The sequence below is a fragment of the Danio rerio genome, chromosome 22 (assembly GCF_052040795.2).
Source record: "Danio rerio strain M-AB ecotype USA chromosome 22, GRCz13ab, whole genome shotgun sequence".
NCBI classification, from domain to species: Eukaryota; Metazoa; Chordata; class Actinopteri; order Cypriniformes; family Danionidae; genus Danio; species Danio rerio.
The window spans coordinates 38,495,571-38,730,000 of NC_141042.1; the positions used below are offsets into that span (position 1 = coordinate 38,495,571).

Below are 234,430 nucleotides of genomic sequence, written 5' to 3' on the forward strand. Positions count from 1 at the left end.
ATGTTTGGCCACGCCTACTTATAGCTTCATTTGTGCTCTTCAGAAACCTATGGGTGTTGTCACGAATACTACATCAATATCTTTAACTGTCTATGCTTCCACCCATCTCCTCCTTTTCCAGTGGAGATCTCGAGAACTACCTGATCTCGGACCCCCTTACATGCTAATTGACCATGCGGGAGCCCTGGGCTTAATTATCTCAGCGCTCAGGGTTCTCTCCCAGGACAGCATGCCAAATCTGCTAATAGCATCAAGCAGTATCTAAAGCCTGATTTATACTTCTGCGTCAAGTGACCGGCGTAACCCACGGCGCAGGCAACGCGCGCAGCTGTGCATTTATACTTCTGCGCGCTGTCTCTGTCGGTCTGCATTAACACTTCCGAAACGCTAGTTGGCAGTGAGGTGTAAATGTTTCTCTATGTCGAGTTTCTTCGCTGCTTTTTTGCTTTTCCTGAACACTTCCGGGATGTACAAGTGGCCCAAACTCGCTCATTTTGAGGCAGGAACCGGCGGACGTGCAGCAACTTTAACTATGAGGTAAACACAAAACAAAACTTTCCATCCGGAGCTCCTTCACGGTACTCCACACTTGTAAACAATCGCTCGCGCCATTCGCGCGGCTCTCGGTCCCGCCCAGGCTCGTCAGCGCTACCAAGCTGACCAATCACAGAGCTTACGCTACGCGTCGTTGCGACGTGTAGTTACAATTTTTGAGAGGTGCACGTCAGTGACGGCGATGGCCACGGGGAAGGGCTATGCGTCAGTGCTGTAGCATACGCCGGCGTTTGACGCAGAAGTATAAATCAGCCTTAAGTGTGAACTCATGAAGTAGTTTGAACAACTATAATAATACTGTATATTTTTGAGTGTACACGGTCAACTCCATTTGTATGAAACTTTGTATAACCTGCATTGTACATTAGATGTCTCCCCACTTCAAAAATTACAGAAAGGTGTTTATGCCAGGTTTTAATCATGCCGCAACAGTACTGCTGGATAAATTAATAATTCAGCGCCACAAAGGCTTTGATCTTCGCCTCATGTACGGTCCGCAACAGCTGCTCAGTAATCGTCTCTGGAACACTCAGAAGTGCGAATGCTAAAAAGATATCGAAAGCCTTGAATCATAAACCCTGTCTGTAAATCCTCTTGACATTTGAAAATGCTACACCATCAGCAATTATCCTGTGGAATGGGAGAATGCACTCGCCGTCTGCGTTTTGTCCTGACTGAAATATTAATGTTGTTTTGCTGCAAAAAAAAAAGAAAGTTTAAAAAGTAAATTGCTTTATGAGGCTTATGTGAAAAAGCTGAGACACCCTATGGAGTTCTGGTGTTTTCATATAAGGACATTGATCTGATCTTTGGCAAGTATCAAAATCCGGGGTCGCCACAGCGGAATGAACCGCCAACTTATCCAGCAAGTTTTTATGCAGCGGATGCCCTTCCAGCCACAACCCATCTCTGGGAAACATCCATACACACATTCCCACACACCTACTCATACACTACGGAAAATTTAGCCTACCGAATTCACCTGTACCACATGTCTTTGGACCGTGGGGGAAACCGGAGCACCCGGAGGAAACCCACGCGAACGCATGGAGAACATGCAAACTCCACACAGAAACACCAACTGAGCCGAGGCTCTAACCAGCGACCCAGTGACCTTCTTGGTGTGAGGTGACAGCACTACCAACTGCGCCACTGTTTTGCCCCACGAAATCATTTAGCATTAGTTAATCAAATGCTTCAAAGAGACGATAGTTCATTTAAAAGTGACACTTACCTCATTATTTACTCTCCCTCCAACGATATCTCACAGCAATTCATAACTTTTTGATTTAGTGGCCAATTCGTATACATTTACCCACATAGCAAAATTTCTCTGGCCCTGATCTGGCCCACACGAGTTTTTGATTGGCCCAAATTCATTAATTTTCTTTTCAGCTTAGTGCCTTTTATTAATCTGGGGTCGCCACAGTGGAATGAACCACCAACTTATCCAGCATGTTTTTACACAGCGGTTGCCCTGACGAACAAATGTCAGTTTTTGACGTCAATATGACGCTAGTTTAAGGTGTTGGCTTGACGTTGGATTTTGGTTTCCATATCTGATGAATAAATGTCAGTATTTGATGTCAATATGACTTGAGTTAAGGTGTTGGCTCGACGTTGGATTTTGGTTTCCATACCTGACGAATAAATGTCAGTATTTGATGTCAATATGACGTTAGTTTAAGGTGTTGGCGTGACGTTGGATTTTGGTTCCCATACCTGACGAACATTTGTCAGTATTTGACATCAATATGACGTTAGTTTAAGGTGTTGGCTTGACGTTGGATTTTGGTTTCCATATCTGATGAATAAATGTCAGTATTTGATGTCAATATGACTTGAGTTAAGGTGTTGGCTCAACGTTGGATTTTGGTTTCCATATCTGATGAATAAATGTCAGTATTTGATGTCAATATGACTTGGTTAAAGTTGTTGGCTCGACAAAAATCATGACAGCAACCTCGTTCCATAAGAATGAATAACATGTAACACATTATCAACCTCTAAATAATGAAGCCTCCATTCACTCTTGCCTTGAAAAAGTACTGCAATTTCATACTGGTTTCTGATGGTAAATCTCCTAAAATGACGGCATCTTTTTTGTTCATTGAAATGCATATCTTATTGGCCTTTGTTCTGGGCTGCACATCCCTAGTAAACACTGATGAAAAATCCCACATGGTTTTTGTTAATTGCCTATTTTTATCATTTGCATTGTATAAAGTGCTTCAGAAATATTAAATGACTTGATTTGACCATTAGTGCTCTTGTAAATCCCATGTCCCAATGCTGGGAGCACATGGAAGACCAACAGGATATTAGGCACGCACTCCTAACATTTTGGCTTATCAGCATCCAGATACTTTGTCTGAACACTTTAAGAAGCAAATAGTTGGGTTGTATATTGACAAAAACTGGCAGAAATACTGTGAGGGACACAAAGACCCTGCTGAAATGAATCCACTTACCCTCCATTGACTGGGATGCAGCGGGTCTGATATAATTTCCCGGTCATCTAACAGCGGCGTGGTGGCACACATTATCCCAGCGCCAGATCGCAAATACTTCTGTTTTGATATATTGCAACCATTATTGACTGTACAATCTGGGACGTCCTGCCTAGAGCCAGATTGCAGCTGGCAGGCCAAAGTTATTATGAGCTCCTAATGAGTCCCGGCTGAGTCTCAGAAGAGGCTCGAAGACTGGAGTTAAGGCTTGATGAGGACTGATATTGGACGCTTGGACAATTGCCTGTTTCTTGTGCTCTCTGGAGCCGAAGGGCTGTTCCTGCTGCGATGCGAATGACCAGTCATTAAATGGACAAAGTACAGACAAGAAATCGAGGTAATTCGCTGGGTTTGGTCTTTTTGGAGAGAAGTACTTGGAGTGTCGTTAGAAAAATAATGTGAGGAATTCGCTATGAAGAGCAGGCCAACATTATACATCGACAGAAAGGGAAAGGGCTAATTAACTGACGGAACTGAACATCATTGCATATTTCCTTTCTGCTCTCTTAGGATGAACTTATTGGTAATTTCATCAGTTCTACAGATTTTCCTACGGTTTCATTACTTAGAAATAATTTTATCAATTATACTCCCAGGCCGAAATGAGTACAGCCTGACAGATTTCTCAGAAAATCACCCATCAAGCTTTTAAATGAATACTTTCTAATGGCTCTCATACCACGAGACTAGGCATGCACATAACTTTCTTTGACCAGTTTTCCGAGTACCTGGGGCCTCATGTACGAAGACTTGCGTGGAAATCATACTAAAACATTGCCTACGCAAAAAGCTGTAAATGTGCGTACGCAGAAAAAATTCAGATGTATAAAACACTGTGTACGCCGAATCCCACGCATATTCCTTTGTACATCCGAATGAACGTGAAACTGAGCGCAACATGCACGAACACAAAACCCCTCCCTGCCTCCTCCCCCGTATGAATATGCTAATGACTCTACATTGGCAAAACCCAACGAAAAAGCAACGGCAAAAGCAAGCGAAAAGAGAAAGTTTGAACAGAATGTGAATTGGAGGTGCTGCTTTCGGAGATAGACCGGAGGAAAACGGTGTTAATTGCAAGTTTGTCCTCCGGAATTAACAACAAAAGAAAGAAATAGAGTGGGAGAGTTTAGCTGATGCGGTGAACACAGTTAAGTCTGAACATCGCACTGTAGAGTTAAAAGAGAGATAGTGTGATTTATAGGTGTAAAATGTTGTAGCTCTTTTAACAGTATCAGTGGCGCAGCTCGTAAAACGCATGGTAACATGTTTTGACACGTTCGAGCATGAACTCGATTCGAATCCCGCGCCTGATGACCTCATCCTTCTTTTTTCCCCCGCTACATATCAGATTTTGCCCACTATTTATCACGAGAAAGACAAGTAGGAATCATTAATAAGTCTGTGTATCATATTTTATTTGCACATTTATTGAATGGAAATGTTTCTGATTCACGCATGCAAATTCATCTTCAGATAGTGTCTTTATAGCAATGTGCGTGCGGTAGATCGCTCAGATTACATTGGGAAAACAGGCGACCGCTGCAAATTGTGCTTTAATGTTTAGCTGGTCAACTGTATGGTATGGAAACCTTATATACCTGCTGAACCCGTCTCATACAGCTGCCATTGCAAGGCTCAAAGACACTTTGTAGAGTGCAATTTAACACAACTGCCTCTAGGAGTCGTCAATGGAAATAAAACAGACACGCACAAAAAATGTGCGTACGCCTGCCATAAAGCTGGTGTGGAGCTGCGCACATTCTCACGTTCAGTTCATCATTAGTAAATCCAAACGTGAGCGATTCTGAGCGTGAAACCTGGCGTACGCAAAGTTTTTGTGCGTACGCAGCGTTGATGCATGAAGCCCCCTGGAGATTTGTCCTCACACTGTTCATAGCACTGACATCCTGGTCTTGGTTGTCAGCTGCAAATCCATGATGCGAATCTCCCGTTCCACCACATGCCAAAGGTGCTCTACTGGATTGAGGTCTGGTGACTGTGGAGGCCATTTAAGTACAGTGAACTCATTGTCATGTTCAAGAAACCAGTCTGAGATAATTTCCGCTTTATGACATGGTGTGTTATCCTGCTGGAAGTAGCCACCAGAAGATGGGTACACTGTGGTCATAAATTGATGGACATGGTCAGCAAAAATACTCAGGTAGGCTGTGGCGTTGACACGATGCTCAAACCAGTTTGACCATCCTGGTTTAAGCTGGAAATGGCAAAAACCCCTCTAAAACCAGGCTGGTCATCCAGCTAAAGCCAACCAACCATCCTAGGCCGGTTTAAGCTGGATTTTTTTAGCAGGAAAGTAATTTGTCAGACATATTTTGGTTGCAGAGAGAAAATAAACTCATAATAAGTACAAACAACAATTAAAATCTAACATAGTGTATATTTTAAAGGTCAAGAAAGGCAAATTTTTGAAGTTTTTTTTTTTTATGTCACACATCAGTTTCCAGGTCTAAACGTTCTTTAAAACAACAAATGGTACACAATACGTGCTCAAAGTTTGTGGTAATAATGTTGAAAATTTTGATTATAATATATCAGATAGTGAAAATTATATCAATTATATCAATTGGCGCCCAATGTGTGCTAAAAAAAAAGGCAGGATGATCCATGCTTTCATGTTGTTGACACCAAATTCTGACCCGACCATCTGAATGTGGCAGCAGAAACGGAGACTCACTCGACCAGGCAACATTTCTCCAATCTTCCATTGTCCAGTTTTGGTGAGCCTGTGTGAATTGTAGCCTCAGTTTCTTGTTCTTAGCTGACAGAAGTGTCAACCGGTGTGGTCTTCTGCTGCTGTAGCCCACCTGCCTCAAGGTTGGACGTGTTGTGCGTACAGAGATGCTCTGCTGAAATACTCAGACCAACCCATCTGGCACCAACAATCATGCCATTTTCAAAGTCACTTAAATCCCCTTACTTCTCCATTCTGATGCTCGGTTTCATCTGCAGTAGATAGTCTTGATCATGTCCATATAACCCCGCTGGTCATATGGTATCGAACCGGCGACCTTCCGCATGGGAGTCGGTTGCTCTACTAAGAAGGCTAAAGACCATGGCAGTGAGGTTTACCTGTTAGGTACTTACTAGCTGGCACTCCACTAAATCTCACTCCCATCTGGGTCATGGCACCAATGCAACCCCGCCGGTTCTACGCCACCCAACCCGCTCCGAGCTGGTATCGAACCAGCGACCTTCCGCATGGGAGTCGCTTGCCAGCACTTGCTAGCTGACCTCCGTTTCATCTGCATGCCTAAATGCTTTGAGTTGCAGCCATGTGATTAAAAATTTGCTTTAACGAGCAGTTAAACAGGTGTGCCTAATAAAGTGGCCGGTGAGAGTACCAGACACACGTTCTTCCACCCTCTTCAGAAATGTGTAGAAAGACAAATCTGAGCACACTGACTCATTTCTACCACCTGCGCCAGTCCTGTATGTTGTAAAAACACAGATAGAGCAACAGCAGGACATGTGCCTCATTGCCAGGATATTTATTACATCATCGGGGTGAGCGCTGGGGAAACGAGCGGGTTTTGTGTCATTGTGCTTCAGTCAGTTTGGAGTTCAAGAAGTCTGGGGCATCTGGTCATTTTGTGTGTGTGTGCATGCATGTGACTTAAGAGTTTGTGAGAAAGTTTGTTTGTGATGAGTGAGTGAGTGTGTGCATGCGCATGTTTTTGTCCGTGTACATGTGTGTTTGCTTGTACATGTGTGTTTGTTTGATTTGTGCATGATGTGTATGTGTCTCACTCACTCTTTCACTGTCTCTCTCTCTCTCTCTCTCTCTCTCTCTCTCTTTCTCTCTCTATCTGTGTGTGTGTGTTCTCCCTGAGCGTCTGCACTCGCTGACAGACTGATGGACGTCTATTGTTCTGCAGCTCAATTGAAGGAAGAATCACAATCCTCCTGTTTAGCTTTTCCCTCACTGTACATCCGATTCCCTCTTCACGCCTCGCTGTTCTTCCTTCAGTTTATTGCAGCCCGCAGACGATCGTCTCACACACACGCAAACCGCGACATTATTCCACTCACCGTTCAGCTGAAAACAGAATACCACTGGCTGAGAAATTCTTGACTAATCTGACTTGATTTCTGCACTTCCCTGCTGAAAAATCCAGCTTAAACCAGCCTAGGCTGGTTGGCTGGTTTTAGCTGGTTGACCAGCCTGGTTTTAGAGGGGTTTTGGCCACTTCCATGCTGGTTTCCAGCCATTTCTAGCCTGGTCTTAGCTGGTCAGCTAATGACCAGCCAAATCCAGCTAAAACCAGCTTTACCAGCCTGGTTTAAGCTGGATATAGCTGGTTTTGGCTGGACTCCCAGCTTGGCTAGGCTGGTCAAGCTGGTTTTAGCTGGTCATCTCCCAGCCTGACCAGCTAAGACCAGGCTGGAAACCAGCCTGGAAGTGGCCAAAACCCCTCTAAAACCAGCCTGGTCGACCAGCTAAAACCAGCCAACCAGCCTAGGCTGGTTTAAGCTGGATTTTTCAGCAGGGTTGAGTGTTATATTGCAGGAATTGTTGTACTTAAGGCGACACAGTGTTTGAGTGGTTAGCACTGTTGTCTCACAGCAAAGTCACTGGATCGAGCCTCCAGTGAAAGCGCTTGCTTTCTACTACGCACGTGAGCTGGCAAAAGTCCTGCATATGCAAAGTGTTCATGCAGATGTAACCCCACTGGTCCTACGCCACCCAACCTGCTTCGGGCTGGTATCGAACCGGCGACTTTCCACATGGGAGTCGGTTGCTCTACCAAGGAGGCTAAAGACCATGGCCTCTAGTATTAGTCGCTAGAGCACCTTTAGATGTCAGAGGAGTGAGGTTTACCTGCACAGCACCTACTAGCTGGCCTCTGTTACACTCTCCTCCCTAAACCTCACTCCCATCCAGTTCACAGCACCAATGTAACCCCACCAGTCCTACACCACCCAACCCACTCCGAACTGGAATCAAACCAGCAACCTTCCGCATGGGAGTCGGTTGCTCTAACAAGGAGGCTTAAGACCATGGCCTCTAGCGTCAGCTGCTAGAGCACCTTTAGATGTCAGAGGAGTGAGGTTTACCTGCACAGCACTTCACTAGCTGGCCTCCGTTACACAGACATTTTAGTATTGTAAAACTAATCAGACATAGACATCTGGTTACAATAGTTTAGCATAATTCTATTTCTATTTTAAAATTATGGAAATTAAATGAACTTTTCTGTGATTAAAAAGGTATTGTGTGCTTATTGGAGAAAAATGTTCTATATTGTACCTGGGAGAATGTATTTCTGTAACATTTTTGTACAAAGTGTTATAAAATGTTTAGAAAAATAGATCTTTTTATTGATGTTAAAGTATTTTTTATTCTTTATTGTAAATGGAAAAGGTGCATTTACACAAAAATAAACTTTTAAAAAAATATATTATTTAAAATGTATTTGATGTTTTGTAGTTACAAATTATTTATAATTGACCCAGTTTGGATAAAGCAAAATGCCTATAAATAGTTCTTGAAGGAACACATTTGACACTGTTAGGGTAGAAAATGTCTTAGTCACTGTAGTGGCACCTTCATGGGTCAGATTTGTAGCTTTGATAAAGGTACAATATTGTATCTGCTGGTTTTAAAAACCAAAGGTACATTTTGGTTTCCCATGTAGATATCATGTCCTTAAAGGCACAAACCACAAGTTACAAATTAGTTTCTTTTTCTTAAGGTACAATTTTGTCCCATAAGGGGTTGTACCTTCTTTGGTACTACATTGTACCTTTTTTCTGTAAGTGTAGCATAAACAAAACTAGTTTTGTTACATTAAATCATTTATGCAAACCCTGCTAAAAAAATCCAGCTTAAAGCAGCCAAGGATGGTTAGCTGGTTTTAGCTGGTCGACTACCCTGGTTTTAGAGGGGTTTTGGCCACTTCCAGTCTGATTTCCAGCCATTTCCAGCCTGGTCTTAGATAGTCAGGCTGGAAAGTGACCAGCTAAAACCATTTAAAACCAGTTTAAGCTGGACATAGCTGGTTCTGGCTGGGCTCCCAGCCATAGGCTGGTCTAGCTGGTTTTAGCTGGTCATCTCCCAGCCTGACCAGCTAAAACCAGGCTGGAAATGACTGGAAACCAGCCTGGAAGTGGCCAAAACCCCTCTAAAACCAGCCTGGTCGTCCAGCTAAAACCAGCCAACCATCCTAGGCTGGTTTAAGTTGGTTTTTGTTTTGTTTTTTAGCAGGGAAGTAGGCCTAATTTGTCAGACATAGTTTGGTTACAGAAAGGAAATAAACTCCTAATAAATACAAACAACAATTAAAATGTCACACATCAGTTTCCAGGTCTAACCGCTCTATCAAACAACAAATGGTACACAATACGTGCCCAAAGTGTGTGGTAATACTGTTGAAAATTTTGATTATAATATATCAGATAGTGTAAATGACATAAGTCAGATTCAAACATATTTAATCTTTTATAAATACTCAAATAATTTATTGGTGATCGTCGCTGTTTTTGTTGTTTAGTGTCAGACCCAGTCCTGTAGGTGGCAGTGTTAGCACACCATTCAGATGCTGGACAGGAAAACAGACACTCGACACAAACACTGAGGGGAATTTCAGTAGAGAAACTGAGAGACAAAGATGAAGACGATTAAGGTAAACAATAAAAACCATCAAACACGTTCTTCATTAAAATGTCTGTCTATTAGCAAAAAATAGCGACTCCCACATAAAGAAAATAATTAATAAATACCCTTAAACACTATGGTAATTTATAGTAAATAGTGTTTTTTTTAGCCGGACTATAGTGCTGTATTATACTGTAAATATTGTTACAACTCTTTGTTAATGAATGCTATAGTATCAACTATAGTGTAGTGATAAACTAAATCACGATATACCTTGAAAACATTGATCGTCCCATGCCTAAATATGAAATCAGACATTTTAAATATGAATCCCTTTCGTTTTTGTAATTTGATTTGGACACCAAGTTAAATGGATTAAATATGAAGTAATTACTTAATTGTGTTTAATTGCAAAACTGCTGACATTACAAAAGATTATTTAAATACTATATTAAACACTATGGCTACATGGTGGCACAGCGGGTAGCACGGTCACCCCACAAAATATACATAACACATTAAATAAAACCCAAAACTGTGAGGTGGAAAAACTGAAATAGTGTTTTCTGTTTCATTTACAACATCCATTTTTACTGCACAGCCGCAATATCTTTTTTGTTAGCTCAGACTTCACACTAAAATGCTTCCTGATGAGTTAATAATTATAAATGGTGTGAATCGGTTTAAGCTGGTGGTGGTTCAGAAGACTCGGGCGATGGTGTAAATGTCTACAGTGTTTGTTGCAGCGTGTCTGTGTGTGTAGATTGGGGCTGAAAGGAGAACTTCCAGATGTGGTGTGGGCAAAATGCCTGTTGGGACAAAAACACAGGAACTTCCTCTGACAGCGGAGATTAATCAAAACCCGGGGAATCTTTTCATGAAAGACAGCGAGAAAGTAAGAATCTGCGCTCCCACCTGAAACGCGCAAACGTATGGTAAAGCTCACGCTTCAGCCATTCAAATGCGCATTAAGTGCTTCGGTTTGCTCATGCCATTTTGAAAGATGCATTTGGCTTCAGATAATCCTCCCGAATGATTTCTGAACAATTCCATGCAAATGTCAACCGTGCCATGAAAAAGTGAAGTTTTCACCAAAATAGCAAAACCTTTTTTAAGTTTGTGTAGTCTTGTATTTTACAATACTGTAAAAATACTCAAAAATACCTGTCAGTGTTTTAAACAATTATATTTCTTTTACCAAAGTCACACAAGTGTCCGCAGCAGGCACAAGGCGTCACAACCCAGGCTCATTGTGGAAACGTAGTTACATTCCGGGTCACTACCGGTGCGTGGTACATGCCCTTTCCGTAAGAAATCTGTAATTGTAAATTTGTTTCGGGACTTGTAAAAGGGTTTTGCGTCTTGTTAATTTGTTTTCTAAAATGTAAATTTGTTTCGTCCTCGGTAAAATTGTTTTTCCTATGTAATTGTGTCTGATGACAGGTAAAAATGTTTTTCAAAATGTAAATTTGTCTCGAGCTTTGTAAAAGTGTTTCAAACTTTATAGCTACCACGGCAAATATATTTCAAACCTGTGGGAAGTCCTGATAAAAAAATAAAATAAATAATAATAATAAATATATATATATATATATATATATATATATATATATATATATATATATATATATATATATATATATATATATATATGGCTGATTCCAGCCAGTAAAAATTCAAAACATAAATTCGCAGAGAAAGTATACATTAACATTAAATTGAACCATCTGTTTATATTTTTCCAAAACAACTAACCACAGAGTAATGGGATCAAAAAAATTCAATCTGTGAACATTTTTATACTTTAAATGAGGAAAATAAACAAGCGTTATGGATGTGACAAAAAAAGTCTGCGAGTTTACAGTACACAACATATTTCGTAGAAATTCTGTGAATTAAACTGCACAACCCAAAATAAATAATGCTCAACAAAAGGATAAGAGTTGGCTCTTTATAGAACAAAACTGATTGATTTTATTTTATTTTGACATTTTTGCATTTTTGAGGGAAAAGCTTTGTTATGGATGTGACACTTTTTCGTTATGGATGTGACAGATGTGAAATTGCCATTTGTTTGACTTTGGTAAATCAAATATAATAGTTTGAAAACATTGACAGACACATTTTTAAGTATTTTTAAAGTACTGTAAAACACTTGCCTGCGCAAAAAATGTAGAAACTGTTTTGCTATTTTGGTGAAATTTTTTTTCTTTTCATGGCAAGGTTGACATTTTCATGGAATTGCTCATATATATATATATATATATATATATATATATATATATATATATATATATATATATATATATATATATATATATATATATATAATAAATAGATTTTACATTTTTAAAAGCCATTTTAAGGTCAATATTATTAGCCCCTTTAAGCTGTATATTTTTTTTCGATAGTCTACAGAACAAAACATCGTTATCCGAAAGCTTGCCTAATTACCCTAACCTGCCTAGTTAACCTAATTAACCTATAGTGAAGCCTTTAAATGTCACTTTAAGCTGTATAGAAGTGTCTTGAAGAATATCTAGTCTAATATTATTTACTGTCAGCAAAGAGAAAATAAATCAGTTATTTTAAGGCAAACTGCGGCATCAAAAAATGGTTTAATTTTTCACCATGATTTCTTCTTATATGCCAAAAACAGTGGCCTAAGGATGAATCATTAATTATTTTAATTATGAGCCAACTATTACCCTTTTGATTAGCTTTATTGCTTTTGGGTTGCACAGTTAAATTCACAGGATTTCAACAAAGTAAGCCTACTGTAAACTTTTTAATCACATAACGCATGTTTATTTCCCACATTTAAAATCTAAAATTTTGTACAGATTGTTATCCCTCTGATCCCATAACTCTGGTTACTTGTTATGGAAAATGTAAACTGATATTTTAATATAATCTTAACATGTTACTTCCTCTGTAAACTGATGTATTAAGTTTTTACTGCTAATGTCACATCCATAACGCTGAAATTGCTCATCTGCAACCTCTACTATCTGTTTTCTTGAACTTTATCTACTGTTTGTTTTGCTTTGGGAAGATTTAAAGCATACACATAAAACATGCTTGTTCTGCTGCGCTTTTTAGGGTTTGAGTGTGTCATTGGTGTGTGGGTTGCATCAAACCTCCTACTGTATCTTTTTTAAATCAAGGACTCAACCAAAAATATTTTTGGGTTCGAAGACTTGTGCAAAAAAAAAAAAGCCTCCCACCTTGGAAAACGGAACGTTATATCATTTAACTGCTGAAAAAACAAATGTTTTAGACGTTAATGTTATTGAACGAATGAGGACAAATCTAATGTTAGGCTTTAAAGTAGATTTTAGCAAGTATTTAAATGTTAATCGATGGAATTGCATCGCTTGAAGCTAAATAATCTGCTTCAAATTATTTGTACAGAGAGATCATAATTTGTATCATAAAAAGTATGAAAAACAAATTGTGGGATAGTTATTTTATATGACGAGATGCATTATATGATTGTAACTGGGTTGACAGAAATTGGCTTTTGTTACTAATATTGTGATATCATTATGGCACAAGGTCTATCATTTTGAAGAAAAAACACCAGGCTTCAAGATCCAGTCCTCAAAAGTCTTGTGCAGAAATGTTCTCTGTGTGTTTCACGGCCTTGTTTCAGTGACTTCAAAATGTTTGTTTTTCACTATTGACCTTATTCTCCGCAGACGAGCGGGCGCTGCCATTTGAATCTTTTTGGCACGAGACTTCCGGTCTCATTCACTTCCATTCATTTTTTGACGTTAAAAACTGCTCGTTTCGCTGTTTGATGTTGCAAACTGATATTTCCTTGTTATATTATTCTACTTGGTCTGTATAGTCATGCAAACATTTGTTTGTAGAGCAAGCAGTTTGACCGTTTTTTGCCGTTTATTATTCCTAGTCATTTCTCCCATAGGCGACTGAAACGGAAGTTCTCAGACAATCGCGAAAACAGGCGCACTTCCGCATTTTAGAATAAGGTCAATTAACCACGCATAAACGTTTCTTTCTGAAAAACCCAAACACATACAAACATGCTGCTTTGGTATTATTGTAGCCCAACATGTGCTGTTTACAGTGTTATCACACTTTAGCCATATGTTTTTAAGATACTGAAAACAACACCAATGTCAGTGCATGTCCAAACTTCTCCAGAGCCCCAAAACACCCTCAGACCCCAGGGGGTTAATCTCTACAGTTTAATAAAGTGACTTTTATTGACATTTTAGAAATAATATGATGTATAAGAAATGATATATAGAGAAATAAGTGTGTAAAATAACCAAAAATGTACTGGCGGTTCAATATAGGATTTTTGTAGCGTAATATACAACTCAAACACTGACAATATCTAACTTTAAACTAATAAAAATGTTCACAAAAATCTGTTTTTCCAACTTTTCAAGCTTAAAAGTTGTTGGAGGAAAGATAAAGCTCCCATAATTCAATTTAAAAGCATAAATAAACGGGAAAATAAGATAAATTTATACAGTTGAAGTCCGATTTATTAGCCCTCCTTTGACTTTTTTTTTTCTTTTTTAAATATTTCCCAAGTGATGTTTAACAGAGCAAGGAAATTTTTACAGTATGTCTCTCATAATATTTTTTCTTCTGGAATAAGTCTTATTTGTTTTATTTCGGCCAAAATAGAAGCAGTTTGAAATTTTTTAAAAGCCATTTTAGGGACAAAATTATTAGCCCATTTAAGCTCACTTTTTTTTTTCGATATACAGAACAAACCATCATTAAGCCTTTAAATGTCACTTTAACTTTTGTCTTGAAAAATATCTAGTCTAATATTATTTACTGTCATCATGACAAAGATAAAATAAATCAGTTATTAGAGATGAGTTATTAAAACTATTATGATTAGAAATGTGTTATTAGAAAAAAATCTTCTCTCCGTCAAACAGAAATTAGGGGAAAAAAAAAAAAACAGGGTGGCTAATAATTCTGACTTCAACTGTATATGAATAAAGCAGCATATTTCTTCGTCCAAATATCAGTTGTAAGACATAAGGTATTTGTACTTACAGTCAGGAAGCCATATGTTAACTCATGCATGTAATAAGCTAACAGCCGTGAGTAATTTGTTTAATTTTGCACTGCAATTAAGGGGCCACACAACACAACCGGTGCCAAAGATCAGTTTGCCTTGTTTACCGCGGTGTTGCTCTCCAAATACAAACATCTGCACTTAAATCCGTCAAAACTTTCATCTAATCACAGAAAATTGCAATCACATGAAAGCGTACAGTATTGTTACATGCTGGAAATCACTTCATGTCAACAGTTACAGCATAATATTGCATTCTTTCATTGGTTAATCAGTTTTACGGTGCTTGTATTCATTATTTTCAGAGGTAGCCACAGCGAAATGAACAGCCAACGAATTCCGGAATATGTTTTACACAGCGGATGGCCTTTTAGCTGCAACCCAGTCCTGGGAACCACCCATACACTCTCACATACTCTACGGCCAATTTAGTTTACTCAAGTCGCCTATAGCGCATTTGTTTGGACTGTGGGGGAAACCGGAGCACCTGGAGGAAACCAACACCAACACGGGGAGAACATGCAAACTCAAGGTATACCTATTAGTATTCCAACTCCTGAGGTTATTTACTTGGCAAAACAAGGGCATCCAATACAGACCAGCTAATAAGTGAGGTAAAATGTAAATTTGATAATAAATAAAAGCTTATTAGTGTATTTAAATTAGGAGGAAGCCTCCTTCCTTCATAAATCCCATTCATTTGCGGGCAACTATTTGACAGCGTGTTCATCATAAAGCATTGCCTATTCAAATGTTATTAATGCAAAATAATTAAGATGCGTTATAAGTTTTTTAATCATTCGAATTAGCATTTGACCCCAAAAGGGAAGAAAATAATCTATACATTTGCATAAAGTCATGCAGTAATTTGCATGATAAACTAGAACCAACTTATTTAAACTAATAAATGAAAGACAAGTCAAAGAAATGCCTATAGTAGTAAAGATGAAGGAATTCCTGCTTGTTTTAGGGCCACACCACTCAAGAAAACCTAGTCATGTCTGAGTAATATGACCAAACGAAGCTAAATTTTATTCCCAAAGGACACATTCGGGGCTCTGGGCGAAGAGGCCTGGGTCAGAGGTCATGGACGTGGGATTAGTTAGCACAACGGCTTTGTGAGCATTTGTTTACTTGACTTACAGGTTGTGGTTTTAGTGCCTATCAATTCTTTTTGGCACTTTGAGGGCTCTACAAATCTGAAGAACTGAAGCTGTTTTCGTAACCCCACAATTCACTATTTAATGATGCTATATTGCTTTAGCAGTAGCTATGTTTCCATCCACCTATTTTTATGCGCATTTTGGATTTGAGCTAAAAAAGTGATTGATGAAAACGCGAAAATGTGCATAAAAACATATGCACATAGCTGAGATGGATAAACTTTTTATTTGATAAGAAAAGATGTGCATAAACTATGATGGAAACACTTTTACCGAACAAATTCCAGTATGAGCATTAAAAAAATGAATGTGATTTTGTTATAAGTGATGGACGAACCAAGCAGCTGACCACATTTTAAAACATCTGAAATCTTGTATTGGTTGTACTAAAACACCGTAATCAATTCAGTAATAGTGTTATTATATTATTAACTACCTCCAGAATAGTCAAGAGCGTCTGTGCTCTGCGTCTCACGCCTTTAAACGCCACCATGCTTTCATTGCGTGGCGCCACTGACGCATTTAGGCATTAGCAATGTGGGCAATCAAATCCCCCCCCACCCCTCCGACCCCCCCACTCGTAACTTTTGTCCGTGACAACACAACAAAACCACCCACCCCCCCTGGCTCGTTAGTTTCATCCGCGACAACACAATCCACGCCCCCGCTAATCACTTTCGACCGCGAAAAGGAGGTATGAACTACATGAGGGTGGCAAAACCGTAGTTTGCCTAGAGCATCAGTTAAGTTTGAGCTGCTACTGCGTGTCGCTATTGTTATATATATATTATACTATATATATTACTATATATACTATATATATATATATATATATATGGAGACTTATCTGTCACTGGGAACTTTCAGAAATCAATCTCTTGCTCTCCACTCTTCCATGAACACCACAGCATCTGCTCAGGATACGGCCTGGTCCAGGATTATGGATACCTCTATCCTGGCTATTTAGGTTATGCTTATTGAGGCTAATAATATACAAAAGACAAAGGAATCGTGTAGTGAGGATGTTAAAATTAACAAAAAATTCACATTTCAAAGATCACCTACAACTTAACTGAGCGCTAATCATGGCACAATAAACAAATCCCAGCCATATCCGTCATGTTTTTAGATCCTCTTAAAACATGTGTTATTTGCATGTGTTATGAGAATGCGGTGGGGTTTGGGTGGTATGGGGGTGACTACATGATTCCCTTGTCTTTTGAATATTAGCCTCAATAACCATAACCTAAGTACCAAGTATAGAGGAATCAATAATAGAGGTATCCATAATCCTGGACCAGGCCATATCCCGAGCAGATGCTGTGGTGGTCATGGAAAAGTGGCGAGCATGAGACTGATTCTGACCACAGTGACAGACGATTCTCCACATTGATCCGCTGCAAAATTGAAGTGTGCCACAAGAAGAAACATTTACACACCCTTAAAGTTGGTGTTTTATGATAATTCCAAGCAGGGCCCCATGACAAGTGAAGACCCGGAGGTGGACTGGTTGCTTGCCAAAGAAAGCAGGGAGGTGCTTGGTGTTGACCACCTAATAGTAACTCTGGGAGCCCCAAGTGTATGGGCCCTTAGAATCGTCCTGACCTCGCTCCAACAAGTGGAGACAGTATTACATCTCAGCTGACCACTTACCAGGTGACAACATGTGAAAGCAGCTTGTTTTTTTAATATGCTCAGAGGTGCACAAAGTACTATTCAATCTCAATCTGTGGATGTGACATCTTGACATTATATGAATAAACACCACTCCTCAGGTGCTTCTCAGGTGCTTGGTTGGGGATTCTAAACCCCATGTTCAGGTTTCTGTTCTTGGTTTCCTCAGTAGTAATCGAGTTCTAGGAGCCCCCATTAGTAGAAATCCCTTTCAGACTTCACTCTAGGGACCTCAAAGTATTTGGGCCCCACACTGTACAAAATGCTGTGTTCCACACAATCGATTTGTCATAACTTGAAGGAATTAAGTTAGCCTGTTAATTTTTTTTTTTACAAATGTAAGTGTATTGAACTTAAAACAATTAGGTTGTCTAAAAAAAGAATTCAAGAATTGTATTTTTTCAGCCCATATTAAACAAGTAGTTTGAACAAACAGCATATGCAAGTTTTTGAGTACATCTACTGTGTTCCCTTCATGTTAGGTCATGTTCCTGCTACTTGTTTATTTTTTTTATGAATAGATCTTGCAAACAATGAATGCACTACTCTTTGTTTACTAATGTCTTCTGCTTCTTTAGATCTTTATCAACTGCTGAGGTAACAACTGTTGCATAACTCTTGTTTTTGATGCCCCACAGGCATATAAGCAGCTGTTGTTTAAGAGTTTTTTTCTGCGCAAACAACCAGCTAGATGTAGATTTTTGTATTTTTAACATGCGTACTTGTCACAAAATTAGACAATTAAGACACAAAACATCTGGGCTATAATATTTAACATTACTAAGGAATTGTGGATTTGAATATACATCTAGACAAGCTAAAATGCAGGGCCCGTCCGCTACGCCACTGATCCTATACCAATGTATGTTGTTTTGGACCCAGGGGCTTGACAAACTGCGCTGGGCATTTGTCTAGCGCTGAACGCAGTCGACCAATCACAACAGGCTGTCATCTGTCCAATCAGAGGAGTAATGCTTCACGCTAAGGATGTGTTTGGGAGCTGAACAATTCATATGGGAGTCGCTGGGATAATTGGGTAAAAATAAATTTATATTATAATGCTGCGTTCACTCCAGACGCGGAACGCGCGTCAAGTGCGAGTGATTTACATGTTAAGTCAATGCAAACGCGCGAATTGACATCCTGCGGTGCGAAGCGAATGACGCGAATGGCGCGGTGCGAATAGCACGATACCCGCAAGGCGAATTGAGCGTTTTGCACGTTTGACGCGCTTAACGAGCGTTTCGCGCAAATCTCTCAAGTTCGAAAATCTGAACTTCAGCGGACATTCATGCTGCGTTAACCAATCAGAAGCTTGCTCTTGTGGGGGCATGATTGTGACGTAGAACCTGTTGATGGTGTCCCGGGGCAAATCCTCCAGGCGACACCGACAACAAGTCATCAAACTGGGCTTGGCTCAGTCAGAAGCACCGCTCAGTGCCTCCGTCATCCAGGTTCAGTTTCTGGAGGAGTTTATGAGCTCACAGAGCTGGATGCACCTCTGAAAGCATGTAGTGGACTCAGACACGGTATAAAAAGTATCGACTCTGTTTTTCAGCCTTCATAAAGCACATAAACACTGTTATTTTCTTAATAAAATCCATGTTAGCCATTTAGCAATGAAGCTAGAGTCACCGGGCAGACAGAAGCCCTGCCCATCACGCGAATCCGCGTCTGTTCTGAAGTGAAATTGACACGAGAATGAAGCGGATTTCACGCGTGAATGAAGCGGGGTTTGATGCGCGAATGAAGCGAGTAAACTCAAATGTTCACGCGGCAATTTACGCGCGAATAGCGCAATTTTTCACTGCGTTCCTCGTCTGGTGTGAACACAGCATAAGACCATGTAAGTGTTTTTTGACCTTGCATGCATATCAGTATATTTTTGGAGATCCATATAACCGAAATATGACCCTTTTCATGTATAATGTGGGCTCTTTAAAGCAACCATGCCTAGTAGGAGTACGCCATAAGCGTCAGTCCTTCACTCCTGTGCACTTTTTTCAGCGTCATGACGAGTTTGTATTATTGCAAACTAAAACATTCTGCAAAATATATTTGCATAAAGACCAATAAGGGATCTAAGGCCAACCTTGAACTATGCTCAGGTAAACCAATTTCACTTACTAAGACCAGCTACGTGATGTTCTTGGAGATGCACATGCTTTTCTCACCAAGTCCATTGAGGTGTGTGGATTTTTATCAGTTCCAGCCATTCACTGTCTTCTTGGGTCTCCAGATACTTGTTTGTAGGGCTCTCCCAGGACAGCGGAGCTCCGTTCTGGCCTTTTTCCCAACACTCCTTCATTATGGCCTGCTGAGTGTGTTGGTTTCGATTACAGAGAAACTGGAGCCGTGTCAGTGTGTGGCGTATCTCAACCCACCAGAGGACTCCAGCTTCTTGTTATGATTTCAATCAGGGATCTCTCGGACGGGTAGGATCTCTTCTTTCTGAACATACCCACCAGTGACCGTTCTGATAGCCCTCTGTAGCTCAGGGCTTTCTGCACAGTTAGCTGGTTGCTTCGAGACGCCACTTGAGCAGCTCTTTTCATGTGTAAATGATAAAAGCTTTGAGGCTTTGTGATTTAACAGCCAACTCCACGCTGAACAAAGCGCTCTGAATATACATGGTTTAATCATGCACATCAGTTACACGCCAGTTATATCAACATAATTAATTCCTCTCGGTTGCGTTCAGTGATTCTTTGTCGGAACGCATGATTTATTAAAACGTGAAATTTAACATCATGAATAAAAATGCGATGGAAGTGACCTAATTGAGCAGTCGCAGTCATATGTGTCAGTTGTTTATTACTGAGATGCTAGCTGCTAGTTTGCAACTTTAAAGCAACATTTAGATTACATGCAAAGTGCACAAATTGGATCTTAATACAGATATAGATATTGAATTAAAATAGGTCTCTTTACCATTTGCATGGTTCTCCCATGGGTGGCTCAGTGGTTAGCACTGTCGCCTCACAGCAAGAAGGTTTGAGCCCCAGCTTAGTCAGTTGGCATTTCTGTGTGGAGTTGGCATGTTCTCCCTGTGTTGAGATTAGGGTTTTAACAATATACCGGTATGACGGTCTTCCACGATTTGAACGTGCACGATTATCATACCATGAACAATTGCATATCAACGGTTTTAACCCTTAAAGACCGAGACAGCCGCCCGCGGCTAAAAAGGAGTATTGCTCTTAAATGTTTAATAACTTTTGATCCGCTGATCCCATTCATACAATTCAAAGATTGGCATAAAGATGAGAATCTCAGCTTTCCAGTGCTGTATCACTGTATCAGAGGCTCCGGAATCAGTGCGATTACGTCATCAAAATTTGACAACGCTGATTTGACAAAGAAACGCTCGTCACTGTGTCTCCGGACAAACCAGACACGATACATTGATGCATTGTCCCTCCTCCATGCCCAGATTGGTTCAAACTAGCTATATCACAACCAATAAGCATAGGTTTCGCTTTTGTTTGTGGACCAACAACGAGCTTTTTGAACAACTCGGAATGAGAGATAGGCATACATTTATGCGCGGCTAAATAAAACGCAAAAAAAAAAAAAAAGTTTTGCATGAAATAATTCTCATACTAAGTACTTTTGCATGCACAGCGGCACAGAAACATGACAAAACAGTGACACAGCAAAGACGAACTGCTGCTCTTGCTGTTTTCAAAAGACGCAAATGAAGGTGCAGCTGTTTGTCTGCATTGCAGACAACCATATCCAAATCCATATCCATAGACAACCATATCCATGCTGGCACATAAAACCTAAGGATGTTCCATATTGAATCTAGTTTCGTTATGTAACTATTTATAGTATAGTAAATATTTATATCTATTTTTTTACTGAGGATTTGCACCATGTTTATTTGGACTTTGACACATTATTTATTATTTTCTTATTTTTTTATTTGTTCATTGTACAAGTGGACACATTCTCTCACCTCAGCGGTCAAGATTAAGTCCTGAAAATCTCAACATGCTTACATTTCTTCATCACAACCTAGACTGAAAAAAACAATGCTTTAAATACATGTTTACAGCCATAAACTTGGTATTGCACTTTTGGTCTCCCATTTATCCTGCTTATAAGGAAGGACAGTTTAAATTTATTTTTGTCTAATCTTAAAAGACCTTGCTTGTTTATTCCTTCTAATTTAATTTATTAAAATGGGAAATTTTTCAGTTTATTTTTTATAAAAGACTTCTATAGTTCTATTAAAATGGTTCTTTCAAAAGTTTGTTGAAATAAAACCTTTGTTCAGTCAGAAAACGTGTTCTTATTATTTTCAGGGTCTTTGCTATGAGAATTACTATTTAATACCGTATACCGCGAAACCGTCAAACCGTGGTATTGTTTTAGACGATTATCATACCGTAAAAAATTCATACCGTTACAACCCTAGTTGAGATCAAGCGGCAACCTCCCGCTCTCCCTCAGAAAGCCAATACGGAAGTAACTAAAACTGCAATTCATCCAAAATTCCGCTAGTCCTGGCTGCTTCTGGCTTCAAAACAGAGCAAATTTCAATTGTGTCCACTGTTAGAATGGCCAACTTTACAGCAGAAAAAAAGGTGTTTACAGCCTGCTACAAAATAAGATTTTGGTTAATACAGCTAATATTACTCTTCATGACAACTGTGAGGGGGGTGAATTTTTTTATAACTCATCCGTTTCCTTTATATTAAGTTATATTAAGTTTACATAATTAAGGGCGTGGCCACTTGAGTGACAGCTAGGTCTCGTTGGTCGCCGTCACGTCACCTTAGCTGAATCCTGCAGATTAGCCACTGATCTCGGCATATTTATCGGATTTCTGTGTTGTTTTATGTGGCTTTACAAAGTCAACTGCCTTTTGGACTTGTTTCCCACAATTATTAGATGGCATGGCATGCTGAGTGCCCTGCTGAAAAATCCAGCTTAAACCAGCCTAGTCTGGTTGGCTGGTTTTAGCTGGTCTACCAGGCTGGTTTTAGAGGGGTTTTGGCCACTTCCAGGCTTGTTTTCAGCCATTTCCAGCCTGGTCTTAGCTGGTCAGGCTGGAAAATGACCAGCCAAATCCAGCTAAAACCAGCTTGACCAGCCTGGTTTAAGCTGGATATAGCTGTCTTTGGCTGGACTCCCAGCTTGGCTAGGCTGATCAAGCTGGTTTTAGCTGGTCATTTCTGGTAAATTTCTGTAATTTAGTTTCTGTTATTTTACGATTTATATTGATCTTGCGTTTGAAACTGTAATTGCAATTATTTTGGTCAAAATGACCTTAAAACACTAATCACCGATACTATTTCTTAGGGGAAATGAAGAAGGTCGATGCTCAGAAAACCCTGTAAAAGTCTCCATTCGGAGTGATGAATGAGGTAAGAGACTGACAGAGATTAACAGAGCGTTTGCAGACGTTCCTCCAGGGAGTGATCTCCACTCAAGCGACAGCATGTCTACCTGCTTTACTACCCGCCAAACTAGCTCGTTAACCAGAAGAGGATTTGTGTCAGTGGCAAATGATTAAAAACAACTTGTCCACTTTGTAGTGGTCATCAGGGTTTCTGGTTAAGCCCTCGAATGAGGGATCTGCAAGGGATGTTTTTCACTGATGCTTCCAGTGGGATTGAGTTGATGGTTGTTATAAATGGGCTGTTAATCCAAAACCTGAAATCAATTAGTTTTTTTTGGAAATAACTAGCAGTTCTTATAGAGTCTTTTGTGCTAAAGAGATAACTCAGTTCAGCCTAGAAAAATAGATCTTTATTTACTTTAAAAGTCCTTTATTTTTTTTAAACAGACACTTAATTTTTAAATTTTGCAGCTCTCCTACAGTTAAACGGTTGAGTATGACCATTTTTATTTTGCTGATCTCCAGGGGCCTCATGTACGAAGACTTGCGTGGAAATCTTACTAAAACATTGCGTACGCACAAAGCTGTAAATGTGCGTACGCAGAAAAAAATTCAGATGTATGAAACACTGCGTACGCCGAATCTCACGCATATTCTTTTGTACATCTGAATGAACGTGAAACTGAGCGCAACATGCACGAGCACAAAACTCCTCCCTGCCTCCTCCCCCGTATGAATATGCTAATGACTATGCTAATGGCAAAACCCAACGAAAAAGCAATGGCAAAAGCAAGCAAAAAGAGAAACTTTGAACAGAATGTGAATTGGAGGTGCTGCTTTCGGAGGTGGACCGGAGAAAAGCGGTGTTATTTGCAAGTTTGTTCTCCGGAATTAACAACAAAAGAAAAAAATAGAGTGGGAGAGTTTAGCTGATGCGGTCAACACAGTTGGGTCTGAACATCGCACTGAGTGCATTAAAAAATAGAAATAGTGTGGTTTATATCTGTAAAGTGTTGCAGTACGCTTAACAGTTTCAGTGACGCTACTCGTTAGACGCATGTGATCATGAATTGATACGTTCGAGCATGAACTCGGCTCGAATCCAGCGTCTGATGAACTCTTTCTTGTTTTTTCCCCCGCTACATATCAGATTTTGCCAACTATTTATCACGAGAAAGACAAGTAGGAATCATCAATAAGTTCATATTAATAAGCATCATATTTTATTTGCACATTTGTTGAATGGAAATGTTTCTGATTCTCGAATGCAAATTCATCTTCAGATAGTGTCTTTATAGCAATGTGCGTGCGGTAGATCGCTCAGATTACATTGGGAAAACAGGCGACTGCTGCAAATTGTGCTTTAATGTTTAGCTGGTCAAATGTATGGTATGGAAACCTTATATACCTGCTGAACCCGTCTCATACAGCTGCCATTGCAAGGCTCAGACACTTTATAGAGAGCAATTTAACACAACTGCCTCTAGGAGTCGCCAATGGAAATAAAACAGACACGCACAAAAAATGTGCGTACGCCTGCCAGAAAGCTGCCGTGAAGCTGCGCACATTCCCACGTTCAGTTCATTGTTAGTAAATCCAAACGTGAGCGATTCTGAGCGTGAAACCTGGCGTACGCAAAGTTTTTGTGCGTACGCAGCGTTGATACATGAGACCCCAGGGGTCCGTTCTTCGTACCTCGCTTAAATTATCTAAGATGATTTGGCAGATCCCGGATCTTTTAATCTTGATAACTGATCTCTCGCTAATTTGGTTCTTCAAACGAGTTCGCAAATCAGATTAGAATGTCTGGATAAACTGATCTGAGATCGCTGCGTGTGTTGTGAAGGACAGATCTACCGATCCTCGAAATCATGATCAGCAATGCAGCGATTGGCTGACGGCACAGCAGCGTAATGACATCATCTGATTAATATTCAACTATCCATGTGAGCAAAATTACGTCAAATTAGCAGTAAACAGTTTGTTAAATATGACACGCAATAACCTTCCACATTTGTTGTGAGCTGCAGGCTTTACACTTTCATGTTTCAAGAATATTCATCATGTATTTTAATACAAATCAAAGTATTTAGTTCTACATTTAGAAAAGATTTTCTTTATTATAGTAGCCGTTTTTCACATATTGTGCATTTCTATTATACACAATTTGTACTAAAGCGATCTAAAAAGTTCATATCAATAAGTTTTCTCTTTGCACTTTCATTTCGAGGGTGCAGATTGCATAAGTTTTATTAATATGTATAACTTAATTTATTTTATTAATGACTATAACTTTATATATATATATATATATATATATATATATATATAGTTAAAACATATTTACCATTTTCCCAAGTGGATATAACTACTACTGTAAGAAAATATCAGAATTCGGCACATACTTTCTCTATTATCTTTGCTAGAACTGAGCCGATCTAATCCTGTTTATATGAATTGAACCTGCTCCCGATCAGGTTTAAGCTAGCAAAACTGTTGCTATGACAACAACTCTCGGATCAGCTTTGAAGAACGAAACGATCCTGGATCGTGTCAAATCATCAATATCCAAATCCAGCTAACTGAGTAATCCACGTACGAAGAACAGACCCCAGGTCTGGCAGGAGCACTTTTAGCTTAGTTTAGCATAAATCATTGAATTAAATTAGACCAGTAGCATCTCACTCAAAAAATGTCCAAAGTTTTGATAATTTCCCGATAAACCTTACATCATTTACTGTTGAAGTCAAAATGATTAGCTTTCCTGTGAATTTAGTTTTTATTTTCCAAATGATGTTGAACAGGGCAAGTAATTTTTTATAGTATTTCCAATTCATATTTTTTCTTCTAGAGGAAGTCTAAACCATTTTACCATTTTAAGGTCAACATTATTAGCCCCCTTAAGCAATATTTTTGTTTGATTGTCTACAGAACAAACCAAGACTTGACTAATAGGGTATATGCCGAGCTAGTGCTGTTCCCATGCTGATAAACTTCCGGTGACCTGTTATTGTGAACTTTTTTCCATTTTATACGGTTCCTTTTACAGCATCGATGTTGTAATGTTATTAAAATACATTCAGTTAAATAAACTTTGACATTTATTTAGTTGCTCAAGCGTAAAACGGGAGAAAAAGCCGTTTACTCGCACTCGCCAGTCAGAATCGGCAGGCTAGCGCAAAAGCTCCATTGAATATACTGGGGTAAAATAAATGGTCATATTATAAAGACATGGAGGTGGAAAATGTAATTTGATGCAGTGCTTCTTGTACAATCTGAGGCCCACTTTAAATCGGACATCACTCAGCCAGTGGAGATCGCAGATTTTTAAAGAAAACAGACCTTAAACGCACCGGTTTTTGCATTGGCATTCAGTTCGCCGGAAGCGCTTAACCCAGGTTACTGTCAAATTAAAAGTCCTACTAGCATGCTTCGGCATATACCCTATTGCCATAATAAACCTACTAAGTTTTAAAGAGCCCCTATTTTGCATTATAAAAGGTTATATTTTGGAGTCGGGGGTCTCCAACAACAGGCTGATATGCATGCAAGGTCAAAAAACACTTTCAATATCTTATAGTATGTGCCAACTACTCCCATATGATTTGTTCGGCGATTCATTTCTTCCCAAACCCCTCCTTAGCATGAAGCTAATCTGCGCTGATTGGACCTTTGACCCAGTCTGTTGTGATTGGTTTACTGCGTTTAGCGCAAGACAGAGAGAAACACCCACTATGACTATGAAGTAGAAGCCTGAATCTGCGTCCCAAATGGCACACTATACACTATGCACTATGTACTTATGCACTTACACACTCAACAGTATAGTATATGTTTGTAGTGTCATCCCAAATGGCACACTAATGTTTTTTTACTAAGCGGGAATTCAAATCGTTTCCCTGATGACGTTTGACGGGTGCCAAACCAGTGAAATAAACGACCGAATTATCAAATAATACCCGCCATGAGTGTAACTGCATTTACCATCGGGAGGCGCTATAATCACTCTCGTAGGAGAATATTGCTTTCACCATCCAAAATAAATAGTTATCCAACATGTGCGCCCGATAGCTCGGCCCCTTTCCTACATAAGTAAACCTCCGTTCGTTGAGTGCGTGAAGTGTCCATCATTACACACTTCACTTTACCGGCTGAATGAGTGCATTATTCGGGTAATTAAAGTGCACTTATTATTTTTAGAGTTTTCTGTGTGAACACACTACTTATACTATTTATACTACAAAGTGGTGTAGAATAGTGCATAAGTATGTGATTTGGGATGCAGCTTGAGGGTCCTATCATACACCCGGCGCAGTGTGGTGCAAGACGCAGCGCAGTAGTCTTTTGGTAGTTTCAGCTTGGCGCAAGAGTCATTTTGAGGCGTTGCGCTACGCTGTTTAAATAGCAAATGCATTAGCGCTCATTTGTGCGCCCATAGGCGTTCTGGTCTAAAAAGGAAGGCGTTCTGAGGCGGACCGCTGGCGCGTTGCTATTTTGAGAAACTATAATAGATTTTTCATTAGACCAAAACTAACCCGGTCTAAACTCAGGCGCAGAGTTGCGCCTCGCTTACACACTGCTTAATACACACAAGAGAGCAATAGGCAAATATCTTTACATATGAAAAAATGTAAATATTAAGGATATATATAGGATATAATAAGAATAGATATAGAATATAAATATAAAGGATTAAATTTAACAAAACTTATTATTTTCTAGCCTACATAAATATGAAAAACCACTGCTTTTATGTCTTCTTCATCTCGGGAGGCTTTTTCAGTTCATTCATAACAATTTGCTTTTGTATAATGTTATTATTATTAGCAGTATTATTTATTATATCCATATTTATATTTGTTTTATTAAAAACAAGCTTAGATTTGCCCACCTGTCAGGTTTAAGACCATATGGGGCATGGCAGGTGTATTTGGAAATAACTCAGTATTTTGACCACACTTGGTCATTATTATTCATTTATTCGTTTGCTGGAAATTAGAACTGAATTTAGAAATAAAAACAATTTGAAATTTGAACAAACAAAAGTATTTATTTATAGACTAATTGATGTCTGTGCGTAAAGGTTTCCCTATCCAAGAGCGAAAGTGAAAGTGATCCATTATCTCTCATTCTCACGCAGTAGATGCTCTGTTTAACAGTTTTCTGTTAATAAACTGTGAACTGTTTGCTTGTGAAATGCTCATTTTTTCCACTTAGACTTACTTTGCGTCCTGTAAATAGGGAATGCGCTCTTGGCACGACGCAGCTGGGTCTTAAAGGGAATGGGAGATGAGACTCTAATTGGTTTATTCTCAAAACACACCTATAACTCATTAAGAAAATAAACTCAACCCTTTTAGACCATGCGCCTTTGCGGTAGGCAGATTTCCCGTCCTTAAATTAGCAAAAACGCGTCCTGACACGCCCTGAAAGCGTTTGCGCCCTGCGTTCTGCGCTCTGTGCATGGACCGTCAAAATAGAGCCCTGAGAGTGTGTGTGAGCCCAATGCATGAATGCAACAAAGCAATGCAGTTAAACACCAGCATATTGCTCTACTCTTAACGCTAGCCCCAATAATAACAATGACACACAATCAGTATTGATCCACACAGTGGCAAAAGTTGAACTATTTTGAAAAATTGGCCACGCTGCGTGTGTGTAGGAACAACTGATGGTGGCCAAAGCAAAGACAATCGCAGAGGATTACCAGTTCAGAAACGCATTTAATTCGGTAAAGGAAGAAGCACACGTCACGTTTTTAACGTGGTTTTGGACGCGATGTGTTAACAGCATCATACAGAGTTAACCTGCGAGATACAGTACAAGCACTGATTCTATTTTCAAAAATAAAAAAGGAAAAAAATGGTGGAGTCTTCCTTTAAAATCCAGATTTTCATGCTAAATCTCATTGCTTTCATCCATACGTCTCCTCCTTTGCGTGTAGAGTTCATTCCTTGGCATTGGTGCCAACAAGCCAAACAGAACGGTTATAGTTAGCCTGGGGAAGTTGTTTCAAATTGGCGTTCATTCATCCTTGGTAAAGTGTGACAGTAATTTGCACACTGTCTTCAGGGTCAAATTTGCGGCGCCTCTCAGTTTCAGAGAACAAAATGAAGCTATTGGCTCATCGTGGGGTTTTGTTGACTGTCACTTAATAGATGCCAGACACGCAACAAACTGCAGACCTTTCTGAAGTAACAAAGTCCATATGCTCACGTCATTATTTTAAAGTGCGCTCCACATCTACAGTCTGGATGTAGCACATGATTTCTATCGTTTGTGCTCATACTCCTAAGTCAAAAAGAATCGTACTGTGCCGAACATAAGGCAAGAATACATTTTGAGCATTAAGGACTTAAATGCTGGAATACTTTTGAAGGGATAGTTCACCCAAAAATGAAAAGGGTAGGTTAATCTGATCAACCCCAGGCTGCCCAAGTAGAAAACTTAAGCCCCGGTCAGTTCACACGATTTAGGCACGATTTCTTTGACATAGGGTGTCGAAAGGATTCGTAAACGACAAATGGGCGTCGTGACACAAGATTCAATTGTTTCTTCTCGTGTAATGTGACACACTAGTTTACACTAGTGCGTTTTAGTTTTAAAACAGCGTTTTAGATCAAAAATGATTTGCATCCACACTAGCGTTTCACCTAGCGTCTCTGAACATATCTCCGTCCACACTACGCCACCAAAAACGTACATCACGTGACCATTCGCGCACTCTGGGCATGCGCGCTCTGGTATAAACAGAAAGCATGCGTCTCGCTCGGCATTTGGTTATTGTTTGTCAACAAACGCCGGTTGTACATTAAACGCGATGTCAAAGAAAGCAAGAGAGGTATTTTTGTGGACAGACTACGAGGTCGAGTTGTTACTAAACATAACAAATGAATAACTGCACAATGCCGCCTAAAACAGACAATAGTGCAAACAACGCTCCCATTTTTGTGCCCATGTTGTTGTTTACAGTACTGTCTTTCGGTAGCGTTAAAGCCATGTGTTATAGTCATGTGATAGGGGCTTGACGAATAAGGGTAGGATCAGCAATGACACAAAAGCCCCAATCAAATAGCGAATCTCAGCAGCCCCGCCTCCGTTTTCAGATGTCTCTGTTTTCCCCCATCCACACTGAGACGGAGCAGCAGTGTTTCAGAATGAAAACGGCCCCTCCAGCGTTTTTAAAACGCTCCGTTTTCGGCGCTTGAGAATTCCGGCGTAGTGTGGACGGATGGTGTAACCGTAGCAAAACTTATGCGTTTTAAAACTAAAACACATTAGTGTAAACGGGGCCACAGTTTACGACAACCGACACTATGTCTGCAACACCTCTTGACACTATCGCAGTAAGTCTAGCATGTTTAATCTTTCCCCCTGTTCCTTACGACGAGTTCCGTCACGTGGATGACACTGCAATAAGGAATTATAAGTTTGATCCTATATCAGTGTTTATTGAGACTAAAATAAGGTTTAAGAAAAACAAACATATTGAAAATGAGATTAAAAAAAATATTGTCATAGCAACCTGTGTGACTGCTTTGGGAAATAACTCTTGTCGTAGATGTCACAGGATGACCGATCGTGAAGGAAAGTGTAGTCTGGCACATTTGCTACCTACAACAAGTCAAGATTTTATCAGGAAGAAATCGGATGATCTGACATAGTGACTTTCGTAACTGACAATAAAAATCGTGTAATCTGACCAGGGCTTTAAGCAGATATTGCTGTGGTACTTGGTGATTTTTTAAAATAAAAGTCAACGGCTATCTATACTTTGACAGTGAAAAAATATATACATGCAAAACTACATTAATATCTGTGAACCCTGACAATACACTAAGGCCTAAATGCTGGGTTCCACACAATTCCTTCATGTTGTTCAAACACAAATCGATTAAGTTACCTTTACTGTTTTTGTAAATTTAAGTGGATTGAGCATAAAACAACTAAGCTGTCCCCAAAAAACCTCAAGAATTATATTTATTGAGCTCGTTTTAAATAAGTAGTTTGAACAAGCAGCAAAAAAATGTTTTATAAGTGTAAGGCATTGTTAATAACTTTCAAAGTGTAGATTTTATTGTGACCCTGGACTACAGTTGAAGACAAAATTGTTAGCCCCTCTTTGAACTTTTTTTCTTTTTTAAATATTTCCCACATGATGTTTAACAGAGCAAGGAAATTTTCACAGTAGGTCTGATAATATTTTTTCTTCTGGAGAAAGTCATTTCTTTTATTTCAGCTAGAATAAAAGCAGTTTCAAATGTTTTAAAAAACATTTTAAGGTCAATATTATTAGCCCCTTTAAGCTATTTTTTCCCATAGTCCACAAACCATAACCATTGTTATACAATAACTTGCCTAATTACCCTAACCTGACTAGGTTATCTTATTAATCCAGTTAAGCCTTTAAATGTCACTTTAGGCTGTATAGAAGTGTCTTGAAAAATATCTAGTCAAATATTATTTACTGTCATCATGACAACGATAAAATAAATCAGTTATTAGAAATGAGTTATTAAAACTATTATGATTATAAATGTGTTGAAAAAATCTCTATTAAACAGAAATTGGGGAAAAAATAAACAGGGGAGCGAATAATTCAGGAGGGCTAATAACTCTGACTTCAACTGTTTATATTTGATTATTATTATTTTTTCAGATGTATACTTTGTTTGGATAGAATACTATTAGGCCAAGATACAACTATTAAAAATCTGTAATTTGAGGTTTCAAAAAAGCTTAATGTAAAGAATAACACCCTCAACACCTTTAAGTATTTTGAATAGTTTGGAGGTCTGGAGTGAGTTTGGTGGTCATAGGTTGAAAGCTCGAAGAGGACATAAGAGGAGATTTTGTTTTTTAGTCTCAGAAGAAGAAGAATGATAGTAAAGTTCATCAAGACAAATTTTGAGGCTGCCTTGCGAAAGACTGTTGGTAATAATTTTAGTTTAAAACAGTTTGAAAAAGGACAGATGGATAGATAGATAGATAGATAGATAGATAGATAGATAGATAGACAGACAGACAGACAGACAGACAGACAGATAGATAGATAGATAGATAGATAGATAGATAGATACAGTAGATAGATAGATAGATAGATAGATAGATAGATAGATAGATAGATAGATAGATAGATAGATAGATAGATAGATAGATAGATAGATTCACTTAGCATGAAGTAGCTTTTTTAAATAATTTTTAATTTGATTCTAGCATGAATTAGTATGTTGTTAGCATATTTCTAGTATGAGAATTTTTGTTTCAATTTTGAAAAATCAATCATTTTGACCGATAAATGTATTTTTTTGCAAATTTCTATAAAAATCAAGACTCATTTCATGAATCACCAATGACGACAGTTTCAATGAAAAAAAATCTTGTACTGAAGGGGGAAAAAAAAAAAACTTTTACATCCTGGATGGCCGGAGGGTGAATAAATAAAAAGTTATCCCTTTAAAAAAAGATATTTTATGTATCTAAAAAAGTATTCATTCTGTTTAAGAACCAAAAAACCTTCTCCAACCTTCGAAATATCTTTTTGTTGAATGGAAATAGCACCATCAATCCTGGTAAATGACCATTTTTAAGGAATAAGAACTCATTCATTTTCCTTAGGCTTAGTCGCTTATTCAACAGTGGAATAAACCACCAACTATTCTGGCATGTTTTACGCAGTGGATGCCCTTCCAACTGCAGCCCAGTACTGGGAAGCACCCATACACTTTCACATTCACACGCACACTAATTTAGTTCATCCAATTCACCTATAGCGCATGAGTTTGGACATCGAGGGAAACCCGCACCATCACAGGGAGAACATGCAAACTCCACACAGAAGTGGCTAATTGCCCAGGTGAGGCTCGAACCAGTAACCTTCTTGCTGTGAGGCGAGGTGTGTCACCAGGAGTAACAACTCCTCTTCCGTAAATCATCAGTTTCAGTTAGATATCTGTAATTGCGACTGCCCTGCCCTGAGCAAAGCTCTTCACCCTGGGTTGCTTCGGGGGGGGGGGGGGGGGGGGTTTCCTGTAATTAGTGGACTGTAAGTTGATTTGGGTGAAAATAGTCTGCTAAATGATGAATGACTAAAGGGAGCACTTACACTTCTAGTGGTAGATTTGGGTAAACAGTATGATCATTGCCATGAGGAGAGACATTAATAATGTGTGAAAGATGGATGAACAAGTGTTAGCCAAATGAAAAAACGAACAAAACATTACAATGTATATCGGCCAATCAGATGAAGGTATACAACGCTGTTTTGGTACAGCATTTAACACAAAGGATTTTCCCTGTCATGTAATTCGTGGTTAGCACTGTCCCGGCTAGGCCAGTTGGCGTTTCTGTGTAGAGTTTGCATGTTTACATTCATTTTTCTTTAGCTTCGTCCCTTATTTATCAGGGGGTTACCACAGCGGAATGAACCGCCAACTATTCCAGCTATTCAGTGAATATGCTTCCAGCCGCAACCCAGCACCGGGAAGCACCCATACACTCACTCATTCACACACTATGGCCAATTTAGTTGATTCAATTCCCCTGCAGCGCATGTGTTTGGACTGTGGGGGACACCGTAGCAACAGGAGGAAACCTGCAAACTCCACACAGAAATGCCAACTGGCCCAGCCGGGACTTAAAAGATAATATACTGATATAGAATATTGCCTGATTAATGGCTCATTCTACATAACCATATTTCAAATCCCTAAACCCTACTCCACACCTAGTTAAGTTACCTTGCTATTATTAAACAGCAACTTAGACGTTTAAGGTGAAAGTTGTAGTCAATAGTTAAAGTGTGCATCCTTAAACTAAAACAACGCAAAAACATGTGATTCGGCATGTATCTAGCATGTCTAAATATGTGGATAGCAAGATTTAGCATGCTGCTAATATGTTTTGGCACTGCTTTTGGCACTGTTAGCAAGTTACTTTTGTTTGTAGCATGTTTAAACTGGTTGCTATTGTTTGAACACATTGTTTTCATGATTTACCACGTTTCTAGCATGTTTTAGCATCACCCTATATCATTGTAGCATGTGTTGCTATCATTTTTTTCTTAGCCATACTGGTATATTATAATACCGCTCATGTTTTAGCATGTAGCTTGCATGTTTTACATTTTGTTATTGTTTTAGCATGCATGATTTAACACCGTTAACATGTTTCTAGCATGTTTTAGCATCACCCCATCTTTGTAGCTTGTGTTTATCAAGTTGCTATCATTAAATTTTTAGCCAAACTTACATATTTTAATGTCTCTCATGTTTTAGCATGTAGCTAGTATGATTTACATTTTGTTACTTTTTTTGCATGCATGATTTAACACCGTTAACACATTTCTAGCATGTTTCCGCATCACCCTATATCATTGTAGCATATGTTTATCATGTTGCTATCATTTTTTTCTTAGCCATACTGGCATATTTTAATGTTACACGTGTTTTAGCATGTAGTTAGCATGATTTACATTTTGTTATTGTTTTAGCATGCATGATTTACCACGGTTAACACATTTCTAGCATGTTTTCGCATCTCGCTTAGTTATGTTTTGCGCTATAATGCTACTAATTTCTCATGTTATAACATGTTTCCAAACATTTAGGATGTTTCTACCATATTTAAACAATTAGCTTTTGGTGATGATAACATGTTTTAAAGTGTTGTTGTCACGTTAAAACGTCTTATTGTAGCGTGTCGCGTAAATGTTTTCTCACATACTGGCTTCTTTTAACATTACTAAGGAAAGTTTTAGCATGTAGCATTTTAATTTTGCTATCATGATTTAGCATGTTTACTGTTGAATTGGAAACATTTGTTGCATGCTTTAAGATTATTGTACTTTTTGACAACATTGTTAGCATGATTTAGCACCTTTAACATGTTGCTACATGTTTTTTCGCATTAGCATATTTTACTACTTTTAGCATGTATCTAACATTTAGCATGTTGCTATTGTTTATGCATATTGTTAGCATGACAACAGATTTCTTCCATGTTTTAACAATTTTGCTGTGGGATTGGTAACATTTAATAACATGTTTTAAGATACTGCTAATGTTTGAAAACATTGTTAGCATGATTTAGTACCTTTAACATGTTGTTACATGTTTTGCACCTTAGCATATTTTACTACTTTTAGCATTTATCATACTTTCAGCATGTTGTTTCTGTTTACGCATATTGTTATCATGACAACAGATTTCTTCCATGTTTTAACACTTTTGCTGTTGGATTGGTAATGTTAATCCCTTATTATAAGATTTTGATAGTGTTTGAAAACGTTAGCATGATTTAGCACCTTTAACATGTTGGTACATGTTTTTGCACATTAGCATATTTTACTACTTTTAGAATGTATCTAACATTTAGCATGTTGCTACTGTTTACGCATATTGTTAGCATCATATAACAGATATTTTCCATGTTTTAACACTTTTGCTGTTGGATTTGTAATGTTAAACGTTAATGTTATAAGATTTTGCTACTGTTTGAAAACATTGTTAGCATGATTTAACATGTTGCTACATGTTTTTTTCACATTAGCATATTTTACTACTTTTAGCATGTATCTAACATTTAGCATGTTGCTATTTTTTACACATATTAGCATCATATAACTGATTGTTAACGTATTTAGCATGTTGCTAATATGTTTTAGCACATTTTTTGCATGATTTAACATGTCAACAAAATGTGTTATTATGCCACTTGCCGTTATTATTCAGGCCATCATAACTTCATGTCTAGAATGACTCTTGATGATAAATTTGAGAGATTTTGCAGACACTTTTATAAGATTTTCAGAGCAACTGCTTTAGCCAAAGTCACATGTTTCCCATTCAGAGCACTTTAATTCCTCTGTGAAATATTTCTTCGAGCCTTTGATTCAAACCAGACACAGTGAAGTGAAGATCTGTACCCGTGTTTACTGCCCATCCAAGACCCATCCACCATTCAGGCCTTCATTCTGACCATTAAATCTTCCAAAAGCTGTATTAAACGTTATTTTACACTTCGTTACTACAAATTGACCTCAAAAGCATGAAACGCGAGGCAGAAATGAAAGCAGGAACGAGCGGTGGGATCTGTTATTTGCAGCGCTAGCTCGGTTTACATATTATGCCTTTCCTGAGAAACACTTCAATGGCTAAATGAAGATCTGGTTTCACAGGATAATACAGTGAACCTTGACCAGTGAGCCGTTCTTTACTGAAGCAGCAGAAATCAATTAAGAGAGCTAAAAGGGCCCGTTTGAGACACAGCAGTGTTGATTTCAGCCTCGCAGTCAAACACAACTTTACCGTCAATTACCACAATTATTTATATATGGATGGATGGGTGCAGTTTATAAAATAAAAACCAACGGCATAGACTTTTTTTTGGTCAAATTTTCTATATATATTATTTATTGGTACCTTTTGCGCCTGTTGTTTTTGCGTAAATCCACCAGAGGCCGCTGTTGACTGACTGACCAACTAACTGATCCCCTCACAATCTCCCCTTCCTTAAACCCAACCAATAGTGTTTTAAAAGCACAGAGTGACCAGCGTTGGATGACCCATTGATCATCCTTCTGGACTAAAAACCCCATCATGCCCCTTAAAAATAATTTTTAAACAAGGTGCACTTTTAGATTTAACCCTTAGCTGGCTGTTATCATTCACTTAGAGCTGTGTTAGTTTTAAAAACCCATAATATGGGCTCTTTAATATATATCAGTAATATCATGTATATTTTTTTAATTTTTCACTGGATCAAACTGATGTTTTTATTGTGTTTGAAGATTTTGGCCTGTTTCTAATGCATTATGCAGTCATTTTAATGATGTTTTAGATCTGCGGTTCAAATGCTTTGAAATGGATATATTCTTAATAAAGACCATATTCAAAGCAGTCTAATTGTTTCACCCTGATTTAATAAAGATGATTAAGGGGGAAAACAAACTATAACCAAACTCCTATTTTAATTATTTTTTTTTTTTTGCATTGGTAAATGTTTTAGCAAGATGGTTGAGTTACATGATTGTTTTATGCATTGTAAACACATACAAAGAGAAGGAGAGATATTTTTAAATGACATATATAGAGTTAAAGTCAAAATTATTAGCCCCCCTGATTTATTAGCCCCCCTGTTTATTTTCCCCCCAATTTCTGTTTAACTGAGAGAATATTTTTTTCAACACAATTTTTAAACATAATAGTTTCAATTACTCATCTCTAATAAGTGATTTGTTTATCTTTGCCATGATGACAGTAAATAATATTTGATCAAGACACTTCTATACGGCTTAAAGTGACATTTAAAGGCTTAACTAGGTTAATTAGGTTAACTGGGCAGGTTAGGGTAATTAGGCAAGTTATTGTGTAATGATGTTTTTTTTTTTTTTTAATAGGAAGAGGGTCATTTGACACATTAAACTTATTGAGAATTTCACAAGATAAACACTGGTGTGCTTGGTTTTAACGTAACTATTCATTAATGCAAGATGTGCAGCACCTGAAACTAGGGATACTGGAAGCCTGTGCTGGCATTTCTCCTGCAGCGTTGCTATCAGTGTGTGAAGAGTGGGAGAAGAGGGTTGCATTGACAATCCAACACAATGGGCAGCACATTGAACACATTTTATAAGTGGTCAGAAACTTGTAAATAACTCATGAAAGAATAAAGTTACATTAAAACCAAGCACACCATTGTTTTTCTTGTTAAATTTCCAATGAGTTTGATGTGTCATATGACCCTCTTCCTATTGAAAAAAGTTGGATCCAAGATGGTTGATTTCAAAATTGTCACCACCCATCTTGAAAAAATTGCCCCCTCACATATTCACCTTATTCTCTGCCGACGAGCGGGCGCTGCCATTTGAATCTTTTTGTCTCGCGACTTCCGGTCACATTCACTTCCATTAATTTTTTTGATGTTAAAAACTGCTCGTTACGCTGCTTGATGTTGCAATTTGATATTTTCTTGTTGTATTATTCTACTTGGTCTGTGTAGTCATGCAAACATTTGTTTGTAGAGCAAGTAGTTTGACCGTTTTTTGCCGATTATTATTCCTAGTCATTTCTCCCATAGGCGACTGAATCGGAAGTTCTAAGACAATCGCGAAAACAGGCGCACTTCCGCATTTTAGAATAAGGTCAATACTAATGTGCCACAAACATGACGTTAATATTATCAACCTGTATATATATATATATATATATATATATATATATATATATATATATATATATATGAGCAATTCCGTGCAAATGTCAACCTTCCCATAAAAAAAAATTATGTTTTTACCAAAATATGGAAACCGTTTCTGGGTTTTTTGTGTAAGCAAGTATTTTACAGTACTTTAAAAATACTCAAAAATGCATCTGTCAATGTTTTCAAACTATTCTATTTGATTTACCAAAGTCACACAAATGGTAATTTCACATCCGTCACATCCATAACGGAGAGATGTCACATCCATAACAACACTTTTTCCTCAGAAATGTAAAAATATTAAATAAAATAAAACCAATCATTTTTGTTTTATAGGGAGCCAACTCTTATCATTTTGATTAGCGTTATTTATTTTGGGTTGTGCGGTTTAATTCACAGAATTTCTACAAAGTGTGTTGTATACCAGGGGCGGACTGGGACAAAAATTCAGCCCTGGCACTGTAGCCACACCAGCCCACATTACCACACTGACACAGCCCCACCCACAGACACGCACATTCACTATTTAGTGTACAGATGGTAAAATAATATGACATTCTTGCCAGATTTTGATTATGTCCGGTATGTAACCTCGGATTGGCTCGGCCCATCTTGAAACCAGGCGGCAGTTGCCGATTGGGCCAAATGCTTAACATTTATTATTATTATTATTATTATTATTATTATTATTATCATCATCATCATAATATCACATCTAGCAAGAGATAAAAGCTTTCTGCACTTAAAAACAATACATATTTTTTAAAAAACTGACCGGCCCACATTTAAAAATTGGTCCGGCCCTTCTGGCATTTGCCAGAATTGCCAGATGGCCAGTCCGCCCCTGTTGTATACTGTAAACTCGCAGACTTTTTTTGTCACATCCATGCTTATTTTCCTCATTTAAAGTACAAAACATGTTTACAGATTGATATTTTTATGCTCCCATAACTCTGTGGCTAGTTGCTCTGGAAAATATAATGACATTTTTCAATATAATGTTAACATGCACTTTCTCTGTCAATTTATGTGTTGAGTTTTTACTGCAAATGTCACATCCATAACGCTGGAATTGCTCATTTATATATATATATATATATATATATATATATATATATATATATATATATATATATATGGCGATACGGTGGCGCAGTGGGTAGCATAATTGCCTCACAGCAAAGCGTTTAAATAAACAGTTTAAATTTACAGCAAGTCAAAATTATTAGCCCTCATGTGCAAGGTATTTTTCACAGTTTTTCCTATAATGTTTTTATGGATTCTTTGTTTTATTTCGGCTAGAATAAAATTAGTTTTTATATTTAAAAAAGCATTTTATGGTCAGTATAAAGGCCCCTTAAGCCATTATTTTTTTGATTGTCTACAGAACAAACCATCGTTTTACAGCGACTTGCCTAATGAACTTATTTACGCCTTTAAATGTCACTTTAAGCTGAATACTAGCCTCCTGAAATATCTAGTCAAATATTATGTGCTGTCAACATGAGTTATTAAAACTATAATGATTAGAAATGTTAAGAAAATCTTTCCGTTAGACAGAAATTGGGGAAAATATACTGGAGGGACTAATAAATTTGACTTCAACTGTATAGAAAACATGTCCCCTGGCTCAGCGTCTCCGTAACCTTGTCCAGCTCTGGGTCTCTGTCGGCTCAGCTCATTATCAGCCGTCGCTCTGTTTGATCTGCTTCGCCGCAGGAGCTGCATTTGAAGTCTGTGTGGCCCGTCTATCATGAACATGCTAATCCAGCGGAAAAACCAAACTCCAGACACCTGTTCTGCTCAACATCTGTCCCGGCACAGCTGTCTTTCCCTGCCCTTCACACTGAGCTGCAAACCTGGAAGGACACCATGAGAAACGCATGCTTTAACAGCGACCGTCTTCTGATTCAGAAATATAGCTCAGCCCTTCATTTAAATATCGCTGCTGTACATTTAATACATCCTTTGGCATGCGTTTGTATCGCTCTGTTGTTGTAAATATAGAGAGAGTATGGAAGACAATGGTGTAAATATTGTGTCAAAATAATCCTGTTCACACAACTCATTCTCACTCCTCACTCATCACATATTGACAATATTGTGTTATATAGAGTGCTCGAATTGAGGGGGATGGCATCGCTCTTATGGAAAAAAATGACAAAAAGCATCCCCTTTGTAAAACCACCATTCCCCCTTACTATCCCCTTTAGATTAAGAAAAGTTTTTGTAATATTAAACTTATCATACAAATTCAATAATAAAATTCTCTATTTATGCAAATTTATGACTTATAAACGATGATTGACCAAGGAAAACGCAATATTGTAATAAGGTGCCCTGCACAAACTCAATATAGTTAATTGCATAATTTCGTGCGATGAGGGTTGAGGGTTATCTTTTTTGAATTGTCTACTAATGGAGATTTCCGCGCTGCTTATGCGTCCTGCACTCCTTGCATTTTAACCGCCTGCTGTGCCTTGATTTTTTTGCCGTTGCGTGCTGTGTGCTTGCAATTGAAAAAATTCAGCTATGCAAGATGTCCTCTCAACAGCCCACAGCTTTATAGTGGATAGTGGACCTTGTACCACCCACTAAGGTAACGTCCATGCTACTGTGACAGTTGTGTTCAGGGTAGGGGGAGGTGCGTCAAGGCAATCGTCAACTATGTAGTAGACCTTGTACCGTCTACAAAGGTAGCGCCCATGCTACTAAGACGGTTAGGTTTTGGCCAGGGGGGTGGGGGGTGTAGTCGATCAACAACTATGTACTGGACCTTGCACCGCCCACTAAGGTAGCATCCATGACACGAAGACGGTTGGGTTTGAGGAGGGGAGGTGTCGGCAATTGTCAACTACATAGTGGACCTTGTACCGCCCACTTAGGTAGCACCCATACTACTGTGATGGTTGAGTTTAAAGAGGGGGAGGTGTAAGCAATTGTAATCTATGTAGTGGACCTTGTACTGCCCACTAAGGTAGCGCCCATGCTACTGTGACTGTTGAGTTTTAGGTAGGGGGAGGTGTAGTCAATTGTCAACTATGTAGTGGACCTTGTACTGCCCACTAAGGTAACGCCCATGCTACTAAGAAGGTTGGGTGTAGGGTAGGGGGATGTGTAGGCAATCATCAACTATGTAGTGGATCTTGTACCGCCCACTAAGGTAGCACCCATGCTACTGTGACTGTTGAGTTTTAGGTAGGGGGAGGTGTAGTCAATTGTCAACTATGTAGTGGACCTTGTACTGCCCACTAAGGTAACGCCCATGCTACTGCGACGGTTGGGTTTAGGGTAGGGGGAGGTGTATGCGATAATTAACTATGTAGCGGACCTTGTACCGCCCACTAAGGTAACGCCCATGCTACTGTCACGGTTGGGTTTAGGGTAGGGGGAAGTGTAGGTGTAGGCGATCGTCAACTACATAGTGGACCTCGTCAACTACAACATCAAGTTGTGGGCTGCAGTAAGGACTCTCAAATTCTGAGCCATTTGTGAATAAATCAGAAGTTCGAACAAATCTCAAATGAATCATTCAGTGACAACGACGGAGACTTGACTCCACCTACTGGCGGTTGTAGTTTCTAATTTCATTACATTCATGCTACTTCCCATGCCTTGTTAATCAGTCAATTTATAAATTAACCGTAAATTTATTTAAATGCTAACTTTGTTTTTTTCTTTGCCATCTTTGCTGTGTTGAGGAAGTTTGTTGATTTAATCTGATTGTATCACATTCTTCCTGATATTATTTCAGTTTATATAAAAATGCTCATGTAGTTGGACCAAAAAAGTAAACAAACTGTTGTAAATAAAAAGGTAAATTTATATGTAGTCAATCAAACTGTTGCTTACATTGTCAATGAATTGTTCCTTTAAATTTCATGATCTTCTTAAAAATTACATGCTTAAGATAGTTAGCGAATGGTGGCTTCACCCCCCTGGTCCTCATCTCTTTGGTACAGTCTGTGACACACCGGGTCGCCAACTTTGGTATAGTATCTGATCACCATGGCAGGCCAAAATCCCAGTCCATAGTGCAGTTACTAACACGACAAACATCACTGCAACCCCCCACCCCACCGGTTCTCAACCGTGTTACTCAGACAAACACCACCGCCAACACCTGGAATTTCAGAGACAAATGTTGACAGGTATGATGGCGTCAATATTCAGCCACCTTGGTAGAGCGACCGACTCCCATGGAAAAGGTCACTGGTTCAATCCCAGCTTGAAGCAGGTTGGGTACAGTAGTACTGATGGGGTTACATTGGTGCTGTGACCTGGATGGGGGTGAGTGTAGCAGAGGCCAGCTAGTGAAGTGCTGTGCCGGTAAACCTCACTCCCCTGAACTCTAAAAGGTGCTCTAGATACTAGATGCCATGGTCTTTAGCCTCCTTGTTAGAGCAACCGACTCCCATGCGGAAGGTCGCTGGATCAATCCCAGCCGGTTGGGTTGTGTAGGACCGGTGGAGTTACAATAGGAGCTGGTTTACATGCTCCCAATTTGCTTTCACATCAGCATATTGATGTCAAAGGTTTCTAATTTAAAGCAACGCATGACCTGTGCATAATAAAAGGACTTGGGAAGGGTATCTCAGGCTTCAATAAGTGTGTTGTTCACGTGTTGGTTCACACAGATTGGCTAGAATGGGTAAACATGCTGTATTACTCATGCCAGGCCAGTAGGTGGTGATGACACATTGTAAAGACAGGTTGTCAAATACTCTCTCGTGTTTGGTTATCAAGTACTTGCTCTTCATACAAAAAAGTCAGATGAAATTCGTATTTTTCTTCAGGGAGGTCCCATTTACTTCAAAGATTCTTCAAATATCATATTGCATCTATCAATATTTCCAATGACAGCTGGCAAATCCGCTGACGGTTTAGCCATCTCATTCATCCAAGACATCCAGACATTTCCTAAACACTTCCAGTCATTCTCAATGCTGTAAAATAGGGCCTCGCGAACTTTATGATTAAAATCTTGACACCGGTGTGTTTTCAAATGACTCAAGCCCTTGACAGGACTGCTGGTAACAGTTACAATATATCAGTACCTCTCAATCAAGCCCAAAGAAAGGGCAGGAGTGATTTATCTGCGGCCATTTCGCTTGTCAAAGATGTTTAACTTCCTCAAGTGAAATTGCTCTTACACACTGAGTAAATAGCCATTAGCAGTGTGTTTATTTGGAAGGACGAGGCTGCCTGGCTGAGACCCAGACCTGAGTGGACACCGTGCCAAAAAAGATGAGGCCAGAGAGGAAGAGAAAGAGAGCGCAGGAGAGGAAGACCCAATTTATTTTTGGTAATTGGCTCCACTTGAGCAAACAGCCCCTCTTGCCCAGTGGCCTCTCGGATTCAGCTTGATGCCAGTGATAAAAGCGGTAAACCATTTCCCTTGTTCACTAAACCAGGACAAGAGACACTACTTAACATGAAGGCTGTTTGAGGAGATAGCTTCCTTTTGTGGCTCCTTTTTCTGAGGCCTTTTGTACCTGTTACACGCACATGTGCTCTATCTCATGTCTGTGATTTTGTTGAATCCTGACAAATCATTCTTGAACCAGTTTTGATCTGAGTAAGACGGGAGTCTTGATGTGATTAAGGCGGTAGTGTCCACACGCAGTGCTGAAGGGGCGGTGTCCTGGAGAGTTTAGCTCTAACTCTAATCAAACACACCTGAAGCACCTAATCAAGCTCTTACTAGATATACTAGAAAATTCTAGGCAGGTGCGTTGAAGCAAGAACTCAGCAGGACACCGGCCCTACAGGACCGAGTTTGGACACCCCTGAATTAAGGTGATTTTTAAATGTTCCTTTCATGTTTCCGTTTTGCATGTTATAGTATTAGCGTCATTCACAGTTGACGCTTCTCTACTGAAAATCCAGCTTAAACCAGCCTAGGCTGGTTGGCTGATTTTAGCTGGTCGACCAGGCTGGTTTTAGAGGGGTTTTGGCCACTTCCAGATTGGTTTCCAGCCATTTCCAGCCTGGTCTTAGCTGGCCAGGCTGGGAGATGACCAGAGGGTGGCTTTTAGTGTAGTTAATAGGGGTGTAACGATACACTCAGCTCAAGATACAATGTGTATCACTATATAATGTTCACGATTCGATATGTGTCCCGATATTTGGAATAAAAATTCAAAATTAAACTGAAATGCATATTTTATTTAAAAAAAATTGAATTACCAAGTAAACTATTTTTTATGTATTTCTTTTGTTTCAACTTGTTAAACTTAACCTTCTTAAAGAAAATAAATTAAACAGGACTGTCTCTGGAAAATAAAACAATTTAAAAACTTCTTATAAAATATTATTGAAATTATTCAATTTAATTGAATTTAACAGTAAGAGCTTAATGCTTGGTCACTTGCGTTTTTTGTGTGTGCAAAAAAACATAAAATAAAATCTACATTTCCAGGTAATCAGCAGTTAAAATAATCCTGAACTGATGTGTCTCTGTCTGAGAGGTTTTTATAGATGGCTGTCTTCATGTTGGGCATGATGAGTGACAGGGTGGCCGGCTTTTCATTACACAGGACAGTCGTGGCTCTTGTCAGCAGTTTAGGCAGGTTTACTATTTCTTCAGCGTTGCTGATGTCGGCGCTATCAAGTGTATCATGTTGACGTGCATTTTTGTGTACCTCTGTTCTCAAAAGAGTTCATGCTCGTCGTAATCATAACTCTAAAATGCGATATGATTATTTAAATAATGTGCACGCTTTCGGTTTCATTTCCACTCCCTGCTGAAAAATCCAGCTTAAACCAGCCTAGACTGGTTGGCTGGTTTTAGCTGGTCGACCAGGCTGGTTTTAGAGGGGTTTTGGCCACTTCCAGTCTGGTTTCCAGCCATTTACAGCCTGATCTTAGCTGTTCAGGCTGGGAGATGACCAGCTAAAACCAGCTTGACCAGCCTAGCCAAGCTGGGAGTCCAGCCAAAACCAGCTATATCCAGCTTAAACCAGGCTGGTCAAGCTGGTTTTAGCTGGATTTGGCTGGTCATTTTCCAGCCTGACCAGCTAAGACCAGGCTGGAAATGGCCAAAACCCCTCTAAAACCAGGCTGGTCAACCAGCTAAAACCAGCCAACCAGCCTAGGCTGGTTTAAGCTGGATTTTTCAGCAGGGCTGCTGTTCATACTTCCCACGCGGCTCCTGAACGATCACTCTGTTCCACAAACTGAATGCTGAATGTTAGTCACAACCTGCAGGTTCTGTTCACGCGAGCGTCTATCAAAGTCCGCCCTCTGTAGTAACAGCTCACGGTCAGCTCACGTCATGTGTGATTTTGCGGCCGCCAATACATCATTATATGAAGACAGAATGATATTTTAGGGTGAATTGTACCTTATAAATACAGTATGTGACTCTTTCAACACCATTAGGAGGTATCCATGTCGCTGTGCAATGTAAATCACTGTGAAGACTTTAAAACTTAGGATGTTTGACCCATTATGCGTGTCAAAAAGCGGACGAGTCTAAAGCAATGACTGTACAACCGAAATGTTGCCAGACGTCTGATTTTGAGAGGATGGGCCATCCTCTATTTCAACTCCACTCATCTTGGTCTGCTAACATTACTGCTGCTGCAATCTGAACTCACGTGCGACAGCAGGTGGAACGTAGCTCACGTGCAAACAGCTCAACTAATAAGAGAAAACGGACGTATCGTAATGAAATCGTCATAACGCCACGATGCATATTGTGACATTTTTGCATCGCAATAAATCGTACAACGATAAATCGTTACACCCCTAGTAGTTTAGCTACAATTTAAGTCGAGTAGCTAATAGCTTAGCTCACTACATTTTTTCAAGTAGCTTGCCCAACACTGACAACAATGTACTAAAACAACACATTCCCACTTCCAAGAATTGACAAAAACGACTAACTCTCAGTCATTTTCATGCCAGCCAAGTCAATTATGCATTTTTTACTTGACATCTTTCATGTTTATGCAATTAAAAGTCTATTACAACCTTCTCATGTCTGTTTGTAGCTGTGCTAGCTGTGTTTTCCCTGCTGAAAAATCCAGCTTAAACCAGCCTAAGCTGGTTGGCTGGTTTTAGCTGGTCGACCAGGCTGGTTTTAGAGGGGTTTTGGACACTTCCAGGCTGGTTTGTAGCCATTTCCAGCCTGGTCTTAGCTGGTCAGGCTGGGGGATGACCAGCTAAAACCAGCTTGACCAGCCTAGCCAAGCTGGGAGTCCAGCAAAAACCAGCTATATCCAGCTTAAACCAAGCTGGTTTTAGCTGGATTTGGCTGGTCATTTTCCAGCCTGACCAGCTAAGACCAGGCTGGAAATGGCTGGAAACCAGCCTGGAAGTGGCCAAAACTCCTCTAAAACCAGCCTGGTAGACCAGCTAAAACCAGCCAAACAGCCTAGGCTGGTTTAAGCTGGATTTTTCAGCAGGGTTAGCATGGTCTTTTGGTATGTGATCCTTTTGAAAGCACCCATTTACATAAAGGGGAACTACAGACCCTTCGCTCACCTCTTCCATTTTCAGAAGTCGGACATGGTTGTCATCACCTGATCCATGCTGCGAGGTGCAGGGCTATATCTCGCTTTCCCAGCAGGACTGTCCTGCTCAGGAAAAAGGAAGCCCTATGAAACAATACGCTGGCTGGACTCCTGAGGCACCGCAGTGATAACAGACTCATCACCGGGAACTTTGACAGATTGTGTTAGTCCAACCGTAAGGACCACGGCCAGCCAATGTTCGTAAACTATCCCGAGAGGAGCAGAGGGCAAGATAAATTCCCAGATGGAGTGTTTTAGGGCAGTCAGTGACCCTGGCAGCAGAGGTTGCGGTGAGTGATGAGGCATCACTGGATATTGGGGCTGGATGTAGTTGGCAAGATGTACCTCCTTATACCACCGTTATTTTATAGACACCACATATATCCATTTTCCATCATGGTTCCTGGTTATCATGTCAGGATCGGTGCTTGTAGGTGTAGAATCTGAGACGCTATTGGGAGCGAGTCAGAAGTCCAATCTTCTGTTTCACATAAACCCGTAACCCTCGATCGTCTGAAATGACAGGCAATAAAGCAGGAACAAGAAACTCGGGTTATCAGAAGGTTATCAGGGAGATGTATGAAATATTTAAAGCCAAAGTAAAATGAAGCATCCATTTTCTAAATGGCATCTTCTATGAAGGGTCGTAGGGATGATGGAGACCGTGCCTAGATCTTGAGCCATAGGCAGTGAAACATCATTGATAAATGGTCAGCCCATCACAGGGCTAACACACACACACATACACACACTGTCAGAGGCTGCATCCAAAATAATACAATGCCCTATAAAATACACCCAAAAGTGTTTAGCTGCTTGTTCATTCATTATCCTTCTGCTTAGTCTCCAGGTTGCCACAGTGGAATGAACCACCAACTAATCCAGCACATGTTTTTATGTTTAACCCAGGTTCATTCTGAAAACATACCTCTATAAACATTTCTGGAGAAATACGTCCTAGGAGCTACGTTTTTTTTTTTTTTCAGTTTTTGTTTTCGCAAATCCACGAGAGGCCACTGTGTACGTTTTATTGGGCGTGTGCCATTCTGCCTGCTGTTCTCGTGTAAACCCACCAGAGGCCACTGTTGACTGAATCTTTAACTGACTGGATGACTGACTGACTGACTGACCGCCCTAAACCCAACCAACTTCACTGCCAAAAACGCTTTTCTTACTTAGATTTTTTTGTCTTGTTTCTAGTCCAAATGTCTCAAAACTCTTAAATCAAGAAGAATTTTCTAGACAAGCAAAACATACTGTCTAGTTTTAAGATATAATATGCCAAGATTTAGTGAGTTTTTCCTTAAAGCAAGCTAAATAGTCAGCCAATGGGGTAAGCAAAATAATCTTATGTCAAAAGGAAAAACTAAATTATTTTGCTTACCCCATTGGCAGATTTTTTAGTTTGTTTTAAGGAAAAACTCACTTAATATTGGCATATTATTTCTGAAAACAAGACAGTATGTTTTGCTTGCCTAGAAAATGCTTCTTAATATAAGAATTTTTAGATTTTTGGAATAGAAACATGATGAAAAATCTATGTAAGAAAAGCATTTTTTGCAGTGTTTATCGGTTGCCCCGCCCACCCACTTCTCTAAAAAAAAACCAACAATTTTCAAAAGCAATCCAGAAAAAGAAAAGCCAGATTTGACCACATTCTCACACTCTTATTCACTTGTTTACTTTTTTTTTGTCTTCTGTTTTTGACTTTCTTTCTGTTTCCATCTTTCTGGAACCGTTCTTCACCGGACTCAAACCCCGTCATAATGGTCAACTTCTCTCTGCGTCTCAAGTCTGCCAACATACATGGCGAGCTAACGAGACAAACTGGGTAAGCGGTCAGCTGGTAAGCGTGAAAAGGAACAGCGTCATACTGTATATAGCGTTCGTTTAAAAAAACGAAACGCAGCCATACATACCTCTGGCTACATAATTTGCGTTCTCCAGAAATGTATATAGGACTACGTTTTCAGAATGAGCCTATGTTTGTTTTATGCAATGGATGCCCTTCCAGCCACAATCTAGTATTGGGAAACACCCATGCATACAAAAATGGCATCTGTGCTAACCATGAGCCACTTTGTCACCCTTGTTCAAACTACTTATTTAAAATGAGCTGAAACAACACAATACTTTTTTGGGTCAACTTCATTGTTTTATCTTCAATCCACTTAAATTTGTTAACCTAATTGATTTGTGTTGGGAAAACACACTGCAAAAAATGCTTTTCTTGCTTAGATTTTTTGTCTTGTTTCTAGTCCAAATATCTAAAAATTCCTAAATCAAGAAGAATTTCCTAAACAAGTGAAACGTATTGTCTTGTTTTGAGAAATAATTTGCCAATATTAAGTGACTTTTTCCTTAAAACAATCAAAATAATCTGCCAATGGGGTAAACAAAATAATCTTACGTCAAAAGAAAAAACTAGATTATTTTGCTAACCCCATTGGCAGATTATTTTGATTGTTTTAAGGAAAAAGTCACTTAAAATTGGCAAATTATTTCTCAAAACAAGACAATACGTTTTACTTGTCTAGAAAATGCTTCTTGATATAAGAAATTTTAGATATTTAGACTAGAAACAAGACGAAAAATCTAAGCAAGAAAAGCATTTTTTGCAGTGCATGAATGAATTGTGTAGAACCCTTTTTTTTTTACAGCATAGAAGGTGTAAAAAGTATGTGTGTTACTTGTATGTAAATAAAGTTTGCTAAATAAGAGAGATCATATAAAATGCATGTTATTTTTCATTATGTTTTATTAATGCTCTGAGTAAGATGTCCGCAGTAGTCAACATTTGAAGTGAATCAAAAATGAATTTCAAAACTGTTCAAGGACAAGAATTGATGCTGTTTATTAGTTTTAGGACAGCTTGAAAGATGATGACCCAAATATTGACTACTGCAGTGGTCCCCAACCTTTTTATCACAACGGACCGGTCAACACATGACAATTTAACCATGTTCAGAGGTGGGGTGGTGTTAGCATGGGGTGAGTTTTATTTTTGCTGAAAATACTGCAGTGTTTGTCTGAGATGATTGATCCACCGAAATGTGTATATTCTATTCAAAATATTAAGCTGATCGGTCAGTTCTTGTCTCAAGACTTGAGGTGTGCTCGCAACATTTTAACGATGTTTTCAAATGCACTGCAAAAAATGCTTTTCTTACTTAGATTTTTTTGTCTTATTTCTAGTCCAAATATCTACACATTCTTAAATCAAGAGGCATTTTCTAGACAAGCAAAACATACTGTCTTGTTTTAAGAAATAATATGCCAAAATGAAGTGAGTTTTTCCTTAAATCAAGCTAAATAGTCTGCCAATGGGGTTAGCAAAATAATCTTTTTTTTCGATTTGTGATAAGATTATTTTGCTTACCCCATTGGCAGATTATTTTGCTTGATTTAAGGAAAAACTCACTTTATTTTGGCATAACATTTCTTAAAACAAGACAATATGTTTTGCTTGTCTAGACAATGCTTCTTGATTTGAGAACTTTTAGATATTTGGACTAGAAACGAGACAAAAAATCTAAGTAAGAAAAGCATTCTTTGCAGTTTGGATGTGCCTAGAAGGTGCGAGCACATTGTGTCGCTTCAAATATGCAAATGCAGGCTGTGCACCTAGATTACAAATAATGAACATGCATGTGGAAAAGACGCGATATGTGAACGGCTGCTATCATTTGCGATCTCCAGCAGTTGATGTTCTTGCACAGACATGCTGGATCCACCTGATTTGTTTACAAATGGGTTGCGGATCCATTTCTTGGCAGTTTGTGGGTCCTTCACTAGGACTTTTCCCCTTTGCAAACTGTCCAAAGATGTCTCTTTCTTGATAGCTTGTGGGTTCGATTTTGGTGCTCAAGTGACCGAAATGTAACTGAATTCAATCTTTTTTTATTTTCAAAACATAAGATCGTTTCAGAAAATAAACAAAACTAAAATAATTAATGATTTCTTGTGCAGCCTGGTACCAGTTGATCACAGACCGGTATTGGTTCACAGCCAAGGGGTAGGGGACTACTGTATGTATACAGTTACATGAAATATGTTTACATACAGCAAATGGGCCACAAAATATTTCCCTGCAAAAGTTTCTAAACCCTTAGTTTTTATCACTGTTTCTGTTTGCCTAGATCACAGGTGTCAAACTCAGTTCCAAAAGGGCCGCAGCTCTGCACAGTTTAGTTCCAACCTTAATTAAACACACCTGAACAAACTAATGGAGTCCTTCAGGCTTGTTTGAAACCTACAGGTAAGTGTGTTGGAGCAGGGTTGGAACTAAACTGTGCAGGGCTTCGGCCCTCCAGGGATTGAGTTTGACACCCCTGGCCTAGATGATTTCCGACTGTGACTTTTGATTTACTTCTGCTATTCTCTAGAGAAATCTTCCCTGCAGATTCTTCAGTCTTCCAACATTTGTTTTTGCTTTTTTGAAGGCTTTGATTGCAAGATCCATCTTTCCACACTGGCGACAACTAAGGAGCTCAAACCAACTATTAAAAATACGGTTCGACTGCTCCAGAAGGAAACACAATACATTAAGAGATGGACGATGGACGTTCTCTACGATGTCAAGGGTTCTTGAGCCCCCGTCACCTAGACTGCGGATCTGCACAGGATGTTTGGCCAGAGGAGAAATGGTGAGCCTGGTTTCTCTCAAGGTTTTACTTTCTTCACTTTCATCAATTGGTGAAGTTTGTTTCTTGCCACTGGCTTGCTTAGTTTGGGATGTGTGGAGCTGCTTATCGATGGATTTGCTCTTCAGTGTTAAAAATTGCAGTAAAAATTAAACCACAGTGAACTAAACTGAATTTCAACTCTGAAAACTGGACTGACAGTTTCAGTCTGCTAGAACTTCTATGTTTAATTGCTTTGACACAATCTGCAGAAATAATCATGAATTGAACTGAAAGAGATAGGGGGTGACAACTTCTTCCACAGGCAACGAATTTTGTTGAAATTTATATTTTTAGGGGCAGCACAGTGGCTCTGTGGTTAGCACTGTCACCTCACAGCAAGACGGTTGCTGGTTTGAGCCCCGGTGGGACCAGGAGGCATTTCTGTGTGGAGTTGTTCCTGTGCTCATGTGGGTTTCCTCCGGTTGCCCCCACAGTCCAAAGACATGCGCTATAGGAGAATTGGGTAAACAAAATTGCCTGTAGTGTGTGAATGTGTGTATGGGTGTTTCCCAGTACTGGGTTGCAGCTGGAAGGGTATCCGCTACATAAATCAAATGCTGGAATAGTTGGCTGTTCATTCCGCTTGTGGTGACCTCTGAGACTAAGCCGAAGGAAAATGAAGACACTTGTTTCCTTGATGATTAAGTGGAATGTACCTTGATGTGGTCGCACTTTATTTTAACGCACAATTCATGCTATTAATAAATTCAATTGTAGCTCAATAAACAACTAATTATTAACTATATTACTTAATAGTAGTAGTTGGGTTTAGGAATTATGTTGGGTTAATGATGTAGAATAAGATATAAGGTTACGGTTATTAATAAACCATGAATATCTTAATAATATGCAGGTAACAAGCCTAGTAAATAGTGTGAATTGTTAGTTAAACTAAAGTGTTACCAAAAAATGTCTGACATGCCTTTTTTTCAAGTATTTAGGAGTCAGATTGACCTAATTTGACACAGATATATCATATAGTCTGGTCCTGGCATTTAATCAAAAATAAAATGGTTTGCTTTATTGTAGGCAAGAACCATATGGTTTGGTGTGGATCACGAATCATTGAGGTTGAGGTCCTGACTCAGTGTTCAAGTCATCTTGTTACTGAATGCCTGAATGCATCATTCCCAAACTGCCAGTTGGCGAATGAAAAAAAAAATTGAAGATGGCAATATTAACACCTTATATACCTCAAACATTTGATTAAATGCAGTCATTTGAGGGGCAGAATTGGTGTTAGCGTTAGATATTCATGCGAAGTACCTTCCTGTGCATTTACTTCAAGGCCAATCCTGGTGACATTGATCTCTGTAACACTTGAGTTAATGAATCAGTCCTTCAGATTTCAACCGCTGACCTTCAAATGGGAAATGAGCCACATGGCAGCGTGTTTTATTTTTCTCTGTAGAAGTTTACCTACTGGGTATTCCTGGTAAAGCTTAAGAGTTTCGCGTGACTGGGGAGCAAATGTCGGGAGTTTTAGTTTTGCGGTTTCATGTTTGGCTTCAGTGACTCTTGTTTTTGCTTAGCGGTTCCCGAGGTGCCAAAGAGTCAGTCAGCTGAGGCTGAAGTGAAAGGAAGACAGAAGAATGAAAGAAAATACATACATCTTCCAAAACAATCCCAAGTGCAGCTAAAAATCTAGGTCAGATTTATTGTTATGCTTGGTAGGACATCACATGTTGTTTGTTTCGCCAGAGTTTCTTGTTATTATTTTCTTGTTTCTTCTTCTTCAATGTTACTCATTGACTAAGAAATCTAGGCAGGGTTTTCACTCTTTGTGTCAAATTTCCTCACTTTCACTTGCAACATTTTCATGTCCTTATTTTTCACATAAAGAGATGCGGTGGCAATTGTGACTTGTATGTATGGTAACCTCCAGGTTTTTATTAACTTCCATTCATTTTTAGCTGTACAAACCAGCTTGTCATGATCTGTGATCTTGTAAAGTGTAAATTATATATATATATATATATATATATATATATATATATATATATATATATATATATATATATATTTATTTATTTATTATAAATATAAATATTACAGTTGAAGTCAGAATTATTAGCCCCCCTGAATTATTAGCGCCCCTGTTTATTTTTTCCCCAATTTCTGTTCTGTTCTGGGAAGATTGTTTCAGCATATTTTTAAACATAATAGTTTAATTAACTTATTTGTAATAACTGATTTTTTTTATTCTTTCTATGATGACAGTAAATAATATTTTACTAGATATTTTTCAAGACACTTCTATACAGCTTAAAGTGACATTAAAAGGCTTAAAGGGGCTAATAATTTTGTCCCAAAAATGTTTTTTTTTTTTTAAATTAATAACTGCTTTTATTCTAGCCGAAATAAAACAAATAAGACTTTCTCCAGAAGAAAAAATATTATCAGACATACTGTAAAAATTTCATTGCTCTGTTAAAAATCATTTGGGAAATATTTAAAAAAGAAAATCAAAATCAAAAGGGGGCTAGTAATTCTGACTTTAACTGTGTGTGTATATATGTGTGTGTGTGTATATATATATATATATATATATATATATATATATATATATATATATATATATGTGTGTGTGTGTGTGTGTGTGTGTGTATATATATATATATATATATATATATATATATATATATATTAGTGCTGCCAAAATTAGTTTGTAAACGCATGCGATTAATTTGAAAATTAACGCAGTTGCAATTTTTTCATTTCCTGTTGTGGTCGACGTGTTTAACGTGCAAAGAAATATGGATAAGACCAAGGAAGCTTTTTTAGACGGAAAGTTTCAGTATTAAACAATTAGAGTCGCATTATCAGACTATCCAGCATTTTCTCCAGAGTTTCATCTAATTTCGTATGTTTAATTTTTAATCCTCCAACATTTGTTTTAATGGTATTTGATACCACAATGCCAAAAAGAAAGAAAAACCTCAGCATTTCGTGACTCGGTGGTCCTTTATGGTAATCAAAAATCGCTGTTTACATAGTAGACTCTTATTCAGAGCATTATCTTAATCATATAAAATCTGAATATTGATGTCCATGTAAATGCACTCAGAAAGTGCCAGATTGACAGTGCAAGCTGTCAAAGACAGCACATTCGTCTGCCTTTAAAATGATTCCATATGCGCCCTCAAATGTTTCATTAAGTTTGACGTGTTTCCCCCTCAAATGCAGCTTTTGTAAAGCGTCTGCATCACGTTGTTGTGTCTGAATCCTTGTGAAATACAGCCATACTTAAAAACACTTTAAGCAAATTTGATGAACGCAATCATGCATGTTGATGAATCTGAAGAGATCCCTCGCTGTCCTGCGTGCGTTGTGTGTGTGTGTGTGTGTGTATGTACGCGTTTCATAGCAACAAGAACAAATGTCTAAACATCGCTGACGCCAAAGTTGTTTCCATGTTTAGACATGGTGTGACCAAAGTCCCTGTAAGAATTAGTCTTTGGTGTGACACAAAACGCACCTGTGGAAACCTTTGATGTACCCTTTGATGCTTTTTAGCTCACATCATTCAAAAGAAAAGGGCCACATTGTCCCCTGATAATGTCAACAGACTAGACTGTCTTAGCAACTGGCTGAATGTAAAGGAGGCCTAAGCGAAATTGTTATGCTCCAGTAACAGCACTCGTACACCCTTCAGTATTACTCCACCCACATAGAGTGACAGCAGATGAATGAACTCACTACACTTTGACAAATATTGCAGCTGTTGGACAACATAATGTAGTTCTGAGGCTTTTTTAGGTGAGAACATAGTTGTTTAGATGTTGTTTATTTGCAATATTATTTAAAATATTTAAAATTTTGAAGATTTAGTGCGTCGGCAGCCCTTAGCCTGTCATACTGAGCAGAGCTAAGACGGTTGACATTTTGCCACAAGATGGCGACAGAGACTGCATTGCAAGTCCTTAGGGGAGAAAAACTCAGCGTGATTTTAATTTACAGCTGTTCAAATCATTATATAACAGGTAAGTGACTTTCTAAGTCCATCTCTCTCATGTATATTGAAGTGTATTTATGTATTTATACCATGGTAATCTGGTAGTTTTTGCTTTGCTTTGGCTTTTTCAAGGGCAATTGTGATATCTTGATTTCGACAAAGAAATACTGGAAAATCTCTGTAGACTGATGGCATTTCATGCTGTTCAGCCTTATAATGTCATTATACCCTCACTATATTTACTATACCATACCCCCATTATACCTAAAACAACTCTTACACCCTTACACCCTTACTAGCACCTACATCTCTGAGGACTAACAGTTCTTTTGTATAATAATTAGCACTTCTAGCGTGTATTGCCTCTTCATGTTGAATCGCTTAATGTCTCCACAATTGGTCAAAATCATCTGCTACAGTAAATGACTAAAAGTTTAGTCTAGTCAGTGAAACTTTTGTCTATGAACAAAAGCCTATAGCAGTGTGTATTTTACAGTCTGCTCTGTTTCACAGGTCTCCCCTCAGTCGTTTGTAAGAGTTAATAGGTCCTCTGTGTTGTGCGCTTTCACTCCACCAAAATACAGCACCTTTCATCGGATTTGAACACTGAATCTTGGAAAGAAGCACTGTGTTTGCCTTGGACATGAAACAGGTTGTCACTATTTTTCCAGAACCGTCAGAAAAGGGAAGGAACTTTTAGAGTATTTCTACTGGGAACTTCAAGTCAGACAGTTCCTGTGGAAGCCTGTTTTTACCTCCAAGTTAAAAATATTTGACTGCGGTTATTTAAGGTTTTACTTTGCGTGCTTGGAAAGTTGTACGTACATGACAATGTTGTCAAAATGATGACCCAAAGTGCTGTTTTCTTCATGCCAGGCCAGTAGATGGCGATGTCACTTTGAGTTGAGTTTGTGCTCATACAATCCTGGCATCTGTAAAATGTATTTGCTAATGATTAGGGATCATAAATAATTAAGTTAAGTTTCTCCCTGCTGAAAAATCCAGCTTAAACCAGCCTAGGCTTGTCAGCTGGTTTTAGCTGGTCAACCAGGCTGGTTTCAGAGGGGTTTTGGACACTTCCATGCTGGTTTCAAGCCATTTCCAGCCTGGTTTTAGCTGGTCAGGCTGGGGGATGACCAGCTAAAACCAGCTTGACCAGCCAAGCTGGGAGTCCAGTCAAAACCAGCTATATCCAGCTTAAACCAGGCTGGTTTTAGCTGGATTTGGCTGATCATTTTCCAGCCTGACCAGCTAAGACCATGCTGGAAATAGCTGGAAACCAGCCTGTAAATGGCCAAAACCCCTCTAAAACCAGGCTGGTTGACCAGCTAAAACCAGCCAACCAGCCTAGGCTGGTTTAAGCTGGATTTTTCAGCATGGCTTCCATCAAATTGTTTTCATAGAACACAACTTTTGAGTGGGAATTGATGTACACAAGTGTCAACACCGTTTTGTGCGTACATGCTTATACATGTACTAAGGCATAGGTCTCAAACTCTATTCCTGAAGAGCCGCACCTCGGCACAGTTGTGCTCCAACCCTAATCAAACACACCTGATCCAACTAATCGAGTTGTTCAATACTACTGGAGCCTATTAAGCAGATTTGATTTGGAGAAACTGTGCAGAGCTGCGGCCCTCCAGGAATTGAGTTTGAGATTATTGTACTAAGGCAGTGGTTCTCAAAGTGTGGATGGGTCAGAATTTGGCGTCAACAACATGAAAGCATGGATCCATCCTGCTTTGTATCAACGGTTCAGGCTGGGGGTGGTGTAAGGGTGTGGGGGAGATTTTCTTGGCAAACTTTGGGTTCATTAGTATCAACTGAGCATTGTGTCAAAGCCACAGCCTACCTGAGTATTGTTGCTGCCCATGTCCATCCCTTTATGACCAGTGTACCCATCTTCTGATGGCTACTTCCAACAGGATAAGGCGTCATGTCATAAAGTGCGAATCTCAGACTGGTTTCTTGAACATGACAATGAGCTCACTGTACTCAAGTGGCCTCCACAGTCACCAGAGCTCACTCCAATTGAGCACCTTTGGGATGTGGTGGAAGGGGAGATTGGCATCGTGGATGTGCAGCCACTGCGTAATGCTATCATGTCAATATGGATCAAAATCTCTGAGGGATATTTCCAGCACCTTGTTGAATCTGTACCACGAAGGATTAAGGCAGTTCTGAAGGCAAAATGGGGTCCAACCTGGTACTAGTTAGCTGTACCTAATAAAGTGGCCGGTGAGTGTACATGTCAAATAAATGTAAGACAATATATATTTTAAGTATGGGAAATCAAAATGTATGTCATATAGGTAATGTGTGTATATTGGCATTTATACAACAGTTCTGTCTGGTTCTTGAATCTGATTGGCTGATAGCCGTGATATACTTATGTTAGAATCTTTAAAAGATGCTTGCTCAGCTGTTTAACTGTCAGCTTATGATTTGAATCCAACGCGGAAGAAAGTAGTTCCTCATACAAAAGGGTTTTTGAGACTCTCCATGTTTAATTTTGTTTTTATATAGACAATTATGCCGTCAAACTGTTGTATAAACGCAATATCACACTCGTAGTCGTGTGAGATTGCTTGTATATCAGATTTCTATATTACAGCCAAATCAATTAATAACCTTCAATAAACAAAACTGATGATCTTCGTATTTTTTTGTTGTCCAAATAAAGTCAAGAGGCTCCAGTGGGTTTGCTATTTTAGTTCCCATTGACTGGGGTGGGAATATAAATGAAAGTCTTTGGAACAACATTTTTGTTTCGTTTCATTTTATCCAATAAACCCTTTTAAAAACTGCATTGAGTTTCCACATGGCGTCCGAAGAAAAATCAGGATCCTGAAGCAGAACCAGCATTGGCCGACTTACAGCATTGAGGCCCATCAACGTGTTTACCTTAACACCGAAGCGTTGGAGGAATTTCTCGCGTCAGCTAATTTGAAAGTGATGAAACGTCGGATGTCTGTCTAAGACGCCGCTATGCGCTCTAAATGGGTGGCTGTGATACATGGGCTTGTAAAGCGGTGCAACCCAAGTCATAAACCATCCGTGCATTTTGGGTTATGATGGATACCATTTGTCCCGAAGGCTTGTAAAGATTTCGAGTCTGGTGATATCACCGCATTCCTGCGCTGGGATCCTGGGGAAAGTGTTTATATGGGACGCGGTCCAGACTGCCGGCAGCTCCAGAGACGTCTTGCCCGTGGCTTCATTCGACATTTTTTTTGGATCAGAAGTGATATCACCGGTTCCCACCAGCAGATACGACAACCAACCTTAACTCCGCAGAAATCAGATCCGGTAGGCTAATATTTGGAGTGTCTCAGCTCTTTTGTTGTGCGCTTTCATCTCGAGGGTAATCTACACAGTAGCCCAGACGTTAAAAAAATGAGAGACGCGGGCACTCCTGGCGTTCTGGGAATAGGCCACCATGACGCACCGACAGCTGGGCTTATACTTGTTGAGCCTATGGATGTTCAGCCATAAAGCATATAAAGTTTTTCCTCCTCAATCATAAAATGTTTCGGACAGCTGCAGCTGTAACAATAATGAGCGTAGAGACGACATTGTGCCAGCAACTGCTACCGTAAGAGATTGGTTCATATTGAGGCTATATTTAAATGAAAAATCACTGGAGATAAATCACGCTGTAATGCTAACTGGTGGTGATTTGTGTGTGTGTGTGTGTGTGTGTGTGTGTGTGTGTGTGTGCATATTCTGGGTTTTAGGTTTGGCTCAGGAGCACGAATCTTTGGTAACCCTTCACAATAACAGTACATGACTAATGATGCACTATGGGGTATATGCCGAAGCATGCTAATAGGACTTTTAATTTGCCTGTAACCTGGGTTAAACGCTTCCGGCGAATTGAATGCCAATGCAAAATCCGGTGCGTTTAAGGTCTGTTTTCTTTAAAAATCAGCGATCTCCACTAGCTGAGTGATGTCCGATTTAAAGTGGGTCTCAGATTATACAAGAAGCACTGCATTAAATTACATCTCCCCCTGCCATATCTTTATAATATGAGCATTTATTTTACCCCAGTATATTCAATGGAGCTTCTGCGTTAGCCTGCCGATTCTGACGGGCGCGTGCAAGTAAACAGCTTTTTGTCTCGTTTTACGCTTGAGCAACTAAACAAATGCTAAAGTTTATTTAACTGAATGTATTTTAATGACATTACAACATCGATGCTGTATAAGGAACCGTATAAAATGAGAAAAAGTTCACAATAACAGGTCACCGGAAGTGTATCAGCATGGGAACAGCACTAGTATAAAAAAAGATTCAAAGTAAATCGGCACACTGCCACTTTAGCTCTCAAAAAAATTTTATTTGTCAAAATTACAAAAGCACTACGTTTCGACCGACATGGTCTTCATCAGGTAAGTACGATAATCCTTTCTCAGTCCCTGAAGGTAACTATAGATGTGGTCAATGCGCACAGTGTAATTTTACAACCAAATGTCAGTTTTTTAGTCATCCACATTCAGGTAAGCAATTAAAGATTAAAGGTGTGATTTCATGCAACACAAAAAATGTGATCTATATGATTAAATGTCCTTGTGGTTTAGCCTATATAGGTAAAACAAGACGGTGTTTAAAAACACGAATTGCTGAACACAGAAGTAATATACGATTAAACGATCAACGAAATCCTATCGCCGTTCATTTTAATGCATTGAAACATAACCTTGCGACTTTGTGATATATTGGCATTGAACAAGTGAAGGTGCCGAGAAGGGGTGGCGATGTTGACAGACTTTTATTACAGAGGGAAGCGTTTTACATTTACACACTAAACACTTTATCCCCGAGAGGTTTGAATTTAGATTTTGATTTAAAATCCTTTTTGTAAGTGTATTTGCATTCTATATTGTTGTATACTTTTCCCAGAGATGGGATGCGGCTGGAAGGGCATCCGCTGCGTAGAGACTTGCTGGATTAGTTGACGGTTCATTCTGTTGTGGCGACCCCGGATTGGTAAAAGGGACTAAGCTGACAAGAAAATGAATGAATGAATTGTTGTATACTAAATATGTACATAATGTTTTTTGCCCCTAGGTCTACTGGCCTTGTGTTTGATGGATGTGATTTTGTGCAGGTGTGATGCGCTATATCTATTTAGCCTATAGAATACTGTCTCCGAGGAATTCTATAGTGAGAATTGGTATTTGTATTTTAAATGTCTGTTTGTAATGGTATGCATGTTTTTCACATTGTTTAGATGTATATTATTGTATGCAAATGTTCCTGTTTACCGGCTTGTTAGCTGATTGTGATAATTGACTGCAGGTGCTGTGTAGAGCTTTTTGACTATTTCTGGAGGACTTCCATTTGCAACGCTTTACCTGATGAAGACCATGTCGGTCGAAACGTAGTGCTTTTGTAATTTTGACAAATAACATTTTTTTGAGAGCTAAAGTGGCAGTGTGCCGATTTACTTTGAATCTTTTGCTACTTATGTTTGTTTTTTGATCGTGCACCTGCCTTCAAGATTTTTCTAGATGTGCGCACATTTCTGTTTTTTAACAGCACTAGTATACCCAACATATACCCTATTGTGTTAACGAAACGTTACTTTAATATGAACTAATGATGAGTTAATGTTTATGTTTAAAGCTAGCACAATTTATGTTTAAAGCTAGGAAAAAACTACTTCCGAAATGTATACAAAGGTGTTTTGAAGAACGAATAGGGGGGTATAATCTGAGAGAGGAGCTAAATTTTAGGAGATTGAAAACAAGAACAACTTTAAAAAGTTTGTGTATGTCTGTATGTGGTGTAAAACTATGGAACAGTCTAGATCAGACTCTAAAACAACGCCAGGATATTAATCAATTTAAAAAACTGTATAAATATATATTAATAGAGGAATGTGGTGATGGAGTTGATTGGGGAGGAGGGTTTGGGGGTTCTGGTGGGCCCCTAATACTATCTCTGAGGGCCCCAAAACAGCGTGGGCACTTAGTGTCATCCAAACTTTGGTTTTCTGATGGCTTTCCAGCATGCCGCTAATTCTATTACTGTTTAACCGTCCCAATATGCTCCCTTAATATAGTTTGCTTTTAGAGTATGTACTTAAGTATATAGATGGCTGTGCACGCATGCTTTTATGGCTGCATGGCAGACAGATGATATTATATGAGCACATTTACTGTAATACTCACTGTGGAGGGCCATCAAAGCGAGGACAGGATGTTGTAGCGGCTGCAGGATGAGCTGGTGGTTATGAAGATCCCACAATCCCTCGGGCCAGACACCGCATGAGCATTTAGGAAGAGCTGAAAATCATGTCTTACAACGCCGAGGGACAGAGAAACACGAATGCGGCATTTATCAAATATTATGAAGACGTTTCAAAGAAGAAAGGGCTGGTATTTGGAGACAAGCGAAGTCAGATGTGAAGCTCTAGTTTTGTTTTATTAATCCCTTTAAATAAAGAAACACCAAGGAAAGACCTGAAGATGCCCTGGAATGTGGCTTTTGTTTTCATATTTCGCAGTAAAAATGATGATGATACGCTCGGGGCATCTGTTTCCAGTTGCCTGTCTACATTGAAGTTGAAAGCACCAGTTGGTATTATTATTCCCCTCAGAGTTATGCTGTGTCTTGGCAAAGTTAGATCTTTAATCTTTTACAATCTAACCCACTCAGCAGAGGTCACATGCTGTTGACTCGCCCATGCAGTCTTAATGGGGTTATTTTCAATAAAAACGCGCGCTACTTTCTTCTTAAGTGCCCGCAATTAATCAAACGTCACATATATGTTGTAAACTGTCCTTGTAAATTGGTTTACAGGGCAATGCATTTGAAAGACAAGGACAGCATTGGACTTAGATCTGTGTGTTATAAAAATATCCTCAATGCACAGGTCATGAGCTAAACTAAAAAAGCTTTGTGATGAATTAAAACATCGTAAACACTGATTTGAAGCAATGTATTGTTTATAAATGAGAAAAAAAAGATGGATCCATTGGTAAAATCTAACGAACCCACAACAAATGTTGAATATAGAACAGAGCCAGCAAGCACAGGATGTCAACATCATTCATTTATTCATTTACTTGTCGGCTAAGTCCCTTTATTAGTCCAGGGTCGCCACAGTGGAATGAACCGCCAACTTATACAGCACGTATTTATGCAGCGGATGCTCTTCCAGCCGCAACCCATCTCTGGGAAACATCCACACACTCACACACTATGGACAATTTAGCCTACCCAATTCATCTGTACCGCATGTCTTTGGACTGTGGGGGAAACCGGAGCACCCGGAGAAAACCCACGCAAACGCAGGGAGAACATGCAAACTCCACACAGACACGCCAACTGAGCCGAGGCTCGAACCAGTGACCCAGCAAACTTCTTGTTGTGAGGCGACAGCACTTCCTACTGCTCCACTGCGTCGCCCACGTCAATATCATCATGTTTAAATTCAGTGTAATGTTATTTTTGTATGTAATTTTTGTTTCCGGTAAATAAATAATGTGGTTTTAATTTATTTATCGAATTACTCCAAAAATATTGCAATTTATTCCTTGAAATAATTCAGCAAGTACGAGTGCAAATCAAATAAAAAAAATCTATATTTAGTTTAAAAACACTTTTCAGGTCTGTATTTTTTCACTTACATATACTGTACAGCATACAGTAATATCCCATGTATAAAATTAAAGAAGAATTATATATTAAAGGGCACCTAGGTTACCCCTTTTTTCAGATTTAATACAAGTCTTTTGCGTCTCTAGAATGTGTATATAAAGTTTCAGATCAAAATACCCATCAGATTTTTCATTATACCTTTTACAAGATGCTGTTTTATACTGATTTCCAGCAGGGGGTGGTTTTGTCGTACTGCGCCTTTAAGACGAGTCTTTCCCGCCCACTATTTCTACATGCCTCCTCCCTCAGCTGCGTCAGACAACAGACAGACTTAAAGGAAGAAGGTCTCACGTAGCGTTTGTGAGATACTACAGTAAGAACTAACCTTTACTAATCAGTATTGTGAAGTTGCATTGATGAGTCACACACAATATCGTTACAAAGTTAGCGCGCACACACAAACACACACACACACACACACACACACACCACAGATGACACACACACACACACACTCACACACAGAGGCAGGCAGACAGACAGAGCGCGCTTAGCTTAGTTAAGGCTAACCTCAAGTACTGTGTGGATATCTGTTATGCTAATGTACAAAATAAACCTGATTTAACTTCCACAAACCGGGATTGAAGCGTCTTCTTTTATAATTGTTCTGACACGCGGCTGTGCTGATGAAGTAAAGCTGAAGTAAAACGCTGTAATTAATTACACACATACTCTGTTTTAAAACACTTTAAACATGTGAACAGACCGTTCATTCCCGGTTGCTTTGCGTATGTCTGCCTGGTCTTGTTGACATATACACGCGACTACCGGAACATGTTAATGCGCGCAGCTGTCAATCAATTCGGTGGGCGGGGGGAATCGCACACCTACGTAATGGTGCGATCGATTTGAAAACAGCTCCAATTGGTCAACCCTTTTTTTTGTAGTTAAATTGTAAAAAAAGGACTGGGTGTGTTCATATCACCCCAGTATGACGGTCTATACACTATACCAACACACAGATCTGTCCAAACAGCTTGAAAAGTAGATGTTTTACCATAGGTGCCCTTTAATTCAGTGGACCTCTAACTTTTTTTTACCAAGTACCACCTCAGAAAGAAAAAAAAAGTTGTCTCTCCAAGTACCAACAGTATTGAAATAAAGTAGCGCAGTTGGCTACCAAATTAAGCAGCTACAGCACTGCACAGTTCGAAAAGGAGGCAGACTCATGTTCATTCAACGAAATTATATTCCATACAAAATATGAAGCAGATCAGTCGATTCTTGTCACGTGACTCGTGGTGCGGCATGCTGAAAAGTTAAGAAGTGTCACGATTACCAGCAATCGTATTCCACTAGATCGCTGGTTCTCACTCACAACAGACCATGGACTACTCTTCCGCCTTTTCCTGGACTACATATTCAGACATGCACTTCGCCTACACCCATGCTCACTCATCTAGATTGATTACACTCGCAACACCTGTGGACTATCAGAGACTGATTGCATTTACTACATAAGCCACTCATTCACCCTTTCAGTTGGCTGAGTCTTGTTAACTGTACAAGTAACACATTACAACGCGTTTATCCTGTCTTGTTTTCCTGTGTTTTCGACTTGCCTGCCGCCTGCCGCCTGCCTTTTTGACCTCTCGTCTGTGTACTGATTATGATTCTGGACTGCCTGAATATATCTGTTTATACCTGTTGACCATTGCTTGCCTGACAACGATTAAAACCTGCATTTGGATCCTACCTTCTGTTGTGAGTGTCTTCTTCCCGTGTTTACAAGATGTTTTCAACTGGGGACGCCTAGAATACGCAAGCGCGTCGTGCTGCAGTTCTTACTCATTTTGCTAGCCTGTGGGTTAAATTTTGGCACTCAAGTGACCGAGGTGTAACAAGAAAATTCGGTCATTTTTCAAAATAAAAGTATTTTCAAAATAAATAATCATTCAGATTATAAATAAAACGGAAACAATTATTTTTTTGTGTGACCAATTGATCTATAGACTGGTGCCGGTCTGTGACCCGAGGGATTGAGACCACTGCTCTTGCAAGTATCTGCTCTGCAAGCACCACGCACCTAGTTTTGCGATAAATTAATTGATTTTTAGGAGCTGATAAAGTAAACATTTTACACACAGCGATTTGATCATAGGCTTTAGAGAACAGCTAAATGCTAATCACACTGGTGTTATCGTACGCATCAAATTCATTACTCAGTGGTTCCTCAAAATGTTCCTCAAAATTCCTTTAAAATGTATTCCCCCCCCCCCCCCCCCCCCGTTTTAGATTTTAAATTAATCACATGTAAGATTCCAATGCTATTTTGACAACTGGTTTGCATCTCAGAAATCTAGTTAGCATACTTTATACAGACAATACAAAGCTAATTGTAGTGTTTTTACCACTGTAACGATACTTATTACAGTCAGATGCCGGAATTGCGGACTTGCATAAAATGGAGGAATGTGTTTGCACAAAGCAAAGACGTTGCTACGGTTACTAGTGTTATTTATTGGTCCTTGTTTTGTGTGCTGAAGAGACTCTTATCATTGCGGGCCCTTTAGTCTGTCAGAGAACTATAATTCAGTCATTCTGGTCATGCTCGAAGATGTAGCGCCACGAGCAGCAGTCAGTGAAGCAGCACAGCCGCTAACGGCCCACTGAAGTGTTTTCAACAAGCATGTCAGAGTCCAGAACTGTGGAAACTACACGAAGCTGTGAAGATAGTTTTGATGCTGCTTCTATATAATAAGGTGTGGGGATAAAGGAAGAGAGGAAGGCTTTCAGATTGGGGTTCAGTGATGTTACAGCGGCCACAAATGAGTGCTAAGAAATGTTTTGGAGATAAAACATGTTGAATTAAATTAAATATGTAATTAAACAGAAATTAGTTCATTCATTCATTCATTTTCTTTTCGGCTTAGTCCTTTTATTAAGTGAATTTATGAATTATAGTCTGCATCTGGGCGAGGCAGTGGCGCAGTAGGTAGTGCTGTCGCCTCACAGCAACACTGAAAAAAGCGTTGCATGCAGAACTGTTGCAAAACAAACAAATTAAGTTTGATAATGTTAATTTGTTTGTTTAAAATCAACACAAATAAATTGTTTACAACCACTTAACGTACAAAAAAAATTGAGTAAATCCAAGGAATCATCTCTGAATATTTTTTTTTTAGTGAAGAAGGTCACTGGGTCGCTGGTTTGAGCCTCGGCTCAGTTGGCGTTTCTGTGTGGAGTTTGCATGTTCTCCCAGCCTTCGCGTGGTTTTCCTCCGGGTGCTCCGGTTTCCCCCACAGTCCAAAGACATGCGGTACAGGAGAATTGGGTAGGCTGAATTGTCCGTAGTGTATGAGTGTGTGTGTGAGTGTGTTTGGATGTTTCCCAGACATGGGTTGCGGCTGGAAGGGCATCTGCTGCGTAAAAACTTGCTGGATAAGTTGGTGGTTCATTCTGCTCTGGCGACCCCGGATTAATAAAGGGACTAAGCAGACAAAAAAATGAATGAATAGTCTGCATCTGAAATGACCTTTTAAATAGAGCCCAAAGAGTTACAGTAGAAAACACATAACCTGGTAAGGATTGTCTAAACAACTTTCAAACATTTATCCTGCTCTGTGTGACTACATGGCCGGTAGGTCTTCAGAGAACATCATGTACCTTTGTGGTATCTCCATCCTCCAGTACTTATCCAAATAACAATTTTTGGTTCATGGATTGCTTGGATTTTAGACGGTTCCCAAAACAGAAGCCTTCTGTTGTGTTTTGGTGTGATTTTTGACTGTTATAGCTGAAATAACTGAAATTGCTGTAGTTATATGAAACTGTAATGTGCCTGCCAGGAACTACTTTAGCTGTGCATTTATCTAAAAATAATAGCACACCTAAGAATATTCTTCAGCCAGTCAGAATCAAGCTTTAAACGGACCGATTACCATGTACTGTGAGAAAAAAAACTCTTTAAAACAAAGTATTCTTACTTCCCAAAGTTGTAACACAATACACTGATGCATCGCTAACCGTACGTTCACACCGAAAGCGGCGAGAGCGTCCAAGGTCGCTCTTGCCGCCCTGGCGACAACGATCTCTGCCTTCAGCTCTCGCTACATTGATCTCATATATAAAGGAGCCGTTGCAGCATATCAGTTATATTCCTGCATAAAACATGTTTCTAGCGTGAAAATGTTGCGCACTTCTTATCAAATTCATACAACAATGGAAGATAAAGTTGCGTGTGGTGTGGCTTTGCTCTTTTTATCCAATATGTGTCCATATGTCTGAAATATCCTGAAGCAGCAGTACTGTTTTGTACTGTCACATCGCGTGAGATTCCCACTTTTTTAAGATAAATTTATATAACATTAATGAACATCAGTAACTCGCCAGTAACTTATTTAATGTATGTTCCTGTAGGAAAAAATTGTAAATAATTGGAAATCCGGCGACCGCAATAATCAAACCCTTGGGAACAACTGTGGTCGGAACCAAAGTTTACAGGTCTGTGTTCTCTGAACTGCTATCAAGCGATGGACATCTTCATTCTGATTGCTTGCCGCCGAACCGCGTCATAGCTCATTACCATAAAGTTGACTTCATTTCAACTCTCCTCGACGCTCACGCCGACGAAGACGCACCGCGCTGCTCATCGCCGCGTATCGCCGCCGGCTCTCATTGAAAATGAATGACTTCCGGCTATTTTGACGCTCTCGCCGCTTTCGGTGTGAACGTACGGTAAGAGTATAAATGCCCTTTTCTAGTCTTCTAGCTTTATTCTGTTAATGGTTTTCAGAGCACAGACTGATGGACTCTACTCAGGCAGTGGTGCAAATCCAAACATACACAATCCAGCCATGTCAAACTGTCCGATTCCAGGTGCAACCATGACAAAGGGGTCTGCCACGACTGACCACACATTCATAAATACTTTACACTTGCTAAATTTATCTCTCAAGGCTTTCCTCTGAGCCACATTAGGTCATGCTGTTTTTGGCTTCGGTCGCCTAATTGTGCTCTCACCTTTCACCGAAACCCCTCGGCTTGCTGAAATATGTGTGAGAGAATGGCGCCCGTAACGATTCTTTTCATATAATTCAGCACAGCCACGGATTAGTCGCATGCAACTGGATTAATGAATCCCAACTTTCATCCAAAGCCAAGCTGTGTCTCTTTTAGGAGAATCTCAGTATTGGATTTGAACGCACCATATGTTAAGCACATTGTCATTTCATTTTGTTTTGAAGTCGATAAGTTTGAGAACATAAATTGCACTATTTGTCTGGGCGGTGTTGAGTAAGCTGATGATCGGATCCAATTCTTTCCATGCGGAGATGTCGTGGCTTTTCCTAAACCGCTGTAATGTGGGCTCAGACCATTGGAGACTATATAATTTGACCGTTTCCTATTGTTGCCAGCCTGCTGCTGATGCCTAGGTCTTGTGTTTATGTAGGGCACATCTGTTTCAACCAAAAAGACATGCAAGTCTTGAGAACAAGAAACCGCTTTGTCTTTGAAGCCGGCTGTGTTTAAGGAACATTTAGGATGGTCCACTTTTAAAAGGGAGTCATGAATGTTAAGACAAAATGACTTTGAAGGTACAAAATACACTCATTGGTCATGTTATTAGGTGCACCTTTGCTCAACATGCCTATTGACCTTATTCTAAAATGCGGAAGTGCGCCTGTTTTCGCGATTGTCTTAGAACTTCCGTTTCAGTCGCCTATGGGAGAAATGGCAAGGAATAATAAATGGCAAAAAACTACTTGCTCTACAAACAAATGTTTGCATGACTATACAGACCAAGTAGAATAATATAACAAGAAAATATCAGTTTGCAACATCAAACAGCGAAACGAGCAGTTTTTAACGTCTAAAAATGAATGGAAGTGAATGCGACCGGAAGTCTCGTGCCAAAAAGATTCAAATGGCAGCGCCCGCTCGTCTGCGGAGAATAAGGTCAATATGAGGCTGTGGTCACACTGCACTTTTCTCCCCATAGCCTCCATTAAAAAGGCTAGAAACATCCTCGCAGGTGTCTTGAGGCAAGTTGGAGCTAAAATCTGCAGGACACCGGCCCTCCAGGACCAAGTTTGGACACTCATGGCCTAAAGTGTGTCAAGAATATATACTCTGCACTGTGACATCACCAGAAGCCTGGACCATTGCTTAAATACATGTGCATTTGAGTTGTTTTACACTAAAGCCTGACTCTTCATCCTAATGTCACAGCAGAAATCCAGACTCGTCAGACTAACAAAAAAAAAAAAAAACCTTTTCCCATCTTCTGATCCCCCGTATTCTTGAGTTTCTGTGAATGGTAGCCCAAGTTTGCCCCGTTTGCTCCCAGATGACAGGAGTTTCCCTAGTCATTTTTCTTCTTACATTCTTCCATCTCCTCCTCCTCTTCCTTTTGTTTTCCTTCTTGCTCTTCTTCTTCTGCCTCCTTTTCCTCATCTTCCTTTTCTTCTTTCTCCTTTTTGTTCTTCCTCTGTCTCCCCTCTCTTCCTCTTCTTCCTTCTCCTCGTCCTCTTTGTCCTTCCCCCCCTTCCGTCTCTTTATCTTTTTCTACGTCCTCCTCCTTTTCTTCCTCTTGCTTTTCTTCTTGCTCTTCTTCTTCTGCCTCCTTTTCCTCATCTTCCTTTTCTTCTCTCTCCTTTTTGTTCTTCCTCTATGTCTCCCCTCTCTTCCTCTTCTTCCTTCTCCTCGTCCTCTTTGTCCTCCCCCCCTTCCGTCTCTTTATCTTTTTCTACGTCCTCCTCCTTTTCTTCCTCTTGTTTTTCTTCTTGCTCTTCTTCTTCTGCCTCCTCTTCTCCTTTTTTGTTCTTCCTCTGTCCTCATCTTCTTCCTTCCCCTCCTTCTTCTCTTCCTCTTCATTCTCATCTTTTCCTCCTCCTCTTCTTCCTTTACACCTTCCTACTATTTATACTTCCTTTTCCCCTCTTCCATCTCTTATTCAGCTTCTTCTTCTCTTCTTCATCCAAATCCTCTTCTACTTTTTCTTTCTCCCCTCTCTTCCTAATCATCCTCACGTCTGTCTCTTCTTCCTCTCTTCCTAATCCTCCTTTTCCCTCCCCTCTCTTACCTATCCTCTTCATTGTTTCTCCTCCTTTTCTTCTTATTCTTTCTCCACTCTCTACCTTCACCTTTCCTTTGTTCTCCACTTGTTCTTCGTTGTCCTCCTCTTCTTTTACATTTCCTCCACCCCCCCTCTTTCCCTCCTCTTCTTCTTCATCCCCCTCTTCCTCTGCTCCTGAATATTTCACTTCCTTTAATCATTTTTACAAAACGGTAATGATTTGTGTGTGTGTGTGTGTGCGCGTAAAACCTAGTAGATCAGTTTCTGTATTATTAATTATAATATTATCATAGCAATGTGGTCATATAGAGCATGTAGACTAAAATATTAACCATGCTAACAGTATAATAGTAGCCCAGTTATATGGGACTATCAGCTCTGATAGGTGCATTGGTCCATTCTAAATAATTTGATTAGCCATAGCATTCATAATGCTGTGTTCACACCAGACGCGGAACGCGTGGATAAATCGCACGTAAATTGGCGCGTGAACATTTGACTTTACTCGCTTCATTCGCAAGTCAACCCCCGCGTCAAATTCACTTCAGAACAGACGCGGATTCGCATGATGGGCAGGGCTTCTGTCTGCGTGGCGACTCTAGCTTCATAGCTAAAAACAGCGTCGATACGTTTAGGACCGTGTCTGAGTTCACTACATCCTTTCAGAGGTGCATCCAGCTCTGTGAGCTCATAAACTCCTCTAGAAACTGAACCTGGATGACAGAGACTTTCAGCGGTGCCTCTGACTGAGCCAAGCCCAGTTTGATGACTTGTTGTTAGTGTCGCTTGGAGGATTTCCCCCGGGACACCATCAACAGGTTCTACGTCACAATCACGCCCCCACAAGAGCAAGCTTCTGATTGGTTAACGCGGCACGAATGTCCGCTGAAGTTCAAATTTTCAAACTCGAGAGATTCACACGAAACGCTCGTTAAGTGCATCAAACACGCAAAATGTTCAATTCGACCCTGCGCCATTCGCACGTATCGCGCTATTCGCACCACGCCATTCGCGTGTATCGCGCCGCAGGATTTCTGTTCGCGCGACTGCATTGAATTAACATGAAAATCACTCGCGCTTGACGCGCGTTCCGCGTCTGGTGTGAGTGCAGCATCAGTGTGACCAATTATTTAACTTTTACTGCAAACTTTTTAACAGTTCCATCTAAATGTACAGGGCCTTTTTTTTTTTTTTTTGCACAGTCCAATCATTTCTGTCCCTGCACATCATTCCACATCCTTTCCCCTCAGACATCAAATTCCCTGCCATAATATTTCATGCTATGCAATGAAACTGGACAGAAACTTTCTCAGGCAGCCAGACAAAGAAAAAGACTCGAGCTGCAAGTCTACAAGGTGATGAAACTTCCATGTCCCTTTCGGGGACCACATTAAGTCAGTCCCCACACAATGACTCCCGCCACTTACCCTGGGGATTACAGCGCTATCCCAGCGGAAGGGAAAATGACTGCGGGGCTGGAGGAGGTTAAATAGAATTGAACCGATCAATAGCGCCGGACCACGGCTCAGTGTTTAATTCGGAGATGATTTCATCCCTTCAGCTCTTCTGCTAATTTCTTCCTGGTCATAATTTTCCTAAGCCCTTCCATCCGCTCCACTTTGAGCAGGTCATGTGGAGATTGTGTAGCTTGAATGTACTGACATACAATTCAGGACAGATGATAAACATTAATGGACTGAAGTGATCTTCATTTATTAAAGGGAGAATTCAATCCAAAGTAACATTTGATAATAATTAAGTCCCCCTCAGGCAAGACCAAATTAGTTGACTATTAAGTACAATAAAAAAACCTGTCGCCTCACAGCAAGAAGGTCGCTGGTTCAAGCCTCGGCTGGGTCAGTTGACGTTTCTGTGTGGAGTTTGCATGTTGGACTGGTTTCCCCGAGTCCAAAGAGGTGGTATAGGTGAACTGGGTAGGCTAATTTGTCCATAGTGTTTGTGTGTAAATGAGTGTGTAAGGATGTTTTCCAGCGATGGGTTGCAGCTGGAAGGGCATCCGCTGCGTAAAACTATGCTGCATAAGTTGGCGGTTCATTCCGCTGTGGCGACACACTGGGGGGTGGATGATGAGATCCCACAACATCCCCCCCAATGTGTAAAGCGCTTTGAGTGTCTATAAAAGCGCTATATAAATGTAAGGAATCATTATTTTTACTACAGCTATCTTCACCTTCAAGAATTCCCCCTTACACCCCTACTCCTCCCCCTTTATCTCTATAGGGTGGCACGGTGGCCCAATGGTTAGCACTGTTGCCTTACAGTAAGAACATCACTGGTTCAAATCCTTAACAGGCCAGATGTCATTTCTGTGTGGAGTTTGCATGTTCTCCCCGTGCTCGTGTCGGTTTCCGCAGGGTGCTCCGGTTTCCCCCTCAGTCTAAAAAACATGCGAATGTCAACTGACCCAGCTGGGACTCAAACCAGTGACCTTCTTGCTGTGAGGTGACAGTGCTGAGCCACCGTGTCGCCCACTATATGCCAGTGGGAGAAGAACATGGGATGGATGTTTGAAAACTTGGATGTTACTACCTGAGGTCAAAAGGAACAAGTCATGTGGCCCCAAACTAGAACCCTGGAGTGTATCAGAAAAAGAAAATCAAGAAATAAGTTCAAAAGCAGTTTGCACAACCAAACCAGGCTGGTGAACTCTCTTCTTCTCGCGCATACTGTGTATCAGTCGGGGAAAGAAAGATCACCCCAGGTAGAAAAATACTGCCTTTAATGAAAACAAGAGGAAGACATGAGAGCTACCCCAAATTCTGAATGCAACAATAACAGAGGCCTAGTTCACAAACTCCTCTCTATTTGCTTAATTTATTGGTGTCATCGTAGGAAGTTGAAAGGTTGAAACTACAGCAACATGAAACCCAAGAGGAAGCAATGTTTCCTGCAAGGGAAAAAAAAAGTCTCACTTACCTCCCGTGAAAAACGAGCAGAAAAAAAGGGTTAGCTTCCTGATTCGAATCAATGAATAACTCTACCAGAGGAATAATATTTTGATATAAAACATGTTATTCAAGGAAATGGTGTACAGACAGCCTTCGGCTAATCCTGCTGGGCCGTAGATGTGGAAGACTCAATATATCTGACCAAATCTCAACAGAAAAAACACACATCACCCGCAGAAACGTGCTGGAGCTGCTGGTTGCCAAACACGTTGGAGTGTGGATGTGACCCTCGAGCTGGACGCCCCATGTGCTCTCCTGGCCTCCAGTGGGACTCTTAGGAAAACGGCCTTTCAGCAGTTTGACTGATGGCCAGAGCTTTTTCAAAGACATGGAAATACTTGTACTTAAAAGGTGAAGTGTGCAGTTTTTCCCAGCCTCGGAGTAACATGGCGAAGCATCTACATGTGTTTAACCCCACGCGAACCACAATGCAGTAATATGCACTTGCAACTGCGAAACAAAACCTTAGCAACCACATAGTAGAATCCTGACAACCTCTCAGGACACACTAGCAGCACAGCACCATGGAATTCTAGTAACCTTTCAGAATATGCTAGCAACTGCCCAGAATAACATAGCAATCAGCTTACAACATTCTAGTAACCACTTAAATACCGTAGTAACCCTATACAGTGCATCTAGAAAGTACTCATAGGGTATTCATCTTCAAGTATTTATTTTCCAGCAGGAGAATAACCCATAACATACCAGCAAAATATTAATGGAGTGGCTTCACAGCAACTCTGTAATTGTTCTTGAGTGGCCCAGCCAGAGCCCAGACCTAAATCCTATTGAACATCTCTGAAGAGATCTGAATATGGCTGTACACTGTCACTTCCCATCCAACCTGATGAGCTTGAGAGGGGGAGTTAACATAGCAACACCCTGGCAACCACCCACTACACCCTAGCATAGCAACGCCCTGGCAACCACCCACTACACCCTAGCATAGCAACCCCCTGGCAACCACACAGAATACATTAAAATACCAACATCATAGCAACCACTTAAAACACCCTAACATAGCAACAAATTAGCAACCACCCAGTACATCCTATTATAGCAACACCCTGGCAACCATCAAAAATATCCTAACATAGCAACATCACAGCATCCACCAAGAACACCCTAGCATAGCAACACCCTGGTAACCATCTGAAATACCTTAACATAGCAAGATCATAGCAACCACCCTGAATACCCTAGCATAGCAACACCCTGGCAACCACATTGATTACCTTAACAGAGCAACCACCAATAACACCCTAGCATAGCAACAACCTGGCAACCACCCACAATACCTTAACATAGCAACATTATAGCAACCGCCAAGAACAACCAGGCATAACAACACCCTGGCAACCACACAGATTACCTTAACAAAGCAACCACAAAGAACACCCCAGCATAGCAACACCCTGGCAACAACACAGATTACCTTGATAGAGCAACATCATAGCAACCACCAAGAACACACTAGCATAGCAACACCCTGGCAACCACATTGATTACCTTAACAGAGCAACCACCAATAACACCCTAGCATAGCAACAACCTGGCAACCACCCACAATACCTTAACATAGCAACATTATAGCAACCACCAAGAACAACCAAGCATAACAACACCCTGGCAACCACACAGATTACCTTAACAGAGCAACCACAAAGAACACCCCAGCATAGCAACACCCTGGCAACCGCCCACAATATCTTAGCATAGCAACCACCAAGAACACCCTAGCATAGTAACACCCTAGCAACCGCCCAGAACACCTTAACATAGCAACATCATAGCAACCACCAATAACACCCTAGCATAGCAACACCCTGTCAACCACCCAAAATACATTAAGCAACATACTAACAACCACCCAAAACACCATAGCATAGCAACACCCTGGCAACCACCCAGAATACTTTAACATAGCAACACCATGGCTACCACCCAGTACACCCTAGCATAGCAACACCCTGGCAACCACCCAGAACATCTTTACATAGCAACCACCAAGAACACCCTAGCATAGCAACACCATGGCAACCACCCAGAATACCTCAACATAGCAACCACCAAGAACATCCTTGCATAGCAACACCATGGCAACCACCCAGTACACCCTAGCATAGCAACACCCTGTCAACCACCCAGAATACCTTAACATAGCAGCACCATGGCAACCACCCAGTACACCCTAGCATAGCAACACCCAAGCAACCACCCATAATACCTTAACATAGCAACCACCAAGAACACCCTAGCATAGCAACACCATGGCAACCACCCAGTACACCCTAGCATAGCAACACCCTGGCAACCACCCAGAATACCTTAACATAGCAACCACCAAGAACACCCTAGCATAGCAACACCGTGGCAACCACACAGTACACCCTAGCATAGCAACACCCTGTCAACCAACCAGAATACCTTAACATTACAACCACCAAGAACACCCTAGCATAGCAATTCCGTGGCGACCACCCAGTACACCCTAGCATAGCAACACCCTGGCAACCACCCAGAATACCTTAACATAGCAACCACCAAGAACACCCTAGCATAGCAACACCGTGGCAACCACACAGTACACCCTAGCATAGCAACACCCTGTCAACCAACCAGAATACCTTAACATTACAACCACCAAGAACACCCTAGCATAGCAATTCCGTGGCGACCACCCAGTACACCCTAGCATAGCAACACCCTGGCAACCACCCAGAATACCTTAACATAGCAACCACCAAGAACACCCTAGCATAGCAACACCGTGGCAACCACCCAGAATATCTTAACATCATAGCAACCGCCCAGAGCACTCTAACATACATAGCAACACCCTGGCAACCATTCAGAACCCCCTAGTCTGTAGTTTAGCTGAAAGCACACAGTAAACTCCTTCACGTTTACTGCTCTTGAGCTCTTCATCTGCAGGCCGCTGCGTAACAGAAAGTGGCATGTCAGGTTGGAAGTGCACGGTTCGCCATTTTCTTATGTTCACTCGGGCATGGATTAAACTTGATGAGAAGCAAAGTGCTTCATGGGTAAAACTGTAATGGGGCTCAAATCAAGTGTGGCAGCTCATTTTCCCTGCTTTAATTTAGCGGTGCTCATTAATTAGGGCCTTATTTATTCAGCTGGGAACGTTTATGATTAAAGTGGTGCAAGGGGAGTATCCTGTACTGTAGTAACAGAGTACTTTACCATGCTTGAACTGTGTCAGGTCACCAAACAACAGACAGCTTTAAATATGTAAATACTATTATATATTATATGTGTATTATATATACTAAATGTATTTATAGAAATGTACACTCATCGGCCACTTTATTAGGTGCACCTTACTTGTACCCATTTGGGCCCACTTTTGCCTTCAGAACTGCCTTAATCCTTTGTGGCGTAGATTCAACAAGATACTGGAAGTATTCTTCAGAGATTTTGCTTCATGTTGACATGATAGCATCACGCAGTTGCTGCAGATTTGTCGGCTGCACATCCATGACCTGAATCTCCGGTTCCATCACATTCCAAATGTGCTCTATTGGATTGAGCTCTGGTCATTGTGGAGGCCATTTTTAGTACAGTGAACTCATTGTCATGTTCAAGAAACCAGTCTGAGAGGATTCACGCTTTATGACATGGTGCGCTATCCTGCTGGAAGTAGCCATCAGTAGATGGGTACACTGTGGTCATAAAAGGATGCACATGGTCAGCAACAATACTCAGGTAGACTGTGGCATTGACACGATGCTCAGTTGCTACTAATGGGGCGAAGAAAATATCTCCCACATTATTACTTCACCACCACCAGCCTGAACCGCTGATACAAGGCAGGATGGATCCATGCTTTCATGTTGTTGATGCCAAATTCTGACCCGACCATCCAAATGTGGCAGTATAAATCGAGACTCATCAGACCAGGCAACGTTTCTCCAATCTTCTATTGTCCAGTTTTGGTGAGCCTGTGTGAATTGTAGCCTCAGTTTCCTGTTCTTAGCTGACAGCAGTGGCACCTGGTGTGGTCTTCTGCTGCTGTAGCCCATCCGCCTCATGGTTGGACGTGTTGTGTGTTCAGAGATGACCTCGGGTGTAACAAGTGCTTATTTTAGTTACTTTTGCCTTTCTGTCAGCTGGAACCAGTCTGGCCATTCTCCTCTGACCTCTGGTATCAACAAGGCATTTGCGCCCACAAAGCTGCCACTCACTGGATATTTTCACCTTTTTCCAGAACATTCTCTGTAAAATCTAGAGATGGTTGTGTGTGAAAATCCCAGTAGATCAGCACTTTCTGAAATACTCAGACCAGTCTTGACCATTTCTTCATGCCTAAATGCATTGAGTTGCTGCCTTGTGATTGGCTGATCAAAAATTTCCAAATCTATTTAATGCCCATTGTCTACAAAATTATTATTTATCCCTTTATTATTCCGGGGTCGCCACAGCGGAATGAACCGCCAACTTATCCAGCAAGTTTTTACTCAGCGGATGCTCTTCCAGCCACAACCCTTCTCTGGGAAACATCCACACACACATTCACACACCATTAGCCTACCCAATTCACCTGTACCGCATGTCTTTGGACTGTGGGGGAAACCCGGAGGAAACCCACGAGAGAGCAGGGAGAACATGCAAACTCCACAAAGAAATGCCAACTAAGCCGATGTTCGAACCAGCGACCCAGCAACCTTCTTGCTGTGAGGCGACAGCACTACCTACTGCGCCACTGCCTCGCCTTAAGTACATAGTAAATACATGTACACAATAAGTATTTACACAATAAGTACATTGTAACAAACTATTAATTCATGCTTAAGTACACATTAGTTAAAGCCACTTAATATAAAGTGGGACCAAATAAACAAATAAAGAGTATGGTTTACAAAGACAGCAAAACATAACATGGTTTAACAACAAAAAGAAGAAAACATCAGGAAAATAAACAGATCATCCAAAAAAAAAAATAAAAAAAATAAAAAATAAAAATAAATATATATATATATATATATATATATATATATATATATATATATATATATATATATATATATATATTAACAAAAGCAAAAGCAAAAAAAATGGGTTTAAAACAACAAAAGGAGAAAAATTTAGAAAATAAAACAGATTTACAAAACAGTGAATCAAACAACTACAACAATTTTTGATCAACAAAACAAGAGTTTAAAACAAAAACAAGTGTTAAATAAAACAAACAAACGGTATTAAAAACAAAACAGACAACAACAGAAAAAACACCGTTCGCAATGACAGAAGAAAAGAAACAACAAAACTAAAACATGATTTAGAATAATAAAACAAAACAAAAACAAGTTTGTAAAAACAACAGCAACTAAATATTAAAAACAGCAAACAAACAGAAATTCTTTAAAAAAAACAAAAACAAAGCAAAAACAACAAACAAAAACTAGAAAAACAGTGTGCGGTTTACAAAACATAATAAAGACAGCAAAACATCATTTATAACAACAAAAGAAAGAAAACATTGTTTCTTTTTAATCGTTACCATGTTTTTGTTCTTTTTTTGCTGTCTTAAACTTTTTAAAACTCATTTTGTTGTTTTAAACATGATGTTGTTGTTTTTTTAATTCACTGTTCAGATTATTTACATCAGATTATTTACATTCAGATAATTTACATCAGATTAAAAAAGACACACATTAACAGAATAAACAGCTACAAAATTAGGTTTAGAACAGCAAAATAAAAATAAATGACACAGTGAATTAAAAAAACAACAACATCATGTTTAAAACAACAAAATGAGTTTTAAAAAGTTTAAGACAGCAAAAAAAGAACAAAAAGATGGTAACGATTAAAAAGAAACAAACAAACAAAACAACCCTGCAAGTTTACAGAAAACGAAACAAGTTCATAGCTGAACAAGATGAGTGTCAACAAATGACTAGCATTGTCCAGGATTTCAGAATTATGTAGGAAAAATTAAGGAAATTTATATTATATTTAATTTATGTTTGATGATAATTTGGATTGCCAGTGGCTGGAAGGGCATCCGCTGCGTAAAAAAAATGCTGGAATAGTTGGCTGTTCATTCCACTGTGGCAACCCCTGATAAACATGGGACGAAGCTGAAGTAAAATGAATGAATGATTATCCAAACTAAGATGCAAGTACAGCAGGACATAAAACTATTGCTTAAAAAAAATTGATTGCAAAACATCAGATGCATAAAATTAGGGAACCCATTGCGTCAATGGCAGTCGTCCATGCGAGCTGGAAATCACCGTTGAACTGATTTCTGTTCCACGATGTCAGCAAACACAACAAAGTCTGTCATAAATAATATTGGGAAAACACATTGAGAAGACAGAAAAGGCCCGTTTGAGTAGAAGCATGACGTGTTTGATTGACTGCTGCTCGCAGGCTGAAGTCCACAAGCACCTGGTGTCCATTTGTTGCTCATATTGTTGAGTTTTTGTGTGTTTTTAGCTGCACAGAGAATCTGGAGGAAATCCATCGCCGACAGCACCTGACAAACAATTCAGAAAACACAGCACAACTACATAGAATATATCTATGATAACATTTGTTTTTTCAGATGACAGAAACATTTCACCAATTGCAGGTTGGGACAAAATGAATGAACTGTGTGGAAGCCTGCTTTTTTACAGTGTGTGAGCAAAATCGTTTTAGCTTTGGTTCGCAATACGATTTTACTTTGGTAACTCTTTATTTCAATAGTATCTGGACGCAGCCTTTATGATGCAAGCTGAGATTGCATCACTCAGCGATGCAATGTCAGGCACAATGCACTCAATGGAATGATGTCTCTGTGATGGGTAGGGTTAGGGGTGGGGTTAGGTGAGCGCATGAAAAGGCATTGGATGCACTGCACTAGGGCTGCATCCAGATCTCTCTCCTTTATTTTGATGGTCCATTTGAGTATTAGTAAACTGTCTGTCTTACAAGTACATGTCAGTAGGGTTACCACATTTGCCACAAAAAAATAAGGGATGTATACTGCAGCGGGGGCCATATATTAAAAAGGAATTATAAGTTTGATCCAACGCAATCTCACGGCAATTCGTAACTTTTTGATTTAGTAGCTAATTCGTATAAATTCGTACAATCTAATTCGTACAATTTAGTACGATTTGCTCATCACCCAATGACGGTTGGGGTTAGGGGTGGGGTTGGGTGCCACGCCCCCTTTTTAAAAATCGAACATTTTCGTATGACTGATTCCGTACGAATTTGTACGGATTAGCCACTAAACTGACAAAACGTAAAATATTTACATTTCCTCATGACATCAGGCTGGTTTGATCCTATCCTAATGAGTGCCCTTACATAATGTAGCCTAGTTATTAGTCGTCTGCAAGCATCAGTGTTTATTGAGATTAAAATAAGATTTACAAAAACAAACAAATTGAAAATGAGATAATAAAAATATTGTTATGGCAACCTACAGTATGCGACTGCTTTGGGAAATAACACACATCACAGGATGACTGATCGTGAAAGAATGTGTAGTCTGGCACATTTGCTACCCACAACAAGTCGAAAAAAAAAAAAAAAAAAACGCATGATCTGACATAGTGACTTTCGTAACTGACAATAAAAATGGCGTGATCTGATCGGGGCTTTAATAAGAATTCTCTAACTCTCTGCAGCCAGGTATTTGTTTCCTCCCACTCTCTGCAGTTTTTTCAGTTGCTTGCGTTTAAGCTTTTTTTCAGTTGTTGCTCTATTTTGACGATCCATGTGCAAAGTGCAAAGCGCAGGGCTCAAAAGAATTCAGGGCGTGTCGGAATCCCCTTTTGCTAATTGAAGGATGGAAAAATCCGCTTTGCGTCCTGACACATGATCTAAAAGGGTTGAGCTTATTTTCTAAATGAGGTGTAGGTTTGTTTTGAGAATTTTCTATTTACATGACGCACTTTGTAAGTGGAAAAACTGAACGCTTCACTAGAGAGAAAACAGTTAAACAGCATCTAGAGCGCGAGAATAAAAAATGAGCCTCCTCATTATTAACTTTCACTTTCGCTCTGGTGGATAGGGAAACCTTGTACGCACATCTATTAGCCTATAAATAATTGTTTTCGTTTGCTAAGTGCAAATATTTGTTTCAAAACTATTTCTAAATTCAGTCCTAATTTCCAGCAAACGAATAAATGAACAATAATAATGAAGTGTGTTCAAAAACCTGAGTTATACCCTAATACGACTAAAAACTCAACTATTTAGTCTCCACTACACTTCCTAATCTGTAATTGCCTCTCTGAATATCACACTAACTGTACAAAAAAAAAAAAAAAATACTAATACTACTAATACTTCCCTTCTTAGACTTTACAGACCTGAAACTTGCTTATAGCACTTATTCATTGTTGCTCTTGGTTGTGTAAATTGCTTCCTTGTCCTCATTTGTAAGTCGCTTTGGATAAAAGCGTCTGCTAAATGACTAAATGTAAATGTAATGTAAATGTAATACACATGCTGCGCCCCATATGGTCTGAAACCTGACAGGTGGGCAAATCTAAGCTTGTTTTTAATAAAACAAATATAAATATGGATATAATAAACAATAGTGCTAATAATAATAACATTGTACAAAAGCAAATTGTTATGAATGAACTGAAAAAGCCTCCCGAGATGAAGAAGACATGAAAGTTTGGTTTTTATATTTTTGTAGGCAAGAAAATAATATGTTTTGTAATATTTTAATCCTTTATATTGATATCCTATATATATATCCTTATTATATCCTGTATATATCCTTAATATTTTAATTCTTTTTCATATGTAAAGATATTTGTGTATTGCTCTACATCCTGTCTGTATTAAGCAGTGTGTAAGCGAGGCGATAAATAACGCGCTCTGCGCTGGACTATAGACCAGCTTTGTTCTGGTCTATTCAACAATCTAATATAGTTTCTCAAAATAGCAACGCGCCAGCAATGCGCCTCAACACGCCTCCTTTTTAAGACCAGAACGCCTATGGGCGCACATATGAGCGCAAATGCATTTGCTAACAGCGTAGTGCAAAACGTCAAGCTGAAACTAGCAAACAACAATTGCGTCAAGCCTTGTGCCGGGTGTATGATATGGCCTATTGTCTGTGTTGGTGTTGTAAATTACGCTACAAAAACCTGGTAATAAGCTGCCAGCACATTTTCTGTAATTTTACAGATTTATTTCTCTATATATTATTTCTTATACATTATATTATATGCTAAAATGTCAATAAACGTCACTTCGTTAAACTGTAAAGTTGAATTTTCAACATCAAAAGTCGACAGAGCTGAAATCAACATCCCATAATGCAATTCACAACCATAAATAAACACTTGTGAATCCCAAAACACGGAAACTGTTAATTAACAGAATTTATTTTTAGTGTACTATGGAAGTCAATAGTTTCTTTGGTACAAGTGCTTTTACCGTAAGCTGAACTGTACCTACACTTCTCCACACCTTTCCCCATATTACTGCAATTACAGAATTAGTCTCAGCCTCAATATCTGCTCATCTGGTGTGTGTGTGTGTGTGTGTGAGGAATGTGTTTATCTGATCTGAGCTTCCTGAAGCCGATCCGTCCTCCAGTAAACAATTACTGCGAGATCTGAACCGAGCCGAACATGAACCCGCCGTCTGCAGCTTTATAAGATCCAATAATGCTGAACTACACGGTCATACGGTCCACAAACTCACCCAAGATCCAGCAAAAACAAGTCAAAATTATTTGTTCGCCTGTCTTTTTTTTTGTTTGTTTCTTTTTTAGATATTTCCCAAAACATGTTTAACAAAGCAAAACATTTTTCCACAGTATTTCCTATAATATTTTTTCTTCTAGAGAAAGTCTTATTTGTTTTATTTCGGCTAGAATGAAAGCAGTTTCTAATTTTTAAAAAAACATTTTAAGGAAAATATTATTAACCCCTTTAAGCTATATTTGTTTCAATTGTTTACAGGACAAACCACTGTTGTACAATGACTTGCCTAATTACCCTAACTTTACCCTAATTAACCTAGTGAAGCCTTTAATGTCACTTTAAGCTGAATGCTAGTATCTTGAAGAATATCTAGTCAAATATTATTTATTATCATCATGGTGAAGATAAAACAAACCAGTTATTAGAGATGAGTTATTAAAACTATTATGTTTAGAAATGTGTTGAAGAAATCTGCTCTCCGTAAACAGAAACTGGGAAAAATATACAGGGGGCTAATAAAACAGTATAACAATATAAATAAAACAGATTTTACTACGAATTTCAGCAAACAAACCCCTTTAATGTGTTTGCTCCTTTATTGAGATGTCCATGGTAGTGTTTATATTCACTGTTTCATTTAGGGAAACTCCTGAGGTAAATAAGTTATATCTTTAATTATAAATCTAAATAAAAGGCTGTGCTTCCCACCTCCAGTCGCAATGACTTCTGGGACTTTTATAGCGAGATCAGTGCTCAAGTTTGCATCAGTGTGTCCTCAATATCAAGAACACATCCGGGAAGTTTCATGCGTCCTCTGGTCTTGCAGTCTTAAGTATTGGAACTTAACTTTGGCAGCTGATGATGACGTTACATGAGGACGCAAGACCGCTGAAGAACGCATATTGAGAAACAGCCTGGGACTGCAGGAACGAGCCGTGGGTGTGCCACTAACAAAACCTAAAATCAACCAAATATCAACGGAATTTGACGTTGTTACTGAACGTCAGAATAACGTTGTCCTTAAGGCTGATTTATGAATAATATGCTACGGAATATGCTACGGCGCTGACGCATAGCCCTTCGCCGTGGCCGTCACCGCCACTGACCTGCACCTCTTAAAAAATGTAACTACACGTCGCAACAACGCGTAGCGTAAGCTCTGTCAGGGTTCAACGCTAAGGATTTTTTCTACTGGCCCGATTGGACCAGTGGTTCAGATTTTTACTTGCCCTGCCAAAATTTTCACTGGCCCCATAAAAGAAATAAAAAAGTTAGCCACATATATTAAATAATGTTTCACGAAATAATGTCAGGCGGTTCATTCCACTGTGGCGACCCCAGATTAATAAAGGGACAAAACCGAAAAGAAAATGAATGAATGAAATTAATGTCAGTAGTTGTAGAATTTAAATATTTGAAAAATATTTAGCAGTAAAATATAGCAGTATGGAAAACGTGCACGTATTTTATTGCAAAACAAAAGGTGGCTGACTTGAAAGTGACAGCAAACTAAGCAAAACATCACATTTTTTTCGTCATGCTGTACCCATTTAAATGTTTCCACAAAGTTAGAAACAGACATTTCTTTTAGCGTCATAATTTAACGTCGCGGTCATGTTGCCGTCTATTAAAATTTAGTGACAAGGCAGCACTGCCCCGATCTGGCCAGTAACAATTCTGTCTACTTCAAGGGCAGTCCTTACTGTTGAGCCCTGTCTGTGATTGGTCGGCTTGGTAGCGCTGACGAGTCTGGGCGGGACCGAGAGCCGCACGAATGGCGCAAGCGATTGTTTACAAGTGTGGAGTCCCGTGAAGGAGCTCCGGATGGAAAGTTTTGTTTTGTGTTTACCTCATAGTTAAAGTTGTTGCACGTCCGCCGGTTCCTGCCTCAAAATGAGCGAGTTTGAGCCACTTGTACAACCAGGAAGTGTTCAGGAAAGCAAAACAGCAGCGAAGAAACTCGACACAGAGGAACATTTACACCTTACTGCCAACTAGCGTTTCAGAAGTGTTAATGCAGACCAACAGAGACAGCGCGCAGAAGTATAAATGCACAGTAAATACGCACGTTGCATGCGCCGTGGGTTACGCCGGTCACCTGACGTAGAAGTATAAACCAGGCTTTAATCATTGCATTTTGGTCACCTGACGTCCTGACCTAAATCCAACCTAATATTAATCTTATGATGTTGTTTGCCTGCTGGGTGCTTGAATAAAAAGGTTTATATATTTGGACCTGAAGAAAGGCAAAAACTCTGAGTAAAATCATCTTTTTTTTTTCTGCAGTGTAGATCCAGAATTGATATATTTGAGTGTTTTGGTCTTCCCTTAGTGGAGACGCCCCATGATGCAGATGTCTGTCTCTGGATCCACCTCATCAGCAGCAGCAGCAGGGATGCATTATGAATAAAAAAGACAGAGACATGCAACAACAGTCAGCCCGCAGATGATTTATGTCACTCTGTAGTCTCCAAAACCCACAGGCAGCTAATAACAGCTCAGTTTATCATGAAACTCATTAGCTGAGGAGGGTCTGTGGGCTTTTTTTGGTGTCGCTGAAGGCACGATGGGGAACACCTTTAATCTGATGATGTCTGAAGCACAGGCCAATTATAATGACGAGAGCGTACAAGGGCATCTGCATCAGATTTTTTGGTCACACTTTATTTTAATGTACAGTTTATGCTATTAACAAACCATTAAATAAAGTCATGTTCACATGTACACGGGTATTTGTTGTTGAAAAAAAATGCCTGTCCACATGAAAATGCAAAATATGCACTGTGGTGCATGTTAAGGGCAAGTCTAATAGCCAACAGGGGGCGATAATAGCCCATTTCACACAGTGATACCGGTAAATATCCGGAAAATTTCCGGAACGACTTTACCGGTAAATTCAAAAAACTGCTGTTTACACAGGCGAGGACGTTACGGAAATTTTCCGGAAAAGAGCATTCACACATCCATTCCAAAATACCGGTAAATTCTGACATCATTCACCACAAATGAGCTTTAAACGGCTGCGCTTGTATTTGTAAACATTTGACTAAATTACAAACTTTGTGGATGATCAATATTGTGAACAACTTTCGCAGGATCACTTTCGCATGTCGAGATGTTCATAATATGTGCGTGCGCAGGCGCTCACAGGCTGTTTCACAGGCACACGCGAAGCTTGAAGGTAAACAAACAACGGCTTATCATAAGCATCTCATCGATGATTATTTACACAGTTGGCATTAAGAAGAACATATAAACGTGATCTGACTAACTTCTAGCAGCTAAATGTGTCTGGAAAAATATTCAAAGGCTTTTATTCTCACAAACCGCGCGGACGTAAATGCGTCTGACTGTTGTGATTGGCTAAAGCAGACGTTTCACGTCAGCACGTTCTAGACGTGCACGCGCTTATTCCGGCAATCTTCCTTCTGCATTCACACAGCGCAGCATTCCGGCAAATTGCCGGTAATGTTACAACTTCTCTTTCCGGAAAATAGCCAGAACGAATTTACCGGTATTTTCAAAAAGGACCTGTTCACACATACAACCTTTCCGGAAAATTGCCGGCAATTTTCCGGAAAGGTCTGTATGTGTGAAAGGGGCTAATGACTCTTCACACCAAATAGGCAATTAAATGCATTAAATTTGCATGAGTAAATTGCATACAGTGAGTCACTGGGCTTTGCAGGCACTGTTATTCAGTGTTTCAGATCTTACCTTTCTGACAGGTCATTCAGGGTGTCTTGGAGGGGTGAGGTGTCCAACCTACAGCATCTAAACACTGGGTACCACAGGGCTCTGTTCTTGGACCACTTCTCTTCTCCATCTACACAACATCTTTAGGATCAGTCATCCAGAAACATGGATTCTCCTACCACCCTGATGATCCCTCGGTTCCGGCTCGCATCTCACCCTGCCTGTCAGACATTTCACACTGGATGAAAGATCATCATCTTCAGCTTAACCTCACGAAAAGGAAATGCTTGTAATTTCTGCCAACCCGGCTCTACATTATAACTTTTCAATCCAGATGGATGGGCCAACCATTACTGCATCCAAAACGGTGAAAAGCCTTGGAGTAACGATTGATGACCAGCTAAACTTCTCTGAGCACATTTCTAGAACTGCTCGATCGTGCAGATTCGCACTCTATAACATCAGAAAGGTCCGACCCTTCCTATCTGAACATGCAGCTCAACTTCTTGTTCAAGCTCTTGTTCTCTCCAGACTGGACTATTGCAACTCTCTACTAGCCGGGCTTCCAGCTTACGCTATCAAACCTCTTCAGCTGCTCCAAAACGCAGCAGCACGAGTGGTCTTTAATAAACCTAAAAGAGCACATGTTTCTCCGCTGCTCATCCATTTGCACTGGCTGCCAGTTGCTGCTCGCATCGAATTCAGAGCTCTGATGTTTGCTTACAAAGCGACTTCTGGCTCTGCTCCTTATCTGCTCTCACTTCTGCAGATTTATGTGCCCTCCAGAAACTTGCATTCTGTGAATGAACATAACCTCATGGTTCCATCCCAAAGAGGGAAGAAATCACTTTCCCGAACACTCGCGTTCAATCTGCCCAGTTGGTGGAATGAACTCCCTAACTGCATCAGAACAGCAGAGTCACTCGCTGTCTTCAAGAAACGATTTAGAAACTATTTAGTCTCCACTTCCGTTCCTAATCTGCAATTGCCTCTCTGGTTCTACCGCTAACTGTATTCCAAAAAATAAAAAATAAATGAATAAAAAATCAATGTTTTGCTTCTTACACTTTACATACCTGAAACTTGCCTACAGCACTTATTCATTGCTGTTCTTATAGTTGTGTAAATTGCTTCCTTGTCCTCATCTGTTAGTCGCTTTGGATAAAAGTGTCTGCTAATTGACTAAATGTAAAATTAAATGTAAATGCATACAAATCAATGCAACGTGAAAACAGAGGCGGATTACTGTCCTGCAGGTGAACGATTCGAAATATGCATTGTGTTTGCTGCGAATGTGTGGAATTTTGCCTCAGTTTGATGTTCGCCGACAGCCACATATTGGCCATTTCGATCAGATTTATCCTCTGATGAAATCCTGTCGGTTTTTGAAGATTTCAGACACTGAACCGTGAGACTTTTCTTACAATGAGTGTCAATATTAGTGCAGAACCTGAATGTTATATTAAAAAGTTATATTAATTAATACAGTGGGGGTAAAGAATAGCTAATATTTTCATGAGTTTTATTATTATTATTATTATTATTATTATTATGTGTGAGTGATGACAGATATGAAACTCTCCACCATCTCTCTTTAGGGCAATTGTTATTTTCCTTAAACTGCGGAGGGATTTGGGATCGGCTCTATTATATTCACTGTCACCCTCACCTGGGAACTAGTCTTGAGGAGTTTAATCTTTAATTAGTATGACTGGTACCTCAGTGCCTGCTCATCTGTGAACCATCGCTTGGATGGAGGAATGAGATGGTAGATGAAACGCGTTTATTATACAGTTGGCATGATTCCAGACCAAAGCTAAATAAAAAACGACTGCTCAGTGGAATCTGGCAAACACGGCTGTAACTTGACTACTCTACATGCCGTTATCATTCAGTTGTTAGGCCTCGTGTTTGGAGGTGCCGCGGTTGTAGACGTCACTACAGTCAATTTCACAGAACTGGGCCTAGGTTAATCAAAGGAAGGTGCTGGAGAATATGTGAAAACGTCCTTAAGTTGGAGATCAGATGTGAGACAAGCCGCCACACCATAATGCAGGCCAGACCGCTCCTTCAAATGAAATTACCGAGTGTAAAAACATGACACAACGGCTCTAGCTGTGTTGTGGTGTTTACAAAATCCTCCTTTTTCGGTCTCTCTGGGGCGTTGCATGAGTTGGTTCAGATCCTGCAGCTTGTCTAGATTAAGGTGAGAAAAGTAAAGAGCGTCTCGTCGGCTGAAGCTTCTAGTTAATCCAGGATTTAAAAGATGTTTGTTCTTAGAGCTTTGTTATAATGAATGTCAACTGTACAAAATAATTTTTTTTGTAGACCACAGTGACAGCCTTGTACGGTCATATCCAAACCATTTGCAGTAACTTACAGTCGAGTGACAGAGCAGAATAAGGCTTAATCTCAATTCTTTTTTTATACCCCAACTCCTACACCCACACCTTCCTGCGGGTTTCCTCAGGCGTCCCTGTTACGTCTGGTGGATCATGTTGCAAGGAGCACGAAACTGTTGTATTTGCACAGTGATCATATTCATAGAGGTAACCACAAGAAAACAACATTACCGTTATACCAGACGTGCTGTAAAAAGCAAATTCCCTTCCACCAGACTGGCCTATTCTGTTATTTTTTCTGTCTTTGAAGATCATGACCATGACACATTAATGTCATTATGAATTAGATGCTTGATTGTAGTATAAATCAGTACTAATGCCCTTATTTTACATATGTAAAACATTACATTTGTCCATACTAGATCTTGCAGCCATATTGCAGCTGTAGCTGGTTTATACAGATAAATTTCCCAAACTCATTCGTTTGTAGTGTGGTCCTCAAAACTCTTGACTTGAAAGGCCTTTCACCTTGATCTTTCACCTTCAGCCAGGGGTGCCGCTTGGGGGTGGAGTTAGAATGATTCTAAGGGCCTATGCCATTTTGGGGCCCCCAGTTCTACTATTATGGCCCATTTCCACTGCAGGGTACGGTTCGGTTCTGTTTGGTACACATTTATGGCTGTTTCCACTGTTAAAAGGTGTACCAAAATGTACCGAACCACTTTTTCGGCACCCTTTCGAAAGGGGTTCCAAACACGAGAAAGGGCACCAAATCTAAATCAAAAGACCAGGTACAACTATAAATGATAACTTTTTCTGGTCCCACTTTATATTAAGTGGCCTTAACTAATATGTACTTAAACAGGAATTAATAGTTTGTTACAATGTACTTATTGTGTAAATACATGTATTTACTGTGTACTTATGCTTGATTAAATACATGTATGTAATTACATCTGTAACTAACTTTTGTAATTACATTTGTAAATACACTGCTGAGCATCCCTTACACCTTAACCCACCCATAAACCTACCCCCACCACCAAACCTGTCCATAACCCAACATCTATCCCAACTCAAAAGCACCACAAGTGTTCTCAAATCCATTATAAACACAGTAAGTACATTGTATTTATTTTTTTATGTAAGTACATAGTAGTTAAGGACACTTAATATAAAGTGGGACCCTTTTTCTTTTCTAAAGCATTCTAGTTATGACTTGGTTGTAATGTGATTAACGTTTGGTGTAGTATTAGATGCATTTGGAAGCAACTAATTTTTTGGCAAATTGAAATTCGGTGATGTAATCTATATGCATGCTTCGTCTCATAGTCTGAATGCACTGGATACTGTTTACGATGGTGCACTCAGATTTATAGCTAATTTTAAATCCCTTACTCATCATTGTGTGCTGTACACTAGGGTAGGTTGGTCTGCTTTGTCCATTCGTAGGCTCAAGCATTTTCATATTCTTGTTTACAAATCTATACTGGGTTTACTCCCATCATATCTCCAGAATTACATTTGTAAATAGCCTGTTCTTAACTATGGTCTTCGGTCACAGGATATTTATTTACTATCTGTCCCTAAAGTGTGGACTGAGATGGGAAAAAAGGCTTTTAAGTACGCAGCACCTTTTGCTTGGGATAATCTGCAAACACAGTTGCAGTTCAAAGACTTGATTTCACTACATGCTTTTCAAAAGACTATAAAAGATTTAGAAGTTGAAACACAGGTTTGTAGATGTTTTGAATAGTTGTCGGTGTGATTCATGTTAACTGTAAATTGTTTTTTGTTTGTTGTCTGTTGGACTCATGTGACTTGTGTACTGCCTAATCTTGGCCTGGACGCTCTTGTAAAAGAGATTTTTAATCTCAATGTGTCTTTCCTGGTAAAATAAAGGTTATAATAATAAATAAATGACTCAAAAAAAAAAAAAAAGATTTGTTCACCTCGCTGAATGAGACTCCGAACTCCCCATCACTAGTTTGAATCTATTCAAAACCAAGTGTATTAAGTAAAGTTTATTTATAAACTAATTTCGAGATGATCAAGTGCGTATGATTGCTTGCGGCTGGTCTCGCATTATCCAATTTATGATTCACCAATCAGACAATTCCTGAGCCTCTATAATTACCCTAAGTTCCATATAAGCCATCTTCATTTTGAAGAATCCTCTCCTTCTCCTTTCCTAGATGGGTGGCCCAGTGGTTAACACTGCAGCCTCACAGCAAGAATGTCACTGGTTCTAGTCCTTACCAAGCCGTTACTGACGTTTCTGTGATCATTCGGAGATTACACGTTCGCCCTGTGCTCCTGTGGGTTTCCTCGGGTTCCCCGGTTTCCTCCCACCGTCCAAAAACATGCAACTTAAGTTAATTAACTAATCTAAATCAGCACCATAGACATGCTCCTAGTAAGTGGTTCTCTCTTAAGAGCAATCCCTATCTGTAGTCTGCTACTACAGCAGGGGAGTTCTCAAGATCTACCTGAGCTCAAACTCCCCTCTCTCCTTGCAAACGGGAGGGAGCCCCGGACACGAGGATCTTATGAGCTCAGGGCTCTCTCCCGGGACAGCATGCCAAACGCGCTTTATAATCAATCATCAGCGAAGGTGTGAACTCTTGAAACCGATAGAATGTAGCTAAAAAAGAGTTTCGATGATTCGAAGATTTTCAAGAGGAGTTAAGCTTTAAATCTGAAAATTATCTAAAATTTTACTTTGTTTTTCTTTTGGAGCGAAATGCTAATGGTCTAATCCCATTCTATAATTTATGCTAAGCTAAGCTCAAGTGCTCCCACCAAACCCGTAGTGACTGGCACTAAAATCAAATGCCAATATTATAAAATAAAAATAAATAAATATAATTAAATAAAAAAGTACATATTATATAAATTATAAAACTATATAAAATATAAAATGAATTTTAATTCAGAATCAAAAGATGTTCAGTATAGTAAGTGCGCTGTCGTTTGCATTGACGATGCGTTTCGGTTTATATTGATGGATTAATTTATCATAATCAACCCACATAGCAGCGCATCAATTACAACAATAATTCCTGTTGTTTCAAAGGAAATGTCTTCCCTTTTAAAGAAGACACAAATTTCTTCCAGGCGTATACCTGACCTGATTAAATCATTTATTGATCAAAAGGATCTTCATAGCTGACAGACAGTTTAATATTGTTCTTGACATGCTCCTTCTGTGTTTGCGCAAGTGCGAGCTCGTGTGCGCTTCCCTGCTGATGGCTAATTAAAACGTTCGCACAAACGAACAGTGTGCCAGAGGACAGTATGGTTAGCAGACTGTGAGGAAAGCCTGCTATGGGACCGCAGAAGCGCTTTGATGATGAAAATGTGGGGCAGAACAAGAAAGAGGCAGAGAAGGGTTGCGAATGCTATTTTTCTTTTTATTTCCTCCTCACTGACAACCCGAGCCTCAGCGAAGCGATTTCAAGTTATTATTTTGTTTACTATAATTCCAGCGTGCCCCTTTCTTTGAGCTCATGTCTATAAATCACAGAGCATCATGTCAGATCTTCGTCCATCACGCCAGACTTTTATTGGGTTCTGTGTAGTAGTGGACGCAGCTGTCACTTTGACGGCTCTCAGACCTCACAACAAAGGAAGTGGAGTTTAAAAATATCTCTACTGTAAATCAGAACCTCGTGCTACAATCAAACGCCATTTAACGTGATCAAAGTCTAAATAAAGCACAGGGGGATTTCGTTGTTTTTCTTTTTGGAAACGTTGAACTGGTTCACAAACACAGACTCCCATTAAATTATTATCAGCTGTACGGCATGTTATTAACACAGAAAGCTAACCATGAATCTTTCTTTAAGTGTTTATAATCGACTAAGGATTTTTCTTTGAACTTGCGCAGCTATGGTTTCATTCCCAGGGGTGTGCCTAGATTTCAAAATTGCATCAAAAAACATGTCAAAAATCGAAACCTTGACGTCTGTTTGACATCCACACGCTGATACCCTTTTGACCAACAAAATAATGACACAAAAAGTATTACATTATAGAAACATACACTGGATTTTGTATGCCTACATTGCATGTAAACTACCTTGATGTTAAAATAACGTTAAATTGACATCTAATATTGGTGTTAAAATACATAAAAATCAAATCAATTCAATGCCAAAACCTTGACGTCTTTTTGACATCCACACACTGATGGCCTTTTGACCACCAAAATAATGACACAAAACGTATTATAATGTAAGAAATGTACAATTCATCTGAAAGCTGATTCAAATTGACATCTAATATTGACGCCAAACACGTCAAAAATTCATCCTATAATCCATTTTTGACACCAAAGTTATATCAATTTGATGTCTTTTTGACATCTGAAAGCTTTAATTACAAATACACACCTGATTTCGTATTCTTACAATGCATGTAAATTACCTCAATGTCAAAACAATGTCAAATTGACATCTGATATTGGTGTCAAAACACATCAAAAATCCATCCTGTAATCAATTTTTGAAATGTTATGTGACTCTAAAGTTAGACGTCAATTGGATGTCTATTTGACATCCACACACTCATTCCCTTTTTACCACTAAAATAATGACACAAAACGTATTATAATGTAAGAAATGTACAATTCATCTGAAAGCTGATTCAAATTGACATCTAATATTGACGCCAAACATGTCCATTTTTGACACCAAAGTTATGTCAATTTGATGTCTTTTTGACATCTTAAAGCTTTAATTACAAATATACACCTGATTTTGTATCCTTACAATGCATGTAAATTACCTCAATGTTAAAACAATGTCAAATTGACATCTGATATTGGTGTCAAAACACATCAAAAATCCATCCTGTAATCAATTTTTGACATGTTATGTGTCAATTAGACGTCTATTTGACATCCACACACTCATGCCCTTTTTACCACTAAAATAAGGACACAAAAAGTATTATAATATAAGATATGTATAATTTATCCGAAAGCTGATTCAAATTGGTCAAATTGAAATCTAATATTGGCATTAAACGCATCAAAAATCCATCCTGTAATCAATGTAATCGTGTTTTTTGATGCCAATATGATATGTCAATTTGATGTCATTTTGGCATCAAGGTAGTCAACTGCCATCAAAGTCATCAAAATTTTTTACATGTTTTTTGAGGTTGCGTTGTCAATTTGATGTCTTTTTGACATCTGAAAGCTTCAATTACGAATATACACTAGATTTTGTATCTTTACAATGCATATAAACTACCTCGATGTCAAAATGACGTTAAATTGAGATCTAATATTGGTGACAAATTACGTCAAAAATCCATCCAGTAATCAATTTTTTGCTTATTTTTGATGTCCAAGTTGGATGTCAATTTGACGTCTACTTGACATCCACAAACGCATGCCCTTTTGACCACCAAAATAATGACACAAAAACTATTAGAATATAAGAAATGTATTGTTCATTTAAAAGCTTAATTAAAATTGACAACAAACTGACGTAATATTGGTATCAAACAGGTAAAACAAATCCATGCTGTAATCCATTTTGACATGTTTTTTTCACCATGGTTAGATGTCAATTTGATGTCTTTTTGACATTTTAAAGCTTAAACTATAAATATACACTGGATTTTGTGTCCTTACAAAGCATGTAAACTACCTCGATGTCAAAATGACGTCAAATTGACATCTAATAATGGTGACAAAACACGTCAAAAATCCATCCTGTAATCAATTTTTGACACCGATGTTAGATGTCAATATGACGTCTATTTGACATCCACACACTGATGGCCTTTTATTTACCAAAACAATGACACAAATGTATTATAATATAAGAAATGTATAATTGATCTAAAAGCTGAATCAAATTGAAATCTAATATTGGCGTCAAACGCATCAAAAATCCACCCTGTAATAGATTTTTGACATGTTTTGACATGACACTAAAATAAGATGCTAATTGAACGTCTATTTGACATCCACACACTGATGACCACCAAAATAATGACACAAAAAGTATTATAACATAAGAAATGTATAATTAATCTAAAAGCTGAATAAAGTTGACACCAAATTTGATTGACATTTTTGACTTGTTTTTGATGTCATGTAGACATAAATATGTCGTTAGGTTGTTTATTCATTGTTTTGGAAAAAACAGATCTATAGTCAGTAGTCATTTCTCTACTATTGTAATCATAACATTTCTTAGAAGAGACATCTGTGCAGTATAATCCTCTTTAAATCAAATTTTCAGCATTATGGCTGACGTTTCTGTGCTTCAGCTGGTCAGTTTCCATGTGCACAAAGCGAGGTCCGTAAAGAAATGATTTACAGGTGTGGAAGAGCTTGACTGGTCTGCGCAAATCCAAGACATGAATTGGAAAGCCAAGTCCTGACCTCGATGTCTGCAAGTCCTTGAGAAGATGAAATACACTTCAGCAAACCTAAAAAAAGCAGAGAGGACTTATTATTGAAAAAAGAAGCTCGAATATTACTAAAAAAAGACACATTTGTAGTTGACATTGAGCTTAGTGGTTGCTAGGTAGTTGATAGGGTGGCTTAGAGAAGATGGTTCGGAACTGGAAGTTGCTGAGACTTTTTTATCAGTATCAACGAGCGTAGAATCACCAATAGGCGACACTCTAGTGCCATTTGGTAAACAGCCACTAGATGCCGCTAGTGTCAGGCGGCGGCCATTTTAGAATGAAAATTCCAATAGAACAACAGCATATTATAAGTCTGTAAGATAAACTATTAAAAGTGCTGATGACTGTGATAGTAAGTGTTGTATTGTCGTCTTTCAGGTTGTATCCCAGCTTTAATGTGCTTTTAAAATAAATAAATAAAAAACAAAGCAGCTGTTTGGCATCGCAACAGCAATAAGATCCAATGGACAGGCAACCGCTTTCACTCCAAAATGGCGGAAACGCAGGCCTGTTGCTGGGCGCTGCTGTTGAAATGAAGCGTGTTGAGTGTCGCCTCTTGGTCATTCTAAACTCTTCGTCAGTTTGTTGATGAACTTCCAACTGAAATGGAATATTGAGTAGGGGGCGGGGCTTTCTTTTTGTGCATTAATCCCTCATAGCAAACTAACAGTAAAAGGGGTGTGGTTAGGAATATTGTGCATGAAGCGTCAATCTGACATCATTAGTCTCAGTGGCTAGCACTGGTGCCTCGCAGCAAGATGGGCACTGGTTTGAGTCCCGGCTGGGACAGTTGGCATTTCTGTATTGAGTTTGCATGTTCTCACCGTGTTGGCATGGGTTTCCTTCTGGTGCTTCGGTTTCCCTCACAGCCCAAAGACGTGCCGTATAGGTGAATTGGGTGAGCTAAACTTTTCTGTAGTGTGTAGTTGTGAATGAGTGTGTATGGATGTTTCCCAGTGATGGGTTACAGTTGGAAGGGCATCTGCTGTGTTAAACATATGCTGGACAAGTTGGCTGTTTATTCCACTGTGGCGACCCCTGATTAAAGTGTGTTAGCCAAGTGTCTCTATATTAATTTAATTGATTTAATATTATATGTGAGATCTTAAATACCTTTAAAATTTTAAATAGGCAAAAAAACTATCAAAAAAATTATTTATTTTTTTAATGTTTTATTTATACATTGTGAAACATTACAAAAATTTACAAAGACATGTAACAATAAGCAGATACACTGAAGAGTATTTCGAGCAAATAATAATGATAAAAATAAATAAATAATAATAAATAAAAATAAATAGATAAAAATAAATAGATAAATAAATAAAAAACAACAACACTAGTGCAATCTTATATACAGAAAAAACAAGTCTACAATGTGTTGACCAGAAATAGTTTCCCATAAAAGCTGGGCATTAGGGGGTGGGGACTCAATCAGAAGGAGCAGGGTCAAGCTGAAGAGTTTGGACATGTTTGCAAAGGGGTTCCCACAATTTAATAAAAATAGCGCCAGTTCGGTGAAGAGAGTACCTAATTTTTTCTAATTTCATAAAATAAAGAACATTTCTTATCCAACAAGTGTGAGAAGGAGGGTGAGGGCTCTTCCAGTTTAGAAGACTTAATCGCCTATAGCCAGAAGGGTTAAGAAGGCTACAAAGTCAACAAAATGAGAGGGTAAAGTGTGGTCGGGCGGAAGAATCCCAAATAAACCAATAGTTGGACATTTGTACGAATTAGCCAGTAAACTGGCAAAACGTAAATTACTTACGCTTTCTCGTGAGATCAGGCTGGTTTCACCAGCACTCTTAATTATTGATGATACAAACGCACACTTCATAGCCGATCTATATTAAATGGATAAAAACGCTTTCTCTACCTCACATGTTCATCTCTGCAGTTTTTTTTAAAGAAATGAAACACATATTCGGGATATCCAGCCGTCGTTCTCACCTTTAGGATACAGCAGAGACATTTATTTATTTTCACAGCCATAATTATAAAATGAATAGCAGTAATAGTATTACCAGAAGGGAATTTTTTTTCCCCCTTATTCCCCAAATAAACGAATTTAATCAAAATAACCCAATGCATTGGGATAAATTATGTAACCCAATGCATTGGGTTAAAATAACCCATAGTTGGGAAGGTGCTTTATTAACCTATAGTTGGGTTATATGTTGGAGTATTTTTAACCCAACTATTTTAACAGACCATATGCATATTTTGAGGAAACTCTTCCAGAACAAGTGGACATTTTCCATGCTATCTTCCTACTCTGTTAAAATAGTTGGGTTAAAAATACACCAATATTATTATTATTATTATTATTATTATTATTATTATTGTTAATATGTTTTAATTGTTCAATATTAAAATGGCCAAATTCTGACTGAGGACAGTTAAATGTGCTGCTCTGTTTGTTATTTGCCTAATAAATGACAATAGGTTATTTACAGTTTTTTAAATTTAAGACTTTATTTCATAAAATTATTATTATGACTTGTACATTACTTAAAGTTAAAAACGATTAAATAAAAACTTAATGTCATTGTTTCCTAATGGTATTTAAATGAACAAATTTGTATTTTAAAACAAAAATATATATAATTTTCTTCATTTTTCTTTATTCTGAACCTTCAGGGAATATTTTTAGCATCTCAAAATGTGTGGTTATGTTGCCAAGCTATAATTCAACTAGAAATGGTGCTTAATATGTCACTGCAAGGTTAAAACCCCACGGGGACCATGCCTTTGCAGTGGTGGCCCCCAAACTTTGTAATAATTTGCCTCCCCATGTTAAGCAGACCGCAAGCCTTTCTGTTTTTAAATCTAGTCTTAAAACCCATTTTTATTCTTTGGCTTTTAATACCATATGAGAGTCATGTGTCTGCTGTTGTCCTTTGTTTTAGATGGTGTGTGTGTGTGTGTGTACAGCATTTTAGTAAGAACTTGTTGTTTTTAAAAAGTGCTTTATAAATAAACTTGCCTTGAATAAAATGCTGTATTTAAGCTCATAATTAAATAGAAAATAAAGAGAAAAAACTCCATAAAGGGTTAATTTTTTTGAGATAAAAACCACCCATTTCACGAGGCTGACTGTACAGTACTGTTACCTCTGCCATAGCTAATCACACTGCTGTAGGTCAGAATACACTAAATATCCCTGAAAACGATGAAAACCTAAATATGTTCTATTAATAAACGAGATGAAGATTAAATAAACACATAAATGACTAATGAATGTATTACACAAACTAACATTACCGAAAAACTTCACCCCCCAAGTGGTAAAATTCGCAGATTGGGTGCAGCTCCTCTATTGTCCACAGCACGGCGCTATTGTACGGCAGATTAGAACCGAACGTGCTCTCATATTTCTAAAACACATTAAACAACGTTCAGTAAATTATATCACATCAGTGACTAATATGTCCTCCAGAACAGGACGATAAGCCTTGAGGCGGTCAAATGGCGCTAGCATAAAACAAATGGGCTGTTTTGTAGGCTGATGGACAGGAGTGGGGGGTGGATGTGAGTGTAGCCGGGGATGGAGCGCCTCGGCCCGCATCATAATGAGCACCAGGCAGGGAGGCACTCTGGGTGGATGCTGGAGCTCCTGGGCTGTCAGCCGGTTCTGCTCGGCTGGTCCGGAACCCTCCGAATTGCATATTTATTCGGAGGAAAGTCGAACAGATTCAGCGGTTTTTGGCAGATCGGCTGAAGTTCACAAAGCTGAAAACTGAAGGGATTCATCTGCGAAATTAAAGCCTTTTATTCACGTTATTAGTAGTGCATTATTTAATCGCACCCTAATTGGGTGTGTGGAGGTTACCTTAATACACACATGCGTGCATATATTTTAGAAGCTGTTTATTTATAATTAGAAATTAATTATTGTATGATATATGTGAAACAAATTCTTCCTTATGCACAAAATAGTAATTAGACTGATAGAAAATGTGGGGTTATTTGGAGCAAACAAATCCATTATTTTTTAAATTGAAGATACTTAAGTTCAATGATTTGGTTCAATTTAAAACAGCACGATTTATGTTTAAAGCTGGGAATAAATTACCTTCGAAATGCATACCAAAGTTCTTTTGAAGAAAGACAAGGGGATATAATCTGAGGGAAGAACAAAATCTTAGAAGGCTGAATACAAGGACAACTTACATAAAAACTTGTATATGTCTGTATGTGGTGTGAAACAGATCTGGAGCAGATTCTCAAGCAATGTCAGGATATTAATCAATTTAAAAAGTATAAATATATATTATTAAAGCATTATAATGATGAATAGAGGTGATTGAAAAAGAATCAAATGAGAAAGGTATGGGGAAATTTCAATTAATGGTTGTTTGCAATACTGTTTATTTTTTGGGTCTGTGTTATAAAATGTAAATGTACAAATGGAATCAAACATATAACATGTCAAAGATGCCTCATGTACAGCTCATTTGTCTCATCTACAAAGGAGAGATAAGTAAAAGAAGAAATAAGTTGAAATAATAGACAAATGAATTGTGGTAATGGAGTGAAACAATAATAAGCTTGTGCTTAATCCTTTATCATTTTGAGAATTTTTATGTAATGTATAATATATAATGGATAAAAGAAGGCTTTAAGACAGATTTAATTGTTAACTTTTATTAAAAAAAGCCAAATTCTGACTGAGGAAATGAGCTGGCCAGTTTGTTGGTTGCCTAAAGGCTGCAGTTTTTAGCTTAAAACAAGTTTGAGCAGATTCCTAATTGTTGTTTTATTGATGATGGATGATAATAAATTACACATAAAAAAACTAAGCATTTTTTTATATTTCTTTGTTTAAAAATTTTCATTTAAAATTATAATCTCATTACATTATTTAGAAAAACTCTAATGATTTAATGCACATTTGTAAAAATAAATAAATAAATAAATTTTTATTGTAAACATGAAATACTACGGTAAGCACTTTGACTGGAATGTAGGAAATATTTTTGTTGCATCAAAAAGTGTGGTAATGATAACCATCCGAGCCAAATTTAGTTCTTAAAATGTCACTGAAAGGAATTATTTGAACCTCATTATTTAATAGAATATGAGGCGAATTACTGCCAAAAGGTCCTCATTTTGAGAAAAAAGAGCCACCCATTTTAATAAGCGGGCTACGGACATGACATAATAAATATACATAATAATAATAATAATATATTTAAGTTAATCATTAATAATAATCATAATACATAATTGATATAAGTTAATTAATAATAATATTTTATTTAAGCTAATTTATAATGATAATAATAATTGATATAAGCTTTTTAAAAAATAATAATACTAGATATAAGCTAATTAATATTATTATTATTAATAATAATTATTATAACAATGATAATAAACATAATAATAAATTATTAATAATAATTGAAATAAGCTTATTATTATTAATAATAATAATAACAACAACGATAATAATAATAATAATATATATAAGCTAATTATTATCATTAGTAATAATAATCATAATAATAACATGGATAATAATAATAATAATTATATTATTATTATTATTATTATATTGATATAAACTAAACAATAATAATAATTTATTTAAGTTAAATAATAATAATTATATTATTATTTAACCCAATTACTACTACTACTAATAATAGTAATGTTCTAAATCTAAAATTAAACTCAAAATATGCTAAAAGCTAATTCAAAATATGAATATGGTAACTCTATAGATGAATTACCAGTTTCTAAACATTCAGGATGTGTGCGCAATCAGAAAAAAACCAGGAGTGCATTTACAGCTAGGGAATGACATTCAATGTTGTTGTCTTAGAAATAAGTTACATTGATTACATATTATATATATATTATTCACAAAATGCTTTCGGCGTATTATAACAGCTTGTCACTCGCTGATAAGCACAGTGATTCAGCAAAATTAACGTTAAAGAAAGCAGCATTCATCTGACAGGTCCATTTGTGATAGCACACTCCCAATAGATATCGGATAAGATGAAATGACCAAGCATCCAGCCCCAAATATACAATCTCATTAAAGCTCCAAGTGTTTTAACAGGAGAGAAGTTTAAGGCATTCAAGACCTTGGATGCTAACAATTTTGTTTAGCGTGTTCATGTGCAACGTTCTTAACTGAGAGACAATAAACATCCAAACATCACGAAAAAAAGACGCACGTTTCTCAAAATGTGTGCAAACTTGGAGTGAAGAAAAGGAAAATGTCGCAATAATCGATCTCTGGCCAGATCTGCAGATACGTTTGATTTCATAATGCTTTCCATGTGTTTATATCCTAACAGGGCGGTGGGGTAGGCTTGCTGAGACTCAATATATTCTCTCTCTTTTTTTATCACTAGCATGTAGCACAAGAAGCAATCTATTGAAAACTCCGAATCCATTTAGCCTCCACAAAACAGGTGGCAGGTCCAGTTAATTGAGGTCCAAAGCTCAGTGAATAATGTTCATTTACAGCAGGGATTTGTGGGTCAGCTAAAACCGAATGCCGACTCTGTAATAGAAAAGTTGCCTGGAACTTAAATTAGTTTCTAAAACGGACAGTAATGTAAGTAAGTCCAGCCGGGGGGACACTTGGGGGTCTTTAATTTAATCTATATTTTGTTAACGTGAACTGGTGAATTAACACTAATAAATGAATCAGACACTTAACCTCGGTGTGTGTGCTTGTAGACATAACATTAGCAGGTCCGTCTGGACTAAATGTACAGCGGAGCAGCCAAAACATGCTCAAAACTCACTCAGGGCTGTGGATTTTGCTGAATTTGATACTACTCGGTGGTACTAAAGTACTTTTTTGCACTTTAATGTTGTATTTTACTTTATAATTCGCAATATGGACTGACGCGCTAGCAAAAAGTATGTCAGAACAAATCTTAACATCTGTATTTTCAGTCTGATCTCACGACTTAGCTATTTTACGTGTTGTTAGAAAAGTGGCTAATTCGTATGACACCTCATTGGTGGATGAACAAGTCGTATGGACATACTAAAACGTTAAATAAGCTGCTTGTTAATTCAGGCTGTAGATAACATGTCAGCAATAAACCTCCTATGGGCTCTATTTTGACGGTCCATGCGCAGAGCGCAAAACGCAGGGCGCAAACGCTTTCAGGGCGTGTCAGGACGCATTTTTGCTAATTTAAGGACGGGAAAACTGCCTTGCGCCGCGGCGCATGTTCTAAACGGGTTGAGTTTATTTTCTTAATGAGTTATAGGTGTGTTTTGAGAATAAACCAATCAGAGTCTCATCTCCCATTCCCTTTAAGAGTCAGCTGCATCGGGCCAAGAGCGCATTCGCTATTTACAGGACGCAAAGTAAGTCTAAGTGGAAAAAATTAGCATTTCACAAGGAAACAGTTCACAGTTTTTTTTTTAGCAGAAAACTGTTAAACAGAGCATCTACTGCGTGAGAATGAGAGATAATGGATCACTTTCACTTTCGCTCTTGGAAAGGGAAACCTTTACGCACAGACATCAATTAGTCTATAAATAAATACTTTTGTTTGTTAAGCGCAAATATTCGTTTCAAAACTATTTCTAAATTCAGTTCTAATTTCCAGCAAACGAATAAATGAATAATAATAGCAAAGTGTGCTCAAAAACCTGAGTTATATCCTAAAACACATGCTGTGCCCCATATGGCCTAAAACCTGACAGGTGGGCAAATCTAAGCTTGTTTTTAATAAAACAAATATAAATATGGATATAATAAATAATACTGCTAATAATAATAACATTATACAAAAGCAAATTGTTATGAATGAACTGAAAAAGCCTCCCGAGATGAAGAAGACATAAAAGCAGTGATTTTTCATATTTATGTAGGCTAGAAAATAATATGTTTTGTAATATTTTAATCCTTTATATTTATATCCTATATATATTCTTATTATATCCTATATATATCCTTAATATTTAAATTTTTTCATATGTAAAGATATTTGCCTATTGCTCTCTTGTGCGTATTAAGCAGTGTGTAAGCGAGGCGCAACTCTGCGCCGGAGTTTAGACCGGGTTAGTTTTAGTCTAATGAAAAACCTATTATAGATTCTCAAAATAGCAACGCGCCAGCGGTCCGCCTCAGAACGCCTCCCTTTTTAGACCAGAACGCCTATGGGCGCACAAATGAGCGCTAATGCATTTGCTATTTAAACAGCGTAGCGCAACGCCTCAAAACTACTCATGCGCCAAGCTGAAACTACCAAAAGACTACTGCGCCACGCCTTGCGCCACGCTGCACCGGGTGTATGATAGGGCCCAAAGTTATTCGTTTCTATTAGAAGTACGCTAGTAAAATGCTAAATATACTAGCTATTAAGTAAAACATGTTAAAAGCAACAAGAAAAATGTGTAAAGACGTGAAAACAAGCTAGCATGAGGTAAAATGTTCTGGAAATATGCTAGTCTTACGCAGTTAAATCTACAAAACAAGCTATTTCATGTAAGCAACACATCAATGTGCTAACATTACCTCAGACATGTCAGAAATTATTAACACATATATATGAAATGCTAAACATACTAGCCATTTAGTAAAACATGTTAAAAACATGCCAGCAACAAGATAAAATGTGCAAGTAACATATTAAAACAAGCTAGCCTTGAGGTAAAATGTGCTGAAAATATGTTAATCTTACCCGGTTTAATCCACGAAACAAGCTATTTCATGTTAGCGAAGCATCAATGTACTAGAAACATGCTGGCAACATGCTAATTGACGATCTCTGCGTAGAACCTTCAAACTTTGTCAAGCAACTGTGCAAGGTCACGTTTGGTGATCTGATATGTGGTTAAAGCTAATTCTAACAGTCTGCTCATAGTTGATGCTAATAGATGACATAGATGAGGCTAATGCTAATGCATTTGAAGTGGAATATCAATACATTAAACAAACTAACAACATACTAAAACATTAAATAAGCTACTTGTTAATTTAGGCTGTAGATAACATGGTAGCAATTGACTGCCAAAGTTATTTATTCATATTAGAAGTACGCTAGCAAAATGCTAAATATACTAGCTATTTTGTAAAACATGTTAAAAAGTGTCAGCAACAAGAAAAATGTGTAAGTAACGTAAAAACAAGCTAGCTTTGAGGTAAAATGTGCTGGAAATTTGCTAATCTTACCTTGTTAAATCTACAAAACAAGCTATTTCATGTAAGCAACACATTAACATGCTAGAAAAGTGCTAACAACATGCTAATTGAAAATCTCTGAGTAAAAATGTCAAGCCATCTTCAGTTTACTTTCTTTACTATCTACTCGTTTCACTTTTATTTCTACTTAAGATGCCTTTTATTTATTTCAAATAAGTCATAAGTCAAATTGTTTATACAAAATACTTTTATAGATTTCTGTAATCTGCTAATGCACATCGTAGACAATTTTATTGCTAAGTTATTAATTCATATTAGAAGCTAGCAAAATATTATATATAATAGCCATTTAGTAAAACAAGAAAACAAGAAAGGTGATAAAACATGCTAGCTAACAAAACAAGCTTTTTATGTTAGCAAAATGCTAATGCATTTGAAGTGGTATATCAATACATAAAACATAGTAACAATACTAAAACATTAAATACACAGCTTCTTAATTCATGCTAAGTAAAATGTCAGAAATGCCAATGTTATTAATTCATGTATGCTAGCAAAGTACTAACCATACTAGTCATTTATTAGCAACATAGTTCAAGTAAAACGTTATGCTAGAAACATGCTGTCAATTTTCTAATTCATGATGGCAACATAATAGATACATAATTCCAGCAGCAGCAGCTGCTAGCAGCATGACAAAACATGCTTAAACATGTTAGCAATATATGTGGTCAAGCTGTCACTCTAGTTACACTTTTGGAGGCCTTTTATTTAGTTACCATACATAATATAAGTCCAATTGTTTAAATTCTTCATAATTTAAAGATGTAAGTACATTGCAAGTGCACATTTAGGACAGTTTTTCAGTTCGGTATGTGTGGCTAATCATGCTAAGTCATGTTTGGTGATCCGATCTGTGGTTAAAGCTAATTCTAGCAGTTTGCTAATCATAGACGCTTCTAATGCTAATGCGTTAGAAGTCGTATAACAATACATTAAACACACTAACAACATAATAACACATTCATGCAAGCTAAAATGTCAGAAATGAGCAGGCAATAGTGTGATTTCATATTAGAAAAATGCTAAACATACTAGCCATTTACTAAAACATGTCAGCAACAAGAAACGTGTAAGTAACATGTTGAAACATTCTACCATTGAGGTAAAATGAGCTGAAACTATATGTTAATCTTACAAGGTTTAATCCATAAAATAAGCTATTTCATGTTAGCAAAACATTAATATGCTAGAAACATGCTAGCAACTTGCTAATTGACAATCTCTAAGTAAAACATTCGAACTTAAATCTTTATTTTAAACTTTCAGTCCTGGCTTTGTCAAGCAATCATCAGTTTACTTGTCTAGTTACACCTTTTCTTTACTATTTAGTTACCATTACATAGTCTGCATGTCCAATTATTTAAATACTTAACAATTTAAAGATTTAAGTACACTACAAGTGCACATTCAGCATACTTTTTCAGTTCGGTATGTGTGGCTAATCGTGCCAAGTCATGTTTGGTGATCCGATCGGTGGTGAAAGCTAATTTTAGCAGTCTGCTAATTATAGACGCTTCTAATGCTAATGCGTTAGAAGTCGTATAACAATACATTAACATACTAACAACATAATAAAACATTTATGCTAGCTAAAATGTCAGACATGAGATGGCAATAGTATGATTTCATATTAGAAAAATGCTAAACATACTAGCCATTTACTAAAACATGTCAGCAACAAGAAACATGTTAGTAACATGTCAAAACATGCTAGCGTTGAGGTAAAATGAGCTGGAACTATGTTAATCTTACAAGGTTTAATCCATAAAACAAGCTATTTCATGTTAGCAAAACATTAATGTGCTAGAAACATGCTAGCAACATGCTAATTGAAAATCTCCGAGTAAAACCTTCAAACTTAAATCTTTATTTTTAAACTTTCAGTCCTGGTTTTGTCAAGCAATCATCAGTTTACTTGTCTAGTTACACATTTTACTATTTTACTATTTAGTTGCCATTACATAATTTGCAAGTCCAATTATTTAAATACTTAATACTTTAAAGATTTAAGTAACCTACAAGTGCACATTTAGCACACCTTTTCAGTTTAGCATGTGTGGCTAATCGTGCCAAGTCATGTTTGGTGATCCGATCGGTGGTGAAAGCTAATTCTAGCAGTCTGCTAATTATAGACGCTTCTAATGCTAATGTGTTTGAATTGGTGTTGAGATGGCGCTCAGCATATCTGAGGTGTTGTTTCGTGCCGGAGTAAATGCGTGGAGCATAAACAAGGCTTTAATCCATTTCTCCAGCTCCATCTATGTACAACAGGCTATTTGTTTGTCTCCGTCTGCATTCGAGGCCGTACTTCATGTTCTGCCTTTGTGTTTGCAATTATGTGTTCATCAGCGTTGGTTCGCATCAACTCGTAAACCAATTTAGCTGTTTGTTGGCGCCCCGCAGCAGCTCTGGCATGACGCGACCATCGTGGCGTTTTTCGGCTTGTTTTCCCCCTTCTCTCTGCCGGTAAATGTTTACATTCGCTTCAGGTTCTTTTAAACACGTCTTCGTGCTCGGCTGGCACTGATAACAGTGAGGTGGATGGACTATTTGCAGTCCAAAAGCATGAGGAATGCTGTTAACAAGCCTCCAAAAACCTCAATGTCTTCTTCAGGCCTTTTGGAAAAGAAGTGAACTTTAGTATTGTTTTAAAAGTGCACTTATTAGGCAAATAAAACACTATGGTTTGGGTTCAAACAGCAGACTTTTAAAGGGGTAGTTCACCTAAAATTGTAAATTCTGTCATCATTTACTTTCCCTCATTTTTGGGTTTCCTTTCTTCAGTTGAACTCATTCTTTCATTCATTCATTTTCTTGTCGGCTTAGTCCCTTTATTAATCCGGGGTCGCCACGGCGGAATGAACCACCAACTTATCCAGCAAGGTTTTACGCAGCGGATCCCTGCTGAAAAATCCAGCTTAAACCAGCCTAAGCTGTTTGGCTGGTTTTAGCTGGTCGACCTGGCTGCTTTTAGAGGGGTTTTGGCCACTTCCAGGCTGGTTTCCAGCCATTTCCAGCCTGGTCTTAGCTGGTCAGGCTGGGAGATGACCAGCTAAAACCAGCTTGACCAGCCTAGCCAAGCTGGGAGTCCAGCCAAAACCAGCTATATTTAGCTGGATTTAGCTGGTCATTTTCCAGCCTGACCAGCTAAGACCAGGCTGGAAATGGCTGGAAACTAGCCTGGAAGTGGCCAAAACCCCTCTAAAACCAGCCTGGTCGACCAGCTAAAACCAGCCAACCAGCCTAGGCTGGTTTAAGCTGGATTTTTCAGCAGGGATGCCCTTCCAGCCGCAACCCATTTCTGGGAAACATCCACACACACATTCACACACACACTCATACACTACAGACAATTTAGCCTGTACCGCATGTCTTTGGACTGTGGGGGAGCACCCGGAGGAAACCCACGCCACCGCAGGGAGAACATGCAAACTCCACAATGAAACGTCAACTGAGCCGAGGATCGAACCAGCGACCTTCTTGCTGTGAGGCGAAAGTGCTACCTACTGCGCCACTGCTTCGCCCCCAGTTGAACTCAAAAGAAGACATTAAAAAAAGAGGGTATTGCTGTCGCCTCATAACAAGAAGGTTGCTGGTTCGAGTCTAGGCTGGATCAATTGGCATTTCTGTGTGGAGTTTGCATGTTCTTCCCAAAGAAATGCGCTATAGGTGAATTGGGTAAGCTAAATTGTCCGTAGTGTGTGTGAATGAGAGTGTATGGCTTGCAGCTGGAAGGGCATCCGCTGCGTAAAACATATGCTGGTTAAGTTGGCGGTACATTCCACTGTGGCGACCCTGGTTTAATAAAGGGAATAAGCCAAAAAGAAAATGAATAAATGGATAAAAATCACAGACTTTTCTGCCAGTTAATGTACTGTAAATAGTGATCCTCAATTGTCGTTCTCTAGAAGAGTGTATAGTATTGGCCTGATTGACCCTGCGTGATGAATGTGGCTCTGGAAACAGTACATTAGTGCGTCTAATGGGCCTCTGATTGCTAATCAGAAGCAGCTCCAGAAGATTGCAGGTTGTGAATCGCGAACGGCAGCAGATCCTTACAGAAAATGTGCACAAGACCAACATATAGAGACATACAGACAGTCAGGATTAAAAAAAAAGTACAACGATTTAATCCTGAATAACGAGTCCTTGTTAAATGCTTTGGATTGTGCGTGTGCGTGTGTATGTGTGTGTGTGTGTTAACTGCGCCTAAATGCTTGGAAAGCAAAGCGTGCAATCATTAGAATTAAGGACAATTAGAGTTAAAGGCTGGAGTTTTTTCCCTTTTTTTTCAAAGGCAGTTTAAATTCATTAAAGAAAAACGTCTGGCAGAAAAAAGTCTTGCTACAGATTTTCTCTTACGGCTTTCAAATTTAAAGGCTATACACTATATGTTTTGTTTATACTCATTAAATTATATGAAAACCACACTAACAGTGTTCATTCATTAATTTTTCTTCAGCTAAGTCCTTAATTTATCAGGTGTCGCCGCAGCGGAATGAACCGCCAGCTATTCCAGCATATGTTTTACACAGTGGATACCCTTCCAGCTAAAATCCAGTATTTGGAAACACCCATACACTCACATTCACACACTACAGCTAATTTAGTTTACCCAATTCCCCTATAGCGCAGGTGTTTGGACTGTGGGGGAAACCGGAGCACCCAGAGGAAACCCACACCAACACAGGGAGAACATGCAAACTCCTCACAGAAACGCCAACTGGTCCAGCCAGGACTTGAACCAACGACCTTCCTGCTGTGAGGCAACAGCGCTAACCACCCTACTGAAAAAAACAGCTTAAACCAGCCTAGACTGGTTGGCTGGTTTAAGCTGGTCGACCAGCCTGGTTTTAGAGGGGTTTTGGCCATTTCCAGGCTGGTTTTAGAGGGGTTTCCAGCCATTTCCAGCCTGGTCTTAGCTGGTCAGGCTGGGAGATGACCAGCTAAAACCAGCTTGACCAGCCTAGCCAAAACCAACTATGTCCAGCTTAAACCAGGCTGGTCAAGCTGGTTTTAGCTGGATTTGGCTGGTCATTTTCCAGCCTGACCAGCTAAGACCAGGCTGGAAATGGTTAGAAACCATCTTGGAAGTAGCCAAAACCCCTCTAAAACCAGCCTGGTCGACCAGCTAAAACCAGTTAAGCAGCGTAGGCTGGTTTAAGCTGCATTTTTCTGCAGGGCACTGAGCCAATGTGCCGCTCTGGCTATAAATAACAATTATTTGTTTCTCCAAGTATTAAATATAACCCGCTCATTGTACGTGAGATTCAGCAATGCACTCTCTGCGCCAAGTTTAGAGCAATCGAAAACACACACACACACACAAACACAAACAGGCGAAACGTTAGACCACAAAACCTGAGAATGAACCTCTGAATGCAACAAGCTGTTAAGAAAGCTCAGAAAACATCTGCCGTTTGGTTAGGTGATGATCCCAGAATGCTTTTCATGTACAGCGACTGCATTTTCTTGGAAGATATTCACGTGTTAGTCTAGCGGGACTAATGTTGGCGATGATGGGCATGGCATCGAACATGTGTTTGGCTGCGGTTCATGTAAAGCTTGGGAAAAAAAAAAAAGACGGAACGGTTAGCATCGCTGTCTAATCATCCGAAACACCTCGACCTCTGAGTACACTCAAAAATCTATAGCTGCGTCCCGAATGGCACACTATACACTATGCACTCATGCACTATGTACTTATGCACTTACACACTCAATAGTACATGTATGTAGTGTCGTCCCAAATGGAGCACTAATGTTTTTTTTTACGAAGGAGAAATTCAACCTGTTTCTCTGATGATGTTTGACGGTCGCCAAATTAGTGAAGTAAATGACCAAACTATCAAATTATAATTGCCATGAGTATAACCGCATTCTCCATGGGGAGGCGCTATAGTCTCTCTCATAGGAGAATTTTGCTTTGTCAATCCAAAATAAACACAGTTATCCAACATGTGCGGCCGATAGCTCCGCCCCTTCCGCTACATGATCAAAGCAGCGGTCGTTGAGTGCGTGAAGTGTCCATCATTACACACTTCATTTTAGCGGCTGAATGAGTGCATCATCCGGGTAATTAAAGTGCACTTATTATTTTTAGAGTTTTCAGTGTGAACAGACACTACAGGTGAATTGGGTAAGTGAAATTGTCCGTAGTGTATGTATGTGAATGGGGATGTATGGGTATTTCCCAGTGCTGGGTTGCAGCTGGAAAGGCATCCGCTGCGTAAATAATATGCTGGATTAGTTGGTGGTTCATTTTGCTGTGGCGACCCTAGATTAATGAAGGGATTAAGCCGAAAATAAAATGCTTTTGTTCTTGGTTTTGCTTTGATTTGCTTTGTTTTGCTTTATTTTTCTCTGTTGCACTTTGATTTGCTTTATTGTTCTTTGTTTTGCTTTGATTTGCTTTTTTTCCCTAATTTCGCTTTGATTTGTTTTGTTTTGCTTTATTTTTCTTTGATTTGCTTTGTTTTGCTTTTTTTCCCTAATTTCGCTTTGATTTGTTTTGTTTTGCTTTATTTTTCTTTGATTTGCTTTGATTTGCTTTTTTTCCCTAATTTCGCTTAGATTTGCTTTGTTTTGCTTTATTTTTCTTTGATTTGCTTTGTTTTGCTTTTTTTCCCTAATTTCGCTTAGATTTGCTTTGTTTTGCTTTATTTTTCTTTGATTTGCTTTGTTTTGCTTTGTTTTGCTTTTTTTCCCTAATTTCGCTTTGATTTGTTTTGTTTTGCTTTATTTTTCTTTGATTTGCTTTGTTTTGCTTTTTTTCCCTAATTTCGCTTAGATTTGCTTTGTTTTGCTTTTTTTCCTAATTTCATTTTGATTTGCTTTGTTTTGCTTTATTTTTCTTTGATTTGCTTTGTTTTGCTTTTTTTCCCCTAATTTCGCTTTGATTTGTTTTGCTTTATTTTTCTTTGATTTGCTTTGATTTGCTTTGTTTTGCTTTTTTTTCCTAATTTCGCTTTGATTTGTTTTGTTTTGCTTTATTTTTCTTTGATTTGCTTTGCTTTGCTTTGTTTTGCTTTGATTTGCTTTGTTTTGCTTTTTTTTCCTAATTTTGCTTTGATTTGCTTTGTTTTGCTTTATTTTTCTTTGATTTGCTTTGTTTTGCTTTTTTTTCCTAATTTCATTTTGATTTGCTTTGTTTTGCTTTGTTTTTCTTTGATTTGCTTTGTTTTGCTTTGTTTTGCTTTTTTTCCCCTAATTTCGCTTTGATTTGTTTTGTTTTGCTTTATTTTTCTTTGATTTGCTTTGTTTTGCTTTTTTCCCTAATTTCGCTTTGATTTGTTTTGTTTTGCTTTATTTTTCTTTGATTTGCTTTGCTTTGCTTTGTTTTGGTTTGATTTGCTTTGTTTTGCTTTATTTTTCTTTGATTTGCTTTGCTTTGCTTTGCTTTGTTTTGCTTTGATTTGCTTTGATTTGTTTTGCTTTATTTTTCTTTGATTTGCTTTGATTTGCTTTGTTTTGCTTTTTTTTCCTAATTTCGCTTTGATTTGTTTTGTTTTGCTTTATTTTTCTTTGATTTGCTTTGCTTTGCTTTGTTTTGCTTTGATTTGCTTTGTTTTGCTTTTTTTTCCTAATTTTGCTTTGATTTGCTTTGTTTTGCTTTATTTTTCTTTGATTTGCTTTGTTTTGCTTTTTTTTCCTAATTTCATTTTGATTTGCTTTGTTTTGCTTTATTTTTCTTTGATTTGCTTTGTTTTGCTTTGTTTTGCTTTTTTTCCCCTAATTTCGCTTTGATTTGTTTTGTTTTGCTTTATTTTTCTTTGATTTGCTTTGTTTTGCTTTTTTCCCTAATTTCGCTTTGATTTGTTTTGTTTTGCTTTATTTTTCTTTGATTTGCTTTGCTTTGCTTTGTTTTGGTTTGATTTGCTTTGTTTTGCTTTATTTTTCTTTGATTTGCTTTGCTTTGCTTTGCTTTGTTTTGCTTTGATTTGCTTTGCTTTGTTTTGCTTTATTTTTCTTTGATTTGCTTTGTTTTGCTTTTTTTTCCTAATTTCGCTTTGATTTGTTTTGTTTTGCTTTATTTTTCTTTGTTTCACTTTGATTTGCTTTGTTTTGCTTGGATTAGTTGGTGGTTCATTTCGCTGTGGCGACCCTAGATTATTAAAGCGATTAAGCCGAAAATAAAATGTATAGTCTAGATTTGAAACCTTTCACCAATGCCCTAAAACTATTGAACATCACCCGTTCTTGTCTTGTCTTTTGATCAACTTCAAATATTGACTACTGTATATTTAATACGCCATGAGAAATAAAGCAAAGCAAAATAAAAAAGAAGAGAGACCAAAAAATAAAACCAAGGACAAAAAACAAACATTAATAAAATGCAAAGCAATCAACCCAACCAGAAACAAAAAAAGTCAGAATCGCAACAAAAACATTAAATTTGCAACAGAAAAAGTCGCATTTCCAGGAAAAAAAGCCCGAATCCCAACACAGTTCATAATTATGTTGAATGAATGCACATCTCAATACGTATCTCTGTGAAAAGCATCTCTTAAGAGCTGTTTTCTGTCACCTCGTGCTTCAGAAAGATCTTGTCTGCTAAATAAATTGTCCAGCTCAAGAAACAGCCTACATTAATACCTGATTGAAACATCAGAGCACTTGACTTTGCTGTGTCTGGAGAAACTGGATCCGTCTCAAGCTGCAGAAACTCACTACGCGTCCGTCTCCGACACAGACCTTTACAGACTCCCGTCAAATCAGACGTGGAAGTTTGTGGCTTTTTTGGGGTCGTCTGTGTGTTATTTTACTCCATATTTTAACAGATGGTGAGGGGCTGGAAAGAGCATCTGAGATACGACAAAGCAAGGAAGAAATCTGGAAGATTTCTGTGCATTCATGTTGCTTTATTTTTCTTTGTTTCGCTTTGCTTTGCTTTATTTTTCTTTGTTTCGCTTTACTTTGTTTTGCTTTATTTTTCTTTGTTTCGCTTTACTTTGTTTTGTTTTGCCTTATTTTTCTGTTTCGCTTTGATTTGTTTTGTTTTGCTTTATTTTTCTTTGCTTTACTTTACTTTGTTTTGTTTTGCTTTATTTTTCTTTGTTTCGCTTTGATTTGCTTTGTTTTGCTTTATTTTTGCTTTATTTTTCTTTGTTTCGCTTTACTTTGTTTTGTTTTGCTTTATTTTTCTTTGTTTCGCTTTACTTTGTTTTGTTTTGCTTTATTTTTCTTTGTTTCGCTTTGATTTGCTTTGTTTTGCTTTATTTTTCTTTGTTTCGCTTTGATTTGCTTTATTTTTCTTTGTTTCGCTTTACTTTGTTTTGTTTTGCTTTATTTTTCTTTGTTTGGCTTTGATTTGCTTTGTTTTGCTTTATTTTTCTTTGTTTCACTTTGATTTGCTTTGTTTTGCTTTATTTTTCTTTGTTTGGCTTTGATTTGTTTTGTTTTGCTTTATTTTTCTTTGTTTCGCTTTGATTTGCTTTATTTTTCTTTGCTTTGTTTTGTTTTGCTTTATTTTTCTGTTTCGCTTTACTTTGTTTTGTTTTGCTTTATTTTTCTTTGTTTCGCTTTGATTTGCTTTGTTTTGCTTTATTTTTCTTTGTTTCGCTTTGATTTGCTTTATTTTTCTTTGTTTCGCTTTACTTTGTTTTGTTTTGCTTTATTTTTCTTTGTTTGGCTTTGATTTGCTTTGTTTTGCTTTATTTTTCTTTGTTTCACTTTGATTTGCTTTGTTTTGCTTTATTTTTCTTTGTTTGGCTTTGATTTGTTTTGTTTTGCTTTATTTTTCTTTGTTTCGCTTTGATTTGCTTTATTTTTCTTTGCTTTGTTTTGTTTTGCTTTATTTTTCTGTTTCGCTTTACTTTGTTTTGTTTTGCTTTATTTTTATTTGTTTCGCTTTACTTTGCTTTATTTTTCTGTTTTGCTTTACTTTGTTTTGTTTTGCTTTATTTTTCTTTGTTTCGCTTTACTTTGTTTTGTTTTGCTTTGATTTGTTTTGCTTTATTTTTCTTTGTTTCGCTTTGATTTGTTTTGTTTTGCTTTGTTTTTCTTTGTTTCGCTTTGTTTTGCTTTATTTTTCTTTGTTTCGCTTTACTTTGTTTTGCTTTGATTTGTTTTGCTTTATTTTTCTTTGTTTCGCTTTACTTTGTTTTGCTTTATTTTTCTTTGTTTCGCTTTGATTTGCTTTGTTTTGCTTTATTTGCTTTGTTTCGCTTTGATTTGTTTTGTTTTGCTTCATTTTTCTTTGTTTCGCTTTAATTTGCTTTATTTTTCTTTGCTTTGTTTTGTTTTGCTTTATTTTTCTGTTTCGCTTTACTTTGTTTTGTTTTGCTTTATTTTTCTTTGTTTCGCTTTACTTTGTTTTGTTTTGCTTTATTTTTCTTTGTTTGGCTTTGTTTTGCTTTATTTTTCTTTGTTTCGCTTTGATTTGCTTTGTTTTGCTTTATTTTTCTTTGTTTCACTTTACTTTGTTTTGCTTTATTTTTCTTTGTTTCGCTTTGATTTGTTTTGTTTTGCTTTATTTTTTGTTTCGCTTTGATTTGTTTTGTTTTGCTTTATTTTTCTGTTTTGCTTTACTTTGTTTTGTTTTGCTTTATTTGCTTTGTTTCGCTTTGATTTGTTTTGTTTTGCTTTATTTTTCTTTGCTTTGCTTTACTTTGTTTTGTTTTGCTTTATTTTTCTTTGTTTCGCTTTACTTTGTTTTGTTTTGCTTTATTTTTCTTTGTTTCGCTTTGATTTGTTTTGTTTGGCTTTATTTGCTTTGTTTCGCTTTGATTTGTTTTGTTTTGCTTTATTTTTCTTTGCTTTGCTTTACTTTGTTTTGTTTTGCTTTATTTTTCTTTGTTTCGCTTTACTTTGTTTTGTTTTGCTTTATTTTTCTTTGTTTCGCTTTGATTTGTTTTGTTTGGCTTTATTTTCTTTGTTTCGCTTTGATTTGTTTTGTTTTGCTTTATTTTTCTTTGTTTCGCTTTGATTTGTTTTGTTTTGCTTTATTTTTCTTTGATTTGCTTTTTTTTGCTTTATTTTTCTTTGTTTGGCTCTGATTTGCTTTGTTTTGCTTTATTTTTCTTTCTTTCACTTTGTTTTGCTTTGCACATTCCTTTGATTTATGTTATTTTCTCAATATAACTTTATTTTGCTTTGTTCAGAGCATTTCTATATTTTATTGTGTATTTTCTATTGATTCACAAACAACAATGGACATCCAGACACAACAATCGATTGTTTTATATACATCTATACTTATTTTGATCAATTCCAGTCTAGAAAACATGCCGCTTCAGTAACCATTGTTTGTTTATATTGGTGTTTTTGTAAGTCAATTGATAGACTTAAGATTAGAAATTCGTTGTCCAGGACAAAATAATTGTGTGGTCAAAATCCCATAGACAGACACAGTGATTATTATTGGACAAAAAAATTCATGTAGTCTGAAGCCATGAAGTGTATGAACTGACATTTTAGTCAATATAAAATCACATTAATTACCATCTAAAGACCATATAAAATAAATAAATCATATTTTACAGCTATATGATCACATTTAATGCAAAAACCCACACAAAAATCATATAATAGGCTACAATAATGATATGATCATCCTTTGATGGGATTAACTGCGCTTTATTTAGTTCCTTACTTCAAGAACAAAGGAGACGTAATCCATATTTTCTCTCTGCTTCTTCAACATCATTAATGTTTTTCACTGCTCCTGCGCCATATCATTATATAGATCTACCACCATCTTTCATCTCGATGCCGTATCCATCTATTTTCACCATATTCTCTCCGGAGGTGTTAATTAGCTCTTGTTCTGAGACACAAAGTTGGGGTCAATGCAGTGTTATTGTGGCTTTTATTGCTAATTTCTTAGTCAGCCAGTGGTTGTGTTCCCTGTATATAATGGCTCAGTCTTGTCATAGTGTACATTTGATCTACCACTTTTTACTAGATTGTTAAAACCATTAAAACAACATAAGATTTTTTTTTTCCTGCACACTGTTTGACCATCCACAGACACGTTGGCATTTACTGCCACACCAGCCGTGTTTAATGTGGCTGGTTTTGTTATTCAAGTTATGTGGTTTCTTTTGGCAGAAAACGTCAAAGGTTTTCCAGAGCACGCGACTCTGTTTCTGTATCACCGACTACTGAACTCTTGTTTTGATGAGGATTGTAATCTGATATTCACATCGCCAATGAATGCTTAATGTGCTTACCTTACTAAGGGGAAAATTCTGCATGTGTACCATGTATCTGTCTTTATTGGCTGATTTTATTGGCTCGACAGTGTCAACACACTTAGGGTTAGGTTTTTGCGAAACCTCTAATCTAAGACCGAAATGTCTAGCTTCAGCTCCTCAGGACTATTATCCTATCTAGTGACTGTCCAGCAATACTTTAACAACTACCCAGTTAATACATTAACAACAGAGCAACAAACCCACAAACCATTTCATAGTGAGAAAAAAACTATAGCAAACAGCTTAAAGGGGACCATTTTTACAAGGCATAAAATAACTCTAGATGTTCTCGAGTGTGACGTTTCAACTCAAAATACAACACAAATGATGTTTTATGACTCGTTAAAGCTGACTCTTTGAGGGTTTTGATTAGTTTTGGTGACTGTCGCTTTAAATACAAAGGAGTTTGTGCTCTTTTTAAAAGAGGGTGGAGCTATAAATGCCTGTGTGTCAGCATAGTGGCAGATTCAAAACTCTAATGCACACCAGACGCGGAACGAGCGGATAAATCGCGATATTCATGCATGAATAGCCGCGTGAACATTTAAGTTTACTCTATTCATTCGCGCATCAAATCCGCTTCATTCGCACATCAAATTCAATTCAGAACAGACGCGGATTCACGAGATGGGCAGGGCTTCAGTCTGCCCGGTGACCCTAGATTCGTTGCTAAATGGCTAACATGGATTTTATGAAGAAATTAACAGTGTTTATGTGCTTTGTGAAGGCTGAAAAACTTCGTCGATACGTTTGGGGCCATGTCTGAGACCACTAGATTCTTTCAGAGGTGCATCCAGCTCTGTGGGCTCATAAAGTCCTCCAGAAACTATACCTGGATGACGAAGGGTTTCAGCAGTGCTTTTGACTGAGCCCAGTTTGATAAACTTTTTGTTGGTGTCAGCTGGAGGATTTCGCCTGAGACATGTACAACAGTCGATACATCATAACCACGCCCCTACAGGAGCAACCTCCTGATTGATTAACGTGGCACGAATGTCCGCTAAAATACAGATTTTCTAACTCGAGCGATTCGCGTGAAACACGCGTTAAGTGTGTCAAACGCGCAAAACGCTCAATGCTAAATGCCATTCACGTATTTCGCGTCATTCGCGCCGCGCCATTCGCGTGTTTGCATTGACTTAACATGTAAATCACTCATGTTTGACGTGCGTTACAAGTCTGGTGTGAACGCAGCATTAAGGCAGACAGCTGCTTCTCACTCAGAGCTGTTTATGCTAATGAAGGAGATATCATCACTCTGGTGAGTTTTTTGCTTGTGCTTATTATCAGTGTTTTTTTTTTTTGATGTGTTTCAGCATTCATACACAGGTAATTTTCACTGAATGTGTAAAATCCCTCCCTGATGTTAGATGGTGCTCAATGAAAAACAGAAATATCCCAGTACACAAGATGGCATTGTGCAACTTTACGCTTCTGACACACAAAAGAAGTCACTATCAAGCTTCTTAAAGGGCCGATCCCACCGAATGCGATTTTCAGCTCCAAAAACTCGAGGTGCACCACACTGGCTTTTTTGTTGACAAGAAAAAACGAAGTGCGGTGCGCTTTTTTATGTGACTAGTTGGGTTGGGTACCGAAACCCGGTGCCATTATACCACCGGTACCTTTGTAACCAGTATGTATCGGATCAAATCAGCATATGAATTTCAGTGCCTAATTTCGATGCCACTGGTGCTGCGACAAGGTCGTAAGAAGCATCAAAGGGGTGCATCAAAGGCACACATAGGTACGCTTTGTCACACAATCTCTAAACATTACATTCTAATTCTAAACATATTTGAGGAATACGGACAGGCGATAACGTACATACCGTGTCAAAACATTTAAAATATGCAACATAAGCTAGTTTTATTGTATTAATGTGATGGAAAATGAAATGAGTGTAGTTAACTCAAAATTGACAGACAGTTAATTCTACTTATTTGAAAAGAGTTTTGAACTCAGTGTTGAAGATATTGAGTTAATTAAATAACTCATTACTTCAAGTTAAATGGAGTAAGTTCACAGTACTCATATAGATAGTTTTAAACTCAAATGGTTTGTAGCAATCGGTTTCCTCAAACGGTTTGAGTTGCCTTAACCTATTGGGTTTTGGGAGTACTCACACTATGTACTTTAGCCTTGAACTGGGCTAAAGCACACCCTTCACGTCTCCCCTGACAGCCCGCACTCACATTACATTCGGGCCTGGGCACGCTTACATCATTGATGCTGTGCTGGTCAGTAAGCGCTCTTGCGCAGCACAGTGGAGATTTCTTCAGTTTTATCGTATAAGTCGTTTGATCTGCAGTGACATGCAGTCAGATATTTCGCCGAACAGATCAGCCACTTTTGACGCTCATAAGCAATCATAAAGTCCTCGTGCTGCAGGAATTAGGAGGTTTGCTGAAGGTGCAGCTGTCTTGCAGTGAGGGGTTTGTGTCTTTAATAATCTATGACAGTTTGCGATCACTGAACAGTGAGAATGATTAATTAATCCATATGAAGCAGTCGCTAAAAAGTCACGTCTCACTTTTAGTTTACAATTTATCGAATCTATTTTATCTTTTTGCAGTGTGTCAAGCAAGAACAGGTTGAGCAGCCTGGTGAAGGTGGCAGGCAAGATCATTGGTTTTAATCAGACTGGTCTAATGGTAATCTACCATACCTATGTTCTAAGGAGAGCTCAGGGTATCCTATGCACCCCGGATCACCCACTGTACTCTGTATTTCAGCTGTTGCCATCAGGACGTCGTTTTAGGGTTCCTATTTGCAGGACAAATAGAACCAGAAATTCTTTTATAATGGTTGGCCATTAAGTCTTTGAATGAGTCCAGGGGGGAGGGGGATGTTTCTATATACTGATATATGGATGTTGTGTGGTAATATTTTTTTAATGTGTACATGGAACTTCGCCTGTGTCATGGTACCTTGTGGCAATTTTAGTTTCCCTAACGGGATAATAAAGCTGAGTCTGAGTCTGTCTGAGTCAGTTTCTGCTTAGGCGCGTTTTGCACTCACACACAAGCGTACCGCACCAAAGCCCAAATGAACCACGCTCATCTCTTCCAACCGGGCCAGGGTCGGCCAAGTGAACTGTGCTTAAGCCCGATTCCAAGCACTCACACTTCTCAAACGATCCAGGAAACGGGCCTGGGCACAGTTCGGATAGAGTAGTGTAAGTAGGCCCTCACAGCACTCAGTTGGTTTGAGTTCTCGTCATTCAGGTTTTACTCTTCATTCAGATTTTACTGTGCTCAAATTGCTTCGTTAACTCAGATCTATTAAGTTCACAGCACTCTTTAGTATTAGTTTTTGAACTTAAATGGTTTGTTACAATCAGTTTCCTCAAATGGTTATCTTAACTTACTGTGTTTTACGGGGTATAAATAAGCCCCTTGTTTGTCGTCAAAAGACAAAACTTTCAGGTCCCACATATTCTTATTTATTTTCAGCATTTTTGTTTATTTGCACCCTTTCAGAAAAAGCCTATAGCTGTGTCCCAAATGGCACACTATACACTATGCACTCATGCACTATGTACTTATGCACTTACACACTCAACAGGATAGTACATGTACATAGTGGCGTCCCAAATGGCACACTAATGTTTTTTTACTAAGCGGAAATTCAAACCGTTTCCCTGATGACGTTTGACGGTTGCCAAATCAGTGAAATAAACGAGCGAATTATCAAATACCTACCGTGAGTATTGCCGCATTCACCATCAGGAGGCGCTATAATCACTCTCGTAGAAGAAATTTGCTTTCACCATCCAAATTAAATAAAGTTATTCAACATGTGCGTCCGATAGCTCCGCCTCTTCCGCTACGTAAGCAAACCTGCGGTCGTTGAGTGTGTGAAGTGTCCATCATTACACACTTCATTTTAGCGGCTGAATGAGTGCATCATCCGGGTAATTAAAGTGCACTTTGTATTGAGTTTTCAGTGTGTACACACTACTTACACTATTTATACTACAAAATGGCGTAGAATAGTGCATAAGTATGCGATTTGGGACGCAGCTTATGTAATTTTGTAATCCCTATTTTCACACTGAGGACAACTTCGAAACTATTACAGACAGCTGAATGTTTCACCATGTGGACGAGGCCTAAAACCAAACAAAGCTGGCTGTCAACCACTTGAAGATTGCTTGCAAATGCTTAGTGTTCACTCTAGGAACCCTATAACACCCCAGCAAATGCTGCATATATCCAAGCTTCTGCTCCTTTGATTAAATATGTAATTTATGAAGTTAATTCTGGGTTAGTTGCACATTAAATTCTTGCTGAATAGGCTTATAATCGCTAGCTGCGACTCCCAGCTGCGATTATTGATCCATTCGAGTTGATATTTTTTCATTCACAAATCTATTTGAAGATGGCCGCATACTGTGCCTGGCTCTTAATGAGGTTTCTTTGCTGTTTTGAGGCTCATTAACACTCTGCTGGCATCGGGGAGACATGCGGGATATTGATCTAATTGTCCAAGAGTGTCGTTCTGGCCTCCAACTTTCCTCCCCAGCTCTTTTTTTAATGAGAACTCAGCGGTGCCAATTTCATTGACTCTCTCATGCTTTGTATTTCTAACGAGACTGTCACTAATTGCCAATTTTCTGTTTCACTGCTTTGTGATCAACAAAGGTATTGTTGTGGGCATGCCACTCTGAATTCAACTGTCTGCATTTGAGCATTTCCGTGCAGAATGTAAGGCTTGGATTGAAAGGCGTAACTTAATGAAATGGATTTCGAAGGGAATCAAATCAGGCTGGACTCAAACTTACATTACTTATAATTCAATGTCAATCCTCATTCAGCCAGAGATTGGATGTAATATTCAGTGTATACAGTGCTGTTCTTATATTTTATGGTTGGTTGACCACGTCAGGATGTGGGGAAAGAAAAATTAAGCTTTGATTACTTAGCCAAGTTTGCTCTAGACTATAGACAGCTTGGATTAGAGACCACACAATCGAAGCAGAACCGAAAAGATTGTAAATTCCGAGTTGGGAGGGGACGTCACACCAGGTTTACAGTACTTTTGGGAAAGGGTTTGGCTGGTAGATTGAATGAAAAGTAACATATTTTGCAGCTACTGTTGTGTGCATACTGTAGAGCTTAGTAAGTAACATACTGTGTTTGTATATTGGAGTGAAACACCATAAAAAAGCAGATGTTGTAGCACCATTACCATCAGATGTGAAATTCATTGACTGTCACCAATATATGAGAATAAATCATGAGCATTCAAATGCAGTTTTAGTGTTTCCATCACTCTGCAGCAAACAAATTTACAACTGGAACTGCAGCTTAACTACAAACTACAACAGCAGCCCTGTTTGTTTGGCCAGAGGTAAATGGTTCACCCAGGCCCCGTTTACACTAGTTTGAAAACGGCGTTTTAGATCAAATACGATCCGCGTCCACATTAGCGTTTAGCGTTTTTGAACTTATCTCCATCCACACTACACCACCAAAAACGTATATCACGTGACCATTCGCGCACTCTGGACACGCGTGTTCTAGTATGAACAGGAAGCATGCGTCTCGCTCGGCATTTAGTTATTGTTAGTCAACAAACGCCGGTTGAACATTGAATGTGATGGCAAAGAAAGCAAGAGAGGTATTTTTGTGGACAGACGACGAGGTCGAGTTGTTACTAAACGTAACAAATGAATAACTGCACAATGGCGCCTAAAACAGACAATAGTGCAAACAACGCTCCCATTTCTGTGCCCATGTTGTTGTTTACAGTGAAGGCTGGTCTGCTGTCTTCCAGTAGCGTTAAAGCCATGTGTTATAGTCATGTGACAGGGGCTTGACGAATATGGGAAGCATACGTAATGGCACGAAAACCCCAATCAGATAGCGAATCTCAGCAGCCCCGCCTCCGTTTTTAGATGTCTCCGTTTTTCATCATCCACACTGAGACGGAGCAGCAGCGTTTCAGAATGAAAACAGCCTCTCCAGTCTTTTTTAAAACTCTGCGTTTTCGCCGCTCGAAAACTCCGACGTAGTGTGGACGGATGGCGTAACCGTAGCAAAACTATGCGTTTTCAAACTAAAACGCATTAGTGTAAACGGGGCCCCAGAGCGGCATCTTGCTAGCGGAGGCATGGAGACCCCCCCCTATTTTCCTCTTTTCGTGATACTAACAATTACCCCCACCTCCCATGGTGTTCACTTTCTACCCTGACAGGTACCCTGACACTCTTCACTTCCTTCTGCAACAACCTCCCCTCCTTTTTTTTCTTGCGTGCAGGCGGTTTGAACATCACAATCAGGATTTGCTTTGAGCACCAGTTAAGCTTGCGAAGGTCCCGGTTGTGGCCAACTGATCCTGGCTTCTCTTGAGGTTTCTGTACCCTCACTTTCGGCAATTGGTGAAGTTTCTTCCTCGCTAATGTCACCACTGGCTTGCTTGGCTTGGGACTTGTAGAGCTGCACATCGATCGATTTGCTCTTTCGTGTTTGGACTTTTAACAGTGAAAATTAAACCAAACTGAACTGAACTAAACTGAACTTCAACTCTGACAACACAGTGCAGTTTACCAGAACTTCTATGTTAAGCTGTTTTGACACAATTTATAATGTAAAGTATGGAGTCAGATCAGTATTAAAAACACTATATTTACAAAACATAATTTATACATCCACAACACGTCACATATACAAAATCCAGTTTGTAAATTAAAAACACGATTCATAAATTGTATTTTTGAGTCGTGTCTTGAATTCACAAATTGGATTTTTGTATTTATGAACAGTGTCTTAATTTTTTTAACTAGATTTGCGTATTTTTGATCCTGTTTTGAATTTATCAAATGGAAATGTGTATTTAAAACTGTTTCGATTTTCCAAATTGGATTGGTGTTGTTTGGAATTGTGTTTTAAATTTATCAATTGGATTTGTGCACTTTTGAGCCATGTTTTGAGTTTATCAATTGGAATTGTGTATTTATGAATTGTGTTTTAATTATTCGAATTAGATTTGTGTATTTTTGAGTCGTGTTTAGATTCATCAATGGGATTTGTGCATTTTTAAGTCGTATTTTGAATTCATCAATTGGATTTGTGCACTTTTGAGCCATGTTTTGAGTTTATCAATTGGAATTGTGTATTTATGAATTGTGTTTTGAATATTCAAATTAGATTTGTGTATTTTTGAGTCGTGTTTGGATTCATCAATTGGATTTGTGCACTTTTGAGTCGTGTTTTAAATGTATCAATTAGATTTGAGCAATTTTTGAGTCGTGTTTTGAATTCATCAGTTGGATTTGTGTATTTTTTAATCTTGTTTTGAGTTTACAAATTGGATTTGTGTATGTTTGGATCAGGTTTTGAAATTACCTATAGGATTTGTGTATTTACACTGGGCAAAGCAGTGGCGCAGTAGGTAGTGCTGTCGCCTCACAGCAAGAAGGTCGCTGGTTCGAGCCTCGGCTCAGTTGGCGTTTCTGTGTGGAGTTTGCATGTTCTCCCTGCATTCGCGTGGTTTCCTCTGGGGGCTCTGGTTTCCCCCACAGTCCAAAGACATGCGGTACACGTGAATTGGGTAGGCTAAATTGTGTGTGTGTGTGTGTGTGTGTCAATGTGTGTGTGGATGTTTCCCAGGGATGGGTTGCAGCTGGAAGGGCATCCGCTGCGTAAAAACTTGCTGGATAAGTTGGTGGTTCATTCCGCTGTGGCGACCCCGGATTAATAAAGGGACTAAGCAGACAAAAAAATGAATGAATGAAAATGTGACTTGTCTTGTAGATTTAGTAAATGTATTGTTTTTGATACTGGTCTGGCTCCATATAAAAGCACTATAGAAATAAAGATGAATTGAACTACAAGTTCTCAAAAGTGTTACCATCCTTCTTTTTGGAGTTTCAGTCGCATAACTTACATCTATGTTCCATATCCCTTAAAACAAACACACACACACACACACACACACACACACACACACACACACACACACAAAAACAGATTTAATCAGCCTACTTCACTTCAGAGTACCTTGTGATGGAGCAAATGTAACCAGATGACCTAGAACGTGTCCTAAAGAACATGAAAATGATGAGGGCTATTCCTATGAGTCATTTAACAGTCTGTATTGTGCTCTGATTGGCCTGTTTTTAATCTGTGTATTATCACATTTGCATAATTTAAATGAGAACGAGGAAACAATGGTGTTTGAGGCTCACAGTATTGCCATTTCTAGGTACTGACCTCTTATTATCTTATTATACAAATGGCGTAGTTACAACATCTGCCAGCATTATTTCATTGATGTACAAGAATATTGCTTTAGATATCACAAGTGGTCAAGGTGGCAGAGTGGGTCGCATGATTGCCTTACAGCAAGAAGGTTGCTGGTTCGAGCCTCGGCTGGGTCAGTTGGCATTTCTGTGTGGAGTTTGCTCCCCGTGTTCATGTGAGTTTCCTTCAGGTGCTTCGGTTTCCCCCTCAAGTCCAAAAAATAGAGTGGGGAGAGTTTAGCTGATGCGGTTAACACAGTTGGGTCTGAACATTGCACTGTGTGGATAAAAAAACAAATAGTGTGATTTACAGGTGTAAATGTTGGTGTAACCTAAGTAGTCTCAGTGGTGCAGCTCGCAAAACGCATGTTAACACCCCCCCCCCTGGTATATATCAGAATTTGCCTACTATTTATAACAGGAAAGACAAGTAGGAATCATTAATAAGTTTGTGCATCATAGTTTATTTGCACATTTATTGAATGGAAATGTTTCTGATTCGCGCATGCAAATTCATCTTCAGATGGCGCCTTTATAGCAATGTGCGTGCGGTAGATTGCTCAGATTACATTGGGAAAACAGGCGACCGCTGCAAATTGCGCTTTAATGTTTGGCTGGTCAACTGTATGGTATGGAAACCTTATATACCTGCTAGATGAACCCGTCTCATACAGCTGCCATTGCAAGGCTAAAAGACACTTTGTAGAGAGGAATTTAACACAACTGCCTCTAGGAGTCGCCAATGGAAATAAAACAGACACGCACAAAAAATTTGCGTACGCCAGCCATGAAGCTGGCGTGGAGCTGCGCACATTCCCACGTTCTGTTCATCGTTAGTAAATCCAAACGTGAGCGATTCTGAGCGTGAAACCTGGCGTACGCAAAGTTTTTGTGCGTATGCAGCGTTGATACATGAGGCTCCAGGTCTGCATCCAGACCCCCTCTCAATTCTGCTGTGGTGACCACAGATTAATAAAGGGACTAAGACGAAAAGAAAATGAATGAATGAATATCACAAGGTTTCTTTAAGTTTGTCACACATTAATCAAGAGAAAGCTCAACCCAGGCTCATTGTGGAAACGTAGTCCGATGGATGTTTCTGAAGACCACGGAATACGTCCCAGCGGGTACGTACGGCTGCAGTTTTTGTTTTCGCGAATCCGCTAGAGGCCGCTGTTGTGCGCTTTTTCGCACCTCAGACGCCTCTCGCGAGTGCGTTTCGCGCCTGTGCCGTTCTTGCGTGAACCCACCAGAGGCCGCTGTCCGACTGACCGGATGATTGACTGCACGACCGGCCAATCGGCCGACCCGCCCTCCTCCTTCCCTGAACCCAACCAATTTTACCGATCGACCCGCCCGCCCGCTCACTTCCCTAAACCCGAGCGACAGTTTACGAAAGCCGTCCAAAAACTTAAAAGCCCTGATTTTTTTTTCCTACCGTATTTTCGGATTTCACCGCGTTCTCATCCTGTCACGAAACTCGTTCACTTAATTTTTGGGATTCTGTTCTTGTCTTACCTGATAGCTGGAACCGCTCTTCCCCGGACTCGAAACCGGTCGCCGTGGTCAACTCCTCTCTGCATCTCGAGCCTGCCGACGTACACGGTGAGCTGAGTGGACAAACGGGTTGCAGCGGGGAAGCCCTCCGCAAGGAGGTAAGGCAAGCGCGAAAGGGAACAGCGTCACACCGCCCGCAGCGTTCGCTTGAAAAGAATAAACGCAGCCGTACGTACCCCCCGGGACGTATTCCGCTGTCTCCAGAAACGTCCGCAGGACTACGTTTTCAGAATGAGCTTGGGTTGAGAAAGCTGGACAATGAACCCCTTTTCCCCACCAAATTTAGCTAATATCGCCATTAGCAGTCATTACTTGAAATACTGGCTATTCTATTGAAAGCATGGCATGCTAATTTGCTGTTGCCAACTTATTCCATCAAGGAGAAGTCACAGCCTAAACAAGTGTTTCCTGATCCCTGTCGGCTTTGCAAAATGCTTAATTACAGCAACAAGCCCTTGCGGTGATCAAGGCATCTCAAATACTTTCTCCTTTATGTCTCGGACTTCCTTCTTACTGTAGTAATGTGTACAGTCATGCCAGCAGGAATTAATCGCATCTCTGCCCCCTCCGTTTCTTCTCGGCCGCATATCCATCTGCATTTCCACAAGCCTTCTTTATTTATCAATTTCTTCATGTTAAGCTCCCTGGGGATTTCAGACATCTGCTGCGTACACTTTGAAGATGCCCCTCTTGGCTCAATTATTAACAGGGCTGTGGCCTCATTTGCATTCGGTGGCATGGAAAGTGCATCTCTAACAGGTGGCGAAGAGAATGCAGGCAAGCTGCGCCGTTTGATAAATAAAATATTATATGATAATGCAGAAAAGGAAGATCTGACTGGAGGTAAGCTGCCGCTCTTCATACCCATGTGGAGAGAGGAAGTCATATGTTTGCTTACACGTTCACACATACATGCAAATATAAGCGCACAATGTGCGTCTTCTCTGCGGTGGCCTGCGTGTACGCGTCTGGTCAGTGGTTCAGGAGGCAGCGGGAGTCACGAGACAATGTGGCTCCTTCTCAGGAGGTGGAGGTCGAGGTCATGGATCAAGTTTTTGATCTTATTTCAACTCCCATTACTTGGGAGTTACTCCCTACGCTCTTCAAAATAAAAGGTTCTTCGCAGCTTACCTTACAGCAGAATGTTTCCACCTCGGAGGAAAGAAAACACAGGGAAATCGGGACTTTGTATGTCATAATATATCTTTCAATCTTGTGATTGCAGAGATCAAGGGGAACGTAGGGTCAGCAGCTGACCTTCATTCTGGAACTGCTCTGGTGAAACCGCATTCACCTCGATCAATTGGTGCCTATGGGAAAAGTTCAACATCTCTTTTAGGATTCTCCAGATGGTAATACTCTTCATCTTGGTGTACAGATTCAAAACTTTGACTGATCCAAAACTTATTTTGTTTTGTTGCATGAACTGCACTGTAAAAAAAAAAAAAATGTAGGGTTCCACACAATCCCTTCATGATTTTTAAGTTTAATTTTAAGTTGATTGAACATAGCACAATTAAGCTGTCCCTAAAAACTCAAGAATTGGGTTGTTTCAGCTCATTATAAATAAGCAGAGATGTGTAAAGTACTAGAGACCAAGACTTAAAGGTCACCTATGGTAAACAATCTACTATTCAAGCTGTTTGGACAGATCTGTGTGTTGGTATAGTGTATAGACCGTCATACTGGGGTGATATAAACACACCCAGTCCTTTTTTTCAATTTAACTACAAAAAAAAGGGTTGACCAATTGGAGCTGTTTTCAAATCGATCGCACCATTACGTAGGTGTGCGATTCCCCCCGCCCACTGAATAGATTGACAGCTGCGCGCATTAACATGTTCCGGTAGTCGCGTGTATATGTCAACAAGACCAGGCAGACATACGCAAAGCAACCGGGAATAAAAGCTCTGTTCTGTTCGCTAGGATCAGCAATCATCATCAAATGTGATTAAGAGTGAGTTTCACATGTTTAAAGTGTTTTAAAACAGAGTATGTGTGTAATTAATTACAGCGTTTTACTTCAGCTTTACTTCATCAGCACAGCCGCGTGTCAGAACAATCATAAAAGAAGACGCTTCAATCCCGGTTTGTGGAAGTTAAATCAGGTTTATTTTGTACATTAGCATAACAGATATCCACACAGTACTTGAGGTTAGCCTTAACTAAGCTAAGCACGCTCTGTCTGTCTGCCTGCCTGTGTGTGTGTGTCATCTGCGGTGTATGTGTGTATGATATTGTGTGTGACTCATCAATGCAACTTCACAATACTAATTAGTAAAGGTTAGTTCTTACTGTAGTATCTCACAAACGCTACGTGAGACCTTCTTCCGTTAAGTCTGTCTGTTGTCTGACGCAGCTGAGGGAGGAGGCATGTAGAAATAGTGGGCGGGAAAGACTCGTCTTAAAGGCGCAGTACGACAAAACCACCCCTGCTGGAAATCAGTATAAAACAGCATCTTGTAAAAGGTATAATGAAAAATCTGATGGGTATTTTGATCTGAAACTTTATATACACATTCTAGAGACGCAAAAGACTTATATTAAATCTGAAAAAAGGGGTAACCTAGGTGCCCTTTTAAGTAATAGTACAAGTGCTCTATCAAATAAGTGACTTGAGTAGAAGTTGAAGTGCTCTTTAAGCGCCATACTTAAGTGGAAGTACTGATGTATTCAACTTTTTTTGTACTTACTGTAAGTATTGCAAGTAGTTTATTTCAAAATGTACTACTCAAGTTCTTAAGTATTGTGTGATGTGGTTATTAAAGAAAGCAGTCAAAAGACATCATATTGTTTTGTTTATTTTAAATATCTTTTTTGGGGCACGTTATTAAGCAGACGAAAAGAAACATGGCCCACGATACTGTTTTTCTGTCGCGCTTGAGCCACAGATCTGACAGATTGTAATGGCTTTAACACACCTTTTAAAGTTGTGTGTCACAAAAACACTCCGTCATCCACTCAAAGTGCTGTTGAAACCCATTTTCGGATCGCAAATTACCGGTTGTAAACGCTGTAAACGGAAGTTCTAATCGTTCTACCGAAAGACGCTGGTCGCTATGGCATACAGCAGCCAAGAAAAAGGTCTATAATTGTTACGAGTAGGGGTGTGAATCTACACTGGTTTCACGGTTTGGTTCGGTTGCAATTATCATGCCATCGAGTCGGTTCAATTCGATATGTCAGTGCATCTCGATGCTTTCCATACATATTTAGATTTTTTCTTCACAACACAAGATTTTTTTATTTATTAAAATCTATAAATATACACTGAAAAAAATGATGTCTGCAAAACTGTTGCAAACAATTTATTTGTGTTGAATTTAAACAAACGAATTCAATTTATTATTTGTTTTTTTTTAAATTCAGCCCAAATAAATTGTGTACAGCCACTTGACGTTACAAAATTGAGTAAATCCAAGGAATCATCTTTGAATATTTTTTTCAGTGTATTAATATTTATATATTATACTATATTCATTAGGGATATGCCCACGAAAACAATTTAAATGCTTTCCTAACTTTTTATGCTCATTTAGGACAAAATTTGTTGTGTTTAAAAAAAACCCCACCAAGCCCTACTGAAAAAACAGCTTAAACCAGCCTAAACTGGTTGGCTGGTTTTAGCTGGTAGACCAACCTGGTTTTAGAGGGGTTTTGGCCATTTTCAGCCTGGTCTTAGCTGGTCTGGAAAATGACAGCTTGATCAGCCTAGCCAGGCTGGGAGCCCAGCCAAAACCTGCTATGTCCAGCTTAAACCAGGCTGGTCAAGCTGGTTTTAGCTGGATTTAGCTGGTCATTTTCCAGCCTCACCAGCTAAGACCAGGCTGGAAATGGTTGGAAACCAGCCTGGAATTGGCCAAAAACCCCTCTAAAACCAGGCTGGTCTACCAACTAAAACCAGTCAACCAGCCTAGGCTGGGTTAAGCTGGATTTTTCAGCAGGGAGATCAACATTTTTACATGTTATTATTAATAATTATGAGTATATGTCTGTTTAAACATGCACCCAAAACTCAGACTTTCGCTCCGACAATCAGACACACCTGGGCTAGCTAATCAAGCTCTTAGGCTTTCTAGAAACATCCTTGCAGGTGTGTTGAGGCAAGTTGGAGCTAAAATCTGCAGGACACCAACCCTCCAGGACCGACTTTAGACACCCCTGCCCTATTCGATCAACTTGACATAAAAGTCTCCATTCCCTCCTTCGGGGAATGTGGATTACATACGTAACCAAGATGATTGTAGTTTTTCTGCAATGCTGGAAATTATACATCGTTGTGGTACAGCTCAGATAAACATTAAAAATATATGGGAGCTCCTGCTAATTTTTTCCCAAACGTATACAGTATAAATACAGTATCTGGTTAAATTACATTAATACAATTTTTACCACATTTTGGCAACACGAAATTATTTACAGACCCACACTGGAAAACAATTATTTTCTTTCTTGTTCTTGTTTCTAGTCCAAATATCTTAAAATTCTTAAATCAAGAAGAATTTTTAGGCAAGTAAAATAAGAAATAATATGCCACACTTAAGTGAGTTTTACCTTAAAACATGCTAAATAATCTGCCAAATGGGTTAAGCAAAGCAATCTTGTTTTTCCTTTTGACATAAGATAGTTTTGCTTACCTAATTTGCAGATTATTTTGTTTGTTTTAAAGAAAACTCACTTAAAGGTGCAGTAGGTGATCTGCCAAAAAGCTAACCGCTTAGCATATTATCTTTGGACGGCGGGGAGGGACTGTGATTCAAAGCCACACCTCCTGAAATCGCGAGCACGCGCACCGCGTCACAACAGCCGACAGACAACCCACTAGTTCTTGTCATTCGTCAGTTAGTTAATGCCAGCGGCGTGCAGGAATTACATGTATTACTTTGCCACACTTACATGCTATTTCAGAGCGAATATTCAGAGTAGCATGGTAAACAGTATAGGGAGGCTGTCATTGTTCAAAAATGACCCAATGTGAATATAAAAGCAACTTCAGCTCAGTAAAGCAGGTTAGGCGGAATAGCGCTATTTACAGGTGTTTTGTCGTTAAACTAAATATAAATCTACATTATAGATGCTGTCAAAGAACCTTATAAAACTGAAAATAATCACATCAATCTTTCACCAGGGGCCTCATGTACGAAGACTTGCGTGGAAATCTTACTAAAACATTGCGTACGCAGAAAAAATTTCAGATGTATGAAACACTGCGTACGCCGAATCTCACGCATATTCTTTTGTACATCTGAATGAACGTGAAACTGAGCGCAACATGCACGAGCACAAAACTCCTCCCTGCCTCCTCCCCCGTATGAATATGCTAATGACTATGCTAATGGCAAAACCCAACGAAAAAGCAACGGCAAAAGCAAACAAAAAGAGAAACTTTGAACAGAATGTGAATTGGAGGTGCTGCTTTCGGAGGTAGACCGGAGAAAAGCGGTGTTATTTGCAAGTTTGTTCTCCGGAATTAACAACAAAAGAAAAAAATAGAGTGGGAGAGTTTAGCTGATGCGGTTAACACAGTTGGGTCTGAACATAGCACTGAGTGCATTAAAAAATAGAAATAGTGTGGTTTATATCTGTAAAATGTTGCAGGATGCTTAACAGTTTCAGTGGCGCTACTCGTTAGACGCATGTGATCATGAATTGATACGTTCGAGCATGAGCTCGGCTCGAATCCAGCGTCTGATGAACTCTTTCTTGTTTTTTCCCCCGCTACATATCAGATTTTGCCAACTATTTATCACGAGAAAGACAAGTAGGAATCATCAATAAGTTCATATCAATAAGCATCATATTTTATTTGCACATTTATTGAATGGAAATGTTTCTGATTCACGCATGCAAATTCATCTTCAGATAGTGTCTTTATAGCAATGTGCGTGCAGTAGATCGCTCAGATTACATTGGGAAAACAGGCGACTGCTGCAAATTGTGCTTTAATGTTTAGCTGGTCAAATGTATGGTATGGAAACCTTATATACCTGCTGAACCCGTCTCATACAGCTGCCATTGCAAGGCTCAGACACTTTGTAGAGAGCAATTTAACACAACTGCCTCTTGTAGTCGCCAATGGAAATAAAACAGACACGCACAAAAAATGTGCGTACGCCTGCAAGAAAGCTGCCGTGAAGCTGCGCACATTCCCACGTTCAGTTCATTGTTAGTAAATCCAAACGTGAGCGATTCTGAGCGTGAAACCTGGCGTGCGCAAAGTTTTTGTGCGTACGCAGCGTTGATACATGAGGCCCCAGGAGATTTCAGTGGCTGAACAACACGTCTGTGCATATAAGTCATTCATAACACAACACAATCTAACATAAAATAGTTTCAAAACAGAACATTACCTGTCTAACAGTAATACTCCAGCCATGGTGTCGTCCTTCCTCCAGCGTGCTAAAGTAACTCCAATATTGATTCAGGTTTATAAAAGTTTCAATTCAGAGTTTGATTTCTCCCGGTCCGTCTTGTGACCACGCGGCAGCTTTAAGAGCGAATTATACCCGCGCCTGGCTTTACAGTAATCGGCCCGAGCTCGGCTGTCCTTTGGCGCCTCCGGCTCCGACTGGGCATCTGTGAGCGGCCCGCACCTCGCTCGCGCGCATGAGTTTGTGACGCAGACGGGCACGCGCTAATAGCGGATCTGCGTGAACAGATGTGCAGAAGTCGGAATCTACATTTGCTGACAGACAGTCTGACCTGCTTATCGGATTTAAGGGAGATGACGGTCCGACTCTATTTTATTGGATGAACATTATTTAGTTTGCTTTACCCAGAATATAAAAATACATATAAACACATTTAGATCATTAACTGTAATCATTACTATTAGACTGTGAAGAGACTTTCAACTAGCACAACAAAAAATTATTCTGAAGACAATCACCTACTGCACCTTTAATTTTGGCATATTATTATTGAAAACAAGACGGTATTTTTTGCTTCCCTATCATTCTGGCAGTGTCTGTAAATAATTTCTGTCCACCAAGATGTGGTGATAATTTTATTAATGTAACCAGATACTGTATTTATACTGTATAGTATACTGATTTGACCATGTACATGTTGACTTTAGTTAAATATCTTGAAGTTGCAGCTGACATTCTGTTTTATTTATAGCCTTTCCTATAAACGTAAAATAACACTTCGTTTGAAAAGCATTTGTGTGAAGGCACCTCCTCAGGAAACTGGTTTCAGACAGGCTTTCAAAGCCCCATAACATCACGTCTAATGGTCTAGAACAAATTCAAGAGAGCTTTGGAGATAAACAAGCAAATATTTTTTGACTGCAGTTTTTTCGTCTAGGTAGAAATTGAGCTTGCTCCATTAAAAGTCGTTCTACCAAAGGATACATCTGTGCTATCTACAAAAACAAACTCGATGACGGCATCTTAGGAGACATCTTAACAACTCAGCTAGACGTTTTAAATTCCCTGCTACTTCCAAATGCACCAACAAAAGCATTCTGGGAACTGAAAGCTCACCCACACTCAGATTCTGCAACGCTACGTTACACATACTTTAAATTAGCGGGGTCCTAAATTAACTATATAATTAAGTGGACGGATGATGTTAGATTAAAAAAAGTTCCATGAAGTGCTTTCACAAGGTCATTGTTTCCTTTTGTATTCATTTAGGAAGCTCATTAATGTCATTAATTAATACATTAAAAAGTAAATGCTTTGTAAGGTTTGCATTTAGTTCTTGGTGTTATATTGGTTCTTCAGGTGGGTATACTGTTTTTGACTTTCGCTAATGCACCAGTTTTTATAATTGGAAAATGTAATGTTTCTTATTAGTTGTAACACACTATAATAGCAATTCTTAGGGTGCTTTCACACCTAGACGCTTGTTTCGGAAACTGTCTCGTTTGCCCAATTAGCGCGGTTCGTTTGGCATATGTGAAACCACCAATCACGCTCGGATCCGCACCAAATGAATCACTCCAAGATTGCTTGATTGAGGTGGTCTCGGCTCGATAAAAACATACTCTGGAGTGAATCGATTGTAGTGAGAGAGCAATACGATCCAAGCCCGGTTATATCACAGTGTATTATGGATATATAATAGGCATACGGATATATGAAGAGAGAATGATGAGTAGGGTGAAAGGCCATCCCAGACATCCCAAGTCTCCTGGAAGTTTTGTGAGTCTCCCGCAAATGCAAAGGATGGCCGCAAACAAGTGATAATCTCCCTTCCGGTCCTCAAGTATGTTGCGGACCCTTCTTACCCCTCCCCACCGCATCCCTCCTCTCTCTTCAGACACGTCGCGCACACCCTGTCAGCAAACCACCACCAGAATCAAACATATCAAACACACCTGAACCAATTAATTAGGACCTGAACACCACGGCTGCATCCGAAACCGCATACTTCCATACTATATAGTACGCTAAAATCAGTATGCGAGCCGAGTAGTATGTCCGAATTCATAGAATTCGAAAATCAGTATGCGAGAAGTACCCGGGTGACTTACTACTTCCGGCGAGTTTCTGGAGTGCGCATCCCATGCATGCTGCGCTATCCCATGATGCCCAGCGAGCGAATTCATAAATGGGAGTGAAGCAATGCAAATGATGCAGGTAGGTCACGTGACCATGACAAAATGGCGGATGTAGAACGTCCGAATTCTGTTCATACTTTTCACATTCAGACTGTATAGAATGTACTTTTCTAACGGCCGAGTAGTACGTTTAAATTCAAAAGTTTCGGACGCAGCCAATGTTAGCAACCTGTAGGCTTAAATTGTGGGAAAACTGGATAATTTTGAGCTTTTGTCAGTTAATTTTAAGCTTACGGGTTTAAAATTATTTTAGGGGCGGATCAAAATCGGTGACGTAGTGCAAAACTGCAAGTGCAAAGATGACGCGTCGGTTTCTCATTATTTTTCATAGCTGAGTTTTCGGTCCCACTTTATATTTAGTGGCCTTAACTAATATGTACTTACACAAGGATTTAATAGTTTATTACAATGTACTTATTGTGTAAATACATGTATTTACTGTGTACTTATGCTTGATTAATCTGTAACTTTTGTTATTACATTTTTAAATACGCTGTTGACCATCCCTTACACCTTAACCCACCCTTAAACCTACCTATACCACTAAACCTGTCCATAACCCAACCTCTATCCCAACTCGAAAGCACCACAATTGTTCTCAAATACATTATAAACACAGTAAGTACATTGTATTTATTTTTTTTGATGTAAGTATATAGTAGTTAAGGACACTTAATATAAAGTGGAACCGAGTTTTCTTATCCTATAAGAAGAGCCGGCTTCTTAATAATCCATGACTGTGCGTGCTTTCCGTGCTTTGCCAGTGCCAAGCTGTGAGATCCTATCTTGATGACTGGGTGAAACCACGTCCACGGACCCACGACACACAGTGTTTAGTGGTTCATGAAGGGTCGTATGTGTTTGTTTCCATGACCCACGAGGTTTGTTGCATGTTTTTCCCCGCGATGCTGTCAGGGCTGATACTGCAAAGCTGTTTGTGTGCAGCAAGCATTTTAGTCGGGAGAGCTGTACGAGAATTGGAGAATGGGGGACGTTGTCTTCTATCAGGAGTTCAATCACATTTAGACACATCGCCGTGCTGCTGTGCTTACATTAATCCTCCAGATTACCAGCAGGGCTAATAGTTGAAATAGGCTGGGCAAGAGACCTGCAGCACTGAGTTTGCATTCAGACCCGGGAATAAGGGGAGAAGTCCTCATTTGTAGTGTTTATATGAACACGATTATTTTTTTAATGATATAAATTGTGGTTGTCTGTATATGAAATTACGAATAACAAATGTAGCAGGGCATTAAATTACTGTGTATTTCTTTGCATTTTAACTTTGTAAACTTTAAAATCATGCGTCTCCTCAGGGTTTGTGTCTCTTTTGTGAGCCGACTGACAACTGTTGTTCGCTCCCCTCCTTCCCCCCTGCTGGCCACGCTCACTCCTGCTCTTTGCTCGCGGTACTCCACGCCCATTATGATGGATCTTTTGCACCTTAAGAGCACAAATATTCTTTAATTTCGATTAGTCTTTTCACATAGTCTTAAAGAAAATACATTTTTAGGAATGTCTGAAATTCTTTATGTTGCAGGGTTTCTTCAGTCGTACACATTGCTGTTTGGTTTCTTTAAAGGGCCTTGAAACCCCCTCGTTTCAGCAGGGTGTTTTCACACCTCTACTTTGGAAAAAGTCAGAAAAGTGGGCGTGTCCAGCTTTGTTTAGGGGGGAGTGTCGGAGGAAGAAAAGAGGCATGGTGTGGGAGTGTCTATTTGGGTGCGCTGAGTTTCAGAGTCAAAATACACACACAGGGGACAATGTGACTGTGTTTACATGGACATCTGTAGTCGAATTATTTGCCAAATTTTAAATGGTGGACTTTAACTGCAGTTTGGCTCTTTCATTCAGGGAATTCATTCATGTCCCTCGCGACAAACGAGATATTTGATTTGAGGAACTGCTCTAAGCATGTATTTTTCATGCAATGTTTAATACCGCACGGCGAATGAGAGAAAAAAACCTCAGCATTTCCCGGAAACTTAGATGCACACGGCAGGTAGCGTCAGAAAGCCGCGTGTGTTATTCCGGTCACAAAATGCGGTGAAAATCCTACACGAGGTTAAAGTTTGGTTGTAGTGCTAACATGTTTACACTCGGTGCAATAGTTTGTTCGATACGAACAAACTGAATAAACAGAGCACTGGTCGCTCACTTACCAAATCTGTAGAGACAGGACAATCACCAGCAACTAGAGCCGCGTCTTTATTAAGAGGAGACTATAAGTGAATCCGGATCTCAGCGTTTGCAGATGAGAACAGCTCTCAGGTAAACAATAATCCTCCTTAGACACGTAAGTTATTGTTGTCGAGCGTCGCGTACACTGTTTATCCACACGTGACTCCAGCTGAGCTCTCACAGAGAGAAAATGAAAACAAAACTTAACTGAAGCAAACTATAAAAGCAACACTGCACGCTTGTTTCGCCAACACAACGTGGCGTCTATGTCGTCTAAAAACTGTGACAGTAATGAATATTAATGAAGTTGCACAATAGAGCGCGCTGATTGGTTTGAACCAAGCCTTACTCATGCATTAATGCATCACACTGTAAGACGCAATAAGACGTCCAGTCTGCACGCTGGAATACAGGCTATTATCTCATAACCGTGACGCAGCTTCAAAAATTCGTTTCAAACCGGAAGTACGAATTTGCTTGAAATAACGCAAAAACAACCAATTTACACTTTTTAGTGAAATATAGGTGTCCTAATAGTGTTTTTAGCAGTGTGGGACACATATACGACTGACAACAGCTCAAAACATGTGTTTTTGTGTTTCGTGTCCCTTTAAAGCACCGTCATACAAAACTCTGTCCGCTATATAACTTTATTGAAAAAAACAGCTCTTCAGTGGCATCGGTTCGTCAAACTTCTCAATTGAAATGCAGAACGAAAACAACCTCTAATACCTAGTATGTTTCATTAACTAATTGTTTACCAAAGCAAAGATTAGTGCCTTTGCTACACCTTACAGGTTTGTAATTGAATTGGTTCTGCCGGCGCCTGCCAGCTTCTCTTCACAGGAGTCTTTGAGCTGTCAATCACTAGTTTAATGACGGGGCAAAAGGGTGAGGGTGGAGCTCGGTTAATGAAGGACTAACAAACAATCAGCCAGGAAGTCTTTCCTCCTCTGATACCTGGTGTTTGAGGAATCAAGCCCAGATGTTTTGAGGGGAAAGGGTCTCGGGGAAGTGCCGACTCGAAAGGTCACACACGGCCAGCATATTCACTCCTCATTGCACACAGCTGTGGCCACGATCAACCTACTCTGACCTTTGAACCCTGACCTCGCTGTAGCCCTTTCTAAGAATGTGGGGCTATTGGTTACTAGGGGTCTCTTTCTCAAGTTCTGCTCACAGGCCGTCCAAATCACTGATGATAAATGGGAGCTACGTCAACTAATTTATCTACACATCCATTCTTACATCTAGTTCTGTCAAAAGTTCTATCTATCTATCTATCTATCTATCTATCTATCTATCTATCTATCTATCTATCTATCTATCTATCTATCTATCTATCTATCTATCTATCTATCTATCTATCTATCTATATATTGAATCTATCTATCTATCTATCTATCTATCTATCTATCTATCTATCTATCTATCTATCTATCTATCTATCTATCTATCTATCTATCTATCTATCTATCTATCTATCTATCTATCTCTATATTGAATCTATCTATCTATCTATCTATCTATCTATCTATCTATCTATCTATCTATCTATCTATCTATCTATCTATCTATCTATCTATCTATCTATCTATCTATCTCTATATTGAATCTATCTATCTATCTATCTATCTATCTATCTGTCTGTCTGTCTGTCTGTCTGTCTGTCTGTCTGTCTGTCTGTCTGTCTGTCTGTCTGTCTATCTATCTATCTATTGAATCTATCTATCTATCTATCTATCTATCTATCTATCTATCTATCTATCTATCTATCTATCTATCTATCTATCTATCTATCTATCTATCTATCTATCTATCTATCTATCTCAATATTTAATCTATCTATCTATCTATCTATCTATCTATCTATCTATCTATCTATCTATCTATCTATCTATCTATCTATCTATCTATCTATCTATCTATCTATCTATCTATCTATCTATCTATCTTTCTATCTATCTCAATATTGAGTCTATCTATCTATCTATCTATCTATCTATCTATCTATCTATCTATCTATCTATCTATCTATCTATCTATCTATCTATCTATCTATCTATCTATCTATCTATCTATCTATCTATCTATCTATCTATCTATCTCATTATTGAATCTATCTATCTATCTATCTATCTATCTATCTATCTATCTATCTATCTATCTATCTATCTATCTATCTATCTATCTATCTATCTATCTCAATATTGAATCTATCTATCTATCTATCTATCTATCTATCTATCTATCTATCTATCTATCTATCTATTCTATTCTATCTATCTATCTATTCTATTCTATCTATCTATTCTATTCTATTCTATCTATCTCAATATTGAATCTATCTATCTATCTATTCTATCTATTCTATTCTATTCTATCTATTCTATTCTATCTATCTATTCTATTCTATTCTATCTATTCTATCTATTTATTCTATTCTATTCTATTCTATTCTATTCTATTCTATCTATCTATTCTATTCTATCTATCTATCTCAATATTGAATCTATCTATCTATTCTATTCTATCTATTCTATTCTATTCTATTCTATTCTATTCTATTCTATTCTATTCTATTCTATCTATCTATCTATTCTATTCTATCTATCTATCTATCTATCTCAATATTGAATCTATCTATCTATCTATCTATCTATTCTATTCTATTCTATTCTATCTATCTATCTATTCTATTCTATTCTATCTATCTATCTATCTATCTATCTATCTATCTATCTATCTATCTATCTATCTCAATATTGAATCTATCTATCTATCTATCTATCTATCTATCTATCTATCTATCTATCTATCTATCTATCTATCTATCTATCTATCTATCTATCTATCTATCTATCTATCTATCTATCTCAATATTGAATCTATCTATCTATCTATCTATCTATCTATCTATCTATCTATCTATCTATCTATCTATCTATCTATCTATCTATCTATCTATCTATCTATCTATCTATCTATCTATCTATCTATCTCAATATTGAATCTATCTATCTATCTATCTATCTATCTATCTATCTATCTATCTATCTATCTATCTATCTATCTATCTATCTATCTGTCTGTCTGTCTGTCTGTCTGTCTGTCTGTCTGTCTGTCTGTCTGTCTGTCTGTCTGTCTGTCTGTCTGTCTGTCTGTCTGTCTATCTTTCTGTCTGTCTGTCTGTCTGTCTGTCTGTCTGTCTAGTCTTTTTTCTGTACAGTAAAATGAAGCACAACAAATTCCTTTAGTTTCATCTAAATTCTGTTTTTCATATCAGTTTTCCCAGGTTCAATAACTCAAGATATACAGTACCCTGACATTTCTTTCCAATGGCTATTACAGGTTTCCCATTAACATTTAATAAAAGAGGGATCTCGAACTAGATAAACTCAGCGACAAATGAAACGCGAGAGCCTTTAGTACAAGAAAAATTTTCCTCCGGTTTAACCTACTTCAAACATTACCAGCCTTTAGCATCGGAGCATTAATCTATTGTGGTGCTCAAAGTGAAATATTATTCACATTTAATAAGACGTGGAAGAGAGAAAGTGAACTATGCGAAGCAGGAAACTCGATCCCGCATGATAAATTTCTCGCTGCCGATGCCAGAAACATAATGAGGAAGTCTGTGGTAGTAATGCGCTGAAAGGTTGTTAGACGTGTGCTTTACGCCGGAGCCTGGAGTAAAGTGCACAGAAAGGTTTGGATGAGAATGAGTATGTGAAACGGCCCATTTGCCCTGATCTGCATCCATCCAGTCTTGAGACACTTCAGCTTGATAGTTGACTCCACTAAGGATCCCCGGAGGGATACAGAAGACATGAGAATATGCATGATCAGTAAAACGGCTTACTCATTTTCTGATCAGATATAAATCCACAGATTTGTTATTAGCACTCAGCAGGAATGTCGCTGGTTCGAGCCTCGATTAGGTTAGGTGGCATTTCTGCGTGGAGTTTGCATGTTCTCCCCATGTTGGCGTGGATTTTCTCCTGGTGCTCCGGTTTTTCCCCACAGTCCAAAGACGTGCGGTATAGGTGAATTGGGTAGGCCAAATTGTGCCTGGTGTATGTTTGTGAATGAGTGTGTATGGGTGTTTCCCAGTGATGGGTTGCAGCAGGAAGGGCATCCACTGCGTAAAACATATGCTGGATAAGTTGGTGGTTCATTCCACTGATTAATAAAGGGACTAAGCTGAAAATAAAATGAACGAATGAACAAATAATATACTAAATGATACCAAATACAATATTATTTTCCCTCCTCTTTGCGCATAAAGGTTTCAGATCTGGCCACAGTTTGTCTTCTTGTACTATAAGTTTAATAGCTGTGTAGGAACTCCTGCTCTGCATGCAGTAAAGTAACTGTATACCTCCATAGGAAAAAAGGAGTACTGTACTGTACATTTGCCAAGACTTTTATAGACATATGGTGACTGAATTTCATTGAGGAGCAATAGTTCAACAGAGTTGTTAAAGTCCAGATATTTGTGCTTAATGTATAACATGCTATTTGTTCACAGTGAAATGCATCATACTGTAGTATGATTGCTTCAATAGCAAAACCTGCATTTCTGCATATTTGGTATGACCTATCTGCCTCAGGATAATGTGACTTAATATCTCCCCCTCACAAATGCACGTGCATTTCTCTAAGTCGTCAGTTCACAGTACTTGCTTTTTCACAGTTCTGACAATATTGTTCATAAGTCTTGCCAAATAGCTTATCTTACATTTCTGGCTTGTACAGTGTATGCAGTTTCTGACAACTGTAACTAGGGATGCACCAATATGGATTTTTTGGCCGATAACCGACAACTCTTCAGAGTTGGAGGCCGATAGCCGATATACGTGAGCCAATAAATATAAATATTTAAAAATGCTATATTTTTATTAGTGCTGTCAAAATTAGTGCGTTAAAGCATGCAAATAATAAAAAATATTTAACGCGTAAAAAATGTACGCAATTAACACAGTTGCTTTTTTTTTTTTTTGGAATTTCCTGATGTGACGTGTGTTTAACACGCAAAGAAATATGGATAAGGCCAAGGAAGCACTTTTAGGGTGCTTTCACACCTCCCTTATTTAGTTCGATTGAATCGCACCAGAGTTTGTTTAACTTTTTGGTACGGTTCGTTTGGGCAGGTGAGAATGCAGCAATCGTACTCGAGTGTGCACCAAAAGCGGACGAAATAAGCGTACCGAGACCTGCTTGAAGAGGTAATCTTGGTACGCTTTCAAACGAACCCTGGAGCGGTTCGTTTGTGGTGAGAATATGATCCGTACTAAAACAGGTCCAACCGCAAAAAGTACTGCGCGTTTTGGACTAATCCAGCTGCCGTAGACCGATGCGCTGTGCATTATGGGATATGAAGGAAAATATTTGTTGACAGCGCTTTACCAACAGAGAGAGAGAGAGAGATGGGAAAACATTACCTGATGGATCGTTGGCAATATTTCCGCAAGATGACCATGTCGCAGTTTAGCTAAATTAATTCACGCCTCCTCCTGAAGTGACGAGCGATGCATTAAACACTGTTTTCCAGCCTCGGCGGCGCTTCATTTTCCTAATGTATAGTTTGTCTAAAGCAGGGATACAATCAGCCAGCGCAGTCGTCCCTTCAGAGTAAAAGGTTTTGTTTACCTGCGGGAGTTCACTGGCATTTTCCCGCACGTGAATTCTGACCAATCAATAAGCAGTTTAGAAAATATGTTCAACAACATCTGGCCAATGAGAGATTTTGTCTTTTTGATTTAAGAGTGGATTTTGTCAGATGACTGCATTTTGGTTTGTTTCATCTGGTTCGGACCAAAGCCAGCAGTGTGGTGTGAAAACGACCCAAAGACGGCAGAAAATGCAACAATGTATCATTTATTACCCTTGGTCCAGACCAAATGAAGCGAACTACAGATGTGAAAGCACCCTTAGAAGGAAAGTTTCAGCATTAAAAAAGTTATTGTCGCATTATCAGACTACCCAGCGTTTCCTCCAGAGTTTCATGCAATTTCGGGTGTTTAATTTTTAACTTTCAACTTTTGTTTTAATGGAATTTGATATCACATGGCAAAAGGAAAGAAAAACCTCAGCATTTCGTGACTCGGTGGTCCTTTAAGGTAATCAAAAATCGCTGTTTACATGGTAGACTCTTAATCAGAGTTTTATCTTAATCATATTTAGATTATTGGTGAGTATTGTTATAGAGTATTGGTGTCCATGTAAATGTACCCCAAAAGTGCCAGATGAAGTCGTTAGCTGCCAAAGACTTCAGCTTGAGCCCTCCAATGTTTCATTAAGTTTGACATGTTTCCCCCTTACATGCAACTTTTGTGAAGCGTCTGCTTCACGTTGATTTGTCAGAATCCTTGTGAAATACAGCCATACTTTAGAATGCTTAGTTTAAGCAAATTTGGTGAACACGATCATGCGTGTTGAATCTGAAGGGAGTCGATATGGCCGCCGATATATCGTGCATCCCTAACTGTAACTAAGGCTCAATGCCAATTCTACCCGTTAGCCCCTTTCTTGACCCCTACCTTTGGTTTGCATGCTCACGTGAAGGGGTGTTCCAATTCTCTTTAGCTTGAAGATGTAGGGCTAAGGGGAAGGGCTAGATAGCCCTTGAAACTGTATACTAAATATTCCAGGACCACACTCGAAACCAAGGAGTACGAAAATTTCCCAGAATATACCAGCTTCAATAGCTAGACCGAACAGAATATTCAGTAGTACATTAACAGTGCAATTCATGCTATTGTTTAACAGTATCAACAGTATGGCCACACATACAGCTCTTTAATCAAGTTTTGATGTAAGTCATGTTTGTGCGATTTAAATCCAAAACGGATTCATTCCTATTTATTTTACTTAGCCGAAAAATAGTTGGTTTGCATGATCCTCCGAACAGGATGTGATAAACAATCTCTGAAAAGACAATCATAAGCCCTAACATCAGCATATGGATCGCAACAATGCTGAGATTTTGAGAGCTTTAATGTTTTATATCAGTGGGTTTAATTTCATCTGTTCATCATTAATGCTCAATCAACACTTCATCAATCACTTTGAAGAGTGTAAATTGAACACTCAGTATTTTCTACACTTCACTGTGATTTCTATCTAAAACAGATTCATTCCTAATTATCTTACCCAGCCAAAAAATAACATGTTGCTTTTGCAGGATCCTCCAAGCAGGATGTAATAAATATTCTCTGATAGGACAATCAGTCCTAAACATTAGCATATGTATTTCAACAATGCTGAGATTTCAGAACTTCATTGGTCACTTCATTTTCTTGTAAAAATTTAACACTGTTTTAGTGTTATTTCAACACTTTGTAGAGTATAACCCAGTCCTTCAAGGATTTTGCAATCACTGACTTATTGCAGATTTTTATTTTTGATATTTCATCTATTTCTTGCAAATTCAGGGTCTAGAGGCATTCTGTGGCATCATCAAGACATTGATTTACCCAAAACTAAGGCCCTGTGGACACAAACATGTGTTACAAAACCCAATGTCAGGGTCTAGGAGTAATAAAAAATATATATAATATAGTTTTTGTCTGTTTATTTTACAGAAAGGCAACACAAAATATTGCCACAAATATTGAAAAAGGCCACAGCAAAATCTGAAAAAAATCCTACGAAATCCTGGAGGAACCGATTACTATATATGCACTGAGGAGTGTTAAATTAACACTCAGGACTTTGCTGTTTAGACTAAACAGAATATTCAGTAGTACATTAACCATGCAATCCATGCTGTTGTTTATTGTTATCACAGTATGGCCACACATACGGCTAACTAATCAAATATTTTAGTGTTATTTCAACACTTTGTAGAGTATAACCCAGTCCCTCCAGGATTTTGCGATCACTGAATTTTTGCAGATTTTTATTTTTGATATGTCATCTATTTCTTGCAAATTCAGGGTCTAGAGGCATTCTATGACATCATCAAGACACTGATTTACCCAAAACAAAGGCCCTGTGGACACAAACATCCCTCGCTAAGCTAAGATTTTGCTTAATATTACTCTGAAAGAGCCTGAAATGTGAGTGAAATTGAGTGAAATTCTTGTATTGTTGGCATGCTGTATAGTTCACTAATAGCTACAAGCTATGAAAAAAAAGATTCTTGTAAAAGACACTTGCAGGCACTTTAAATGTACTTAATTATTTTTATTAGTTTCATTATTAACATGTGAATGAGTTAAACAGATATTTGGTTAGATGTGAAATATAGAAATTAAGTGTTATTTTATGTTACAAAACCCAATATCAGGGTCTAGGAGTAATAAAAAATATGTATAATATAGTTTTTGTCTGTGTTTTTTTACAGCAAGGCAACACACAATAATACGAAAACTTTTTTAAAAGGCCACAGCAAAATCAGAAAAAAATCCTACGAAATCCTGGAGGGACTGATTACTATATATGCACTGAGGAGTGTTAAATGAACACTCAGGATTTTGCTGTGTAGACTGAACAGAATATTCATTAGTACATTAACCAATCAATCCATGCTGTTGTTTATTGGTATCACAGTATGGCCACACATACGGCTAACTAATCAAATCTTTTAGTGTTATTTCAACACTTTGTAGAGTATAACCCAGTCCCTTCAGGATTTTGCAATCCCTGAATTTTTGCAGATTTTTTATTTTTGAAATGTCATGTATTTCCTGCAAATTCAGGGTCTAGAGGCATTCTATGACGTTACCAAGACACTGATTTACCCAAAACAAAGGCCCTGTGGACACAAACATCCCTCGCTAAGCTAAGATTTTACTTTATATTACTCTGAAAGACCCTGAAAAGGGGAGTGAAATTCTTGTATTGTTGACATGCTCTAAAGTTGACTAATAGCTACAAGCTATGAAAAAAAAGATTCTTGTAAAAGACACTTGCAGGCATTTTAAATGTACTTAATTATTTTTATTAGTTTCATTATTAGCATGTTAATGAGTTAAACAGATATTTGGTGAGATGTGAAATATAGAAATTAAGTGTTATTTTATGTTACAAAACCCAATGTCAGGGTCTAGGAGTAATAAAAAATATATATAATATAGTTTTTGTCTGTTTTTTTTTTTTTTTTTTTTTTTTACAGCAAGGCAACACAAAACATTGCCACAAATATTGAAAAAGTCCACAGCAAAATCAGAAAAAAATCCTACGAAATCCTGGAGGGACTGATTACTATATATGCACTGAGGAGTGTTAAATGAACACTCAGGATTTTGCTGTGTAGACTGAACAGAATATTCATTAGTACATTAACCAATCAATCCATGCTGTTGTTTATTGGTATCACAGTATGGCCACACATACGGCTAACTAATCAAATCTTTTAGTGTTATTTCAACACTTTGTAGAGTATAACCCAGTCCCTTCAGGATTTTGCGATCACTAAATTTTTGCAGATTTTTATTTTTGATATTTCATGTATTTCTTGCAAATTCAGGGTCTAGAGGCATTCTATGACGTTATCAAGACACTGATTTACCCAAAACAAAGGCCCTGTGGACACAAACATGCCTTGTTGAGCCAAGATTTTACTTAATATTACTCTGAAAGACCCTGAAAAGGGGAGTGAAACTGAGTGAAATTCTTGTATTGTTGGCATGCTGTATAGTTCACTAATAGCTACAAGCTACGGAAAAAGACAGATTCCTGTAAAAGACACTTGCAGGCACTTTAAATGTACTTAATTATTTTTATTAGTTTCATTATTAGCATGTGAATGAGTTAAATTGATATTTGGTTAGATGTGAAATATAGAAATTAAGTGTTATTTTATGTTACAGAACCCAATGTCTGGGTCTAGGAGTAATAAAAAAATATATATAATATAGTTTTTGTCTGTGTTTTTTTTACAGCAAGGCAACACAAAATAATGCCACAAATATTGAAAAAGGCCACAGCAAAATCTGAAAAAATCCTACGAAATCCTGCAGGGACCGATTACTATATATGCACTGAGAAGTGTTAATTTAACACTCAGGATTTTGCTGAATATGCCGAACAGAATATTCAGTAGTACATTAACCATGCAATCCATGCGTTTGTTTATTGGTATCACAGTATGGCCACACATACAGCTAACAAATCAAATCTTGATGGAAGTGCAAACCCCTGCATGTTCATCTGATTTCAATCTAAAGCGGATTCATTCCTATTTATTTTACTTCGCCGAAAAAAGAGTGTTGCTTTGCACGATCCTCCAAGCAGGATGTGATAAACATTCTCTGAAAAGACAATCATAACCGGGCCGTTTTACAGTGTTTAATGGCCTCGTAACCTCATCTTTCTCCTGCACGGCTTACTGAAAGACTAAAACATCATAAAATGGCACGTCAAACGCTTCAGCTGGGACAACTTCCACTTCTTGGAAACCTCCAGTGTCGTTCGGGGTCATCCTGACAGATTTAACCTCGTCCGTCCCGAAGTGTCCTTTTTGGAAACGCAGGTTAGCTTCGAGAGACAGACAATAGATGAGCTGCTGAGTTTCTCTCCGTTATCTGTGTTTACATTGGCCGATGGAGATTTTCTAGTTATGAACGCAGCTGTGATTAATGTGTACAGGCGTTGTTTTTGGTTTCCACGAGCCGAGGAAACGGGTTATTGAGCTACATTTTTCAGCGCTGTGACAGCAGACCGGGTGTTTTTAAAATAGTGTTGATTACATGATAACAAATCTTTATTTATTTATTTATTTTTGGTTGTCATCGTATTGCTTGGATTGAAATACAGCTGAGGCAAATTGAATAGTACTTTTTTGTTATGACAGTTTAATAGACAATATGGTCACGCTTCACAATAAGGTTTAAAAGTCAATGTTAGTTAATAGTAACACTTTATTTTGATGGTCCACTTGAGTGTTAGTAGCCTGTCTGCTTAATATCTGTTGATACTGCTCCATCAACAGAGATTTAACTGACTGTAAGAAACTTTGCAAGCACATGTCAACGTACACTAACCCTAACCCCAACCTAAAGGCCACTACACACCAGGACGCTTTCGTTTGCGTTTATCCTCAGCGTTTTACGAGACGTTTTTCCGTATTCAAACCCAAGTGATTTTCACTGGCGTCAAGCAGAATAGTATGCAAAATCACTCCTTGGCGGTAGATGGCGCTACACAACTTTAAGCTTCTGACAACCACTTATAACACAAGAAGAGGAGAGGAAGTTCACAAGCTTGTTGTTGAACATAAGCTGCGTCCCAAATTGCATACTTATGCACTATTCTACGCCATTTTGTAGTTTAAATCGTGTAAGTAGTGCGTTCACACTGAAAACTCTACTAATAATAATAAGCGCACTTTAATTACCCGGATGCTGCACTCATTCAGCCGCTAAAATGAAGCGTGTAATGATGGACACTTCACACACTCAACGACTGGTTTGCTTACGTAGCGGAAGGGGCGGAGCTATCGGACGCACATGTTGACTAACTTTATTTATTTTGGATGGTGAAAGCAAAATTCTCCTACGAGAGTGATTATAGCGCCTCCCGATGGTGAATGCGGCAATACTCATGGCAGGTATTATTTGATAATTCGGTCGTTTACTTCACTGATTTGGCAACCGTCAAACGTCATCAGGGAAACGGTTTGAATTTCCGCTTAGTAAAAAAACATTAGTGTGCCATTTGGGACACCACTACATACGTATACTATCCTGTTGAGTGTGTAAGTACATAGTGCATGAGTGCATAGTGTGCCATTTGGGACGCAGCTATAGATATTATATACACTAGATATCGCATAGGGACCCTGAGCATGCGTCAATAGCGCCGCCACATTGGTATAGTGCTTCCAGGGCAAGTGTCATTCAACCGCACTAGTCAAGACAGTGTTATTATGTGAAGATGTGGGACTTTAGCACTGTCTACGGGTGTAGTAACGAGCAAACAAAGAAAACAAAGCACAAAGGCAGAACATTACATAGGTAAGATTTCGTTTTTTACGTTTTTTTATGTTCTGAACTTTTGTGCCCTATTATTGATGATCATACAGTCACTTACTGCATTCACCATAAGGCAAAGTAGCTCCAACTCGCACTAAATACTCGGCTTATGCTAGTTTTGTTGAATAAAATCAGCAAACAATGCAAAAGAAATATGACAACGGGATGCTGCGCTGCCAGAAACTTGTATTATTGTCGGCTAGTAAAGGATATTTGTTATGTTACTTTACATCACTGTAAAAGTCTTACCAATTAAATAATTTAAAACATATATGTATATCATTTATTTTGTTTTACATTTTTATAATAATAATTCTGATAATAATAATAGAACAATATAATAAAAATTCCAAACATATAAATAATAATAATAATAATAATTACTATATTATATATGTTTTTCTCAGTCTTCAGAGAGGGTGATTTGAGTTCAGTGTGTAAATCACTATGATCTGAGGGTCAGGCGGGTCAGGGCCAGGAGCTGAAAAGGCTTGTCTTGGGGGTGTCCTCACTGAGGTCCTGTACGCCCACTGTCTCTCTGATAAATAGGCTCTCTTCAATGACTGATGGTTTTCAGAGAACTGCTGACGCGCTGATTGAGGAACAGAGGATGCAGGACACTTTCAGCACACCAGGGAAACACCAGTCAACAAACACAATGAGCGCACTTACATGCAGATAATAAAGTAAATATATATATATTTTTACTTATTTAAAATGAACTTAAAATAGCAGTTTTTTTTGTGGGGAGGTCAACTCAGTTGTTTTATGTTTGATCCTCTAAAATTAATAATGTCAATAAAGTTAATTTAAGTGATTTGTGTTGGGACAACATGAAGGAATTATGTGGAAGCTAGCATTTTTTATGGTGAAGCTGAGTGCTATCAAAAAATATTAAATCTGCATAATATTAGCAAAGTTCCTTGATTATTACGCCTCGACATTTTTTGTTAGTATTAGTACACGATGTAACTACAGAAGGGTCAAGCTTAAAGGTTCAGTACTGTAGGTGATCTGCCAAAATGCTAACAGGTTAGTATAATAGCTTTGAAATACCTCTGCCATCCAAAGCCACGCCTCCTGATACCATAAACACACATCTTAAAATTGATAGTAGACAACCCACTAGATCATGTCATTCGCTAGTTAGAAAACTTTATAGTACTTTATAATACTACAGTTCTGAATTATATCTAGCACGTTTTCAGCTGTGTAGTTAGCAAGCAAAACTTGTCATAATGTGCAACATTTCACGCATGCAAGGAGCGCTGGTCTTACTGTCTCATGCGCTTTGTCCTAAAGTGACTACTATATGCTTAGTGGTTGGCCGGGAGGGTGCAGGAATTACACTTATTACTAAGACATCCTTACATGCTATTTCAGAGCGAATATTCAGTATTCAGAGTAGCATGATAAACAATATAAGGCAAGGCAAGGCAAGTTTATTTATATAGCACATTTCATACACAGTGGCAATTCAAAGTGCTTTACATAAACAAGAATAAAAGACAAATAGAAAGAAACAAATAATAAAAATGATAAAAAAAAACAAAAAAAAAAAAACAGGTAAAATGTGATAAAAGAATGAAGAAGAAGAGAAAAACATAATCGTGCAATCTGTCGGACGCAGCACAGTGCTCATTCAGTAAAGGCACAGGTAAACAGATGTGTTTTCAGTCTTGATTTGAATGTGCCTAATGTTGGAGCACATCTGATCATTTCTGGAAGCTGATTCCAGCAGCGAGGGGCATAGTGGCTGAAAGCTGCTTCACCCTGCTTTGACTGAACTCTTGGAACTTCTAGTTTATATGATCCTAAAGATCTGAGTGATCTGTTTGAGGTTTGTATTCAGTGAGCATATCTGTAATGTATTGAGGTCCTTGGCCATTTAGTGATTTATAGACCAGTAACAATACTTTAAAATCTATTCTGAATGTAACTGACAGCCAGTGTAAAGACCTGAGGACAGGTGTGATGTGCTCTGATTTTCTGGTTCTGGTCAGAATCCTGGCAGCAGCATTCTGGATGAGCTGCAACTGTCTGACTGTCTTTTTAGGAAGACCAGTGAGGAGTCCATTACAGTAATCCACCCTGCTGCTGATAAAAGCATGAACAAGTTTCTCTAAATCTTCACTAGAAACAAAGCATCTGATTCTTGCAATGTTTTTGAGATGATAGTATGCTGATTTACTGACTGCTTTGACATGACTGTTGAAACTCAGATCTGTCTCCAGAGTCACACCAAGATTCTTGACCTTATTTTTTGTCATTTGACCTATAGGAAGCGCGTCACAGGCTGTCATTGTTTAAAAATGAACCAATGTGACAAGGAAACAAACTTCAGCTTAGTAAAGCAGGCTAGATGGAATAGCGCTATTAACTTGCTGTTTTGTTCATTCATTCATTTTCTTTTCGGCTTAGTCCTTTTATTAATCAGGGGTCGCCACAGCGGAATGAACCGCCAACCTATTCAGCACATTTTAATGCAGCGGATGCCCTTTTAAACACAACCCATCTCTGGGAAACATCTATTAATAAAACAACTTTGTGTCTAAATAGTTTTAAAACACAACATTCATTCATTCATTCATTCATTCATTCATTCATTCATTCATTCATTCATTTTTCTTGTCGGCTTAGTCCCTTTATTAATTCGGGGTTGCCACAGCGGAATGAACCGCCAACTTATCCAGCACATTTTTACACAGCGGATGCCCTTCCAGCAGCAACCCTTCTCTGGGAAAAAAAAAACATAACATTATCTGCCTAAAAGAATTGAAGAATTATTGGAAAATAATGCACTCCTAAGCTGTAACATGCCACATACGCATTATTTTCTAAATGACGTATGTGCACAATGAAGTGTTTGAAGAGGGCAGCTGTTGAGGGTCTGCTCTTCATTTCTGGTCTGAGCAGCTGAACTCTTGCCCTTTCTGCTCTCCATCAGTGTCGCCGTCTCGTCTCCTCCACTAAACAACTCAATGATCAGCGCCAGGTGAACTATTATCGCAAACACTGATAAAGACGCATTCAGCCTTCAAGGCGCTCAAAGAGGTTTCATGTTGACTTGAGCAACGAATGATCAAAATAATGACATGTACACCTCCATGACGACAGTGAATAATGATTTTAGGTTTATTACTGATATTTGTATAGTGTTTATATGTTTTTGATTAGAATTAATTCACTATTGTCCTTCCTTTTTATTTATCAGGGGTCACCTCAGCAGAATGAACCGCCAACTCTTCCTCCATATGTTTTACGCAGGGAATACTCTTCTAGCTGCAACCCAGTACTGGGAAACACCCATACACACTCATTTACACACACGCACTTATAGAGTGCGGCCAATTTATTCATTCATTCATTCATTTTCTTGTCGGCTTAGTCCCTTTATAAATCCGGGGTCGCCACAGCGGAATGAACCGCCAACTTATCCAGCAAGTTTTTACGCAGCGGATGCCCTTCCAGCCGCAACCCATCTCTGGGAAACATCCACACACACTCATTCACACACTTATACACTACGGACAATTTAGCCTACCCAATTCACCTGTACCGCATATCTTTGGACTGTGGGGGAAACCGGAGCACCCAGAGGAAACCCACCCGAACGCAGGGAGAACATGCAAACTGCACACAGTAACGCCAACTGAGCTGGGCTCGAACCAGCGACACAGCTTCTTGCTGTGAGGCGAACGCACGCCCAATTTAACCTACCCAATTCACCTATAGCGCATGTCTTTGGACTGTGGGGGAAACCGTAAATACACAGGGTGAACATGCAAACTCCACACAGAAATGCCAACTGACCCAACCAGGACTCGAACCAGCGACCTTCTTGTTGTGAGGCAACAGTGCTAATCACTGAGCCACCGTGCCACCCTGATTAGGATTCCAAAAACAGTAATATATTGTTTTTTACAGAAATTAAAGTTAAATGCTAATAAATAAATAATCATATGTTATGCACGAAAAATGTTTTATTTAATAATAATGATAATAACAATAATACATTTGTTGCAATTTTGCTATTTTAAAGGATCATAGTTAACTATAACTATTTAGTATTTTTCTGTAAAGTTTAACGTTATCAGCATTGATATGTCTATGTAAGAATAAGACTAGCATACATATACAAATCTTACTATTGTAGGAATGGGTTTTAACCACAGCGCTTCCAACTGTAGTTCTGCCGAATGGGTAACACTTTATAATAACTACACACTATAAATCATTTCCTAAGCATTAGCATCTAGTGAATTTATTATTTGTTAAGCATTAACTCTACTTTAATAAACGTTAATAAGCAGTTTATAAATGCAGCTACAAATGCTCTATTCTTGACTTATAAGCACCTATATAACATGCTTATTAGTTGTATTTTCATACTTTGTTAATGATTTATTTTCATTACTAAATTAAGTATTGCATTATTTACAAACCAGTTGTATTTAAGAGTAGTTGAGGGTTTTTAGAAAAATTCGGAATGAGTTAGTAAATGATTAATAAACTATTGAAATCACCATTTACATATCTTATTATTCAGGCATAATACATATCTTATTATTTGTTACTTTCCTGTCACAGAATGCAGCAAAAATTCTCTATGAAGGTAATAGTTTGATTAAAGTGTTTGAAAGCACTAAACACATTCAAGTCAACTGTTGATTTCACTTCAGTGTTGATCGCTTGTTTAAAACATTAGTAAAACTGCTTTAATTTGTTAGTTGTGTTTCTAACCTTGCCATGTTTATTTGGAATCAACGTATTCATGTTTTTAAAGAGATTTTGTCCACTTTATTTTCACTTTTTTGGTAAAGTTGTTCCTGTTTACCTACGACATGGTTACACCAAACATCCCAAATTTGTTGAGGCAAATTTTAAGTGTTAAGAGTTTTCTGTTGCCGAGTTTAGACTGCATGATTTTAGCCCTGATTTTGACTCGCCAGGAGGTTTTAGGAAATTGCAGACAAATGCCTGAAATCACAGACAAATTCTTGTTCATGTGAGTGATTATGACACAGTATGAATGATCAAAGATGCCATCTGAGAGAATCGCCGATAAATCGTCGACTCCTATGAGATTTCTGGCATGCTAAATATCTGGAGCTGTCAGCGATTCAAATCATGCCATGTGAAATGTGTTCTGACTGAAGACTTGAGACTGGGGGCAGCAGTCTTATGTAAGAACCCCAGACTTCCCTCTCCCCAGACACTTCCTCCCCTTTGGAGGGATCCCAAGGCGTTCCCAGACCAGCCAAGAAACATAGTCCCTCCAACATGTCCTAAGTCTTTCCCGAGGTCTCCTCCCGGTGGGACAAGCCTGGAACATCTCCCAAGCTAGGCGTCAAGGAGGCTGAGATGCCAGAGCCACCTCAGCTGACTTCTCTCGATGTGGAGGAGCAGCGGCTCTACGAGTCTACAACTTTTACTGATGGACCTAAATCCGCTGCCGGGTCTATGGCACTCTAACAGTCACCCAGGGTGAAATAAATCCAGATAGAAAATCAGATGGAGAAGATCAGATCAAAACTCAGGGTACTGATTCTCAAATGCAGCAGATCTGAAAAATACAGGAAAAAGACTGGACAGTCTGTTTTATAAAAACAACACACTGAATGAAACCTATTTATTTTCCTTCAAACATTGGCAAAAGTGCTTGTGATCATAAGTAGTCCAACATCATAAATATTAGTAATCCATAAAGGGCCTTGGAGTCTTTATGTAGAGCGTCTCAGAAAAAAAAAAAAAAACGAAGCAACAAATGTTTTGAGAGCTTTTTAATGTTGATATCTTGAGTGTATTTCTTCCAGCTGTTCTGGACACCAGCCATTTGTGGCCTGATCCTTGATTTTGTTCTCTTCACATCACTTTTGTGACTTCGATTCGTATTAGAATTAATTGTTTTAGAGCGTTCCTGGTTTGATGTTTAACCAGGGGTGCCTGCTAATGAACTTTTACTTTGGCTTGCTAACATGTAAACACTGATAATGGGAGAAATAACCAGCTGTTTGAGAAATGAGGCCATGTTCATGATCTCAATCGCTTTACTTTATTACGTCCACAGTAATAACCTCATGTTTTCCATTAATCACTTAGAAATGCGTTTAGAAAGTATGTAGAAAAAGCTATTTGTCGGCACCTCGGTTTCCAGGCATCAGCATTTCTGCTGTTTCTTTTAGCTTCGTCCCAAAACACCAAACGTGTTTCCAGACTGACAAATTATTTTCTTTATTATTTAGTCTGTTGTGTATAATAGAGCTGACTTCAATTTGTAGGCCGAACTCGGAGGGCTAATTCGCTTTGGGTTCCCCTTGGATTTTCAAATGGCTTTTCAGAGTAGGTTTCTTGAATTGGAGCTAAACATTACTCAATAGAGGCTTTCCGGTGTTGTTGTAAAGCATAATACACAAGGCCAAAGTCATCTCTGGTGAGGAAAAAGGTGGTAATGATTCTTGGGGAATGCAGTTTTAGCTGAGGCGGGACTCCTATTACAGGACAAGCTTTTTATCCAGTGGGACACAATGCAATTTAAACCAAGGGAGGTGAAACCTGATTTCAGCCAAGGGATGGAAACTGAATTTAACCAATTTAAGACTATTTCAACCAAGGGCATCAGAAAGCGATTTGAACCTAAGTGACTCCATGCTGGAAGTCAGTTCCATGCAGCACACTCAGATATGTCGCAAAGCTCTCCCAGGTACAGACAGCCAGTTTACATGCTGGAATACATGCTAGGATCTCATGGCTCTCAAATTGGTTTCAAACAGGAAGTACGAATTTGCTTGAAATACACCAATTTTCACTGTTTAGTGAGATATATGTGTCCTAATAGTGTTTATAGCAGTGTGGGACACATATACGACTGTCAGCAGCTAAAAAAAATTTTTTTGGTGTTTCGTGACCCTTTAAGCTGTATAGAAGTGTCTTGAAAAATACCTAGTCAAATATTATTCACTGTCATCATGGCAAAGATAAAATAAATAAGTTATTAGAGATGAGTTATTAAAACTATTATGATTAGAAATCTCTTGAAGAAATCTGCTCTTCTTTAAACAGAAATTGGGGGAGTAAACAATAATTCTGACTTCACCTGTATATATATTTTAATATTAGAAATCGATTTTAGAGTAGTACACGCGACCCTATTTCAAAGACTAAAAAACCTAAATGACATGTCTTGCTTAAGTGAGTCAAAGAAATACTTTAAAGGGCACATAGTTTACCCCCTTTTTATGATTTAATATTAATACTATGGTTCTTCTGAGTGTGCTAGTTTAGGTTCAGTTCAACACAGTTCAGATGTTTTTATTATAATGTGTTAAACAGTGTTATGTTGGGAGCGTTTACACAGTTTGCTGTTTTAGGGGCGTGTTGCTTCACAATTTCGGCTTCCCGCCCAACAAAACAAGGGGGCGGAGCCAAGAGCTCCTACGCTCTGTGTTTACAACAGACAGGCTGAGACAGAGAGAGAGATAAGCTAAGCTGAGCTAGGATGAGGATTCAGCCGTACATGTACGAGTCGGACACAGACCAAGCAGAGAGTACAAAATCATTTGTGTCTTTGAAACATGAAGTGTCCCGAATCGTCACGTCACGCATTCCAGAACTCCAAACACAAGCCTCCACCAGGGCAAACACAAAGGCGCCGTGCCAAGCCGCTGACCCAAAGCTTCGCCACGTGCACCATGACAGAATCCCACGGCATGCCGCTGACCCGAAGCTCCGCTGCGTGCACGGCAACAGAAATCCACGCCGCACCGAGCCGCTGACCCGAAGCTCCGGCACGTGCACCGCAACAGAAATCCACGCCACGCCGAGCTGCTGACTCGAAGCTCCGTCGCGTGCACCCTGACAGAAAGCCGAGCCGCAGACCAGAAGCTCCGCTGCATGCACCCCGACAGAAACCCATGCCCAGAACTTCGAAACGCCACACAAAAGGTACAAGCAATAAATCTGATTACAACGATAATATGGAAAATGTTAATCTTGTGTTGAGCCCAATGAGCCTTTCATCAAAAAATAGAGCGAGGGTGTTCCTTTAGTGACATCGCTTTGACTCACACGATGAAAATGGCGGATGTGCAATAAGTAACGGAGGATATGATCGTGACGCAAGGCTGTCAATCAATATTGGTGGGCGGGGGGACCGCACTCCTACGTAAAGTTGCGGTTGGTCTGAAAACGGCTCCAATTGGTCCACCGTTTTTTGTTGTTATATTGAAAAAAAAAGGACTGTGTGTGTTTATATCACCCCAATATGATAGTCTCTACCCTATACTTGCACACAAGTCTGTCCTAAAAGCTTGAAAAGTAGATTTTTCACCATAGGTGCTAGGGCTGTGCAATTAATCGAAAATCCAATTTCGATTTCGATTATGGCTTCTAACGATTAAAAAAACATTAATCGAGATAAAAAATTATTCCATTATTTACCGCCCCCTGTCCAGTTGTCCTCACTTGTTGCTCTTAAAAGCGCGAAAGACCGCATGCTTATGTATGTGCGGCGTGCAGACAGTCAGAAGCATGCGGTCTGCACTGGGTCTCATTCGCACATTGTGACGAGCAGAGAGCACAAACATCTTAAGTCATTAACGCGAGCGCTTTAATGTTAAAATAGGTGTCAAAATGCGGTGTTTAGTGATTATTCATATTAACCCTCATTTTGTAATAAACAAACAAGTTGAGAATCAAAAGACACGTGAAAGCGAAACCATTAAAGTGACAGAGCACAGCTGCCGCCTGTTTTATGTTTCTTGACTGAGGACTTTTATAGCTAAAGTGTTTTTCTTACCGTAAAGATGCTAAAAGCACAATTTGTTTCATATTTTTATTGTATTGTTTTTATTTCTCTTTCCTTTGCAGGGAGGAAAATAATATATGCAGTTGAAGTCAGAATTAATAGCCCTTCTAAATATTAGCAACCTTTCCCCCCCCAATTTCTGTTTAATGCAAAGAAGATTTCTGAACATAATAGTTTTAATCATTCATTTCTAATAACCGATTAATTTTATTTTTGCTATGATGACAGCTAATAATATTTTAGTAGATGTTTTTTTTAAAAATACAAACATTCAAATTCAAAGTGTGAATTAAAGGCTTAATTAGGGTAATTAGGCAAGTTATTATATAACAATAGTTTCTTCTGCAGACAATCAAAAATATATATTGCCTAAAGGGGCTAATAATATTGACCTTAAAACAGGTTTCAAAATATTTAAATCTGCTTTTACTCTAGCCAAGACAAAACAAATAAGCCTTTCTCCAGAAGAAAAATATTAGAGGAAATACTGTTAAAATTCCTTGCTCTGTTAAACATCATTTGGGAAATATTTATTGTTTAAAAAATTCTCAGGAGTGCTTATAATTTTGACTTCAACTAATAATCGTTTGGAATAATCGTGATTACAATTATGACCAAAATAATCGTGATTATGATTTTCCCCAAAATCGAGCAGCCCTAATAGGTGCCCTTTAAAGTTCAGTCAAGATTTATAATGAATTTGAACTTTTGAGCATTGCATTTAATTTAAAGACAATTTTGATTCGCTCAAGTTAGACTTTTGGAAAAAAAAATTGTGTTTGTAAGTTTATTACAAGCATTGAATAAGTTTGAGCATTAAATGGTAACACTTTACAATAAGGTTCATTAGTTAATGCATTTACTAACATGAACTAATCATGAACAACACAAGTACAGCATTTATTAATCATAATTTAACATTTACTAATGCATTATTAACATCCAAGTCCATGCTTGTTAATATTAGTTAATGCACCGTGAGTTAACATGAATTAACATCGAACTACAGTATTTTCATTAACTAACATTAAAGGGCCTTGAAACCCCCTCGTTTCAGCAGGGTGTTTTCACACCTCTACGTTGGAAAAAGTCAGAAAAGTGGGCGTGTCCAGCTTTGGTTAGGGGTGGAGTGTCGGAGGAACTAAAGTGGGAGGGTGTGGGAGTGTCTATTTGGGCACGCGCGAGTTTTATTCAAAATACTCACACACAGGAGAAAGTGACGGTGTTTAACTTATATGGACATCTGTGGTCGAATTATTTGCCAAATTATTAAATGGTGGACTTTAACTGCAGTTTGGCTCTTTCATTCAGGGAATTCATTCATGCCCCTCGCGACAAACGAGATATTTGATTCGAGGATCTGCTCTAAGCGTGTATTTTTCATGCAATGCTTGATACCGCACGGCGAATGAGAGAAAAAAAAACTCAGCATTTCCCAGAAACTTCGATGCACACGGCAGGTAGCGTCAGAAAGCCGCGTGTGTTATTCTGGTCACTAAATGCGGTTAAAAACCCTACACGAAGTTAAAGTTTGGTTGTGGTCCTAACATGTTACGGTGCAATAATTAACTTAGTCCGATACGAACAAACTGAATAAACAAAGAGCACAACAAAGAGCGCTCACTTACCAAATCTGTAGAGACAGGACAATCCACAGCAACTAGAGCCGCGTCTTTATGAAGAGAAGACTACAAGCGAATCCAGATCTCAGCATTTGCAGATGAGAACAGCTCTCAGGTAAACAATGTTCCTCCTTAGACACGTAAGTTATTGTTGTCGAGCGTCGCGTACACTGTTAATCCACACGTGAGTCTGAGCTCTCACAGAGAGAAAAAGAAAACGAAACTTAACGGCAGCAAACTATAAAAGCAACACTGCACGCTTGTTTTGCCAACACAACGTGGCGTCTATGTCGTGTAAACACAGTAATGAATATTAATGAAGTTGCACAATAGAGCGCGCTGATTGGTTTGAACCAAGCCTTACTCATGCATTAATGCAACACACTGCAAGACGTAATAAGACACACTCTGGCTCAGACGTCCAGTCTGCACGCTGGAATACAGGCTATTATGTCATGACCGTGACGCAGCTTCAAAAATTAGTTTCAAACCGGAAGTACAAATTTGCTTGAAATAACGCAAAAACAACCAATTTACACTTTTTAGTGAAATATAGGTGTCCTAATAGTGTTTTTAGCAGTGTGGGACACATATACAACTGTCAACAGCTCAAAACATGTGTTTTGGTGTTTCGTGACCCTTTAACTAACATGAACAAATACAATAGTAAATGTGTTGTTCATTGTTTGTTCATGTTAGTAAATGCATTACTTAACATTAACTAATGAACCTTATTGTAAAGTGTGACCCATTAAATACACTGAAGTATAGAGTATTAAATAAAACGACTTCCAGCGCACATCAGCATTGATAAGACTTACTCTATTTGTTTTGTTCCCCCTATGGTTTCGGTTCATCATGGGTTAAAACAGCCCAACGAGTGATTTGTGGTAAAGCATTTCCACTATTAATGACTTTTTGATGAGCGTCCAGAGACAATTCATCTGAAAGGGGAGTGGATAGCGCAGCTGATGGATTGATGAATGTCTGACCCTTGTGTAAACAGCCTTAAGGAGCACATATGCGTGGACGCGGCCCCTCGGGGCCCCCCTGCACACGGCACATGGGATATCAGTGCTGACGGCGGCCAGCGAGGATGATAGATGAAGATGTATGAGTGCAGATAGACCATCAGATTATCGGTAAGTCTATCTGATGCAATGCCGTAATCAATCCCATTTCCCATTGGCTCCCGAGTTACCCGCCACGTCCATGCCAGTCAAACGCATTCGAAAACATGAAACGCAGCCCAGCGCTCGGCATGCTTTCATTTCAAACCTGATTTCCTTTTCGCGAACTCACCACAGAAGTGGAACTCAAGCCAACCGCTTTAAAGACGACTCTTTTTGGGACATCTTTTGATGATTAGGTTGTTTTGCTGCTTTTTTTCTTTGCGTCTTCACACGGATGTGATGTGCTTGAGCCGCATATCAGGCATTTCCTCTCAACTCTTGCCAGCGTGTCTTGTTGGGATGAGCTAATTGCTAGCGGGACGGTTACAGCAAGGAGAGTGTTATGGCCGCTGGTCAATGTGGGAGACACATGTTGAGCGCGAACGCAGCCAGATCTCAGGGAAAGCATTTGTGAAAACATCCAGCAGGACTCGAAACTCGGCTATATGTGGGGAGTAAACATCCAGATAAACGGGATATTAATCGAAGCCTTTGAACGCTAAAACCGAATGCTTTCACAGGCTTTGCTTTAACGCTAGCCAAAGGCCAAAGACTTAAACAATGACAACATCTGCAGGCTTTGAGAAATGGTTTCATCGTGTTCAGTTGATTTCTCTATAAATCATCATGCTGCCAGATTTCCGAAATTTGGTGGGTGCGTTTATGATTGATGGCTGTTAGCGATCATTATTATGTGTGTTCCAATTAGTCATCTGTACAGCTGAAAGGCTCTGTAGTAGGATTGCAGCTACCGTACTTTTTTGCATGACGTTAGTACAAAGCACAATGGTTAAACCAGCAATAGTTGGTTGAGTTATTAAACTGGACTTAAAAGTGAGCTACTGCTTGTTTTGCTTCCTTTCTGGAAGAACATCCCTACTGAAAAAACAGCTTAAACCAGCCTAGGAAGGTTGGCTGGTTTTAGCTGGTCGACCAGGCTGGTTTAGGAGGAGTTTTGGCCATTTCCAGGCTGGTTTCCAGCTTAGCTGGTCAGGCTGGGAGATGATCAACCAGCTTGACTAGCCTAGCCAGCCTGGAAGCCCAGCCAAAACCAGCTATGTCCATCTTAAACCAGGCTGGTCAAACGAAGGGTAATCTCCAGGAAATCGCATGTCTCCCGCCTGGTCCTTAAATGTGTCGCATACCTCTCCCCACCGCATCACTTCCATCTCTTCATGCACGTCTCACCCACACCGCTCTTCAGGTACATCGCACGCACACGCCCTCACCACTCTTCAGATACGTTGCGCGCACACGCCCCCACGGCTCTTCAGATACGTTGCGCGCACACGCCCCCACGGCTCTTCAGATACGTTGCGCGCACACGCCCCCACGGCTCTTCAGATACGTTGCGCGCACACGCCCCCACGGCTCTTCAGATACGTTGCGCGTACACGCCCCCATGGCTCTTCAGATATGCCGCGCGCACACGCCCCCACGGCTCTTCAGAAACGTCAAGTGTACATGCCCCCACGGCTCTTCAGATACGTCAAGTGTACATGCCCCCACGGCTCTTCAGATACGTCAAGTGTACACGCCCCCACGGCTCTTCAGATACGTCAAGTGTACACGACCCCACGGCTCTTCAGATACGTCACGCGTACACGCCCCCACGACTCTTCAGATACGTCAAGTGTACACGCCCCCACGACTCTTCAGATACGTCAAGTGTACACGCCCCCACGACTCTTCAGATACGTCAAGTGTACACGCCCCCACGGCTCTTCAGATACGTCACGCGTACACGCCCCCACGACTCTTCAGATACGTCAAGTGTACACGCCCCCACGGCTCTTCAAATACGTCGCGCGTACACGCCCCCACGGCTCTTCAGATACGTTTCGCGTACACGCCCCCACGGCTCTTCAGATACGTTTCGCGTACACGCCCCCACGGCTCTTCAGATACGTTTCGCGTACACGCCCCCACGGCTCTTCAGATACGTCGCGCGTACACGCCCCCACGGCTCTTCAGATACGTCAAGTGTACATGCCCCCACGGCTCTTCAGATACGTCAAGTGTACACGCCCCCACGGCTCTTCAGATACGTCAAGTGTACACGCCCCCACGGCTCTTCAGATACGTCACGCGTACACGCCCCCACGACTCTTCAGATACGTCAAGTGTACACGTCCCCACGGCTCTTCAAATACGCCGCGCGTACACGCCCCCACGGCTCTTCAGATACGTCGCGCGTACACGCCCCCACGGCTCTTCAGATAAGTTTCGCGTACACGCCCCCACGGCTCTTCAGATACGTTTCGCGTACACGCCCCCACGGCTCTTCAAATACGTCGTGCGTACACGCCCCCACGGCTCTTCAAATACGTCGCGCGTACACGCCCCCACGGCTCTTCAGATACGTTTTGCGTACACGCCCCCACGGCTCTTCAGATCTGCCGCGCGCACACCCCTCCACGGCTCTTCAGATACGTCACGCATACAAGACCCCACGGCTTTTCAGATAAGTCACGCACCATCACCAGATCTCAATCCAATCCGCTTGTTAAGTGTGACGTCACGCGAAGCGGCTTCCGGGTCCAAGCATTCTATTCAACTTAATGAGGAGACTCATGAAATGGTAATAATAAACGTTTACAAAGCAATTTAATACTTCTGAAAACCACGATTGCAATATTTATCTAAATGCCTAATATCCAGTGGCCAGAAAGTGATTAATTTTTTTATAAATTGTTAAAATGTTGGTATTTGATATGCAGCAAACCCAGAGATTGTTGTGTACACTATGACTTTGTATAAAATTAACTTTAATGTGTGATATGAATAAAAAGTAATCATAAACGAACAGGGATGTAACGGTATCAGAATTTCAAGGTACGGTAATACCTCGGTATGAATGGCACGGTACGGTGTTTATTGAATAATTTACAGGAAAAACAAAACTAATAAAAAGACTCAAAAAAAGTGCCAAAAGTGTTTATTTACCGTAGCACTGAACATATCAATGACATACAAATTAGCATTAGAAAGAAACCGAAATGCTTCCACACATCCAATTTACAATTCGCTTTAGGTTCGATCATTTCCAGCTCTTTTTCTTCCCCGCTACTAGCATCACACTCCATTTCCGCATTACTGGATCTGTAGTGACAACAGACCGTAAAGGATGATGGCCACGCCTAGGCTGATGGGGATTGTAGTTCCCGCTACCTCCCGTTAGCTTCATTCGCCTGAGCAAACTTTTCTCAGAAATATAGTTTTATGGACTCATACGCCTACGGTAATATTGAAAAAAATTACTATTGTGGTATGACGGTATTTACAATATTGTTACATCCCTATAAACGAATGATTTCTCAACTCAAATGAGTGGCGGCTTGGACCCAGAAACAGTATTACATATGTCACCACTTAACAAGCGGATAGAGCACCTTTGGGATGTGGTGGAGATTCGCATCATGGATGTGCAGCCGACAAATCTGCAGCAACTGCGCATGGCTAAGATGTCAATATGGAGCAAATTCTGAGGAATATTTCCAGCACTTTGCTGAATCTGTGCCACATAATAATTAAGGCAGTTCTGAAGGCAAAAGGGGGTCCAAACAGGTACTAGTAGGTGTACCTAATAAAGTGCCCGATGAGTGTAATATTCTGATTGAACCAGTGAAGGCACCATGGTCTCTAAGCATGCCTAACAATAATGAGTTAACTCTCTGCTAATGCTTAGTCATAGTGTGTAGTTATTATAAAGTGTTAGCAGAAACTCTTTATTGTGAAGTATAGAAGATGATTAATGGATTGACGGCTTCATACAGTGTTGGATTTTTACCAGTATTGCAGGCGGCTTCAGGACACTTGGCAGGGTTTATTCACATGTTGCTGAACAAACACAAAGCTGGCTCTCTGTACACGCTGTGCAGTGGCATCAACATCTGGCCGCTCTGACAGATAGAGAGGAATAAGGTGTTAGTGCAACATCAGCACTAATGGAAATACAGGGAATGTCGTACCTGAAGGGCCTCAAACGGCTGTCGCTCTTCCTGTTTTTCTTCAGCAACCACGTACTGAGGTCTGGTTAAACATCAGGTGTATGAATGTCCCTGTTGAAGCTGTTTCCACAAGACAAAATAATATAGATACCTAATACTTTCTCCACTCAGAATTCTGGGTCTACTGTTCATCTTGCAATTGGGTTTGACATTTACATTTATAGTTATTTTGATATTTCTTCACAGAATTCTGAGATTTTATTGCTAAATGCAGAGTTTATATCACAGTTCTGACTTTTTTAATCTTCTGAATTCGGACTTTATATCTACTACTTGCAATTTAAAAGTTTTTCTAGGAATTTTAATGTTTAAAAAAAAAATCTATGAATTTTTAGTTTATATTTCACAGACGTGTCTTTTTTTTGTGCGAATTCTGAGTTTATTAACATTTTTCTTGTTTTTCTTTTGTTCTCACAAATGTTCTCTTATACTATATGACGGTTTTTTGCTGATAGTTGTGCACAATTTTTTTTCTAATTATTTTCTTGGAGGTCTGTGTTTTCATAACATTATTAAGCGTTTTTATTTGGAAAAAAATCTTTATGTATTTTTTTTGTTGTTGTTGATTAATGTATTAATTAATTGAAATTACACGCCGGAGTTGCCAGAACTTTTCTGTTAACATCTCATCATTTTGACGTAATTTTCTTAGTTTTTTCTTCTCATTTTGTTCTTAGGAATTCTGAGTTTACATTCCACCATTTTCACAGCTTTTTCTCTTTTTTTCTATACATTTTTAGTTTAAGTTTTGTAAATGTGAGCTCATAATTTGCTTAATCCTGATTTTCTTTGAATTCTAAGCTTATATTTGGCTAACTTTCTTTTTCTTGGAGTTTTGAGTTGACATCTCCCAATTCAGATTTATTTTATTTTTATTTTTTTACAATCTTATCTCTTTTTTTTCCTCTTAAATCCGAGTTTGTCTTTTAATGTTGTCTTCTTCCTCCTCACAATTTTTCCTCTTTTTTTTCCCCTATAAATTCTTGGCGTTTACATCGCACAATATCAAGTTCTTTTTCTGATAATTCTAAATGTACAAATTTTTCCATTTATTTTCTTGGAAATAAATGTTTTCACAATATTATTTAGAATTTTTTTTAGCAAAAATCTCAATTTGTTTATTTATTTTGATTGATTGATTGATTGATTGAATGGAAATTTTTTATATTACATCCTGTAACTGCCAGAACTTTTCTGTTTACATCTCATAATTTTTATATAATTTTCTGTTTTTTCTTCTCATTTTGTTCTTCGGAGTTCTGAGTTTACATCTCACAGTTTTCACAGCTTTTTCTCTTTTTTTCTATTAATTTTGAGCTTACGTTTGAATTATGTGGTTACATTTGAATAATTTCCTTTATCTCTTTTATTATTATCCCAATTCAGATTTTTTACACAATCCACTTTTTTTTACTCCTAATTCTGAGTTTACGTCTTTCAATTTAGTCTTCTTCCTCACAATTTTTCCTCTTTTTTTTCTATGAATTCTTGGCTTTTACATCACACAATATCAAGATCTTTTCCTGATAGTTCTAAATGTACAAATGTTCCATTTATTTTCTTGGAAATAAGTGTTTCCCTTACATTATTTAGAATTTTTATTTATCAAGAATCTTATTTTAATTATTATTATTTTTTTGTTTTGATTGATTGATTGATTGATTGATGCATTAATTGATTGACTGGCAAATTCTAACATTACATGCCATAGTTGTTTAACTTTTCTGTGCTTACATCTCATAATTTTTTTATTCAAAGTTTACATAAAGTTTTACTTATTTTTCTATTCTTTTAATATTTCTTTTAAGCTTTTTTTTCCTTAAAATTCTGAGTGTCCGTTTTGCCAATTTCTTTTTTTTTTCTTCTGAATCCTGAGTTCACATCTTCCGAATCAGATTTTTCCCCCCACAATTCTATATTCACTTTCTCCTAAATAGTTAGACTTGATATACTTTTTCACAATGTTTTTTTTTTTTTTTCTTGATCTCAGCGTTTCAACTTCTTTTAAAGTTTTCTTGTTCGGACAATTTTTTTTTTTTTCTAGGAGTGTACACATCAAAATTAGTCTTTTTTTCACCATTTCCCACTTTCTTTCTTTAGTTTACATTTGGCAATTAGTGACTTCTGACTTTGCATGCCAGAATTTTTCTTGTTTTCTGAGTTTACATTGCACAATTGTACTTTTTTTTCCATTCTTAGTTTCTATTTCCCCCTTGAAAATCTGAATCTTTTTTTTCCAGTTGTTTAAATCTTTTTTCCTAGGAATTCTGAGTTTACATCACAAGTATTTACTTGTTTCTTTTTCCCACAAATTTTGTTTTTAATCTTTTTTTTTTTATTATTGGAATTCCGAGTTTACACCTCACATTTATGCTTTTCTCAGATCTAAAATTCATATTTATGTCATTTATATTTATTTATTAATTAATTAATGTATATTTATTTAATTCATGTATTTATTTATTTTGTTATTCAATTTATTTTTCAAGAACTTGACAAAAGTTTATTTTTTCGTCTCTCCTTCTCTCTGATTCTAAATTCATGTCTAAATGTTTTATTTTTAATTTATTCAGATTTCTCACAACTTTTTTTCAATTGCACCTTTATTTTATACTCACAAATTTATTCTCAATGACAGAGAAAAAAGCTTAGTTTTTTTTTCTACCAAGACTTCAGGCTGATAAAAATGTATTTGGTTAGCACTGTCGCCTCACAGCAAGAAGGTCGCTGGTTTGAGTCCCGGCTGGGACAGTTGCATTTCTTTTTGGAGTTTGCATGTTCTCCCCGTGTTGGCGTGTTTACTCCGGGTGCTCCAGTTTCCCTCACAGTCCAAACACATGCTCTAAGAGAATTGAATAAACTAAGTTGGCTGTAGTGTATGTGTGTGTGAGTGTGTATGGGTGTTTCCCAGTACTAGATTGCATCTGGAAAGGCATCAGCCGTTTAAAACATATGCTGGATAAGTTGGTGGTTCATTCCGCGGTGGCAACCCCTGATAAATAAAGACCTTATAAAAAGAATGAATTAATGAATGTGGCAATTTTACAGCCTGATGAAAGAAAGAAAAGCTTTAGACCAATTGGGAGAAATAAAATTAGCCCAACTTTTTTTTGGCTAATTAGTTACACATGGGGGGAGGCAGCATGAAAAAAAAAAAGCGGGTTGTGGGAGAGAAACTTGAAAAGGTGATGACATTCCCAACATCTTGCAGCAGTTTGTGGTGTGGGAAAACTTACTGCAAACAATTCAGGCCTGGACACGAACGCTGCGGCGAAATCCTCCAGCGCAGAATCCACGCAACTGCAGAGGAAGAAAGGCAGGATGAGCTCTAGGCTAATAAGCGCTGGGTGATTGATTGCTCTGATCCTAATATTTAGAGGGGGACGAGGCTTACGATAATTAGCTGCAAATTTGTGCGCCATCGGTCCGGCCTTTCCTGCCGTCGGCCTCAAATCCGCCGCAGATTTATTTAGATGGCTCTCTGTTTATAGATGTAAATGTTTTATTAAAGCAGCTTTATCTTGTTTATGCCTGCGCTTACAAAGAAAAGTGTGTCCTTTGGTGAGGAATTGAAAGTTAAAAGATGGTGCTTCATTTGTTTCGGTTGTAGCGTTGGAAGAAATGGGTGATACTGGATTTTTCTTGCTAAACAATGAAAATTGTGATAAAATAGCTTTTACTAAGAGAGAAGAACTATTAAAATGCCTCTTTTTGAAGTTATTTACAATATTTCTGTTGAGGTAATTTTTATACTACGCTTCATTCATACTAAATGCTAAGCTAAATGCTAAACTAAAAGCTCAAGGCTATTAATGTTGTTTCTGACTCCCTACTATATATATATATATATATATATATATATATATATATATATATATATATATATATATATATATATATATATATATATATGTGTGTATATATATATATATATATATATATATATATATATATATATATATATATATATATATATATATATATTTGGTTCTCGAAACTGATTGGCTGATAGCTGTGCGATATTCTGCAATAACTGCAGTTTAGACATTACGCAAGAGAATCATTCAAACACTAGCTCTAAAGTGGCGCTTGTGAAATAACAGTGGTTTCTGCTGTTCTAACATCAGCTGCAGATGTGAATGAATGGTGGAAGAAAGTAGTTCCTCTTACAAAAGGCTTTTTGAAACTCTGTGTTTGATTTTCTTTTTTATTTACACGATCATGCTATCAAACTGTTGTATAAACACAATATCACACTCGTAGCAGAGCGATTCGGTTGTGTATCATCACTGGTGGGACACTAAAGAACTCAGCCTGCGGCCTCGTGCCAATGCATGCCTCCCATCAGTGCCAATACACAGCCATATTGTGCTGCTACTTGTGTATTTTTTCCCCCAATTTCTGTTTAACTGGTCAACACATTTCTAAACATTATAGTTTTGACTAGCCCACCGAGAAAAAAATGTTTGGATTGCATTTCTTAACTGTCTTACTGTCGCTAGTTAACACACTTAATTCATCTTTTTTAACACATCCCATTATTTCTGAAATTTTAGCCTCTACCAAATGCCAGTTTAAAAGTACCAAAATTAAAACATATACTGTGAAAAGTCTGAAAATAGTGTAAGACCAATTTATTTTAAAATATATTCAAAATAAAACACATTTAAATACTAAATCACCTTTTTTAAGTGTGCCATAAAATATTTCAAATTCTCATTTAACATGTTTTCTTTTTTATTATTATTATTTACAGTAAATCCAAATTTGTTAGATTTATTTGTAAACCAACAATGCGGTGTGTGTTAACCCTTATTTAAAACAGTCAAAACATGGTCAACTATTTGGTCGAGTGACAGTCAATGGGTTAAATTGAAATTACTGAACCTCAAGAGTCTGAGAAAAATGCTTATTTTAGAAGAACATTTGAAATGGACTAAATTTGATATTAGATTCATATACTTTCATACTATTTATATAGCTGTGTTATGTGACATACTGGGCTCTGTTTTACCAATCTAGGCACAAAGAACAAAGCGCATGGCACAAAAGCTTTAAGATTGTGTTTGAATCCACTTTTGCATTTTTTTTGACCCGGCACATGGTCTAACAGGGTTGAGCTTATTCTCTTAATGAGTTCTGGTTGTGTTTTGAGTATAACGTGTATTAAACCAATCAGTCTCATCTCCCATTCCCTTTAAGAGTCAGTTGTGTCACTGCTAGGAACATTTGCTTTTTACATGGCGGACTTTGTAAGTGTAAAAACTGAATGCTTCACTAGCGAGAAAACAGTTAAACAGAGCATCTGCAGCGCGAGGATAAAGAACGAGCCTCCTCCATTCAGCCTCTTTACTTTCTCTTTACCTTTACTCTTTACTCCTTTACTTTAGTGGAGTAAGGAAACAGTGTATGGTTGTTCTGTGATTCTAAACTGAGCCTTATGAAATTCTTGTTAGGTTTGTTTTAGTTTAGATTGATTTTGTCAGATTAGTTTGAGTGTTTTGCTTCTGTGTAATTTTGGGTTTTGTAGTTTAATTAGTTTAGATTGGGTGTCCTGTGCACTAATGATTTCGGTTTTATTTGTATTATCTTGTCACCTAGTTTAGACGTTAGACTTAAGGATTGTTTTGTTATCTTGATTTGGCTTACACTCATTGGGCTCTATTTCGACGATCCATGCGCAAAGAGCAGGGTGCAAAAGCATTAAAGGTGTGTCAGAGTCCACTTTTGCTAATATAACAACGAAAAAATCTGCTTTGCGCCGTGGCTCATGATCTAACAGGGTTGAGCTTATTTTCTTAATGAGTTATAGGTGTGTTTTGAGAATAAACCAATCAGAGTCTGTTGCGTCGCGCCATAGCACATTTGCTATTTACATGGCGGACTTTGTAAGTGGAAAAACTGAATGTTTCACTAGCAAGAAAACAGTTAAACAGCGCAGCGTGAGAATGAGAGACGAGCCTCCTCATTCTTTACTTTCACTTTCACTCTCGTGGTTAGGGAAACTTCTTGTATGCATAGACATCTATTAGTCTTTAAATAATTAATTTCGTTTGTTAAGCACACCAATTTGTTTCAAAACTATTTCCAAATTCAGTTCTAATTCCCAGCAAATGAAAAAATGAACAATAATTACGAAGTGTGTTCAAAAAACGGAGTTATTTCCAAATACACATGCTGTGCCCCTAAAACCAGACAAGTGGACGAATCTAAGCTTGTTTTTAATTAAACAAATATAAATATGCATATAATAAATAATACTACTAATAATAATTACATTGTACAAAAGCAAACTGTTATGAATGAACTGAAAAAGCCCCTCGAGATGAAGAAGGCATGAAAGTTTGGTTTTCATATTTTTGTGGGCTAGAAAATAATACGTTTTGTAATATTTTAATCCTTTATATTGATATCCTATATATATATATATATATATATATATATATATATATATCCTTATTATATCCTTATTATATCCTTAATATTTTAGTTATAGTACATATGTAAAGATATTTGCATTTTGCTTTACATCCTGTCTGTATTAAGCAGTGTGTAAGCGAGGCGCACAACTAAAACGCCCTGCGCTGGCTTTGTTCTGGTCTATTGAACAATCTGTTATAGTTTCTCAATATAGCAATGGGCCAGCAATGCGCCTCAACACGCCTCCTTTTTTAGACCAGAACGCCTATGGCCGCACATATTCGCCCAAATGCATTTGCTATTTAAACATCGTGGTCAAAACGACTCTTGCGCCAAGCTGAAACTAGCAAACAACAGTTGCGTCGATTGCACCACATTGCTCCGGGTGAATGATAGGGCCTTTTGTTTTCATTTAAAGACAATATTGTAAATGTTTATTTCTTTTTTATTATTATTGTTATATCTTTTGTTTAAACCGTTGAGTAAAAAATCAGAATCGATTCCTGCCTCATCCGTGATCTGTCACACACATTACATCTGTCTCACCTAGTTGTTACATCATCCATTTTAACATCATAAATACATAGCACACCTTCTTTTCAGACCAGCACATCCATCAGTCCACAAATGGATTTAATATTTAAACAACGTAGTGCAAAACATGAAAATTACAGTTGTGCTGGTCTGAAAATAGCAACAAATCGCGCCAAGGCCATGTCTTGTGCCTTATTGTGTCAGATGTACAATAGGGCCCATTGATTGTTTAAATGAACTCCAGTTTTTAATATACTAACCATGTGACTTTATCTTCTTCAACTTCTTTTTTCAAGTGCCTTGGTGATTTGTTAGCAAACTCGAACAGCTTTTAAACAAGTGAAGGGTGAGTAAACGATGACAGAACTATCAGTTCTTTTAGGGTGAACCGTCTCTTTAAATCTGGCTCGCTTGTTGTCTCTTTGGTGCCCGAATGGAGCTCCGGGGTTCCAGTCAGATTTGCTGAGGTGTTTGTCACCGAATGCTGTCCTACAACAGGCAGAACTGGAGTTTAAAGTGGCCACTCGGGAATCCAGGAGTCTGGAAACAAACAGACCGAGGCATTCTGTCCCGAAATCTGCAGAGTATTAATTTCATTAAGCAGCTCCACATGTGAAGGCAGTGAGAGCGAGGGGGAGCTGGAGGACTGCGCAGGATCACATCAACACTGTTTTAACAGAGACACTTCAGACAAAACACGCAGATCACGTCAATGTTCACTATGTTTCCGATTTTTCCTGCAAAAACAATAAATAAATTATATGCAAAAAAAAAAAAAGTAAATCCACAAATGCCGGCATAAATAAAACAATAAATAGATATATAAATCCACAAAAATCTATAAACAAATATATAAATATTTAAAAGTGAAGGCAGATAAATAATTAAATAAATTCCACAAATGTTGGGGGAATGAGAAAATTAATGTTGATTAACGTTTATTGATTTTTGAAGGTTGTTCCCTAATGAAAAGGTGTCTATCAATCATCAGAAGGTGGTTAAAAAAATAAAAATAAAAAAAAATCTAATGCAAAATTTTTCTAACAATCAACCAATAATGGCCTAAGGATCGCTTTCCGATTATTTATTTATTTATTTATTTATGTTTAATTTATTTATTTGCTTATTTATTTGTTTTTTTATTTATTTATTTGCTTATTTATTTATTTGCTTATTTATTTATTGTTTTATTTATTTACTTGCTTGTTTATTTATTGTTTTATTCATTTATTTGCTTATTTATTTATTCTTTTATTTATTTACTTGCTTATTTATTTATTCTTTTATTTATCTATTTACTTGCTTATTTATTTATTCTTTTATTTATTTGTTTGCTTATTTATTGTTTTATTTATTTATTTATTTATTTGATTAATTATGTATTGTTTTATTTATGCAGGAATTTGTGGATTTATCAATTAATTAATTTATTTGCATATTTATTCATTTATTGTTTTTATAGGTTTCGTCCTTCATATATTTCTGGAGTCAACTTTAAAAAAAAGCATTTTTTGAAATAATGTTTAAGGTCGAAAATTGAAGAAGTATGAAGAAGTATTTTTCGCTAGAGAGTTTTTTTATATTCAGTTTTTTTAACCTTTGTATGTTTATACAAATTTATGTTTGTATCATCTTTGTGTCAAATTCAGACTTCATTTCACTTAAATCACAGAATGTTTACTTACTCTTGGAATTCCGAGTTTATATTTTAAAATTCTCCCTTTTTTATGAATTCTGTTTACATCTTGCTGTTTTTTGCTCTACTTTCCATACCTACATCTTGCAACTAAACAACCCTCTCTTCAAAATTCTTGAAATAGGCTTTTATAAATTACAGTTGTTTATCAAGTAAAAAATAAGCATATACAGTTAAAGTCAGAATTATTAGTCCCCAGAATAATTAGCCCTGTTTATTTTTTCCCCAATTTCTGTTTAACAGATATTTTTTCAGCACATGTCTAAGCATAATAGTTTTAATTACTCATTTCCAATAACTGATTTATTTTATCTTTGCCATGATGACAGTAAATAATATTTGACTAGTTATTTTTCAAGACACATAGAGCCTAAAGGGACATTTAAAGGGTTAACTTGGTTAATTAGGTTAACCAGGCAGGTTAGGGTAATTAGACAAGTTATTGTATAATGATGGTTTGTTTCTGTAGGCCATCAAAATATATATATAGCTTAAAGGGGCTAATAAATTTTTTTTTATTTTTTTATTTATAATTCTAGCTGAAATAAACAAATAAGACTTTTTCCAGGAGAAAAATATTATCAGACATACTGTGAAAATTTCCTTGCTCTGGTAAACATTTGAAAAAAAATAAAAATAAATAAATAAATAAATAAAATTTAAATATATATATATATATATATATATATATATTTTTTTTTTTTTTGATACTATATATATATATATATATATATATATATATTATCCAAATTAGTATTAAAAATTAAAAACTTAACTGTTGACTAGTTGTTCACCTAAATATCGTTTTGAACACTAAACAGTGAGATAATTTAGTCACAAGTGGTATTCAAGTAGTAGACAGAAAAAATACTACTTGAAGCATACCTAAATATACACTGTATACGTCAACATTTTTTATGTGTACTTCATAAAATAAACTTGAATATTGTATAATAATGAACTTGTATACTTATTTTTAGTAAGCATGGGAATGTGTTATAATAAACCCAAAGGCTACTGCACATCAGCAGTGACATTTTAAAAGTTGCCAAAAGTTGACATTTGGCTGCTTTCTGTTATTAATTACTCTTGATTCTTTATCTCTTTGCTTACTTCTCAAGATATCTCTGAATGTTTTTTAGATGTGCTGGAATGTTCTGGCCTGTGTAAAGAGATAACCCTTGTTAAACTTGTCTTCACTGTAAGTGATGGTGTATGTGTGTTTAGCAGGAGCAAAAATAGTGAACATTTTTGGTTGAGCTGCACTTTCTTTAACCTCCTTTACTATATTCCAAACATAATCTTACTTTTATATTTGCATTTTATAGACCTGTATAGATACGAATTAATACAATCAATCTGTTTGTTTTTATTAGAAAAATAAGAATTTAAAGATGCTTTAAAATGTGCATTTTTAATTCAATGTTTGATTTAATCTCAACTAAAACATAAAAAGAGGGCGGGGCATGGAGTAGCCCCTTCTGTTGTCAGAAATCAGCCAATAGCCTTTCATTTTTATCAGAGCTCTGCCAGTGAGTGGTTGAGATGAAGTGCATCAAATCAGACCCCCTAGTTTTTCGCAATTTTGAAAGAGCTGAACCCAACGCAAAATCATCACAAAAAATTTAAATAGTCTCATAAAACATCCAATTCCAAATCATACAATCAAATTATATGTATTTCAGTTTGCTGTTATTACAAATAAAAACTAAAGTAAATGGATCGACTCGATGATGTGCTAAAAATCTGCCGAATTAAACACATACAGATTCAGTGTTGATCTGCGTACGACTATTTTTTATTATTTTTTTATTATAACTTTGCATAGAAAGCTTCCTAAAAGTCAACGCATGTCAAAATACATTACATAAAACATATATACATTATTAATAATTACGGCTCATTTGATGGTTTAAAGTGGTTCGATTGAGTCAATATTTAAGTTTAATGTTCTAAAAGTTTGTTTGTTGAACGTTTGCATTGGTAATGCAAAATAACGTGGCGTAAGCACAAAACGGTGGTGAAAACGTGCAGACAGTGTGTTCGGCCTGCTGGTTTGTCCATTTACACACATTTTCATCATCACATGAACTCTTATAACAAAATCACATGACTCTTTTTTAATGCACATGCTGGAATTTGTTCGGTAAAAAAGTTTCATCAACTAATCTAACAAATTTTTTATGCGCATGTCCAAAATACGCATTATAGGTGGATGGAAACATAGCTATTGTCATTCTGTGTGTATATATATATATATAAATATATATATATATATATATATATATATATATATATATATATATATATATATATATATATATATATATATATATTTATTTATTTATTTATTTATTTTCGCAAATTGTTTGCTTATTTTTGGCAGTTACCACCAACATTTTTAAAATCATTTTTATTGGAAAAAAATCACAAAAAATTTTGTGGAAAACTTAGGGGTCTGTCAGATTACAAGCAGATGGGAAGAAGGGGGTGGGGCATGTCAGATACTAGAGAGCATCTGATTGGACAAAAGATTTGATTAGAAATTGAAATTTGTTACAAAAAATTGTTGATCCATTTAAGCAAATTTTGGATCTTTTAAATGCGATTGTTGCCACAGTTTTGGAGCACACTAGCTTATAGATATCCTTAAGACTAACATACTAAAACTAACATCCAAAAAAACTTTCACAGGGAAACAATTTACTTATTATATATATATATATATATATATTTTTTTTTTTTTTTATTTAACAAAATCCTCCTCACACTCCGCACAACAGATGAGTTTTACTATTATTGAATACATTCAGCCAATCTAGTCTGGCACTTTTAGCTTAGCTTTTTAGCATCTCACTCAAAAAAAAAAAAAAATAATAAAATAGTTTTGATCATGTTATGTTTCGATATGCGCATAAAAAATGGTTGATGGAAATGCCATGCATAAATTTAGTTGTGCATATTTTAGTAGGATAACATTTTTAATTGATCATCTTCTGTTAATTGATGTCTTCTGAGGCACAAGTCATTTATTAAGTAAAGAAAAGATTCACGCAGCTTCTCCAAACGCAGCAAATTCCATTTTTACTTTTGATATTTGGCGCTAGTGACGATTTTGTTCTCTTTGACTCGTTGGATGGTGAAGCTGCTTTATGCGCACATCTTTTATGTAATATTCCAATTTTGCGCATAAATTTAATTTGCGTCTTTGGGTGGAAACATAGCTATTGTCCCATTTAAGCTTGACTCTTCTGTTGTTAAATTGTGTACTAAAAATGATGTGCATATTTTTTTCTTAAGGCCAGTAGTTTTTAAATAGTATTTGCCCATTTTTATTTTTTTCTCTCTCAGGACTCTTTAGAAGAATGTGAAACATGACCTTGTAAAGTGCTGCATAATTCAGCTCAAAGCGAAGTTTCTGGATTATCGGTTGGTCTGATTTTGTAATGCTGCTCTTGGATCTCCATCCTCGGCTGTTTCGCATCTTCTCTACAGAAGGAAGTTGTTTCCATCATGTGCTGAGGTCGAAGCTGTCGAAAACTATTTCAAGGCTATTTAAATTCGCATGGATTCACGTTTCCAGCTCTTTCCCCTTGGCTGTGCTTTCCTTCTTGACCAGTTCTGGAGTCAAACTGACGTGAAAACCAGCTATGAGCAAAATCAGCCTTTGTGGGAAAACAAACGCAATAATACAATGTTCTTCTGCGTTGATTAAGTGGCATTTTCAGAGAACGACTGTTGGGATGAGGTAATTTTTCTAGCTTTGAGAATAATGAAGAGAGAATGAAGCAGAGATTAAGAGCGGGAAACACAAAACACTGTGTGAGATAAACATTACCTAATTCGAAAGCATGTTGTCTGAAAGTAATAATATAATATTCAATAGAAAACACAACTCAAAAGTATTTGAGTTTTCAGATAAAATTAGATATTTAGAAATGTTTTTATATTTTCATGCATTTATATACAGATATGTTGTGCCGATTAAACTGAACTTCAGAGTAGTTACAGTATTTTTAGTGATTTATCATGACTAATCAAGTACAAAATAAGAGTTTGTATTTATGATTTTGTACAGTCTATATTTATGCATATGTATATCATATATATATATATATATATATATATATATATATATATATATATATATATATATATAATGTATATATAAATATATAAATATTGTTTATATAATTATAAATAAAAAATTTACACACACACACATATATATATTTATGTGTATATGCATACACATGTATGTACACTCACCGACATATTCCTCAGAGATTTTGCTCCATATTGACATGATAGCATCACACATCCATGATGTGAATCTCCTGTTTCACCACATCCCAAAGGAGCTCTATTGTATGGAGAACTGGTGACTGTGGAGGCCATTTGAGTACAGTAAACTCATTGTCATTTGTTACATTGTGTCTATATATTATTATATAGGCACACACTTTGATTTTGTAAGCAATCTGTTCATTCAACTTTAGTATTTCAGTTAATATATTGATGGAGAATTCATAATTTATCAGCCATTTGTTGTTTCCTTAAAACTACATTTAAGCTTAATGTATAAATATACAATTATTCCTCAATATATTCTCTAAAAAAACATCAGATTTCATTTACGAGCTAAATATGTTTTATTGTAACCTCTGATACTTAAATGTACAACAGGACTAACATGTATTGATTCAATCTGACATTGTTCAAACCAATAGGAGCAGCAAAAAAGAAGAAAAAAAATCCCCAAAAGCGACTGCTTGGTAAAACAACTCCTCGCGCTTTTCTCAGGGGGAGATTTAGGTGTTGAAAAATCATCTGGAAGATAATTGAGTGGTAAGCATAGCAGAATCATTAGCCGAGGGCTCTTGGGTCTTAAATTAAGACCAGTTTTGACACTCCGGATTGACTTGCGCTCAAAGTGTAGGAGGAATTCCAGTCGAGGGCTTGCAGGGATATCATTTGTGTTATTGAAACACTGCTCAAAGAATCCCCAGCACAACGTCTCCATTTAGACCACCGAAAAACAGCTGCATCCAAATGTTCTCCCTCAGTAACCCAAAGGGGTCTCGAGCCAGTGCCTCCGAAGCCCTCGTGACCCCCCTTTGTCCGCTAGAAATGGATTCCAGCACCGGTAATGCTGAGCAGGAACAAATGGGCTCTAGACCACCCCTACAAGCCCAGAGCTCCAGTGCTTACACAAATAAACCAGCCGGGATTTAATGACGTAGGGATTTTTCTCTCTTTTTTTTTCATCCCTTGCTTGTTCATTGAAAGATCAAACAAGTCCTTTCGAGCTGATATATTCATCTCGCAGCCGTATATTGTCTTTTCTGCGTTAAATCTGAAGGGGTGAGATATACATGAATTAGCTTTCGACATCTCGGAGATAAATCGGTTGAGTTTTACTTTCTGGAGTGTCAACAAATCATGCTAATGCTAATGTTGTGTAACTCCCTCTGTGAGGCTGTGGAAGTTTTATTTCAGCACATTGCTAGCCGGGGTTTGTTTGTCTTGAAGAAAAATGGTCAAGCTTTACTTTCTGTTTTTGTCACAAAATGATGCTAAAGCTAATATTTCACATGTTGAGTTTTGCTTTCTGATGTGTCAACAAATCATGCTAATGCTAATGTTGTGTAACTCTGTCTTTGAGGCTGTGGAAGTTTTATTTCAGCACACAGCTAGCTGGTGTTTGCTTGGTTTGAAGACAAATTCAAGCTTACTTTTTAGTCACCAAATGATGCTAATGCTAATGTTTCTCGGTGAAAGATTGGTTGAGTTTTACTTTCTGGTGTGTCAACAAATTGAATGCTAATGTTGTGTAACTCCCTCTGTGAGGCTGTTGAAGTTTTATTTCAGCACAACATTGGGCTTATTTACACATTTTAGTCATTATATTAGTCACAAAACACATTAAGTTAGCATTACCCTGCTAAAAAATTTAGCTTAAACCAGCCTAGGCTGGTTGGCTGGTTTTAGCTGGTCAACCAGGCTGGTTTTAGAGGGGTTTTGGCCCTTTCCAGGCTGGCTTCCAGCTGTTTCAAGCCTGGACTTAGCTGGTCAGGCTGGGAGATGCTAAAACTAGCTTGACCAGCCTGGTTTAAGCTGGACATAGCTGGTTTTGGCTGGGCTCCCAGCCTGCTAGGCTGGTCAAGCTGGTTTTAGCTGGTCATCTCCCAGCCTAACCAGCTAAGACCAGGCTGGAAATGGCTGGAAACCAGCCTGGAAATGGCCAAAACCCCTCTAAAACCAGCCTGGTTGACCAGCTAAAACCAGCCAACCAGCCTAGGCTGGTTTAAGCTGGATTTTTCAGCAGGGTAATTAATTGTAACTTATCTGTCAAAGCTAGTTTGAGAATCGTCATCAAATCATGCTAATGCTAATGTTGTGTAACTCCCTCTGTGAGGCTGTAAAAAGTTTTATTTTAGCACAACACTAGCTTGACACGTTTTAGTCATCATGTTAGTCACACAACATATAAGTTAGCATTATTTAATCTTAACTTATCTGTCAAAGCTATTTTAAGACATGTTTATCATGCTTTGAAAAATATTTAATGTCTTCTGAGTGTCTTATAATATCTTAAGTTTAAACACCCGGGTTCTCATTGTACTGTGTATTGTATTTTGAATTATTACTAGGCTATTATTTTTACTTTTACCAAATCGCCATCAAGTCATGCTAATGCTAATGTTGTGTAACTCTGTGAGAAAGTGGACGTTTTATTTCAGCATAATGCTAGAAAGGTTTGTTTGTCTTGAAGACAATCAGTCATACTTTCTTTTTTGTCACCAAATGATGCTAATGTTGTGTAACTCTGTCTTTGAGGCTGTGGAAGTTTTATTTTAGCACACAGCTAACCGGGGTTTGTTTGTCATGAAGACAAATGGTCAAGCTTTACTTTTTATTTTGTCACCAAATGATGCTAATGCTAATGTTTCTCAGTGAAAGATTGGTTGAGTTTTACTTTCTGGAGTGTCCCCTACTGAAAAAAACAGCTTAAACCAGCCTAGGCTGGTCGGCTGGTTTTAGCTGGTCGACCAGGCTGGTTTTAGAGGGGTTTTGGCCATTTCCAGGCTGGTTTCCAGCCATTTCCAGCCTGGTCTGAGCTGGTCAGTCTGGGAGACGACCAGCTAAAACCAGCTTGACCAGCCTAGCCAGGCTGGGAACCCAGCTAAAACCAGCTATGTCCAGCTTAAACCAGGCTGGTCAAGCTGGTTTTAGCTGGTCAGCCTAACCAGCTAAGACCAGGCTGAAAATGGCTGGAAACCAGCCTGGAAATGGCCAAAACCCCTCTAAAACCAGCCTGGTCAACCAGCTAAAACCAGCCAACCAGCCTAGGCTGATTTAAGCTGGATTTTTCTGCAGGGATATGTTAAGATTGCTAAATTACAGCTGTTTGTCATTGCTAGTTTTCATGGCTGAATAAGACGTGTAATACATAAAGTTTGCATTGCTACACTCTTGGCAGCTGTTAATAGTTTTTGTGCCCTCAAGGGTGAAATCAAACATTAATTAACCCTCAGCGTCTAAAAATGGTTACGTTTTATTGTCTAGTTTATGTCAACAAATTATGCTAATGCTAATTTTGTGTAACTGTGCGCATGGCTGTGGAAATTGTATTTCAGCACATCACTAGTTTGTATGTCAACAAGACATTTATGTATATATTAAAGTCATCTTGTTAATCGTGGAACAAGCACAGTTAGCATTGCTAAATTCTATCTATACCTTAATGCTAGTTTAGGAGTCACACCACATTTGTATTGCTGTCTTCTGGAAGCTTTTATCTGTTTTTTCCACATTAATATAAAGTATGAAACAAATAATGAAGTCCTTTCACGTGGCTGTGGATACTTTATTTCAGCATTCACTTCATCATTTTAATTGTGCAACATAAAGTTGTCATAGTTAATGCGGTAAACGGAAACATAGTTAAACGGTAGTTTTCACCACTAAAGTAGACATGCACGTTTTGAAGCTTCAACACACTTGCTTCGACTGTTTCAGTGTTTCGTGAAGCCTCGCTTTGCCCACCACTAGCGGAAACCAGTGACGTAAACACAAAACAAAAGTTTTCATCTAGACCTCCTTCACATGACTTGACACTTGGAAACACTCGCTCCATCTGGCTCACAGCTCTCGGCTCCGCCCATACTCATCACAGCTACCAAGCTGGCCAATCACAGAGATAGCGATATGTGTCGTTGCAACATATAGTTACATTTTTTGACAGTTGCACATCAGAGACTCAGGTTTGTTTACATATTTAAATCATCACATTAGTCATCATATCACCAGAAACTTGTTAAATTAGCGTTGCTAAACTGTAGCTTAACATCAATGCTAGTTTAAAAGGTTTTTATTGTATGAGCTGAAAAGCATTCCCATTTCATGATCTTCTAGGAGCTGCACAACATGTAAATGTTGATTTACTGAAGCTGTACATTATCTTTTCCTATTATTTTAAAGACAAATCCTCAAATTTTGATGACGTTGAATAATGCTAATGCTTAAAATATAATCCTCTCCATGAGTCTTTGTACATTCCCTGCTGAAAAAAACGTACTTAAACCATCATAGGCAGGTTGGCTGGGTTTAGCTGGTCGACCAGGTTGGTTTTACAGGGGTCTTGGCCCTTTCCAGGCTGGCTTCCAGCTATTTCAAGCCTGGACTTAGCTGGTCAGGCTGGGAGATGCTAAAACTAGCTTGACCAGCCTAACCAGGCTGGGAGCCCAGGCAAAACCAGCTATGTCCAGCTTAAACCATGCTGGTTTTAGTCTGTTTTAGCTGGTCATTTTTCAGCTACGACCAGGCTGGAAATGGCTGGAAACCAGCCTGAAAGTGGCTAAAACCCCTCCAAAACCAGGCTGGTCAACCAGCTAAAACCAGCCAACCAGCTTAGGCTGGTTCAAGCTGGATTTTTCAGCAGGGTTTTTATTAAATACTCCATTGATCGGAAAGTTTGTTTACATATTCAAGACATCACATTAATCCAGCCACATGCTAAATTAGCATTGCTAAATTGTAGCTGTACATCAATGCTAGTCTGTAACATAGCTTTTAAATAAATGTGCTGTTGTACACAACTTAAAGCATGTCCTGCAGCTGTAAATGAACCTTTTTCTTGCTGTCTCAAAGACAAATGGTCAACTTTTGCTTTCTTTATGTCGACGAATGATGCTAATGTTGTGTAACCCCTTGCATGAACTGTGGACATTTTATTTCAGCACATGGCTAGTGTGCTAGTGCGGACGTCAACAAGACACTGGGGTTTGTTTACACATTTATATCATCGCGTTAGCCACACAACACGTAAAGTTTGCATTGCTAAATCGCAGCTATCCATCAGCACTAGTTTTCCAAGGCTGATCGAGACGTTCACTGAAAAGTGTTTCCTCTCTCACGAGTGTCTATGCGTTTCAAGCATATTTTCTCCTCAAAGAGAGCAGAGGGATCATGTTCAGGATAACATATTCTCTGGACTTTGTCAAATTCCTTCCTTCCTTCCAGCGATTCCTGTCTTTCGCTCAGATTCAGCTACGCTAGTTTGTCTTCCAAGGAAAATGTGTACAGTCCTAACCAAAATATTTGCTTCAATAGCATTACACAGTCACAACAAACATTAGATTGTGGCCTTTTAACACAATAAATTCTGTCAGTATCTGACTTGAGCTGAAGACTTTAGCAGTGCTAATATATTCAACTGAGAATAGTTATCATTTCTCCTGGGATAGCGACTGGGCTCACGCCGCATCTGCTAAGGTAATGTGTTTTTCAAGCATATTAAAGATCACTTAAGCTATTTCCTTCAAAAATCCTTCTGGGTTAAAAAATCCTTTTGGAAGACTTATCTTAGGTTCAGACGTGCTTATGATTTTGCATAACGTAATGCGCCACACTGCATGTTTATGCTAGCTGCAGTTAGGCTAAAGTCTAGTGACAAATGAGTAATTCAAATGGGCAAAATACTTCATTTTCTGTGCCCTTATAAAAAATCCAGCTTAAACCAGCCTAGGCTGGTTGGCTGGTTTTAGCTGGTCGACCAGGCTGGTTTTAGAGGGGTTTTGGCCACTTCCAGGCTGGTTTCCAGCCATTTCCAGCCTGGTCTTAGCTGGTCAGGCTGGAAAATGACCAGCTTAATCCAGCTAAAACCAGCTTGACCAGCCTGGTTTAAGCTGGACATAGCTGGTTTTGGCTGGGCTCCCAGTCTGGCTAGGCTGGTCAAGCTGGTTTTAGCTGGTCATCTCCCAGCCTAACCAGCTAAGACCAGGCTGAAACCAGCCTGGAAGTGGCCAAAACCGCTCTTACACCAGCCTGGTTGACCAGCTAAAACCAGCCTAGGCTGGTTTAAGCTGGATTTTTCAGCAGGGTGGCCACATGAGAGTTGGACAACCATAAGAGCTGCTTATGACTGATGCTGAACATAGATTTAAAGTTCCAGTGAAATTAAAATAACATTTTTAGCTGTAAAAATAAAATAATCATTACCATTTTATTAAGGTGTATTCATATAAATGGCCCACCCTGTATATATAATAACTATTTGGTCCACATAAACCCTGTCGCTTTCTTACAATTTACAGTCAGCTTGAACTGATCAAAGTTTCTGCCCTATATACTTCTTTCTCCTTTTAATAACCCATTTCATGCCGATGTAGGTCACGGTACAGAACAAAAGGTTTGACGCTAATTCTTAATTGGCATGCTTTCAACCAAAACCGCTAAAGTATTAAATGAGTGATATTAGTAATTGTGCTATTTCATGAAAGATTATTACATCCATCTTTTCTTATCCATTTTAATTTAAAAAAAAAAAAAAAAATCTGACATAACCGAAGTCTGCTTATCTGGAAACTCCTAATTTACAGGAAAGCAGGTCAAAACACTGATTAAGCTGTTATTTTAACATTACACCCATTGCATTGGGTCTGTGAGTAGACTCTAGCATGAGTAGTAGAGAGTATGTGTGTGTTGATCTTCTGAACACATAAAGAAAAACAGCAACGCTCCGAGTTCTGGTCTGTGTGTTTCAATGGCCAGGGGTGAAGATCTGGCCCACAACAGCAAGTGCAGGAGAAAATGCTAATGCAATCAAATATATTAAATACATGTGCATGCATTTACAGCAAGAAGAGAGAATGGCTTTGTTCTGATCCTCGGCTCACAGCCTCTCTCTCTCTCTTTTTCTTCTTCTTTTCCAGATTCCCCTAAATGTTTGATGTGTAGTGTTTTTTTCTGTAAAAGCCAAAATTCTTAAACGTATCAGCCTGGAGCCAGTTTAAACATCACTACCATGACTTCCACTCAAAATATGTAAGAATATTTCTAAAAAAAAAGACCTTTTTGTCATTAAGAGATTGAGTGGGGAATGTTGCTTTTTTTTTAAATGCAACTATAATAATTTGGAACTGCTGCTTTATTTATGTGGATAAAATAGACTGACATGTTGTTGGCTTTTTGTAGCATAAGTGAAGTTTCACAAACTAATTTCCAGAGGAGCACGTGATATGATTGTGCACTGCTGGCCACTCATCCGTAATCAGTAATAATCCAATCAGAATGATCCTAGCTTAATATAAATGGATCACTTTCTCCTTATCTTCTTTTTGGAAGAATCCCCCCTTACACCCCATCACCTCCTTTTTCTCCCCTTCTAAAGGGGGAGCGATCGAGACCTACCTGATCTCGGATCCCCTAATACGCTTCTAGACCGGGCGGGAGCCCTGGGCTCAAATATCTCAGAGCTCAGGGTTCTCTCCTGAGACAGCATGCCAAACCTGCTATAAATGCCAAGCATATCTAAGTGGGAACTCTTAAAAGTCCTTTGCACAAAAATGAGCTAATTTACCACAATTAGGAGATCAACAAGGCAATTACAATGAAAATGGCCAATTAAATTCTAAAGTAGGCAATTTTTAAAAGTAAAAAAACGATTGCCTGACTTAACAAAATAGCGTTCCTGTAAAAATTAATTACAGGTTACATCCGGGTTACAGGTTACAATTAGAGCTATTCTATCCCTTATTCACATTCACTGTCAATACTTGCAGACACATAGTAATTAAAGGAAAATTAAATAACTTAAACTCACTATACAGTGTATATACACATCTATACTATAAACACAATTGTATAAACACAAACTGCATATACATATTATTTCAGAAAGGTGGTTAAGTGAAAACTCAGAGTATTTTAACCCTGAAATGAGAAAATCTCTGGGTTTTCCATTTCAAAATGGAAATGGAGTGAAAGATGGAATTCTAATGGAGGGAATATTTACACCCCTTTATGCGTATTTTTTAAAAGTTATGTGCATCACGACGTTTCCATCAGTTGTTTTTATGCGCATCTCCAAAATGAGCATTAAAATAGGTGGGTGGAAACGTAAGGCTAAGGCGAGAAAAACCGATTCGTCTTTAATAAAGTAAAGGAGGCCGACAGAAACTCAGAGTTTGGAGAATAAAACCTGCTCCTGACCAGGTTAGATTCACAGAGTAAGTGACCACGGTAACTGACTTTGAATTAAAGTTACCTCTCAATCAGGAACAGGCTTGACTTACACTGCTTTTTCCAGTTTAACAAACCCTCCATTTTGAAACGGAAAACCCAGAGTTTTTCTCATTTCGGGGTAAAACACTCTTGAATTTTCACTTAATCTTCTTTCTGAAACTGACCCCAGGTTAAGAGTAGAGCAATATGCTGGTCTTTAACTGCATTGATTTATTGCATTTCTGCATTGGGCTCTCATATCTTCTGGCTGCTACTTCATAGCCGTGGTGGGTGTTTCTCTGTGATTCTTGTTGAATGCAGTCGACCAATTGCAATAGACTGGGTCATCGGACCAATCACCACAGATTATCATCGCGCTAAGGAAAGGTTTGGGAACAAATGAATCGCTGTATGATTCGTATTATAGTAGCTGGGATAATTAGGAAAATATAAATGCATATTATAAGACAATAAAAGTGTTTTTTGACCTTACACGCATATCAGCCTGTTGTTGGAAACACCTAAAATCAAAATATGATCTTTTATAATGCAAAATAGGGGCTCTTTAAAGCAGCAACTATTTTTTTCTTACTAATTGCACCACATCATTCACTCAAATCTTAATCTTTTTATGTTCAATTCACTTAAAAAAAATGATTAAAACTGGATTATGTGAAACCCAGCATTTTTTACAGTGTTGTTGTCTACATCTGCTGGTTTCCTCTGACCGCTGAAATCCTCATAGCTGACATCTGTGACTGTGCTGACCTGAAAGCGCAGGCATGTAAGTGAAGTGAAATGTGTTTGAGTACGTGTGAACATGTGGCAGAGACGCAAACGTGGCCCACACACACACACCGCTAGTGTACCGACATCAGAAAACACACTGCTATTCTCGGACATACTCGATACAGCCGGCAGGTTCGAGTCTCCAGGCAGGACGATCTGCAGATTCACAGAAGCCACGCATAAAAATACTCACATTTGTCTTATTTTTGTCACATTATCATTTGAGAATTAAATGTATGCATTTAAATGATAGCTACACGATCAAAACATTATTCTTCACTGTAAAAAAAAAAATCTGTTAATTAACCCTTTCCATATTTTGTGTGTTTTCTGTTTATTTACAGTTGTGAATTGCATTATGGGATGTTGATCTCTGCTCTGTCGACTTTTGATGTTGAAAATTTAACTCTACAGTTTTAAAAAAGTCACTTTTAGTCGTTTAAATAAGGTATAAGAAATAATATCTAGAGAAATAAACCTGTTAAATAACAGGAAATGTACTGGCAGTTTATTACAAGGTTTCTGTAGTGTAATATACAACACCAACCCAGACAATATAGCACTATAAACTATTAAAAATGTTCATAAAAGTCACTTTTTCCCATTTTTCAAGGTTAAAAGTTGTTGGAAGAAAGATCTAGATCCCATAATGCAATTCAAAAGCAGAAAACAAACTAAAATAAAAACATGAATCACAAAATATGCAAAACTGCTATTTTACAGATATTTTTTACAGTGTGGGTTTAAAAGTTACACTCAACTGAAAATGTTAACTACCAAAAAAATATGTGTAAATATCATATAACGAAATAACACTCAGGGCTCTATTTTGACATTCCAGGCGCAAAGTCTAAAGCGCAGGGCGCAAAAGCTTTAGGGCGTATCGAAATACACTTTTGCTATTTTAGGGCAGAAAAATCCGCATTTCGCCACGGTGCATGGTCTAACAGGGTTGAGCTTATTCTCTTAATGAGTTACAGGTGTGTTTTGATAATAAACCAATGAGAGTCTCATGTCTCATTCCCTTTAAAAGTCAGTTGTGTCGCTCAATAGTGCATTTGCTATTTACATGGCGGACTTTGTTACTGGAAAAACTTTACTAGTGAGAAAACAGTTACACAGAGCATCTACAGCGCAAGAATGAAAGATGAGCCTCCTCATTCTGTACTTTCACAGACAGGGAAACATGTACGCACAGACATCTATTAGCTTATGCATAATTAATTTTGTTTGTTAAGCTCAACGATTTGTTTCAAAACTATTGCTAAATTTAGTTCTAATTTCCAGCAAACGAATAAATGAACAATAATAACAAAGTGTGTTCAAAATACTGAGTTATTTCCAAATACACATGCTGTGCCCCATATGGTCTAAAACCTGACAGGTGGACAAATCTAAGCTTGTTTTTGCTAAAAACAAATATAAATATGGATATAATAAATAATACTGCTAATAATAATAATATTATACAAAAGCAGATTGTCATGAATAAACTAAAAAAGCCCCCCCGAGATGAAGAAGACATGGAGGCTGTGGTTTTTATATTTATGTAGGCTAGAAAACAACATTTTTTGTAATATTTTAATCCTTTAATTTTTTGTTCATTTGTAAAGATATTTGCGTATTGCTATACATCCTGTGTGTATTAAGCAATTTTTTATCGAGGCGCACAACTAACGCGCTCTGCGCTGGACTTTAAACCTCCTCTAAGCTAGTCTATTAAACAGTGTATTTTAGTTTCTCAAAATATCAATGCGCCTTAGCACACCTCCTTTTTTAGACCAGAATGTCTATGGGCGCACATATAAGCACAAATGCATTTGCTATTTAAACAGCATGCTGCAAAACGTCAAAACGATTCTTGCGCCAAGCTGAAACTAGCAAACAACAATTGCGATGCGCCTGGTGACATATTGCGCCGGGTGTATGATAGGGCCCATGAAGTTTGCAAAAAGGTGAAACTGGTAATTTTCTAAAATCAACTAATGCATTAATTATTTGTTGAATGTTTGTTTAATTGTTAGTAAAGTCTGCATGGAAACAAAAACGACAGTTTATTTTGTTAGCGCACGCTGTTAGTCTTAAGGTGAAAAATTAAAATGTTTGTTTTGGTAATCTTTAATGAAAATCATTACCATATGACAGTTCCACAGCAGAATCAACCGCCAACTTTACCAGCATATGTTTTACACAGGTGATGCCCTTCCAGTACTGGAATAGACTCATGAACAGTACACAGCGGCCTCTGGTGGATTCGTGAAAACAAAAACTGCAAGAAAACGTAGCTCCTGGGATGTATTCCGCAATCTCCAGAAATGTATATAGGGGTACGTATCAATAATGAACCTGAGTTTGATATATTGTCTGTATTGGTGTTGTAAATAACAGTAAAAACATTTGGTAATAAACTAGGAACACTTTTTTCTGTAATTTTACAGACTTAATTCTCTCTATATATTATTTCTTATACGATACATTATTTCAAACTACAAAAGTGTCAATAAAAGTAATTTTGTTGAATTTTCAACATCAGAAGTCTACAGAGCAGAGATCAACATTACACATAAGTCAATTCACAACCGTAAATATATGGAAAAAAAGTTAATCACAAAATACGAGACCAGTTAATTAATAGATTTTTCTTACACTGAAGGCCTACAGGTCATAACAAACTTCTTGCACACACAACCTGTTGGGTAGTTTTGTAGCTGAGGAAACTCTGGAGATGTGCTGAGATGTGCCAGGCTGTACAGTACCATCTGTCACCACAAATTAACTGCTGCTCTTCACTGTCAAACAAGCAGAGAAACCCTGACGGACAGTGAACCCACACCAAAATCCACCACTTTTAACTCTTTTTTTTTTTTCTCTCTCTCTCTCTTCCAGAATCTGACAGGAAGAACTGGAAGATCTCAGTCACAAGTCAAAGCTCAGCGCAGAACAACAGGTGCAGGAGCTCAACTTACAGACCTGCAGCTTCTGCTGTCTGAGACGCACTCAAATACTTGATGTTTTTTTTGTATTAAGCATTAAGTTGATATTTTAACGTGGATTGGGTTATTTGTGCTGTATTTTTTAATAAAAAGAATAGTTTATTTAGTGTTGGGCAAGAATGCATTTTTATACAATATATGTGTTATGTTTCATCTGTAACAACAATGTGAACTTATTTTAAGATATGTTTGTACCAGGCCAGGATTGGCTAATCGGGAGGACCGAGAGAATTCCCGGTGGACCGGTCCGTTTTTTAGCCGCGAGGGCCGGTGTCCCTAGCTACTTGCACTCTCAGCAGTCGCACTTTTTTTTCATTTTTTATCATTTATTTAACCATAATCTCACTCTTTTTATTCATTATTTTGCGGCAGCTCCGCATTTTTTATTTATTTTCTCGCAGCCCCCTGAGCAAAATGCAGCCTGCAGGTTAATGATGATGTAACTATTCGACCCCGAACAGCGGCACCTTAGTGAATATAAGAAAAAGAATAATTAATATTATGAATAATACACCTGCTCATTGAAAATCAGATGATTCACTAAATTAATAAATCTGACATAAATTGATCAGAAATCTAGGAAGGGGAGAAAAAGATTAAGTCGTCAATAGACAGGTTTTTAACAATAGCGCCATTGTGGTCCAGTGGTCAGCACGTTGCGTTACCACACTGCAGGACCCGTGTTCGACCCTAACCTATCTAATTGAATTTTTTTTTTTCCATTTTTATTGTTAAGACATATAATACTGTTTGGGTTGTTGAACATTTCAACTTATAAAGCAGCTGTTTTCTTGAAAAATACGTGATCGTGTCATTAGAAACTGAATTCGAAATGATGTTATTTTAATATAGTCAGTCGTGAACTGAGGTAGGCCGGTCTAAGGCTTGAAACTCCAGGGCTGAAAAGGAGTCCCAATCAGGCCCTGGTTTGGACATTAACTTCTGAACGCATAATTAAAGACCTGAGGAGATTTCTCTACACAAAAGACTCGCGAATGGCAGATTATCCTGCTGCTGCATTTCTAACAAGGTAGGTAATTAAATATGAAAGAAATGTAGATGATGTCTCAAAATGATTGAAAGGACGATCTGTTAACGAGGAAGTTGTACGTCCCAAAGCTTGCAAACTCTTCTGTTACACACTCAAAAGTATATACTTTTGCTTCACGCATACTTTAAGGGTGTGGTATAGGTATGCGAATTAGGATGCAGCAAGAAATTAAGCAGATTTTGAAACGGAAACCATTTGTTGTTTACAGGGTTGGTTTGATTGCAATTTTAAGACCTTCAAAATGCAAATTTAAGACATTTTAAGACTAATTAAGGCCTGTTTAATTAAATTCAGTCAATCTTTATTTCTATAGCAGCTAAACATAGAAGTTGTAGTACATTGAATCTGTAGTCCACTTTTAAGAGTTGAATTTCAGTTTAGCTCAGTTCAGTGTGGGTCAATTTTACTGCTCAAGTCCAAACACTGAAGAGCAAATCCATCGATGCCCCAAACCAAGCAAACCAGAACAAACTTCACCAATGGACGAAAGTGAAGGAGAGAAACCTCAAGAGAAACCAGGCTCAGTTGACCATGACCGTTTCTCCTCTTGCCAAACTTCCTGTGCAGAGCAGTCTAGGCGCCGGAGGCTGGAGAACACTGGATGTCCATCGTGGAGAAACGAATTTTACAGGGCGGTATGAAGCAGTTTCTTTTCGTGCTTACCAGTTGACCGCTTACCTTTGTATGAACGGCTTTCCTGTTGTTACCAGTTTGTCCAGTTAGCTCCCCATGTACGTTGGCAGACTTGAGACGCAGAGAAGAGTTCACCTCAAAGGCGGGGATTGAGTTTGGTGAGGAACGGTTTCAGGAACCAGGTAAGACAAAAACAAAAGCCAAAACATAAAATCAACAATTAAATAACAGGATGGGAATGTGATGAAATCTGAAAATGAGGCGAGCGCTTTTCTTTTTACAACGTTTTCAGATTTTATCACATTCTCACCCTGTTATATTTACTTCTTTATTTTATGCGCTGGTTAATCTTTGCTTTTGAAAACACTATTGGTTGGGTTTGGGGAAGATGGTGGGTGGGGGATCACTCTGCTAGTCGACAGCGGCCTCTTTTGGATTTACGTGAGAACAGCAGGTCCAAATGGTCCAAATCTCGTGAGAGAAATTACAGAAAAAAAGCATACACATCGCCCTCTGGTGGATTCGCAATAACCAAAACTGCAAAAAACATACCTCCTGGGATGTATTTGGTACTCTCCAGAAGTGTAAATAGGGCTACGCTTTCAAAAATGAGCCTAAAATAGAATTTGTGCATGTCTTTGTTGCAGATGGTTAAGACAAAAACTTCTTTTAACATGAAGAATATCCCTTATATCATGTGCCACAGTGCTGTGTTGTCAGGACACAGTGTTAAAGTCAAAATTACAACTTATTATGTTGCAACAATGAGATTTTACGTAGCTTCATTAAACCATAATCCCAAAACATGCAGTTTGTAATTAACTGTGCAAGAACTCCACTAGCAATCCCTGAGTGAAATCTGTATCCACAAATGTGCGGCAGTTCGACAAATTAATTCCACTAACCATTTCGCAGTGATGAATCTGTGTTTCAGTTTCGCAGTCGAGAACCCAAACTCACAGGAAACTCAAAACACCTTGAGTCGAGCCCGAAAGCATCAACCCTTCAAAGACCGGACAGCTTTTTTTATTATTATTTCTCTTCCTTCTGAACTCTGGGTTTCAGATTTCAATCACTGACATTACAGAGATTGTGCAAAACAAAACACGATCTTCTCTCTCACGCTGCCTGTGGCGGCCAAAGGTTAAGCCCATTTCAAACAAGCTGGTCTGAACTTTCACACACACACGCACGCATATCCCCGATGCTAAATCCTCACTTGCCCTCGCAATCCCTGCACTTGCCCTTAAAGCACTAAAAACGCTGCTTTGTGGGGAAGCGTGCAACGTTTGCTCGGTAGGTGGTCACCGCAGTAATAAAGCCGAGAGAGGCTGAAAACTCCATAAAACTCACCGCCAACAGAGAACGATCTGTGTTTAAATGACTTACAAGGCCAAACTCATCTTCTGAAAACATGTATTGGGTAATATGTTAACAGCCACATTGGTGTTTAGTAAATAAGTCCTCTTATGCTGAATCAGGCGGTTTAAATTTGATTTTTTTATGCTTTTATTTACACTTACAACAAAATTATTCGCTCTACTGTGATTTTTTTTTTCCTATTTCAAATATTTCCCAAATGATGTTTAACAGAGCAAGGATTTTTTTCACAGTATTTCCTGAAATATTTTTCTTCTGGAGAAAGTCTTATTTGTTTTATTTTGGCTAGAATAAAAGCAGTTTTTAATTTTTTTTGAAGCCATTTTAAGGTCAATATTATTATCCCCTTAAGCAATATTTGTTTTGATAGTCTACAGAACAAACCACTGTTATACAATGACTTGCCTAATTACCCTAACTTGCCTAATTAAGCCTTTACATTTCACATTAACCTGAATACTAGTATCTTGAAGAATATCTAGTCAAATATTAAGTGCTGTCATCATGGCAAAGAAGTTATTAGAAATTAGTTATTAAAATGGAACTGTTTTGTAACTGTCTGGCAACTTGGCAATTTTGGCAGAATAGGAAGTTTCAAATATGTCCAAAAAAAAAAATAAATAAATAAATAATTTTTTACACACAGTATACACACATTTTCATGGTATTTTTAAGTTTGCTTTTAAACTGTATAACTTTGGCCAAGTGTTTTGGGTATCCTTCCTCAAGCTTCTCAAAATAGTTTGAAGGAATTTTGGCCCATTTCTCCTGACAGAATTGGTGTAACGGAGTCAGATTCGTAGGCTGTCTTAGTCGCACAAGCTTTTTCAACTCAGTCCACAAATTTTCTATAGGATTGAGATCGGGGCTTTGTGATGGCCACTTCAAAACATTCACTCTGTTTTCCTTATAGCACATTTGAACTAATTTGGCAGTATGTTTAGGGTCGTGGTCTGTTTGGAAGACGCATTTGTGGCCAAGTTTTAATTTTCTGGCTGATGTGTTGAGATGTTGCTTCAGTATTTCTACATAATGTTCTGTCTTCATGATGCCATCTATGCTGTGAAGTGGACCAGTCCCTCCTGCAGCAAAACAGCCCCACAACATGATGCTGCCACCCCATACTAAGAAAAATTAGTCTTTTTCCAGTGTAATTTAGCAAATTGTGATCTGGCTTTGTTGTTGATTCTGGCTTGTTGATTTTCCCATGTTGTCACACAAGTAAACAGTGTGTTTGAGTTTTCCTTCAATACTGTTCTACAGTTGTGCCTCCAGTTAACTCAAATGTTGTCAATTAGCCAATCAGAAACTTCTAAAGCCTTGACACCATCATCTGAGCTTTTTCAGAGGCAGAATAATCTTATTGTATGTAAACTTGATTTTTAAGATAAGTTGACAATTTCTCAAATAAAAATATCTCTCATTATTCTGCTATTAAGCAGAACAGAAACAAATGTGATATCTAATAATATCTAATATCTAATAATTTTTGCCACATTTCCAACATAATAAACCTCCAAAATTCACAAGTTGCCAAATAATTTTAAAGGCTATCTAGCAACTTGTGAATTTTGGCAGAATAATATGTAACAAAGGTATCAATAATGATTAGATATGAAGTCAAATGTATGACATGATAAGTCTTTACATTTTTAACAGCATGTTTAATAATATTTTTTTTGACACCTTTCCAACATAATGTTGTTCCAAAATTCACAAGTTGCCAGATATAATAGCAAGTTGAGAATTTTGGCAGAATAAAAAATTTAAAACGTGTCGAATAAATTAATCATTATAATTGTAATTGTGACGTCATATCTAATATTAATAATAACATTTTTTAACCAAAATTCAAAATGTCTGTAAATTGTGGCAGATTAAGTAAAAATAATAATAAAGTAAAAAAATAAAAAATACATAAATAATAATAATAATAATAATAATAAAAATAATAATAATAAAAAATAAAAAAATAAAAATATATATATATTATTATATATATATACACACACACACACACACACACACACACACACACATGTCTAATGATTATTTTTTGACTCATTTCTGACTTAATATTCCCCCAAAATTGGCAACTTGGGATTAGTAGAAGAATAATATGTTCCTAATTATAAGAATAATAAGTTTCAAATGTGTCGAAAAAATGTATCATTAGATATGAAGTCAAAATCGAAAGACAAAAAGTTGTAATTGTGACGTATCTAATAATAATAATAATAATAATAATAATAATAATAAATATCTGGGAATTGTGGCAAAATAAGAAAGTTATATATATATATATATATATATATATATATATATATATATATATATATATATATATATATATATATATATATATGCAGTCAAAACTTAAAATACTTTCATTTTGCCTTTTAAGTAATTAACTAATAATCAAATGAGTTAAAACAACACTTCTTGATATTGTTTGGGCCAACTTAATTGTTTTACATTCAATACACTTAAATGTGTGAAGTTATCTTAAACGATTTGTGTTGGCACAACATGAATGACTTGTGTGGAACCCTGTATTTTTTACAGTGTGCCCTGAAAAATCAAATGATGAAACTCAAAATCAGCAGTGTATGGTCTGTGTTTAGACAACATAGCCGAAGCTCCCCTTCTGAAAAACTGCAGAGTTATAATGTTTAATAAGTGCACTCATGCTGAGTCCAGAAAATGTTTAATTTACCAGAAAGTTTTTCCATTTGGTGTCTGAAACAACTCGAAGAATGAATGTAAGAAAAAAAAGTGAAAACAATTTTCATTTCCCCTTGTGAAATTTAAAGCCAAGTCTGGGAGCGGAGTGAACCAGAATGAATTCGACACTTTGAAATGGCGTAGGAAGAAAAAAAACACAAGACCTTCTCCTGCTGGATCTCACTAAGACCAAACATCCTGTTATGGCTACATCACCTTGTATAATTCAGTTAACCCAAAGCAGATCTCTCTTGCAATCATTTCAAGCACTTGACCGAATCCCTGACATCCTTTAAAGGTCTAATAAAATCAGAGTGAGTGTTTTGTGGCGTTTAAATCATAGAAGATACATGCATCGAAAATGTACAGTTTCTCTTATGCTGTAAAAAAATGTGTTGGGACAACATGAAGCAATTAAGTTAACTTATTCGTTTTTACAAATTTAAGTGGATTCAACATAAAACAATTAGGTTGAGCTCAAAAAAGCTTCAAGAATTGTTTAATTTTCAGCAAAGGCTCATTCTGAAATTGTAGCCCTTTGTACCAGAGGTACGTATGGCTGCATTTCATTTTTAGAACGAACACTACGCGGACGGCATGACGCCGTTCCTTTTCATGTCCTCCTTATGAACTGCTATCCCGTTGTTACCAGTTTGTCCAGTAGCTTCGCCATGGACTTCAGCGGACTTGAGACTCAAGAGAGGAGTTGACCACGACAATGGAGTTCAAGTCTGGCGAATAACAGTCGCAGATAAGACAAAAAGAAAAGCCAAAAAATAAAATGACAAGGTGAGAATGTGGAAAAATCTGAAAATGTGGTAAAAATCAAGCAAGGGCTTTTCATTTTCTGAGAGACCAAGGCTGTGTCTGAAATTGCCTACAACTCAGTAGATACTGCTTTTGAATTCAGACTACTCAACCTTCAGAAAAGTACGCTCTATATAGTATGAATGTGAGTAGCATGAATGGAATTGGGATGTACTACATCCCCCGTTTTGTCATGATCACGTGACCTTACCTTGTCAGTAGTGTTGATTCACTCCCATTCATGAATTCTCACTGGGGGGCATTGAATGCGCACTTCAGAATCTCGTCGGAAGTAGTAGTTCATCCGGGTACTTCTCGCATACAGTTTTTCAAATCTATGAATTTGGACATACTACTCGGGTCGCATACTGTTTTTACGTCCTATGGAAGTATGCGATTTTGGACGCAGCTCAAGTGGATTAATTTTTCTAGTGCCATTTCGGATTTTGTGGTCCGCTTGTGTCCCTAAATTGTCAAAATACCAATCAAAATGCCTTTTTTGAATGCGAAAACTGAAAAAAAATCTAATCTGATGTTAATTTTTTATGACAGACGAAGGTTTTGGAGGCAGTTTAACAATACTATTTACACAACGTGAGATTGAATACATTTTTTTTAACGTGAGAAAATTACAGATTTTGGATTCACAGTGCAGTAACCTTAAATCTCATCTTTGAAACATAGTCACAATTAGAATTACTGTATTTAGAAACCAAACCAAAAATCAGGCAGCTTTTCTGAATTGCTTTTGAAAACACTGTCGGTTGGGTTTAGGGAAGGAGGTGCATGGGGTGATCAGTCAGTTGGTCGGTCAGTCAGTTGACAGTGGATTTAAGCAAGAACAGCAGATGCGAATGTCACTGGCGAGAGAAATTGAAGATCTGAAAAAGCGTACACAGCGGCCTCTGGTGGATTTGCGAAAACAAAAACTGCAAGAAAACTTAGCTTCTGGGATGTATTTTGCGATATTCAGAAAGTATAGGGGTGCGTATCAATAATGAGCCTGGGTTGTTTTTCAACTTTTATAAAGTACTCAACCGTAAGAAGAGTACGCTCTATACAGTATGAATGTGCGTAGCATGAATAGAATTCCGATGTACTACATCCGCCTTTTTGTCATGATTACGTGACCTAACCATGTCAGTTACGTTGATTCACTCCCATTCATGAATTCTCTCACGGGGCATCGAATGTGCACTTTTAGAATATCGCCGGTAGTAGTAGTTCATCCGGGTACTTCTCGCATAGTTTTTCGAATTCTATGAATTCGTACATACTACTCAGTTCGCATACTGTTTTTACATCCTTTATGTGATTTTGGACGCAGCTCAAGTGGATTCGTTTTTCCAGTGCCATTTTGGATTTTGCCATTCGCTTGTAATGTGGCCATAAATTGTCAAAATACCAATCAAAATGCCTTTTTCGAATGGAAAAAAACAGAAAAAAATAAATAAATCTGATGTTACATTTTTTATGACATATGAAAGTTTCGGAGAGAGTTTGACATTACTATTTACACAACTTGAGATTGAATAAAAATTTTTAACGTGCAAAAATTACAGATTTTGTATTCACAGTGCAGTAACCTTAAATCTCATCTCTGAAATATAGTCACAATTAGAAGTACTGTATTTAGAAACCAAACCAAAAATCAAGCAGATTTTCTGAATTGCTTTTGAAAGCACTGTCGGTTGGGTTTAGGGAAGGAGGTGCGTGGGGTGATCGGTCGATTGGTTAGTCAATCCATCAACTAAAGCGAGAACAGCAGATGCAAATGTCACTGGCGAGAAAAATTAAAGAGATCTAAAAAAGCGTACACAGCGGCTCCTGGTGGATTCGCGAAAACAAAATCTGCAAGAAAACGTAGCTCCTGGGTTGTATTTCGTGCTATCCAGAAATGTATATAGGGGTGCGTATCAATAATAAGTCTGGGTTGTTTTTTATTCAACCTTAATAAAATAGTCTGATAGGTTTAAAAAAATTAGTAATACAAAGTAGGCCACTGTTAACTTTTGTATAAATAAAAGTATACATACAAGTCTCAGAAATGTGGCACAATTTTACAATGAAATTTACAACTGAGCTAATGCGAGACTACTAAAAAAGGTGGTAATTCTCTAAGATTTCAAGCGTTGTTAGTTGCCAGTAAATCCTTTGGTGATGACATCCTTGCCTAAGTGCTTTTGTAAGCAGCATCATAGACATGATAACAGCTTTTATGCTATGATTAGATATTTTGGTGTGCCTAATAGCAATCCCCTACGCTACACTGGCATGATAGCAGCAAGTGAACGCCAGGTATAATTAGACTCAAGATTACAAAGCTAACAGATCTCACTTTTAAATAAAACCACAGAGGTACAAGTTGGCGCTAATGTAGAGAATAAAGCAGTTCTTGTACAATAATGGACCAACAGGGACCGAGCGCAATTAGAATTCGACAACTTTTATGAATAATCATTAAGCGGTAACCTACTTACACAAATACCTTTGTTTTTTTCCCCCACACGGCTTCATAAAGGATTGCAAGCTCTGCTGAAATTATATCACAACAAACTTCTTTTAATATATGTTGCAGCATGGATCTGTTTATCGACCTAACATGCTTCTTAGCTTTAAAATGTTATCCAATTACAATGAATTAGACTAGGGTTTTACTTCTTTATTATTGAAGTTACAGGCACAGCTTGTGTTCTCAGAGTTGTTTTGCGAGTCTCTATAGCAAAATGCTAAGTAATAGCATAGCATAATTATCCAAATTAGTCCATTTTGAGGTAATTGAACATTCGATTAGCATAAATTACTTCTTAGTTCACTCTGGATAATTAAAAAATGTTTTATTTTTGCTTCAGTTAATGTCTTTTTTCTCTCTCTCATTAACGTTGTGAGGGCGAAATTTCCCACAGAGCTTGACAAACATATACAGTATGATATTATGATTATACATTTGTTGTCTCATTCTTTCGTTGCCCTTATGTCAAAATAAAAGTTCACCGGCACTGTAACAGACTTTAATGACAGTTATCTTGCATTTCTCTAAATATTTAACAATCACTTTACTTTTAATATTTATTTTATTTTGAAACTGAATCTGTTTCCTCGCTAAAGCATGGTTTATACTTCTGCATCAAGTAATCAGCGTGACCCACAGAGACCCACGGAGTTGCCGTGCATTTATACTTCTGCATGCGGTTTGTATTCCTCTGTATTAACACTTACGAAACGTTAGCTGGCAGTAAGGTGTTCCTCTCTGTCAGGTTTCGTTGATGGTATTTTGTTATTTCTGAATGGTTTCTAATGCTAAAACTTGCTCATTTTGAGGCGGGAACCTGCGGATGTACAACAACTTTAACCATAAATTAAACACAAAACAAAACTTTCCATATGGAGTTCCTTCATAAGAGTCAACACTTGTAAACACTTGTTTGCACGGCTTTCGGTCCCGCCCACTATCAAGCCGACCAATCACAGGATTTCAAGGATGCTAGCCCTGACTAGTACTAGAGTATGTTTTTTAGACTGTTTGTTAGCACAAATGTTGTTTCGAACCCCACTTGGAACAGGCCACCAACAACTCTTTAGGGTAAAATTGGTGCCGTGACCCGGATGGAAATTAAATCTTGGGGATTGGGTGTAATAAAGTGCCAGCTAGTACTAGATGTATAAGTAAACCTGACACTACCGTGGCCCCTATCTCTGGATGGCAAAGATGTTATAGTTTGGCAAAAATTGAATAACAGCTAAAGCTGCCATTTTTCTAAAATGCTAAATAAAATGCTTTTGTGAAAAAAAAGGTTATACTTTCAAGAATCAACAGCATAACAGCTAATCCTCAACCTGATTAATCAATTTGTTAAACTCTACACTGGAAAAATTCATTTTTTTTGAGAACTCATTCATAAACAGTGATTAGGTATTTCACAAATTAAAAAGAAATTTGTGAGTTTCAAGGCTGAAATGTCACTGATTATGAAAGGCATTCGTGATCCAAGTTAGCCATTTCCCCAATGTTAAAGCACTGGATTCAAACGCACTATTGCACTTAAAAAACAAACAAAACAAAAAAACATCTACCACAGTAATTGCTAGTTCATTCTGCTGTGGCGACTCCTGATAAAGAAGGGAATGAGTTAAAGGGAATCTCTGTGTTGGACTCAAAACTATATAGCAAACTAGTTGGTTGATGTTATGAAATCCACTCTTTATGTTTTGTTATTGCTTTTACCTCCCTTGCTAGAAACATTTGGTTGAATTCCACTGGAAACGAGACGAGTAATACTGGAGGGGTTATATTGGTGCCGTGACCCGGATAGGAGCAAGGTTTAGGTGGTGAGTGCAACAGAGGTCAGCAAGTCAGAGTTGTGTAAGTAACCCCTTATTGCCTGGCCTCTACAGGTGCACTAGCAACTGATACAAAAGCCTGCAGGCTTGAGGATTCTTGTTAGCCCACTCTAATGCCAGAAACAGCAGTTTGAATGCACCACAGAAGACTTCTTGAACGTTTACTTGTAAACATAGTCATGAGGTATATGCTTTTTAACAAGTGCTTCCATGGCCGGATAGGTCCTTTGTCATTTTCCTGAAATATCTATATTAATATAGATATCTATATTAATATAAATAATATTGAGTCTGAGTTCAAACCAAATGTGAAATTAAGTATTAACGTGAGTAGAATAAATAAAAAGGCAATGCTCATTCAAAAAAAAAATCAATTTGAGCGTAAAAATTTTGCTCATCCTGCAAGTAATCTTGAGTAAGCCATGTGATACACGTTCACTTTGCTTTTGGTGTGAACCCAGCATAAAACATTTACTAATATAGTAATACAAACATGTGACATTCTGTTCACTTTCATCACTGCTAAAATTTGTGATTTTTTTATTGTGAATGGTAAAGCTTTGAGTTTGAACCCTCGGTTTACCCCAAAAACACATGCATTGAGACAACGTGTATGTAATTGCCTCAGTAATTTTAGTAAATTAAAATAATGTGCTTAAATAAAAAAAAAAATTATTCTTACAAAAATGTATTTTTACAAAAAAATTCAATAATTATCGATAGCAAATTATATGAAACATGAGATCATGATAATTCTTTTTTCCTATATCGTCCAGTCCTAGTCTTTGAGCAATATCTGTTCATGGAGGTTGAGGGAGCTCACTGATTTCATTTAAAAATGTATTAACGTTCCGAAGATGAAGGAAAGTATTTGGGGTTTGATAAATTAACATCTTTGAACTATCCCTTTAAAATGTCATACTACTATTTACTAAGTCATAATCTTTTGCTAGCACCAACAACCTATTTGGTCGTTCATTCATTCATTTATTTTCTTGTCGGTTTAGTCCCTTTATTAATCCGGGGTCGCCACGGCGGAATGAACCGCTAACTTATCCAGCAAGTTTTTACACAGCTGATGCCCTTCCAGCCGCAACCCATCTCTGGGAAACATCCACACACATATTCACACACACACTCATACACTACGGACAATTTAGCCTACCCAATTCTCCTGTACCGCATGTGTTTGGACTGTGGGGGAAACCGGAGCACCCGGAGGAAACCCACGAGAAGGCAGATAGAACATGCAAACTCCACACAGAAATGCCAACTGAGCCGAGGTTCGAACCAGTGACCTTCTTGCTGTGAAGCGACAGCACTACTTACTGCGCCACTGCCTCGCCCTCTGTTTGGTCGTTTTTTTTTCTTTAATTTTTAATACACCCACCTTAAGTTGTCTTTTATTCCATCAATATTACATTATCTCCAAATACACAATTAAACCACACTTCTAAGACTCAAAATGAAGCACAAATAAGCTAACTTACTTTTCCCTTCACAAAACAACAACATACTCTACAAACACTTCTCGGTGAACTTTTTTTTATCTTGTTCTCTTCATGTCATGGAGTTCTGCATTTTCTAAGCCGAGAACATCTTATATTGGTAAAATCCCACAGTTGTGTTGACAGAATAACTCTTGAAAACCAGAAAGCTCGAGACCGAGGCAGATTATCCTGTTATTCTGACATTATCCTGTAACCAAACACCATCGTACACATCACTGCTCTTCTTAATAATCTGAAGCATGATTTCATAAAGGGGTCAACAAGGAGGCAAGTGAGCCTCCCTCTATATCCTGTACAGGAACCGTGACAGCATACAGGAAGGCAGGTTGTATCCTTCTTTGATCATGTTTACCGCTCACTCTTAATAAATGACTTCAGCTGACATGATCCAAGTGTAGGGGAAGTCTGTAAGCAGTTACATTAACACCATTTAGATGCACTGGAAATGAATCTGGAGTTTCCATCAGTTTCCTTTGACAACATGCTGCACACAGGATTATGGTCTTCGTTGGAGATCTAATGATCTCCATACATACACATACAGTGCATCCGGAAAGCATTCATAACGCTTCACTTTTTCCACATTGTTTTTGTTTTGTTACAGCCTTATTCCAAAATGTATTAAATGCAATTATTTCCTCAAAATTCTACACACAATACCCCATATTGACAATGGGACTTATTTATTTCTACTAAATCTTCTTCTAAATAGTTCTAAATATTTAATTCTATAAACAATACCCTATAATGACTTTTTTATTAAAAATAAAAAAGCTGAAAAATCACATGACATTAGTATTCACAGCCTTTGCAGTGAAGCTCTAAATTGAGCTCAGGTACGTTCTGTTTCCGCTGATCATTCTTGAGATGTTTCAGCAGCTTCATTGGAGTTCACCTGTGGTCAGTTCAGTTGATTGGACATGATCTGAAAAGGCATACACCTGTCCAAGCTCCCAGGGTTGACAGTGCATGTCAAAGCACAAACCAAGCATGAAGACAAAGGCATTGTCTGTAGACCTCCAAGACAGGATTGTCTCAGGGCACAAGGCTGGGGAAGGTTACATAAACATTTCTGTTGCTCTCAAAGTTCAAATGAGCACAGCGGCCTCCATCATCCATAAGTGGAAGATGTTTAACCACCAGGACTCTTCCTAGAGCTGGCCGACCATCAAAGCTGAGTGATCGGGGTAGAAGGGGCTTTAGTCAGGAAGGTGATAATTAAGTCACTCTGTCTGAGCTCCAGCGTTCTTCTGTGGAGAGAGGAGAACCTTACAGAAGGTCAACCATCTGTGCAGCAATCCACCAATCACGCCTGTTTGGTAGAGCGGCCAGACGGGAGCCACTCCCCACCTGGAATCTGCCAAAGGGCATCTGAAGGACTCTCAGACCATAGAAAACTAAATTCTTTGGTCTGATGAAACTGAAATTAAACCCTTTGGAGTGAATGCTAGGCGTTATGTTTGGAGAAAACCAAGCACCGCTCATCACCAGGCTAATACCATTCATACAGTGTAGCTTGGTGGTGGCAGCATCATGCTGTGGGGATGTTTTTCAGCGGCAGGAAAAACTGTGGCGCGAAGCGACCCAGCGCATCATGGCTGTTCAGACTCACACTGACACAAGGAATCATAGTCTTTTAATGGCAGCAATATATTACTGAGCAACTATTTGACCTGTAAAACCGTTTGTAAAGTATAAATTAACATTTCTTTTGTATCTTTTTTTATTCACAAACTGTGCAGCTTTTGTCACTGCAACGTATCTTTATGGGCTTCTGGAAGAACATTTCCTGAGCCTCTTGGTATGGAAAGTCAGAAACGTCTGGCCCATTTATTGAGACGTTTATTAAACTAGTCTCTTAAAAAATGTAGATGAGAATATGACATGGCCAGAAGCAGCTTTACAGAAAATAATCAGTCGATCGCTGAGTTAGTGGACTTCTTTGTGGAGTTTGCATGTTCTCACCGTGTTGGCGTGGGTTTCCTCAGGGGGCTCCAGTTTCCCTCACAGTATAAATACGTGCGCTATAGGTGAATTGAATGAACTAAATTGGCTATAGTGTGTGAGTACTTGTGTAAATGTAAGAGTGCATGGGTGTTTCCCGGTATTGGGTTGCAGCTGAAAGGGCATCTGCTTGCTAAATCATATCTCAGAATAGTTGGCAGTTCATTTCGCTGTGGCGACCCCAGACAAATAAGGGACAAAGCTGAAGGAAAATGAATGAAGTGTCTTGAAGGGGGTGGGGCATGTCAGATGCTAGAGAGCATTTCATTGGTTAGAAGATGTTTGAGGTGCGTCCAAAAAAATCCACTGCAAACTTTTAATGTTTCAAAAAATCATCCAAAATGCTAAATTTATCACTGTTTGTATACGTTTTGAACTAAATAGATCTACACAAGTTTACAAGCACAACCTCAGCTTTACGTTGAGTGTGTTTAATATGTTGAACATGAAATTTTGCTGTGACTTTTTATCCATTCCCTGTTCATCCATGTAAACAATCCACATTGTATAAAGCCCCATTGAAATAAAAATGACTTGAAAACTGTATTGTTTTATTTACGTGTGTGGTGTTTCACTCAAAATGAATTCCTTTTGTAACATTTCAGTCAGGTTTTTTCCCTGACCTGAAAGCTCACATACATTTCTTTGACTTGTGTCCAAACATTAGTCACCATTGCTGCATTTGGAAGAACCACTCGAAAATCATTCCAAAGCAAAAAAAAAAAAAAAAGTAGATGAGTAGATGGATTCATATTATCACAACATAAAAGATTCTCATTACTGACTTTTCCATTAATTATTCACAATTCTCAACATATTAATTCTTATAACTCGTAATTATAACGCGTAAACAGACACACAATAAATGAATCATTAAATAAAAACCCAACATGATTAGCATAAAGCCAACTGATCCTTCTTGAAACATATGAAAGGAAGAAATACTTCTCCCCCCCTAAAAAGAAATAACCAATAGCACTGAACAAAAATACTCGCTTTATGATGCACTAAGAGTTCTGGTTTCCTTTTAACATGACCTAAAACTCAGAGGAGAAATCACAGACTATTTATAATTTGAGTGGAAATAAAAATATCCAACCGCAGAGCAACTGACTCATGGTTTCCTACTACCTGGGTTTCTATAATGATGGCAGAGTCTGGCCAAAGCTGACCCACTGTGATTTCAAACCAATAACATATAGCGTGCGAGAGCTCATATATAATGTTTAAGAGCTGCTTACGATACAGGGATATAAATTGAAAGAGCATGACAATGTTTTCAAATATAACGTTACCTAATTAAGCATTGATTGAACGTAACAACGGGCAGTAGTGACGCTGTCCTGGTCCTGTATCATGGCAGCAGGCTGTAATAAACACCACAGGACCTGATTGAGGACTGCCAAATGCACCGCAGCATGTGGCAAACGGAGCAGGCTTATTTTCTTAACAATCCATTCTTCCACCCGAAAACCTAAATTATTTAGATGAATGGCCATCTGACCTCACATGAATATAATCACCTCTTATAATCATCTATAATAAGCTGTTGTTGAAACTCGATATTAACCTGGGGTGAAAACCATAATATCACAGGTTTTAAATCAAGCAATACCTTAGCAACCATATTAATGTTTATCTAAACACCTTAGCAATGCCCAATGTTTGTAAACGCATAACACACAACTTGCAATCTATTACCAAACAGTGAGATTGAAATTAAGCAAACTTTAAACACTTAAAACCGTAACAACTACCTGAATTATCCTAGGAAACACATAGCAAAGACCCAAATGCTCCAACAATGTCTATAAATACCTTAGTAACCACCTACAAAACACTTAAAATGTCTTAGCCAGCCTAAGCTGGTTTTAGCTGGTTGACCAGTTTGATGTTAGAGGGGGTTTAGCCACTTCCAGGCTGGTTTCCAGCCACTTATACACTAAAATATACTAGAACCCTGCTGAATAATCCAGCTTAAACCAGCCTAGGCTGGTTGGCTGGTCGACCAGGCTGGTTTTAGAGGGGTTTTGGCCATTTCCAGGCTGGTTTCCAGCCATTCCCAGCCTGGTCTTAGCTGGTCAGGCTGGAAAATGACCAGTTTAATCCAGCTAAAATCAGCTTCACCAGCCTGGTTTAAGTTGGACATAGCTGGTTTTGGCTGGGCTCCCAGCCTGGCTAAGCTGGTCAAGCTGGTTTAGCTGGTCATCTCCCAGCCTGACCAGCTAAGACCAGCCTGGAAATGGCCAAAACCTCTCTAAAACCAGCCTGGTCGACCAGCTAAAACCAGCCAACCAGCCTAAGCTGGTTTAAGCTGTTTTTTCAGTAGGGCAGTCAAAACATTGTTAATTACCTAGTTTACCGGTAAACAGTAACCAAAAACCAAACATGCTAGCAACCAATTGCTAAGAATATCTTAGTACACACGTAACAGACACCCAACCATACCAGCAATAACAGCAACAACAATAAAACACCCTATACTTACATAGCAAACATGCCAGTAGGCACTAAAAAAACATAATAGAAGACAACTGAACATGTTAGCAACTGGCTACATTAGCAGCAACACAAGTAAACAATAACCAAAAACCAAACATGCTCGCAACCAATTGCTAAGAATGTCTTAGTACACACAAAAACACAGCATTAATGTTTAAACAGTCAAGCACTACCCGGTGAACGTCTTATCAAACACTTTACCCCACTTGAAATGACTCTAATTAACACTGCAAAATTGAAAAGAAAACATCAAAACATACCAGCAGCCATTAAGAAACCATAATAGCGAACATCCAAACATGTTAGCAACTGGCTACATTAGCAACAGCACAGAAAAACAGTAATCAAAAAGCCAACATCCAAAGCAAGCAATAAAATCTTAGTAGCCGCCTAGCAAACATCCAAACACTGTGATAGCTGCTCTAAAACACCTAGCAACCAATTAGAATATCATATTAATAGCCCAGCAACCCATACAATTTAGGCTAGTAGCTGCTTATACAGCCAACCTGGTGAACATCTTATCAAACACCTAACCCTCCTTGCAATGACTAAATGTCCAAAAAACACCCAGTAAGTGCTTAAATCACCAAAAAGATACCAGCAGCCCATAAGAAACCATAATAGAGAACATCCAAACATGTTAGCAACTGGCTAAATAAGCAACAACAGAGATAAACAGTAACCAAATAGCAAACATCTTAGCATGCTAGCAACCAATTGCTAAGAATATCTTAGTACGCACATGAACACAGCATTAATGCTTAACAGACACTGAACCATACCAGCAAACAACAACAACAACAACAAAACACCCTATAATTCCCTAGCAAACATATCTGCAGCCAATAATAAACCATAATAGAAAACACCCAAATATGTTGGCAACTGGCTACATCAGCAGAAACACTGAAAAATCAGTACCCAAATAGCAAACATCTAAACACGCTAGCAACTAACTACTAAGAATATAGTCTTGCATCTTGCCACAGCCATATCACCCTGCAGCCCAAGACTGGTTAATCACTTATGCTAAGCAGGGCTAAGCCTGGTCAGTAGCAGAAAGGGAGACCTCATGGGAAAGCTAGGTTGCATGGGAAAACCCAGGTGTGCTGGCCAAATACCTTCCATTGGCCCACACTCAGTTGGCCACCCAGTTATCCTGAATTGGCTCTATCACTGTCTCTCCACTCCTATAGCAGGTGTGTGGATGCCGTCACATCATCCAAGTGGATGCTGCACACCGGTGGTGGTGAGGAGAGACATATAGAAATAAATGTTTTTTATTTAACTTTATTGCATTGATTGTATTATTATTATTATTATTATTATTATTATTATTATTAAAGTATTTCATGTTGGACTTCAAAATACTATAGAAATTTATAGTTAATACTATAGTGTTTATTAAACCATACTATAGTAAAGTGATTACACTGTATGTATTTCCAACACTATGTTGAGTTAATGCTACGGATTACTTTTAATAAGTACTTTACTATCGTTTTTTCATGCTGGATTTCAACTTGCATCAAATAAAATGACTAAAAACTAAGTTTAATTTGTATAATTAAACACAAAAAGTTGAAATCTGATTAACTAAAATAATTTAAAGTCATATAAAAAACTTTTTTTCATGTTTGTAGTAGAAAATCTGTCTATATAGATAATATAGTTTGAATATACACAGAAAATAAATGCTTTTTTATTTAATTTATAGCGCTGATTATAGCATTTCATGTTAGGTTTTAAATAACTACAGTAATTTATAATAAATATTATTGTTTTCATTAAAGCATACTATAGTAAAGTAATTATACTGTATATATTATGGTATTTCCAACACTATGTTGAATTAATGCTACGGATTAATATTAGTTTGCATCTTACTATAGTTTTTTTTTGCATCAAATAAAATGACTAAAAACTAAGTTTAATTTGTATAATTAAAAACAAAAAGTTGAAATTTGATTAACTAAAATAATTTAAAGTCATATAAAAAACTTTTTTTCATGTTTGGAAAATCTGTCTATATAGATAATATAGTTTGAATATACACAGAAAATAAATGCTTTTTTTATTTAATTTATAGCGCTGATTATAGCATTTCATGTTAGGTTTTAAATAACTACAGTAATTTATAATAAATATTATAGTTTTCATTAAACCATACTATAGACCTTTTTCATGGCTGCTGCATGGAGGGCGCCATAGCGACCAGCGTCTTCCGGTAGAATGCTAAAAACTTCCGTTTACAGCGTGTACAACTGGTAATTTGCGCTCCGAAAATGAGTTTCAATGACGTTTTTAATAGATAACAGACTCACACAACTTAGAAATGTGTCTGTTAAAGCCGTTATAATCTGTCACATGTGGTTCAAGCGCGTCAGAAAAACGTTCTCCTAGTTCACGTGTCTGCCGTCAGAAATACAGTGTGTGTTCCCGGCTTGTCAGCTCAGCGGCTCTTTAACACACACAGAGAGAGAGAGAGAGAGAGAGAGAGAGAGAGAGAGCGAGCGAGCAAACCAGAGTACTGGCATGAAACTTAACAGGTATGAAAGTCGTGCAATTTATAAAAATGACCAATAAAAGTCTGTTACTGATCCTCTGCTGGCTGATTTGCTGTTCATTCTAATCGCGAGCCGTTTGTGTTTTATTTCGTGTGTTGTATTCACCACGGTTTGTGTTTTTTTGTAATTTTGAAATGACACTAGCCTATATTTTCCTTTTATCACAGTATTAAATCAGTGTGTCAGTGGCACAGTACAGGCTACGTGTGTGTGTCAAACATTTTGGTAAATTACATGTTTGGGTTGGTTATATATTTGAAATAAAGAGAAGATGTTGACTTTAGCGATGACGAGGCTTCATTTAAACTGCAGAAGATGCCGTCTGACAACGAGGGGAAAACGCCTCACAGCAGCTGTTTTCCATCCTATTAGATCGCATTTCTTTAAATGATCAGTCCAGAAGATGGTGCTGATGGACAACAGTATTAGTTCAAAGAGGATAAAAGCAGGTAAAATAGATTAAAACTATCGTTTCAAAGCTGTCCAAATGTGACTGTTTACACGCATCAGAAAGTTCTTCGCATTCTCCTTGCGCATACACGCAAAGCATAATGGGTAATTTTGCGTTCCAAGAAAAAGGTCTATAGTAAAGTAATTATACTGTATATATTATGGTATTTCCAACACTATGTTGAATTAATGCTACAGATTAATATTAGTTTGTATCCTACTATAGTGTTTTTTTTTTGGGTATTGGAATTCAACTAGCATCAAATAAAATGACTAAAAATTTAAAAATTGAAATCTGATTGACAAAAATAATTTAAAGTAACATAGAAAAATAAGCAACCTAACTTTTTTATTACATTTGCAGTAGAAAATCTCCAAAAATACCACATTGTTTGAATATATACACAAAGTAAATGCCTTTTCATTTCAGTTTGCATTGATTTACATCATGATGATTTTCAGTTTGCATTCCTAAACTACGTCATTTGCATTTTGATAGCGCGGTTTTTCGCCTAAAGCACAAAATCCTATTGAGAGTTGATGAGTTGACTTTATGAAGCACTACATTATGCGTATCACCCATACAGTATCCACTAAATTACATTGAGTCTGACAAAAAGAGATATCAGATTACTTTCAAGCCACTTTCAAAGAGCATGAATATCAAATGAAGCCATTTATCGAAAGGTAACATGCGTATATAAAGAAACTAGAGCGATATTGTGGAGTACAGTACAACACACGGGCACAAAAGCTCTTTTTGTTACAGCGCGGCCCCTCCGCTCCGCCTATTAAACACTCCGATTTCGATTTCAAATTGGCCCTCGTTATTAATCCCAATCACCCAGAACAGAAAGACCACAGAGCTCTCCAAAACACATGTGCAAACCCCCACTGCCTGGGCTGATTCTAATTAATTAATTACATCCCAGGTGATTTCACTTTAGGACTGCAAAAAAGAAGAAGAAAATGGGGATGGAAACACTTCCCACAGGCTATACCAAATTGGCAGCTCTAAGTCTTGGAAAATAAGCACAGTATACTGGCCTCGGGACTTTTTATGACTTTCGAAGTATACTCCTACGCTCCCGCCGTGATCTCCGAAGAAACCCTCTCATGCTCCTGCAAAGCATCTCTTTTTAAGATCTGAAGTCAACGGTGTGGGTGGGTCACAGCAGGAGCGGCTACTTCCAGAACAAAATAGATCAAGTATTTTGGAAATCTGGTTCTCCATCATCTCGAACGTCGTCCATTAACCAACAGGAGAAGATTCCACTTCAAATATGTTAATCGGTAAACAGAAAGTGCACTTCTAGTCCTCATTTGGTCTTCACAGATTAGTACAGTTTAGCCTATTAAATTTACTTTCAAAACCAACAACGATGAGGTGGAGGAAGTGAAGAGAGGTGAAGAAAATACAAATCGCACCGCTTAACCCTCTGGGGTCGAAGATCGCATATACGCGTTTTGACCTGTGGTGTCGTCAAACTACTCAAATGAACTTAAATTACACTTTCAGTTTTGTTTGTACAGATAAGATCAATCGAATCTGTTATGCGTTTCTTTTTGTTGTGTAAACTCACAACAACAAAAAACGTGTGTGCTTTTTGCAAAATAAGGAAAACAAACAGTGTAGGCATTCTGTCTTTTCTTTCTCCGTGAACTGCTTTTAGAAACGCGTCAGTAAAACTGAAACTCCGCGATAACAAAACGCACAGAGATAAGACATGCATCTCTAGACAGCTTGAAATGTCTGCTTTTAAACGCAGCTATAAACGTTTCTTTCTCAAAAACACAAACAAATACAAACATTCTGTTTAGGTTTTATTGTTGCCCAACTTGTGCTGTTTACAGTGTTATCCAACACAATCTTACGGCAATTCGTAACTTTTTCATTTAGTGGCTAATTTGTATGAATTCGTACGATCTAATTCGTACAATTTAGTACGATTTGCTTATCCCCCAATGACGGTTGGGGTTAGGGGTGGGGTCAGGTGCCACGCCTCCTTTTTAAAATCGTACCATTTCGTACGACTGAACTCGTACGAATTCGTACGAATTAGCCACTAAACTGGCAAAACGTAAATACTTACGTTTTCTCGTGAGATCAGGCTGGTGTTATCATACTTAAGCCATTTATATGTTTTTAAGATACTGAAAACAACACAAATGTCAGTGCATATCCAAACTTCTCCAGAGCCCCGAAACACCCTCAGACCCCAGAGGGTTAATGAAGCAAGTGCAGACAAGTTAAGAAACATGAACAGCAAAATTAAAGGTAAAGAGGTGGCAATTTTAAGTTGTACCAGCGCGATCTCATGACAATTTGTAACTCACGGCGCATGCAAGGTGCGTAGACGTCCATTTATACTTCTGCGCGCTGTCTCTGTTGGTCTGCATTAACACTTCCGAAACGCTAGTTGGCAGTTTGGTGTTAATGTTCCTCCGTGTCAAGTTTCTTCGCTGCTGTTTTGTTTTTTCCGAACACTTCCTGAATGTACAAGTGGCTCAAACTCGCTCATTTTGAGGCAGGAACTGGCAGACATGCAACAACTTTTACTGGGAGGTAAACACAAAACAAAACTTTCCATCAGGAGCTCCTTTACGGGACTCCACACTTGTAAACAATTGCTCTATCGGTGCCGCCCAGACTTGTCAACGCTACCAAGCCGACCAATCACAGAGCATTCGCTACACGTCGGTGCGACGTGTAGTTAAATTTTTTGAGAGCTGCACGTCAGCGACACTGATGGCCACGGCGAAGGGCTATGCGTCAACAAGTAGGCTGCGCCGTAGATATGCGTGCGCTTGACGCAGAAGTATAAATCAGCCTTAATGCCTTAAAGCCTTAATAATCCATTCATCCAAAAATTCACCCATTAATCTATCTAAATATTCATCCATCCATCCATAACTTCATTCATCTATCCTTCTAAATATTCACCCATCCATTCATGTTTTTAAACTCATCCAACATGTTTTTCATGCCACAGTTTCATCCATCCATCTTAAAATCTATCCAATAAATATCCATCCATCTGGATACACATACATTCATTCATCCCTCTAAATATTCTCTCATCTATATAAATATTCACCCACTCATTCATGTTTTTGAACCCATCTTAAAATCTATCCACCCATTTAAACATCCATCAATCTAAATATTCATCCATCTAAATATTCACCCATTTATCCATCAAAAAATCCATTCATCTATTCATCCAATTTGTCACCCATTTATTCATCAAAATATCCATTCATTCATTCATTCATCCATCCATCCAAATATTTTATCCATCTAAACATCCATACACCCATTTAAGCGTTCCCACATTCTTCCATCTAAATATTCACCCAACTATTTATCTAAAGATCCATCCATCATGTTTTTTCACACCCCAGTTTTAGATACACTGAACTACAGTCAGTTGTCTCCTTGAACGAAATAAAGAGCTTCTGTCACTGGAGGTTTTGCCCTACAAGATTAAGTGGCTGGAAAAAGTTCAAGTTTCCAAACAATAAGTCTTAGTTCAGCTAAAGTCTGACTGGCATGTCTTGAATAATTACCCACTACAGCTCTCAGTACGTAACATGGAAATGCAGAGACATTGAGGGATTAGAGATGAGCTGGCTGGAAGTTCTGATATCATTGACTTTGGTTTTCTTACCCGTTGGCGAATGGGTTATTAAGTTGTAGCAGGTCCCCAATTCCTCCTTCAGCTTCTGGCTGGTGGGCTCAAACACGCTGGTCCTCCATTGTTACCATGTTGTGAAGTGTTACCCACTTCACAGGTTGGACTTGTAAACATGAGGGACTCACAACCAGAGCGAGACCTTTAGCCTTACTTGCATCTGAGGAGAGGATGTTGAAGAGATCAGCTAAAAGAAAGTCAAACCGAATGCGATATTATAACAACTGTTCAAGGATATCTGTGGGGAAAAGTACTATGAGAGAAAATGTTTGACTGTCAGCATGGTATGCTAGCATTTAGCATGCTAGCTACAGTTTATCTACTGCATTGTGGCAAAACTACATTTTATGGATGCATAAACATACACAGTAAATACAAGAATAAACAAATACTTTACACTAACACAATACCCTGCTGAAAAATCCAGCTTAAACCAGCCTAGGCTGGTTGGCTGGTTTTAGCTGGTTGACCAGCCTGGTTTTAGAGGGGTTTTGGCCATTTCCAGGCTGGTTTCCAGCCTGTTTTTAGCTGATCTGGCTGGAATATGACCAGCTAAATCCAGCAAAAACCAGCTTGACCAGACTGGTTTTAGCTGGACATAACTGGTTTTGGCTGGGCTCCCATCCTGGCTAGGCTGGTCAAGCTGGTTTTAACTGGTCATCTCCAAGCCTGACCAGCTAAGACCAGGCTGGAAATCAGCCTGGAAGTGGCCAAAACCCCTCTAAAACCAGCCTGGTCGACCAGCTAAAGCCAGCCAACCAGCCTAAGCTGGTTTAAGCTGTTTTTTAAGTAGGGTATATAAATAAAAATAATATTGATCATTGATAGTTGATCATTTGGAAAAGTGGCAAACATTTCAGATGAACCATCTGTTGAGCTGCATCCCAATCATCACTAAAACTGCAGAAGACCTACTGGAATCCGCATGGACCCAAGATTCTTACAGAAATCAGTCAAGTTTGGTGAAGGAAAAAAATCATGGTTTGGGGTAGAGAACGTCATTTTTTTCCCTTTGGGATTCCCATGGGATGGGAGTCATCTTTGCTTTTAATAACGGGATTGGGACGGTACTGGATAAAATAGTTAACGGGAGTACACGGGAATGGGAATCAATCAATAGCAAGATGACAAAAAAATGCACCGCCATTTTGTAGTTTACTTTTAATACAATTACAATGTAACACAATTAAAAACAAACTACATGACCCAGCAGCCATCAGTACAGGTAGCACAAAGCACACAATATACTGCTTGGTAAACATGCTTAATCTTAGGGTGCTTTCACACCTGTGAATCGATTCAGTTGAGATTACAGTTGTGACATTGTTGCTCTTTGCTCTTGATGCAGTTCGCTTTCACATGGCAAAGTTTCTAAACTGACCTAAAGAGCTAAAACAAGTAACGTGTGAGTAAACTCTCCTCACAGTGGTCAGAGTTTTACGGTTTATTTTGCAGAGATGGTGGTTTGGTGGTGTTTGACAAGGTGCACGCGAAGTTTCTGAAGAGCGAGGATGGATGCGGTGGGGAGAGGTGAGAAGGGTGCGCGACGTATTTGAGGACCGGCAGGAACCGCGCGATTCCCGGGCGATTATCACTTGTTTGCGGGCATCTGGGAGTCTCTGTGCATTTGCAGGTCTGTTGAATGACCTCCCACCCTACTCATAATTCACTTTTCATATAGCCGTATGATATTACACATCCATAAAACAATGTGATATAGCCAGGCTCGGATCGAATCGCTTTCTCACTACAATCAATCCGCTCCAGAGTTTGTTTCAATCGACCCGAGACCACGGCTGCGTCCAAAACTGCATACTTCCATACTATATAGTACGCTAAAATCAGTATGCGAGCCGAGTAGTATGTCCGAATTCATAGAATTCGAAAATCAGTAGGCGAGAAGTACCCGGATGACTTACTATTTCCGGCGAGATTCTGAAGTGAGCATTCCATGCACGCTGCACTATCCCATAATGCCTCGTGAGAGAAATCATGAATGGAAATGAGGCGACGCAACTGACCCAGGTAGGTCATGTGACCATGACAAAATGGCGGATGTAGTACGTCCGAATTCCATTCATACTTTTCACATTCATACTGTATAGAACGTACTTTTCTAACGGCCGAGTAGTACGGTTAAATTCAAATGCAGTACCTACTGAGTAGTAGGCGGTTTCGGACGCAGCCCACCTCATTCAAGCGATCTCAGAGCGATTGTTTTGGCGTGGATCCGAGCGCGATTGGTGGATTCACATATGCCAAATGAACCGCACTAACTGGGCAGACGAGAAGTCTAGGTGTGAAAGCACCCTCAGTCAAGTACACCAGTGATTCAGGGACGAGCAGTCTGAAAAGGCAAACTTCTTAAGTCCTGTCTGACCGACAAAATTGCTCGCAACCATCATAGGTTCTGTGTTTTTATTTATAACATTTATATTAAAGGTCACCTATGGTAAAAAATCTACTTTTCAAGCTGTTTGGACAGATCTGTGTGTTGGTATAGTGTATAGACCGTCATACTGGGGTGATATGAACACACCCAGTGCTTTTTTTTCAATTTAACTACAAAAAAAAAAGGGTCGACCAATTGGAGCTGTTTTCAAATCGATCGCACCATTACGTAGGTGTGCGATTCCCCCCGCCCACCGAATTGATTGACAGCTGCGCGCATTAACATGTTCCGGTAGTCGCGTGTATATGTCAACAAGACCAGACAGACATACGCAAAGCAACCGGGAATAAAAGCTCTGTTCTGTTCGCTAGGATCAGCAATCATCATCAAATGTGATTAAGAGTGAGTTTCACATGTTTAAAGTGTTTTAAAACAGAGTATGTGTGTAATTAATTACAGCGTTTTACTTCAGCTTTACTTCATCAGCACAGCCGCGTGTCAGAACAATTATAAAAGAAGACGCTTCAATCCCGGTTTGTGGAAGTTAAATCAGGTTTATTTTGTACATTAGCATAACAGATATCCACACAGTACTTGAGGTTAGCCTTAACTAAGCTAAGCGCGCTCTGTCTGTCTGCCTGCCTGCCTGTGTGTGTGTGTGTGTCATCTGCGGTGTGTGTGTGTATGATATTGTGTGTGACTCATCAATGCAACTTAACAATACTGATTAGTAAAGGTTAGTTCTTACTGTAGTATCTCACAAACGCTACGTGAGACCTTCTTCCTTTAAGTCTGTCTGTTGTCTGACGCAGCTGAGGGAGGAGGCATGTAGAAATAGTGGGCGGGAAAGACTCGTCTTAAAGGCGCAGTACGACAAAACCACCCCCTGCAGGAAATCAGTATAAAACAGCATCTTGTAAAAGGTATAATGAAAAATCTGATGGGTATTTTGATCTGAAACTTTACATACACATTCTAGAGACGCAAAAGGCTTGTATTAAATCTGAAAAAAGGGGTAACCTAGGTGCCCTTTAAATAAACAGTAGTACACTAAAGGACTACTTTTCAAAGTTTAAATATAATATATTAATATAAATAGGTTAATATATAAAACAATTTCTCATATCCCACTGCATCCTAAACATGACTTAGCCATAAATTGTTGGCAGGACTCCAACGGGCACAGAAAATTCCACACAGTCCATCATGCTGTCCTTTGCTGTTGAATATTTTATAGACGTTGTCAGTTGGGTGACCTTTGCCCTGTCAGGCGGTCCAGCGTGAGCCTCATCAGTCGCAGCATGAGAAGAAGCTCTCCGTCTTGAGGAATGTGAAACGCAAGACTCGATACCAGGACACATATTTATTTGCTCATTCATCACCGAGCGTGAACTCTGACCCGCAACGCTGGATCTATTCCCGCTCGTCCAGACGCTTTTCCTCGCGTATAGCGCGGTTTGCTGCCGCTCATGTGGAATCTCAGCAGGGTTTCTCCTCAACGGCCCCATTCAGACCCATATGGGCCAAATAGAGAGGATTTGTTCTGCATTTCGTTGCTGCTAAATGAAGCCTTTGTTGCGTTTTATGTTGTTGTGCGGTTATCTCACAATCCTCATTCCGCTTCTGTTAACCGAGATATAACCGCTATAAAACATAATGGATAAGAGAGGGGCAAATGGTGGGCCTTAAATCTTGGCGTCCCGGAATGCGACGTTAAGAATATTGTGCATTTAATGTGCATTGCTCGACTGGTAGTAAAATATAAAATGAATAAAGCACTGCACAGTAAGATTTAACCTCTGTGGGACCTTTTAGACTTTTAGTAAAAGATCATATATCAGGATTGACATACCAAAGCATAGTAATCCACTAATCACATTAAAAAAAGAACAGCGAAGAGCTTTTACTTGTGCATATTAGACAGTTTATAACAGGGGTGGCCAACCCTGTTCCTGGAGAGCCACCTTCCTGCAGATTTCAGTTGCTACCCATATCAAACACACCTGAACCAATTCATTAGGACCTGAACACCATGTGATAATTACAGGCAGGTGTGTTTCACAACTACACACATGCATATGTATACATACACAATCGTTCATATATACATATACATACACATGAATACGTATACACATTCACATATAGTCTATAGCTTTGATATTATAAATCAAATTACAAAAAATATATATAAATACATAAATAAACTATAATATTACATCACAAATTATAATAAAGAAAAATAAATAAATAAGAAAAAAAAAAAAATATATATATATATATATATATATATATATATATATATATATATATATATATATATATATATATATATATATATATACACACACCAGACTATACAACAAAATATAGCCAAAAAAACAGTCTATATTTATAGTCTCTTTATGGGTCTGAAATAATAACTAGGTAGACAAAGCTAATGTTAGCCCCGATCTCCACATTGATCTCCTGGTTATTTGAACTTGATTTACAGGATGTCTCTGCATTTTGAGTTTCGGCATGTTATCGGGTTTTAATCTACTGAATTTGCTGTTATAAAACAATATATATAACATATAACATAATGTTCCAGAAACAGAATCTTATTTAACAAACAGAGCTGTACATGTTATATACACAATTGACCGTCGGCTTTTTATTTGAAAACTCCTAATAAACATTGAAATGAATGTAAATTCCTCTTTGACAGATATAATGAAGGCATCGAATAAACCAAATAAAAACGGGGGCAAAACTTAAACAATTTAAGCAAACAACACAGTACAATACAAGCAAAACATAATAAACAATACAAGCAATGTTGCAGCAGCTGATAGACATCCAAACACTACACCACATGACAACATCAAAACATTATGCAATTGTGCCTCACACAGGTGAGTGGGCGTGATAAACCACCCACAGAAAACACTCTTTCATCTCTGACACTTTAACCAACACTTGCACTAGTTTTGCACTTTTGCACCAGACACTTTATTTCATTCATTCATTCATTCATTCATTCATTCATTCATTCATTCATTCATTCATTCATTTTCCTTCAGCTTAGTCCCTCTATTTATGAGGGGTCGCCATATTAGAATGAACCACCAACCTGTCCAGCATATGTTTTACACATGAATCCCATTCCAACCGCAACCCAACACTGGGAAATACCTGTACACACTCATACATACGCATCCAATACAGCCAGTTTAGCATATTCACTGTACCTATAACGCATGTCTTTGGACTGTGGGGGAAGCCCACGCCAACAAGGGGAGAACATGCACTCCACACTGAAAACCCCAACTGGCCCAGCTGGGTCTCAAACCAGCGACCATCCTGCTGTAAGGTGACAGTGCTAACCACCATATATGTAATATGGAATATATTATGCAACATGGAGCATACTCTGCATACTTCAGTGGTGTGATCCACCCAATGATAGCATTTAAACTAATGTGTCTGATCCGGTTTCATCTGTTTCTGGGATCTTTCGGGATTTGCCTGAAGTTCCATTGATTTCATGTCTTCCCACTGGCTCTGGGGTAAAATCTACTGTCATCGCAAGAGCCTCGACGGAGAAACAAGACACCAGTGAAGAAGAGCGGCAGTCATGCTTTACACACAGATTAGGGAGCAAAACATCTCCCCGAAAACTCGGAGCTAAAGCTCGGGACTTGCCAGAATGTCTCTGGCAGGAGGACAGAAATACTATAAGCCTTTATAAATGTGTGAAATTAGATTGTGACACCATTTTGGTAAAAAACAATCAACTTTGGCTGCGACTGAACATTATGGATGTTCGCGCATTTACACTTGTCAGAAAACAGCTGCATGAAGGGGAAACAATGAAAAATAGATTTTGACAAGAAAACCGGAGTTGCTGCCATCATATATTGCTTTGTTGTCGCTAAATGGTTGTTGGAGTGCTGCTGTGGACTTGATGGGCTGTTTTGGTGGGTTACTTACTTGAGTCAAAAGATATAAAACATTATAAAAATATCACCCACCCATTCCGCAGTCCGTCCATTCTAATATACAGTTGAAGTCAGAATTATTAGCCCCCTTGAATTATTAGCGCCCCTGTTTATTTTTTCCCCCAATTTCTGGGAGGGAAGATTGTTTCCGCACATTTCAAAGCATAATAGTTTTAATAACTCATTTCTAATAACTGATTTATTTTATCTTTGCCATGATGACAGTGAATAATATTTGACTAGATATTATTCAAGACAGTTCTAGAAAGCTTAAAGTGACATTTAAAGGCTTCACTAGGTTAATTAGGTTAACTAGGCAGGTTAGGGTAATTAGGCAAGTTATTGTATAAAGATGGTTTGTTATGTAGACTATCGAAAAAAAATATAGCTTAAAAGGGCTAATAATTTTGTCCCTAAAATGGTGTTTAAAAAATTAAAATCTGCTTTTATTCTGGCCGAAATAAAACAAATAAAACTTTCTCCAGAAAAAAAAAATATTGTCAGACATACTGTGAAAATTTCCTTGCTCTGTTAAACATCATTTGGGAAATATTTTATAAAGTAGAAGAAAAAAAATCGAAGGTGGCTAATAATTCTGACTTCAACTGTATATTCATTTATTCATTCATTCATTCATTCACACAAATAATTATTATCAATCCATTTATCTATTAAAATATCATCAATCCATCATCCAAATATTTATCTATCCATCCACCTACAGTATCCACTGAAATATCATCCATCCAACCATACATCCACTTGAATGTCTATTATATTATCCATCTATCCAAAACCACATCAATCCATCTTAATGTCCATGTATCCGTCCATCCATCCATCCATCCATCCATCCATCCATCCATCCAAATATCTATCTATCTGAATATCCATCCATCCATCCATCCAAAAATCTATCTATCTAAATATCCATCCATCCATCCATCCATCATCCAAATATGTTCATCCACCCATGCATTGAAATATCACCAACCCAATCTATGAAAACGTCATCCATCCATCCATTCATCCATATACCCTATGTATGTTCACCCATCCATGATTTATCCATAAGAATGTCCATGTATCAATCCATTTATCCATCCATTCATCCATCCAACCAACCAGTCAAATGTCTATCCATCTTAATAATAATCCATCTATCATCCAAATATCTACACATCCACACATCTATGGAAAATCATCCATCCATCCAAATATCTATCGATCTACCCATCCATTCATTTACCCATACATCCACACATTTATTACAATATCAGCCACCCACCCATCCCACTGCCCATCCATCAACATATATATCCTTCTATTTACTGTATCCATCCTTCAACCCATCCATCCAAAATATCATTCATCCATCCATCTACTCAAATATCTATCGATCTACCCATCCATTCATTTACCCATACATCCACACATTTATTACAATATCAGCCACCCACCCATCCCACTGCCCATCCATCAACATATATATCCTTCCATTTACTGTATCCATCCTTTAACCCATCCATCCAAAATATCATCCATCCATCCATCTACTCAAATATCTATCGATCTACCCATCCATTCATTTACCCATACATCCACACATTTATTACAATATCAGTCACCCACCCATCCCACTGCCCATCCATCAACATATATATCCTTCCATTTACTGTATCCATCCTTTAACCCATCCATCCAAAATATCATCCATCCATCTACTCAAATATCTATCGATCTACCCATCCATTCATTTACCCATACATCCACACATTTATTACAATCTCAGCCACCCACCCATCCCACTGCCCATCCATCAACATATATATCCTTCCATTTACTGTATCCATCCTTCAATCCATCCATCCAAAATATCATACATCCATCCATCCAAATATCTATGCATCTGAATTTCTATCCATCCAAATATCTATCCATCCACCTACCCACTGAAATATCATCCATGCAACCATATATCCACAAGAACGTCTTTAGTATATTATCCATCCATCCAAAAATCCATCATCCATCCATTCATCCAAATTTTTATCTACCCGTTTCACATGTCGAAATATCAACCTGCACCTGTTTTACCAGTTGCGAGTGATTCCACCAGTGTGTTTTGAGTCTCCAATCTGCCCTCAGCAGACCTTCATCAGAAAAGCTGCTGTTCTGTCAGGCTGAAGCCACATTATTTGGCCGTGATGAAAGCGACATGTGACTTTTACACGTGTTGCCCCTGTTTCATGTCACTGGCAAAATAAGCGAGCCAGATTTCACCTTTGACTCAACTCATATTAGCGCACGGCGTCCAGATGACGCAATCCAGCAAGCTCTCCAGTTTTACACTCGACCCGCCGACCCTCACTTTACCAGCGTCTGCAGATTAGCAGGAGAACTGGGATTAAACGAGGTAATTAATTCAAATGTGACACGAAAAACAAATGTCCCACAAAGAAATACTGTCTCCAAAGGACTCTGGTTTGTAACAATTACCATCGGTCCTCAGTAGGGCCAAATGTAATGATTTTTCAAGCAAAATTGTGTTTAAAACCCAGCTGACGGGGTGTATAATATAGCATAATTAGAAATTAAAGCAGCCTCCGTGAATGTAAATAGAGACTGGGAGCATTGGGACAATGTGGTTTTCATTGCTGGGAACAACATATTTTGGTGAAGGGAACCGGGGACTTCAAAAACCAAGATAAAATGCGACTGGGAATCCAACAGGCAAAGACAATATTTCATTAGGCTGGCTTTGAAAGATGGGCTAAATGTGAATGATTGCTTTAATTTAAAGAGGAATGTCCGACTGGATTGAATTAAGGCCTTACTGTGATAATCTCCCTTAAAAATCAATCAAAAAGCCAATGTGTTCAACATCCATCAAGGCTTTGTGAAATTTCTATTTTGGAACGATATGATAGATGACGGACTTACAGTCATGAGCTTGTTTTTTTTTTCTTTTGGTTTGCTCAAAGAAAATGTTGGCTATTTTTAGAATTTTGCTAATGATTTCAGCATTTATAATACAGGTCAAATAGAATATTTAGATATTATAAACAATTATTTATTTTCTCAACAAAGCACATTTTTAATACTCTGACTAATATGTTATTTTTTAAAAAGAGATATGTATTGCATCATATATATACACATATATAGACAGGGCTTGACATTAACTTTTTTAATCACCAGCAACTGTGGCTAGTAGTTTTTCAACATGACTAGCCACTCGCCATTTTCAATAGCCACAATTTTGTTGTTGGGAAAATATATTTTATATGCATAAATATGACTTTGACATGCTAAAATGACTTGATTTAGATTTTGTGGAATGTCCACATGTCTCCTAATTCTTTTTACTTTTTGTGTATGAGCTTGCTCAGTGAGCATAGGCAAATGAGTCATGGTTTTATAGTGTTGTATTACAATTCGTTTTTATTTCACATGACTTTTCAAAGCTCAAAGGATTTACCAAATTTATCTCTTACCACCCTACAAATAAATAATTATTTCTTAGCCATAAATTTTAAATAATGTGTCAAAACAAGCAAAATTTAGCTGTTTACAATGCTTTTTATCCTATCCTGATATGAACAAGGCATTTGCATCCACAGAACTGCCGCTCACTGGATATTTTCTCTTTTTCGGACAATTCTCTGTAAACCCTAGAGATGGTTGCGTGTGAAAATCCCAGTAGATCAGCAGTTTCTGAAAAAACTCAGATGAGCCCGTCTGACACCAACAACCATGCCACGTTCAAAGTCACTTAGTCACTATGTGTGTATGTGTGTGTTTGTGTGTGTGTGTGTATATATATATATATATATATATATATATATATATATATTTATATAAACTTTTAAACTTAATTCATTTAATTGGAAATATTTTTTATTGTTACATCACCACATTTTAACTTAACCAGCTTTTAACTAAAAAACATAAATAAAAAAGTACCTAGTAGTTTGTTTATATAGATTTTTGTGCATAAGCTGTTATTAAAATAATGCTAAATAATAACAATTTTTAAAACATCTTTAAAACTGATTAAATCAATAAAATGTGTTGCTTTGGATCCAATTAATGCAATTAAGGGTATGAAAGCAACAATATAATATGTAAAAAAAATATTTTTAAATAATAATAATCCTAAATTAAAAGTCCTTAAATGGTTGCTATCCTTTGATTGCCAAAAAACCCGAAATACAATCTAATATACCATTTATTTGATTTTAGTATTATAGCAGTATTTTTAAGTGCATTATGTAATAGTGCGTTGATGCCACAGACCCCTTTCACACACCAGTTTAGCATGAAGCTAAAAGTCAAATATCATGTCATAAAATAGAATCTGTATACTACAAATATCTTATACAGTTGGTGATAATTATCTTGCAGTTGGTGATAATTATTTTGTATCTCATTACACAAAACATATTCTACATCATTCACCAGATTTTCTAAAATTTATCTTACCCTGTAACGTGCCCTTAGACAAAACAGTCTCATTTTCAGCAGTTAAACCCGGTTCAAACCAAGACTAAACAAATGTGCACAGGGATGCCCTATAATCCAATGACAAATGCAATGATACCGCAGACATCTGCTTAGCGTTTTCCACGCCTCAGAGATTTACAGCATCCCATGTAGAGGAATCTATAAATGTCCCCTCGTTGTCCAAATAAATCACCTCATTTGCAAACAATCCACCTTGTAAAACACATACAGAGCCACCATAAGCATTTCTATAGGGCTGAACGGATGAAGAGCATTGATTTTTTTCCTCACGCATTATTAGCTTTAGGATTAAAGTAGGTTGGCGAACAGGTGCCTGGTGAAATGTGGGGCTGCTCTCGTGTCACGGGATCTCTGGGAATAAGGCTTTCTCAAAAGAAGGCCATCCTCACAGTTACAGCGCAGCTCAATAGTCTGGCTTGGCCTGGTAAAAGACTGCAAGCGGCACGCTTGTCACTTTGGGGTGCTCCCTCGGGACAGAACATAATTATGAAATGACAGGCCTGAGGCCAGATTAAATCCGCTCTGAACCTCCCCCTAATCACAAATCACACGGCTGCTAGCGGCTTCCCTCGGAAACTGTACCAAAAACCTTTCACTGGAAGAGGGTCAGGTTTGAAGGTAACTTGAGGCTACAAACCTTCCCCACCTAGTTTTTAAGCTGTTTGCATTTGGTTCAAGACAGGTCAGATAGAGTTTGTTTACATGTGTAACCTATGTGCTAATATTATGCTGCAGATGCTAGTACTTTAGGTTTGCCAGTATTAGAAGAGTAATCAATGCCATAGTAGCACTTAAAGCATAATAGTACATGGTAAAGTGTGTACCTTTCTTGGCATTTACACCAGTAATAAAATGCTAAACCATTTTGTAATAGTGCTTTGATGCCACAGACCCCTTTCACACATTTTTAGCATTTGATCATTAGCATGAAGCTAAATGTCCAAAATCATTTATAAAACAAACTTGTCAAGAGCATCTCTACAAATATCTCATTGTTTGCTGTTGGTGATAATAATTAGCATGTGATTAAGTATTATACAAGTTATTTAGCTGTCTTAGCTTACTTATGCTAAGTGCTAATATTTGAAAGGGAGAAAAAATGGGGGTTACCAGTTTTAGTACACAAAACCATGTCATTTAACATTTTTTTATTCCCTCTGTTTACGTTTTGAGCTAGAATTCAACAATTAGCATTTAGCCAATTTCAAATACAATTTGAACCTCAATTTAACCGCAAATCACATGGCTACCAGTACCTGTGGTTTTCCTGAGAAATTGCACCTAAAGCATATGACTGGAAGAAGGTTAGGTTTTGAAGGTAGCTCTTATACAAGTTATAATTAGGTGTATTAGCTTACTTATGCCAAGTGCTAATATTTGGGAAAATGTTTTTTATTATATAAATGATATTATATAATAAAAAGCTATATATTATATAGCATTTAATTATATTCCCTCTATTTGGTGTTTGAGTTAGCATATTATCATTAGCATGTAGCAAATAAAATCCAATTTTAAACAAAAATGAAATCACATGGCTACTAGTAGCAGTGGTTTTCCTTAGAACCCTACTGAAATAAACAGCTTAAACCAGCCTAGGCTGGTTTGCTGGTTTAAGCTGGTCAACCAGACTGGTTTTAGAGGGGTTTTGGCCACTTCCAGGCTGGTTTCCAGGCATTTCCAGCCTGGTCTAAGCTGGTCAGGCTGGGAGATGACCAGCAAAAACCAGCTTGACCAGCCTAGAAAGGCTGGGAGCCCAGCCAAAACCAGCTATGTCCAGATTAAACCAGGCTGGTCAAGCTGGTTTTAGCTAGTCAATTTACAGCCTGACCAGCTAGGACCAGGCTGGAAATAGCTGGAAACTAGCCTGGAAGTGGCCAAAACCTCTGTAAAACCAGCTTGGTTGACCAGCTAAAACCAGCCAACCAGCCTAGGCTGGTTTAAGCTGGTGTGAACGCTGCATAATAGTTAATTAGCTGTCTTGGCTTACTTCTGCTAAGTGCTACCTTTGTTCTATTTCCTCTGGCAAATGTTTTAGTTAGCATTTAACAATTAGCCAATTTCAAATCCAATTTGAACATCCCTTTAGTCGCTCTTCCCCAGACTTGAACCCGGTCGTCGTGGTCAGCTCCTCTCTGCATCTGAAGTCCGCCGACTTACACGACGATCTAACTGTACGAACTGGTTGCAGCAGAATAACCCTCCACAAGGAGGTAAGTGGTCAGCTGGTAAGCGCAAAAAGTAACGGTTTCATACGCCCGTAGAGTTCGCTTAAAAAAAATTAAATGCAGCCATATGTACCTTCGGCTACATAATTTGCTGTCTCCAGAAATGTCCACGGGTCTACGTTTTCAGAATGAGCCTCTGTTGGAAATATCTGAAACCAGCCTGGAAATGGCCAAAACCCCTCTAAAACCACGCTGGTTAACCAGCTGAAGTTTTTCCAGCAGGGACTAATATTAGGAAACTCTTTCATTAGTTTTCTTTTTTATCAGGGGTTGCCACAGTGGAATGAACTGCCAACTACTCTGGCATATGTTTCATACAGCGGCTGGCCTTTCAGTCGCAACCCAGCACTGAGATATTATTAGGAAATAAAAAAGCCATAATACCATCTTCACCTCACGACCCCTATACATTGTTTGAGTTAGCATTAGCATGTAGCTATTAGCAAATCTTTTTGAAAGGGTTGTTTTCGCATAACACGTTTAAATAAGTCTAACTTTGTTGAAGCTGAGTTGTTTTTAATTTACGACTGACTGTTGTATGCTATTATAGAAGTATGGTATGAAATTTGGGACACCCCAGTTAAGGGTTTTTGAGTCGAGCCAGTGAGCCAGCGTTTGAGGGTTTTTGCAGAGTACGCAGCGTTTGATGTCGTTATATATGAGGGCTGCTTGAAGGCTTGGTTTTGTCATCTGTTGGATGTGGTCCTGTCATAGTGGTGAAGTAAGCTTTTCATGGCGTTTCCACCATGTGTTTCTCACAAAACGGCACAGCTACATGCCATATGCATGAAATGTCACAATATATTCTACACTTGCAAAATGATACATGTTTTAAAATGACATACCGTAACCACCCTCCAGTTTTTCCTTTTTTTAGTTAGCATTGAATGTGTTTAATTCTGACGTGGAGGATGAAAAATAAACTGGATGAGGGCAAACATATATGCAATTTGAATATACGTCAGTTATATGGCTCTGGAATTGAGTTTTTACTGCCCGTTTGTGGTTAAACGATTATTTTGGGCTCCCGAACTCAATCTATGACAAGGGGAGAACACAGCGGCGCTGTAATTTGGAGTGAATAAGATTATCAATGACAGCAAATTGGCAAAAGATAGTTACAATTAGGAGTTAATTAGTTGCTTTGTCATTTCAACTCAATTAATTAACATGGAAAGGGAAGCTGATTTTCACATCCAAACAAACTGTCATGGTGTATGTTGTTCAATCAGCCGTGAGAGTGATTATTGCCACTGACAATCTTATGAGAGAAATACTTACCGTAAATGACATTTCTGTATATTTAATATCTTATTATGTGTGTGTGTGTGTGTTTGATTTTATTTAATATAATAACTAATATTACATGCATGTAAAGAAGTTATGCTGTGTTCACACCAGACATGGAACGCGGGGATAAATCATGTAAATACACACGTGAACATTTTTTACTCGCTTTATTCATGCGTCAAATCCGCTTCAGAACAGATGCGGATTTGCGTCATTGGCAGGGCCTTCTGTCTGTCCGATGACTGTAGCTTTGTTGCTAAATGGCTAACATGGATTTTATTGAGAGAATAGCTGTGTTTATGTGCTTTAGGAAGGCTGAAAATCAGCGTTGATACGTTTGGGGCAGTGTCTGAGTCCAATAGATCCTTTCAGAGGTGCACCCAGCTCTGTGAGATCATTAACTCCTCCAGAAACTCAGAGGCGTAGCGGACGGGCCCGCAGGGCACGCACTGCGGGGGGGCCCCGCGTGATTAGGGGGCCCCGCGTCGTCGCGATTTTAAATAAACTCTTGGGAACAACTGTGGTCGGAACCAAAGTTCACACGTCTGTGTTCTCTGAACACCTCTCAAGCGGTGGACTACTTCATTCTGATTGCTTGCCGCCAATGTTGCCAACTTAGTGACTTTGGCACTAGATTTAGCGAATTTTCAGACCCCCTAGCGACAAATCTAGCGACTTTTTTGTGTGTTATTGGAGATTTTTTTTTAGACTGTCATTTGTCCATACTGTACCATCCCTACTCTTCTCAACGAGCTGCGTGTGATGCCGCCGGCCCCTCCCCCGCCTCACAGCACTGACAGGTGGCCCAGTCAGTCATCGTACAGCAGCCTCTCCCACCTGCAGCCCGAGAGCAGATCACCCCTCTGCGTACCGACGACAAATGATTTAGCACAGGCAGTGTGAAGGTATTTCCCTTGTACAGTCAAACCGATGTACTTCTCCTTTATTTTAACAATTTAACTGGACCGTTTATTCTTTTCTTGTTCACAATCACAGATATTTTAGTGACAGTTTCTGAACTTGTCTGAGTTTATTACATATGAGAGATTACTGCACATTCACTACACATCTATAATGACATACTGTATTCAAACAGCAATAAATTTAGTTAAATAAACATGCTTATATAAAGTGTAGTGCAATTATAAATACCCCTTTATTAACCATATGCTGTTAAACAGAAACGGTAGAACGTGATGACGTCAGTGATATGCAAATTGACGTATGACGTATCACCCCCCCCCCTTCATCAGGGGGCACCGTCAGCGATCCCTGCAGGAGGGCCTCCGCATTTTGCGCTACGCCACTGCAGAAACTATACCTGGATGATGGAAGCTTTCAGCGGTGCTTCCGACTGAGCCGAGCCCAGTTTGATAAACTGTTGTCGGTGTAGGCAGGAGGATTTTCCTCTGGGACACCAACAACAGGCGCTACGTCATAATCACGCCCCCACAAGAGCATGCTCCTGTTAATGCAGCGCAAATGTCCACTTAATTTCAGATTTTCAAAGTCGAGCGGTTCGTACAATTCACGTGTTAAACGCGTCAGAGAAGCAAAACGCTCAATTTTTCAATTCAATTTTTGAAATTTTGAAAAACGCAGGATGTCTATTCTCGTCTTTGTATTGACTTAACATGTAAAGCGCTTGACGCTTCTTCCGCGTCTGGAGTGAACGCAGCATAAGGCTTCCTTTACTGGTCCACAAGTACATTTTTTTTTATGTTAAAATAAGATTTTAGATCTTAAAAGTTTTACATTTTGGTCAGAAAACATAGTACAGTTTATGTATAAATTCAGTAAAGATAATAAATTAACTTTGTAATAAAAAAGCTAGGGAAAGCTAGGTTGCTGTCGGAAGTGGTGTTTGTGAGACCTGCGGTCTGTGTGGGTCCTAATGCCACAGTATATTCATGGGAACTCAATCCTGCTCAGTGAGTGCCGTCTTTCGAATGAGACGTTAAACTGAGTTCCTGGCTTCAGCTTCAACACTTGACAGAGGGCATATCTGAAGTCGTCAGCCAATGAAATTGGTCCACAATCGGCTGCTGTCTGAGCTGGTGTATTTGCATACAGCTATCTGATTGGCTGACTCTTCCGTCAGTGCTTGAAAAGTTGAACAAGCCCCAACTTCTGCAACAAACAACGCCACTGAAGTGGCGCAGACGGATCCACAATGCAGTTCGGCAATGCCTGACGTCATCTATTCAAAGCGAATGGGAAGCATTAAAGCTGACGCCCGTGTGAATGGGTCGTAACACCATCTCAAAATAAGTCACTCACCTTTGCGCGATCATTAACCCAATTGTATTTTTAGTGTTTGTGCTCTATTTGATTGTAGATCCTTTTCACAGGTCTGGGGTCAGCTCTAAACAGTCTAGTCAATGTCTGACGTTCATATGCTTGAGATATTGTTCAGAATTGTACGCACGCACCCACGTGGAAATTTTCCTAGTCTATTTCTGTTTTCACCAATCAGGTTAGAACACCTATATGTATGACCCAGATAATGACATTATGTGAGAGTATAACTGATGTTGATTTATGATTGTAAGCGGAGTGGCCTAGGAACTCATTGCGAGTGTTAAAGCTTGCTTCTGCTAAGGAAACTACAAACTATCTTCTGTAAACTTTGTTTATTTGTTTTAATATCTGACTCTGGCGCTTCTTTATTTGACAGACTGCTCATTCTTTGGCTTAAAACTGTAAATCAGGGGTATCCAAACTGGTCCTGGATGTCCTGCATATTTTAGTTCCAACCCCAATTAAACACACCTGAAACAGCTCTTAAGTATACTAAAAAGCTCCAGGCAGTTGAAGGAAGTTGGAGATAAACTATGCAGGACACTGACTCTCCAGGACTGAGTTTGGACGCCCCTGCTGTAAATAATCCCTACAATACAATCTTATAAATTATATACCCCTACTGAAAAAAACAACTTAAACCAGCCTAGGCTGGTTGGCTGGTTTTAGCTGGTCGACCAGGCTGGTTTTAGAGGGGTTTTGGCCATTTTCAGGCTGGTTTCCAGCCATTTCCAGCCTGGTCTTAGCTGGTCAGGCTGGGAGATGACCAGCTTGACCAGCCTAGCCAGGATGGGAGCCCAGCCAAAACCAGCTATGTCCAGCTTAAACCAGGCTGGTCAAGCTGGTTTTAGCTGGTCTTTTTCCAGCCTGACCTGCTAAGACCAGGCTGGAAATGACTGGAAACTAGCCTGGAAATGGCCAAAACCCCTCTAAAACCAGCCTGGTCGACCAGCTAAAACCAGCCAACCAGCCTAGGCTGGTTTAAGCTGGATTTTTCAGCAGGGACATGCTATATTTATGGTACTTTTATAATGTTTTGTCCATTTTTAGGGAACTTATAGTATCATTAGTTCTTAATTTTCATATCGCAAGAAAATTTGTAAATGACAGAATTGAAATCTCTTTCAAGAATGTTTTAAATATTCGCGCCTATACTGTGTTAGCGCGGCAAGTCGATTAAAAAGGTGTGTGATTAAACAATTTCTGTCAGACATGCCTTGTTTAACAGACTGTTTTGAAGCAAAATGTGCAGGGATGGAAATTAAAAGGCACTCAAATCCGTCTTCTCCCTATTTCCTTTCAAGCCATCAGGACCTTCAAGGTCTGGTCAGATCACGTCACTTTTTTTTTCCCCCTCCTCCACATCTGGTTCCAATCCACCGCAATTAGCCAAGCTAGCTTGGGAATGTTGTGCGCTCTCACATTTTTAACCTTCATTCCCTCTTTCTGTGTATCTCTGCCCATCTTTCTTTTTGTCTGTTTATGCACGTCTTTCAAACTTCACAGATATCTGCACACTTCCTATTATTGTAACTGTGGCTGAAGCCCAGCCTGAGGTTACAGTAACAAGGGGCCAGGAGAAAATATTGTCTTAATTGACCGTAAAATTCAACCATAAACGTCTTTGTTTGTTTTTTCACTTCTATGCAGGAAATACTATTTTTATCTTAATCAGAAAAACCCCAGAATCACTTCTGCAAACCCTCACAGATCATAAGCTAATTGCTAATGTTAAATATACAGAGTTATAGACTTAATGAGCTGACTCTAAAGAGTACTGAGCTGCTCACATGAAAAAAGACACACACATATAGAGCCTTTGAGGACTTGAGAAAGTAAACACCAATTAGCTCCTAGCATCCTAGCTTAGCAATATGCTAAAAACAACAACGAAATGTTTAGCTCCACTAATAAAGCACTGACAACAACAAACGGTAAACTTACACCTGTTAGCAACATAATAAAAACACACAGAAAGTCCTGACAAATACCTAGGAACAAGTTTAAGACAACAAGCAACATAAAAATAGTTTTACAACCGATATTTAAAAACGTAAGCCACATATAAACCTCCACGGACTGTTACCCTGCTGAAAAATCCAGCTTAAACCAGCCTAGGACGGTTGGCTGGTTTTAGCTGGTCGACCAGCCTGGTTTTAGAGGGGTTTTGGCCACTTCCAGGCTGATTTCCAGCTTGAGGACTAGACTAGAAAAATTTCTTCTTCAAAAAAAGAAGCATATCTAGTTATCTATCTTTTGTAGCATGAATACCACATGAATACATATAATAAAATTAACCCCTTTATTGGTGATATAGTTCACAAGCCTGATAAATAAACCTTTCACTGTACAGAAAAAATACTGTGGTCCAGGGTATTATTTATAAATGTATTTATACACTGGTGCCAAATTCATGCAGACTTGGTGGTTGGTTTCAATGTTATTTTGTGATTTTTCTTGGTAACCAAACGACGATCATCCAAGAAAACCGTATGCTAATTTCTCAATAAAATGGTTCCCTTACCCACTGTTTTCTCTGCAGGGCCATAAATCCACGGCTCTTTTGAGCACTCATACAAATCGACAGAAAATAAAAAGCAAGTCCGGAACGGATGCCGAATATGTTCTTTGGGTTTTCAGTAAGCCACATCACAAGTTGAGCAAATCCGCAGCTACAGCTTTTTTTTTTCTTGCAAAATGAGGGGTCAGAAGGTTTAAAAGGTCTATCCACGACAAAGGCTTTCTAAAGCATGTACTTTGTGGGCTCATTTTTGATGCAAGCAATGTATCTTTTGGATAAATAAGGTGAGAAACCTGACATTCCTGCTGAAAAATTCAGCTTAAACCAGCCTAGGCTGGTTGGCTGGTTTTAGCTGGTCGACCAGGCTGGTTTTGACCAGCCTGGTTTAAGCTGGATATAGCTGGTTTTGGCTGGACTCCCAGCTTGGCTAGGCTGGTCAAGCTGGTTTTAGCTGGTCATCTCCCAGCCTGACCACCTAAGACCAGGCTGGAAATGGCTGGAAACCAGCCTGGAAGTGGCCAAAACCCCTCTAAAACCAGCCTGGTCGACCATTTTAGGCTGGTTTAAGCTGGATTTTTCAGCAGGGATGTGATGAATGTTGCATACTTGCTTAAATGTTGTATATATAATAGGTACACCTGCACAACTGCTTGTTAACGCAAATTTCTAATGATGTGCTGCTGTTCAATCAGAGCCCCAGAATGAAGAAGAAAGATGATTTAAGAGACTTTGAACGTGGCATGGTTGTTGGTGCCAGAAGGGTTGCTCTAAGTATTTCAGAAACTGCTGATCTACTGGGATTTTCACGCACCACCACCATCTATAGGGTTTACAGAGAATGGTGCAGTGAGTGGCAGTTCTGTGGGTGCAAATGCCTTGTTGATGCCCGAGGTCAGAGGAGAATGGCCAGACTGGTTCTGCTGCAACGGTCAGAATTTGACATCTACTGGTGTGGGGGATATTTTCTTGGCACACTTTAGGCCCATTAGTACCAATTGAGCCTTGTGTCAATGCCACAGCCTACATGAGTATTGTTGCTGACCGTCTCCATCCCTTTATGAGCACAGTGTACCCATCTTCTGATGGCTACTTCCTGCAGGATAAAGCACCATGTCATAATGCGTAAAATAATCTAAATAATCACAAGCTGCGTCCCAAATGGTACACTGTACACTATGCACTCATGCACTTACACACAAGATAGTATATGTATGTAGTGTCGTCCCAAATGGCACACTAATTTTTTTTTTTACTAAGCGGAAATTTAAACCGTTTCCCTGATGACGTTTGACGGTTGCCAAATCAGTGAAATAAACAACCGAATTATCAAATAATACCTGCCGTGAGTATTGCCGCATTTACCATCGGGAGGCGCTATGATCACTCTCGTAGGAGAATTTTGCTTTCACCATCCAAAATAAATAAAGTTATTCAACATGTGCGTCCGATAGCTCTGCCCCTTCCGCTACTTTGAGTGCGTGAAGTGTCCGTCATTACACACTTCATTTTAGCGGCTGAATGAGTGCATTATCCGGGTAATTAAAGTGCACTGATTATTTTTAGAGTTTTCAGTGTGAACACACTACTTACACTATTTATACTACAAAATGGCGTAGAATAGTGCATAAGTATGCGATTTGGGACGCAGCTTCAGACTGGTTTCTTGAACATGACAGTGAGTTCACTGTACTCAAATGACCTTCACAGTCACCACATCTCAATCGAACGTGAGATTGGCATCATGGATGCACAGCCGACAGATCTGCAGCAACTGGGTGATGCTATCATGTCGATATGGAGCGAAATCCCTGAGGAATATTTCCAGTACCTTGTTGAATCTATGCCACAAAGGATTAAGGCAGTTCTAAAGGCAAATGCGGTTTTAACCCTGTACCCTGTATATATATTTTGTATATATAT

At 38.3% G+C, this 234,430-nt stretch overlaps 1 long non-coding RNA gene across 2 annotated transcripts; it reads left to right on the top strand.

The window, feature by feature from the left end:
- The first annotated feature begins 9,602 nt into the window (after positions 1-9,602).
- On the top strand, positions 9,603-189,707 carry LOC147831676 (uncharacterized). Of its 2 annotated transcripts, XR_015522439.1 has the most exons (4): positions 9,603-9,712; positions 15,061-15,287; positions 51,105-51,308; positions 189,494-189,707. It is a non-coding gene; the product is annotated as an uncharacterized LOC147831676 (long non-coding RNA). The 2 variants fall into 2 exon arrangements; XR_015522438.1 differs by lacking the exon at positions 15,061-15,287.
- The last annotated feature ends 44,723 nt before the right edge of the window (positions 189,708-234,430 follow it).